This window comes from Poecile atricapillus, chromosome 2, assembly GCF_030490865.1.
Source record: "Poecile atricapillus isolate bPoeAtr1 chromosome 2, bPoeAtr1.hap1, whole genome shotgun sequence".
In the NCBI taxonomy this organism is placed as follows: domain Eukaryota; kingdom Metazoa; phylum Chordata; class Aves; order Passeriformes; family Paridae; genus Poecile; species Poecile atricapillus.
The window spans coordinates 88695593-88983950 of NC_081250.1; the positions used below are offsets into that span (position 1 = coordinate 88695593).

Consider the following 288358-nt stretch of genomic DNA (forward strand, 5'->3'; position numbering starts at 1 on the left):
TTGGTAGTGACTGTTGGTTTTTAATTGTTCCAAAAATCTCTGGTCACAATATACAACTCCTGTGCTTCAGTACAGGGCAGCAGTGGCAGCATTCCAACATTGTCCCTGGGCCGCTGTGCTCTCTCTCACTCTCTCTCTTTGTCCTATTTGCTAACTGACCAGACATTTCTCAGGAACACTGGAGCTTTTTTCAAAGTTCTGGCTGACAGATGAAGCAACTCAGACAAGAACCTTCTATTTTCAAGCGTATTAAATCACTACATTGAGCTTTGGCTAGCTAGTCAAACACAGAAAACTTACATTCTTACAATCATAGAGCCATTTGGGCTTGAAAACACCCTTAAGATCAGAGTCCAACTGTTAACCCAGCACAGCCAAGTCCACCACTACACCACGTCCCTGAGAACAACATCTGCCTGTCTTTTAAATACCTCCAGGGATGGTGACTCAGCCACTTCCCTGGACAGCCTATTCCAATTCATGACAACCCTTTTCATGAAGAAATTTTTCCTAATATCCAACATAAACCTCCTGTCACACAACTTGAGACTATTTCCTCTTATTCCTTAAAGCAGAATAAAAACAAACATTTGACCCAAGAAAAAAATTGATTTCATTTTATTATTAAAGGGTTTGCTGGGAGAAACTTTGACAGAAAATGCAAAGGCTCAAGGATAAAAAATAATTGAAAGCATTTGGCTAAACCAGTGAAATGACAAATACTTAATTCATGACTCACAGGAATTTATCCGTGAATGATGGCTACTACAGAGGCTCCCCTCCATTTGTAAAGAAAGGCCTTCTCTAGTCTTCTAGTTTTCTGTAGCTCCTGGAAATAATAATTCACAAACTTTTCAACAGCTTTATCTGATTCATCTGTCCTAAGTACCAGGAAACAACAGACTTGATATTATATCACTGCTGGCTTTTAAAACACAGCTTCATGGAAAACAGCCCTTTTAGAAACCAAAAGCTGATTTCACTTCTGGACTGAGGAATTGTCTCTGCATTAGCAATCCTGGCCAGAGTGCTTTATCCACATGGGACACTTACGTCTGAAAGCCAACAAAAAGCATGAACGGGGCTCAAATATGGAATATGCTGCTTATCTAAGAGAAGCTGATGTTGAGTTCCAGATTTGAAGTGTGTTGAGAAGCTTTGGTTGCACGTTTGGAATAGACTGGCTCACAGAAGAAATACAGTTAAACAGAGAAAAGTACCTAATTATAGGCTATGTATAAGCTATGCAAGGGCTCATAGGGGCTTTACATTTGATATCAGTGTCCTTTCAAATTTGCCGTGAAACTGCTGTACTAAATCAAATTCCCTGATTTCTCACATTTTTTTCTTACCGTGTGGGTTTTTAAGAAACCCCTAAGAAATTCTGGGTGGCAAATGCTACAACATCCATTTTTCTTTTGTTTGTCCCCTTTCCCCATCCTGCCCTTGCAATGATCTGTTCCCCAACAGCACAATTCTTGAATATCACCTTTACAGGAAGACTTCACAGCATCAGCAACAAAATTACTTTTCTGTAGCATATAATTTCTAGGATTATTAGGGAGGTTTCTGATGTACTTTGCCCATGGCAGTGATGCCCAAAGATGCCCCATCTCAAACTTCCCTAACATCTCTCCTTGTCCAGAATCCTGAGCGAGTCACTTCACTCCTCCTGCAGGAAAACTGCCTAACTTCTTTCCCTCTGTAAAAGATCCACAACCACCACCTCACCAAGTGACCAGCAAAGCAACTGGTTGGCACAAAAAGAAGGGAAGAGAAGCTTCTTAAATGGTGCCTTCCTTAAGAGGCACCTCTCTGTCAATGACTTTGAGTTCTCAGAATGTGATTTATGGCCCTGAGGATACCTACATCCTTTATTTTGTGGAAAAAAATGTAACAAACTGGGTGATGAAAGCATGTGCATCACAACTTTCTCTTAAACTCTGACTTTTCTTTCTCTCCCACATTTTTTCCGGTTCACTCTGGCCTTGCCACCAGTACACCTACCAAGAAGCCAAAAATGTAGGTACATTTTGATTTCATCTTTTGATGACTCAAACTCGTATTTCCCCTAATGGCCTATTCCAAAACACACTTGGGAAGTTCTTCTCTATTCTTGATGAAGTTCCACCTTTTCCTTAAACACTGGTGGCCAGAGGAAGAAGACAAGGCTGCCTCTGCAAACCCACTGTCTCAAAATGCCCAGTTGAAAGGAGCATTCTGCCTTTTCCTCCCCTCTCTGGGGGCTATGCCTATGTTTTCCCCAAGCAGTCGCCTCATGATAGGTGTATAACGAGAGACAGGGATGTACCCACATTTCACCTCCATGGGAGTGACCTACCTGTTGGGTTACAGAGTCCCGCTCTTCTTCCCCTCCCACACTCAGTGAATCAAAAAATGCATGAACAAGTAGCTCGAAGTCACGTGTGGATCCTGCCTCACTGTGCTCATTCATGTCTGTCTCTTGCTGGCCCTGTGAGTCACAGACCATTTCCATGTAGACCTCATGAGAAGGCAGGGACAAGCCTTCCCTGACATTCCTACACACACCAACTCCTGCTCAGTCTCCCCTACCAACTGACAGGTCAGACAGTGAGGAAAAACAGTGCTGGATTCCTCCAGGGAAAGGAGAGGGAAATAAACCATCTCTTCTCTCACCATCTCACCCTTGGAGAAAGCTCCAACCTCTGGATAAGAGATGGATTCAACTGGACTGACTGTACATATTTTAAAGGAAACCAGTGATTATGAGCTCATTTTGTGCAGGGCCTGAGTGTGCAGGTGACTGGAATGTGGCTACACAGCTGGAAGGAATACCTCACCTGTGAATCCCAGCAGCAATGTGACATCCCTTCAGTCCTGAGCCACATACTCATCCATGTGCCCAGCAATGTCTCCAAGCAGAACTGAGCACCTCATGAGCTCGAAGGTCAGGAATGCAACCATCACCAGCAGACACATCAAACACAATATCTATTTTATTGATTTAATTTCCAAGGAAGTTAAAAACCAGATGAAAGAACATTTGCATAGCATAATCTCTACAATTTATGAAGAATAATCACATTTTTAATGCAGTCCTTCATTTTGATTTGGGTGTAATTTTGACAGAAAGATGACCTAAAATTTTTATTATACTTTGAAGGACACCATTGAAAGTATCTAAATCATAATCTGAAATGTCTTAGTCATATCAGAAAAAAACAGAGCTCAGAAACTTCTCCTAAAAATGCTGATTTCTGTTTTGTGATTTCAGCCTCCTGGCTATTATTAGAGCTTGTAACAATCACCATTTTTACCTTGAGATTTGAGAAGGAACTAAGTCTCACAGAGAATGGAATGTGTCTGAATAATTCATTGCAAGTAAATAAGGATTTGGTTTTCAAATATATAGAGGACTTTCTACATATAGCACTCTGGTGCTATATTAATATTATATTATGCTGTATTAAGTACATTCATTATCCATATAAGGCAAACATACATCTGCAATTATTCCAAAGGTTTCATTTTGCAGTAGTCAGAGTATTTAGATCAAAGAGGCTATATCCATATGAAATAGTCTTATTTTCTATATACTTGAAAAGTTAAGAAATTAACCCTTAGAGAAAATATACTTTTTATATAGCGTTTCAAAGTGTTTATGCCCCTTTTGTATCTGCAGTCCTTGGGGTTGCAGTATGCTAAATTTCTTCTTCCTCTGAATTATTTTTTCACATTATGGGAGGGATGTTCTTTCTGCAAACTTACAGTGCATGCCATTTAAAAGTGACTCTTCGTACTTCAAGATTTTCCACAGTTTTGGCACCTAGAAGAATTTGTCTCCATCGATGGAAAGACATATCAGTACTGGCAGGAACACTCCACTTACTAGAAGGGAAATGTTATCCTTTATTTAGCTGAAAGATTCCTTATGTATCTTCCATCAATCTGAAGTGTTGTGACATTTCCTACCACTGCACCACAAGGACGTTCCTTCTGGGAAATGCAGACTATACTAATGAGTATGTTCATACATCAGAGAAAATCTTTCTTTTTCCCCTGTAAAATGGCAAAACTATTCTTGATCTAATATTGCTAAGCCACAGCAGAGAGAATGTGTAATTGACTGTAAACAATAGGTCAAAATGACCAAGCATGACATTTTTAAAGTTCAAATCCTCTCATCCATAGTTATCATACATTGCACTATGGATACTCACAAACAGTATTTGTCAACCCACTGTGTACCAAACTGACTTATTTTGTACTAAATGTAATAATGAGTGAAACAGAGCTTTTTGAGGTTGTTTTCAATTTCCTCTTCTAAATTCTGTGCCACGTTAAACAAATGCCACAGTGGTGAGGTGAAGAGGACAGAGCAGAGCACCAGAGATGACTGAAGTTCAGCATACAACAGGTCTCTTCATATTTAATCTGCCAGAGCTATGCTGGCTTTCTACCCAACAAAGCAATGCTCTGCATAACAGAAAGGCAAAGAGTGAAGCAGTTAAGAGATTTAGATAACAGGAAACTGCTTTTCAAGGTTCCAAAAAAGCCTGCTCATTACAACCTCAGATAACTGACTATTAGAGAGATAAACCCCCTGCTTTTCAAAGTAGGCATCAAGGAGCAGACCTTGGGCTCTGAAGTGGAAGGTACAACTCTGAAAACAGATTCTCAGTTTACATACATATGAAAAACTTCTCTCTTTCCATGTATTTTATGGCAGATTGTAAGAAACAGATAATGTTTCTTCTCATTTCCATTACAAAGCTCTGCTGAGAGACTGTTCCAGCTGAAGTGAGTAAAACCAGTTCTTCAAAAGAACAAAAGAAAAAGGAAACCATTATGCATTTAAAAAGAAAAAAAAAAAAAAGAGAGAAAGAAGAAAGTGCATTTTTGAATTCTGATTTGTGCACTGGCTGATGAGCTTCCTTTTTCCCATTCTATTCTGCTCTGTGGTAGTCGCTCTCCTTTCAGAATGGCTGTTGGACCAACTCTTTCACAAAGCCGCCTGCCTCCCTCCGGGGATATGCTCAAACAACTCAAGGACTGCTTCAGCCAGAAGCACTTTCACACAGCTGGAGCCAAAATTGCCCCAAGGAAGATCTAAATCATATTGGGTGAGAGTTTTTACTGTGCTTTTAGCAGGGTCAAAATTTCACTTCCCAGATGTCAATGGAGCAGCCAGTCTAGGAGAATTCTGTCTTCCAGAAGGACTTCCTAGAAGCATGAAATCATCCCATGGCTAGCTAGACACCTGTTGAGGGTCATAAAACATCTGGCCTCAATGTATTCAGTCTTGATTTACACAGACTTTCCATGTGGGTTTTCATTTTTGCTCCATGTCTTCCTATATTTATTTTTCGTAATTTTCCCAATAATTGATACTCCAGACTAAGGTTTCAGACATTTGCTCTCATAAATCAGAAAGCATGAGTCTTGTTTAGGAGCTTCAAACAGCTGTTAAAGAAGGGCATTATGAAATGAACAAACAGTAAGAAAAAAAATACTTTGACCTGTTTGAGATGGAGAAGCATTCAAACTCTCGAGTTCCCTTAAGTGGCCATTAGACATTGCTGAGGAGAAATGAAGTTTGTATAGAAAATGACTGTATTACTTGAAAAATCTCTAATTAGAAATAATGTGTCAGCATCCACAAATACATAAGGAAAAAAGAGTGTGGAACTCATGGAATCATGGAATAGCTTGGGTTGGAAGGGACCTTGAAAATCATTTAGCTCCAACTCCCCTTCCATAGGCAAGGACATTATTACACAGAAAATCCCAAGGAAGATATCATGTAAAATAAATTGCACGGAAAAGTAACAAATGGAAGAGAAAGAAGTTGAGAACAAATGGATGGCATTCCTTCACAGGCAATGTGTTTTGCAAATGGCATCCTGAATCCTCATCATCTTTGTGCCTTGTTGGCATTCTCACACACTACTTCTGAAAAAGGAGATACAGATTTCTCAATAATTCCCTCACTTCCGTTGCTTTCAGACTGTCTACACATCACCTTCAGTTTTCTTTTGGAAAAGCTGAATGCACTGCTACTCTCATGCCACTCTCCCACTGTTCTCTTCCCACCCACATTGTTTCTAAAATATGCCTTGCATCCTCACTCCTAATTAGGGTTTTGATGAAGCAGTAGAAGGAAGTAGTGTATGATTGTGTTTACTTTCCTTCATCAAGATGTGGCTTTCTGACAACAACACTGGGCTTGTTTTGGGAGTCATCTACCAGTAAGACTTGATCAAACCTGTTGCATCCTGAAGCAATTGTGCAAAATAGAGTTATGGCTGCTGCAACATAATCACAAGCAAAAACATGTAGGTGAGCTGTAATTATCAACAGTTTTGCCATCTGATAACATTTACAGCAAACAGAAAATTATCAGAAGTAAATGAGTGGAAGCTTTTCCTTTTTTTTTGAGTAACTGACTACTGACTTCTCCCTGTAGTTGCATAAAAATTTCATCTCCACCAGAGACTCTATCCTGAACGTTTTTCTTCACTAGATGTCGGAGGCTGAATTTCTGTATTCTCCTTCAGCACTGGAAGTACTTGAGATCCAACTGATAAAATATCTGAAAAGGAGGAGAGCAAGGGCTGGTTCATGAGGTATATGCCGAAGTTTGTCTGAAAAAAAGCAAAATATTTATTAAGATGTAACACATGTTAGAGTAATCAAATCTATAGAGGATCTCACAACCTGGACATGTTTAGAAGAAAAATACTGCTTTAAGAATAAGGAAGTATGTACCATGTCCATGTAATTAAGAACATTCTTAAGTCATTAATTATAACAGGCTAGTAAACAGAAGCTAATGCCATGCTATTCAAGAAGAATAGCTTGAGTAAGTGGATAAATAACACTATTTCATTATGAGCTCCATAGTATGATATATGTAATTCATACTCCCTCACAACCTTATTTAATGTCTGCTCTGGCTGCTTGACAATTACAAGTAATGTACTGTCACAAAGACTCTGCAGCATGGTTACACTGGTATGTTCCAACAATGAGGAAGTCTTGCATCTCCTACCATGAATTATTTGCTTTGTTAACAGAACTTTATTCTGCCTAGCCTTTGTGAGTTTCCCTTCATTTGTTTTTATGAATATTTTAGTATGTTCTACAGAAAATATTCAGAAAGTTTGTTTTATCATTGCTCCCACTTGTTGTTAAGTGTCATTACCTGTGAATCCATCCTGCATAAATAGTAGAAATACTTAGAATAGGTCTTTGGGATATTAAGTAATAAAGAAAAGAAAGGAATATCCACTTTGCCCCTGACCATGCAACCCTCACAGGCACCAAAGACCTGATCTGACTGTCCACATTCTTATGTGAGATCTTGATCACTAGCAGTTGAGTGTTACAGTTGTGGGTGTGATCTGGAAATGTCACAGGAAGAGACTGGTGTGGTTTTGTGGTTTTATTTTCCAGCAGTGGGGAATTTAGAAATATGCAAGAAAAAGATTTGTCATCTCGTGACAATATTTTCCAAAGAATTGGATAATAGTTAATAAAAAAATATGTAAAGTAGGAAAAAAAGAAACACCGAAGATCATGTTAAATTGATAACAGATTTTTAGACTTCAGGATGTCTTTGCTCTTTAAACTGAGGACCCTGGAAACCCAATATTCATATTCTTGTCTCTTTCTGTAGGTTTCAAAAAAAAGTATTTTGCTTTGGTAGACTACAGTTAAAATGTACAAGTCATTATAAAGTGTAAAATAAATAAATAAATAAGCAAATGAAATTACTTAAAAACAAAATTCTATTATCCTCTATTTCCTGATTACATTTACTGCCATTGTTCAGTTCAATGATCCTGAAACTGAGTGAATTACATTTAGAGCAGGTTTAAAAAAAATAGTAGGTAAAAGGGCTTGCAATAAAGAAAAAAAAAAAAGATGAATTACAGACTAAATATGAAGGCAGTATGTTGTCTTTTACTCTTTCACTGTGTAATTAAATAAAGATGCAGCAATGAGGTAATGCAGAACAGTTATCAGTCTTTGAAGAATTCATGAGAGGTAAGATTGAGACTTATTCCCAAGTAAGAGAGATGCTGTAAAGCAGAGATCTATCCAAACATGGCCTCAGACCCTGAATTTGTGTCTTTCTGTTTCATTTGTAATCCTAAACATCAATGAGAAAAATAGGTCCTAAGCTTAGGTGTTTTTGGTTACCTCTGCTATTCCTTCATCTCAATGTAGACATGTAGAGGACATGAGCTGGACCTATCAGGCCTATCCTACTGCTGGCACTTTTTGGGTACCAGTGGCTACAACACTGTCAGTGCTTGGTGGACACAGGGTACATCCTTGTGGTCAGTGTTCTAAAGTTAATGCCGAGGAATGACTGCAGCACTGTAAGATCCCAGCCCACTAGCACAGTGACTCTGTTGGATCAACTGTGATGCTGTAATGGTGTTAGTAACTGTTCAATTTAAAATATTAAAGTGCATAGTCTCATTTTTCCATTTTTCCTTTTCTCTCATTAGTTGACAAGTTTCTCCATTGGCATAAATGACGTTTTTTCAGCCTTGTGGTTAATAAGGTGGATTCACCTCCTATACCCTAATGCAAAAATGACAACTGCCATGATTTAATTTTTTTAAAAAATCAGGCAATTATAAAACAAATGCTGTAAAATTAATACTAATTCATGCTACATCACATTTCTCACAGGAAGGAATTTTATAACTCATCCATGTAAATGAGCTTATCTGATGCATGAGATGTTCTTATTTATATTTACTGTATTGTCATCTTGATGTACCTTAAAATGAGACTAAAATAAATCTGGGCAGATTGTTCACTGTGAAGAACTTTATTTACCAATTTTTGTTATCTAAAATCATTTAGCAGGATTTTTTTTTAATGCACCTTAAAACATTCAGAAATATTTAAGAAAACACATGTTTGAATGCATCTTGTCTCCAGGAGCTCTCAAAACTGTTTTAATACTGGTCTTTAGTATTTTCCTTCTCTGATTTGGCATCTAAAGTCTCAGTGTTTTTTTCAGTGAGTAATGCCTAAGGAGTTTCCAAGGTGATGATATACTGATGGTATACAGATTTTAGTAGTAATGCCAGTTTAGAATTACCCACCTCTTTTTTTTTTCTTTGTGAATGTTCTTAAACCCAAAATTTAGCCTTTGATGGCCAGACGTGGATTTAACATCTTTTAAGGAAATTTCCCTGTTTTTTTCAATAATTGCAAATAATGACTCAGCAAGTACTGATAACAGCAATCACACACACACCCCTGCCAAGCAACCACAAAAGCTGCATCTGCCACTTCAGCTCTGTTTCATGAGAAAGACAAAATGTAGCAACTGGCCCTTCTCACATTTCTGATGAAAAATGGGGCTTTCAGACACAGAGATTACACCCTGCAGAGTTATTACAGTGAACTGCATAATCTCTGCCTGCTGCTTCTACCTTTTCCTGACTTCAAGGGCATTTTATTGTGCATATAATCTTCCCAGAACACACCAAGAACTGGGCAGCGAGTGCAGGACTGTGAACTCTGTGGCTTTATCTGGCAGTAGAGACTCTTCCCACGACTGTAAAATGTTACAGGGACAAAAAAATTCACAGCTTCTTGATTAGAAAAAAGCAGACCACTGCTGGGAGAAATAGAGAAAACATACATATTCTTGCCAATAGTGAATCATATGATAGTCATCACACTCACTTAAAGGAGGAGCTACGAAATGCTGTCATTATTGCATGTTGTTTCAAGTTAATTTACTGTATCAACAGTAATATGCTCTGCTCAGAAATTCAGTGACAGAGAAATACCCTGTGTGCACTATCCCCTTTTGTAAGACAGAAACCTGAGGGGCTACATCTGCTGAAAGCCTGAGGTGAGATGCCTTTGAGCTCCTAAAGAATGAGTTAACACAGAGTAGAACCTGGTAGAGAAATACACTGCTAGAATGTGTAACAAACACATAAATCATCCTGCATCCTACTACTTAGCTTTGGATGGGTGAGTTCTGGATTTTGCCCACAGATGTAGCTCTCAGCTGCCATATCCCAGCAGATAAATTTACCTGTCCAGATCTGATAATTTATTCATACAGTAATATAACCTCCCTCTCATCCAAAGATTTGGGAGATGCAATTATTAATTTTTTTTTTTTTTTTTAATGTAATAACGTAATGGAAAATATGAGAGAGTGGAAAAAAAAATAGGAAAGTGGAAAGGAGAAAAAATAGGAGAGCGGAAGTACTCACTTTTGACATACTGATTTTTTATATTGGACAAAGGGAAATTTTTAAGCTGGTGTCAATAAAACCCCATGTTGTTCTGTTGAAAATATCTGGACTGTAGAATGTTTCCTTAAAAACTGTTTTTTCTTTGCTCTACCTTAAATAAATGCATTTTCCAGTTCAGCCACCAATGAGAAAAGAGAACCATACTATTTCAGAGGCCTATTAATTACAACAATCACTGTTCTCAAATGCACCAGATATTTGAATGAAAAGCATTGCATGGTATAAAGCCCTGCATTACTATGAAAATAATGATAATGACGCATCAGATATGAGGCTATTTGCTATCCTTGCTAACATTTCAGTAAGCAATTCAAAGGCATGGCATCTAACTCTGCAGGAAAAGAAGATCTCCCAAGGCACAATGAGATACTTAAAGGAGGATCAACAGCCACTGGGAAAAAACACAAGCCTTTTAGTGTATGAAGGCATGTGCAAACATAATGGATTTCCCTTGATGTACTGCTATCTGTACATTTAGACCAGGGCAGACTGCTAATGCAGTAATTCCCTTTGCTACCTTGACAGCAAGTCCCAGCTCATAGCACTGCTGAAAATCTACCCACAGGGCTTCCGCTATCATTAGCACTAAACAGCATCTGCAAAACACCAAAGAGACGCAGGAAATCTGTGTTCTCCCTTTTCCATCCATGTGTGCGCTGCGTCAGGTGGTGAGGCATGTGAAACAGCATGTAGCCATTTGCTTAAAGGAGCTAGCTAGTCTTTCCTAATCTCCAGCAGTAACAGAGAGCACTCTGTCACATGAGGAGAGTTCATCCTTCCTTTCCAGTCAAAAACTACAGAAGAAATCCTTTACGACTCTTTCTTCAGAAAGCAGAGCTCAAGTTCACTTTATAGAGGTGTTTACATTTTATGTCTAACAATGACATAAAAGGTGTTGTAAAAAGTAGCTGGCAAGACTTCAGCACTTTTATCAGGAAAATGCTTTACATTTATCAGGAAAGATGCAAATTGCTTGTGTGGCTAGTTATAGTAGCTGGTTCTGACTTTCAGCTGCAATCCATCTATGCAAAGGCTCCATCTTTCAGTTTGAAGCACCAGGTTCTCAGCGTCTCAGAGGAATGGAGAAAAGCAGGATTTTAAAAATAAATATCGAACTACCTCTCACAAGCCTTACATTATTTAGGTTATTACTGAAGTTCACTGGCAGTGCTGCCATTTGGGGTACTTGTTTGATAAATTTCAATGTAATTTTTTCAGGTTCATAATCTTGGAAAAAACAAAATAAAATGGTAAATATTGACATCTGTCTCCCTTTTCAATGTGCTGTGTCTTTAATGTTTTGGCAATCGACTTGCTACAGCAGCTTTCCAAAAACCTGGGAAATTATCTTAAATCTTATTTTTCTCCAACAGTTTTTTTGGAGTTTGAATTAGATTATTGACAGATGGGAGCAAACGCTGCTGAATTCCTTCACTGAATCTGCATCTGATAAAAAAAAAAGAAAAAAGAAAATGAAGTCTATTAGATGACTCCTTAGCAGAAAAGCACATGGTAGAGATATGAGTCACCAAGGATTAGCTCTGTGATTTAACACAGCCACATGAACTTGATGTTCTTTCTCTCTCCCCACTGAGAGCTGTGAAAGGTTTGGATCGACGTCCTCTGTTAGGTCTGCTGAGCACACTAAAAATGCCGTAGTCTTTCCTGGGTGCTGCTCCCTGATAATCAGCTGGTGCCCGTCACCACAGAGGTGACCTGCAGGAGCGATAGACTCAGAGGTCTTCTCGGACCAGACCAGGTAAAGCTACCAGTTCAAACTCTCCCTTTAAATTGTCACCTATGCCAGGGACTCACCCTTATGCAGAGCAGGGCATGCTCACAAGATCCCATCTGCCAGCAGCGCTGAAGGCTGGGAAAAAAATAAAGGCAGGCTGAATGCCCGTGTGTTTGCAGTGTGAACATCGGCGCAGCCGAGGGAGAGAAAGCACTCCCCCGCGGTGATCAGCAGCGCCTGCCTCGCCGTGCGGCTTTTATCAGGTGCCAGCTTCTTCTCGAGAGGCTGGATTGCTCTCTTTGCCTTAGTCCTGTTTGAATGAGCCACTTGGTTCTAGCAGTGCATCAAGAAAATCTCTGCATTGTTTAGTTAATCAGAATGAAAGAGGAGCTCATCTTTGCTGTGGGAAACATGCAGAAGATGCTTTGCCTCTCCTGAGAATCTGTATCCCAAGTAAGGTTTTGCCGTTTTCTCACTGAATACAGAGTGCTTTCTCTCTACGGAGGTTTCAAGTCACAATCCAGTAAAACCCATATGGGCAGAAAAGGTCCTCTGCATACTACACCTCATGTGGCAGCAGGGAGCATTCCTGTCCCGAGTGCCCAAATGTGCTCTGAAGTGTCCCAGATGCTGCAGCTGTGGCTCACCATTACTCGGAAAGGGCCCTTGTCCTCAGGCTACCCACCGTGGCCGGGAGCTCATCTCACAAAGGCCCATGTTCTGTGGTGACCTGGGGCAGAGCCTGCTGAGCAAGCCAAAGTCACCTCAGGTCAGTGGGAAGCTGTGCCTCGACAGCCGGCCCTGCCTGTGTCTCCCCCAGCTCACTGCACTGGGGTGGCTCTGACACTGAGCCAGAAGGGCTATTCACCAAGGGTAACAGCCAACGAAAAGAAAGCCCTTTGTTTGCTTAATGAGTCACTGAGAAGAATCAATTTATTTCATTTTATTTTATTTTTTTTGTCCAAACATAGAATGCAGTATTTGTAACTTGTTTGTGCATTGTCTGGTTGAATGATTTTCTGCCTATTTGTTATTGCTCTGTGCTGGTGCTGTGCCTTGTCTCTGGTGTTTGGCGGGTACTGGCAAAGCTCCCTAGCCCCAACTGCCAGAGACACTTTAACAACAGAAGCTTAACCAACAGGAAGCAATGAATTTTGAATAAGGATTTTCAGCTAAGTAAATACGTATGAGGAGATTTGTGGAGCTTTTGGGATGCCGAACTGTCTAGCAATCATCTGAACACTCTCCATTCCAAGAAGTAATACAACCTTAGGAAGCAAGACCTCAAATAAACACCTGTATTTCACACTTACTTTCTGGTCACTTTCCTAAGCAATTACTCTCCACTTTGACTATATTCACATCTGCTCTGTTTTTCATGCTAACTAATTATTCAGGATAAGAATAAAGTTTAGTCTTACACACCGACAATATAATATCAAACAGTTTCTGATTTTTCAGTGTATTTCTTTTCTTAAAAGATATCAGTGCATCAGCATGTGTTTTTAAGACCAAAATAAACACACTGTAAAGAAGCACATATGGAAAAAAAGCAAGCAGAGTTAAAAACAATGCATATTAATAGTCCATTTCTGAATAAAAAAATGTATTGAGCATTTTATAGAAGTAAACCATGCCATATCTGGGTTGTAAGTGCATCCTCTTTTTACAGAAAAAATCCAAATGGTATAACAACTCATCTGAATATTCTCTCAGCAGGTATTTCACTACTCATGCAATAGTCATTACATCTTTCATTACAACTATTTTGAAGTACTGTACTGACCTTTCTACCTCTGGCAGCAGACAGGGATTGCAGAATTTCTTTGTTTCGTTCCCCAGACTGTTGATCAATGCAGATTATTTGACATCTGCTACATGGACCCACAACCTGAAATTTTAGTTAAAGAAAGTTCATGGCTGTTTATCAAAGAAGTACAGCATTGAACAGTACAAGCTTCCAACCATCATAATATCTTAAACACATACCTTTTGCATACTTTTCCTGTGGTTTTCCAAACTTTCATTATGTAAAAGGTCAAGTCTGTTCACCTAATGTGAGGTCTACTCGCAAAAGTCTCACTGAATTTTTAATTCACTTTTTTCTTTTCTTAAGGGAAACTTTCTCAGAGACAGAATCTGAGAAATACCAGACATTTACATATTTGTATTTCCTGATGGCTTCACTTCTGTGGGTTAGCAGGGCTGCTTGTCCAAAGAGCTGAATACAAAATTAAGCCAATGCCTCAGGATTCAACCCAAGGAGGATTTTTTTGGGACTGTTTTAGCGCAGCTGAAATGCACAATATATTTCTTATATGCATGACACTTTTAGAGACTCAGAATGTAAAATATTTAAATATACAAGTTTACCTAATCAGAAGAAATAATTCATCCTCTATCATGTATTATAGATTATGTTAATACCATATGTAATTGTTCTTAAAGTTAATTGTTGTTTGAACTAAAGTATGTTTTTACGGGGAAAATAAAGAAAACAAACGCTGCAACAAATTTCTTCTTAGAGCTTTAAAATGGAGAAGGACGACATATTGCACTTTCACTTAACACTGCATCCCTAACTTTAGCAAAGCTGTACATTACAGAAATTCCATCTTACAGTACCCCAGTATACACATTCTACTTTTGTAAAATGTGCCATAAATTTCAAATAAGGCAAATAATTAAGCTGTATACTTCAAACATTTTATGTGCTGATCTGAAGTGATATTTCAGGTTTTTGAAATGCATCTAGACTGCTTGTATAACTCTTCAGTGTAATCATCAACACCAAACATCAGCTCTTTTAGAAAATTATTTTCTACAGCTCTAATTTTGTTTTATTAAAAGAACAACAAGACAGAGAAGGAAATATTTTTTCCCTGCTTTACTTTGTTCAACAGCTTCTACTATTTTTGCGGGATAAAGAAGCATTAACATAATTTCTATTTTCTCTTTCTATTTTCTCTAAATTCTCTTTCTATTCTTGCCTTGTAATCCTAAAGTGTATCAATAGCAGAAATAGGAATGCCTTTTATTTTGTCATTTTACAGTAACTTACTAACTGGATCCTCAGCTGAACTCCCCAATGTAACTCCAGCCTCCAACAACCTGTACACCACAGATTTTGTCCTTTGTGTTCCTCATTTCTTACCTACAGGACATTTTCCTCAGTTTTCTGCAACCCATATTGCAGCTTACTGATCAAAGTACACATAAGAAAGAGAGCAGATAAGCAATATTTTCCACCCTTGCTGAAAAGGTTTCTTATGCTGACCAGAAAAAAAAAGGCGTGATGCCTATCATATCTTCTGGATTTGACCTCAGTACCCCTGTCATTCACACTTAAATTATAGTCTCTAAGAAAACAATGAATAAACCACTTTCACATCCTAGGCAAAGCATCTTCAAATACATATTTCATATCTCTTGAGCAGACAAATTCAGCAGAACATTTAATACACACGTGCTTCTTTCCCTTAGGTGTCACGTGTACCTTTTACATATTTTTTGTTAAGAGTTTTTCTTGAAAGAATGTATTTACAAACAAGGTCTGACTCTTCAGCATTTTCCTTAAAGTATAAAGGACCCTGTGTTGTCAGCTATGATATGAAGCACAACATACCAAAAAACCCTACCAGGCTAGAATTAGAAACATTCCTTGAGTGAAGACTAGGATAAGATGTATACAACAGAGGGCAGTAGACCTTGAGTGTTCACTTGTATTCATGTCCAGTCTTTTGGCAATCAGTTGCTTGATTTGCAGTAATGTGAGGCTACATTTGGACTACTGTGCTTAACAGCAACAAGTATTCTCTGCTGATGTGCTGACTAAATATGGGCTGTAAACTCTGCCTCAAAAAGCCTGATTATTATTCAGTCCAGATAGATAAAGATAAGAAATGCTATGAATGATGAAATTCAATAAAAGTGTGGAGAAATATGGCAAAATCTCTTAAATATATTGCAGTATGTTTGTCACAGGACACATCACTGGTTTTGTTTTTTTTTTACACACTTCATAAATTTCACCTGCACAAAGTGTGCTGTCCATATTCCAGGCAAAGCCTTGCAAAAATTGGTTTGTCTCCAGGAATCAAAATTCTTTGTGATACACTGGCACATGGACAAGAAAGAAAAGGTCATACCTGGAACTGCAGAGCACCTATTGAAATCTCAGCCCACTCTTCCTCTTCAAACGACTCTGGTGCACTGATGACAATGTTGGCACGGAAACGTCGGATCAATTCCTCTGTTTCCAGTGGCTCCTTCAATCTGCCTCACAGAGTTGACACAGCAAAAGAAAAAATAAAATTATGAACTAATTTTGCACTAGATGCTTGTGCTGTAAGAATCTGGTGGCTCATGTGATAAGCAAACACTTCTCCAGAATAATCTGGACCAAGTTTTATTACAAAGGCTATGGAAAGGGCACAAAGTATTAAACTATAAACCTCTCAACTATAATATGTAACCATCTAGGTGGCTTCTTCAGAGGTATAAGCTGGAACTGTTGGTATGAAAACAAGTAGACGGGTGATTGTGAACCATGCATATGAGAAAATTCTCAATTTGTTATCATATGTAAGGCTAATGGTAACAAATAAAAAGATCTTTTCAGTTAGTAATCATTTGACTTGTTAAATATTGTAGAAATAGAAGCTTCTAGAACCAAAGACAAATAAAATTTTATTCTGCACATGCTGCAATGTCAGAAGGGACAAAAACAGCAGTTGCTGAAGGTGAAAAAGGCCAGTAAAATTATTTTATGAGAGAATATATCCCTCATATTATTATTATTTGCCTTTGGGAGGCAGCAGATTCCACCAAACGATAGGTGTTTTAAAAAAAATTAATCTCGGTGTGGTGATATCTCCCCCTCTTTATAAGCATTTGAGCTGCCAGAGTGTAGATTTGTGTCAGTGTGGAGAATGTATATGAGACAGAAAGAGCAGCACACTGCATACAAATATCAGAAATCTTGCTGCATCTTCGAATTGTCATTCTTCACTCTTCTTTTAAAGGAGAACTTGAACACTACCAGAAAAAAAAATAAAAAAAGACACTGTAAAATTTGCCAGAGGGTTGTCTCAGTGTCACTGTTAGTGGAGAAGAACACTTCTTTTTGCATTAGCTGTTAAGGACAATTTGATCCTCCATTTTTGATCCTCCATAAGCTGTAGCCTGACAATTTTGGAGTATGACATCCTACAGCAGAGGCAGAAACCTCGATAAGCAGTGAAGAGAGGTATTTCTGCCTCAAATAAAAAAAAAAAAAAAAAAAATAAGGACATACAGTTTAAAATGTATTTTAGTTAGAGAAAAAACATGCAAAATCAAAGTACAGGGAAAACTTCTCATCAAGCAGTCTTGGCAGAGGAGGCCTGTTAGGTAAAAAAAAAAAAAAAAAGAGCTTGGTGTTATGTAAAACAGTCTGGATGATCTTCTCTAACAGACAAAAATGCGTGAGGATAAACTGCCTGTGCAGACTTTTAGCCAAACCACAGAATCCCAGCTCCACCAAGCCCTGGTGTTCACAAGGGCTCCAGCAGCCTGGAGGTAGAAGGTGGGATGGGAAGCTGTAAGGCTACAGGTTTTCCCTCAAGATCCCACAGGTAATCCCATGGCTGAGACACCATTTGTAACAAATGCAGGAGGTGGGAGCCAACGGGAAGAGTAGATTATGCCAGTACTCATACAAACAAGGAGGAAAATAGCAGTTACTTGTGAACACGTTCAACTATGCTGCCGTACTTCCCAGCTTTGCTGTGGGCTCTTGGAGCTTGGTTGCTGTAGAGCCTCTAGTTTTCAATGTGTTTTGCAAAATCTAAGTGCCTGCCACCCCAGCCTGTATTGGGGGGGTGGCACCAAAAGCCCCAGTAACCTCAGAGCTGGGCTTGCAGTGTCCTGAGGCAGCTGCTGAAAAAAACTTCAAGCTTCTACTAATCTACCCCTTGCTGCTGAACTCAAAGACTGCAGTGCCCCTATCCCTGGGCTCTCTGCCTTCGACCTGCACGGGCTCACATCCAGAATACCTCACCTCTCTTGCACCTCCCCCAGCCCTCAGAAATATGTATAATTACTTGGCAACATGTATCTGAGTAAATTTCCATTATTTCTCCTTCCACTAAACATGCATTGGTTGGATGGAGTGGCAGGTACATTCATGCTGGAGATACCAACACAGACTTGTTTTGAAAATCAGTGTAATGTGCCAAAGTCAGCCTAGGTGCTTTAGATTGTCACAGCAGCGGGCTCTGTGATGAAGAATGCATTACTTATATTTAATAGGCAAACCTGAAAATTAGTATTTATATCCTCAGGGTTATATTTCTAACAGTAACATTTGAGCATTAGGCCAGGCCATTGGGATTTTCATAGAGGTGACCTGTAATGGAAACACCAGGAGATGAATGTCTGCAGGTACATGTAGCCCTCCAACAGTACACTGCATTCTAATTTTTAATTGAATTGCTGTTTCTGTTTTAGATCACCTCTCAAGAGCCAAGTGCAAACTGGAAGACTAGTTTTTACTTATGGAAGATACAAAGTGAAATTATGGAAACTTAATTGAGAATTGAAATTGTTTTGTAAAACTTAGCAGGTTTCTATTAAACAAAACCACATACCAAGAAGCTAAATAATACTTTCTAAACACCCTCAAATAGTTAATGAAGACCCATAAGTGCAGTTCTTTAAAGCATATTGGATAGTTCTATATTTGGAAAGTTCATACACCATGATTTAGTAACAGTGCAGAATGAGGGTGCTGTATATCTGAATTTACTTCTCCAGCACCCAGAAGAAGCACTGCATGGCAAAATGCATGGAAGGGAGGACACTTCCAACTCACACTTCAGGGTGGGAAGCAAGAGGCTTCTCAGCCACCATTTCAGCTCTGGTCACATCTGGAGTTTCCTTTGAGGAAAGGAAGATTACAAGCCTAGTTGTGCTGGAAGACATTAGGCATGAAATCAGTTTACCATCTGACATTGAGTATTTTATTGAAGTTCCTTGTTCTCCTTTGTCCTCACTTGTTGCTTCTTACTCTTCATCTTTGCACTCAAATCCTATATCTGGAAGGTTCCTCACTGAGTCTTATAACGAAAAAAGCCCTGAGCAAGGGATGTCTGCAAGAAGTGCCCTTCCAAGGAGATGTAACCCAGCCAGTCAAGCCTCACAAGAAGGCATTAATTGTCACTGAGAAGGTGACAAAAAAAACCCAACAAAAACAAAACACTGAGAGATGGACCGGTTCAAACCTTTTCTACACACATTTCCCACAATATTCTAAAAATGTCCAACTGTCTTCTCTGAAAGAAGGAAAATCCTTAGACAGTGCAAGCTCCAGTGGTCTCAGTGATGCTTCATTCAGTCAGTGGTTTCAAATCCTGAAGCTATATACATATCCTGCTGCAGATATATAGACACAGATATTCCTCTTCTACTCAAAGCAGGAATTTTCAATGCAGGGGATGTGTGTGGTGGGTGTGTAAGAGGAGAGGAGATGACTCCAGGAAGAAGCAAGAGAGAAGTTTTGAGAGACAGAAACAGGGAGTGCAGTGACAAATGCTGGGGGTGTGGGATGCACAGACCTGCATGGAGGCCTTGAGGGAAGATTTTTTTTGTGGAATCTGAACCTTTCATAGATATATTCAATAAGAAATATATCCTATAGTCTGTAAATGAAAATTTGGTTAGTAATGGGTTTGTTATCTTTGAACTATGGACTGACTCTGTGTTTCATTTGTTGCTTCTATCTCCCATTTTTGTATAAATAAAGCCAAATTAAATTAAGAAATAAAATTATTCCAGTCCAGAAAATACTTTTTAAGTATTTCTATTGTGCATATTTACTCTAAATTTTAATGATTCCCATGGAAGAGAAATAGTTCATCCAGTAGTAAGACTTTATATTTTTACCTGCCAGACAATTTATGTTGAGAAAACCCACTTATCCTTGTTCTTCTGACAAATAGAAGCTGGCTGGTTCTCAATAATATCTTTCCACCAAATCATTTGACAAAGATTTCATTTAAATTTTCCTAAAGATCATTGGTAGACAGATGATGCTCATGCATTTAATCTAAATTTTCAGAATTCATAAAATAATTAGTAATTATAGCAGTCTAGTAGCTATATATTTTGAATGTTGAAAAGTAACTATCTTTAAATTTCCACATGAAACACCTATATTGGCATTTTATGGCAAGATTCTGGAATCTAAGGTCAGTGAGAGACATTTTGAGACAGAAGCATCTTACCTTGCAGAAATATGTTCTTTCAGCTGCAGAATGCTTGCTACATTTATCAGGAGGTACTGTGCTTCATTCACAAGAGAGAGTGAGAGGTTTGTAGCAGATGACAGACCTAAAAAACAATCAATCCAACATTATAAAATGATCATAAAAATTAATATTATCACCTCATCTTTCCTTTGACCTCTTACTCAGTCTTATTAATAGCTTATTCATTTGGTTCCAGGCACTAAAGAAATATTCCAAGGATGCCCTCAAACCTGCAAATGATAATGAAGTAATGCAGTTAGAAACTGGGATGGAGATGAGATTTGACCAAATTTGAAAAACAGTTTACAAGAGATATATTCTATGCATTTTCACTTCTCTTTCAATTATTTTTATAATGAATAAATTATTTTTTATGAATTTTTAATGAATAAATTCTTTGATTCTCAGATTTTTCATGATCATTTTTCAAAATGTTCTTGGAGTTTCCAAACTAAATCATGGCCATGATGATAACTTCACCCCCCTGTACTGGTGCATCTGTATTTTTTCACCAAATTTAACAAAAAGTCAGTTTGGTTATAAAAATGATGACTAGATCAACACTGGATAACTCTTTCAGCTTTTATCAGGGTACCTATACTCTTAGTGTGAAGTCCATGAGCCTGATGTTTGCATGAGGAATCACAAATATTTTTAAGAATTACAACATACCTTTTGTATTTTTCTGATGGGGCCTGCTTTTCACGTCTGAACTTTGTCTTATCAAGCGACATTGACGGCCAAGAAACGTAGAGAGCCAGTCAGCAATTCTCTCTCCACAGTCATATGTTTTTACCCTATTACAAGAAGAGAGGAGGTTTAAATTTGATTGCCCAAACTGTAATTTGCAAAACAGAAGACAAACTGTGAAGATGTTTATTCTGCTTCTTTCAATACAAAGTACAGAATCCATATTGGCTGATGAATGTTTGATGTAAAACTCTGCATGACTCTAACTCCCCATTTCCTCAGCTTTGCTCCATTCCTCTTGAAGTCAACTTTCAAAAGATCTAATTTAGTTTAGTACAGAAAATTACTGTGGAATAAAGGATTAATCACAATGCTGAAGACACTGACTCTCAAGTACAATAAGTGGTTGCCCATATAACAATATTAGAATACAGTATTATGAAATAGTCACACTCTGGTCTGTACTTTTTACTAAAAACAGAGAGGAATGATCTGAGTTCAACTTAAAAATGCTCTGCTGTGTGTAATTTTTAATGATCCCATCAGGTACAATGATGTTACTTCTCTAATTTAATTTGTGTTAGTACAGACATTTCACACTAAAACATGGCTCCACTAAACGAGGCCAAGTATCTCTCTAAAGATGATTTCCATTACTTGTAAAATGTCTAGTGATTTATGCAAGCTGGCAATAGAATTTTCTTCTTTACCTGTAAGTAATCTTTCCTAGAGGGACTTTGAAATCACCTCTCTCAATCCAAGGCGGCCACAAATCAGACCACTGGAAATTGATCCTGTTTGACATTAGATTCCTCAGCTCTGAGTAAACTTAATGTCAATCTTCCAAAATCCAGACATCTAATTTGAATCAGTTGTCTGGGTTTCACTCACAGATGATGGAAAGAAATAAGTAGTTCCAAACTTATATTGGACCTCAGGATGGGATGATTCTCACTGTGGGAATATTCAACTCTCCATTGACTACATCAAGAGATTTGACTGAAATCTAACTTTAAATGTAAGAGGAATGTGAATTCTGATGCTGATCTAGGGAGTATTCCTGTATCAAGGAAAGTGGTCATGTTCCTATGCTCACCTTGATGTCCTACCCAGCCAAAGAAGTTGATCTGCATGGAAACAATCTGATTTGTGAAACAAGAAAACAGCTACTCACAGCAAAAGGTGCTAAGCCCCAGGATTGAAAGGAAGTGGCATGGCTTTGCAAAATGCTCTGTAGGGTTCAACTGAATTACACAGGTACAAAGCCACCAGAAGTGAAGCCAAAGAGATTTTATAATCCTGCATGGATCAGGTATCTCTTCAGTGCTTGTTCTTAATTTTGAATTATGGTGCAGCTCTGCATCCCTCTCCCCACTCAGAGTGGACAGATGTCAACCACAGATGCATCCAGCCAATGATACCCTAGAACTGGGATGCTGTTCTGGTATGAGTATGGGATGCAGGCACTGTGTCAAGAAAGAGGCCAAAAGGCTAGTGTCCACATGAGATTTCACAGTCTGAACTGTGTCCTTGCCCACCACTGTGTTAGGGAGAAGGCTGTTAATGAGAACACATGAATCTTCTGTGCTAACAGTGCAGGTGAAACAAATTCCTCCAATATTCTTTTCGACTTTCACAGAGGTACTAGGGGTGTTTAAAATCTCTCCTGATCCAATTGCCTCTGGCAACCTGTTGGAAATTATACTGTATAAGTCAGGAAGAAAATTTTGCCCTCCTTTTATACAATTATTGCTTTGAGTCACAGTGGCTGAGATAGAGACTCCCACCATTCTTGGTATTTCATCACATGTCACCGTGTAGCTTTTGTATTCCAAGACTCCCATGTTTTCAAATTGCTTTCCCTTATTGTCAGACCATTTTCTGAGCAAGTATCATCATCTCTTCAAGGTCTTAGTCAAAGTCATTCTGTTGTAGCTCAATTCTACTTGTTTTCTGCTTGTGTTTATTTTCGTGGAGTATAACTTTACATCTGTCAGCATTACATTTCATTTGGCACATGTCAGGCAATTTATAAAGGAGAGCCTATTTCTCTCTGATTTCACTTGCTGTTTGCCTTGAGTTTCCCACTCATCTTTCTATTATGTCATTTAGCTTCAGTGCGTTACAACTTGTCCCTCTAGCAGGGTAATTTACAGAACAAGAAACAAGGACAGATGAAGTCTGAATATTGATCCCACGGGATATAATACAACAGGCTCAGTTCACCTTGTTCTTAACTACACCTTTGTCTTCTACCACAGCTACACTTCCCTTGATCTTTTTGATATTGCAACCTGTCAAAGAGGAGGCTGTGTCCTTGCTTATTTCAGTAGAGCAGCAACCTTGAGCATTTAGGGTCTTCTATAACATCAATCCTATCAACATTAGCTTCTGCTTTCATCTGTCCATTGTTACACACTGCACCAGAAAGCCATGTCCCTCTGATGTGAGCAGCACATGCTGATAGACAGCCCCTGCTGGGATGAAGGCTAGCACTGATGAATTGCTTCAGAAGGGAAATTTGGGCTCATTAAACTTCTGTGGCTGCTGCAAAATTAAACTGCCTCACATGACTGCTTGCAGATTCTGTATCATGTACTTTCCTCAGTTATCTCAGTCTAAATTCAGAGTAAGCCAACAGAACTGGATAAAGTAACAGCATCAGAGCACAGAATCAATAAATAAAAAATACATTCATTAGAATGTATTTCTTTTGAATTTATTTCTTTTGAATAAAAGCCTTTTAACAAAGACCCACTGCTCACCTTAGACACTGCAGAAAAGACCCCAGACCACAAATCACCTCTCATCCTCTTGCAAAGCATTGCTTTTATCATTATTTTTGGCCCTGGAGGCTTCTCTGCTGAAACACTGGAAACTGGCATCAATTGCTATTGGATCTGTGAGCAGTTTTAGAGTGTCATCAATGTTGTTGTTCACTCAACCTGCCTTACTTCCTGATTTGTTTATTTGCTATTGCAGTCTACTCTGTGCAATCTGCTTTCATATTTGCTTTCTTATTCATTCTGTCCTTTCCTTCCTTCACAGAACTCTAGGAAATTTTCCATGAAAACTTCCAATTTGATACAATAAAAATGACAGTCAGTTATTTGAAAGAGAAGCTACAATAAACAGTATGGCAACAAATTTTATGCACACAGAGAGAAAGATAACTCAGGCTGTTTTACAGCCTGTAATAGATGGGCTTACCATGGGGAGGCTAGGGATGAGTCAACACTAAGGGAAGTGGGACAGATGGTTAAAACAAATGACTCTTGGGTGGATTCCACTACCTGAGGAAAATACACTTCTGAGGAAAAGATCCTCTTTATCATCTGAATAGCTAGTAGAAAAGAAGGAGAAGATAATTTTCTGCATGGCTCCATAGGGAAATTTCCAGGTCTTCTGCTGGTTTGTTTATGTGTTACTCAAAGAAGCAAACGTAGAGGGTTACAAAGAATTAGTATACCTTGGTGAAAGGAAGACATAAATCTTTAAGTGGCTCTTTTAGTTCGACTTACCGAGAGACTCATTGAAAAGAAACATAGTAGATGATGCAAATGTACTTTAGGAAGGCACTTGATACACTGCCACTCAGAAAACTTAATGAGACTGCGGGAAGTTCTTAGAAAATATGATGAATAAACACTTAAGTTTATGGATAGGAAATAAATTTATTCATAATGCTATATTCACTGAAGTGGTATGTCTCTTGATTAGAATGAATGTTATTTAACTTACATACCTGTGCGTCAAGATTGTTAAGGGGACACTGAACGACATGGGTGGTCAAAACAAAATTAAAAAGGGCTATAAATATGGAAAGCTGTTTATAACTTTAGAAGTTTCTAGTAATTTTAAATCCATGCAGTGAAATGGGAAAAGCTTCCAGCATCATCACTATTAAATGTGGGAACTGAATTCAAGTTCTTCTGAGACCCCCAGTTGGCATTTGGAGGTAACTGGGGACACCTTCTCCTTTTCTCATGCTTGGAGCAAGTAAAAAAAAATCTCACTCATTCCAGTGAGTGTAAGTCAGTTTATTGTACTGTCTCTCCTCTCCTTTTCAAGTTTTTAATTTTTTTTTTTTACTGTTTTCTATCAGACATGATGGGCATGACAACTTACTTATTTAAATCAATTTATTTAAATTTAAATGTATAAGTTTAAATAGGACCATTCTCCTGGTTCACTAATCATTCATTGCTTTCCACCATTTTCTCAAGGACTTCTGTGTACATCTGTCCACATCCTGAGTGTCACTACAGAGATTTTCAGCTTCAGTACCTCTCTGCTCTCACTTACCTGTGTGAACAGACTTTACTGTCACAGATCACAGCCTCTTTTCCAGTATTGTCTTCTAGCGGCACAGATATTGGGTCCATGCCTAGGTGAACAGAAAGAAAGTAATGTTAAATAGAAAATGTATGAAGAATGATAAGATCATGAAAAAAGTTCTTATTTTTGCTTCTTTTCACAGTCACACTAGCCTCACAAACAGCAAATAAAAAAAATATTTTTTCTTTTTGCTAGAATTATATTCTCTGCCGGCAGGTGGCTCCAAAAGATAAAACAAAGCACAAAGGCTGCAGATGACCTTGGTGCTCAAAGCATATTAAAAAAAAAATAAAAAAATCATTTCAGCTTTGAGTAACTTCCTTCTCTGTTTATCTCAGACAACAAAAATGGCACAGAATTACGGCCTCAGCCATGGTTTCTGTTGGATGGATGGCTCCTCTGACAAGGCAGGAGATGATGCTAGACACTGTCATGTTGGACTAGAGGGACTGAGTGATCTAAAAGATGAAAGATGGAGAAGGGGGGAAGAAAAAACGAGGCACAGTCTGTTTAAAAAAATAAATATACTCTGAGATAAAACTACAATAATTTAACAACAAAATTTATGGAAAATTGAGAATGAGACAATCATTCCCATCTATTCATCTCCAAGTTCAAACCAGCTGAGGATTGATCTATCTTAACAACTGCTCCCACATTTTTCTCATCTTGAACAGAATAAGGCAAAGAGATGGAAAGGATACTGTAGTTTGCTAGAACCAAAGAGAAAAGCTGGACTACTTTTCTTTCTGTGAATTGAAAACAATAATCTTAAATGAAGAACCAAGTCTTTTTACTGTGTGGCTGCAATCCATCCAACTTTTCCATTACACTGCAACAGATATTGACCAAGAATTTGACACCCTCCCTCCCCCCAGTTTCCTAGAATTATAACAACACATTTTGATATTATATAATATTGTAAAACAACTAAGACTCATGCTCTACCAGCACTGTGATATGGTGAAATCAAGTTGGCTTATTTTCTTCTGAAGAGTAATGAAATGTAGTTCAGATTCATTGTAACACAGCTGTCAACTCTGTTTCATGAATGTTTTATAAAATAGAAAGTGGTCTACTTCTTCTTTGGTTAATTATGTTAGTTTATGTCATAAGTGAAAACAGAGAGGGAAAAGTTGGGTTCACTTAGGAAAATAAGGCAAAAACATGTAATAAATGCTTTGAACTACCCTGTAACAATCTGAAAAAACCCAATATTACTGTCTCCTTGACTAGAACTCTTGGACATTGAAACAATTAAACATTAACATAATTCCTTCTGAAAAATAAGAGTTTGAAATATTTCATCCTGCATGCAGTCTTAACTGTTATATCATTCAAATACTTCCTAAGAAAGGCATACTCACGAAGTTTCTTAAAATGGAATTTCAGGGCTTTAAAAAGGCTTTTATACACCAGCAAGTGTATCACATTTTTATTGCACAGTACACATTTTACAATGATGTTTAGGTCAGTTAAACATTGTTAATTACAATTTTATTCCATCTTTAAGGCAAAAAAATAAAGTAGAATATTGCCAGTTACTAAAATGTAAAAGTGTCATTCTCCATGGTCATTTACTTGATAATAAAATTCACAGATGTGCTCACAGTATTAATATAAAAAAATTCTTATCGTTATAGCTCCTATTTTCAGTCAATGAGGAAAATCAGAAATCTGTTATTTCAATAGACTGAAATATAAACCATTCATGTATATTCTTTCATCAGTGTATGCACTTAATTCCCATTATTTTTATTGGCAGTAACACATGACTATTTGAAGGCACAATAAACTCCATAAAGTGCAATTAGCTGCTCAGTTTTGCTAGCATCTTTCTACTCCAATATTTTAAAATACCTCCTCGACACTCAGAATTTCTCCCACTGTGCAGTGGCAAACTAATGCCCAACTTGCCAGACTAATGCTGATTGTTAGCTAAAATGGAAAGAGAGAAATTAGTCTTTTCCAAAAATGTATTCTCTGCCAAATTCTGTTTGGCTACACATTTGTGTAGGTCAGAAACAAGTGCAATGTAATCTGTGCTCCCACGTATTTGATGGAGGAGGACAAAGAGATTTCCCTTGGTTCTCACTCAAGTAATAGGATTTCTGGAAATGAAGGCACTTGCTCCTGCCCACCTTTAAGTTACTGGGAGCCAAACCTCTAATAACTTCAGTCAAGACACAAGTTGTTTCTTTCCATGGGGGCTGATTCAGAAGTAGGTACACTGATTTTCTCTAAGTGGGTTCTGTGATAGCAAGGCTTTATTGCACTCTTAACTGTAAACAAAATAGGAAATGCCTGCTAACAATCCCATAGCCTAAGAAAATAATTCTGATGAATTAATAAATGCAGTTTCTCAAAATTAAAATCTCACCCCCTCTGCTGAAGAAAAAGTACAGTTGGTGAGAGAGTACGCACAAGTACTTCCTCTCCCTCTGGTCTCAACCCCTTCATCAGAGATCTGGGAAATACCTGGAGCTCCCCAGCTGCCATGCAAGCCAACTAATTTTGCAGGCATGCCAGGCAAAGATCCTAAGCCTTCAGGCAGCTTTGGGCTTGTGTAGAGCCCCACTCTGCCATCCTTGCTACTCACAGTGGTGGCACGATTGTACAGCTGGGCTGGTCAGACAGCAGCTTCTGCCCATCCACATCTGAGGCTACAGACACCCAACAGGCAGGGATTAAAGAACAGCCCTGAAAGCCCTGAATATTCACTATTCTCAGTGAATAGAGAATTCAGCAAAAGGTGTTAAAATAGTTACAGTCACACCAAACCATGCCGACAATTTTTTTCCTGGACAGAGAAGGCAGAGAATGTCAAGCCACATTGAAATAAAATAGCCATAAACAAATTTTCTGCTAATGAAAAGTTCTAGAGAGACAGGAAAGCATGTGCCTGGAGGGGAAGAGAGAACAGACTCATTATGTTTTAAAAGTGCCACAGATAAAGTCTTCACCATAATCTAATAGTGCAACAGCAACATGCTCTTAAAAAACGCCGTGTACTTCAGCTGGTGGGAAGTAGCCGGTGGGATTCGGCCCACTCGGCTTTAGGCACTTACCAGAGACACCTATTCCAGCAGCACAGTTGCCTTAGGCTCTCTCTTTTGGAGAGAGGCGCCTCCAGCCAGCAAAGCACGCTCTGGGCAGAGATGTGCGCCACAGGCTGCTCCCACAGTGAGCAAAGCGCGGGTAGAGCGGAGCTGGCAGAGAAAACACAGTGGTTACAGCTCCTGCAGAGGGGTGGCAGCCGAACTGCACCTGTCACCGGACAGCTGGAGCCGCTGGCTCTGCACAGCCACCAAAGCAAGGGCATTGCAGAAATGGAAAGAACAGAGAAACTCAGCACAGGGACTGTGAGGGCAGGGGGAGGAGAGACGGGGGAAACAAAACTCATCTTGGAAAGATGCATGCTGCTGTGGCTGAGGAAAGGCGGTTTGGGTGGGTGGCGTTCCATGAGGATGAAGGAGCGAAGCAGGAGGAGAGCTGGAGGTGGCTGTTAGTCAGCAGGCCAAGAGCTATGGATCTGAAATAACATCAGCCACCAACACAGGCAGTGAAGGTTCTGAGCTTCAGAACAACCAGCCCGGCTCAACCGAGCTCCACTGCTCTCCACCACATAGATCACTGCTCACATGCAGCATTCAGCTTCAGGTCTTACATTAACAACCAGCTATGGACAGGCTGGTGACAAAAGCAGCAGGGACTAACATGAGATTTTCAAGTAAAAGAGTCAGTTTATTAAATTAAATTTGCCTGTCATAAAATGATTTAAGTGGAAGACACAACACTGATCCATGTTTGTGAAGGGATAAAAGAAAAAAAATTAAAAATTTAACATCAACAAACAAATAATGGATTTAGACTGCAGGTAAGAAGAAAGAAAACATAATAAATATTGGAACAACTTCCTACAGATTTATCTGCTCAGTCTTACCCTGCTGGTTTGTATGTGCTCCCATCATTGTGCCATCTTAGGAGCAGTAAGCTCTGGAATAGATTCCTCAAGGAAAAGAGAGCCATTATCTCACTGTCAAGAATTAAAAAAAATGCCACAGATCTCAACAACACCATGAGAGTAAAAAATAGCAGGACTACTAGAAAAGAGGCCCAGATCATCTCATGGGCTAGGATTTTGGTAGCTAGAGTCATTATACAAAGAATAAAATGACTCCGTTCTTACACACTGGCTGTACTAAAGCAGGCTGTGAATAAATGGCAATAACATTCTTGCTAGAGCACACTGATCAATTACTTTTGTGTAGAAAAGTGATCAATAGACTTGGACAACCACTTCTGTGTGGAAATGGTTCTCCCTTTCATTGGAAGGAAGGGAAACGACAGTGAAAACTCCAAAAAAGACACTGAGTAAAATGTAGAATTTAAAGGCAAATTTCAGCCTGGCACTAACTGTGGCAAGAAATTGTAAATCTCAGTGTGAAATGGGTGTCTTGACTGTCATTTTTGTGTGAGGAAACTTCCTCCTGACTCCCTGAAGCATGTCAGGTGTTATTGACAGGTGAACGTACTAATGGGTAAACACTTGTCTGAAGGATTGCTAGCAAGGAGAAAAAATGAGGGACAGACTCAGAATGGTCAAAAAGTAAGAGAGAAGGTAAGGAAATAAATCTCTAGAAATAATTAGTTCTGAAACACTTGATAATTTAAAAGTTGTGGGAGAAAGCTGTCTGTGCAACTGTACTACAAAAAATTGAGGTGCAAGGTTCTCCACACAGAATTGAAATGAGTTAATGGTAGATTTTCAAAGAAATAGTATGGAGGAAAGAGGGGAAAACAGCGGTGTATGTGCCAGTGGGCAAGTCTGGAATCCGTAAGAAGAGAGTAGATGGTGTTTGGGATTGGAAACACAGAAAATAGCACATGATTAGTGGAAATATCAAAATGTATGTTTGAGAAACCTATTTCAACAAAAAGAATCAACAAGTCAGATTTAATTCTATGGAGAGTGCTCAGACAGGTGGTGATGACAACAACCCTACTGTACACACAAAAAGGAGACTGTGGCTACAGATCCACTCATATGGATTTCTAATAAAGGGTGAAAAATCTGAAGATAGGTTCCCTTGTTTTGCTCTAGCTGCTGAAAATGTGGGCACATGTATTATTAATAGTTAAGACATACGGGCTGAGTAAATGTTGGACCCCAGGGAAATGATGAACACCATTCAGACATGCAAACTCAGCACTAGAAATGATTTTTGTGATATTCAAACCTGTTCCAGTGTTCAGTGGCAATGGCACAGTTATGAAAAGAAATAATTTGCACTCCTGAGTAGCACAGGGCTTTCTGTAACATATTCTTTACATATTTTTTTCTTTTTTTTTCCCTCAGCAGCAAATAAAAAGGATTTTGATAATTCCCAGGAAGTTCAAACATCATGAAATATTGCCTGCCAGTGCAAGTATTTAACTGAGTTAAATAACGTCTGGCTAATTTCCACTGAATACTAATTTCCACTGAAGACTCTACCCCTCTAATCCCACAGCTGGAAGGAGGAAGAGAGATACAAAATGGGAAGTGTTTTGGCCAGGGTGTTTAATGTTAGACTTCTATTCCTTTACCTTTGCAGCATTAACAATCCCTTCAGGCTATGGAGAGACACCAGTTAGTAAATTCCCACATCTGTCTGTTCCTTTCTCCATCCTGGAGAATTCAGTATATGACTGCACATAGGGAGTCACTGTCTACTCTCTGCCTACCTCGACAATAAGTTAGGAAACCCCCCAGGCTACATATACAGGTTGGGCTTTCATAGTCCACAGCTAGCACAGAACTTTTCCCTAAAGTAAGCACGCACAGCATTCAGTGGTTTGGTGGGAGCATGCAGGTGTCCCTGCCTAGAAGTCTGACACCAATAAAGAAGGGAAGGAAAAGATATTGTTTACTAACCTTCTGCTTGGATGACCATAATTTTTTGCTTCAGATCAATTGAGGGATTCACCAGACACAGCCTTGGCTCCTGCTTCTGAGTCATGCAGACTCCATTCTGGTTTACAACCATCCAGTTTCGGTCATACAGCAAACCCTGGTTTCCCACTGGCCATTCTGTAACCTGGGAAAGCATTAGAAGGGGGTACGAGGGTTTAAAAATGTTAGCTGCATTAATAGATTCATGCTGAAAAGAGAGGAAAAAGAATCCATTAATGAAACTCATTGAAATCAGGAAAACTTATGCAAGCCAATGTCAGCTTTCTGTAAGAGAAACTTTAATTGCAAATCAAAGATAAAGACATCACTGCACAAACCTGACAAAAAAAAAAAAAATCAAATTACTCTAAGTTGTTAGATATTATCATACAGTTTAACAGAGCTATAAGAATAAACAATCTCCAAAACACTGAAAACTGTCTTCAATTTTATATTCATCCATGTTTAGGACCTATTGCCCCAGAAATTTTCATTTAACTTACAAAGCACAGAAATTTTATGAATTAAGGCAAAACCAAGCAAACAGAAAGCAGGAAAACTGTGATATTCAAAGTTCTGAAAAAACTTGTTTTTCATAAAATGGGACCACTTTTTCCATTAATCCATTTGAGAAAATCTCTGTCACTGAAGCTTCTTGTTTAGCTGGGATAATAACAATTTCTTTAGATTCCCTTACAACAAAACACATTGTCTTTTTTACTGTCTGTTCTTCCATTACTTCTATAACAGTCTTTACATTCAATAGCCCATACAAGAACATTGTCCTTGCTTTCACATATATTTTTCTGGTGAAAAGAACATCTGTTTCTGATGCTACACAGATGGTAATCTTGAAATCTAAAAAGAGAGCAATTTTAGTACTGCCTTTGGGTGACATTAATATCTGCTTTCTTCTCCAGAATGTTAAAATATTAATACCATTCTTGTAATACAAAGCTGGCCACTAACACATTCTTCAACTCACGTATGCTTTCTAGTCACAGTTGAATATGGAGAAAAGTTTACAGCTGAACTTCATTGAATTCTTGTAGAAAAGCTGAATACATCTCACATGAATTAGCCAACAAAATAACTTCAGAAAAAAATTATTGAGTAAAAGATATGTCAAGCATAGCCTGATGCTATGAAGAATAGCATGTCTGGAAGCACTGGCTAGATTAATTAAAAAACACATTCTTGTTTATCACGTGCTCATCCCCAAACTTGACAGACCCTAAAGTATCACATAAACTTTTTCATGTTTTTATAAAAGCCTGCAGCAGCAGTTTGACACTGACAGCCTGACTATAGAAAGCTATGGGCAGGCATGCTAGAACAGAAAACTTAAAAGCATCAAAGCTGAACTGAAAATAATTTCACAGTGCTACCAAATAAACTGAATACAGAAAATGGAAAGGAAAAAGAAAATTAAAAGAAGAAAAGTGTTCTATCAACCCATTTGATTTATAATATTATTTGGCATTTTTTTTATGCAAGTGTGGATGAAAAATTCAGTGATAAATAGAAATTTTTGGTCTGAGTGTCATCTGAAATCACACTATCCAAGTACCTCAAACTGTCAACTCCTCAGCTATGTGAACCTTTGTCTTTTTCAGGAGAGAAATCATAGCCCAAACACTGCAATATCAGCTGAAGAACACACTTTTGTTCTTAGTGGAAATTATTCTTTGGAGAGACCAGCATTTTTGGTTATCCTGTATAATTAGACTACAAAATGCATTTGAACAGCTGGTGATCATCTGAGAGCTGCAAGAATTTCCTGCTAACAAATCTCCCTTCCAAAAAAGAAGATCATTAATTGGTAATACATCTTCCCGTGAATCCAACAGATCTTTATAGGATTTGCAAGATATAGAGAACAGAGTAAACTAAGAAAGCAGAAAAATAGAAAAAGAGCACAAAGTTTTTCAGTTCCCTATTGCAACGTTCTGTTGTTTTGGTTCCAGTTCAGGACAGCAATCTTATTCAGGAAACAGCTTAAGCATTTGCTTGCCCTCCACTGAAGGCAAGAGGTTTTACGAGCAAAACAAAACCTCTCTTTAATCAGAGCTTCAGGTAGTTCTGACAGGCATTCAAGGGTAAGCCCAGCTAAGTAGCTATCAGATATTTGGAAATAATCAACACCTTCCACTCAAGATAGCTTTGACAGGTCTAAAATAATGGCAACTAACTCCATGCTTCAGTCACACCACAAATGTGATGCAGCGCATGACTACAGGTCCTCAACACATTTTTCCCCCTTCCTCTGGGTACTTGTCACTGTAGTGAGAGTCACACAGGTGTGCCTGCAGTGAGTCCCTGTCCTGTCATGGATCTCCTCTGTGCGCTGTCAAGTGCCCAGCTCCCTCTCCACATTTCAGCTCACTGTATTGCACATGTTGCTAGGACCCTGGTAGAGAAAGTTGCAACAACAAAACAACCGTGCCCTGCCTTGGATGGGGAGTTACAGATGGCTCTAAGCAGCCAGAACTGGTTTGCTGCTAATACTGACCCTGGAGATGAGCAAGGAAGAACACATTTCATTTATTCTCTCAACACTGAGGCCTGTGGCCTGTGCAGAGCATATCCTGCCCTTATTTCAAAGGGGCTGAAGAGATTGTTAAATGAAGTAAAATAGAGCAGGTTAGCATATGTGGCAGAGAGAAATAGTGCATTATATAGCCTGTAATGTGATTCCCTGACGTTGCCTGGCCATCTCTGGCTACTGGGACAAATTAGAAGTGGGAGGGCAGAAGGAAAGCAGGGGGAGCATGGTTTTACTGACAGCTACCAGCAAACACATTCATTCCAAACGTGGAAGGTGATGATGCATCCCAGGATCATTCAATGTAAGGTCTTCTCTACCAGTCACAAGGACCATTTCATAATACAGCCAGTACTTGGTATTGTCCCATCTGATTTACTGATCTTTTCTTATCACAAAATAAAAACAGCCACTGCAAAAACATGTGGGGTTTTTTGGTTTTTATTTCAGATTTTTCTGTAAAATATTTTGGGCTGCATTTCTCCCATAGTTCACATGGGAGATATCATCATGAAGTCTCTTCAGTTTTTGAACACATTCAAGAAATCACTTAAAAGGCTTTAAATTATCTAAGTTTAAAAATATTAGTGATCTTACATATAATTTATTCACTGATCACTAGGAATTTGCACTGTATTTTGAATTAAAAGCTAGTTTTTCTTTTCCATTGAGATGTAACTTTTTATACTCTGAAATCTACTGCAAGAATAATAAAGTTATTAATTAGTTATTAGTTTAAATTCCTAACCTCTTTCACTGAGCACATTGCATTATATAATTATGCAAAAGTCATTGACATGAGAGATGGTCCTGTTTAAAAATGCAGGTTTAAAACACATTTTTATGTTGGAAAAAAGAGAGTGGTCTTGGATAGAGGTTACTCCTCTGCTTTTCTCCATTTAATAAAATAATTGTAGTAAAAACACCTTTGAGAAGTTGAGTTAGAAAATTCTGCCCTCTGTTTTCTGCACCATGCGTACAAAATCCCATGGGACAACAGTGGCCAGGAACACTTCATAAAATTCTGCAGAAACCACCTGACCTGCAGCGAGCTGGCAATCTTCATGTCAAGTTTCATCTTCCCAGCTGCCAAAACACTCTGCACTTTCATTTTCTCTGGAGGTCAAGAACCTCTCATACTTAACCACTTAGAATAGAACAGAGAAATCAGAGTTTAGGAGAGGAGGAGATTATGTGCCTCTAAAGAGGAGATCAAACAGCTGTGAGTTTGCACTCACATCCTCCTCAAGTTTGTCCTCCTGACACTAATCATCTATCCTGCAACCAGCAAGTCTGTGGGCAGATTTCACTGGCAGATGGGCTGAGTCCTGCAGACAGCTATCTGGAATTTTCCACTGCACATATTATTTAAGGAAAACTCAAGTGATCATGTAGTTACAATAAGCCCTAGTTACTACACATGCTAAAGGTCTGACCTCCCATACCAGCAGGAGGCCTGCACTTGAACCTACAAACCTATGAGCTTCTGATCTCAAGTATCAAAGTATTACAAGGTGAATGAATTTACTAGAGCTCAGTATTTGAACCACTTTCACCTTTTCACATCAGCTAGCTGAGAGTTAGCCAATAACTGATCAACACGGAGATAAAATTTTTAATTGGGAAAATACTGTTCTAGATTTCCAGCAACTACAAAGCATCTAAAGCTATTTTAGATTAAAAACAAGACACTGAATTTCAATTTTTGGATTACAATCAAAGACTAAAGCTACATTATTACTACTTCAGAAGTTTATGCATTTCCTGAAGTAAGGAGATAATAAAATGTTGTCTGAAGTCTGTATGAAAAAAAACACTAAACAAGTGGCAAAAGAGAAGTTCTGCATATGTTTCAGTCTTTCCAATATAAAGCCTAGAGATTTAAAATCAATATTTTAGAAGGCAAAATGATTTCTAGGATTTGACTCCATTTAGTTGTGGTAAGGCTTCTTCTTTAGCATGTCTTGCTTCAAACTCCAGAGCATGTGACGTACATTGTTTTCCCATTTCAAGGTGATACAGGCTGAAGCTGCAGTAATGACATATAAACACACACACACACACACATATATATGTATAGATACATATTGGAGGTTAGTGCACTCTGCAGGATTTGGGTCCTGGCAGCCATTGCTTTCTATTCTACTCTTGCTCATTGGGAAGAGACTAAGTCACTTGGTGATTTAGAATGGGATTAATTGAATTTTAAAAGTCATTTTACAAATGGTGGTCTCTAAGATGGCATTTTTATCTCTTCTATAGACAGACAGTGAGATTGGCAAATCCTTCACAGGCTGGTTATAAATGTATGATAGGTCTAGAAGTGCCAGTCAGACTTTTGGGAAGAAAAAACATGAAGAACATCTGGTGGACAGGAAGAAGGTCACAAAAGCAAACATATTTTTTGCAAAGATTTGCTTCAATATAAAAGAACCATCAAAATCAAAATACTCTTTTAACTTCAACTCCGAGCCTGCTCTCCCAATGCAGTGAAAGCCCTTTCCTAGTGGATTTGTTAGATCAACTTTTACTGTGCTTTCAAATGCACTCAAGTATCTTCCATAAACCACATGGAAACCATGTGGAAATACACAAAAAATACTTTTTAAGTAGAGAAGGAGAAGAGCTAAATGCTCTTTATAGTGAAATTCCAGTCCCTTCCAATACCATACACTAAATCCAGTATTTACTTAATTCTCTGTTACTCTGGCAATACAAACTCTGACAGTGCTTAAATTACAGGGCTCTTATGTGGCTGTGACTTTGTCATAAAAAAATCAAAACAGACTTCAAAAAATTACTCTAGACATGCAAAATTAAACCTCATAATGTAGCTGCAGTTTTTATATCTATATTTAAATTATTCAGATCAGCTAGTGTTTGCTACATAATCTAAGTTGCCTTGGATTCCTCTTGCAGTCAATGAACAGAAATATCCAGGAAAATTTATTCTTGCAGATGCCTACTTTATGCTAAAATGAATAAGCAGGTACCATACCATATCATATCATATCTTAAGCCCTCACAGCTTACAGAATACTGTTGAACTGTAGAGGTGGAAGCTGAGGTAAGATGAGCTCTGTTTTCACTCTGGGCCCATTAACACATGCCTGGCACAAGCACTTTGCATGAGCCATGGGGATTTCCCCCCTCCATGAAGAATCGCAGTCCTGACTGCTGAGGAGTACCGGATTTGCGCAAATTTATCTCCTAAAGCCGTTTTCCCGTCACAGAGCTTGAAGAGGAGAAACCTGGCTCAGCTTGTGGGGAAACATAAGCTTTCTTTCATGCTGAGGTATGTCGTACCTGCTCCTGGGCACAATCACTTCAAAGCCTTCCTAGCGCTGAATGTTGCGGTGTGTATCTCACACCACCAGCCTGTACGTCGAAAATAGAAGTAAACCCCAAAGGTGCATGAATACTGCCAACGTATTTCAGCAGCTTCTACACTGGGCTTCTGTAATACAGCTATGAAAGCTGCCACACTTCAGCAAAGGTTAAAAATTTTTCACATGAAATGGGCAATTAATTTGATTTTCTAAACAGTTTGATCTAGTGGGAGGTTAATAAGGGGTGGATATTGTTTGTTCATATCTCATTTAATGCTCAGGACTGTTCCTCTGAATTAAAGACATCATAAGCCAGCCCAAATTTAAAAATACAGATGTTTTCTTGATCATTTAATAGCGTTTAATTGCCCAACCTCTCTGCATTGAGAAAAAAACCCAACAAAACATTGTCAAATCAGCTGAGAAGCCCTATTTAAAATGCAGGGGATTTGACACTGGATTTGACCCCAATTTTCTCTCAGATGTGAGACACTGACCTACACCACTAAGTTTTCCTAGGGAAAGTTATACCATTATTGACATTCATTAAATCACTTCCCAGTATGGTACTAAGAAGAATGACAGTCTAGGTCATGTGTGGGCCCATACACCTATTTCATCAGGCATTATTTTAAAAAAAAAGTCATAGCTAAGGTGGTGATATTATTAACTTGGTAAAAAAGCAATTAAAATCTTCAAAGAGTGAACTTTCAAATAGCACAGCAACACTTAAATGTCATATTTCTGTTGCAAATGTATTTTTAATGATAACATTTCTTTGTAATGTAAATCAGCCGCCTCTCAATTATAACATTTTAATCAAGTTATTTCTCAATTGCTGCCTACCCATCAATGCCTACAAGTCCGTCACATGTCATTTTGTAAAAGCATACTAATTACTTGATTATATTTTAGTAAAGTTTTGCAAATCCAACTATTTTCTTCAAGACAGCATAATATGTGCCTGTTGTGGGGGAGGGGAAAGCAGAAGATACATTTACCCCTGCCCTGTAACTTCAGCCTACCTGAAAATCCTTCAATATAGCCAGACATGTGGGACTTGATCCCAGAAACTTGAAAAAAGGGAAACATGGGTACCCACACACTGCTTCCTAGTATCTCATACACACGTGTCTGATGAAAAACACAAGGCTGAGCTGTACAAATACTTCCAAATGGTTCAAAGCACGTACCTCAAACGCAGAGCAGGATTTGATTGGGTAGAGGTAAATTTTGGCGACAGTGATGGGCTTGCCACCTTTTCTACACGTTGGCACTGCAGTCTCAGAAACAGCTGCCCTTATGCTTTCTGCCTCAGGCTCCAGTGGCTGCCAGCTGCCAGTTGTCTCTGCCTCAGACGGAACATTCCTGAGCTCTCTGTCAGAGATTTGCAGTACTGGAGACAATTTATCTGCATTGTTAAAAGAAAGGTGGTCATCTGGAACAGACTCTGCCGTCAGCTTTGTAGCAGACTGGAAAGGAATCTCAGCATCCGATTTGGAGAGTCTGGTGGCTATGATGAAATTCAGAAAAGTCTGTGCATCTTCAAAAGAAGACATGTAGCCAAAGGATATTCTCACAGAGCCAGTGGGACGTCCATCAATTAGGTCTATGTTATCTCCACAGACATGCCCAGCCTAGTTTGAAATAGGAAGCAAAACAGAGAGCTGTCATGATACTTTGCCTTTTTTCTCTCTCTAATTTTACCTAGTCATTAATGAGTCTCTTAATTCTAACCTGAAAAACTGTTGTGAAAAATAGAAGGTAAACTCATCAATACAAAGAGAAAATTAATTTAAAAAAAACCCCTCAGTTATCTTATTATTTACTCAGACTATGGGGATAATTTTTCTCCTTGTCCTATTCTACTCGGGGAAGAGATACTTCTCAAAAACTTATCAAGAGTCACAAAAAGGTTGTATGTCCCATGACTGTCAGCTTGGACAACCTCCAGGGATATTCCAGTCTCACCTGCATAGTTCATTGGGATTCAAACTGTGATGTTATGTTCAGATAAGTGAACAAACCATGAGATGGTTAATTTTTCTGGGGTAGTTTTCTCAATATTCACTGTCAGAAGAGCATAATTTTATACCATCAGTGGCTTTTTCATGGCGCATGTTAAATAGTCCAAACAGCAGAGAAATAACTCATCTGGGATAGCGGCAAAGCAGAGACTTGTATCTAGAGCTCAGACATCCAAAGTGCCACTGGAATATCCTTCAACTCTGTCTTGCTGATCCAATCAACACACTGCTTTCAGGATGAAGGTAACTGGTCTTTCCTCTAATACTTCCTCCTTTGAAGAGCACAAATTTCCACTTGAAAAGCTTTTATTGAAAAATTATTTGAATGCTTTATAGTGACCTCCATGTCAGATACCAGATATCAGTTACCCATCTGATACGTCTCTCATACAAGAGTCTACAGAAAACTCTCTCTTAAGACCAAAAGTTTCTCATTCTTTAAGTGAGTCAGTGAATGCTGCCACTCACCACCAGTGAAGCCAGCTAGAGTCTCTCTTTGTTCATCCACTTAATATTAGCTCACCAATGGACATAAGATTTAGTCCTAACCCAGCATCCTATTCCCAAAGTGTAACAGCTGTTGGGTTTTCTTTTTCTCAGAATGTGATTTATTTACACATTTCTGTCACATTAAAAATGGATGTGTGAATAGTTTATTTACATGAGGGCTTTTTCTAAGCAAGAAATGTCACAGGACAGTGAACACAGATGCCATTTATGCAAGGAGAAATAAAAACCCCTACATCTATGTCAAAGCATGCAACACAGTAGTAAATATTTTAATGCAGTGTGATGTAGTTTTTATCCTTGACAACAGAGCAGAAGCAGCATTTGCAAAATTAGGTTGCATCTGTTAATATACCCTTCTGTAACCCTTCTGCCAAGCATTGCTTGATTGACTGAGGAGAGAGGTTCCTACTGTGCAAATAAGTAAACGAGTTCCTACATAACATTCTAAGAAAACTAACCACACTTCTCCAGGGACTCTTGAAGACAGAAAGCACTCCCTCACAGGCATTTTATCATGTAAAACTTCATCAGGGAAGGAAGAATACAGCCAGCACCCTGGGAAAAGATGAAACTGAAGTATATGTGCAAATAAGGTAATAAAAGATGCCTTCCTCTACACAGTAACATTATCAATAACTCATCCTGATCCTTCTCAAAGCACTGATGGGAATGGAATGTCCCAAAATAACGTCTGTGTAACTGTACCCCCTTATTATACAACCTTTGGTGATTAAGTGTCTCTCCATAAATTTAACTTTAGCCTATCCCCATCTAAATGTTACAGACCTAAAAGAAGTCACTCACTCCTTAGAAAAATCCTCTTTGTATAAGGAGATCCAAGAGCATTGCAGCTGGTTATTTTTCACTTCAGCAAAAGGGTAAACCCATTTTTGTTTTCTCAGAGGAGAGAGCTTCCATGGCAAGTCAAAACACCATTTTGCCAACAAAGGTATTAAAGGACTGCAGCGGTCTTTAAGAACTTGTGCTATCAGTCCTGAATGTAAATATGTTTCCAAAATAATCTATATATCTCTGTGAAATTATAAGGGAGCTATAATATCATTACAGCCATTAGATTTATTTTTTTTAACCTTTTAAGAACACCATTAATAAAATTTTTGATTGTTCTGAAATAATTTACTGTCATTTCAAACTGACAAATATGCAAATAGGAAGCCTTCTCCACTTCACTGTAATACATGCTGCTATACACCTTTTAATGACAGCTTATGGAAAACATTAGTAATCTTGAAAACAGTCTTTACATTCATATTGTAAAAATCTAACACACCAGTAATATAAGAAGAGGTCATCTAAATTTGCTTCATTCTCTGAGATTCATTGTGTATTTGCCTTTGTTTCCTGTCCAATTTGCATATGTATTTTAAATTGTAACACCCAACAGTAACAGGTCTATAAGGCTTGAAGATTATTAATTATTAACAATAATTAATTAGGATACTTAAAGAAAAACATGAGAGGAATTGTCCAGGAAATTATGTTCTTCTGGAAGTCTGGATATCATGCAATTCCAAAACCAAACAGGAAGGTCCATTTCCTATTCTCCAATAAAATATCAACAAGCAACACATACTTCTCTGCATCCATCAAATGATTTTGTTTTAATACCTCATTTTAAGGTACCAAATTTCAGTTAGTTTAGTTCTTTAACAAGGCAAGGGAGTTGAAAGCTTATAGAAAGTGAGACAAATTTAAATTCATTCATAAAGTCACAGAGACTCAAAACTATGGGATGTTATACACTTACTTTAGCTTTTAACTTCTTATGGCATACAAAAACTAACCTGCAGGTTCCTTTGGATGTCCTCATTGCTTATGTTCAAATGCATCTGGCAGGCTCCCATGTTACAGAAGCAGCCTGTGCGAACATGTATGTTGTGGAGACTTGCCATGCTGTCCACCTTCCCAATACAGCAGAGATATAGGAGAAAAATGAAAAACAGACATTTTAAAGTTGTGGTCAACAAGATACAGATACAGTGTTTTACAGGTAAAAATCAATGGAGGTAAATTGTATCTCCAAACAATTAACAACTTACTGTACTTTTTACCATTCCCACACAGATTTAGTATTTTTCAGCTTTGTTATTTCAGCTAGAAGAAAACCTCTGCTAGAACCAGAGACATTTACCTTAGCATTGAGCAACTACTCCACACAAAACACACAAAAGTCAGATCCTGAGCCTGTACATCTGCTCAGAATTTTAAAGCTATGAACAGGTTTATTCACATCAGTGCTGCTAATTACAGACCTGCAGCCAGGTGTTATTCAGTGTCTTGACAGAGCCATCACCTGCCTCTGAAGACACTGAAGAGAAGCCTGGGTCACCTTTTCAGGTAGCTAAAGAAAACCTTGTGCTCCAAGGATCTGAAACTGCAAGTCCTCATTACAAAGAATGACATCTATGGGATGTTGGCTCACAAGTGCTGGAAGGGTCAGCCCCTCAGTAAGCAGTAACATTTGCCAGGACAGGGAATGAACTGGAATGTCTCCTTGAGTCTTCCACATACAACCCCCAATCTACCAAGTCCCTGCTGCATTTCTTCCTTGTGCTGTTTGGTATTACACCATTTCTTTATCATCCACTGAATAATGAATGGGCAGAAATACAGTACTTGCTGACAAACTAGCATGAATAAATTATGGGAAGGAATGAAAATGATGTGCAAAGAGAACAGAAGAATGTGCCCATATGTGCCTCAGAAGGAGACGTATATATGCGCGCACTGGGAGGACAGCACTGCAAGGGATATGAATTGCCAGGGTTTCATAGCACAGCTAAGAAACAACAGAAGCATACCACAGGGATCCTCTTAGCACCGCTAAGAAACCATGGAACCTCACTGTAGGGACCTGGAAATGCTCTATATTGATCTCAAAAAGCAACAGCAGCAGCTGGTAAGATTAGCTGAGCTACCACCAGTTATTTCTTTGATGAAAAATGATGAGCATTCCTGGTCAAGACTGCAAAGAAGGACAGACAAATGCATGAAACTGGACTCCCACCTCTACCACAGACTCCAAAAACAACTTGCACAACTTGCATTAACCCCTCTGTGCTTTTGCCCCTTTTCTACAAAAGGAGAGCTGAGAGCCCTGCAAATGACCACGCTGTGGACTCAGGGGACTCAGATGTATCAGAGACAGAATCAGGCTTGGGCTCAGCTGGATGCACAGCAACAGCTCAGCCTAAAGGGGCAGGAAAGGGAGTGTCAACAAAGTCATACTAACCACTTCCCTAAATGTGAGCTCATGTTTTTGTTAGACGCATCAGTATAAATGTTCAACCCAGCTTTTGTAGCTGGCTACATCTCTACTGGCCTTTATTATTTTTAACATAAATTTCCTCTGTACAGGACAACGACCCAATACATATACCAATATACTGGTATCATTCACTTTATCTTCTGTCTTGACATGCCAAGCTTCTATCTTCTGGTATCTCTGAGTTTCACTGTGTGCATGAAGCACCCTTAAAGTCACTGCCTCAGGGGCTAGAAAACCCAAGCCTTCTGTTAGAACTTACTCCATGCTGAAATAATTCAACCTAAACAGTATTTAGCTCTGCTAAAAGCAGTTCAGAGTTCTTGGGTTTTTTTTTCACGTGTGGGCATAAGGGTCTCTGCACAAAAATGCGCTCTATACCAAAGAATTCTATACTGCTATAGTGCACAAGTTCTCAAGCTCCCATTTAAATGTGTTCTGCACCACCAGTTCAGTTCAAAATAGTTTGATTCTCCAACAGAGATATAATCAAAATAACTCCATATATACAGACTTGGAAAGCAGAGAACACAATCAGCCCCAAGATCCCAATTGATGATTAATGCCTTGGAGAATATCTTGTGTTTAAAGCAAGTTTCTCAAATTGAAGTTTTAGTAAAAGGCATCTGTTGAGAGAGACTGTTGTGGTGTCGCTAGCTTTGTTTTGTCAGAAGACATCAATATGGGAACAGTGACATTTTCTTGACGTCTTTTTTCATTTAGATGAGAAAAGTTGTCATTCTGCCATAGCATGGTTTGTCATGGTGCTAGTGACTTGTGGGCGGATCTGTCGTTCTGTTAATCATGACAAGCAAGGCAAAAATCATGACATACTTCACTACTGAAATCATACAGTGTTTGGGCTTATTTACTCAGTATACAAAACCTTTAAAATATATAATCTTTTTACTATTAATACTTTTTAAAAGGAACGTTCCTGGGGCAGCCTTGTCCATCAAAATGCATGTAGTGTAATATAGTTTCCATAACACATCTTCAAGAAATTGCAAACAAGATTTTAATTTTTTTTTTAAATTTTGTTAAATAAATTATTACTATTCTTTAATGAACAGTAATTTCATTCTAGCCATGCAATCCAATCCTCACCTACAGTAATACTTTAACTGTAATATCTATCCATTTGCACATTAGACAAGGACTACTGAGACATAAAAAACATGATCATTAGAGGAATATAGGAATTGACATTCAGGAGAAAAAAGGTAAGTTAATAATAGCTTTAGTATTAACTGAAGTTTATTATCACCAATGTGATAATGTGCACAGATTTGGGGAATGTGATGCACACTTTTTGCAATGACACCATGTAAAGAACCAGTAAAGGCAACACTAAAAATATCTGTCCCTTGAAGAGATGCTTGGTTTTCCCTTGGACATAGGTTTTGATTTCTTCTCGTTTAGTTTCACCCTAGAAATGCATTACTTGGGGAGTTAATTTAATCTCTCTCTACAGTGCTACCACATAGCAAAACAAATAGAACATAAAACATCTGTTACAGTTATTTTGATGAAAAAAAGCTTCCTTAAATAAAGCACATCTTCAAATTGCCATAAGGAGCAATAATGGATATTGAGCTCAGGGTTATGAACTACAGAACGTCACTTTCAGCTCTGTCTGTAACAGCGGAGGCTGACTTTTGGGAACCAGAAATACGTTCATTAATGAAGGCACAGAAGCATGAATGGTACTAATGATAAGTACACAGCTTAATGTATTTGGATTGTTAGTTTTGGTGATTCCCTGGGTCTGATACTTGGAATTATTGTGCCTTGGTCTTTTAGAGATTAAAGACTACAATTAAACTGCAAAACAAATGCAGAAATCTTGCAGCGTTTTTACTGATTTCATTCAGTGAGGACATGGTAATCAAGCCATCAAGCTATCTTAGAGTTCCTTCTGTCTCTCAGAGCCTCTTGGCATTCATTACCTTTTCTGAAGCTCCTTGCTGTGAGCCTAGCCCTGCAGACTGCTTCACACCCCAACACTTCCGATGCCACATTCTCTTGATTTTTGACAAGCAAAATGTGCTTTTCACACTACAAGTCACGGTCTTCAAATTTAATAAAGATACATAAAAGAAGTTCGCCTAAACCAGTTTTTTAAAACAGTTAATTTTTTTTCCATCAGAGAGCTTTCCCTTAGTGTTGCCAGCTTAATCAAATGTTCAAATTTGGGTTTTTTTTTCATAGGGCTCTATCTGATATATACATTTATTTTTTTTTTTATTATAAAAAATATTTAAGTGGAGAACTTTCACTTTAATGCATTACCCTACAGTAGTCCTCTCTTGGAAATATGGTATTTTAGTTGACACTCAGTTGGAAAACTCTGAGAAGAAATGAGATTCTGGTCTGTTCTGCTTTCCCATTCCCTGTCACACAATGCACTGATGACTTCTCTGTGCTTGCTAAATGACTGAGTTCTGCTAACCATTCATTTCAGGGCTTCTGGGGCTCTCAGTGAAACCTGTAACCTTTTCTCTGGTTTCAGGTTCCATTGAAATAAGTCTGTGAATGATACTTGCTGAAGGTATGTATATACTAAATATAGTAAAGATTTACAAATGTCACATAATTTTGCATTATTCCTAATCAACTAAGTCTAAGACTCACTAAGAATGATGAATGCTTTAGAAACCCCTGCTGAATTCATTCCCATAGGATGCAATTCTGCAGCTTTTATTCAAGCAAGTACTTATTTGTGAGTTATCTTACCATCACAAGAACTATTCACATAGGAATAAAGGAACTTTTTATAATATATTATGAAATGTTCTGAAAAAAAAAAAATATATATATATATATATATAATTCAATACTGGTAAGTACTGTCCTTCAGGAATTGGGATTAGGACTTCTTATTCTGCTTTCTACAATGCCAGCACCAGGGCAGTTTGTCTGTCTGATGGATTTGCTCATTACAAGAATTTCACTGCACACCACTGATGGCTGGTTATAAAACAGGCTTCATGATGCTGTTCTCCACATCCACCGGTAAATTAATTCACTGATTCACGGCATGGAATTGGAGAGAAAGTAAGCTAGCTCTTTCTGTCATCCAGCATTTGACTGTGAAACGCTGTTGCTGATGCAAATGCATACTTAATCTTGTTTAATACAATTTAATAAGAAGTAGGTCAGAAGGAAAAAAAAAATCAGCACTTGTTTCCAAATAATTTAGTGGGGGGGGAGGGGTCAGGATTTTAGTTGAGTTACAGTATCATTAACTGTTTTAACTGCATGGCTTTCTGCAATAAAGACATTTTTTGCCATCTCAGAGAAAAAGTTTCAATGCAGGCAGATTCCCTCAGTATTGAGTAATCTGATCCACTCCTTTTTGCCTCTAGTTGTTGACAATGGTTTAAATGAACCAAAGAGAGGATATATAGGGTATCTCTATTCCATCTTCATCTATTCATCACTTACTCTGACCAAAATCCCTTCCATAGAAGACAGTGAAGTATTAGACAGAGATATTGAAATTTACTAAAATTGTCAAGTTCAGTGTCCTGAAAATACTTGTTCAGTATAAATGCTATCTTATCAGGAACTTTACAGCGAATGTGATAATTTTCTTGGCTAGTTAGAAAGACAGTCAAATAGCAGGTAAGATTGCATGGGAAAGAAGCAGCCTGGAAATATTAGCATAATTCAAAGCATGTGGGTTGCCACTTGTCAGGAATTCTTACTTAGGAGATGCCATATACATACTGAACCTCAGGTTCTTCATGCATAAAGGAGTAACAGTAATTTTTCATTTCTGAGAACCAGAAGCTAGAAGATTTCTTGGGGATAGGGTGGCTATAAAAACCAAATGAAACAATGAAACACAGTCTTGTTCATGGATGACCTAATATTTTTCTCAACTGCTTTTTTCTTTCCTGCTGTATATGCAAGTGAATTTGGCACAGACCTATTTGAACATATGTAAACTTCATGAGTCCAAGATCCAGCTATTTGAAATAGAACAGACTGATGAGTAAGTTAAACACCTTGGTCTTCTTTCTTTGATTTGGTATCTTAATGATCACAGATCTCTCCAACTAATGACACCTTCTCTTCTGTTTGTTTGTTTGTTTTTTTCCCTCCAATTCAAACTGCACTCATTGACAACATCTGGTTTGCTAAAATGATATCAGGGGAAGGATGGATTTCAGGAAGAAATCAAAGTAAAGGAACTCAAGCTTCTGTGGTTTCCTAATTGACTTCAACAAAACATCCACTTGCGAGTCATAGAAGACCATCTGGATCTCTCCATCCCATTGAGCATCCTCAGCTATTTTGTAGGCTAAAGGCTTTTGGTCAAATTGCTGCTAGTCAGAAAGGTTGAAGCCAGAGGAAAACCACACAGAAGACTAAGCTATAACTCATATCAAGAGGGATAAAGGGAAATGTAGCAGACTAATACAAGTGGGAAACAATGCCTAGGAATAAAAGTGTGCAGTGGATGCTACTGAAGGTGCAGTGACAAAGGTTTCTCATTCCTGTCATACTCAAAACCTTCTCCACCTTTTCCTCTTTCTTTTAAAGCAGTTAAATTCTCTTCTGTCTGTATTTAACTCTGAAATCAGGGTTAATAGAACATGGGGAGGCTGTGGGGTCAAATTTCCATATTACTTTAATTACAGTCACAGGATCCTATACTGTGGTGGGGAAGGGTAGAAGGGTGTGGGGACAGGAAGATGCAAACAAGGAAGCAGCGTAATAGAGAAGGTGGGGCCAGTCTCTTTTTGTCTTCAAAAGATTCAGATGTTGGACTGAAACTAGACACTGCATGCATTCAAAGGCAGCTGATCTGCTTTTACCAAGATCAAGGACAAGGGAATCCGGTGGAAGCTGTCACAAGTGCAGTTCATTTCCTATTACCATGTGGATTTTTTCCACATTTCTCTCATATGAGAAGGTCTGTAGTTTAGAGACACAGTTTGGCCCTGTTACCAAACAGAAAATATTTAGCCTCTCACATTCATCTTGGATGCTTTCATCTGAACAACTATGAGCATCTTTCTTTTATCTCTTTTCGTTTCCTTAGCAACGTGCAAGGACACTCCAGAGAAACAGTGTCAGACAGCACCTTCAGTCTAGTCTTTCATGAGGCTTTCTAACCTTGATCAGCTCTGATGTGCAGTTTAATAGTAGGCAATTTCAAGCACACTAACTCATGTGTCTTTGTCCCCCTGCAATGAGATATAACAGAAATAACTCAGCCTGTACTCTGTCACTACTACCTCAACAAGAAGAGAGCTTCATTACCTACTAATCAGGCTTGCATTTCCCACATTGAGCCTCTGAAGTACAGCACCTCCTTATGTTCAGTCAGTGATCAACCATCATGATTATGTTCAGACCTAGATCAATGATGCTGCCTCCTATATTGTGAGCTCCTTTTTGCAAGAGCTGTCTTTGAGCACCCAGTGCCATGTCACAAAAGCAAAGATCCAGATTGTAATGACTTCTTGCCAATTTGAGGAAACAAAGTGCCATTTATTGACACGCCAGTGTAGTTTACTGCATTGCTGCTATCTCCCTGGTCCAAGACATCCACAGCACAACTGGAAACTAATTGGAACCAAGGAAATCAGTATTTGTTCAACAGGAATCTTCACAACGATCTTTTTGTCCTTATAATCCTGTTTGCATTCTATTGTGCTGGTCCATCTACCATTCCTGGCTTCCTGAAATCAATGGCTAAATCCATAGCTAAAATCAATAATGAGTAATCACCTCAGCAATTTTTAGGTAGCTACTGGGAAGATGGCCAAAAATCCCATTAAGCAAGTTAGAGAACATTTTTCTTTTCCTGAGTCATCAAAATTAATATAATGAGTGGTTATGCTTTTAAAAGCATTAGTGTAACTAGCTCAGAGTCATATGACCATTGCTGCAAAGCCATTCTTAGTTCGAATTAAAAAATCCTGGATTTCCATTTTCTGTGGCCCAGATGAAAAAATACTGCACTTACAAAACTGAATGATTGTTTTACAGGTAAAAAGAAACAGATTGAAAAAAACCCCAAAAACTAAAAGGATTGAATATGAAAAGCAACAAAGATGTCTTGCTTAATAACTTTCTATGAAGATTTATTTCAAATAGATTAAATGTAGTTTGAGGTTTCCCCCCTCATTGCCCACTTTATCCTGTGGGGATGTAGTATGAATTTTCAGACAAGTACTGACAAGTAGTACCAGGCTCTGGTCAGTGTGATCCAATTGACCTGGTATCAACTTCTGTGCATGGGAAATGCTGTAGCTAGTTATTTTGGGTTTTTTTCCTTCCTGTAATTCACATGTTTCCATTGCTCTAATTTTGAACCTATACACCATGTGTACAGTGTGCTGGAGATGATCTTCTAGTGAAACTAAAAATACCGTCTGAGACACAAACAGCAATTCTTTTGAGAAATCTACCCACTCCAGGTATTGCCTGGTCCCATTTATCAGCTGATGACAAGCAGTGATATGAACTTGTATTGAACCAGCTGTGTATATACAAATGTATCCACCACTTGATATCTGAAGATTTGACAGTATTTAACTTATTTTCTCTCCACTCTTGTGAGGTAAGAGTAACTTGGGAAGATAAGGCATTGAATCCCTCAAAGTGACACTGAAAGCCTACAGCAGAAGGAGGGCATTTCACCTGGCTATTGTCGGGTCTTGGTGACTAACCTAAGTCCAACTAAACAATTCCTTAAGATATTACTAAAGGAAAAGGAAGCTTTTAAAAGAGAATATTGTGAAATCAAAGTAAAGGAAGTGTACTTACAGTATGAAAGCACTTCCAGAACTGGCTATCACCATGCTATTTACCTAGAGCAGCTACCTTTTTGTGTATTTCCCATCCTGACTCACACTACTTTGTCCCATGTTACTTTTGTTTGCAGACCTGTCCAAATACAAGCAGATGGAAAAACTTCTACCTGCATATACTGCTCTGTCTCTTCTCTCATCACACCTCACCCATACAACATTGCTTCATGCTTCTTGTCCAATTCTTCCCCCATGCTGGATGTCTGAAATCCTCTTTTTTTTTTCTGCTTTTCTGCCCAAATTGGTGTCTCTTTCTTTTCCCAATACATGTAATAATGGACTTTAGCTGCAGTGTGAGAAATTTAGTTTAATTACTAGGAAATATTTTGCAGTACTGAATACAGCTAAGTTCCAGAACACATTGCCTCTGGTAAGAAAGGTTTAAGTAAAAATTACCATCCAATTCTAAGATATATTTTTCTCCCTCTACATCTCAAACCACAGGTCTGAATTTATCTTGGCTGCTAAGCTGTTTACAAGACAATTCACTAACACAGAATGCTTTGGACACAGAGGGATAAATGGAGTTAAAAGGAAAACTAGTTTTTTATTATTGGGAGTGTCTCATTCTGATTTTGCCTTCTTCAAGCAAGGTGCTAATAACACCAAAGTTGTGGGTTTTATCCCTGTATGGGCCATTTACTTAGGGTTGGACTTGATCCTTGCGAGTCCCTTCTAACTCAGAATATTCTGTGATCTGGATCTAAAGATTATACTCCTAACATATACTATTAGCAGAAAGAGGCCCCAGAGTGCAGAAGGTACTCTGTGAGTACCTTTTCAATGACCAGTACTAGTACTCACTGTGTGGTTGGATGAAAGTGATTTGCAGCCACAAATTCTGATGGAAGACCCTGGCCTTCACCTCAGAATGATAGAAAGCAAGGGAGAAAAGGAAAAACCCAGCAGTGGGTCATCAAGTCAATCCTTATATTACATTAATTCAAGGGTGGGTACAGGAGGCTGTAAAAATTGCTGCCATCTCTGAGAGTCCAATCATGCTGTGGTTATTTGTTTCTTACCTCAATGAAATGCCTTCATTTGCTCTTCATTGCTGCAATGAAGGTTTTACTCAGAGAAGAACCTGAGATTGTGGCTATTTCCTCTTGGTGCATGGAGGAAAGTGAGTGAGTGAGTGGGCACATGCCATAATAAGAGCAGTCATCAAACCATTTCATAGATTTAAACTGAAGAGATGCACACTAGATGTTGCCTCTTGAGAAATACTGATTTTTTCCTTTTAATTGAGAAATGGATGAAGAAAGTAAACTCAAAGTCTAGACCTCCCTTCTCTCTATCTGGATTGATAAGGGTGAGCCAGGACATGCTAATGTAGGTTCCTAGGCAAAACTGATTATAATCTGTGTGAGCAGGGTTCTCAGTCTTGAGAGGCAAAACTCATTCATATGCAACACTGCAGAAGAGCCTTCCTTAGGCAAACCAAAATGTTTACATTCTCTGTCTTTGGCAGCTATTCCTGTTATAGCAGTTTGTCTGTCACACACAAGTGTGAAGTGGTAGGCAAGAAGGCTGAGACTGCTAATGGACTGATGCTCATTCCCTTCCTGACAGGATTTTAGGGAACATGGCAGGCATATATGCACACCAAAGGAACTTTTGTAGGTAAGCCAATCACAGCAAGTTACTTGTGCTTAGGTTCAGGCTCCAAGCTAAGGAGGCAGTGTGAAAAAGCAGAGTAGGGAAGGATGCTGGTAATCCACAGCTAAAATGTGAAATGATGGCCTTTTCAAAAGACAGCCATGATGGTTTGCTCCTTTTAAAGCCTGTTACTGGCTCTATTACACACAAGAGGAAAAATAAAAATATTGTCTCAGAAGATCAGAGTGGAAAAAGAAGAAGTTTGATAAGGGAAGGAGTATTTTTCACTACTGACATAACACTGAACTGAAAGTTGTGGCTGGGTAAGATCTCTCTAGTGCATACAATTCAACAAATGTTCCAGGTAAAATTCCATCTGGCCATCTGTGTCTCCTACCTCTTTCCCTTCTTCCAGATTCCAAACTGACTTTATAGAATAAAATATGAAGGGATTACAAAATCACTCTGCAATTAATCTACTGAATATACAAAGAGAATTTCATAGGCCTCATCTCTCTGTCAAAACAAAGAGAAAATTTTATAAATTATATTAGCAAAAAGGATCTCCCAGAGCGGAGCTGGTGATGTTTTTTCACATCTGCAAATGTGAAGAGAACATACAAGAAAATTTGTACTTTGACCCAGTTTATAAGAAATGCACTTTTTCGTGTGTATGATTGTTGTCTCAAATCTATGTTGCGCTCTTATGACTCTTCCATCTGTTTGACATTCAAATCAGGTTGGACTTCATAGAGTCCTAAGCAAGTTTTGCTAAAAAAGAAAAGATGGCAAGGATGCAAATTGAAGCTGAGTCATTGCTGTCAGTGTTTGAGAGGCTGGAAGAGACTTGGGAATGACAGAACACATGACATCCATATATGCTGAAGGCTGCAGATATTAATTACTAATAAATGAGCTGATGATTCTCTGTGTGAAGGGTTTGCTGCATTAGCTCAGCACCAGGTATATATCTGTAACATCATCTTTTTGTCACATCACAAGCCCTCTTTAAAGTCTAAGGCTGATTTGCTTCTCTTTTTCTGGTAGCCTCACAAGGAAGCAGAAGATTGACAGTTTGCTGCTTTAACGTCAGCTCTTCTGCTTCTATCCTGCAGAGGTCCTTCATCTCTACCCCTGCACTTTAGCACCTTTCCAAATTACCAGTCTGTCATCTGTCCACACTTCATTAGCATCAAAAACTATAATGCTGGGGAATTATCCATTCTTGACTAGACAAGTATATATGAAGAAGCCATTTGGCAAAAAGGCCGTCTTTATGTCCTGGGCCTGTCAAGTACTCATCATAATTCAACCCCTGTTCGTAACACAGGCTTTTTGATGCTGCAGTGCAAATAAACACTTAACAAAATGACAGAGGTGCTATTTTAGAGGACAGGCATCTTGTGTGAAAAGAATACAGGTGTCCTCCCAAGTGATTTCCAGAACAAATTACTACCAATAGTAGTCCACAAGACAGCTTTACTGAAGGAAATAATTTTCATGGAAAGTATTTGGTGCAGCTCAAAGGAGAAAACTTAATGCAGTTTTAGCGCTCCAAGATGAGAGATTTATGGAAACTTCAAAACTGTAGTAGTTTTATTTCTAGATAAAGAAATGTTTCGTGAAAAATCTAAATTAAAACCAAAGCTTTCCATTGACTATTGTTGTTTAGTCCACAAGTCCCTCTTATTTAATTGTTTTAATTACCATTTAGAGGAAAAAATCCTAAACTAGTAATTAAACTGTCAATTAAACCAATGATACATATAGTATAAAACACAAGTTTATTCCAAGTATAATATTCTAAGACATTCAACCATCACAAAGAAACATTTAAACAAAAAAGCAACAGAAATTCAACTAACTTGCATAATTATTTCACTCCCACAATATCACTTCTAAACATCCAAATACTCTATATCATCTGTATTGGGACAGGAAGCTGTAAAAAGTGCTGCAATCTCTGAGAGTGCAACCATGATGTGGTTATTTGTTTCTCATTTTAATGAAATGCCTTCATTTGCTCTTCAGTGCAATGAAAGGTTTTACTCAAAGATGAACCTGAGATTGTGACTATTTCCTCTTGGTGCAATTGACCCCATGCATGTAATTCAAGAATGTTTGTGTTTACTGGCACAATCTTGTCAGCTCTGGTAATTAAGCTGATAACACTGATAAATGGATTTAAACCATATGAGCAGGTAAGAATAACTTTCTTCCCCATTGCTACACAGATGAAAGACATAATTTTTTCTCTGTTTTCATTTTTCAGCTGTGGTATTACATGTCATGCATTTCACTACATGCCTTTCACATCCTAAATATCTTGAGCTTAGTTCAGAGTTTTGAATATCATGCCAATTATGCAAATCTTGAGGCTTAAATGTAAGCTTGGTATCCTCTGAAGACAGTGTCTACTTATGAATTCTTTCTTGCCAATCTCAAGTGTTCCAAATAAACTGCTCCAAACCTCCTCATAATATTTTCTCTGGAATCAGTTGGTCATATTTTCTTTCTCAAGCTACCAAATGTTAATGTCCAGTCACACTGTGCCCTACAATACACATTGGGCACATAACAATTGCCTGTCAGAAAGGCAAATAGAACTGGTTTAATGCCTGGTTATAAGTAATTAATTATAGATGGGATATCATCCATAAAGAAATAGGATGTTCTATGATTTCTCTTTTAACATGCAAAGATAACTTGAGTCATTAACTGTCCACTAGTAGTAGGTATGCCAGACAGAAATGCCATCCAATTTTCACTTCATAAAAAAATTCCCAAAATGTTTTCTGGGAGCTTTCTGAAACACTGTTCTGCTGACTCTACTGGATTGCATTTGGAGACTGCCCAGTGAATGCACATGAATGTGTAGATCATAGACATGACCAAAGTAGAGGACACTATTTCACTTCCAAACAATTAATATAAGTATTGGAGTTAAGTTAGTAAGTTAAGTTTGATTCAAATAAAGCTATATAAATTTAGACATTCATGCAGGTATGAAGAGATAATATTGTCAGTTTGATGAAGCTTACTTTCTGCTGTATGTATTTTCTTTATAATCATAAACAAGAAGTGTTGAGATGAAGAATGAGGGATGGAACCACCATGCTTTGAGATGATTTATTTCTCAAGTAGCCAGATAAGACGTCAGTCTCAAGGTGTGAGATTTAGAGGAGCAACAAGTCAGCCATAGCTCAAGGTAGACACGAGTTTCTTCTTTGCACAGCAATATATAACATTTTGGTCCAATAGGCAGTTGATACGGAACTTGTTTTCACTTATTAACCTATCACCTTTACTTAATTTTGCTGCACTGCGTCTGTGTCTTAGCCAATAAGCTGACAGGTCACGTACTCATACACACACCTCTATTATAGTTTCTAGATCCTTAGCTTACTCTGTAAGTCACACTATTACAGCTCAAACCTCAAACTATTTTACCTAATATAATTTCTTACCTGCTCTAGGCATATTCTTACTTATAACTATAGGAACATAAGTTTATAATTTCTCTACCCAATGTCTGTGTACCTTCATCATTACATTAACCCAAGCTCTTTCCAAGGCTGCAGATCAAACCCATCAGCATCTGTGGAAGTTTCTATTTTTCCATTTCCAACAAAGAAGCAGCAAAGGTTTTTCTCCCCCAAAACTTCTGTAAGGTGTCTACGGAAGAATTTCATTCCATAAAGAAGCCAATTATATATATATGACACATTGTAGCTTTGGAAAGAATAGTGCTTGTTAATTCTAAAAGTCATTAAATTGCACATTATCTTAATTAAACAAAGTAGTCAATCAGGCACTGCAGATGAGACTGGGATGCATTTGAAAATTTTATAGTTCTTCATTCCACATATACTAGAAATTTTCAGAATCTGGTGAACAGTACAATCCAGATGATACAGACCAATAAAGAAGCTTTTTATGAGCAGCCAATAAAGCAAACAGGCAGAATGGATTCATAAGACTATGAAAGAATTTTTAATTTGAGGGTACAGCTGAGATCTAAAAAGCGAAACACTGATCAACCAATTTTACCAAGAAGTTGTGAAAATCAGATATCAGAATAAAGGTTTTGATTTTAATCAAAGAACAGAAGCAATATTGAAGTGTTTGGGGAGTTTCACAAATTCAGTTGTGTTAATATCTCCAATCTTTTCTGAACATTGTCACACATATTGAAAGCTATATAAATTACTAATTAATTCCAAAAATGTGGACTGTTTTGAAATGAAATGTGGTGAACATTTGCTGCCATTTGGTAGAATTGTCTACAAAAGATGAATGTGAAGAAGAGCTTACTGAGTACTCTACATTTGGCCATCCCATGTTCATCAGGTAAATGCCTTAAAAAAATGTAAGACTCCACACTTGCAGGCTAAAAAACAAGTGCTTCACTTCTGTTCTCCCTAGTGAGAAATGGATCTCTTCCTGTATTTTTGTAGACACTTCTCCATGTTCCCCTCATTATCCTGTTCTCTCAGGAAGCCAAGGGAAAAAAGAAGAAGCAAGTAAAATAAGAACACTGTTGTTTTTCTGCCTATTGCTGATGAGCAAGTGAGGTACTGTCCCCTATGTGACCCACATCCTACACAGTGCACAACCACACACACAGTTGTGTCACTCTCTGCTGAAGGGAGAAAAGCCTAATGAAGATTCATCTTAAAGATACTTGGTATACTTGATGGATAAAGGCTACAAAAAGCTGCTGAGAAAGACAGCATCTAAAGATTTCGTGAGCTTGAATCTCATTCTTTAAACTGATCATTCAACCTTGTTCCATGGTTCCTCAGGAATATTATCAGAATGTAATTATTACAACTGAAGGGAAAAGAGAACTCCTCTTTCATTGGTGACTGCAATATTCTGAGAACAAATTTCACTTGTATGTCAAAGCTCCAAGGCAGTCTCTTCATCAGCTTTTCCAGACTTGCTCTTCAATTCCCAATTTTAAGTACTTTAGAGAAGGAAGCCAGCAAAAAATCAAACTGCCTAGTCATCCTGTTAAAACAGCCCACTTCCAAACATCCTATTTGTGGAGTAGTAAATCTGTAAGATATTGCCTCTGGCTATTATGTATTTCGTGTTGTGCTAGCACTATTTATTGGATTCTCCTTCTACTGTTTTGAAAATGGTGTGTATATACAGCACAGAGCTATGAAGAAACAAACCCAAAACCTCAGAAAGAACTACAATGAATAAAAAATTTCTTTTAGGATAAAGGATTCATCATGAACATGTTTAAAATGCAACAATAAACTCAAGACAAGAGAAAAACATACCTGTGAAAAGCCAAGCACTTCTCCATTTTCATCGAGCACATTAAAATTAATGATTGGACCTTGGACATCAGGATTGCTGAAATCTGTGTCACTGTAAATACGTACTACAGGAGCCCCATTAGCATATTTCAAGTTAGAAAGCACAGTATAGGTGTAGTGAACTAATGCAAAGGTATGCTGTTTTATTTTCTCCATTCCACCTACAAAAGAAAAGTGCACATACATGTCAGGTACATTATTTTTATGGCAATGTAAAAAAATGATGATTTTTCAGAATGGTGTAGTGTGATGCAATTAACACAAAACTGGTAGTTCTGAGTTTCTTTAAATGCATACACAATTTTCAAATGTTTCTTTCCTCATGTAGAAGTTTCGGAAGTGCTGTTGCATTAAGAATTTATCTACAGTTAATCTACTGTAGAAAGATAAAGTTTCACTGAAATGGTTTACAAGAATTGCAGGATTTATAGTTTCAGTCCATACATAAAACTAAGATGTTCTGGTACAAATAAATTGAAAAACAAGTTTTTCTCCAGATCTAACTCTGGAGATAATGGGAACATAGCACAGAAAATAAACTGTTATGTCTGAGATAAAATAAAAATAATAAAATTCTAAATGTAATCACAAAATAAAAGTGTTGTTTTACAAGGAATTTACTTGAATAATGAAGAACTACTCTTATAAGACTTCTTTCTGTAGAAGAAAAAAGGACATTGTGAATGCTTCTTTGACTACCTACATGCAATACAGGGGCTCAAGGGAAACTTTGCAGACAAGGTTTCACAGAACCTGGCCTGGAAAAACATACAGAGAATTTTTTTTTTTTCTTTTTTTTTTTTTTACACTGTGCAGTTTGTAAAAGAGAACTGCAGAGAATTCCTGATGGATGGACGTCTCTTGAACATCTCTGCTCTTTGAGGAGAGGTTGTGTCTTTGCTAGATGTTCGTATTAAAGAAGCTTCCATTATGCACACTGTGCACTCCACGATGGTGGGTCTACATCATGTGCAAAGAACAAACGAAGGTGAAGAATCACAAAAGACCTCTTGAAGTAGAAGAGCATTTTTCTTTCTGGGTTTTAGCCCCACAGTATTTTCTGTAATGCTGAGTATCCTGTTTGAGGCTCATGAGCATGCTTCACATTTTATATTACCTTTTGTTCTTAATCTTTGTAACTATGAATCTCACACTTACTTCTGTGCATATTACTTTTATATCTGAGTATCTGGAAAGTTCCACACTTGAAATTTTGTAATCTTGTTGACTTCTGTGCTTTTATTCATAAAAAGACTGTGTCATTTATGTAGGTATATAAAGGAAGAAAATAAGATATATTTCTCCTGACAAGCAGAAGAACGGCAGCAGCATCCATTATTTCACTTTTTTTTGAGTTTCTCTATTATGTGCTATCTCCTTAAGATAAGCTGGGACAGAATATGTTAAAAGCATAGTAACAGGTTAGATAAAAGGTGAAAGTACATTTTTTTTTTTTGTGCTGAATAATAATAATAATAATAATAATAATAAGATAATTAATGAAGTTCTAACATGCACAGCACTTGCAAGGAAGAATGCCAGAAGCTAATCAGTGCAATTTCTAGATGTTAGCCACAGTAAACTTGGCAAGCATCTCTAGAACATTTTGGTCTGAAAGATGATTTGTATTTTCGGAGTCTCTGAGAATAAAAGATTGACTAGTCCGAAATGTCCTAGTCGTTGGGTAGAAGTTGAGCCTTGAAATAGAAAAAAAACGAACCAAAACCATGCACAAAAAAAGTTTTTTCTGAGCATTTGCCAGAAAGTAACTGTCGTAAGAGAAGTGACTGACTTGTCAGCTTCTGAGATGTGTCTAATCTCCTGATTCAGAGCTTTTCCAAACTGACAGGAATCTTTTAATAGAAGATTAAACTACTGTCCTTGTGCCTGGTTGAAGAAATCTCTTATTCAGAAATTTCAGTCACTCATTCACAGCAATCATCCTGCTATCATTTCTATATTGTTTTCAGTTATTCTCCTTTAAAATTTCTTAATCACATTTCCTTGTTCATTAGTGAGAAGCTGATGAGCCTTTTAATTATTTATTCTGACAAATCCAAATGCAATAGCCTGCAGTTTCTTTCCTGCTCTGTGATTGGAGAAAGGAAGCTGTGTTGCCAGGGTCCCATATTTTTAAGTAGCAGAATAGGTGGTAATTAGGTCTGATGTCACAGAAAACCTTGTAGAAAAACTGCCAACAATCTGTAATTTATTCTGACAGAAAAAGGGATACATTCAGAAAATAGCTGTGATTTATTTTTATTTTGTTCAACAAAATCATCTATACTGTGTATTACATAAATCCAGCGCTTACCTCATCTCCCTTCTAGGGACAAGAATGTGAGCAAGAGAAAATAAAAACCAGAACAAATCTCTGTTTGAGAATAAAAGTAGTAACACATCATAAGCCTTTTGTAAGACTTAGAATTTGGAAAAATCATCAATATTCACCTCAAGAAGGTGCTAGGAAGGATTCAAGTGCCCTGACTCCTTCTCAGTTTAAAGATTTTATTCCTTACTGCTGCATTATTTCATTAAGGTGAATTGTATCTAGTTGCTCCTAAAAGTTATTTTAAAATTAGGAACAATTTATGCATTCTGTAATTTGGATCAGAATTAATCCCATGTCTAAATTACATCAGATGAAGTCTATCTAATACCATCCCATATTTATGTGTGTAATGTATGTAGGATTACCTCCAGCACAAAGACTACTCACACTCCACAATCTGCACTCATCAGTGACTTCCTCCTATAGCAGAACTGTAAGGACTTCTCTGTTAAAAGGGAAGCTTCTGCATTTGTGTGGATTAATATGCCTCTTATTACTTTGTCTCCATGTGCATTTTCTGACATTACATTAAGCCAGACATGATCATTTAATTAATTCTTCTTCCCAGCAGCACCAGATTTTTCACACAAATTACTGCCCCAATGAATGCCTTGTACTTTTGCAGTGGTAAACTTTTTGAGCAGAAGAAATTGTGACAAAGCAAGCTTGTTCTTTTGTGTACAAACCTCCTTGCCAAAGTACTCTAGGAAACCTGTGGAGATACTGTTACACCTCATATTGCTGATGAATATTTGCACATGACAGCATTGTGATAGGTCAGCACCTGCCATTCCATCTTATACTTCAGTCTGGGTATTGTCATAGAAAGTAATACTGTTCAAGTATGGAAAAGTCAGAGTGCCATTGATAGTAAAAGATTTTAAAATCATAGAAAATTCGGGGAGTTAGAAAGAAAGTAAGGCTTGTCAAGCCCTGAGAAAAGTGTTAAAAGTAGGCCCTGGGAAATGTTAGTCCTTGTGCTTGCTAAGATCATGTGAAACTGCATCTGTGTATAATCATATATCATATAAATGATATAATTGTTAGATGTGATTAGATATAATTATTGTTTAAAGAACATGAGGAACAATGTTAGGGGGTTGAGAGGGATCACGAGAAATCCATGCTTGGGTAAAATCAATGTGTACAATAGAACAATGTAAGTTTAATAATTAATATGTAAGTTATATATCGATAGAGTATAAAAACATGTTCAGCTCAAAACCAAGTCGGGTCAGATTTGGGTATGTGTACCCTTGACACCCAGAGCTCTTCAATAAAGCACCTTCATATAATCATTCTGTCATTATGTGTTCCTGAATGCTAACACCACCGCACTGGATAACCTATAGATAAATTTATAATGTCAGCTTTTCCATAGGAATTTCATGTGTGCATATGCCTCTCCACAGAGAATGTGGGACAGTTAAGTCATCTGGGAGAGAAGGAGAAGTTATGTCACACATGCAAAGAAGGTACAAACTATGTGCATTCAAACTATTCACAATTATCTTGTCTTGACTGGTGATGACATCTTCTATTTGCATTTCTTTTGTCTTGTTAGCTGCTTGTTCTATGCAAAGTAGAATGAGATTTTATTTTTCCAGTGGAATTTTATCAGATCAGAGAGGTCTGAGATATAGAGATGTCCAATAAGTATTCAGTGAAGAGCGATTCTGAGTTAGCAGGGACCTGGTTTTATATTACATAATAGCACACATGTAATGGCATATCAGCTCCTCTCTAAAAGAACCAGGATTTCAGAAGCCCAAATGTTCAAATGTATGTTCTTCCTGAAAGAGCTGTAGACAAATAGGCATATGTCAACACCTATAAAAGATTTTGAACAAAGAGATTAAGATAAAGCAGAGACTGGAAATGAGCCTCTAGAATGAAAGCTCTTGTGCTTAAGGTTTTCAGGCTGTACTCAGAAACCTGTGTGATCTGCATTCAAATACATTTTTTCTCTCTCTTATTATGAGAAGCTAAATATTGGAGATAAGGAAGAAGAGAAACATAAAACAAATATAGTTATTGTTCTAATTCGGTGTGAAAAAGATACAGAAATTGAGGTTTAAGGATGACAAATTCCCTATCACTCCAGTAAATCCAATCTCACATATATGTTTGGATAAGAGAAATATCAATCTGATTCACTATTCATCAGCATCACCTAATAGACAGCAGCAAGTCAGGGAAATAATGAGCTGAAATCTCAGCAAACCAATCAGCAGGGAGTGAAACCAAGACATAGCCACCTTCTACTGAATCCCAAATGAGACAGATCACAACGCAGGACCGGTGAGTCAATGTGCTAATGAAGCCATGGAACCTGGAAATGCTGTCAAACAGGATATTTTGGTGTCCTTCCTTCGCTTCCTCCAAGAAACATACATAAAGTTAACTTCTGAGCTTTTTTTGGTGTTCTTTTTTGCATAGAACTGGATGTCTCTGGCTGAGGTCTGTCACCTATTTAATGCTACTTTTCCCACAAAATCTCTGGAGGATGACCTTGCTAACGGTAATTTTTTGTGAATTTGAATACTTCAGCTATAAACCACATTAAACAATGTATTCTAACCACTGCTATTCTTTAGAATTCCTGTTTTAAACAGAATGCTGCAAACATGAAAATGAAATATTCTTAAGGTGATCTAGCTCCCTTCCCCCAAAGTGCAACCCTGAAATGTTATAAATACAAGAAAAGAAAATAAAGAAAATATAATCAACTTGATAAGTCATCCCTTGATAGAGCTTCTACATTTATCAAAAAAATATTAAATATACCCATTCCTGGTAAGTTTTTCCCCCTAAATTATGAGAACAGCTGCCCTAAGAAAGACCAAATTTAGCTACTGCCTGTTTCCCAAAGTGAGGAGCAACAGATACCTAGAAGAAAAAATATATGCAAAAAGGTATGTAATTTCTAATCAGCTACAATGAAGTAAATAAAATATATATATTAAAAATCCCTAAAATATAAAAATGTCCTTATGGGTTGGCTAACAGAACTAAGGGTATAAAAGCCACTCAGGGAACTTGAACATTACAATTAATACATTAACATTTCCTTGGTGTCAACAGAAAAGAGCTCCTCTGACATAAGACAGCTGCAATAATGGTCATAACTGTTACCAAAATCTCATTAATTTAATTCAAAATAAAGCACTATAAATGGTTTACCACCCAATTTATAAAAATATCTATCATCCACACTCACAGAAAAGGCATAAGGCATGGATAGATTGCAAAGCCCTCTTTCACTCTGACTCACATGATCCGTTCAATCAGCTTGATCTACAAAACACATGAAATAAAAATTTGGGGAATACAAAGTGGGGTGGAGAATGACTGTTTCTGCAGCTAAGGTGACTACATTTGACAGCAAGAAGGGTAAAATCTTTGTCCCCAGTTGTCACTGGTACTTCTAAAAAAATAATGTAGGCTTCTTTCTAAAGTTAAGATGTAACAAAAAGAATTACATAAAAAGAAAATTTTGTTATGAAACTATGTGTGTTATTTTCCCTGAAAAGTACATAATATGGTTTGAAAGTACATAATGAAATGGCAAGAATCCATTTCACAAGATCAGTGTCCAGACTGAAACTGTAGATGGACTCCTGCAAACTAATTATGTATTTTCTGTGTGTCCAAAACAGAGATCCATGTTACACTCTCAACACAACTAAATCTATGCAGAATTCAATGAGTAATAGGGGGACCTTTTACTCTCTCAACACTAATTCTTTGCATAATAGCTAAAATCCTTTTATTTTCCTCCCTCTCCCACACCATCTCAATAGTTTAAGACTGTGGGAAGCAATTGCTTAATCCTCTATTCAGAATGTTATACTGAAACCAAACATGAAACACATATTCCGTGTTTATCTTAATGAACAGAAGGCTCTTTGATGCCCCATCTCCCACTTCTTTAGAGCAGCTAATTCAAGCTCTGTTTTCACACCATGAGGGGAGTTTGAAGTCTCTGTTCTAAATAAAATGAGCAGCACATTCTGAAAGAAGCAGATCCTAATTTTCAAACATTATAATGAGGAATACTTTGCCTTTTTTAAAAATTTCCTGGGAGTTGCACGAAAATGGGGAAGTTGTACATGCCAGCTGTCTGACTCGCTTTTAGAATAAATATCTTAATTACAGGTACAATTCAATTTCGGTTAACTGCTTTTAGACTAATAGCTATCCAAGAATTCAAATAAACTCCAGGTAAGATACATTTAATTTACTGTTTGCTATTAAGAGGTTTCTTTTTTTTGAGCCAGGGGAGGGTATGTATTTCTGTCCATGCTTTCTTTTCTTCCATATGCCCATGCCATACTCTTAGCAGAGGTAATAATTTCAGGATGACTTTTCAAACCATAAAACCAGTCGCATAAAAGATGACTGGGGAGTCTTTCTCAAAAAGGCAGAGTGCCTTGCACACCTCATGGAAGCAGTATTCAAACTGCATCTCCAGAGTGCTGGATGACATGAGCCCACAGAGATTTCTGTGAGAATAACAGAATCATCCCTAAAAGTATGTATTTATGTGATATTCACATTTTACCTCTAGAGGCTTTATCTCCCAAGGTTTTTCTCAGTCCAGCAGAACAATTTCTGCTTATGGTTCTCTCATCCTAAGGACGAAATGCAAGAGAAGCTTGTACTATAAAAGCACATGAATTCTCCTGGCAGCTGTTAAAAACCTGAATGTTACATACAGGCCTGTTTTCTGCTTTATTACGAAACGCCTCTGTCCTTTGTTTAATGGAGCCTGCTATGCACAGTTCCTTGAAGTCAGCATGTGGAAGCCTAACTGCTGCTTGTTCCTTGGAATTTTTAACTCTGCACAGCTAGTCTGCTAATATAAGGTAGAGCATAAAGCTCTTTCTGTGTCTCACAGCTATATCATGGGAATCTAGAAAATGTAAGATGAGGCAGTAAGTCTTATGTTTTCCAGCCAATAAGACTAATTTGACCCTGGTTTTGCATGAACACCTAATTATTAATTTTCAACTTACGTAAGTCACGAGCAACTTTCTAATCACTGTAACACAGCTGGAGGAGAACCTTCATCATCTGCTCAGTTAAACTGATACTATCATCAGATCTGCAGTTAATCTGAATTCTTACCAAAAAAACACTTTTCTGTAAGACCCAGCCACCAGTGCTACTTGACCGTATCATTATTTTCTAGCATCTCTACAGTTTTGTGGGTTGTTTGTTCTTGTTTTCCCCTGAGGGGAGGTGCACACCCATGGATACAAACAACGTGTGCCAAAAATTGAATATAAAGAAAAATCCAAATGTTGGGGGTGGGGGGTTGTGGGAGGAAATTTTTCCTTCAGCATCAAGAGAAACCCTTTAAAACATTCTGAAAACCCTGACAGTTTCCTTCTTTTCCTTCCTAAGATGACAGATCCCAATCTATAGCCTTGTTAGGATATAAACTGGTTCTGCTTCAAAGCTTACCCTGCCTGCATTAGGTGAAGAAGAGTGGCTAATGCTGTGCCCACAACTCACACCCATTGCTTTGACTCTGCCTCCTAGAGGTTTTGTATTAGCAAAACATTTAACATAACATTTTTGGAAACTCTCTGTTAGTGAAATACTTTAGTATCCAAGGCAGGGTATTGATTTGCAGTACAGTTTTTTCCTTCCTCATAATTTTGTCTGGACACCTTTCCTCTTTTCTTTGACTAGCTCTGAACCAAGGCTTTTACTTTCAGTGTATGAAATAGTGGGGATGCTCCATCTCTGTTCTTGTGCAGGCTTTGTATCTTGCTCTTTCTAAGGCTCCACAGAACTTTCCCATCACAGCAATACAGAAAATATCACAAGTTCATTTAATTAAACCAAGAATAACAGTCCACTAAAAGAAAAGTTTCCAGAGGACAAATCTTAAAGCATGATGCTGAATAGTGATGGAACAAGGAAAAAAAAAATTCAATTTTCCCATTCTCTTTTTGTAACATTCAGGAATTTAGTAAATTAAATAATTCAGTAAAGTAAACATTCAGGAAGTTAGTAAAGTAGTTGCTATCCATTTTTATGAAAAGAACAATATTTTTCTCAGTGAGATTTTGGATTTATTGATATTCATAATTTTTAGTAGTCTTAAAAGGTGCTTTGCCATTTGTTTTGCATTCTCAGACTAGGTCTCTGCTGCTACTGTTAAAATAATAATAATAATAATAATAATAATAATAATAATAATAATAATAATAATAATAATAGCTACCATGGAAAGAAGGGTGTCATTAATGAAACAGTGGTAATAAAGCAAATACAATCAATTATAAAAACTGTCTTGAAATTTCTCTAATTTGATGTCTTAATCATTAGGAAGCATGCAGTCAATATTAAGAAGTGCTCTGAATTCTGGAACCTCATGCTAAACTGACTCACGCCAGGGCTTCTCCCAGGCTCTTTAACCAGGCTAATGTTGTTTAAGTAATTAGCTACACTAACAGCATAGGAGAGACCTATGGCTAACATATAATCTGCCCTGAGGTCACAACATTAAGTCTGCTTTACATCAGTCACTGTTCTTGTGAGGACCAAAAGGTGACCCACTGACACACCTTCCCTCCTGTGGCTGTCTTTCTGACTGGACGTAGCAGGCTCAGACCTCTTGAAGTTTATTGCTGAGTTTGTGAGATGTGTGAACACACGAAACACTTCACAGACAGTGAAAGGAAAAACTGAGAGCAAAAAGTGGCTACTTTGGCACATACTCCCAAACAGGTTTCAGCAATGATGGTATAGTTCCAGCCTCACTTCTCAAGAGTTCATGCAATAAAAGTGAGATGCCAGTACTTCTTAAAGTACAGCCACAGCTGTGGGATGCTCAGCAATCACTCAATCACTGTGCAAAAACAGCACCACTTTTTCTATAGGCAGAATGTCCTGCAGTTTTGGCTGGCATAAATTAACTTCTGGTAGGTTTTTATTACACTGCTCTGAGCTTCTGAAACCCACTGCACCTAGAAGATGGTGTGGTTTCCAAGTCAAGGGGTTGCTGAGCAATAAGAAATTGTTCTGGATTAAGACTGAACATTTGTAATTTTGTAAGCATGGAATAGGTATTTTACTCAAAGAGCAGATCTACTAAACAGAAGACTAGAAGAGAAATCTACAGTAGAAAATGTTTTTTTAAGGTAGAAAATATTTTAAAGTAATTTATTGCAGTTTTTGGTTCCTTCTGAAGACTGTAGGTAGTGCGCTTCTGAAAAAAATAACCACTCTGGCCTTACATCAGGTTTAATAAGCTATAACACCATAAATCAGTCAAAATCTGTACTTCAGATTCAGTTCAGAAGAGCTGAAGACATGAGCAATTCTTATGTGCACCAGTTGCTGTCTCATGCTGTAAATCAAACTCTATGGTGAGCTCGAGAACTGCCTCTGAAGACAGACTTGGGCAAGGTTAAAAGAAAACACTGATGCGAGCAAGGCACTGGTGAAGGATGAGTGCTGCCAACACAGAGGGAGCCACTGACAGGGAAAAGAAGCAAGGCAGAATATACTGAGGAAGACCTGGCCTTTTCCCATGGCAGCCCATTACATTATGAGCTCTGCAGAAGGAAGACAAAAAGAGTAGGAGCTGCTGCAGTTCTGTCAAATGAGGCACTTTGCAGTTAATATGTAAACAAATTAAAGCCAATGTAAACAAATGGCTTTTAAACCCCCATTTTCCTCATCATTTATATTTCAGGTATTTTTACACCAGCAAGGCTATAGAAATGAAGGTCCAGCTCAAGGCACTGTTCACAAAATTACATTTTTAGGTAACAAGGAAAAGGCAAAACAGCAAAGGTTCCCTTCCTACAAGTTAGGGATGAAGCTACAACACTCATGAGAGGTGGAGGGGCCCAGATTCACTTATGTCTTCCCTTGAGGGGCTTAACAATAGTTTTTCATCACCATAACAATAAACCAATATATTTTACTTCCCTGGTTTTTTTGGAGCTCTCAGCTTTTGGAATGCTTTTACTTAGATCCACCAAAGTGGTAATAGTGGCTACTGCTCTTCAGACTGCTTTATGAGATTAATATTTTAAGATGTTAAAGAACACTATCAGAGCTAATATAGGACAACATCAGAAACAACAGCTCTTCTTGTGTTGTTTTTTTTTTTTTTTGTTATTTAGTATTACCTGCCATCTATTTCTTTCTTTTATGCAGCATATTTTGCAAAGACATCTATAATGCCTTTATTTGTAAATGGAAATATTCAGAGGAGAAGCAATTTAAGGAAAAAAATATACAGATAATCCTTATTACTTTTCATTCTTGCCCCACGAAGTACAGCCTTGCTATTGTAAATGAAAAGTATGACCATGAAAAGAGCTTCTATTTAAAGCATCATGAAAAGAAAACCCTCAGAAATGACTCACAGAGTATATGACAAACAGGCACTGCTACTACTGTTGGCAAAGAAAGTTGGCACAACTTAGCTCCGTGACCTTTGGCTACACAGAGGTGCTGCACAACACGAGATATGCAAATGCCATACTCAAAGCAAAGAACCTGTTTTCATACCTTAGCCTTGAATTACAAAACCTGTTGATGATATATGTTCATCTCTTTATTTTTTTTTCCTTCTAGAAAGGTGCTTAACTCAATATATGAGATAATTTGAATGGCTGCAATGGCACACAAGACACCCTTGTAGATAACATTGTCTTAGTTTGGAGTCTCTAGCTAACAAGTAAAGAGTCCTAGTTTGCAGCTGAAATGAATTGAGCCTATTAAAGATTATTATTTAGTCTATTTCATTTATTATGTACAACAGATATTCTTGTCTGAATTGAGCTAACCAGAATGGCTGTCTCAGTCTGCTCAAGATTCTAATATTTCTCAACTCTATCTCTCTAATATTTTATTGACTCAACTTTTCTGTCCTCACCAAACCTCTGGTGGTCTCACATACCTAGGTGAGGATCCTACAGGAATCCACCACCCTGCTGAGGGACTTTGCGGGAAAGAAAAGCCACCTAATTCAAAGCAGCAGCAAACTTCAGACCAATCAGAAGTGGAATGATTAATCAAACTCTTCAAACATTTGACTGCAAACCCAACAGGAAAACTTGTTTTAAGAAGTGTGAATTTAAATGCATGACAATGCATTTAAAGGCTGCACATGCCAAACATTAGTGTGGCTGCATTTCATGCAGAACTAGTATATTCACTTACCTCTCTGAAACCCTTCTACCTTCTTGGGTATGGTAAGATAAGGGGGAAACAATATGCAAACCATCAGCCCTATTTCCTTTTACAAGAACAGTAACAGTCCCACAGTTTTGTGGGTTCCCATCTGCAAAATCTTTTACTAGTAGTCAGTGGCATTTTTCCATGGAATTCCTCAAAAGTTTTAAGAATTCAAGAACATCATCAATGTTTATTATAAATGGTTTGAATTTACTGAGCAGTTTTCAACAGTGAAATTTTACTAAATCAGTGAGACCAAAAGGCAACTGCGAGGACATCAACCGCAGTGTGTTGTTTTATTATAGGATGGCCCAAGGCGACACCAGGATCAGATGAAGCATTTATCAGACAATGTAACCTTGGACTGTGATATGACTTCTCAACTTTTTTCCCCTTTCATTATAATACCTGTTATAACTCTTACCAGAGAGTCTTCTCAAAGGAGAAGGCATCAATGCCACAAACTATGAAGGGAGGTCAGAAGATGCAGGATGAGCTGGTCTTTTGTGACAATGGCAGGCAGTCAACTTGAACTGCCCAGGAGAGACAAAGCAGTAGTGAGAGCAGCACAGCAAGTACCCCTTCAGCAAGCTGCTGAAACCTCAGCAGTTTGGAACTGGCCTGGAAGGTTTTTTTTTTTACACTGGTTAGCAATTTTTCTTTTGTCTTCTCACCTACTTTGACAACCATGCTGTCCAGAGTATGAGGAGGCTTATGTGACATACCTCTTGCTCTCAAGTCTTTATAATAATATTGCGTTCTGACTGTTTTTCTTAATTTGTTTCTAGCTATTCTGATATCAAAACTTCCACATAGTGTTGAGAAGTGATAGAAAAGCCTACATTTTGGTCTAAAGAGAGAGATTCTTTAATGTCCCAATGAGTTCTCTCTTGCATGGCCATCTGAAGATAGAAGTCTCACAGGATTAGAACACCCTTGTACAGCTGGAGAACATATAAATAAATGGGTAAGTAAAGAAATGCTGGCTCAAGCACTTCTTTCTTTCTCCATCTCTGAACATGCAAGAAACAAACTGATTAATATCCTGAAGTTATGGTGAATCACGGAATTTTTAAGATCAGTAGAAGTTGTGTTGAAACATTTCACCTGTCTTAGACACAAAATAGAAAGGGAAAAAGGAAGGTACTATAAATTGGAGAGTCAGAAAAATTATTTTTATGGTCCTGAAGAGGCTTGACTCACCTGTAAGGTCAGAACAATCAATCAATCAATCAATCAAAATAATAAAAATCTTTCTTTTTGAGGCCTTGACAATGTGAGTCCTGCCAAACATACTCATTAGAGCTCTTCCTTTTTTTTCTTTCTTTATTGGAATGATGCTGTCACGATGTGATCTAATATAAAAGGTTAGATCCTTCTTCATCAGAGCAGATAACAAGAAGTGCTGGTAAAAAGACAGCATGTTGATTATTTCTGACTAAAAGGTGAACCTTGAAGGCTCACTTTGTTCAACAGACAGAGACAGCAACTGCAGTCTTTATTTTCTTCTGCAACCCCCAAGCTTTGACTTAACTCATACCACACTTGTATGTATGTATATATGATGAGGTCTGTTACAAAAAATTAATTTGTTTCCCATGTCTCATTTTCTTTCTTTTCCCTCATTTCCACATCTCTTTATGGATAAAATTCATTGAACTTTTGTATTTGTGGTATGTTTGTAATTTTATCTGAAAATATTCTGTAGGATAGAATTTAAACACACCACTATACTGCTCAACTATTTTGGCTTTCTGACTATGCTGGTATTACTTTCCTGCAGACTTTATCTCTTCATCTACAGTCAAGGAAGAGATGAAGGAGGGTGTCAGGGGCACCAGGCACTCAAATGTCAGCTGCTTGTAAGCCAGGTTAGTCAGTAATGTATTCATAGCCTATTAAAGCCAACAGGATCCTCCACAGCTGTAAAGCTTTCCTGCAGCAACCAGCAAGAACATTTTTCCACATCCTATGTGATGCTAAGATCCATCCTTCAAAGTGTTTTGAAATTCTTCCATGCTAACTGAACACACCCCATTGGACTTGATCTCTTTAGTTTTTGTATTTTGTTTGCAGCAGAGACAGTGAGAATTTGACCCAAAGACAGAGGCTGGATCAGCCTGTTTCACACAGCTGCTTGTTGAGCTGACATTTATTTAAAACTCTTCCCGTCAGAAGAGAATGATCTATTACTGCCACAAAATGGCAAAATGCCAAGAGACAGACTGAGAATTTCTGCTTCCATGAACAGGAAGGTATTATCAAGGCTAATTTATGAAAAGGAAAGCAAAATATATCTTTAAAACCACTTAACACAGCCGTAAAAATATATTGCTTTTAAATGCCTATGATGTTATTCAATTAATGAATTGGTATCACTACCCTCAATTTAAAAATTCCAATTTGTAAGATTCTCAGACTGTATTTTACACACTTCTTATTCCCATGCTCCCCCTTTTACTCACCTCCAGCTTTTCTAAATTATTAAAGAAAATAATGAATTTCACCAGAACCTGTTGCCACAAGACACCTGTGCTAGGAGCAGGGCCTGGGATCTGCTGCCAAGGCTTGGAGTTGCCCAGAGACCACCATGAAACTGCAGGGCTGCACCTTGGTGCTCGGGGGACTAAAGGAGCACAGAGACCTGGGGTTCCCAGCTCCCAGGAGAGCAACTCCCTCTCTCAGGAGGCAGCATTTGGCAGAGGATGCCAAAGACAACCACGGAGATCCTTTTGGAGAACGCCAAGTGCCAGCCTGCTGGGGGCTGCCAAGCCTTCAGAGGAGGCACCAGGAGAAGAATGGGGCAGGAGGGAGAGCCCGGTGGTGGGATGGGGCCACACTGAGCTGCCTGGATGCTGAGACCAGGCTTGTCAGCACTGGGGGCACGTTGTGCCATGGCAGTCACTTTCATCCCATGACTCTTCCTCCTCCTCTTCCCGCATGTGGTGGCATGGGCAGCAACATGCAGTGCCTCAGGACAACCATGGCCAGGCCTCATGCTCCCAGGGGGACAGGCTGCCAGTGCTCCCAAATACAAAAAGCTTGCAGGTACCTAAGCTGTGATAAAGCACAGTTTTAAATTTCAGGAAGTATTTTTATTATCTCTAAGCAGGTGACAGCCACTGCAGGTATAAGAACTATCTTCCTTTCTTAACTCCAGCCTTCAGTCTTTAACTTTTCTAAGCTTTGAAATGAAGATGTTCTTAATACCAGAAAAAGAGGCTTTGCATATGAAACGAATTATTAAACTCACATGAGATGTATCCATTTTGGAGATGAGGGATTGTATGAAAGAGAGACACACTGTGATCTTTTCCTTCTTGTCACTTTCATATTAAAACAAACGCTGTATCATTATTGGGACCGGTTTGTCCAAGGTCACTCAATTGTTCAGCATCTACAAGCTGGCAGCTCATCACAGGCAGAAGCAGCACGTATAATCATTATTGATGCTGGCAGTCTCCACCCTCCCTAATGCTACTTGTTCTGTCAGCCTGTCCCTGGCTTGTCGCAGGCAAACGGAATTATTCTTTGAGCAGCGCCTCGGATTTGCAGTTCAAGGGAGCTGTTTGAAGCTAGGCCACAACTAAGTACCAAATGGTGTCAGGCCTATTTACAGGACATGCCAGGTCAACAGCTACTGTTAAATTAGGCTCAAATCCTCCCATCCACAGCTCAACATGAATGCCATGCCGTGTGGTGGACATCTCTGAGGGGAAGTACTTCACCTCGTCCCACGTGTGAAATGGCTAAAGAGCTGCCTTCTCAACGCTGCTGTAGCCCCCAGAGGGGGCTCTCCCTTGGATGGCATTGATCCCATCTTCTAGCTTTGGGTGAATTACTCAATAATTCAGCTCCCATTGCTACTGTGAGGCAGAACTATACAAGCTATAGAAATTCCTGGGTCTAGAACCTTGCAGAAAATTCCCTCTGCTCTGTAAACTTCAACAACTTTTCCCCCATTTTTTTAATCCTCTTCAAAATTTGTATTTATAACTGCAACTGCTGAAATTTGACACTACATAAATGACAATTGTGTTTATTAACATGAAACCAGCTATTTGAGTTGTCAGCCCAAAATGTTAGCTAACTTTAAAGCATGATCTTCTTGGAGATGAAAAAGAATTCTGTTTAAAACTCTAGAGATAATGGTTTAATAATATTTTTAAAATTACTGAACGTTCTTTAGTTTATGTGTAACTCACTAAATGTGCCAAAGTGACAAGCACTCCTGGAATGCCACACAGATGATACAGAGAGAGAACAAAATATACTCAGCTGAACTTGTTTGTTTGCTGGAACAGCTGTTCCATTAAAAAAAAATAAATAAATAAATAAAAATCCCATAAAGTCCACTTCCTAATGTTAGCAGAACACAGAAAAGCCATCGACTACTAACATGTAATAGTTATGCTTCTCTTCAGTACCTTGAGAATTCAAAATCAGCATTGATCTAAACCACTTCTTGCTAAGAATCAATACATAAAACATATCTCTGTAAGTATTGTTTGCTGAGAGAAACACTAAAACCAGTAACAGAGATAAAAGCACTTGCTTTGTGAAAATCTGCTGGACTTCTTTTAACAAGACACTTTTTAAAAAAAAAAATTGTGAAAGGGACATAAGCATATTTATGTAGATGTACATAAGAAATTTTAAGTTTAATGGATAAACAGGTGTGTATTGCAGATAAAGGTTTAATAAGTTTCTCTAAAATGAAGATATTCTGCTTAAAGAAATTACTGCATCAGCACTAGCCTCTTAAATTGCTTGAAAAGAAAAACTTCATTAAAACCTCAATCCTGGCAAGTAATTAATTAAATATCATCAATAGCTATATGCCTGTAAGAGAGTACTTATAGAAAAACCTAGTAAAATCAAATCTATTGGGCTGTCTTGCAATTACTGTGAAAGTCCAGATAGTTTAAGAGAGAATTTTTCCTTTTTAGAGGTTGGAGACATTTCATGGTTTCATATGGGATGCTATATCCAGCTCATAATTCTCTCATAATTGCTAGCATATGGTTACAAATGTAATAGAAAAGCTTTTATTTTCTATTAAATCCTTGGTAACTTTTTCAGGAAGAGCTAGACCCTAAATATTTAAGATTAGTTTCAATAACCATGTTTTATTATGCCAATAAAGAGATTACAGGCTCCATCTTCTTCCCTTGCTACCATTCCCATAGGTGTAGCATAGATTGATTCTTCTCCAAATGGTCCAATGATCTCATGAACCACAAGAATAACGTACTTCCTGATTCTGTGCTCATGGAAACAAACGAGAAATTTTCATAGTGGTTTAGATTATTCCTGAAGCAGATACATAGTCTACATACCCAAATACCTGTTACTACCTAGATGCAGATGTTCTTGTCCACCTTTTCAGAAATGCTCCTCAGCACAGTTAGGATTAGTGACTGCAAAAATTTGGTTTTAACCTGACAAGAAAAATTCAATTTTAGGTAAAAAAACCAGGTTTCAAGGTTCACCTTCTTCAAGCTCAGGAGTGGTCCATCCCAGCAAGCAGGAAACATAGTTAAGGCATCAGACTTTCATGGATGAACAAGGAGCTCCTCACTAAACTAAAACACAAGAAGCAGAAAGGTGAAAACAGGACCAGGTGATCTGGGAGGAACAAAGAGCCATGCTGCAAATATGCATGGATGCAACTAGGAATTTGGTAAGGAATGCAACTGGTAACAAGAAGGATTTCTACAAGCAGAAGCCCTGTTGAGGAAGGACACAGAGAAGGGTAAAGGTCTCAATGTCTTCTGTGACTCATTTTTTACTGGTGAGTCTTGCCTTTGGGAATCCCAAGCCCTTAGCTCAGAGGAAAAGCCTTATCGGTGCAAAGGGATCATGTTATGGAACCCTTAAAATAAACTGGGCATAAACAACTTCATGGGCCATGATGGGATGCTCCCACAAGTGCCAATGCAGCTGGTTGCTGTTGCTTGCAAGGCCAATACTGATAATCTTTGGAAGATCATGGTGACTGAGAGAATTTCCCAAAGACTGGGACTGGAGGAAAGCAAATGTCATTCCTATTCTCAAGAAGGGCAAGAAGGAAGATTCAGGGAATTACAGGTGGTCAGCCTCACCTCAGTCTCAGGGAAGGTGATAAAGCAAATGAAAGGAAACCATTTTCATACATGAAGGACAAGAAGTTGATCAGGAGTAGTCATCATGGATTTACAAAGATTAAAACATCCTCAACCAACCTCATAGCCTTCTTCAATGAGATGACCAGTTTGGCAAATGAACGAAGAACAGTGGATGGTGTTTATCTTGACTTTATTAATTTTTGACACCCTCCCCCATAAAATCCTCACAGACAATCTGATGAAGTATAGGTTAGATAAGTGGGCAATGAAGTGGAACTGAAAAATGGCTTAACTGCCAGGCTTAGAGAGCAGTGATCAGTGGCACAAAGTCCAGCTGGAAGCTAGTCACTGGTGATGTACCCCAGACATTGATACTGAGTCCTTTGCTATGAAAAACTTTATTAATGACTTGGACATTGGAATAGCATGCACATTCAGCAAATTTCCAGATGATAATAACTAATGATTGCGCTGCCAACCAGAGGGATCTTGACAAGCTGCAGAATTATAAAGAGGAATTCATGAAGATCAACAAAGAGAAATGTGAAGTCCTGCATTTGGGTAGGAACAAACCCAGTCACCAGTTTTGGTCAGGGCCTGACTAGCAAACTGACTGGAAAGCAATTTTGTTAGGAAAGGGTTTGGGTGTCCCTGTGGACAACAGGTTGATCGCCCCATGGCCAAGGAGGTAAATGGTATCCTGGGCTGCATTAATTGAGGTTATCCCTCCCCTTTATTGAGTGCTGGTGCGGTCACATCTGCAGTGCTGTGTCCAGTCCTGAGCACCACAGTCCAAAATGCAGTGGAGTGAGTCTAGTGAGGGATTACAAATATGAGTAAGGGACTAGACCATCTCTAATATAAGGAGAAGCTGAAAGAGATGTAACTGTTCAGTCTGGAGAATCGATATTTCAGGTGGGGATCTTCTTGATGTGCATAAATACCCAAGGGGAACGTTGTAAAGAAGACGAAGGCAGAGTCTTCTCAGTGGTGCTCAGTGACAGGACAAAAGGCAATGGGCACAAACTGAAAAAGAGGAAATTCTACAGAAACATCAGAAAAAACTTGCCAGAAAGCCTTCAGCCTTGAACTAGGAGAGATCTTTTTCTTCATTCCATTGAGTAAAACATTTAGTCCCTCTGTGGGCCTAGAAGAGACATATGGACTCATTCAAGCAAAAAAAGGCCTGCCTATTTATGCTGCTAGTTTAGTTTTTCAATTATGTATTCATTCATCTCTTATATGGACACAGTGACTAACAGTTTTAATAACCTGTGAGCAGCCTGACTTGTTATGACTCTCTTCATTGTATTATAAAATTCAGTCTCTTTGAAGGGAAAGCAGGTTTCTATACAACTACTCAAGAAATGGAATTCCTGTTATATATGAAATTCTAACATATTAAAAAGTAATTCTGACTTGAATTACAAATATAAAGAGATAGAATTCCAGTAAAGTGAAAATTTTCAAAAATCACCACAGAGTTAATGCCCACAAGCAAACATCTTCTCAGTATCTTATAAATAGGTTTCAAGGAAGTAGTTGATGGAGTTGCTGAAGATGTAGAACTCACTGTCCTGGAGAAGTGTCTTTCCACCAAGTTCCTTCTGACTGATGTAACTCAAAAACTCAACGTGTTAGTTCTGAAAACTTCTGAAGTTAAAAAACTCCACCCTTTCAAAACATGCACCCTTCAGCCCCAGAAACACAGGACCCACACAATTATTAAAACCTGCCATTTCATATGATTTATGCCACTCCTACCTAACCTCTCACAAGCATCAGTTGATCCAATCAAGGAATCTCAGACTATATCCATTCCTTTTCAGTCTTATTATTATTTGACAGCATTTAACAAGAAGTATATAATCTAGTATCTTTTAAAATATAAGAAAGACTATAAAAATAAAATATTTCCACATTTTTTACAAGGTAAAAGATCAATGACATTTCTTTGAAAATAAAAACAAACCCAAAAGCTCAGAAATGGCACATTTCCAAAAAGGGTTTAAGTTTCATAAAAAATAAATGCCAGAGAATAATTTGGTTAGTAAATACATTGCTGTCCAGTACATCTGCAAGCAAAGGCTATATCAATGTCATCAAGGAGCTTTTTGCAGAAGACTCACCTCTTTCTAGAGTTAACTTTTTGAGATTTGGTAGACTCTTAGTTGGCCTCAACACACAAACGAAAGGAAAGTCAATTTCAGGATTTAGCTGTTAAAGTGAATGTCTTGCAATACCTTGGGAATGTGCCTTATCAGAAACCGTCATGGATACTGCTTGAGGGACAAGTAAGACTACTGCCAACTTTTCCTCCTAGCTGTAGTCTATGAGGCTCATCAAATAGAAACAAAGCTCCTATATGAGCACAAAAGGACTTCATGTGAACTTTCTGGGAGAAGGGAATCACTGGTGTAAGATACCAGCTCATAACATTTTATGTGGCCCTTGTGAATTTTCCACATTTACTGGAAGTATAGCTTCAGTGCACAGAGGTTGCTTGGACACCTGAAATCATTACTGCTCACTTAAAGGGGAAGGTTTATACAGGGTTTTCTGGAGGAAAACATTTGCAGGTCCTGTTAAATCCAGGAAAATAAAAATCTGAGACTAATAAAACTTCTTCCTTTATAGAGGAGTCCTCTCCTATGATGAACTATAGAGTAACATATCTATTTCCTGGTAAAACCTTCTCATAAAGATCTGCAGTGGATTGACAAGTGGATAGAAAATATGCTAGCTCCAAGGCTATATAAGTTATAATAAATCCTGTACAGCCTCAAAATATAGGTGTCCTAATACCATTTGTGCTTTTTTTTGGTTTTGTGGGTTTTGGTTTTGTTTTTTGTTTGTTTGTTTGTTTGGTTGTTTTTTCTCTCATATGCTCTAAATTCAGTACTAAGCACAGGTCACCCAGACTTGCACTCCACCTGCATCAGCTCATGATGAGCTCAAACCTCATCCTGAGTTTTGTTATTTATACATTAATTTACTCAAATAAGTAGAAACATATTCAAAGTATCATGAAACCTTGGTGTTGAGCAGGCTTAATTAAGATTTGAATACCCAATTAATTTAACATTTATTTGGAGAAGGCTGTTATAATTTATCTGCAATAGTACAGTATGGTAAATTCAAAAATTTCTGCTACTGCTAATCAACTCACAATGATATACTAATAATTAATAAGACCAGAGGGGAAAAAAAAACCCTGTAAGGACAGCCACAACAAACTCTCCATAAAGGTAGAATCAGCGGTTCCAGCAATAGGAAGATGAATCTCAGCACTTCTCACTGCTTAAAAGTAATGTCAGCCTCTGCCATCAGACAATGGTAACTGAACCTAATGTTGCCCTCAGCAACCGCTGCTTGAACATTCTCTTCAAGGTCCTTACAAAATTTAAATGTTTATTTCATCACCGCTAGCTGCTGAACACAGAAAACTAACAAAATCTGCTGAAAAATCAATCCACTGATCACACACTGTTGATGCACATCTCCAAAATATCTGCCCAGTAAAGAGCCACATCCAGAGACTAATACAGAGCAGGCAGTGCTTATTCCTGTTGTTTTTCCCAAACATGCACCCTTCAGCCCCAGAAACACAGGACCCACACAGCTATTAAAACCTGCCATTTCATATGCTTTATGCCACTCCTATACAATCTCTCACAAGCATCAGTAGGTCCAATCTAGGTATCTCGGACTATATCCATTCCTTTTCAAGGATGCAGAGAAAGCAAATGAGGAGACGGAAACTCAACAGATGAGCTGGGCGAAAGAAATTCTGCAGCAACTTAAGAGAACACTTCTGCCAGCTAAGTGGTTTTGGGAAATTTGGGACAACGAGTTCAAAGCAGCCCTTTTTTCAGATGTATGAACTCACCATTCTTTCCTACTCCTGGTTTTATTTGTTGGGATTTTTTGTTTGGGTCTTGATTGGTTTGAGTTTTTTTAATTTTGTTTGTTTTGTTTTCTGTTTTTGTTTTTAAGTATGTAGTGTTACACAGGAAGAAAAAAAAAACTGGAAAAAAAATAATAAGGAAAGCATTGATGATGTTACCAATCTTTTAATTTTCTTCCCCTTGGCTCCTCAGGTCTCAGTTCCTTTTAAAATTTGAGCCCAGGAGAATCTTGCAAAAATAGATTCTAACTTCCTTCTAATGTGATTATAAGTCACAAACAGAAAAAGGTAGTCAAAGATTGTTAACAGGGAGAATGGCAAGCAATCTCTAAGTGTCTCTTCCACCCTGTGCTGTAAAGCAGATCTGGATACTTTCTTTAAATCTCAAGGCATTAACACTGCTTCATAGCCATTCTGCCAGTTTCATTAATTGCACTTCTATTCCAATCATTTCATAAGCGGACTGTACTTATAATCTGGCCATTTATCCTAATGTTTGATGTTTCTGAGTCACATAAATACATTATGTTTGAATGCAGAGAAGTACTTTGCATGACAAATTTGAGATTTCTGCCGGAAACATTTGACTGAAATTTATTTTTGCTATCCATAGGGAATAAGCCTTTGCATTATTTGATTGTTATTCACATTTTGGTAATCGCATTACGAACCTCTACAAAGAAATGAAATGGCAATGTGCCTTTTTTCCTCTAAGAGCAAACGTCTCCCTCCCCCTTCCAGATGCACAGACCTTGAAAAGGCATTAGAAAATTAAAAAGCCAACAGAAATAGAATAATGTATCTATGTTTGAATATTCATTAAAATACAACATTGCTTAGTCACTGCTTGCCATTTGGATGATGCACGGTGCTTAGGCAAGCTTAATGCAACAATGAGAATTCGGTCTTGTTTTTACAAGGTGGGTGGAGACTTTAGTGGACAGATTCCTAATGGTGTTCAGCTGTACTAATTCCATTAATATTTTTAGGCCATAAATCACCTTATATCAGTTTGTGATCTAACTTTATGTTGTAAATAAGACTTCAGAGAAATAGTAATAGATCTCATTTCTGGGCTTTATTCAGATCCATCCTGATATTGCTCATTCTCTTCAGCATCTGCTCTACCTACAATGCTTTATACTGAAGACCACAAGACTGTGTTGTCTAATGGAATTATTTACCCTTGATGTTGTTTGCCCTTTGTTACAGTGGTATTACAGATGTGGTTCTCTCCCACAAACTGCAAACCTACCACACTGGCAAAAAAATTACCACACTTTATTTCATTCTTTTTAGCCATTATTAAACATCACAAGCACAAGAAAGAATGACATAAAAACATCTTTGGGCTACTAAATCCCATGAGCCAAATTTATTTCTTGTTTCACCTCACAAATCGCAGCAATCTGTTAATTTTGTCCCCCACTGCTTTTAGATTTTATGGGCATCATATCACAGCAAGTTTTTTCTCTGGAATTTGATGAAAAAACCCAACAAAAATTAGAACAAACAAAACTAAACAAAAATGCTGCCTCTACTCTTACCATTTTAACATCAATTTTCTAATTGGAATGTCTGATGTACTTCCTGTGTCCTAAGCATGTGGCCCTGAAACTCCTACTGCCTGTGCTTATACCAACTAACTAGCAAGAAACTTCATCTTCCATACTTGGAAAAAACAGGAACGCTAGTTGTGGTGGAATGGAGACCCAGGAGAACACACAGCCTCTCACCCCAAGCACAGCTGCTCTGCTGAACCAGAATACAGTGTCTGTGTTCAGGGTGAAGAGGAATGAACTGCACAACACCATGGGCACCTTTTCCAGTGGTGACGCAGCCCCTCAGGCCCAGCCCTACCACAGGACAGTGTGTGGCAGACATAGGTCCTTGTAAAACATCACCTCGCAGTAGTGCCTCACATACTGGTACAGAAATAAGGGGGGAGATTTAGGGTTTTATTGTTTTTATACACATTAAATAGTGAGGGAGAAACATAACGCAAATAACAATTATATCTTTTTTCAGTTTGATAACTTTCTGTGCTGGATGCAGCCATTGGCCTGATCCTCTTATCCCCTGATTAGCTGACAGGAGATGTTCATCCCCTGCTCTCTCCAACCACAACTCAGGAAGCCAGCCACATAGCATTCCCACAACACCTTAGGCTAAACATACAGCATGACTTGAGATCTTTCCTGATTGACAGTGAAATAATTTGGAGGCCTGTCAAAGCCAGTGCTTTGAAAATTGCCAGATCTATTTTAGCCTGTTGCAATGTAAAAGATAAAACACAGTTGCAAATCACACACAGTACAGACACAAAATTACCTATACAGAACTGCTATTTTATAAGAGCAAAAATCTCAGAACATAATGAAAAAGTTATGGTTTCTTTTCAAAATCTCATGATGTTGGGTCATATCATGCACCCCTTAATGGGGCTGCTCAAGTTACAGTGGGGCCGATTTGACCTTTTGCATTGCCAGTATGTCATGGATGCACAGAGTTATCTAGTTTGCTTAGCTGATACTTCCTGAAAAGGGTAAGAATTCCTTCCAGACTTGTTATCAATGTAATGTCCACCACTCATGTAGTGTGTATTAATGCCAAAGACAGATAAGTGGCTTAGTAATTTAATGAAGGTGATTAATAGAAACGTGTCAACCCACTTAACTGGGAAATCATTATCTTCACATTATGTTTCTCACAATTAAACTTGCACAATCCAAACATCCACATGCATTACCCACATCAAGAAAAAGATATTCTGGAGTTTGAACTTCATTGTTTTCCTTAATAATTGGATGTACCCAGCAGTTTGACTGCCCAGATCAACAGTGCCTTTTGGCTAGCTCAAGGCCCCCTCATCGATCTTTTGCACACGTGGTAAATTATTCAGACAACAGCAGCTTGCAGACCCCAAATCCTTTTAATGTTATTGTTCTTATTGAATCAAGTGGCATTGGAACAATTGGATTGTCCTCACAGTTTCTTTTTCTGTTTCCACCCCCTGCTTCTTGAACACTGGTCTAATTCTGCTGGTGACTTTCTTCTAAGAATAGCAAATGCCTTGTGGGATAGCAGAAACAGGAGGCATTATGGGAATGCTTCAAAAACAGCAAATGCTGGGAAACCAAAGATATGTGGGAAGACAGATTTGTGTTCTGCTAAACAGGGTTTTAAGTCCATACAGGCTTCCATTTTTATTTTTATTTTTATTTTTATTTTTATTTTTATTTTTATTTTTATTTTTATTTTTATTTTTATTTATTTGATAAGCAGAGACACATCCCTAAAGGATGCCATTAATTATTTTAGTTTCTGTTCATGTGAGCACTTTTTTGTGATTCTGCTTTTTTGCTGAGCACCCTCCAATTCTGTGGATGCACTTGTGTGGTGAGGCAATCAGGACTGCATTACACATTTTAGATTATAAGAAACAACTGATTTATAGAGTGGCACTTAAGTATCTTCCACATTATTCTCCAAGACAGTCCATGGAGCTTCTGTTCTCCACCCATACCATGTTAATATAAAATTATCAGGGGCTTTATGTCTCTACTGCCTTTGGACCTTTCTCATGTTTTTTAGCTTCTACTGACATATAATTCAAGTCTCTGCTTAGCAGCCTCTTTCACCTACACAACTACAGAAAAGGAGACAGAAATGGCAAACTCTGGTGCCCACAGCCCTAACAAGGATTTTGAATTCAAGCATTGAGCTGGAGGGTTTTGTGATTTTTATTTGTGGAGACAGAGGTTGATGAAACTTCAGGTAGCAGGTTGGGCTGCCACCTGCCTGAGCTCAGAATTAGGTACACTGACTACTCAGACTCTAGGCATCAACTTTGGCCAAAATTGGGGGGGGTGGGGAGTGGGTCTGGAAACACATTAAGACACTTCTTAATCACTTAATCAGGAGTGATGATGGTGAACTAGCAGATCATGCAAACCAGAGCCTAAGTAAAAACTGACTTTCATGTCTCTCTAGAAGACCTTAACTATCTGAAAATAAAAAATAAAAAGTATATGTCCTCGCACCAGACAATAAAAACAGTGGAGAAGAAAGAAATTACAACAATAAAAAAAATTTCTAATGGTACTTGTTCCAGTTGAAACTGGGTTGAAAAAAATAGTTGAAGACATCTCCATTAACAGACATGATTTCCAAAACCCCACAAAAACGACAACATCAAAACTTCCACTAATGGCAAGAGGGAACAAGGGAAAAACAAATGTAAAAAAGTTGAAAACAGGTGACTGGAATCACCCTGAAAAGGCCCTGGTCTGTTGCTTTCAGTTGCCCATGTAACAATTTTTGGTACATTTTAGAAAAAAAATTACTCACCCTTGGACACCAGCTCTCTACTAATTAGGAACTGAACTTCCTAGCTTAACATATAGCCACAAGAAGGAAAATAAATAATTTTTGTGATTATGTGAACTATATTGAAAATAAGACAAACCCTTTCAAGGCAGACTTCCACCTCCTTCCCAAAACAGGTTCAAACACAAATGTGTGATCACCCAACCTGTTGTCTACTCACTCACCTAGAACCAATTTGCTCCAATTTTACCTTATACAGTATAGAAGGAAGATCATACCACTGTAGAGTGTTGCCAAAATTTATGCAAACATATTTATATAAATAAAACCACCTCAATAATTCTGATCCCTAGCCTCACCCTCTAATATCTGGGATGAAGTTATTTTAAGGTGTGAACTAGCCATGTCCAAGGAGTGAAACTAGCTTAATTGTTATGTGCCTGTACTCTGAGGATATCTGTCAAATCCACCTGTAAATGACAGCTTTTCAAGCAACATCTCCATGATCTTCACCAAAGATTTAGGGGTAGGTGGCATCAACTTCCATGTCTCCACTAACATCAATAAACTATGGCAGTTGATATCACAGAATCATTAAGAATCATTAGAACCATTAAGGCTGGAAAAGGTCTCCAAGATTGAGTCCAGCCATTAATCCATCACTGCCAAATCCACCACCAAACCATGTCCATAAGCCCCTAACCACACCTAAGCTTTTTCTGAATACTTCCTGGGACAGTGATTCCAAAACTTCCTTAAGCAGCATGTTCAAATGCTTAAACATTGTGACTGAAATACCAAGCTGTGCTGCTGGACACTCAGAAGCAAATAGCTTTTTTTTTCCTTAAAGGTTTTGCCAGTGTAGTTATGATAGTAAAGTCCTTCAAACATAAAGATGGTTCACACCAGCACCTGTGACAATAGTCAATCTAGTTTGCTTGGGGAAACAACTAAGTAAACAAGAAAGGAGGGAAAAACATCCAAAAATATTTTCCCAGCTATTACGAATTGCAACAATTGCAATTAAGACAGCTTACAAATGGAGATTCATTGCCAAGTAATTTCCTTTCATGGGAATTAGGATGTGGATGAAAATGGGGGAATAGGGTGTGTGATATGGATGAGCAAATGTGTGTATCTCAAATCTGGAATTAGGCAAGGTATGCAGAGTCCTGAAAGCGTAACAGACCTGAAATTGCATTAAAAGTGCATACAAACCTAGAGTAATATAAAATGAATGTTTGTGGAAATGTAGCACATAAATGCCCAAAGTAGTTTCAGTGGGATGAGTAAGTTCAGAGAATAGGATCTTTTACTTGAATGAAGCAGAACTGAAAAAAATCACTTATCTGAGCACCTCACATAAGACCTTTAAATATATTTTACCAGTAGGGATTGTGAGAAAATGTACCCACTCCAACTGGATGGATGAGATGATACTTAGTGTCTTGAATCCACAGGCTACCCAAAAATGCAAAGGCTAATTTTGAAATATTAAAGACCTTTTGTTGCGGCCATGTAATCAATCATCCATGCCTTTTCAGTTCTGCTTGTGCACCTCTGCAAGGCTATGCCCACCCCAAGGTATGTGAGCTTCTCCTGGGGGGTAGCAAGGCTGGACTGCAGAAGAGGCAAAGCTGCCAGTTGTATTTCCAGGGGCTTAAGCCCAAAAGGGAATTGATGGTTACTCTGTTTGTGTGGGTCTTGTTCCACCCTGACAGCCTCTAACTGTTTCATCCACAACTAGAGCAGGTAGCGCACAGGAACTGAACCCACATCTAGAATGGCTCTATTGAGAGCCACTAACAACTGGGCAAAGGTGACAGCTGAGGCAGATCTTTATTGAAAAAATAAACTGCGAGTGTGGAGCAAGAATTAGACATGAAACCAGTCCCTGTAGGCAAAACAGCTTTTCCAATTATATCCTGTGGTTTCCTTCTTTCCATTTTATATTGACTGAATCAAAATCAATGGAGACTGACAACAATTACTATGTGATTTGCAATTAGTCCTGTTCATCTATAATGGATCATAAACTCCTTTTCTCTGATATGCACATCTCTGCTAAAAGTAGCTCGGCAGTTCAACAGGAAGTAACATTAGTGAGAAAATAGGAAAATTTTATTTTGCCTTTATTGATTTTGTATCTGTTGATATACTACTTAACACTTCTTCCCAGATAATAAATTTAATGCTGTAGCACATCTAAAAGCATCAAAGAAGTCATTTCCATATTAGTCTCTCCTTCAGAGATGGAAGAAATGGCATTGTAGGACCTGAGGAGGAGAATGCCAGTTAACAATTTGCCAGTAGATGTCTCTGCTAAACACACTGAAAAGAAAATACTGCGTTTGAAACTTCAGTGAAATCCAAGTCGAAGTTTGCATACTTCAGCTGAAGAGCAGGGTAAAACCAACTAGGTCACTAGTCCTTTCTGAAGACTACTTTTTACATAGTCACAATAAAAACAGAATTTATTTAAAACTCAGTGACTCCCAACTTAGCTTAAATATTGAATTTACCTCCTGATATTATCTCACTAAGTAAGGAGACTCAAGAAAGGCTAAGCTTATACATTAACATTCTTGACAGAAATGATGAGTGTAGAGTCTTCAGGAAAATATTTTTATAATTTAAATCTTAACATTGTTGAAACAAGCAGCCCTTCGTGCTTCCAACGGAGAATTTCTTAATTAAATATTTCTGCCTCAAACTAAAAAACCATTATATGGAAAAATAAAGTTTAGCTTTAGGCTGAAATAGCTCATTGCATGGTAGAATAATTTTGCCCCCATGGAAAACATCCAGAGGTTCTTATATTTTCTTTACATCTATATGTCATTTGGCAATGGTCTTATTTGCAAAAGCACAGCTTCTAAGCAAAGAAACTAATATTAGTTTCTCATAATTGGCACTTACTGTTAACATACAGCATGATTTTCTGATTAATAATGAAAAAAAAAAGATCTCAAAAGGCACAGATCAGCTGGAAAAGCATCTGCTTAAAATACACACACATAATTAGGAGAGGACGTCAAACAGACTTGATTACATATTTCATGGGTATGTGTCAACGAGTGTAAAGCATTTGACTTAACCCCAGGGTGACTTCAAGAGGATTTACTCTGTCTAGTGTTTGTGATTAGCACCATATAATCTGGATCTGCTAAACATGTAGAGTTTTACATGATATGCAAATTTTATTTCGCTTTAATTTAGCCCCTTTGGATTTCGCATAAAATCTCTGTGTTGCATGAAGGGCTGAAACAGCTGGATCCAGTTAGCTAGGAAATTAAAAATGTACTACATGAAGTAAGGTAATCCTTGCCATGGCAGCCAGCAGACACTAGAGTGGGACCCTGAGATCTCTGAGGGATGGCTGAAGACCCCAAACACCAGCCAGACCATTTCCACAAATGCCAAAATACTGATCCTTCTCTAGTCCCAGCGTGTTCTAGTTTTTCATAAAACTGAATTATTTCAGCACCATGTCAAGGTTCATTTTCCAAGTGCATGTTAATAAGAAAATTGTTCAGCTTATCAGTAAAGGAAATTAATATCCACTAGGTAACATTTTATTTCCTTGTTAGTATATCAAGATGTGGCAAAAAATAATTAGCAATACATTACCCTGTTTAAAATGTAATGGAATTAATTTATTTGTAATTTTATTTGCCACTTCCAGGTTTTAGTTAGAACTATACAGAGAAGATTCTTGAATATTTCATATGCATGTTTTAAGAATACAGCTGAACAAGATTTTTTTTTTTCCCCCATTTCAAAGGGGTATTCTAAGAATAACAAGGTCCTTCACCTAATCAATCACTTGAGGCATCAAAAAGTCTTTGGAAGATCTGCAGCCAAGTCTAAAAGCTGTCACTTCTATTCTCCTTTGAAAAAGATGGTTTCACAGGATTTTATCTCTTAGCAGTGATAATGACAACTTTGTAATGAAAATGACAAGTCCTTTAGGTCCTATATCTGACACAGAAAATGATCTTGGGAAAAAGTTATTACAGACAGAAAGTGCTTCTTCTCCAAGATATCCTTTGGCCATACGTAGGGAATGCTGCATCATTGTAGGAATGAGTAGATCTCAGTTTCATTAGACTTGAATGCTGTTCATACTCCTATGGCCTTTATTGAAGACTTGGTCTTACAGTCATTGTCTCTCAATGGGGGCTACAATAATTTTTCCCACTTTATTTCCTGGAAGTGATGGATTTCACCATGCTACCCTCAGGCAGAACTGCGAACAGATTCTGTAACTACAGTATAAAAAGTAGCCCCCATTTATTAATCCAAATTCACCTTCCAAACACATTGTATGTGCTTGGCTGTACTTCCAGGCAGTTGCACAAGACTGCCTCACCTCCTTGCTCATTTTGTAATACTACCTCTGTAACTGTTTTAATTTAATCTATAGCCATTAATAAATGCGTGCTCAGTTGGGCATGTTCTTCCTAATAAACTAACCACAGTAGCAACAATGGCTTCTTTTGATGCAAAAGAACCAACTGAGCTTTCTTTCCTCCTAATCTGTTGTAACCAGTTATTTGAAAATGAAAAGCACCACGGACTTCTGAAATCAGCTGTACACACATTCTTTATCTAAGACATCTTTTTTTTAACGTAATAGGCACATTTTCACCCTGGCGACAGAATTATTTTTTGCCTTTGCAGAACAGTTTGCTGTCAGACTGTGAGCCTTTCCCCCTCAGAGAAAGCAACATCTACCTGAATAAGCCTGGATTTGAAGCATGAAATATATGTTGGAAATCAGAAATCACTCCTAGAGTAATGGACAGATAAAGATTGCACAAATAGAAAACCTCACTTCGTGCTCCTCAGGGTTCTTCTGGAATATTTCCTGTTCTGCTTTACTGATTTATTTCAGCCACAGGAAATGTATAACCTGCCCTGCTCAAAAGAAGCTGCAGATCCAAGGGAAGTAAAAAAAAAATCCCAAAACACTATTTCCACCTTAACTAATCTGGCAGTTCAGCTTTCTAGTCCCAAAGGGATCATTAACAGGACAGTTATATAAAATTAAAGAAATGCCTTATACCACATAAGCTAATCATCCAACCTCCTTTAATAGACAAAGGAAAGAGCCACTATTGCTGGCTGTAACTCCTCTCATTCTAAATTTCAAAAAAACTCAGAGGGATCAGGCTGGTGAAGTCACTATCTATTCCACTGATTTCAGTGGGAATCAAAATAGTACCTCAGACATCAGTACTGACAGCAAGATAAGGTTAATGCCATCCAGAGGTTAAATGCAGATATGAACACATACTAGGTTACCAGAAACCCTGTTCTCCTCAAGATTACATTAATAAATGTAAAGTAAATTTTGTGGCCAAGGAAAGGAACTCAAGTATCCCAATTCTTTGCCTATCTTGCAGGCCATTATACTAGACTTTTCATGGCCCCATTGACTTCAATGGAAGCATTCAGCAATGTCCACACAGACGAGGTCCTCAGAGTGAAACAAAATGTTGCAAACCTGAAAGGGAACAAGTGATGGTAATTCCTCTGTAGAGCTTCTGACTCATCAGTAGGTCATGGCTTAGTTTTACAGCAACCATCTGATGTAAGGCAGGAAAACCACCTTTCTTATATAATCCCACATGGAGAAAGAAAGATATGCACACTTGCAAAATATTTAGACTGTACCACTGGTGTTCACACAAGTGAACCCCCAAGTTCATTAAAATTATGAATGAGAGCAGCAGTAAGCATAAAAACAGTAAAATACACAAGCATGGTCCAAGTTTAGGTGATGTGACCAGGCAACAGTAGAATGAAACCACAAACTCTACACAAAAGAAATCCCAGTAATCCCTGACAATTTTACTAAGGAGAACATTTTTTTTTTCCTGGCCCCTAAACTGGATGACTTATATAACCTTAAGTGTTTAAACAAACACACATGAGAATCTTTGCAGTACCATTAAATGCAAGCTGCCAAACGTCCCATCACTGACTGCAACCAGTCCTTGATGGAGCAGGGCAAAACACACCAAAAGTTCCAAAGACCAAGTTAAAAAACTAAGTTAGCATCACCATTTCACATCCTTCACTACATTTTGCTTTGGCTGTTTTGTGATACAAATATCTTTATGAAAGCCAAAATAATCTTTACTCTCCAACAACCAATCAAGCATCTGATAAATTTAAAAACAACTTTCAATTCATCATCCTTAGGAGACTTAGTCTACATTTTAAAATTTCTTCCCATACATATTATATTTTCTTCTGAAGTGAATTAATGTTTCCTGAACAGACATTATAATGAAAGTAAACCTTGTAACAATTAGGCACAAATGATATGTCTTAGTTTAATTTTTAAAGCAGATAAAAATTTACTAATAAAAATACATACTATAAACCATAAGTTCAAAAATCATATAGATGTACAATGTCTGGGAACGGCTTAAATACACATGCACATCTTTGTGCAGTTCTGGCAGGAAATATGCCTTGTTCTAAATGGAAGTTGAGACAGGTCAAGGATGCATTCAGATATCAGAATCAGAAACTGATCTGTATGTTTCATAACACTAACAAGGAAACTCTGAGTTACCTTCCGTTAGTGATTTCCCTTCCTACCTTCAATAATTACACCAGAATAATCCAGCTACAGCATATCTCCAAAGGACTTCAGCAGTTCTTTTATTATACATTAGGACACGATTAGTAACAACAACACTTTGTTTATTTTGTTTGTTTCTACTCCAGGCTACTTCCAACCCAGAATTAGAATAATTGTCTGTGTTTGGGGAGTGCAAAGCAACTGTTCCAGTAGCTACAGTAAAGTCAGATTCAAAAGTGATTCACATTTGACACTGCATTTTGCCACTGAAAACTCTGACAATGTAAGTGGAAGAAATATGCATAAAGAGGCTTAAAACAAATCTGCAGTCCTTCTGGATTACGAAGTGCTTCTACAGCATGCAACAGCTTTGTTGTATACACCCATGTACTAATAATCTCTGTTCAAAAGGAACACTGTGCCTTTGACAGAAGTTAGATAACCTGCAAAACTCCATGTAGTTAGTGATATTGAGGGGCGAAAAGGACGGTGAGAAGAAATAGCAACTGCAAATCCCTAAATGTCTTGTTGCATCAGCTGTGCCAGAAACATTCAATGCCTACACAAACTGAGGAGCAGGGCCCCCAAAACCTTTGTCTCACAACCAGCACAGAAGAGCCAAGAGACCTGATAGGGCTGAGCCACCCTTCACATCAGCTTTGAAAAGTCAACACACAAAAATGCATCTTATGATGGAAATAATCAAAACGTGACCGTAGGTATGCTACATTCTACTATCACCTTTGAGTGGCTTGTTTCATTTCCCTTCTGTATGATTAAATTCTAATTAACAAAAAAAATCACACGGAAATTTTTCTACTTATGTGCACATACATGTAAGCATAATAACAGAAGTTTTAGCATGAATATGTTAGAAGTTCCTGCTTATCTGGAACAAAAGCTTAATTCATCTTTGGTCATGGATAATGGTCTAGGACCAGCCCAACTTTGCATAAAATTATTGGATCATGTGGTGATTAAAATCCTTTACAGAATTCCATTTGTACTTCCGCTATGGATTTCTCCTCTTATATCTGTAAAGAGGCAGTGCTGGAACTTCTGCTTTTCAGTGTGGCACTCCAGAATTTGATTAGAGACTACTAAAGTACCTAGACTATACCAGCAGTGAGGAATTTTTAAAGTTCCAGTATTTGTCAAAACCATAGTTTTATTCAATTTTTCAGTTTTCTCCTCCACACAAGTTTCCTCCTGTTTGCTCTTTCAGTCTATGTTTTCACTTCTTTTTACATTTAGCACTGTGGGAAAAAAATGCTTTAAATTTTTTAAAATACAAATATTCCTAAATTTTTGATTTTCATTTTAAATAATTTTAAGTATGAAAATTTTAAGCCAGTTCACTTTTTTGACAACTGAAAGATCTCAACACACTATTTTTTCATACCTCTCTTCTACCGTGTCATCCATTGATACCCACTTTATTCAGATTCAGGGCTGAGTGCTCCCCTCAGTCCAGTATATAGAGATTTTCAATTGTTTAGCTAAAGTAGGTAGCAACAACAGGTTAAGATGGATGAGAAATGCAACAGAGGAGGTGCTATCTTCAACCCTCACATTCATGGCAAGCAATGCTCTTACACATTAAACCAAAGCCCTCTTTACAAGTGAACATGTCTGCTTAATATTGCACGTTTCTGAGAAGCATTCTGTACTACAAGAACATATACTAAAGGCTGGTTACTGATCCTTGGTCTCCATGTAGAGCAACATAAAGTAAAACATCCTCACTTGTTGGTCTTAGTCAGACTATTGATGTGGATGAAAACTGCTATGGATTTCCACATGAACAAGACCTGAAGCATCTAACAGAATACTTCTCACAGAAGCCTTGCACTGGGAGGAAGAAGAAACCAGAATACTTCAGATAAATCATGACAATAAACGTCCACAGACACTAGCTGAAATTATACTAACCTGAAAAGTACATAGCCAATGTCTCTCTGGACTCGGGCATCTTTTACATCATGATGCATTTTATGACTTTATATAGGAAATCGAAGAGTGCACAGGAGAAGGGAGGGTCAGACATTAGACATTAAGTAATACACACAGCTGATCAAGAAAACAACTCCAGGAACATCCTTTGTTAACCTGGCACATTCCACATGTGGAAACATGCCATGGTATGGGCCTGCTGCACAGCCCGCAGTGCAAGTTTCCCTGGCCAGGTGTCATCGCCTGCCCTTTTCAGGAGAGTCCCTGACCCATGGCAGCAAACACAGAGACTGTGCTTTGGGGGATGCTGAGTCAGACAAGCAGCAGTCTATCCCGGAGTAAATGCAGCACATGAATATCACCCTTCACATACAGGTTCTGGCCTGAAGATCAGCTTGAATTCTTATTTGGGACTTCAGCGTTAGGTCCATGTCAAAGACTTCAAAGGTTGACTCAAACAGTGTGAGTCACTCTGTTACTTTCTAGTGTTACTTTCCTATTGCATATTTGTGAGCATGAAGCAGATGAGAAGTGCTCCATGTACTCAAGTCTTGCCTATCCAGAACAATCTGGACCCTTTATTTTTTTCTTTCAAACCAGGCTGGAATAATCCAAAATGGAGCATGTGAATAAGCCAGTTACACTGAAGTCTCATCTTCACAATGATGAACAAAGGTAGTAAAACTAGAAAGAAAAATTAAGCTAGAGCCATAAGAAATATGATCAGAACTATGCCCTGAGCATAAATTTGGAACTGCAGTCTTCAGTATTAGAGTTATATTAACTGACCTGTGAGTTTTTCCAGAACATCAAATCCATGTTTCAGAGCAATGATATCAAGAAAAGAGACTGTACCGTCTTCAAACCTAAAGAATGGAATAAAGGAGCACAGTAAATACAACATGCAGCTATGGTACCAATTTTAAATCTATTTTAAGAGTTACTATTTTCATATTCAGTGAATCTAACATGTGGAGTGGGAACTAAAGGATTCATCTTCCAGTCTTGTAGTGTCCTGTGAAGGAAAAATATGTTCTCCAAAGCAATAGAGGTTCACATAAACAGTTGCTTGCACATCGAAAGGTATCTTTTCCTACATAGAGTAACTATGTACTAACCTACATTAAAGTAATAGTTAACAGCTACGTGTCATGAGCTAATGTCACAAGGTCCCAAGTTACCTTTTGAATCTAGGGAATAGGTGAGAAGACAGGTGGAGACTTGTGTCCATCCCCCCACCCCCTGATATAATTACACCTAATACAGTTGAGTTAGAAGGCTCCAGTAATCTGGTGCAAAGAGGAATGAGACAAGGAGGTCACTAACAAATCTCCCTCTGTGCACTTCTCCTGGAAATTAATTTTTAAGTGGCCTGTAATAAGAGCATTATACAAGAATGGAGAGAGGGGTGCATTCCCTACCACTATCTTTTAAAGGAAACACCAAATAGAAGCAAAACCACTGGATTTTATGAACTACTCAGACACGCCCACAGTCCAAGAGGAAAAAGTGAAGCTTCGAGGTGAAATGTATTCAGGCCTTGATGCACAAAAGTATTCAAGGGACCAGAAGGGACACCAGGGAAGCATCAAACTGTTTCATTTAGACTTTGTGTGCATCAAAGTCTACAAGAAGTTTTAAGGAGAAACCATTCATTTTGCTTCACCCCAAAGAAGAATGCAGAATAATGCAACTGATGAAGTCAGAACTGTACAGAACTCAATACTTTGCAAGGCTGAACCCGGCGTCACAGCAAGTCTCTCAGGAAGGATCTATGCCCAAAATTGTAGCAGTTAATACTAGAAATGAACCCACCCCAATTCTCATGGTTCAAGTTTAAAATTAAACTCCAGCCATGAGGATGAGACCTCTAGAGAGACTTGGTGTTCCTTGGATCTTTCTCAGAAAGATCAGATGATATCTGCATTAAAGGATTAGTGGACAAGGTGGAACGTAAGACATACACTCTTAGGCAAAAATACTTTTAATACCTGTTTTAGACCAAAAAAAAGTGGATTATTATTTTTTTTTACTGGATGCATAATTTTTCATAATGCATGTTAAAAGCTTTTGGTGCCACAATTATGTATGTCTTGTCAAAAGGCTCAAAGTTTAAAAACGTCAGATATCAAATGCTTTTTCTTTAATAAAATAAACATCAATGGAATAACAAAATAGCTCCCACTTCTATTATAATTTTTCTTACATCCTATTTTACTTTTCTTTAGTTATCAAATATTTTCAACACTGCAAGTTCATCATCAGGTGAAGAACATACAAACCTTCCAAAAATCTTTGGTAAAGGGCCACATAAAAGAAAAATGGAAGAGTATTGTGTATATATGATAATACGTTCAGCTACAATGAAAGAACATAGAGGCAGGAAATAATTACAATAATTGTTAACCAAATGTTAAGAGAAAAGTAGTGTTACAAGGATGAATGGCCCAAAAGAGATCACTTCTGTTTACGTATTTTAACATAACATAGGCCAAAGAATACATCCTAGAAATTTCTGAATCTTCCCCACTAATTATTAATAATTGATCTTGAACTTTAGAGAAAAAATCTTTCTGGTTGTCAGTAATGAAATGGAAAATGGCCATTTGTGATTTGAAAGAGACCTAACACCAGGAATATTTACACAGAGACCTGTGGACCAGTATCTGAGGGAATCATTACTCTATCCAAAAAGCCATAAAAAATGTGGGAGGATGAGGGAGAAAAGATAAGGTAGCGGCTAACAGTTGTTTTGGAATTGAATACAGAAACCTTTTGCACAGGTTGCAGAAAAAGTCACAGCGGTCCTACATGTCTGCCAAGGAGAGATTACAGAGAGGATTCGTGATGGGGAACTGACCTGCTCTCTCAGTTACTCACAATGTCCAGCAAAGCAAACAAAACACTGGGAACGGGACCAGGGAAGAGACACTGGCACTGAGCCCTTCAAGGAGACAGCACAATCCCCAACAATTTTATCACTATCATAGTGATAAAATTATAGAAAAGAACTTAAAAGGGCAACAAAGGTGCCAGCCTAGATTATCAATGACATCTGAGACGCACCCACAGTAGAAGGGGGGCAACAATTGTATTTCTGTTTATCAGATATGATAATTAACTAGGCAGACAACTGCAGTACATACAGTTCTACACAAGAGGAGGGATGCATGGAGCAAGTCACTCTTCTAAGACCTTAAATAATTTTATAACAGTAGTTCAGAGCTTAGGAATCTTCACAAAAAAAACCCCAAAAAACCCAAAACAAACAAACAAAAAAAAACCCAAAAAACCAAACCCCCCCCCCCCGCCCCCCCCAAGCATGTAAACAGAGCTGTAGGCTTTTTTGTCTTGTCAAACCTTATGTTCCAGAACAGCGCAATTGTCATGGCATGATATGCATCCAGCATTTAGTCTTTCTGTATCATAAAAAAAATTACCTCCTGGGAGCTCCATAGCAAGAACCAGAAGCCACAAAAGAAATTAAAATAATGCTAAAAATATTGTCTCCAAGATATGGTCAAGTCTCTCTCTCTCCAATTTAGACATGGACTATTTTGCAACATTCCTTTCTTTTATTTTGTTTGTTCATATGACCCCTTCATTACCAGCTTTCCAGATCTGATTACAAAGCACAAATATTTTGTTATTTCAATAATATGTATATTTACATTACTTCTGGTGTGCTTGACTCTCACATATATCCTTCAGATTTAGTGGACACCTGGTGTGCCACTTCATGTCAAAATTTTCAGGAATAATGTATAAATTCTGATATTTAGCACATTAAGCCTTAAGCGCTATAGCAGTAGTGCCATGGCAAAACATGATGCTATGAAGAACAGCTATTCCCTTTTTGGGACACAAAGAATATTTATTTATATTCTCTCCCTCAGAATATTTAACAGTATTTAAGACTGAGAGGAAACATGCTCCTTGAATTCCAAAACATTGGCTTCAGTGGTGGTTTTTCTGTTTGGTGCAATTGATGCTTCAAATAAATTGTTTCCCCACACAGTGGCAGTTGCGGTGTTAGAATAATCAGTTCAGGATGAAGTTCATTTGAATGCTGGTCTAGAAGCCACTTCCTGAAGTAATCAAGATTTTGCAGCTGATGATGTATAAAGGATACTTACAAAGGCTAATACTGCAGAATACCAACCCAAGAAACAAGAAGCTTACCTCTCTTATCTAGTTCTTATTATAATTGATCTCACTTAATCACGTCTGGGATGAGTTCAGTTGCTTAGCTGATTGTGTTTGTGAAGTGCTAATAGCATTTCACATCCAATTGCTATCTGACAAACTGGTTAAGCAACTCGTGGCACAACAAAGAAGAGAGCAGCGTGCCTAAAATCTATCCAGGAGTTATGAAGCTGATGAGCTGCTCTCCCATCCCAAGTCACATACAAACTCTATTTTAGAAGCAAAAAATTTTGAGTCACAAGAGAAAACTACTGCTTTACAGTGAGTAGTCCTGCCTTTAGGATCTTCCTAGGGATGGAGATGGGCTAATCCTTCTTTGAATCTTTATTCAACTGGTTCTTACGATACTTCTCTGTTACACTTCAGAATAGAAATGCTATTTTCTAAAGCCACCATCCCACACTCAGGGCAACTGAAACAGAAGGAAACTGTGACATCTTGGGCAGTTTCAATTCATCCTGCCCTTAGCCAGGTCACCTTTACACAGAAATATGATGAAATAAGAATTCTGGCCTGGACAGATATGATTCAAAACAAAGTGGTGAAGGGCTAAAAAAACCCTTTCGTGTTTGAAAATAGGACGTAGAGGAAATTTGGTGAAAGGCAAAAAAATTATCCTGGAGCTGGAGAGCACTGACTTAAGCCAAGACTCCAGAAATTCGCTCAAGACCAATTAACGAGTGCTGAGGTGGTGAAATACCTTTTATAATATAAGTTATTCTGCATATAAAAAGTATACAAGGCATGGCTTTTAGGTGTTTTGGGTGGAAGTATCTGCTGCTGGACTGGAAATGCTGACTTGCTCAACAGGCAGATGAGTGATTGAGTTGTTTGAGCTTTTTTTTTTTTTGATTTCGGTTTTGTTTTTTTTTTTCAATTAGTTTGTCCAGATAAAGTAAATCCAGATATACAGATGTTATATTGGTGCATAAAATCACAGACTCATAGAATATGAATGTTAGAATTCCATATTAGAAGGAACCTCAAGAACCATCTGGTCCAACCTTTCTTGGCAAAAGCATGGTCTAGACAAGACGGCACAACATCTTGTGCAGCTAAATTTTAAACATGTGCAATGTTGGGGAACTTCCGCCACTTCCCTGAGGAGACTATTCCATTGGCTGATTGCTTTCTTTGGGAATGTGCAGTCAGAATCTTCTCAGGAGTAACTTGTACCCATTACCCCCCCTATTTCCCATGTGACTTCTTGACAAAAAGGGAGTTTCCATCTTTGCAGCTACCCTTTAAATACTGGAATATGGTGAAAAAGTTTCCTGACTAAAATCTAAACCATTTGTCTAGTCTAAAAACCTAAAATCCACACCATTTACCAGCCATCTTCAGCATGCTCAGCAGGATCCCAAACTCCACAACACTGTAATCACTGCAGACAAAGTCATTGCTAACCAAGATATAAATGAAAGCAGTTTTTCTTGGTTTGCATGTAGCAAATCCATCAGTGCCTCTTTCACACAGCTAACTTACATATAAGGAAGTGGTTCTCCACACATTGCCAAAACTTGATAGATGATATTTTAGCTATTGTTTGTTCTTCCAATAAATGTTTGGGTGGTTGAAGTCATCCATAAGAACACAGTTCTTGGTGATTTGAAGCTTGCCTAGGTGACATAAATATTGCTTTTGCAGACCTTACTGTCTTGGTTTGGAGGTCAGTAGCAGATGCCTCCTGTAAGATCCTCCTTGGAGAGGACCTCTGTGATCTTGAGCCAGAGGCATTAGATAAGCTCTCATAATCACTGTGCTTGACTTCAAGGCTCTGTTTAACTTAGAGTGTGACTCCTCCTCCTCCTCCTCCTCTTCTTCCCTGCCTGTCTTTATGAAAGCGCCTTTAACTACCTATTACAATCCTCCACTGACACCAGTTGTCCCACCATGTTCAAGTTATTCCTACGATATCATAACTTTCTGACTAGGCAGGGAGCTCCAGTTCCTCCTGTCTGTTTCCCAGGCTGCACACACTGATATGTATACACTTGAGGTAGCTAGTGCTCTAGTTCACACCTTGGGAAGCAGCTAAGGAACATTTCCACAGGTGCCATTTCTATCCAGAATGCAGGCCAGAGCACTGAAACTTTGATAAAAATTCTGTCACAAGTCAAAAATAATCCTGCTCATTTGAGAGCATTGCTGAGTCAATGCAAAGTGTAACAAAGGAGCGCAGGGGTAACATCACTGTCAGCCAGCTGCCACTCTCCCCTACACTTGGGAAACGACTCCATTTAGGTCAAATGAACAGAAGTCATTCCTGAGTACATAAAGCAGGTGAAAGAGAAAGCAAATCCACAGAGAATTCATATTTCTTGAATAAACTGCCTTTTTTTTTTTTTTTCTTTTTTTTCTGTTTTTTAAACACTCCTCAAGAGTGGAGCTGCCCTTTGAAGTGAGATGTTACATGAGTTTCTTTCATCTTTTCAATTCATTTATTTTCATCTAATTAAAAAGTACAACAATAGAGAGGTTCTTGGTATGCATTTAAAGTAGCTCATTCAGGTCCTATTTTTCAGCCCTTAGAGGTACCCCATATCACCACCACAAGAAACATCTGTTCTGGCAAATTCAATTTCTACATTTTATACATTTTCATGTTTATTCCAAAGTGACATTTTCTGGAATGGTAACAGCACCAAGGGTATATAGTATCAAGCTCATGGCTGTAGGAACAGACTTTTTTCAGTCATATTCATGTTCTTAGGTTAGTAATTGCCATCTCTGATATTAGCAGGGGAACAGATTTTAATTGGTCTCACTGCTTTCCAACATCAAGCCGAACATTTGCAGAAGGAGCTACATTTGTTTTGCTTTTCTTTAATTCAAAAGATATCATTACTAGGCTACAAAAACTTTAGGGCCCTGCTCTGCTCTTTAGAACTTTTATCAATTCCTCCTGAGACAAAGTTCTCAGGTACTTTTCCAGGGTATTTGTGTGTCTCCAGAAGACATTTCCCTTTGTCTGGCTTTGTCTCCCACAGGAGATAGCATTTTTAGTAATTTGCTAGTTGACCCTATTAGCCACTTTCTTAACTGGGGTAAGTCCTGGTCACGTTAACACCAAGAACTGAACTTTAAGGCAGCACCCCCCAAGACCAAGCATTTGCCTGTGGGCTTTTTGTTTTCTACTAGTAAAATCTTTGGAACACAGTATGATCCACGGAATACTAACCTCAGGTACACACTCCATTTTGACTAAGTATCTTTGTTTCATACCGTGAATGCCATTGAAGCAAGTAAATAAAATTAGGAGATAAAATGTTGTAACAGACACATATGCTACCATTTAACCATTCTTTCATAATTATCTAACATTTGTGTAATTGCCTGCATAGGAGCATACTACAGTAAGCCAAGAATTTAAATGGTAGGAGGGCAGCAATAAATGTTAGACCTCGGAATAATATACCTATTCTCACCACTTCAGCAACTCCTTTTTAACTCTGTAAGTGGCACATTACACAATCATGGACAGTGATTGTTTCTCATACAATGAAAGGAGATCCAGTGCCCTAAAACCAGCCACTTGTGGAGGAGAAAATTGAATTAATAAATCAATCTATTTTTATTTCTCAAATGTCTCTGTGCATCTCTCCCTTACATACAATTTGATGAACTCCCAGCTGGTAACTTTGCTCACTGCATAGATCTAGAAAAATCTTCCCCATTTGCACTGAAAAGATTAGCAATCCTTAAGCCTGTTACTCAAATTGGTCTGAATGACACATTGTGATTTTGTAGATTATCAGCTCCTCAGAGCTCTGAAACAATGAATAAATTACATCTCAGGGATAACATACTCGCCCCACCAACCCCTACAAGGAGCCTCCAAAGTAAAATAATGACAAAACTACATTTTTTTTTTTTTCCACTAGAAGCCATTGGTCACAAAACAACCAATGCACTGAGTGTCACAGACCAAAAATTCCCTTCCAAATTTTACAAAATGGGCCAATATATTTTCATTGTATTGCTGTGGCAGAGGGGGAGAAACAAAAATAATCTTCCTCTTCAATTCCATTATACAAAGGGATATTTCCTTGAGGTATGTTAAATTTAAGTCTTTAGGAACATGAGGCCTGCTGGTTAACTACCCTCAAAGAATAATATGTTCAACTATCAGCTAGTTAGCTTGCGATTTATACTCATTCATCTTAACTTGTAACTTATTAATGTCAACAAGAACCCCATTAAGGTGCAATTCAGTGTGAGCAGGCGTATTGCAAATGATTTCTGTATCTGTCTGAGTATTTAACGTTTGATATGCACTATACTCCCATGATTATATATCAATAATCCAAATGTTCACACCTCTGCTTCCCATGGGAAAGTAATATCCAGATATAACCCCAAGTAATAGCTAAAATGAGCAATTTGCAAAGTGTATTTGCATAAACTGTTCACTGATCAGCTATGAGTAATGAATCATTAATAAAAATTCAAAGCCCTTTCTTTGATTTTCTCCTTAGGAGGAAGGAAAGGATGAAAGACATTCTGGAAGTAAATTTTTCATAGGCGAGAATCTGACCAGCTGTAATCATTTTTCTATGTTCAGTATAAACAGATTTGTTTACTTCCTCATGAAGATTGAGATGTAATCTTTCATCCTTAAACAGGTACATTTGGGGATAAAGTATAACTCTGTAATTAACTGCTAAAGATTAAATTGAAATGTCAGTTTAAAAAGTGGCAGACAAAAAAGGATCCACTTGAACATGAATTCAGTCTTAAGAAACCTACACCTAAAAACCACTGTCTAATCATGTGTGCCAGTGAGGCAGGCCCAGAGCAGTGACCTCAGATAAGGTTACCAGTAATTTATCATCAGATAATGGAGAAAAATCCCTACAAGTGCTTTCCAATCGGTGGTCTCTGCTCTGTACAAAGGTCTGTGTCTTGAAGAAGGGGTCACTGCAATGCATGAACTTTATTTCTTCAGCTGGGGCAGATGTCGTGTGTGTATGTGTGAAAAGACTTCTCTGATGTCATTCAAAAAGCTTCTTTCTGTAGCAAAAACATTCTTTCCAGAGGTAATTTTCAGAGGCAATATATACCCAAGATTAGCAGAATGCACTGGGACCTGTGAATTAGGATCATCATGTTAAACCACTCTTTTTTTTTGTCTTTCATGGCAACCCAAAAACTAACTTAAAGAATTTCAAATATTGTTTATTTGAATTATCTACTGTCTGTACAGTAGATAGAGGCCCAATGTGTGCTCATGAATGTGAGGGATCTGGATAGGTTAATTGTATAAGATTTAACAGGGTGAAGTGCTGAGTCCTGTGCTTGGGTCACAACAAACCCAGGCAGTGCTACAGGCTGGAGGCAGAATGGCTGGAAAGCTGCCCAGTGGAAAAGGGAGGGAGCTGGAATTCTTTAGCCTGGAGAAAAGGAGGTTTTTGGAGAACCTTATTGTTCTTTACAACTTATCCGAAAGGAGGTTCAGGTGGCCAGATAGGGGTCAGTCTCTTCCAAGTAACAAATGATAGGACAAGGAAACAGCCTCAAGTTGCACGATGGGAGGTTTAGACTGGGTATTAGGAAAAATCTTTTCATGGAATGGGTTGTCAAGCTTTGGCACAGGCTGCTCAGGGAATTGGTGGAGTCACCATCCCTGGTATTTAAAAGCTGTATAGATGTGGCACTGAGTGACATGGTTCAGTGGTGGACTTGGAGGTGCTGGACTAACTCAGGTAAAGTACAAGCAGGGAATAATTTTCATTTTTATAAAATGGAATGAGTGTTAAGTGGATTTGTGAAGCTTTCATGCATGTGCTAAATATTTCATAGGTGTCAGCAAGAATATAATGTTATCTGTGTTTTTGTCTCTTACTTCTGATGTGAATGTGCATCTATGTGAAACTATTGTAGCTGGTGGCATACACCAACTACAAGTAGTAACAAGTGAGCACTAAGCAGCTAAATTCAGTTTAATGTATATGTAGAAACAACACTGTGTATCCGGAAAGGCTGTCAGCTTGACAGAACTGGCATTATTAAATTACTGCTATGAAACAGCTTAGGTTCAGAATAAGGTCTTATTAGCTAGTTTGCATGTTGAGACCTTTGTGATAACAGTAAAATCATCAAAGAAGAATGGGATAAGACAAATACAAGGAAGACTTCAGCTAATAAAATATTCTAAGGTGTATGAGTAGACTTTTTATGCCTAGGGGACACAATCGACTAAGACTTTCACAAGGAAAAACCCTTACTGCTTCTACACCTCTCTCATGTTTAAAAAATATAAAAAATTGTATAGTAAGGTCTGCTACACCAAATGGAGTGCATCCTGGTAACTACCTGGTTTACTGCAGGCTATTGTTCCACATTGGGACTATATATATACAGATTTCTTCCAATGCTTTTTTATTTTTCAGCATTGTTGTGAAGGTTGCTAATATCTCATGCTACCTTGTGAGGTCAACAGGTAGTATCAGTGATGAAGACTGGGAAGTTGAAGAAGCAAGCAACTTTTCTTTCCAAGGACCAAGTCAAACTGATTGTCCAAGCATGGATCGGGTATTAGGAGCTTCCAGATTTCCAGAAAATTTAATTCACAGCAGCGATACAGAATTAGCAAGTACTCCTAATTTCTCACTGTTTTAAGTAGTTTGCAGTTTATACTGCAGAAAGCCAAGAGCCTTTTCCATGAAACTGCCTCTCCTATCCTACAGGAGTGCTGTGATGGAGGTCCCAGGAATTTCATGTGCTCATACCATCAAAGTTGTCCTGGACCTGCATTGCTGAGGTCAGCAACTGGAGGAAGCTCTGGAAGTCCTCCAGTCATCCTAATCCAGAAGTAAAAGGATCATCTGAACTAACAATTCTTTCAAGAAGTCAGGAAAATTCTGGCATGTTATGGGGCACTGCCGATTCTTGAAGTAGGGAGCACAGAGAGATGACTCCTGTCCCTGGCTTTGGCAGAAAAGAGAATGAGTCATGTAGCTGAGGAATCAACAGGGTAAAGGAACAGCAGAGGGTTAGGAGTGTTTGCATCAATAGAGAAATAAAAAAACTTAATATTCATAGAAACATTTGTTATGTAAGCAGTATCATCCCAGCTATCACACAAATAGAAAACAGGATAATGAGTGGGTGAAAAAAGCAGAGATGTTTATATGCTAAGACAAAGTATGTGGGCTACAAAATGGAGGGATTAGAGCCACTCTAGGACACTACTTTATTAGTCTGCGGTAAAAAAAATGAAGGAGTAATAAAAAAAATCACAAATAGACATCATGCTAAAGAAAATACGTAAATATAGGAGAGACAGTGGTGAAGAAAACTGAAATATTTTTAATTGAAATGCCTTTTGTGTGATGTTTAAAACAAAAAGGATTAGTTGTGAGGATTCTGCTATAGGCTACGTAGCTATGTAGGAAAAAAAATCGGGTTTGGGTCCAAAAGGTCCTTTTCTCTCACTCTCACAGAAACAAATAAAACTTTAACTTTTCTTCAAGCAAAACCAAGATAACATAAATGATTTGGCTCAATTATTACTTCATATTGGAGCCAAACCAAACAAAGCCTGCTACAAATTAAATAATCACCTGATAAATAAATGGCTTTTACAAACAGTTATACAATACACAATGGGAGACTTTGATTGAAACCCTGGTAAGAGGAATTACAAGGTTAAGTGTCACAGACAGATAAGCAACCTCAAATGAGATTTTGAGTGTGACTGGGCCAAAATGAGACATGAATGAAGTTACTTGGCCAGGAAAACTGAACTGAAATCATCACATACTTAGATAAAGAGGAGACTTATAATTACTTGAGGTTGAGGTTAAAAAATATGTGTAACTTGCATTCCAAAAGTATGAAAGAAATAAAGAAAATGAACTTTTAGAGAAAGCCTCCAATAATAAACTGCACTAAAAAAAACCAAAAAAAAAACCTCTTATGAGAAATTCTAGTACTTCTTATTAATGATGAGATGAAATCAGAAAAAGTGCTCTCAAAGAAGGAAGCTACAGATGGAAAGACAGAAAGCACACTGATAAAGTGAGAATTCCCAGGAGCCAAGCCCTGACAAACAAATGAAACTGAACAGTGAACTATTCATTATATACAAAGAACAGAAAATATTAAGGATATATATAATAACACAGAAACATTAAAAAAAAATGAATATAAATAAAAAGAAAAGGAATATAATTGTTATTCAAGAAGCAAAGAGATGGTGGAAAAGTCTGAAAACTACCTGAGCAGTTGGACTCAGATTTTAAGAAGGATTGATGACAAACATAGATCAGGAGAGGGTGACTCATGGCTGGAGGATTGTGGAAAGTATCAAAACTGAAGTTATTACAGCTAGTGTGGAAACTCACTTTAAAGGTTTTAGTGTAGTTGAACACAGGCAGACAGATAAACTACGTCCCAGAATTGTAAGAAATTGGCATGAAAAACTCCCTAAACCAAATAATACAGGCCAGTAAGCAAATTTTTCAAATCAGGAATGGAAAACAGAAAACAGTGTTTCTACTGAAGAAAGGGAAACAGTGTAATCCAGGGAACAACACATCTGTTAGTGTTGAACTCAGTGTTATGTGCATTCTGGAAACAAGTTCTGAATGAAAGCACAATTAAGTGAGTAAATAAAAGCATGTTCAAATGCACCATGGATTGTGCCAATGGAAAATCAATCCCAGAGAGGCTGCCATTCTAAAAGCACATTATTTTTCTAGGCAAAGGAAATGCAGAACTAATTTATCTGGATTTCAGTAAAACATTACCTCTAGTGTCATATGAAGAACTATTATAGAACAAAGAATATTGAAAGAGTGTTACAGCAGGCCAAATAATTGTGCTGGAAGGAGAACTATTATGCTAGGAAAAGGTTTCCCATTTAATTCCTTGAGCACTGGCTTTGGGACAAGTATCTCTTTTAGTAGTCTCAGTGATGATCCTGGCATATAAAGTAAGAATGTGAAGATAAAATGGGCTGCTGAAGTGAAATCTGGAGACTGTCAGTGCAGGAGATGGGGCTGTATAATGTGTGCAGTAAGAAACAGATAATGTTGAAAACCCTAAAAACAGAAATGAGATTAAATGTATAATATGCTATAATGTATGATAAGCACATCACCATGCATAAGCCCTATTATGCACTTAGGGATTACTGACATTAACTTCTGCCATGAACCAGAGGACTGTCATCCAAAATATTAGATTTGCCAGTCTATCAGATCAACTATCACCCATCAAGATGACAAACAGGAAAACATACTAGGACTTACAGATAGAAAAATAAGAACAACATTCATAAAGGTTTGGTAAGATTTTCTGTGGCTTGCTGTATATTATGAACAGAGAAAAGGAAAGAGCATCTTAGAGAAGTGTACAGTTCACTTAGTATGGAAATTCAAAGCTAAGTAGAATTGCTTGGTAGATCTAAAGATGGAAAAGGTGGGTAATAACCTGGAAGGAAAAACAGCTACAGGACAAAATGCAGATAAATGACCAAACTGACCACAAGGTAGTATAGACTGCAAATCCAAAGTTTGTGAACATCCAAGACATGAGATTATAGAACAATTTCCCAACAGAAGAAGAAGGAACAAACCAAAACCAACATATCCTCCTTCCCCTGTCCCAAAGGTATCCCTCTCATTCTACACACAAGCTTAGTATAAAGAGGTTATTATATAGTGCGGGTGTCTTTGACCACAAATAGGTTGATTACATGACCCAGAAGGTTTTTTCCCCACTCCAAGAATCCAAAAAAAGAAAGTGCCAAAACAGTTATTTTGGGAACCTCTGAAAACCCTGGAGCCATCCCTCTTCATGATTTTTCTGTGACCAAGTCAGCTCCATTTGACATGCAATCAGGGTGGCACCATCTTGCTCAGCATCAGTTGTATAAGAGACTACTGAGACAAGAGCAAATGAAATGCACGTACTGACAGGGTTTTATTTTCTTATAAATTTGTGTGCAGATTCTACCAACCTGAGAGTATGGCATATTGACTAGTTCCCTATGCTTCCATAAGGAGGGTCTCTGGTGATGGTGGTGAGGAATAAATAGATAATTTTATTTAGATTGATTGTCACAGAAGTAAAAGGTGATTATGACAGCTGTATGATTTTATAAGATGAAGTCAACACATCAGTAAACATGGAAATATCCACCTCCATTAATGTTTTCTTTTTCACTTTAGAATACAGGAAAACTCTCTGCCTCAATCCTACCAGACATGAAAGAAAAATTGTACAGTGACATTGTAATACAAAACATTCATTTCAAAAACTCAACATGTACCAATACAGCAAGCCATCTATTCCCTCTTGCAAATAGAAGCACTTTCAAAGTTCAGCTCTCAATGAGTCTATAATTCTCCTGGACAAAAATACACAGAGTTTTTGTAAATGCTATAGACAGTGTTCCTGTAAGTATAAGAGAAAATGTTTCACCAAATTGCACACATCACCAGAGAAAAATAGGTATGTTTTCTGTAAAAATACCACTGGAAAAAAACCTTCTCATAGTTCATTTACAACCAAAGACTAAGCAGGGCTGAAATGAACCTACTTCCCCTTCCACTAGTTTGATTTTTCAGGTACAGCATATAGATATTTCAGGGACATGCAGCCAGGTAACTGACGCTTGTAAAGTAATAGGCAGTGAAGATATCTGGTGTGACTAGAAATATCCAGTAGGAGAACTAGGTGACATTGCTCCGAACAGAGTACATACAGCTGATAAAATGTACATATCTTCTCTTCAGACTTGCTAATGACTGGAAATGGTAGAAAGCAGTTAGCTTTGTGTGCAGGGAATTCATAATATACGGAGGATAGTATAATCGCACTTGGAAGTATGCTTAGTAATACCCAAGCAATAAAGCACTTTGACAAAACAGAGTCTTAAGAAGATAGCAAAGAGAACAAAAATTCATTCTTGATTTGCCATGAGCTCTGACTGGGCCAATCAGGTGCTGTGATGGTGCAGCAGAGCAAAATGGGAAGTAGCACAAAGCATTGCTGCCCTCAGCTTGGCTGTCAGACTCCCAGATTCCTCATCACCAAGGAAAAGAGGTTTGCACCAACAGAATAGGAGCTCCCCAAATCCACAAAGTTCCACAGTGGAAAATAAATGTGAATTTGGAGAAAAAAGGTACATAGAGTTGCCATTCAAAAATACATTACACAATTTTTAGGGAAATACAGGGAATTTAATAGTATGAAAGCTGAAATATTATCCAGACAGCATTTTGGTGGTCAGAGGGATCTCTGATTTTAAATTTAGTTCAATACTAGTCTTCTATGTATGACAGCAAGAAATCTGGAATGTCATATGCTACCTTAAAATGGCACAACCAGTAGGTGTCTGAAAAGCTTTGCCTTCAAAATGATTATTCACATAGTGAATTCTAAATGTATTTCAGATTTTTAATCTCTTAATGTATGTAGGAAACTCTGTATAAAAACCTAATAAGACTGTCAGCCCATTCAGTATTTTGATATATCAGCTATGCGTTCAGAAGACTTCTTTCCTTCACCCTCCCTTCCCCATCCGTGTATGTTAATGTTTGCTTTACTGGTTATAATTACTGAAAAAAATCCAGTCGAGATTAGATTTCAGTTATAATTGATGATGAATGTGTCAAAGTATTATGATGTTGTTTATCACACTGCTCGCAACGTAATTTAGTGCAATAATACTAAGGCTTGCTATGTGACAGTTATTTAGCATTTAAGTCTTCTTAAGATGCTCTGCAGAGTATCCTGAATGTTAACTATGGAAAGATTATTTTATACAAAAGCAGCTTGAGGCAAAATATAGCCACAACTTGCTAGAGCCCAGCAAAAGCTCTTAAATCTTATGTCATCTACAAGCTGAAACATAATAATTAAATAATCTAGACATGTTGTAAAGCTAATGAGAAATCCAAAGGATAAAATTAAAAATTGACATTAATAGGGCAGCTTAACCATATGAGGGAATAAACAGTCTTTGTTCTTTCTGGTACAATTTCTGAAGAGATATCTTCCTTTTCAATGTGTACATACACACAAAAGATTGAAACCTCAGATCCTGGGGGGAAAAAAGAAATAATAACTTTGGATGCTGTAGACAGACAGCTCAGGGTATTTTAAGGTAAGAGTTAGCTGTCCTAGTTTGTTGTGTTGGGAGTTTTTTTGTTGGTTTGTTTTTCATTTGTTTTTGGGTTTTTTGTTGGTTTTTTTTATTTTTTTTATTTTTTTTTTCTCTTTGCAGCCACTAAATTAATTTTCTTTTCACCTCAGACATGGTCCAAGAATTTTCTACTGTCAGGGGGTCCCCATTGCGCATTTACGTGAATGCTTGTGAATCCTGTCACTGGCCTGGGGCCTTTTTCTGCAATGAATGTGCAAGTTTGCCCTGAGGAGCTGTACCCCAGCACAGCACAGAGCTGCTGTACGTGACCTCAGATTGAAAAAGAAAGCAGTAGTTTTACAAATATTGCCTGTGATGACTAAACAAAGGTAGTTACTTGCTACATGTTTTAACCAGGCAAATATCAGGCATGATGGGGAACAAGAATATGTTAGTTATTTTTGTAGTTAGAATAGCTAAAATGAAAATTTTTTAACATTCAGTCCAAATCTAGATGGAAGGTTTAGTTTAAGAAAACTTGTACACGTACATAGAAAATCAGTTTGCTTTTTTTCAAGTTGCAGAATGCTGAAAACTATAAAGTTCAGACTTCTCAACAGAATCTGTTTATCTTGTTGTGGTTTCTCACTGTGCCATATAGCATTCTGTGCACATATGACAATGCGTATGAAATTTACTAACGTTGTAATATTATCCTCTAAACCCAAACACACTTGACGGACACAATTCTAGGCTCTGATGAAAAAGCACAGTTCTCCACCAATTCTTCTGAAAACAAACCTAATGCTAAAAGTGCTGCCATTCTTGTAGAAATAAATCTAAATTGTCATTGCTTTAGTATAAACCTACAAATAAATATTCCTAATATCTTGCTGATGTATGTGAACTGCAAAAAAATCTAAAATTTCTTTTCACTTGTAATCTATGAAAATAACTGTGTTTTCATAGTAAGCATGTTCTTTAGTTTTTATGATGTCTAGCAAACTAGTGCTCTTTAGGTTATTTTCTAGCTAATACTTTATATTTTGGAGGGAATCTGATAACACACTGTTAAGAACACTATACCTAATGAGATTTTGCGCTCACTAATGTTTTTAAAGCTACATTTGCTAGTCACTCTGCAGATATGTTTAACACAACTTGATTAATGTATTTGTTCAATTAACCAACACAGCATCTCTTAAAATTGTAGTGTTCAAACTCACCAGAGCCATTTCAAAGGCTCCTTTGAGAAAACCAGAATAAATTAGTGAGATAAGCGGAAGATTTTTGAGAGGTACAACATTTGATATTGGCACATTTATCATCAAAACAAAAGCTGGGATATTTTAGGCTATGCGAAAAGAATTGGCATTTTTACGACCTTTGTTATCATAATAACATATACCAATGATGGAACTGACTGAAGATAACATTGACTACCCACAGAGATGGATACTGATTAGCAAGAGAGATCCTGGAAAAATTTGACTCTCAAGAAGCACTTGGCCACAAGCCTGGAGAGTCTGGCTATTAATTTAAAGTTGAACCTCAGAGCTTTTGAATTGTTCTAATTAAACTCCTGCTAGCAGCAACAAGTCCTATGGACAAATTTATTATAGACAGTAATCAGAATTTGTGATTCTTTTTCCTTATTTCCTCCCTCTGCATGCAGGTAGATGTCACCAAGAAGAGTGTTTGTGCAGGTAGACTGAGAAAGGGCACCATGCTGCTTTCTTCTGCTTGTAACACCCATGTCCACAGAGGGTGCCTGCGGAATTTTCTGGAGAGACTAGCAGAGACACACATTGTTGGCTACCACCATGAGATATTCTCATGGAGTACTGGTGCCTATATCCAAGTTCACTGTCCTTTAGAAGTTGCACTTTTCCTTGGTTTAACAGGTGCCATCTGCTATACTGCCTTTAGTTGCACTTTTTCCTCAAAAAAATTGAAGCTATTTTTTAATTTTAAAAAGTAACATTAAAAATGAAGGTTTTCATTAAAGGTATGGGCGTCATCTTGACTTCCCAGCTTTTGGGCAGATACATGGCACTTAGTTTTCAACCAAGTTAAATTGTGCAAGTCATCCATTGATGTGAAGAAATGTGAATTGAGTAATTTCAGATTCCTTTCCTTTCCTATATACCTGTGAGATGTAAGTCATCAATGTTTATCCTGATTAGAATAAATTAAACACTTTCCTAACAATTTTTCACCAGCGCCTGCTCAGGAACACATCCAACCATTCAGCTCCTCCATCTACCTCACACCACTCTGCACAGTGGGTCAGCTCTGTGCTAATCACTGTGAACAGGTTATAAATGACTACCTTGTGTCCTTCCACAGACGTCTTTCCCATAAAGAGATGCTAATGAAATACAAGCAATGTACATAACCTAAATGCTACTCTAAGTTTATCTTCATTTATGTTATCCTCAGCCACTATTTAAAACCAAATCTTAGTGAAGCTCTGACTGACCTTTTTGCATACACATACCAAAAATAAATACTGCTCTCCTGCTTTTAAAAGGTGAACTGGGGCTTAAGCAGACAAAAGCTACAGCTCCAATTTTGAGATACTAAAATGGGAACTGCACCTGGTTCGGTTCTATTTTCAAGTGCTGGGAGTAGCTACTGTTCTGCCAACTGACCAATGATGGATTTCAGAGTTTAATAAAGGCATTAGTGTTAAACACATTAAACACATAACAGTTTGGGGGAAACTAAATCTGTGTCCACTTTCAAAATCTATGTCAACCAGCTGAGATACATATCCTAAATTATAACAAAAAAATTATGGAAATTGAAAAATAGAGATGAACACATATATAAAGCAATTATCATTATTTCCTTTAGTCACAAAATGATAGACTCATAAATGTTGGAAAACACCTCTAAGATCATCATGTACAACTGCTAACCCAGCACTGTCATGTTCACCACTAAAACATTCCCCCATGTGTCACATATACATGCCTTTTGAACACTACCAGGGCTGGTGAGCCACCACTTCCCCTGGGCAGCCTATCTCAATGCCTGGCAACAACAACATTTCAGTGAGGAAATTTTTCCCAGTTATTAATCTAAACCTTCCCTGGAGCAACTTGAGGCCATTTTCTCTCATTCTGTTACTTGTTACCTGGGAGAAAGACACCGAATCGTAGGCTACTACTCCTTTAAGGAGTCACAGTTTGCTGGCAGATTGCAGACTGAATAACGAAGAGCAAGCAATCAGTTTTGTGTACATCTAAGACACAAAGCTGCACAGAGTGTCTAAAAACAGAATGTCATCTGGAATAGGACAAGAATTCCCTAAAGAGAGTAGAGAAATGAAAATATTTAGTCTCAGAGCCTCTGAAAAGCACAAATTAACATGACTGCTTAACATACGTGAGGAATGCTTCAAGTGTCAAGGGACTATTTGAAGTCAACATGAAGAAGATACCAAATAAATGAATTATAAACAACAATAACACCATACAGACTCTTCTGTGTGTAGCCTCTTTTGTCAGGAAAACAGTACCATTTGAGAGGCATGTGAACAGGTTACATGGTCTTGCTAATATAATTTGAATACTCTGAGTCAGAAGCAGTAGCAGTGGAGGACCACAGAGCATTTCTTGACATAAAGTGAAAAAATACACAGTCCTCTTTTTTCTAGTTCCTTGTCCTCTTTTTCTTTTCAGAAATGAATCCTGCCAAAGCAAGACAGTTTAGGTGAAGCTCTTGTGAACAGCAGCTGTGCACATACTTGCTCTTAGCAAACAAAGCAAGCTGACACATCTTAGCTGTTCTACCTCCTCAGGTGTCTTGGTACATACTGATTAGCCTAAGGCTAATATTTATGCTAAATAAGGGCATAATGCTGTGTAAGTCTCTGCACTGTTCCCTCTCAGAGACAATGGGTCCTCACACAATGTTCTGGAGGACTCTGCTTCTCTGGAAAAGCATCCATTTTGTTTAGTCAACCCAGTAGCCATAAATCTCTCTTACTGCACAAGTACAAATTAACTATGCTTGCCCAGGTATAAATTCTTTATATTTAAGGAAGTAGCATTTTTAGGAACTAACAGAGTCTAACTTAATGAAGGATAAACTCCACACACACACACACACACACACAAAATTTTCATCTAGGAGGCTGCTTTGAAGTTGAATCACCTAAACTATATTATTTTCTGGTGATAAAATTCTTCTTTCAAAGAAAAATACATTGTAAATGACAGAAAAATCCATGTCTACTTCCAACACAGTCAGCTAAAATCTCATTCTTCAACAATGAACACATTATGGCAAGAGGAGGTTAGAGATAAACTAAATTAAATATAATGTAATTATATATAATTGTAATAGTAATGGTAATTATTTCTCTTAATTTGCGTCTTTATCAAATGGCTGAGGAAATATTTATAATGCAATTGTTATGCACACTGGCAGAATCATAATTCACACTGTAAATACAGAGCGTTCTCTGAAGCTTTTCTTAAGAGTGAAGTATAATCAGGCAATTGCAAACAAAACCAGAAAAAACAATGGAGTGAAAACAGAATAATGCATCAACAGTTCTTTAGAATAATTTTACAAGGAAGATGATAAAAATGTAATTTATAAAAAAACCCTGCAAAACAGTCACACTTCGTCTGAATGTTGACATTTTGTACCCATGCAGGGTTTCTGCAAACAGGATTATTACTGATGCATCTCATATATGCCAAGGAGGTCTAATTCTCTTAGGATGCTGTTATAAGGCAATGCTGAAAGGGAAAAGACAAACTTTGAACTTTTCAGTCATAAAGAAATCCTCATTTTAAATGGTAATCAAATTGCCAGGATCAAAAGGATTCAGGGTTTTATCACACCATTGACTGTATTTTTCCTGCAATCAGGGAAGTAATTGAAATAAAAATATTAAGACAGAATGTTGGAAATAGTACAAGGTAACACTGTCTTCTCAGATCTGCTGAGAGACAAGAAGACCCAGGAGGGACCTCAGCTTCCAAATCTAATTGGGGCTGTAGATATATACATCATTAAACAAATAAAGAAAACACGATAGACACCATGCCTCGCTGATTTTTAGTTGCCTGAGGTTGATGAACCAAGTTCATGTTTGAATGTGAGATGGTGTCTAAAAATCGAAGTATATGGAAATTAAAAAACCAAAAATCATAGATCTAAATATTACTTCTATTTTTTTTTTCTTCCTTGTAGGATTAGGGTTCATTCAGCAGTATCTATATAAAGGAGATTATCTTTCTTTTACTGTGCAATTTAGTTTAAGTCACGCAAAAAGTGTTTAAAAGGAGGTTTTTTTTCTTTTTTTTCTGCAAACTAAAACAGATGCCGAAGATATTTTCCCCTATGGAAATCTGAAAAATGGTACTGTCATTGTTTTACTTTTTTCCTGCAGATCAGTAATGCATATAGTGATTCTATCACCATGGGTCGTCCAATCACTGTGGTATATAAAGTCATAAAGTTTCAGTTGCAATTGATAACTATATGTTCGAGTACAAATGAAGTTATACTGTTCTTTCTTTCAAATTTAAGAACCAGATTTCATGCCCTCCAATAAGGCTGCTCTCCAAAAATTAACCATTGTTAGAATTCTGGTTTTGACTTGGAGAGAAATGGACGAGGAGCAGAGGATAAGCATCTAGATGTCTGTGTTTTCAGTGGAGCACCAGCAAACACCGCCTGATTTAATGGTGTCTAAAGCTTGTAATGCAAGTTTTATAAAAAGAGGTAAACAGATTTCCCAGCTGTAGTGGCTGGTCCCATAAATAAGGTTACTCCAACTCAAGAGCCTTGACTCACTTGCATTTTAGACACTGTGACTACAACTCTGGAGTCTCAGGAGCAAGAATTTGGCTGAACACTTCTGATTACAGCACAATGCACTACCTGGACCACAGAAGCAGGCTTAAAATCTGCTCCTCACTTGTGAAAAGGAATGAGATGTGTTAAATGTTTAGGTTTTCCCCTCTTCCCGAAATGAATTTGTTTTCATGTATTTATCTTATAATAGAAACTGAACAGACATAAGAACAATCCTGCATTAATGTTTAAATAATATTGTATTAATGCTTTAAAAAATAGCCGTGTATACCTGGAAAGTTAGCAGTTTAAAATGAAGTGATTAATCAGCTATTATTACAGACATAGTTAAGATTCACATTATTTACTCTCAGGGCAGCATCACTCAGAATTTCTGGATCACAACGAGCCCTAAAAGCATCAAGCCACTACCAGTTTACAGAGTTGATATGCTGATGTTTTCTTTAGCGTAAAGTTCTTCTGATGTTTTCAAACCTTCAATTCTGTAGCTATAATCAACAGGCACCTCAGCACAGCCCAGAGAAAAGGTGAGTAGGAGACTTGGCTTCTGTTTTTACCTTCTGTACAGTTAAGCCTACAAACATGCTGACAGTGAGGGAGGGGAAATCATCCAGCAAGATTAGAAATAGTTAGGAAGAGACTATTGTAGCTATTGCTCTGATGGTGCAGACTGATCAGTCTTGTTTGCCAGGTCACTGCTTCAGATACAGATAGAATTGGCCAGACAGAATTCAATGGCAAAGGACATAAAATAAGGCTTATGCACAGAACCATGTGGATTTGAAAAATTAACCTGTCACAAGACACAGGGTCCCGCTTCTCTGTTACTCTGAGCATTAGCAGCAGTCCTGGCTCTCTGGTAGTCTTGGAAGAAGAATGAGTTCTGAATGTAAGATGGAGAAAGAAATATTCATCATGCAATATACAGCAGCCATCCCTATGGCTTAGACTCTTTTTGACAAGTAGTTCGCTGAAAAAGCTCATGGCATGCTCTCTTTGTTTGTGTGTATATAGTTTTTCTGTCCATGCATGCCATTTGCACCTGGTAAATGAGTTGATAGTGCAATTTGCAGACATAAATATAATGAATATTCTTCCTCTGCCCCCTTTCAGGACATCCACACAAAAGCAAGGTTCACAGGCTTATCAAGTATTTTCACATCTTTTGACAGGCCACTAAAGACTAAAAAAGTCTCTGAATGAACCTCACATGATATTTAATGATGGTTGGGCTTCCCTTGAAAAATTATTTGTGTACCTGAAGAAAAAAAAATCAGGAATGTTAAATTAATGGATTATTAATCATTAGCTTGAGAAAGCAGAAGAGATAAGAAGAGCTTACTTAAGTGAGATGTTCTGCTGAGAATTCTTATGATCGTATAAATTTCTAACATTCCTGCACCCATTTAAACAGCTGAAAGTAGATGGTTCTTATTATGCTTCATTAACTACAAAATGGCTTCAAGATTCACATTCCCACCTTTAAATCATAATTTAAATAAACCAGGCTAGGATAAGAAATCTTTATCTTTGACTCATGATTTTGATTGCCAAGCATTTGTGTTCATCAGACAGGAAGAGAGATTAAATGAAAACTCATTCCATACACCCTGCATGAGACAATTATGTGTAAATTTACATTTTCTTGCACAAGGAAAACTGAATATACCCTATATTTACTATGTTTTAACCTTAGTTATACTCTGAGTTTGATTTGTCAAATAATCTGAATTTCTGAAAATTTTATGTAATTTGTCTTAAAAGGTACACATCCACTAAGGTGTGCATAGTATCACATTAAAGATTTGGTGGTGATGTTAATAGCATGAAGGTATTAGAGAAATTTTTAGGGAACACAAAATTAATAGATCTACATTACTATGTATAATTAAAATGAATGAAGACTGCAGGTGTGTTTATGCTGGGGACATTAATCTTCATACACTTTAGTCTGTAACAGAACAATTTACAGAAAATATTTAGGATGTCTGCTACAAACTGGCACACTAACAATTTTGGAGACCATTCTCCTTTACCAAGAGAAGAATAGTACAATTTGATTAACATTTTTTATAGAAGCTGAACACATTCATATGTCCTCACACATGACTTCTTAGCTGAAGGTAAAATTTTACAGCAGTTTAATTCATAATGTTTACCTGTGCTCTGCTGTGGACTTACATAAGGAACACAAGATAAAAAATACAAACAAGATCAACCTTCTTGGAAATGCAATCATATTATTAAGCTACAACAGGCTTCATTATATCTTATTGTTTAAAGCATTTTGCATGCATGTCCCTTGCCAAGTTGTGATTAGCAACACCATAGCATCTAGTCCCCACTAAAATTTAAAATTGCACCTTGCACTTCCGCATGTAAAACTCCTTTTAAATCCCACCAGTTGGTATCAGAGAACAGGAACAGTTACAGCTGCATAAATTTGTAACATGTAGAATGTACACTTACATGCAGTCTAAGTTTGGAGGGAGGAATTCTTCCATGGTTATTTGCTTACTGGTGAGTGCACTATGTTTCCGGGTTACGTATGCCCTTATATATATATATATATATATATATATATATGAATATATATATATATATATGAATATATATATATATATATATATTCATATACATTAAGTGACAAATTTTTCAGAAAAATCAGGTGCATAATCCTGCTTTTTTTTGTTTTAATGTAAACATCACATTAAATGCTAAGAGTGTAATTCTTATAAACAGGTGATCTGTCTGCTCATCACCAATTCTGCAGCAATCTGCCTAGGAAAATAATCTAGAAATGTCTAGATAGAGAATCAATGAAATCCATGCACTTTTAAGAAATCTATTCACTTGATTAAAATTGATTAAATCTGGCATAAGGAATGTAACCAAAGGTTTGTTGAATTGTGTGAACAGGCCTCTACACAGCAGTTCTGTCACTCTCCTGCCAGAGAGCTTATGCTATTCACACTTAATGTGTCATGTTTCTGAATGCCTGCAAAGGCTCTTCATAGGCTTTTAGCATTACAGAGCACAACCTTTCTGGGGCTACATGGACTGTCCTAGCAAAGAGCCACTCTGAAGTATCTGGTGTGTAAAACCTTATTTTGAAAGATTTCTGTCACACAGAGATGTGATTTGAGCTATACTAGAAAAATGTTACAAATGTTCATCATTAAAATGATTAGAGATAACTTGGTGTCTACATATTGGCATTTGGTAGTGAAGGATGGGTTGTGCAGGGCTCCGTTTTAGGCCCTGCAATCCTCAGTATCTTTATAAATTGCTTGGATGAAGGACTGGAAGGGATACTAAGCAAGTTCACAGATGACACAAAACAGGGAGGAGCTGTTGACTCCCATAAAGGCAGGGAGGGCCTGCAGAGAGATCTTGACAAATTAGAGGGCTGGGCAATCACCAACTGTATGAAGTTCAAAAATCCAGGAAAGTGATAGATTCTACACCAGACATGGGGCAACCCTGGCTGTAAGGACACACAGCAGAAGGAGATGCTGGGAAACAGTGCCATGGAAAGGGACCTGGGGGTTCTGGTCAATGGCAAGCTGACCATGAGCCAGCAGTGCCCTGGCAGCCAGGAGGGCCAACCCAGTCCTGGAGGGCATCAGGCACAGCATGGCCAGACGGGCAAGGGAGGGGATTGTCCTGCTCTGCTCTGAGCTGGAGCAGCCTCACACTGAATTCTGTTTGCAGTTTTGGGCACAAAAATATTAAAAAGTTATTAAGCTTTTCAAGCTTAACCCTCCCAAAGGAGGGCAATGAAAATGGTGAAGTGCTTGGAGAGGAAGTTGAATGAGGAGTGGCTGAGGTCACTTGATCTGCTCAGCCTGAAGAAGACTGAAAGGAGACCTCATTGCAGCCTGCAACTTCCTTGTGAGGGGAAGAGGAGGGGCAGACACTTATCTGTTTTCTGTGGTGATCAGTGACAGGACCCAAGGGAATGGCCTGAAGCTGTGTCAGGGGTGGTTTAGGTTGGATATCAGGAAAAGCTTCTTCACCCAGAGGGTGGTTGGGCACTGGAACAGGCTCCCGAGGGGAGTGATCACAGCACCAAGGCTGCCTGAGTTCAAGAAGCATTTGGACACTGCTCTCAAGCACATGTGTGACAGGGCCAGGATTGTCATGGACTTGATGATTCTTGTGGGTCACTTCCAACTCATATTCTGTGATGCTGTGATTTCTTATATGTATACATATGCTTTGCTTAATTGGATAAAAGCTCATGCAAAGTTTATGTTTTATCTTTCTTAAGACAAAGTAAAAAAATCTAGGGCTACTTATTTTGAAACTGTCCTTCTAAACTAATCCATCATGTTAAAACACAGAAAATTGTATATACAGAAAACCCAAGACCTTAATATGGTATGACATGAACAACACCCTTTCTTAATCTGATGAAAGCTTCAAAGCATGAATGAATGCCTTCATTCATACACTAACAGCAGAAACACCCAAAAATATACTTTCTTCTCTAGGAAGGGTTAACTGGGTTCCTGTTACTTGGCATCAATTTATTGATTTGCTTAAGAGGACAGACTTTGCCAGATCTGCCACTGACAAAATCATCACACCATTTTTCCCACTTAAAGTGGCCATATATTAGTGTATCTAACTTAAGATCAATCAAGACACTTCTAATATAAAGCCAAAATGACTGATGAGTTAGATTCACACTAACCACTTTTTTGCAGTAAATGTGATGGAGAAAATTCAGGCAATCTATATTGCTGAACTGAAGGCTGTTGGCATCAGCAACATTTAAAAAAAAAAAAAAAAAAAAAAAAAAAGGCCCTCTTCGGAGTACAACCTGAAAACATAATGGCAAAATGTCTGCCATAAAGTGTGAAATAGGAGATACAATCCTTTCAGCATAAATACTTTCCGTGCATTAACTCTAAAACTTTTTATCATTAAATTCACTAAAAAAAAAGCTGTTATAATCATTTGACACAGTTATTAAGCCATAGCAGATGTTACTTGATAATATAAATGCCTAGATATTAAAAAAGTAGATTATTATAATGCTAGAGAATCCCTCTGAATTTTTTAATTGAACATGAACAGACACAAATGTGACAGCCAAGTGCTTAATCAAATCTGTGTATTTCCATTTTTGGAAACCATTGCTTATACGTGAAAGTTAAGAAAGACTGTAAAACCCCTTTTTCTCAAGAGCATCAATATTTTCCTTTTTCTTCTAAATTAAATCTGTTTGAGAAGGCTGTAGATGTTTCTTTCGCGGGTTCCCAAGAGCACAACTGCCAGATGCACTCTTGCATATATTTGACTAGTAAGAAGATGAAAAAGAAGAGCCTATACCAAAACCGTGCTTGTACTTGTAATCTTCCAATACTAGATTGAGTGGTGTCATATAAACAGGTAAACTACTCTGTTTCTATATAACTCTTTTTACTAGTAGGAAGGTAGTGAACACAGTTTTTTTGAAAAAGTAGCTCCCTGTAGCTTAGCTATAAATAAAATATAAAATAATATGGGTATCTGAGTCACTAAATTTAAGATAGTTCTGTAGGTCTTCTGCTATAAGTGGACAAACCTTTATGGCATTTCAGCTTGCTCTCCTTCATTCTGATGTCATTTAGACTGGAATAACATGTCCTTTCCTTAAACGATAAGACATCTCGGATGATACTGGTCAGAATAAGTCTGATTAAGAATAACATTCCAAAAATATTTTAGAAGCATGATTCTGAGTGGAAGGAAGTCACAAAGCCAGAAAAAAATTCAGTGAAGGTGAAGATCTCTTTCAAAAGACCAAATCTGCAATTGCCACGTGATACGTCATATGGAGGTGTCTCAGTTTCCTTTGCAGAAGCCATTACAATGAGTTCATGGATCTCAAGTGATCCATGTACATCATGCTGAAACCCACTAATTTTTAGTTCCTCTAGCTGGGCAAACAAGAAATGTGCAAATAAAAGTAATCAAGAATGGTTAGTATCAATTAGTGGCATTACAATGTATTAGTACATTATGTTAGAGAAGATGTTCCGTCATTCATGGTCAGGCATTTCCTGACATAACTTTAGTAGCAGTTTCTATTAGAGAAGCATACTTCAATGTATAGTGATTACTTCCATTAAGGACAAAATTTTAAAGGAACTACCTAGTCCCATCCCATTTTGAAAAAAACTAAATTTGAATGGCATTCAGTCAGTGATTTTAATTTCCAGGCACTTTACCATGCTTTTCTCTGCCCACTGTCCACAAAAAGGAATAAACTAAATCCATACAAGTAGTATGGGGACAGGAAATGCTGTGAGAAGGGAGAATACAAGTATTTCCTAAAAGTTTTGCTTCCAAAGGGATCCATACAGAAATATACCAATGCAATTAGCATAAACTTATTTGATTTAAAGTACAAGATGACAACCCTGCTAAAGCTCAAGAAGTTTCTGAACCAGAGACTGACTGAAATGCATATTCTTCAGTCCTTTTCTGAATTGGAGAACAGATTTCCCTCCCCACAATTTTCACTGCTGTGCATTACTCTTTTTAAAACCCAACAGAGTACTATGTCCTAAGTCTAAGAGGTGTTTCAACAGGAAAGGCTTCAACAGAAAAATGACAAAACTGTTGAAATGAAGAAGATTCAAAATGCAGGGTTTCTGCAGCCAGACAACCTTGCTCCCCCGAGTTTGTGTGTCTGGAGAGGCACCTCTGGCTTGTCATAGAGCTGCACTTGCAAAGGAACGAGCTCACCATCAGCCCGAGAAAATGGATTGGTGTAGGGCTCATGGTCTTTGCTCTATCTGGACACTGAGAGGGCAATGTGGCATTCAGCTCCCATCCACACATATGAAATTAAACATCTTCACAGCTGTGAGCATGCACATGTATGAGTCTTGAATCTACACGTGGACCTGGGTGTCCTACTCTGCAGTGCCAAGTCCACCCAGCTGGCAGAAGGACTGGGTGGCATGGCAGCCATACACAACAGGATCCTGCATTTTGGACTCATTTATTCACCAGAACAGAAAATCTATGGAAACCACAGATTACAATAGCTGCTTGGAAGCTCATGATGGCAGCATCCATGCAGAAGACATGCCAGAAGCTTTGGTGTATGCTAAAGGGAATGGCCCTTATCCAAAGCTCATGACAGCTTTCAACAGGCCAACACCACTCATTTGCGGGTCAGAGATGCATCAGGAGACAGAGCCGCATTTCTTGAATTTACCCATCTGCTCCTAACACCCCAAGCCCTCCCCATTCTGCCTGAAGGAGCCCCCCTCGTGGATGGGTCAGCTCCCAGGGCAGACATGCAGAGCTGCCACCCTCGCAGCAGCAACCTCACATCACCGTATCTGGGGCCTGGGGCTGGCACCCTTACAGACACACTGCTTCAGCTTTTCCTACATTTTTGTCATCTCCCTTCTGCTTGCTCTTATTTCTATCAGCTCACACCTTTCTCCTGCCCACATTATCTCATGTTTTAAAAAGTTGCAAAATAGAAAATATAAACACCTTGTCATAGTCCTTCCCTGCCCTGACAACCTTCCTCCTTAGGAAGGAGCATGGAAACACACACATACACACACACACACACACACACACACACACACACACACACACACACACACACACACAGACATACAAATTACCCTCCCTTCCCTGGTCTCCTCAAAAGGTTAGAGAAAGCACTAATGGTTTTCCTGGGCTAGGAGGGAAGATGTGAGAAGGATTCCTTCCTGTTTGGGAAGTTCTGAAGAGGTACAGGGACATTCTCTCTGCAGGACCAGACCTGTGGGTAGCACATGCTCCTGCCCAGACTTGGTGCTTTCTGCACAACTCAGGCTGCACCATGTAAAATGAGACTGAACTCACTCCAAAGAAGCCAATAAAGTTTCAGCAGCCAACTCAGAACAATTTCGGCATCGCTTTGGAAAGTATTTAAGTGCACACACACATGCCAGAGGACTCAGAGCACATAAAAACTAGGTTAAAATAATGTTAAATATCTAAATTGACCCCCTGATAGTAGTTACAACTCTTCCATATGTCTGCCTTAGCTTATGCTTTTGTCTCTGAGACTTCAGGAGTCAAATAAAGAACATTATACTAATTATATACTATACCGTGGAGTATTTACAGCAATTCCTGTTACTAAGAACTGCCTGAGGTAAAAAGAGAAAGAAAACCCTTTAATTCCTGCACTTTGAAGTAAATCAATCCCTTAACATTAATTAAATATAACTCGTATATTGTAAATACCATCTAGGTCAAAAAGCCAGTCTCACCCTTTTACATCCAATATCATGACATTTTAAGTACACAGTACAAATGGTGAAGAAAAAAACCGTGATTTTTATGCCAAACACGTGACCATTATTTTTATCACATATATATCAAACAGGTAAATCAATCACAAGTGTAAAATCTACAAAACATAATTAAAAATGTGCCATAAATTTATCAGCAGTAAACCAATTCTGTAAAGTCACAATAGCTGGTGCTAGAAATTCACAAAGCCTTTTAGGGAAGTATTAGAGAAAGGTTTTATTCTAAGTTTGAGCACAACAACTCCATAGGGTAAAACTATGTTATGTCACCTTGTTAGCCACAATGACTGCAAAGATACGTCCTGGTTCAAGCAAAATTTTTACTGTATTTGATCAAAGGCAGAATCAAATCCTGGTATAAACCAGAATTCCCTTCTTGCTATTATCTCAAAACACTTTCTATTTTAAGAAAAATGCATTTACAATAAGCTCTACATTTTTCTCTTTAAAAAATGAATGTGCTGTAGCTCTCTAGGAGTTTATAAGGTTTATTTCACAAATCAATAATTTGGTTCCATTCATACAGTGGGATGGAGTTTCCCCAACTTGAGTGGTGGTGCTTGATGTGATTTACATGTGCCTCTCTGTGGTAGGCACGTGGCTACACTGGGCCCATGATTTCTACTTTCAATGGCATTGCAAAACAAAAGGGTAAACATGGTTAGTTGGATCAGCCTACTTCCAAGTAAGAGAATCCACAGTACAGTTAAATTTTTTTTTGGATTTCTGGGTTTTATTGATTTCATTACATTGAACATTTCTATAAAGTGTGCAAGATCCACTACCTCCCGTGCCTGAGGAAAACACCTCCTTCTGTATTTATTTCTGTACTGTAGATTGCATCCTAGCATTTGGACACTCCAGGAGTGTGCAAATGAATAGAAGTGGGGCTGACTGACTAACAGAAGCCACCTGTGCCAACTGTATTGCCTCTTCAAAGTTTTACCTATAGCATTGCTTCTGTTTGGGTGATTAACCACCAATCCCTGTTAACAAACATGTTTTCAAGTGTCTGGTTGTGCTTTTATCAGGTTATTTACAGGCATTTATCAGGTTATCACTGCTTTCAGTTTATCCCAGATTCAGCAATTTAAGGTGAATCCCATGGTGAAACAAGATCAAAAGTGATCCCCTCAAGATATCCTTTGGGTTGCTGATGTGCAATTTTCAGTTTGTTCTGACTATGCTGGGGAATGAAACAACTTCAGTATGGAAAAAAAATCACCTGGAGGATTAGACTGCAAAATGACACACAAATACCTTCTTAATCATGGGACTTAGAACAAAAAAAATTAACAAAACTTTCTTTTGCATCCAATACTGAAGAATTTGGCTGGCTGCAGTGATGGCTGGCAGAAAAACACAGCAAATGTCAACTGTCACCTTGGATGTCCTGAGAGGCAGCAACACAGACTGCATGAAACTTGCCAGCAGTTACTTACACTTCAGCAGAGAAGGGAAAAGTAACTGGTTACTTGAACCTTCTTACAGTTACTGTTTTATTTTTCCACAGCTCTTGTTCTGAAAAGCAGTTGTAGAATTAAGTTCTATCAGTTAAATCAATGGACTTTGCCTTTCAGACATAGGGAACAGCTGAGTGAGAGGTCACAATGACCTCTGACCTCTCATCTCTGCAGGACAGGGTGGCACTGGGAGCTGAGAGGAGGGAAGAGACTCCTTCACTGTCTTGTTCCCTGTTCAGGTTTACAAGCCCCTGTCAGTGGCTGCAACCGGTCTGCCAGGTGCAGAAGCCATTCTCATGGTGCAAACACCCATTAGAAATTAGAAGACCCCTGTCACTTCCCAAGTATCTAATCTAAAATCCATCACTGCTATTTGAAAGGGTGCTTGTTCAGGAAACTTACAAATTTGGGAATTTTCCTGTAAGTGGCCCTGTTTGGACTTCTAAACATCACAAAAAATGCAGAAGCAGCATAGCAAAATGCTTAAACAGAATGTGGTTTTTGACAGAGTGATACTTAAGTCCACGTACCACATTATGGGCAGAGTCTTCGTGTGTGGAGTCAATGAGCATATGCCAGAACTGCAAGGTGAGCCTGCACAGAAAGGCTGTGCTCCTCTCAGCACAGTCCAGGCCTTAAGTGATTTCTCAGCACTATGAAGAGCTTTGGTGGAATAAGCCAGCATCTGTCAGTATATTCTTTCTTTCTATGCTGACAGAAACAATCACGCTAAAGAGATTCCTTCAAGCAGATCAGGCTTATTTGCCAAAGGATTCTCAAGCTGCTGCATACACACCACCCAGCCTCAGGATTTTGTCTCAGCTCCAGCTCTTGGGATCCTAGTTTTCATCTCTAGCTTCATGCCTCTGTTTTCCATTCCTTGCTTCCTTCCCTTCCCTGCAGCACACACAAATCCAAAATGCAACTGAGGACCCCAACCATGCCAGTATACACTGCATAAGCATGCACAAAGTGGTGATCCAGAGATCTCTAGACACAGCATCAAGAATAACGAAATCTGCTGTGGCTAAATGCAATTCATAAGAGATCACAAAAGTGTGGGTGCTGCTTTGGGATTGTCAAATTATTCAAGCAGCAGAGGCAAGAGTCACTAAAACTTGTCAGGACCAAAGTCATATCATCTGGATTTCCAAAGCTTTTGAAAATGCATTTGGAAATGAACAACATACAAGAGCAGATACCCCAATTTACAGATAACACAATTCCTTTTCCCTTAGTCATAAATTTCAGGATGATCAGATTCTGAATAGCACTCCCAGATACAAAAGAAAAATAGGGCAGATGATGAATATTTTATTGCTGAATTCTTGCTATCCATAATCATATTATTTTATTATCTCAAGCTGTGCAGAAAAAAAACCATGGGAAATGAGACTAGATCTGTGAATGATAATAGTAATTTGTCAAGCTGTTTGATACAAGGATGAAAATACAATAAACATGATTTTAAAAGTTGAGATGGGAAGATTGGCTACTGACATGAAATGGGAAAATGTGGAAGTGATTTAAGGGTATTAAAGAAACATAAAAGAGACTGAGGTACATTAATTTATATAGCAGGAACAACAAAATGAAGTACAAGAAACACTAACAAAAGCTGTATCTATTAAGAAAAATGGCAACCATTTTGACAGTCCTGGGAAGGAAAGATGGATAAACTGTATCTCGTTACATGTTTCCACTTAAGTTTCACCTTGACTTCGAAAAATCTATTTTCTTAGCACACCGCTCTTGGATTATGTGTGAATGGGGAATACCTCCTGCTAGTGGTACTCAGACACATATATTCAAATCCCCCTTTCCAATGACATATGCTAGAGTTCAAGTTTCCCTATGAATTACCACATGAAATTATATGTTTCAGTGTATTCAAGCTGAATACTAATCACACACCATAAAGAAGTGTTTTTAAAAAAGAAGAAAATTTAAAAAATAAAGCCTTTTGGAATTACAAAGACGCGTCTGAAGAGACAATGCAGATGGAGCTTGGGAGAATCACACAAAATCAATCACAAAAGCACAGAGGCTGGAAAGGACTCTGGGAATCTCCAATCCAACCTCCAGCATAAAGCATGTCCAGCTGGAACAGGTTACTCAGGGCCTTTGCCAGTTGGGTTTGGATGCCTACAGGGATGGAGGTTCCTTACTGTAAAATGGCAGGGATAAAACCTGACTAGAGCTGCTGTTCATAAGACAAATAATGACCCAGGTGTTTCAGCCACTAGCAAAGAAATTGAAACCACAGACTAGGTAATTGTATTAACTCTGGCCACAGCAATCTGGCATTTCATTTGAAGTGTTGTAGTTCTGTTCCTAACTGCTCTGTCTGTACTTTATTATTATGAAAACACTTTAAAAACATAAGAAGCAAAACCCATAGCAGCTGAGAGGAAAGAAAAAAAAAAAGGTGATACAGCTTGAATCACATTGATTGAAAATGTCAATGCAACGTGTTGCTTTTACTCGTCAAGAAAGTTATCCTCATTCCTGACCTATTTTTAAAAACTTCAAGCTTCTCCAGGCAGAACTTTAAGTCTCCACAGTTCATGGACCACATCAGTAATGCTCTAAACATGAACTTTTAAATATTGGCTTTTCAAATAACAACCAAAGGATCAGATGAGGCCAAGTATAAATATTGACCTATGAACAATGACTTAGACTGCCTGCATGACAATTTGGTGTTTAACGGGAACTAGTATCCAGCTGTCAGTTTTGATTATTTTAGTTTTAATCCCTCACACCAAGGTTACACATTGTGTACCCAGCCTTAGAAGTCAATTTCCTTTGTTTCTAACCCTGTAGTAGAAGAGGGTTAAAGCAGGCCCTTCTTCTGAACTCAGTAAAAAAAGCCCTCGAAACAGTGGGAGCCTCAGATACCTGAAAGGTTTATAATTAGTCAACTTCTGAAAACTCTTGAAAAATACCAGAAATAGAGTACCCCTCCAGGTCCCCACATAGCTTTCCCTTCTTAATTAAAAACAGTATAAAAGCAGAACTGAGATCTAAAGCACATTTTGGATATTTTTTATCTGCTATGCAATCTCAGGAGTCATGTATCAATTACCTCTAGAAAAGCTGCTTGGAAACTAGAGCCTGCACGGATGAAATTAAAGGGAGTTTTATCCCTGGCTTGCAGATGATGCAGGAGCACCCTGGGATACCACGATTTCTATACTCTGTCATCCTGAATTTCAGTGAGAGTTGTACTTCAAAGCCTTTTTAGTTTGAAAAATCAGAAACAGAGGTCCAAATGACAATGTTTCCTTGTTCTTTTTATTTCTATATTAAAAGATTAACTGGACATTCTCTGTACCAACATCCAATTCAGAAATAATGCATGGTCTCGTACGTAAAGAGCCAGGTGAATGCAGCCAGCCTGTGCATTTACCAGTCCAGAACCAGAACCAGACCACCCAGCAGCATTCAGAGCACACACCCAGAAGAGGAGCAAATGCATGAAGCATCATTTTGCATACAGTGAAAGGTCAGATGTTCACATCATGGGAGATGTAGGATATCATGCTACTGAATACACACCCACAAACAATTGAAAGGAATGAAGGGCTTTTTTTACCATTTCCTCTTCTCACTTCTAGCCTTTCCCAAGGTCTATAATTTTATATCTATCTATATATCACTATGTATTTCATATTTGTTTGAATACTATGGGATAAAGCCCTGGAAGGAAGAGTGAGGCAAGAGAGCTGGTTTAGATTCAAGGGTCATCTATTCCAAGCCTAAGAATGATGCATCTTAATAAAGTGGAAGTCAGGAAAAAAATGCCAGGAGGTCTGCATGGATAAAAAAGAGCCTCTGAAGAAACCAAAACACAAAAAGGAAACCTGCAGGTGGTGGAAGCAAAAACAGGTAGCCTGGGAGGAATACAGAAGGGTTTTAGAAGGGTCCTCTAGGCACAGGCTAGGAAGCCCTGAGGGAATTAAATCTGGACAGGGACAGGTTTAAAACAGGAAAAACAGTACATCAGTAGTAAAAGGAACACTAGGGAAAAATCTCTCCAGAAGGGATCAGGATGCCTGAGTACCCACGGTATAGAGAAGGATGAAGAATTCAACGACTTTTTTGCCTCTGTCTTGACCAGCAAGTGCTCCGGCCACACTGCCCAAGTCACAGAATGAAAAGGCAAGAACTGGAAGAATGAGGAATGGACCACTGTAGGAAAAGAACAGGTTTGAGACCATCCAAGGAACCTGAAGGTGACTAAGTCCACGGAATCTGATGAGATGCATCCTTGGGTCCTGAGGGAACTGGTAGATGAAGTGGCTAAGCCAATCTCCACTGTATTTGAGAAGTCATGGGGGTCAGGTGAAGTTCCCTGTGACTGGAACTCCCACTTTTAAAAAGTGAGGAAGGGAAGACCTGGGGAACTACATGTTGGTTAATCTCACCTTGGTGCCCAGCCAGAATGTGGAGCAATCATCTTGGAAATTATGCTAAGGCACATATTAAATAAGAAGGTGATTTCTGCCAGCCAACATGGTTTCACTATGGGCAAACCATGTCAGACATATTTGGTGGCCTATTATGATGGCGCTACAGCATTGGTGGATAAGAGACGAGCAAGTGACATCATCTACCTGGACTTGTGGAAAGCACTTGACACTGTCTTGTATGACACCCTTGCTCCTGAACTGAACGGGCATGGGTTTGACAGGTGGACCACTCAGTGGATGAGCGGATGGACTGGCTGGCTGATGACATCCAAAAAGCTGCCACCAATGGCTCAATGTCCAAGTGGAGACCAGTGACAGTTCCTGACGGGTTATATTGGGACTGGCACTGTTCAACATCTTTGTCAGTGATGTAGGCAGGGGAATTGAGTGCAGCCTCAGCAAGTTCGCCAATGTCACCAAGCTGTGTGGTGCAGTTAACACACTGGAGGGAAGACAGAGGGCCCTTGGCAGGCTTGAGAGGTGGACCTGTGTGAATCTCAACAATGCCATGTAAAAGGTCCTGCACATGGGTCAGGGAAATCCCAAACACAAGTACAGGCTGAGTGGAGAATGAACTGACATCAGCCCCAGGGAGAAGGACTTGGATGTACTGATTGATAAGAAGCTCAACATGACCCAACAATGAGTGTGCTGGCAGCCCAGAAAGCCAGCCATGTCCTGGGCTGCATCAAAAGCAGCGTGGCAAACAGGTTGAGGGAGGTGATTCTGCCCCTCTGCTCTGCTCTCATGAGACTGCACCTGGGGTGCTGTATCCAGTTCTGGGGCACCCAGCATAGGAAGGAAATGGATCTGTTTGAGTGAGTCTAGAAGAAGGTAAAAATGCCCAGTTGACTGGAGTACTTCTCTTACAAAGACAGGCTGGGAGATTTGGGGTTGTTCAGCATGGAAAAGAGAAGGTTCAGGGAAGACTTTACAGCAGCCTCTCTGAACCTGAAGAAGGCCTTCAAAAGAACTGGAGAGAGACTTTTTACAAGGGTATATATTGACAGGACAAAGGGAAATTCAAATGGAAAGGGGGAAGGTTTAGATTAGATATGAGAAAGAATTTTTTTTACTGTGAGGGTGGTGAGACACTGGAAAAGGTTTCCCAGAGAAGTTCCTCAATGCCTCATCCCTTCAAGTGCTCAAGGCCAGGCTGGATGGGCCTCTGAGTAATCTGGTCTAGTGGAAAGTGTCTGGGCCCACAGCAGGGGTGTTAGAACTAGACAATCTTTAAGGTCCCTTCCAACCTAATCTGTTTTATGATCCTGTGATGAAATGCTAATCTCTAGCAATTCCTTTGTGCAGATGTGAGACAGGAAAAATGATCGTTTACTGCATTTATATAAGTTGTTCCTGACATGAAGGAGAGGAGCAGAGAGACCAAGCATCACTGACACTTCAGTGTGTTCAAGAACTGGTGAAGCTTACCTTATTGCCCTGCCTTTTCTTATGTGTGCATGTTTCACCTCCTTTAGGTGTCCTCTATACTCTGTAGGAGAGCTTCAGAGCTACTTCAGAACCTCAGTCAAGGAATAAGAGCACCGCAAATATTTGTTGTAGGTAATGTATTTTACTGAACTTGTTTTTCTGACAAAGCTTGTCTTGAGGGAAAAGCATTGCACATTTCCAGTGAAATACATACACCTAACTTTGCAATTTCACTGAGCGTAGTTACACTGTGTGATCAACCTTGCTCTGGCTGGTGTGGGTGCAGAGTTTCAAAAGCAAATCAAATTTCCATTGAGGTACCTTAAATACAAATTAAAAAATGCACAGATTGACCTTTATGTCACTGAATGAAGCCTTATATTTTTAGCAGTTTTGACAAACTGGATCAGGAAAGGAAGGTAAATATTTAAGATGATGTTCTTTAGATAGGCAAAAAGAATAATAAGACAAACTGAGTTAGATGTGAAATACCAATCCAACTGCATAAAAAGCACGTGCATCACAGCCCAGTGCACACGCCAAGCCTGAGACATTTGTCTGATGTAGACAGTATTAGCAAAAAATCCTGTTTTGTTAAACAAAGCCTTACCTTTCTGCTATGGATCTCCTTGGGATACAAAAATCCTCTCCTGCGAGGTAGGCAGCTGCAGTTCCACCTCCAAAATAGGTTTTTCTCAAGAGGGGAGCAATCCTGTTGTTTACCAATAATGCTCCTAAACCAGTTGGGAATCCAAAGATTTTATAGAATGAGATGGGGATAAAGTCAGCTTGGTGAACTCCCAGGTCTAATGGAGAACTGCTCACGTATGAGGCTGCATCTAGTAGAACAAACCACTTCCCTGGTATTTTGATGGGGCAGAGTTTTCCAGATTTTATGTCCTGTATCCATGAAAGAGGATATTTGGTACCAGAAAAATTGCTCTGAGCTGGGTAAGAGAATAGATGAGGTGTTGTGCAGTTTTGTTCTTCGGTTGGTAACCTGCTTTTTGCTAACAAAATTTCCTTTGGTTTTATTGGAACTGACAAGACATTCATTGAAGCAGTTATGCCCCTTATACCAACCACAGATGTATGGCTGTCAGTTAGGTAACAAAATCGACTGCTGGGTTGCTTTGTGCCTTCAGGTATCCAAGGGAATGATTCTGCTATCAGTTTAAGTGCAGCTGTGCATCCAGATGTGAAAATGATGGTATAATCCTCAGCAGTAGTGTGAAAGTGTTGCAATATTCTGAAAAATGAAAAAAAGAAAAATATCCATTTATTTTCCACTTTTTCTCTTTTATTGCTGTGTGATATATTTTTGTTTTCCTCACCATAAGTTCTACTCTGACATCAGATATGAATAGAAGTAGACAAGTTTTGCCAAACAGTACAATAAACTTCAACAAGGGAATCTGAATCGTTTTGCACACAAGAGACTCTTTTCAGTAAAGTTGAAGTAAACGTGGCTGTGTTCTTAAGAAGCCAATTTGCCTGGCTGCAAATAGAGTGGCCAGTCTGGTCCCTCAGTGGGATCAGAATCAAGCCTGCATATAATTAACATTACACTGTCCTTCAGAGAGACCAGTTTTATTTGCAAACTAGGAGGGTTTTCAGTTTACAAAATACTTAGAGCAGGCAGAATATGTTTCAGTTAAGATAATCTACTTAAATAGTGGGCATCCAAATTAAGGGTCACAGTATTCACCAGGGAAACCTTAGCAAACAGCTTTGTTCCTTGCTTATGTTATTAACAATAGAAACAGGAGGCAGCAAGAAGCAACACACATTTCCATGGGCTTTATGCACATAAGGCTGTAATCTCTGTACTCCACAAAGGTAGCCCAAACCAGAAGAAATCTAATATTTTCCAATAAGCCAGCCTATGAAAAGCAAACTGGTCTCTGGAGGCATGTCTATGCTTAACACATTCTTTGTTGGCTTCAAACCACCTTTTGTGAACACCATCTAACACAGCTTGTTGTACCCATGCTAGGTTGTGCATCTATTACAGTTTGCAGTGTGCAAGATTAGTCTTTTCAGAGGCTGAGGAACAGCTTCAATTCAGTCACCTTTCCTACCTCTTTCACCTGATGGACTTTATCTGAATTAACTTTATAAAACTCCTGCTAATATAAACAGATAATGTAACAAACATATGAGAGACATCAGTTTCAGTGAATGGAGCAGAGCAAACAAAACTGAACCAGACTATATATGCTACTGCTCAGAAATGCTCTCAAAGCAGCTGGAATTCTGATCTGTGGAATTCCAAGATACAGACCAGCATTTAGAGTCTATGAACCCTGGTTTTCAATATGTATCATTAAAAGTTTGCATGTTTTATAAAACAGGATATTGCCTCACTAGAAGAGGCAGAAAATGAAGATAGAGGTGGATTTAAATATAAGTTGCACAAAAGATTATGTGACAAATTCAAGTTAAAAATCCTGAAACATAGGACAGTGGTGAAATTTCTTAAAATCTTATTCATCCAGTCTGAAACACAAATGCTACAAGCAAAGGGTCTTAGAGTTGGGTGGTGGGTGCAGCAGTCAAATATTAAACACTGGAAAAGAAACTATTGCAATGGCTTTGATGATTTACACTAAAAATCTACCCTAAAAAGGCCCACTGAAATGATATGATTAATACTTTCCTGAGTTGAAGAAAACTCTTATGGTACTGGGAAGTACAGGATGCAACAAATGGATACCTATGAGGCCAAATGAGACTTAAATTTTTGAAAACTGATGTAAATGATAGGTATTTTATGTCTTCTGGAAATGAAGAAAGAGGAATATTATTCTTATTATTTCTGAAGAAAGAGGAATTCTTATTCTTATGAAGAAGAAAAGGAGGAGGAGGAGGAGGAGGAGGAGGAGGTGGAGGAGGTGGAGGAGGTGGAGGAGGTGGAGGAGGTGGTCATGGATATAGGCTTTAAACATTCCAAGAGACCATTTGAAAGAATTCATAAGAATCTTTCTGAACCAGACTTGCCAGGGGATCGTTGCTGCAAGCCTTCACAGCTCTGGACATATTTTTTAAAGACTGTCTTCACAAAAACCAAACTTTTCTATGAGAGTTTAGAAACCCTGTTACGGCTGAAGACAGGAACAATCACAGATGGTTTTGTATTGGGTATTGAGCTGACAGTCTGCCTCGTTCATCGCTGTGACCTGCTCTCTCTGGTCACTGAATCACTCCCCTTTCCCCCTGCACAGAGCCGTACAGCCTCTCCCTCCACCACCTGCTTTGCAGCCTGGAGCACTTGTATGTGTCATAGAGGACGCCTGAGTGAAGGAACCTGAAACCCTTAACACAGCTGCCTCCAGGGTTGACACTCAGAACCATGCCCTGAATTTCAGTCCTGATATCATTCTGCCTTTACTCTTCTTTCCTTGCATTTACCTAGATACAGAAAAGGTGGAAAGCAGAAAAAGCAAGAGTCCTAATTTCATCTTCAGAGACAGAGAAGGAAAGCATTATACATCTGTTTCTAGGGGAAAGAAATGGTGGAAAGTGGATTAGAAAGGAGGCTGGGTCTATGTGCTTATGGGCATAATTTTTTATGTATTGTCTGATGTGGCTTATTTTTGTATGCTCTACAGTCATATAGGACAGATTCTGGAATCATCACACTGATATAAACGAAATTGCAAAAAGGCTGTGCAATTCCAAGAAAAATCAACAACACCAACAACAACGTATCCAGCTTGGTCTATTTTTACTTCTGTGAGCTGTAGGACGAGTCATGTATTCACACCTATGTGAACACAGAGAATACATTTTGAGCTAAAAAATTTGGTTATAGTAGCAAATTCCTAATATGTAGCATCTTTCCATAAGAGTAGGCTGACAAGAGCAACAATAAAAAACATGCTGAAGGCTATTATCAAGTCTCCTTTTTACTCTCTATAATTTCTCTGTTCTTCTCCCCACTCACCCTCTTTGTGCTACACAGGCTCAGTGCGAGGTCAGACACGCTGGGTAAAAAGCAGACTCTTGCAGAAGAATACCACCTGGAGATCTCCATTGGAATTGTACTTGCTTACCACAATACTTAATTTGACCATGTCATGGAGTGACTTTACCTTTAAGGTGGTTTTGAGAGCTAAGGAAGTTGAAGTTGCTGGGGACTGATGGGAGTCTTTTCTCCTAACCAATTATCAGTCATTACTGGGAATTGACAGCAGTGTTGACCATTGAAAAGTGGAATCAACTTGTGAACCCTACCTTAAGATGTAAAGTCAAGGCAGTTTTAGCCTCTTTGTTTCCTGGCTGTGAAAGGTAACAGAGCTCTGGCTGGCTTTCCATCCCCTGCCCGGCCACATGGCTGGGCAGGGGCTGGGCTGGGCCCAGCAGCTCCCGGCCGGGAGATGGGGCCTGCGGGGCTTGCCCTGAGCTCTGGCCGGGCCGGGCCGGTTTCTGGCTCGGCTGCAGTGACGGAGTTCACCAGAGACTGCCGAGTACAGAAGGAGAAAAAACTCTGGACCTGCAGCGGGCCGAAACAGCAACTACACTCTCCAGAGCAGCCATGGGGAATTTTCTATCGCAGACGGCTCCGGCTCCTGCACCGGCAGAAGTCACAGAACCATCTACAAAGCCTGGGCAAGATTTTAAACTTTTCATTACCCAGATGAGACTTGCAGATTAATCCTTTTATCCAGAGAGAAGAAAAGAGAGTGATCAGCATGTAAAGAGACTTTATGGACTGTCAGAGACAGTAAGGAAAGAGAGAATAAGGAGATGCTTTACAGCTGAAATATCTTTCTGTTAAAGCTATGGAGATGGACAATAGTAGTTTAAAAAGACTCCTTTAATTCATGACAGAGTATGGGGAGGAATAGAGTGTTCAAGGTGTAAATTTTGAGTAAAAAGTAGAATAATTGTGATACAGTGAAGTGCTGGAAGATTTTAAGCCTTGAGAGGCAATGAGAAAACTGTTTTCTAGTAGAGCTCACAGAGACAAATGAGAAAGACTTTTGCCTTTGAATAACTCATCCTTAAAATGCCATCCCTAGACTCATGGCCCATACACACCTCAGAGTGATGTGAAATGGGAGGAGTGAGCTCTGATACCAGCATTTCTGGGCAGCTGACATCAGGGCAATAGAAAACTATAACAGAAGTAGTTTTCTTGTGAGAAACTCCATAGATTAACAGAAAGAGACTTCTGTTTCTCTACAAAGACTGATGAAAAGATTGTAACAGGAATTGGGACTGTTTTAACCACCAAAGTTCCAAAGTTTTTGTCTCTGTTGTCGTGTGAACAAGAAAATGGTAGATAGTGAGGGATAAAAAGGTTGGTTTTTTTTTTTCTGGAAGTTTATTCTGGTATTCTTATTATTGTAGTTTGTTAATAAACTTTCTTTATTCCTTTTAAGTTTTATGCCTGTTTTGCTCTTGTTCTAATCCATATCTCACAACAAGAAATAAGTAATTTTTTTTAGTTACTGGTTTAAAACCACAACAGACCAGAAGACATTCTTAAATGACTATAGCTGGAATGCAAAAATGGCGGAATGGGATTTAATAACGGGATGCTGTCATCCAACCATGAATATCAGAGCCAGTGAGTACTTTTATTAAACATTTTCAGAATTCTACAAAACAATAAGTACTATTTTGGATTGTTTAGGTGCACAAATAGTGACAGTTCTGTGTTTAATTCATAAATGAATGAGACAAAGCTCACTGGTATTTTAACAGTATTTAGTTTTATTCCATTCAAATGCAGAAATAGCAGAACAGTTCTGAAATAAAATCTCTGTCACAACACTGATGTATTTTCTATCATGTTCAGTACCAGAAACTGACGTTCACATGAAGAAAATCAAGTTTTAGGGTTAATTTTCAGAAGTCTCCAAATAAATTAGAGGCTTTTTTAAAAGCCATTTAAGTTCCTAGAGGTAGAGGAAACAACCAACTTATATTTCTAGTTTACTTAGATAGGAAATAGATTATTTTGTGAGTCAAATTAGCTACGAATTGCATTTTGAGTCTCCAAATGCTTTATAAAATTGCTATGACTCCAGTACTTGCAAAAGAGGTGGAATTTTTAAGGTGAGACTTACATTTTGATTGAACTATTTCTAACCTTGAAAAGGAAAATAAATAAATAAAGCAATTGCAACTGAATTCAGGGAATTTTCTTTTCCAGAATGACTTCTGATGCACAGACCAGAAAAGCAGCAAGAACCTCAGAATAAAGTTTATAAAATGAATACCACAAACTCCTGAACTAGAGCAGCACTGCCATGATAAAATCAGAGTACTCAAGAATAGAAAACTGCAATCAATCTCAATGACTTCTGCAGCCCACAGCCCTAGATCCTCTGTTTTGACATGGATATGGGGAAGCACTGGCTATTACACACAAAATTCCTAATGCTATCTGTCTTTGTGCAAGATATACCACATTACAGTGAAATGCAGTACACCTTTATTACACTCTGGGAAAATTTATTGCCATATATAAAGTCGCCGTTGGCAGCAGGACTAAAGACTTGTGGTAGAAAACTGATAACTTGATCTACTACAGCTGACAGCTGCAAAGAGCAGTAGCATTTTATAGTATTACTAATTCCTACTTTTCAAAGGACTCCTAGAGAGAAACAACTAAGAGGGTAATTGTTTAATTAAACATGGATACTACTGCGCCATCACTTGCAAGATGGCAGAAAGGCTTAGGAACCAGTCCCTTGCTGTCAGGCTGGCAAGGTGAGGGAGGAAGCTGCAAGCTCCACCTTTGCAGGACACTGAAGGCCCACCACAAGCAGCCACCTTTTCTCCTTGTCCTCTCAACGTCCCCAGGAGCACAGATTGTGACATAGAGCATGCAACCTGTCCAGAGAGAAGGCACTGAAAATGCCCTCACTTGAACACACTTCCCTGTGTGTGTTTGTATTCTGAGATCTCTCTGTTAGCTGGAGTTTAATAATTTTTAAAAACTGCCAGGAGACCTTTGTATCTTTACAACAACAGCTGAGCCAAAATGCCTTTCCACCTCAATGTAAACACTAGTAAAGAAAGTCAATTTTCAACCCAACCAAGCCCGCTTCTCATTTTATACTCTTAATACACACAAAATTAGTAATGAGTTTCATACTCAAACATTTCTATAATCAAGTCATACATTTAGAGGGAATAGTTGCATTATCTAACTTATCTAATCCAAAAGCCCGAACTAATAGTTTAATTAGAGCTATCACTCAACAGTGCCACTAGCAGCTCTGCAGAAGGTAAAAGATACTATTTGTTTAGCTACCTTAGGGACACTGTGGCAACCAAAGTTAGATGAGAGAGATGCTCTCCAAGGCTGCTGCCTCACTGCTCTTCCCTCATGCAAGAAGCCTCATGCTCTTCCTTGCTTGTTCCATCAGCTCTTTGTAGCTCTCAGTAGAAGATCAGTAGCAAACAAACTTATTCCTATACTACACCATTTCCATTACAGCCTCCCAGATTCAGCTGATTGACATGGCTTTTCTTCCATGCTGCTAGGCTTAAAACACTTCTAAAATAGGTTTTACATCAATTTCTCTCTATTCAAATCTATGTTATGAAAACAGCTGTAAAAAGCTGAAACGCAACCTATATTGCTAGGCTTCTTCCCTACATACTTTAATTCCAATTGGCGCAAACATTTCTATTTCTAGTTGGCAAGATCAAAATATGGTCAAAGGGTTTGTGGTTAATATGCTTTATATTTGTATTCACAATTTTATTTCCTATGTATGAGTTTTCATAAATATCATGAGTACATTGAGTCTCTAGTCAGTAGCTGATCTATATTAAAAAAACCCTTAGAAAAATTTAAGTATGGTCACTGTAATAGGAAAGTCAGATTTGAAGACAGAAGCATAGTTACCTACTCAAGTTTAGGTTGCACTTCATAAAGGAAACTTTTCAGCTGCACATTTACATCTAATTTTTTTTTTTTTTTTAATTTTAGCATTTTTTCAGTATCATGCTACCCAGATTCACAAATCCAGTTTGGATCACTTTGTTTTCTGCTTTATGGAAACTCTGAAGAGATGTAACATGATGTTGTTTAATGCAAAGGTTTTGTAAGAATAAAATGAAAAAAATACTTCAGGGTCAGAAAATATTTAATTTTTGTTTAATTTTGTTTAAATGTAACTTTTTTTTAAAAAAAAAAAGTTAAATTTTGTAGCTGGCATTTTAATCCTTTCTTCTGAAGGGCAAGTCAAAGTAGAAACAGTGGCTGAATCTACATTTCTGGTTAAGAGTGTTTTAACATTCCCCATTTATTAATCAAGGGTCAGATCCAGCTATCAAAGCAGCCAATGGAAAAACTCCCACCAACTTCAGTGAGAGTTCCTAAGGTCTCGTAAACTGCTGTGGCTGTTACAGAGCAGGGCCCATCCGTGCCTCCGGGCTTAACTTCATGTGCAGCAGCAGTTGTGTATGTGTTTTTCTCTTTAAATATAAAGAGAAAAAAGGAAAAGAAGATGTGGCTATCCGCCATAGAAAAGGATATACTTCTTAATATACAACCCAAATTTTCCTTCATTTCTGTTGATGACAGATTTTTTATCTTATTTCATAAAGACAAGGTCTATTCAATCCAGTATGTCACTGCTCCGAGTTATATTCTCATTGTCAATTCCCAATTCAAACAAAAGCAAACTAAAATCTATAAATGCTTTAAAGAAGGAAATATATTCAAGCAAGAAAAAATTTACCTTACCTGTCTCCCTTCAGCAAAATATAACTTAATGGAAAAAAAGCCCTTGTAAAGGTTTAGGTTTGGGGGTTTTTGTTTGTATATTTTTTCTTACAGTTATGTTTTCATCAGAAATCTACACCATCTTATCTGCAACCTCGGCAGCTAATCTGGTGGAGATACACTAAATGGAAGGATTTCCCCATGGATTAGTACCAGCATGAGAAAAAGCAGTGGGATAAATAATCTTTTACGGCTCTCTCTCAAAGTTTCCTCAGTCAGTCCCCTTTTCTGTTTCAGTTTCCTTTCTCATACTGACAATGCACAAATTAAAATTTTTCAGAGCACATGCTAACTGTGAAATAGCTGCACACTGCCTCAGTAGTTACATACACATTAAGTTCTTTTCTGACCATTTTACTTGAATAGCACTCATTCTGAGCCCAGCTTCTTCCCATTACTGCTTGCACAAGAGTGATAAAGATCTTATCTTAAAGATCTTACTGACATGACTGTTGTTTATTTACTCCCTGGAGACAAAATAAATTATTAGATGGAATGCACCTCATAAGTTCCACTTGTCACAGGCAGGTGATGGAAAAATCCCCCCCTTTCTACCGGGAAGCATTACTTTCTTTAGGCATTCACACTCAGCCATCTGAATCAAAGCATTATAATCCCTTACGCTTATTCCCCTGTCCAGTTCACTGGAGACACACTGTGGAAATACCTGTTTGCTTACAAAGGGTCACAGTCCTCACCAAACAAATCCCCCTCCCAGCTCTGCCAAGCTGGCAGCTCAGCAGAATGCCTCGAGTTTCCCTCGCACAACAGCTTTAGAAGAGCAGGGGCTCTTTAATGGCCACAAAACATCTTCCTGCAGGAAGAGATGCTCTGATGAACAAAGCCTATGAGAGGAACACACCCTGACTGAGAGGTGGTGACCCTCGTTACTTGTTTCAAAGTGCACATCCAGAAGGTGTTCAGTGTCACACCTGGCACACTGGCAGAGCATACTACAAATAAAGATGGTATTATGACTCTGCATGTAATCAAAAGATCAAAACAGTCAGAAGGACTCATAAAATTCACAAAATCCGATGCTGCAAGCAACCTGTTGGGACAGTTTGCTCTAACACACAACTATAACTCCTCTCACTGACAGAAGCCTCTAATGCCCGTAACTTTCTAAATGTGGCAGAAACTCCTGGGTAACTGTTTTCTTTGAAATTAACTGATATTTTTCTGTGTAGAGAGGGAAGATCAATAGCTACATGATTTAAAAAGTATTATGTGGATATTTTTTCTGAGTAAAATCAGGCAGATCTGTTTACTTCAGTACCTGAACAAGTGCCAAAGATTTGTAAAAACACCCATGAAAACCTAGTATTTTTATTAATTACAACACAAATGACTCTGAAAATTTATAACATGCGTTCTTTAAAGGAAAATTCATCACCTGGTATTCAAGTAACCAGGAAAGAAATGTAAAAAATAACCCATATTTTAGGCGACCATTTAGGGAGAACTAGCCATAAACATCAAATAGGTCATGAAAAAAATGATTCCAAATGTATTCGCACAAACTAATTGCCAAATTGAAAAACTACAAATTAAAATGAATCAGCTTTTAAATCATTCATGTCTTAGAATTCAAACTATTTCTGAAGCAAATCTTAGGAGTCACTAGGAGGAAGCAAAGTTAAAAACAAACATAGGAAGGTTTTGTGCATGGACTACCATATCACGTCAGCTAGTGTTTAGGCAGCTCCAGCACAAGATGTTTTCAATACAGTATTTTCCTCATAAGTTACACCAAACACGCAAAGTCATTAAATTTTCCTCTTACCTAGCACAGAGCATAAGTTTTATATTTAGGCATCCCTTGTAAAGAAACAAACACCACAAGTTTTTCTTCAATGGTGAACACCCGAGACAGAACAATACCAGCCAGATGTGTCATTTCTGCCATGAATATGTGTAATGTACAGGCTACAGGAACAAATTAAAGAGTGTGCATATGGAAATTTGTATCACCGTAAGACATCTACACCGTGGACACCAGAGAAGATTCCTTTTTAGAGCCACCTGAAGACCACAGGCTCTGCATCAAGAAGCTCATCTGACCTGAGCTAGAGGCCTGCTTTAGGCTAAGGCATCTCACCCTGGACATGTCCAAATTCTTCCACAGCATGTCAAAGGCATCCAAATGCCTTGTGCACCATACACAGCTATGTTCATTCAGCTGAACTTCAGCATCTTTTGAGGGCAAACGTCCCTCTTCCATTTAGTAAGTTCTGATCTCTGACCTTTCCACATGTTCTGAGCTCCTGCTGGGAGACCCAGTGTTGCAGTGTTGAATTAGTGCTGCTAATGCCTTGCAAGCGTCACTACCGTGAGGCCTGCCTACCTGCCACAGACATATTTGCTGGTAACTGGTCAGAAGTTACTACACATTTTCTTTCCCTATTCTTGCAACCAGGAGCATAACACTTGGCTATTTTCAGCAGCATAACAAGTATAAATTTGTAAAGGTTGTTTCAGGGAAAAAAAAAAAAATCTCACTTAGGTGTTCTGATGGTTCCACACTCAATTTTTACAGTAGCTAACCTTTTAAGTAATGTCAGGTAAGAAATTAAATATTCTTTATGGTGCTAAGAAAACTTTATAAGCTAGCCTTTTTTTGCCCTCAAATAACATACCATTGTTTCCAATCTTTTTTAAACATTATTCTTTGTTTAACTTTTATTTAGTGGAATTTGTTTCCAGATCAGATTTGGCCTATAAACTGTGTACTTCTGTGATCTCTTCAGCCATGGTGGTTTGCTTTTTCTTTTGTAGTAGTTTTATAGCCATTTAAAAAACTACAGCAATTTTTTCCTGAAACAGTGTGTCACATACCCCAGACTCTGACACTGACCAATCTCTTTTACCTGTGGGTGCCAGCAAATGGACATGTGACAACGAGTCTATGATCTGTTTACAAAATGGATTTGCTGTTAAGTAAGTCTGACATACTTGCACGTTCACTGATATATTAGACTGTAAGGCACGAGTAACGAAACAGAGCTGCAAAAGCAGCTCTCACACTCTCCAGCAAGTTAGGCTTATTCTGTGGTGTGTGAGTCAAGCACAGACATATGCTCAGTGAGTCTGCCATTACCTATTTAGTCTTTATGGGCTGGTATTGCCTGGGACTAAGGGAGGTTTGAGAGGCAGGAGAAGAGCAGTTGTGTAGATAAACCTGTGCAACTCCCATGTACCAGGGTTTCTCTACACCTGCTCTAAGCAAGTCCATCCTTCAGCCATCCTGAGTGCCAGGGATCTAAGCACAACAGTTGTGACAAGGTGTGTGGGTCCCAAGCACTCACACGTGGCTAACAATCTTTTCCCACCATCTTTCTTCAGAAGGTTGAGGTGTCAATCACTCTGACCTATGGTTATCAGAAAATGGATACACTTGAGTCTGTAGTCTGTGAAGAATATAGCTGCCTACCTCCCTGGAAGGATGAGCCACGTAGAAGGCATCTTCCCAATGTTGAGATCTATCTGATGGTTTCTACTCCAATTCCTGCTCTGAAACAAGGCCTTTATCCTAATCTTGAAACATATCAACTACAAATAAAGTATGATCATACCAGTAATCACACATGCATTGCCAATTCTTTAATATTAATATTAATATGTTTCTCTGGAGTAATTGCAAAACACAAGGTGAAAGGAAATAAAGACAAAATGCTTTCATGTTAAAATGAGTCAACTACATAAACTGTACCCTTAGTGGTGATGAAGCACTCTGATTCCAAATATCCAGAAGCTCAGAAACTGACTGTTTCCAGTATAACCTCTTGGAACCACCTCTACAGTGTCAAAGTATGACTGATGATCTGACTACAAAAAATCATCAGACTCCTTGCAAGAGCTTTCTTGCTCAAAAGGAAAAAAAAAAATTATGAAGAAAAGATAATTTTTGCAATTCATAAAAGGCCTGTACAGTGAGTTCACATTTACTTGAGAAATACTTAGGCCCAGAACTTTGGAGATACTCAGGTGCTTAAGAGGGAATTACATGATTTTGTGAATCTGAGTCTCAGTTACTGTGGTGACAGGGACTATGGTAAATGCCCACACACATATAGGCCTTATTTCATCAAGGGTAGCTTTTCAAGTACTGTGCTTTTGTCTGGAAATTACTTTAGATGAAGATGTTAATGTAAAATCACCTCAGTCTGCTTTCAAAATACAGAGGAATTACATAAATCTATTTATGTATTTCAACAGTATTTTACCTTACATTGCATAGGTATCCCAGCAAATCAGACAAATCCTCAACAGCAGTCTGTGCTTCACCTTGCTGTGAGGGAAAAGCCACAAGAGTTAAGCCTGAAGACAGCTGGCCACCATTTATTTGCCATTCGTTTTTCATGTGATGTGATATCCCATTTCAGCAGCATAGCTCTGATTCTGCTTCCTAGGAACAGCATTGAAGCATTGTACACAAAGCTGCAAAAATTTCCTTAAGGGCAGTGACAATTACTTGAAGAGCACAGCCAGTACATCTTGGCACATGAACTCCTGATACCTGCAAGGCTCATACTTTGGTGTAACAGTGGACTAACTGATCAGTTGTGAGTTAGAAATAACAGAGGATCACAAATTCTTAGTGAAATCATCTTGGCGACCATAATTCCAGAAATACTTAGGAGTGAAAGGCTTTTCTGCTTGTTTGTTGAGCTGACCAAAGGATTCTTGGTCTTAGTCTGCACTTGCTGCATGCTGTTCCCACTCAACTGCATTCTTGTGTTGGCTCAGACAGCCCCAAGATTTCCCAGAAACGATGAATGGATGTCTTTTCATATGGGAAACAGCATTTCTGCCTGTCAAGGCTCTCTTCATTCACCTTAAATCCTGACAATTGAGCTTCCAGTGCTCCTGGCAGTTAACAAAGAAACTGTTTGACACATGATGGATGCAACAAGGCTTAAATGGCTGTTCAGGGATAGCCTTAAAACAAAGCTGGTGGCAATCTACAACATCAGGGGAGAAGGAACAATGAAAGTATTTTAAGGAGCTCACAAGTGACATTTTTAGAATCATAAATTGAAAGCAGCTTACATGAAACCTAAAACCTATAGAATCACAAAACCTCCATATAAAACCATTAATTTATTAATTTAATAGAAAATATGAATAAAACCCAGGAACCAGATGTTGCACATGTGAGAGAGAGCTTAGAGAAGTATTTTGTAACTTGCTCCACCTTCCCATCTTTTCTGAGGATCATTCTGTTCAGACCAAAATGGATGTGACAATTATAAACTGAAACTAATCTGTTTGAAGTGTCCCATTAGCTAATCCTGATATAAATTAAAGACACTATTGATTAGAAAATTCACATCAGGAAATGTGTATGAAATATCCCTTCCTTTATGAAAACCTCAAGAAATAAAAAGTGACTAAAAACGTGTACTAACAGCCACAATTTCATATAATCCTTCTACATTTCAATCTCATCTTGTAGAGCTTCTAAGCAGGAAATTTGAGTCAGAAAATGTAGTGGCTGTCCTGAATTTATCTTTGTTGTCACTGTTTAGCATCTAGGAGGAAGAAACCTGACCAGGAGGCCAGGAAATCCAGATGTGAGATGGTTGATTCAGATATGGAAATACACACCCATGTTGCCTATATTCTGGGAAACATTCTGAAAGCAAATTCATCATTGCAACACCAGCAGAGCCAATTACAACAAGGAGTAATACTTAGGAACCTATTTATGGCACTCCATGTGTGCCACCATGCATAGTAAAGCCACAAAAAACCTCCAACAAACAGGTCAGGGAAAAATTCTCAAACGAGGACTACTCACACGCATAGGATATTGCCATGCATAAGATGACACACCATACCCAGCTGAAACAAAATACTCAGCATCTTGTGGGCAAAGAGCCACAGATCACACCTTCAAAACAGTGACTAAGTTGACTTTTTAAGTTCAAGTTTCTTTACGGAATGAAAGCAGAAAAAACCGAACAACTCAGGATGGAAGAACCATGGCATCTTTGACTTGTTTTAAGTGCTATTTTGAATGGGATGATTAACCGTTTAGAACATTTGCAAAAATTTCTCATTCCTATTCCAGGTGTCAGTGACCTTAAAAAAAACCCAAAGCAAAGTAACATGTTGCAGCTGACAACAGAAATCTGCACTCTAGCCTTTCACCATTTGAGCTGACACATGTGTTGGGCTAGAAAAGCAGGAATACCTGTTCTTACATACATGCAGATATTCAGATATTCTGAAATTTCCTTATTCAAACTTGGATAATTTCACAGTACTGTCCATTTTCATGCACTGACAAAAGATTTGTTCCTCACTACATGATTTCCTAGTTTTGTTGTTGTTCAGGGAAGGGGTTAATTATTCTTTTTGTTTCCATTGGTAAATGTGTGGCCATTTGAGCAGAACTAATGGTTGTGATAACACTGATGCAACTCCTGTCAGTGTATTCATGTGTAGGGCCACTTGTGTTGTTACATGCTCACAGTTGCATAAAAGGAAGCCCTTTACTCTTGGTTACATTTCAAGAGAAAGTATGGTCTAGCATTATTGCTACTGGGATCCAAAAGTTCTGAAAGTGTATTCAAGCTAAAACAAAAGTCTGGGTACATTCATGCATTATCTTATATAGTGATGAAACTCTTTTGGGAAAAACGTAATTAAGTGAATAAATCTTTCATTAGACATAGATTTAACCTATAACCCTCTTTCATTAGGGAATATAGGCATTCTATAAATTCACCAAAATTGGAAAACTTTACTAATAGCTGGAAAAAACCACATTCCACAACAACTAGAAATTACTAAAGCCTCTGTGTTACCCTCAGCACCACATTACAATAGGTTAGTTCTTGTGAAAGTTATCTCTTCTCAAATACAAACCAGAGGGGATGTGAGCAGTAAGATCTGATCAGAGTTTTAGAGATCTACTAAAACTATTCTTCACAGCCCTCAGCTTAAATTCCAACAGGATCAAGTCACATTTCATATGCACGAAGCAGGACAACAGAATTTCAAGCTGTTTATTAAGTTTTTTCAGTTAAAATCTACTCTCTTTCTGGTCTGTACTTTTAAACTCTACCTACCATAATTTCAATACCGTTTAGGAAGATTTGTCACACCTTCAATGTTTTGATATTAGCTTTTGTTACATCTAATATTATGAGGAGCAGAATGAAAAGTGAATATATTTGATGAATATTTATTCAGAGTTCTAAGGACTCTCATGGTGTGCATGCCTGTGCCCTTTGTACATTGCTTTCTGCAAATATTCCAGCAAATGTACAGCACGTATAAATGATTACAGAATGTTCTAGGAAGGTAAATACTGAACTTGTAATTGTACACTAGAAATCTGATTCTAAGAGCTATGTTCTAAAGGCCAAAGGCAGAGGCTTAACACACATGCTGTATCTCATTAAAAAGTTCAAATTTTGAATGACAAGACCTCAAAATTAATTTCTGGCAAACATTCCCTTCAACGAAGTTGTCAGCAAATTATGTGGTGAATAACAAACCATGCTGAAGAACACTCTTATTCTTAAGGACAATTTTCAGAATAAATGATATGAAATTTCCAACACTGAATAAATAATTACGTTCTTTGCCCAGTTCATGGTCATCAGCTCACTAGGAATTTGTCCAGAAATAGAATCAAAAGGCAACCTTTTTTAAGAAGCCATATTTAAAGACAATTAAATCCCAGAAGGATGTGTGAAAGTCCACTGTACTGCAGCATATATTTTTAGCTATTACACTTCAGATTTCATTAAGTGTTTGTTCAGTGGGACAGAACAGCAGGAGGTAAGTGCTCTGGTGTATCATTTCTTTGACTTTTTAATCATCTGTCTAGACCATCTGGCTGCAACTCAAAACTGCATGTCCCCAAAACAAAGGTAGATGCATGAATTGTCAAGAGATGCCATCACAGTAAGTTACCTGTGAGTATTAGAAGAAGTCAGAAACAGTAAGTGGTCTGCTATAAAAAGCAGAAGGACTCATTCCAAATGTACTTTGCTTGTGTTTCAAAGACAATTAAATGTGAAGGGTACAAGATACTTTATGTGTTGCTGCTCATTCACATTATAGTTCTACTGGGCACTTTTTCATTATGCATAATTTTCAATGAAGAAAAGGGCAAGAATTGCATAGATATTTTCAAACTTACATTTTGATTGTTTGTTTTAAAACTTTGACATTCCTCTGTATACCAATATTTTCTTAGCTACATAAAAATAAAGGTATGGTTACAGTGTGTTGCACAAAACTTTCAAGAAAGCAAATTTGATCAAATGATTAGGCAAAACCTTGTTCTGCTGAGATTGGGCAACTGTCAATCAGGCTTTTATTCAAGACATTTAGATACTGCTTATGATGACATGTCCGGCACTGCATGTATTGCTACATATTTGGACAGGCTGGGTCGATGGACTGGGACGATGGTATGAGGTTCAGAAAAGTGAAGTGCCAGCCACAAAACCCTGTGCAGTGCTATGGGCTGGGGACAGAGTGGCTGGAAAACTGCCCAGTGGAAAAGACCTTGAGGGTGCTGGTTGACAGCAGCTGAACCTGAGCCAGCATGTGCTCAGGTGGCCAAGAAGGGCAATGGCTTCCTGGCCTGTATCAGTAACAGTGTGGTCAGCAAGACAAGGGCAGTGATTGTCCCCCTGTATGCAGCATTGGTGAGGCCACACCTCAAGTCCTGTATCCAGTTCTGGGCCAAAGACACTGAGGTGCTGGAACATATCCAGAGAAGGGCAGGGGAGCTGGTGAAGGGTCTAGAGATCTTCACCACCTGAAGAGTGGCTGAGGGAGCTGGGGTTGTTTAGCCTGGAGAGAAGGAATCTCAGGGGTGACCTTACAACTCTCTACAACCACCAGAAAGGAGGCTGTAGCCAGGTCAGTCTCTTCTCCCATGCAACCAGTGACAGGACAAAAGGAAATGGCCTCAAGCTGTGCCAGGGGAGGTTCTGGTTGGACATCAGGAAGAATTTCCTCACTGAAAGATGCTTATGCATAGGAACAGGCTGTCCAGGGAAGTGGTGGAGCCACCATCTCTGGAAGTGTTCAGGAAATGACTGCACATGCAACTTAGTGCTATGGTTTAGTTGACAAGGTGGTTTTCAGTCAAAGGTTGGACCTGATGATCTTGGAGGTTTCTTCCACCCTTAATGCTTCTGTGACTCTGTAAGTCTGTATGGCTCAGAGCAGCTATGGCCTCTTCACTTCTGGTGCTCAACTCTTGCTACTCATTAGAGAGCTGCAAAGTGTTACGTCACTGGGCATCAGTGATTCATTTTGTTTAGAGCTCATTTTGTTTAGAGCACTGTCCCTATAGAAATATACATTCTGGTTGGGTTCCTACAGTTAGAGGCAGGAAGCTAAGAGCCCTTGCTCTGTGCCTCCAAAATTTCCTATTCTAAAAGATCTTATCTTTGTGTTTTTGTTCACCTTGTCTTTCTCACTAGACAAAATCAATACTTACCTTTACAACAAAACAGCAGAAACCAGAAAGAGTGAGATTCACTTGGTGGACAGTCCTCTTCCAGGGTGTTGCACTTCCCAGGGAGCTCCTGAGGTTAAAAAAGTGTTTCTGCACACTATCATGAACTGGGCAATTTTGGTACTCTACTGAGACTGATGCCTTAAGTTTTAGCTTTCATATTTTTCACATTCTGTGCTGCCTAGGTGTGTAGCTCTGAGCTTCATAGTAAGTGTCAATAAACTCTCTTCACAGCGTAAGTAGACAAAACAATTCCTTTTCTAGCTTGATACCAAGGACAGTCTTTACAAGTTTCAGGCCCCAAAACACGAACAAGGGTGGACTGAAGAGAGAAAACAAGAAAGATGGGACTTCATAATCTGAATCTGCAATTGGAAAATTAACCCAAATATGCAGATGGACCAAAACTTATAAAAATGTGAGACTTAGTGACCAGTCATCCATTTTGTGACCACTTTGAGTCCATCTTGGGTGTAGCCCTGGCCGGGCTCTTGTGCTGCCCAAGGTGTGTCCTTTAAGGCCTTTTAATAAATGCCTACTTTATTCTTCACTCTGTCTAGCCTCTGTTCTAGGTCAGCCTTCTCAAGGCATCAAGACCTCCCTCTCAACCATTTGCTCTTGCTGAAACAATCACTACCATTTCTTGTGTTATCTGCACATTTTGGCTAAAGCTCTGGTTGTTTCAAAGTGTCACATTGCTTGTAGTATTCCAGAAGAAAAGATTGTTACAGAAGAATATGAAAGATATAAAGTTCTGTTGATATTTATTTAATCTTTATTGACTCTTGAGTTACTGTTTCATATATGTAGGCATGTAGCGCCACCGATACACCACCTTTGTATCATATAAAGAACTTCAAAAAGCTCTTGGAATATACTTCTGAAGGTAAAACACCCACAATGGTTGGCAATAAAGCATATTCTGTTGCAGCATGTCATTTTGTGTCTGACAGATGTTGGGCAGGTTCTCCAATTCCCTGCATAGACCTACTGATTGATTTGTTTCTTTTCTTGAAGCAGGAAGGTTACTGCTTCCTCTGCTGCTGTCTTCCCCCCCTCCTTCCCATTTGGCAGCTATTACAGAAAACTCCTGCAGCAACAGCTATCACTTCAAATCCTGTCTATTTTTCACTGGAAGCAGCAGATGTACCCATAACACTTCACTAAAGTTAGAAAGGGAGGGTTGGCATGACATATCTGTAGTACAAGTGCACTGCAGGTTTATTGGTGCTTAAGCCTTGGTAAGGAAAGTATTTAAGCATGTCTTTAACTCTGAATGGTTTACCCATTGTTTTCAATTTGTCTGCAATTACACACATACCTAAAAACCTTCTGGAACACAGACATTACACAGTGAAGTTTTCACATTCATCCTCCTTCCTCAACCCCACAAATTATTCAAATGCCATAAATGTCATAATAATTTTATAAGCAATTCAACAGTTCTTTACTCAATGTTGAGCCATACTGACTATTTCTGTTGAAGCACAGGGTCAAGCAGCAAAATGAAAGTAGACTGTCCTCTTACTGATCATAGGCTGGCAGAAGAGGGGGAGATGCTGAGCAGACTTGTAATAGATTTTAGCATAGCCTTTTTTGATTCTTTTTTCACATGAATGTTGTGTTCTGCAGGTCTCTAAGAAAGAGATTCTAGATAAAAATGTTACTTTGTTTATAATATTCCATCAAGCTGCAGTGCAGATGTCTTCAAAGATCTCTGTGCCTACACATTTCATTAAATGTCAGTGCCAAGGTTAATTTTCATCAAAATAACTACACATACTAAGTAATAATGATAATGATAATAATAATTATTATTTTATAAGTAATGAAATATTACAATTACTATTCTTCATATTACTGCACTTTTAGTACAAATTTTAGAAAATCTGTAGCTGTTTCCACTGCCTTCATGCTTCACCTAACACGTGATGGTGATATTAAAATATAAGGACTGAGCTTAAAAAAAAACCTCCCCAACACCTTCTCCCAGAATCTCAGCTCCTTTTACTATGAACTTGGAGTACAGACACACACTTGGTCATTGTTGTTTCTTAATTATTTGCATTCTGTTACTACAGAAGAAGCTCTGCTCACCTACAGGATGCCACTTTGAGTGTTACTGTATTCAAACAGAACAAACTAAATTCTCCAAGGAACTTCAGGATGGCTCTGATTGCCTACTGAAAGCTTGTGTGTGCTGCATAATTGGCAAGGTTTACAGCACAGCCTTGAAAAACACTTTACAACCAGGCAGACTGCACAAAGCAAAATCAAACACAATTTTTGTTTTGCTTAGATACACATCTGTGTGTATGCACAGACAAAAAAAAACCTTTAAGCTAGGGAAAAAGACATGTAAATAAAAAGAAAATTACTCCAGAATCGTCATAAAGCTTTACAAGATCTTAAAAGCTATGCAAAGGAACAGAGCTTCTATGTGCTCCCCAGACAAAGCTAATTGACTGTCGATTTAAGAGAAAGAAAAATTCTTACATTCTTGTGATATCTACTTTATTCAGTGCATACAACTTCATATGGACATATGGACACCATTTGTGACTTTATTGTCCTTATTGTTCTCACGAGGATTAAGCTTTTTGTGATTCTCAGATATTGCTCAGCCATATTACAAAGGAAGAAAAAAATATACACCTGCCACAAGGTTGCACTTCTTTATGATCAACAGAGGTACTGTTATTTTACTCTGAACGAGAAACCAAAGAGAAGTTTGCTTTCAAATCATGATACATATGTGCTAAAAAGGTTTATATATTGTACAATAACTCACTAAGCATTTTTACTTATTATATTGAGTAACAACTGAGCCATCAGGGAATTAAAAAAATTAGGAGATTTTTTTCTCCCCTTGATCTCTCTTTTCTCTTTGTACTTTTGTAGAATACTTGGTATCTGATGCTCAGAAACCCAAGTCTGAAAAGCACAAGCCTTGCAATGTTCTTGAGCATATCGTGTTGCTCTTGTGCAACCATTGCTTTGTGCAGCAATCGAGGTAAACTGCACTTTGATCCTTTGCTATTCTTGGCAAGTTACAGGCTGAGGCCCTGACCCAAGCTAAACTCTTTGCCATTTCTCTGTATGGGCTGTAACATTTCGACATTTATGTGATTAAGTATCATATCTCAGATGTTACAAACTGACATTCTTGCTAGTAATTCCACAATTTTTTTTTTGCCGAATAAAGACTGCTTAGATAAGAAAATGTTGACAAGTGTGAATATTTATTTCTCTAAGGCTTCTCATACCTTTCTCTAAGGTAATGTGTCCCAAACATATTACCAGTATTATTTAATTTCAAACATTTATTTCAATAATGTGTTTCAAATATAAATAAATAAATAAATAAAGCACTACTTTGAATCTCTCAGAGTTTTAGCTAAACTACACTTACACAGCCTGCTATATAATGTTCCAAGGTATGCCTGTTTCCATGTGTTCATGAGGACAAAATATCTAATGTAACTCATTTCCCGCAGCATGCTCTTCTCCACCTTTGACATGACACCCTTTTCCCAATCCCTGCTAGTTCAAATTGCACTGCAAGAAACAGTTTCTCCCTTTGGCACTTGGGGATCCACTGTCCCCAAGTAGCTCTCACCATCTCAATTGAAACAAAAAGGGAATTTTGTCCTCCATTGCTAAGGTTTTGACTCTTGATTCTATGGCACAAGCTTTACCACTTTCAAACAGTCCCATTCCTGCTCCAGCAAAAGCTTGTAGCAAGCATCCACTAGCAGAATATCCATTTATGGATATTTGATTACAAGTCTGCCTTGTTGCCTTCTACCCCCACTACCCTCCAGAATAAATTTTCTTTCAACAAGTGGGCGATATCGCTGTTACTTCTTATGTTGATCTCTCTTGTCTGCTAGGTCTACTGCGCTCCCTTAAACATCTGTGCCCACCTGCAGTCCCTGTTCTTAAACTTATAGAATAAATTTTTCAAGAAAGAGACTACCTTCTCCAGCCACTACCTAACACATCGAGTACCATAGTATGCATCAGGTATTTTATGTACTTTCAGAGCACAAAGACAAGGAGATGCATAGTAAACATTTGTACCCTAAATGTTTGAATGCAATCCAAAATGCATGCAAAACATGAAGATTTTGGATGCCTGATTTGGTAGCACTTCTGAAATTTAGGCTTAAGTAAAACACCTATAGCACCTACTAATGTTGAGAAGTTTCTCACATTTAACTGTCTTTTAATTAATAATTATATTTTAAACTGATTGCACTTTAGCTGATAATTTTATTGAAATTATTCATCCAAGAAATCACACAGAGGATGTGTGAAAATGCAGATCTCCTCTCTTCAAACTACTACATAAAGCCAACTTCCATCAGCAGTACAATCTGAAACATTTCACAATCAACATGATGCTAAAGGGGTACTTACTAGTACCCATAATGAAAACAGAATATTTTTATGTGAAAGTTATGTGGAGACCTATTTTTTAAAACATGAAAATTAGCTACATTTCTGTTCTCAATGTCAGAAAGCAAGGGAATATATGAATGGGAAGAGCCAGAAACTATTAAGATAAAATATTTTAAAAGAATTAGGCATAAATAAAACATCTGACCAAAAAATCACACACAGACACACCAAAAGGAGAAGGTTCACTAAAGAAGCTTCTTTTTGAGATTACAGTACAGTGGTCTCAAGTGATGTGTTATTTTCTTTGGAAGCAACAAATTGTACTGCTAAAATGAAACATCCACAGGGAAAAGGAAGATTATTAATGATAAATTATTGTTATATAAAAGCAACCAGAAAAAGAATACTCTGTTAAAAGATACACTTTATTTTTCCTGCTAAGACAAAAATACCATCAGAATAAACGTTCTGCAGTAAGGAAAACCCCATCTCTTCCAAGAAGCCTCTGAAATGCGAAACTATTATTTCTAGACACCAGATGTAATTAGAGTACAACCACTTTAAGTGCAGTCTAAGATGGATTAATCAATAATGCATCAACTCCATGCTCAAAATAGTAGGTCACTGTCACCGGGGATTAGCAGGTATCACATCTGGGAAAATGTGCGCACAGAACATTTACAATTCACCAAATATGTGACAGATCAAAGTACACAGCCTTTACAGATTCCAGGATCAGCTACATCTAGTAGGAGAATAACCGAGCTCTCTGCTGATGCATGAGGCCAAGTGATTCTGCCAAGTGTAAGTAGTTAACCAGCTCCTGCCAAGGCGCTTGGTTAGCTCTATAAAGTTTTAGTAATTGAGTACCATTCCCTTTTAAATAAAGATATACATCCACAAAAGGGAATATGGGCCTGACAGCCAAGAAGGCAAGCAAAAAAGGCTGGATTACCTAAAGCACAGCCCACCATCCTCCTCTATGAAGCAATCATCAGGAGCACTGCTGTTTCGGGCCTCCAGCACAAGAAAGACAATGATCAAGTACAGCTAATTCAGTGGAGGAACATCAAGGCTGAGCACATGACCTGCAGGGGTTTTAGGCTCTGAAAGTCAAGACTTCAGGGGGATCTAACAGCAGCCTTCCCTTTACCTGTGAGGAGGTCATTAAGAAGACAGAGACAGGCTCTTCACAGTGGTGCAGCATGAGGATGTGGGGCAAAAGATATTAAATGAAAAGAGAGAGGATCAAGTTGGATAGAAGAAAAAGCTTTTACCCTATGGGGACAGTAAAGCAATGAAACTTTGCCAAGAAGTATTATACAGACTGGGGTTCTTGGAGGTTTACAAATGGATGTGGCTTTCAAGAACTGTATGGCTTTCACCATGTACCATTCTATTCCTAAGGTCCTGTACATTTAAAGCACAAGGGATGACTGATATATTTGGCTGTTTTCTTTTGCACTTTACAGAAACAAGAAAGCCAGAAGTAGAGCAAAAACACCTCCCAAAGTAGATACTGCTTTCGTCTTTGCAAGTGTGAAAATGGGTTTGATATATGTCACACAACAAGAAAAATAAAAATAGTTAAGTCTTAAATAATTAAGAACTTGAAGTCTGGCTGCTAACTCCAACTGGATGTGCTGCTGGTTTGTTTTTTTTCAAAGCTGACAGTGCAAATCACTTCTCTAAAAATATTTAGTTTACAAGAACATAAAATCAGCCAGAAATTAAAAACACCAAAAACCAAACACCCCCATGCTCTTCTTTGTGCTTGTGTAATTAAAAATAAATCATGCTAATAAAAAAAACCCTGTTCTGAACGGCAGTTAAATACATACCTAGTTTTAAATGTGGGCTTGAGTCGCAATAGAGACTTGAGATTTTAATGGGTGCTTATGTGTTAGTTCAGACAGTTAGAGATAAATGGAATTATCTTCTGGAGTGAAGGTTTGACATTGTTTACCAGAAGGGATGTTTAAGTTGGCTAAGAGCAGGTTATTAAAACCTGTCCATGTCTGTGTGGGTCTTTCTGGCATCTACCATAACAGCAAGTCCTACATGAGAAAAGACAAGGCAGTAAAAAAGCCAGTGGCTCTAGCTTTCCAAACCCAAGCTCTTAAAATCATCATTTACGTTCTGGTCACTTCTTTCCCTTGTGATTGCTTCAGCTCTGTTTGCCAAACACAAATTCCAAGGTAAAGGGTTTTCTATGGCCTGAGGTTCATGTGTGAGCATATATTTCTTCCTCAGTCAGTCCTTCAGAGGAATTATTGTTTTGAACAGACAAAGCAATGAAGAAAAAAATCTGTATTTTGTACAACAGCTTTTCAGTGTACTTTTTTCTTAGTTTGGCAGATTTCTTTGTATCACCTCTGTGTATGACTATTGTAAAAATTTGAATCCAAATACAAAATGTGAGGTAGTTTTTGCATGTGCAAGAGGAGGAGCTCTGATAGCATATGAATTTTTAAATACAGACCGTTACAGATTTGCAGAAACCAGAACTTGTCACTTTGTGTAGTTTGCAGGCAGATTGAAATTTCACATCTTAGTAAGTCTCTGAAATACAATTTTTACAGTTTTGAACCATTTTTCAAGGAAAAAAATGGATGTTTTTACTGCACTTTGCACAGCTTTTGGTCAAACAGCTTACCAGTAGGTATGATTGACTGAATTGGCCTGTTGCTCCTTAAACAAACAGAGAGTGAATTTGGCTGATTTTAACTCCCAATACCACTAAAAAAAGTCCTGGATAATTATAGTTTTGCAAAGGTAGAAAACCCTCACGCAGAGTTCTAAACACATGAAGCTGGAAGTCTTATGGCACTGACCATTTATTGATTAGGCAAATGTCTTACACAAAAAAAATGTTATATAGAAGAGAGTTCTACACGAAATATTGTATGCTCTTTTACTATAAATAGGAGTGAAGCAGACAAGAAAATAGCAAGCTATATGAGGAAACACTATACAAGAGGTGACACACACAAAGATTTTTTTTTAAATCCTTACAGCAAATATCATATATTATTAATCCCCAAGTCACCTCCAGTTTACAGACTGTTATACAATCACTAGAAAAAAAGCACTTTAATTAAGAAATGTACTTTTTATTTAAGAGATTCAACCAATGAAGTATTTACATGTGATTAAACATGCCATTTTTCAGACTCATAAATTTTACCTAAGGTCAGGACCACTCTTGATGGAAATCATGAAGGTCCAGTCCTCAGATCCAGCAAGTTAAGAATAAGTTGCTGGAAATGAATCCCACCAAAAATTGGCACTGACATCACTGGAGGATGTGGATTTGGTTTGCACAGGTAAGCAAGAGGCTGAGGTATTCTGCAAGCATCCTCATTATGAGGAAGATTTATGAAACAACCCCATTAGCACAGGGTAAGTTGTGTTTCAAGGAGGTTTGACAGCTAGGAAGTCAAGGAACAAGACAGTTTAACTGTACACATTTTCACATTTGAATTGTATTATTTGCTTTTCATTAAGTAAAAAAAACAAACAAACAACAGAGATACCTTGACATTGCAATAAATTCCAAACCTAAATGTCTCCCTTGATTCCACCCTGAGATGAAGGGGGGTAAACCACTCAGTATTTAACGAAGAGTTTTGGCAACTGGACTTGCTGGGAGACACAGAAATACAGGATCCCACAGAAAAGTTCAGCACAGAGAGACAACATTTCTTTCTTTGGCATCTTTGGCTGTATAGTGGATAACAAAGGTGTGTATTTTAAAAGGTATTGTTAATGCATCAAAAAATTTTATTGACAACAACATGTCTTGGAAAGTAACATTTTAAAGAATATAAAATTATTTCACTCTTCTTCTGTGGCTTACCTATAATCACACTGTTATTTACCCATGTTTAACCAATTGGTAGTCCTATTCAGAAATGTCAGCAAGAAATATGATTACTTGAAAGGAATCGCATTTGTATAACATTAAATCAACAGCTAATTAATGTAGCAAATAACCATGCATTTTTATTATAATCATGTAATCATTCTAAGTGTAATGGTTACAGCAACAGTAAATTTTATTACACAGATATATCTCTGTTTTGATAATGTTGTTAAAATACAACTATCTGGCTGGCTGTTTTGTGTATTAGAATATGCAAAAGCCTAATATCATATTCTTCCACCTGTTTGGGTTATGATATTCATTTGTTTGAGCTTTAAGATGCACCCCTGAAATTATCATGAACATTAGCTGATAAAGAAAGAGAACAAGACATATTAATGGAAGACACAGTAATGCAGTACCACAGCATGCTCATGCATAATGCAAACAGCCATTTATTTCCCTCAAGCAATAATAAAAAGGTTCATAAAGATGCCAAGCTTTGCTATTGTGCCTGTAGAGCCCATTTTAGCACATGTATATGTAGCCAAGAGGCATGGAAAACCTCCAGAGCAACCAAACAGGCCAAAAAATTAAAAGTCTTAGAGATAAATACCTTATCACATACAAGCCATCTTCTCCAAAAGAACAAGCTATGGACTTGTCTCCCTATGGTACCGACCAGCACTGAGACCAACTGCACTCTGTGGTAAACCTCTTTTATTTGTCCAGTACATCGGGAATATCTAAACTCATGCCAAAACATCTTCGTATCTTCAAGGTGCTCAGGACTGTGGGCATCTATCCATTGCTCTGTCCACATCCAGAGGGATACACCATTCTCCCACTACTCACAGTGCTATTATGCACAATGGACTCCCAAGAAAGAAAGAAAATGCAAATCACAATTTCGGTCTCCCCTGCGTAGAAGCCTAGAAGATAAGAAGGCTAATGCATCTGTCTCAAACACCGATGGTCAGATAATTGTGGAGCCAACCAAGGACTACTGGTAATAACACAGTATGAGAAAGAACAGGATGTGACTGGAGAGGGGGACTATATGGAGGCAGGGCTGCACTTCTCTGGTACAAACATCCTTATTCTGGCTTCTGGACACAAGCACAGCACAGTACAATGCAAGCACAGGAATGAGGTTGAGAAGCAGGCATGGACTGTCAACCAAAAGCTAACCCAGTAGGGGAGAATCAAGATCACTGAAGACCCCTGAGGCCCTCCAACCAGAAAGGTCTAGAGGAACAGATAGTGCATTTCTATGCTAATTTGCATAGAAAGCAAGACACTTATCTCCAGTTGAGTGTGTGCAACCAGTGCACTTGTGTGGAATTCCAGCCATATACTGTGAAGTACTCTTAAACAGCATGGAGAGCAGGTCCAGTGGTTATTCCTATTGCCCAGCACTCAAAGGATGTTTGGATTACTGTGTTCAGTTTTGTGTCTTCAGTTTTCATAAACTGCATTAAGTTCAACAGTGACCCACTAAAATGTCCAGGAAGTTGAAGCACATGTCTTATCGAGAAAAGACTGATAGATGGTGTTGTCTCAGCCTGGAGAAGGGAAGGAAGGCTTTGGGAGATCTCATTACCACTTTCATTAATTAAAGAGGGGAGTTAGAGACAAAACAAAGCTGGACTCTTCTCAGACATACACAGTACAGATAAGAGGCAGCAATCACAGATGCAGCAAGGAAAATTCTGATCAAATATAAAGAAGAAAGTCTTCCCCATGAGGGCAGCCAATCACTACAACAGGTTTCTCAGAGGGGCTGTGTCATCTCCATCCTTGGGGATAACTCAAAACACACTCCTGAACAACCTAAGCTAGCTTGGAAGGTAGCCCTGTTTGGTGACACAAGCCACTCCAGAAATACCTTCTAACCTGAATTATTATATGAATCTGTATTTCATAAGGAAAACTAGGCAAAATCCTTATGAAATGCTGCAAGGTGGAATGTGGCTGCTCCTTTGTAGAAGAAAAACTAAAACTGAACTGATGCTAGGGAGAAGGATGGAAGGGTGTGTCAAAAATCTGGATTCGTACAATATTGTTTAAAAAAATGGCAGGAGAAAAACTGCAGAGATGTTTGAGAATAAACAAGTTACAAAACCACTGTGGCCACAACAACAGAATTCCTGCCAACAAACAATCTCCAACTAGGAAAAAAACTGAGAAGATTCAAAAGCCAAAGGAACAGGGGAGGCTTACAGAAAATCAGTTCCTTCTATGGTAAGGGCTTTAAAAGTCAGTGGGGTCAGTTTAAAATTGATCCATTGTCACTTTATAGGCAGCAAGTGAAAAGACCGCTGGGTGGATGTAATGTGATCACAGCCACTCAGTCCCGTGAGCAGTGTGAGGCTGCACTCTGCCACGGCTGGGAGCAGCAGGCAGCCTCTTGCTGGAAACCCTACTAAGGGAAAATTGCCACTGTTGATCCTCATGCTGCTGTTCAATTTGATGGGAATTTTTACTGCATAAACGACTGCAGGATCATAGCCTACATTAAAACAGCATAAACATAAAAAAACATGCTTTAACTTCACAAGCATATGGCTCCCACTGGTTTATAACCAACAGGAAATCTGTGTCAAAGGGCAAATTTGGCTCCCAGCTTTCTGTTGAATTACCTAGTTGTTCTAATAAAAATGAGGAAACAAAGGAAAAAGACATATACAATCATGGATACATTTCCATTTCTGACTTGGAGATGACCTTTTATTCTGACAAATTTCTTTCAAATGTTGGAAACAATGTATTTATCACATGGAAACGGATGTGTTGGCAACATCTTTTTTAAAAGCCTCTGTGCCAGTCAAATGTCAAAGTCATTTCATGTTAAATGGATTTACTCAATTCTCTTGCATGTTAGTGCACAGCCTCACCTTAGGTAGCAACTGCAATAAGGAAGCCTGTGCAAGGAAGTAATCTGCATTACATAACTAATCTAGTACCAAAGGTACAATAAGTTCATAACTAACCTTCACAACACAAACACGTTGATGAATCTCTAATGAATATTTTCCTAATATCCCACTTTAGTGAGAATTCTAGTGAGCAAAGGACTTTCCTGCTGCTTTTCTTGGATGCAGCACTGGAAAGGAGAAAACAGTAAAAGTTGGCACACACACACACAACTCTCCCCTTGAAGGCAGCTCATCTACACACACAGTACTCAGCTGTGCCGAGCTTCCCTTGATAGATCTAGTCATCTAATGATTTGGAGCATTTCCATCCATCCTACATGGAAATTTAAAAATTAGCTGTTTTCTTAGGTGCTGTTTCAATATCAAAGAAGGTGACAGATCTTGTCACACTTTTTAAGACATTGTTCTGACATTGGGAGTAGAAGGAAAAAGAAGAAATGTGAGATTTTGCTGTTCATTAGATTTTTTTTTGCCCCCTCTGGTGTCTCTGTTCCATCACTATCCTTGAGGGAAAACATCTGTTACCTAACCAAGAATTTGCCTTCCTTAGAACTGTTTCCCTCTGAAATATCCTTAATTTTGCTGCCCTGGCATTTTAGATGTCCTTTATTCTTTTTCTCCTTTCAATATGCTTAGGTATTAACCTGCACAACTTTATTTTTCACCTTCATTCTTAAAAAAACCCCAAAAAAACCCCAAAGAGATGTGAAATGTCTTCTTAAGGGGAAGAACTACATTTTTTTTCCTAGTCAGCTAAAGGATTTCTATCAGCATCTAGAGATATTTCAAGCAAGGTATGCATGCACATATGTTGCATGCAAGTTGTATATTTCTTGTGGCAAAAGAGCTTACTCAATCTTTTACCAGGGTACATATTCACAGATACTTTGCTCTGTTTTTATGTCAAGCTTAAAATCTCCTCTACCAATAATCACAAAAGTTGAAATAATGGACAAAATTTTAAGACTCTTTTTTATACCCAAAATAGAGGGAAGATATATATGTTAACAAGCACCTCTGATAACCAAGAACTTGGGACAGATAATTGAAAAAGCCAAGCCCCAGCAATGATTTTGACTCTTATGATGAATTTTAGTTCCAAGCTACAGTTGTATCAAGTCCTTCAAAGTTATTAAAAGTTGTTCCTCCTAATCAAAAGTATTAATTTATTAATTATATTTTGCCACCAGCATTGATAGCTATCCTAGCCAAATCTAAAGGCTCAGTCATTTTGCTTCAAAGCTGTAAGGTTCTTACATTGTGTAATCAATTTGACTTGCTTGTAGATAATTAAATACTAGCAAGTGACATAAACTAGACAAGATGTATTGATTTCAAAAGGATAAAAACTCAGCCATGTTCTCTGTGATTGTTCAATATACAAAAACCTCATCATCCAAACAAGGCCACCATCGTCTCACAGCTTAAAAATAATGGTAAATGTAAATGGTAAATGAGGTCAAGGATGATATATACATCAATCCTTCTCTCTTTAGAAAATGACTGTAGTCCTATAAATAATTCCAAGGGCACCTGTAACTATTAAATGGGTAAGGATGGTGACACAGACTTCAGCCCAAGTGCCAGATTCAAAAATCACTAAGTTCACGAGGCAGATTTTATTAACCCCCAAATTAATAAAATATCTCAGTCCCTAATAGGATTATTGTGAGGAGTGAGCAAAGTCTCTTGACAGTCATTGCAAGTCTACGTGGCACAACTAAATCACTGGAAATGCCACCTGCAACTCTGAGTTCTTATTGACAGCTCAGTAAAAATAATACAGGACTTTTCAACATCCAGTAGTCCTATCACTAGCAATTAGCCTTCAGTGTTCCACGAAGATGGAGATGTATCTGTTCCTTGCAAAAAGAGATCACTGCAGTGCTGTAAATATAAAACTGTTGATACACATAAAATGTAATCTCATTACATGGGCATAAAGTTAGCTCTTCAAATTTCAAACATTTCTTTGTTACTTAGACAAGGAATCACAGTGCTTATGGCTGAATATGGACTTCAAAATCACTATTCCCAAATACAGCAGAACTAAAAATTCTTCAAGGAAATACAAGTCCTGTGTCATTCTGAGTGGACACATCCACACAGTGATTGAAAGATGTTTTTAATTACAGTTAACAGGAATCCTTCTCAGGTATCAAAAGATACTGACTATTTACAGCTCCTGATGCAACAGGAAAAAATATGATTTTCATGACATAATTTGGACATAACATAAGGTTTAAATTAGAAAACCCATCTCATGTAAAGAGAACTTATTAGAAAACAGAAGCATTTTAATGGATATGGGACATCTTCAATTGCAAAGATGACAACTTCTTACCTTTTTGCTCGAAGCCACTAAAAGTCAAATTGTACTTAAATTCAAACAATTCCCTTTTCCCAGCCCATGTCTTCCTTTTGTCCTGAATGATTCCATTATGCTACCAGGAGAGGCATTTCCAGCAGTTTGTTAAAAAAATAAACAAACAAAAAAACCAAAAGAAAATCTTACTGATCATAGCTGGTTAAGAGGGAAAATATTTCCTAAGAGTGCAGTGTGACCTGTCACCTTCCACACAAAGGGAAGAGTTATGGTATTTTTGGGATCTTAAACAATGGTTTCAGGGTGTCATTTGAAGTTGATATTTTCCCACTTATTTATTTTCTATGAAAAAGCACGTCAGGTCAAGCCTAAAGTCTCACAGAGGTACATTGTTTTAGAGTAGAAATGTTGCCACAACCTCCAAGGCATTAAGAAAAGCAACTTGTCACTTGCCACAGAATCCTACAGAGCTTTCAGTGATCACCAATCTATTTTTTTCTTCTGTCAACAACCATCTGCAGATGGTCTTACTAAATCCAGAACGTTTCCTTAACTTTCAGAATAAATCAATCATTCGGCAACAGGTAGAGAGTATCTTTCCTGATGAAATGGCTTTTTTTGTTGATGGCCGTATCAAAAGAGACTATCAAAAGACTATTAATTTCCAGCTGATTCCCCTACAAATCAACGGAATCTGATGGGGTTCATCTGAGAATCCTCAAAGAACTGGTTAATGTCACCACAAAGCCTCTCTCAGTGATTTTTGAGCAGTCTTGGGAATCCAGAGAGTCCCAGCTTACTTGTAAATGATGTCCCAATTTTCAAGAAGAGCGAAAAGGAGGACCCTGGAAACTACAGGCCTGGGAGTTGCACTTCAGTGATTGGTAAAGTTACAGAAGAGATTATTCTGGAACATATTGAAAAACGCCAGTCATTGGTCACAGCCAACATGGGTTCATGAGAGAAAGTTCTGCTTATCAAACCTGATTTCCTTTTATGACAGGATAACCCACCTAGCTGATCAAGGGAAGCCAGCTGATGTAAACATTCTGGATCTCTGCAAAGCTTTTGATACTATCTCTCATGGTATCCTCCAGGACAAGATGCACAGCACACATCTGGATAAACACATCATGGATGACCAACTGGTTCACAGGTTGGGCTCAAAGGGTCATAGTGAATAGGGGAACATGAGGCTGGTGATCCTAGTGGGGCTCCAAAGTTCCTGCTTAGGTCCTGTGCACTTCGTCATCTTCATAAATGACTTGGGCACAGGACTGTAAGGGATACTGAGCAAGTCTGTAGACACTGCAAAACAGGGAGGAGCTGTTGATTCCCTCAGAGGCAGGGAGGCCCTGCAGAGAGACCCCAACAAATTAAGAGGGCTGGGCAATCACCAACTGTATGATGATGAAGGGAACATGCTGGATTCTGCACCTGGGATGGAGCAACCCTGGCTGTAAGGACACACTGCAGAAGGAGATGCTGGGAAACAGTGCCATGGAAAGGGACCTGGGGGTCCTGGTCAATGGCAAGCTGACCATGAGCCAGCAGTGCCCTGGCAGCCAGGAGGGCCAACCCAGTCCTGGAGGGCATCAGGCACAGCATGGCCAGACGGGCAAGGGAGGGGATTGTCCCGCTCTGCTCTGCACTGGGGCAGCCTCACCTCCAGTGCTGGGGGCAATTTTGGGTACCACAATATAAAAAAGATATTAAGCTGTCAGAGAGCATCCAAAGGAGGACAACAAAGATGGTGAAGGGCCTTGAGGGGGAATTGAATGAGGAGCAGCTGAGGTCACTTGGTCCATTCAGCCTGAAGAAACTGACGGGAGATCTCATCACAATCTACAACTTCCTCATGAGGGGAGGAGAAGGAGGAGCAGGCACTGTTCTCTTCTCTGTGGTAACCAGTGACAGGACCTGAGGGAATGGCCTGAAGTTGTGCCTGGGGAAGTTTACGTTGGATATTAGTAAAAAGTTTTTCACCCAGATGTGGTTGGGCACTGGAACAGGCTCCCCAGGGAAGTGGTCACAGCACCAAGGTTGACAGAGTTCAAGAAGTGTTTGGACACTGCTCTGAGGCACATGGTGTGACTCTTGGGAACAATCCTGTGCAAGGCTGAGTTAGATTTGCTGATCCTTGTGAGTCCCTTCCAACTCAGAATATGTGGTGATTCTGTGGTTCTGCAATTAAGTTCAGAGGACTGACTTTCAGCACTATGGTATATTTCTATATACACTACTTACTGTAATTCAAAGAAAAATATTAGAAAAAATGAATTATTTAAGATAAGGTTTCTTTTGATAAGAGGCTTAAGTAGGTGATTTGAGTTTTTGACTTTTTCAGTAAACTTAGAAACAAGCTTTGCACATTTCACTGTTTGATGTGACACATTTTTATACAGTGTGGATTAAGCTTAAACTGAACCTTATCTTTCTTCATATGCATTTTCCTTGATTTCTGTGGGAACTGAAACTCACTGAATTCTACTATTAGTATAAGAAAACAGTAAAAAACATGTGTCAGAGTCTCTAAGGTGCCTCCCCATCTCAGAAAATGTTTTCATAAATGTATGTGTTCTACGGGAGTATCTTCACTACTTGTATGTTTTAACATATTTTAGTCCATAGTTCCTTTGCCTCTCAGATACTGTCTCAGCCTGTAAACTCAACTTCTTTCCTGCTATTTAACTGTCAACACGGAAAACAAACAAAAATGTAGACTTTAATTTTTTTTACATGCATCTTTTCTTTCTGGTACATGCACATGTCAGCTTTCCTCAACTGGCTGAACAATCTCTTTTGACTAAAATCGCCCCTTTTTATTTTGCTAGCAGCAGAAGTGCAGCATATGTCAGTTATATCCATGCATCTCAAGCCTTTTTGAGTCACTCATTCCAAATTACAGATTTTTATTCTGTAGAAAGAAAAATCTGCTTTCCATGTCTGGGTACAGAACCTTTAAAACATAAATAAAAACAAGAAAATCTGTGCAGTGCTAAGTCAAATGCCTATCAAAAATCTCGTATGTCAAGAGATCTTTCTCCCAATTAAACTCAGAAAATGGTCTCAAGCAAACAAGATTTGTTTTCCATGAGTTTGATTTGCACATAGACTTGCATTAAGGAAGTTGCTATCCTTTAATATTTTACTTATTTCAGATAGATATCAGAAGAGATGTCAATCTCATGGGTATAAAGCTGCTTAAACTTCACAGGAGAATGAATACTTTTGAACAAAGTCTGGGCATTGCAAATAACACATCTGGAGTCCCCCAACAAGCTACATAAATGGTAGAACGGTACTGTACATATTTTCCTCTTCAGTAAGTTAGTTATTAGGTTCACTTTTTATTTATCCAAGCCATCTGTGAGTTGAAGAAGTTAGTTACAAATGTATGTAATTTGAAATCCATCATTTTTCACAATGTGTGCAATCAGACTTGAATTATTTAGAAATTATCGATGCAAGCTGCCTCAACCCTTTGAAGGGTAAGAACATGAAAGGAGAAGAAAGCTTATCCAATCAGTGGATTAAGTAAGGGAAATCAAGGTACACAAGGTCATGGTGACAAAACGCTGACCTCATCTCTTTGCCAAGACCAAAATGCCCAGGTCACAGAGACACTGCGAATTAACTCAGAAAAAAGCCATTGTTACGTGCATTGTGGTTGTCAATTATTAACTCGTTTCACTCTTCATAACCCTAAGTTTTCATAGAAATTTCCCAAATAACACTGTACCCTTCCCTCCCACTGCATAAGAGGGGAAAAAAGAACGAGAAGTTTTAAAAAAGGCCTATTGTAGACTAGGGTTTTTACCCTCTTAACAGCTACAAAAAAGATGCAATGCATTTCAGTAGCACAAATAACAAGCTCCCAGTCAGTATCACTGTAAACTATCAAACTCTCCCTAATGCCAAATAATTTATACATATACAGAACAGTGGGAACAAATTTCACACTTACGAAAAAAGAAAAACCAACACCATCAACACTTTGCATATCTTGTCCTACTCAAAAGTATACAGGTTTAAATATAGTTATTTTAAAGGTTTAATTAAAATAAAGTAAAATCTGTACACATTTGCTAACTTAAAGGACAAAATGAGGAGAACAAGGTCTGAGAGTCAGACCACTGGTTAGGAACTCAGAAAACAGTGGTTCATTTCCATAAACCTCATGAATTACACTCTTAGTCACTTCAGGCAATTATTTCAGAAGGGCTATCATGACAGCAAAAGCATTACTGCTTGTGAACACCCCTTCCCCACAGACTTCACGAGAACAAACAATAGAAACATCAATACAAACTGAGCTTAAACATCAACTGCATGTGTCATGCTTTGCAAGGACATAACACACTCTCAAATGACTTAGAGAGCAATTTTGAGTACTGACAAGGCCCTAGGTCTTGTTAACTGCACTTGTGATACACTTTACAGAATTTTAGGAGCATTTATTTCACAGCAAACCATCAAAAACAGTGTGGGGTACTTGTATAAGCATAAGATATTTATTCTAAGAAAACATCAATCTGTAACCTCGGTTTTGAACTGCTCAAAGATGAAAGACACACTCCTTTTGTAACACTGATCATGATAAAGTTTGGCTGCACATATTTCTAAAATGAAATCCAATATATTATTTTCCACTCAAGTATCTTACAATGATAAAAAGTATCCCCTTATTAAGCTTCAAAACGCCTCTCTAACTCAGCGAGATAGTATCTTCACATTTTACACATAGAGAAAAAGGTTCCAAGAAGCTGAAATAGTGCCCTAGCACCACATAATTTAGTCTATCAAAAAGAATTCTAATTCTTGCAAACTCCAAATCTATGACTGGCTCTGTAATTTCTAATGTGAGTGATTTTTTAATGTTGCTAATCAACCTCAATTTAACAGAAGATTTCTAATACCTGGAATATAACAAAATCTAGAAACTGCAAATTTTTAAGATATGTTATCAATAAACAATAATGATCAACTGAGTACCTTGCACTACGTTCAAGGGACAATGTAATATAAAAGTCTCAAAAAGGACTGAAGAAACAGATTACTTCAAAGTTTGACCTAGCAAGCTACAGGATGCAAAGAAGCTTCAACACAGAAACCTTACTTAAGACTACAAAAGTTAGTGTTTAAATTATGTAGCACAATGGCTATTCAGGTTTGGAGGATTTAACCTAACAGAATTAAATTTCAGTAACTCACTGAAGTGTACACTTGCTGAACTAAAATAGGTTATCCAGAGAAGTTGTGGATATCTCAGCCCTGGAAGTGTTCAAAGCCAAGCCAGATGGGGCTTTAAATCACCTAGTCTAGTTGAAGGTGTCCTTTCCCATGGCAGGGGGGCTGGAACTGGGTGATCTTTAAGCGCCCTTCCAACTCAAAGCATTCCAAGATACTATGACTGTGTGCTAAGCTTCTTTTGCACTGCTGTGTTGTGTATATAACCTACAGTATCACATTTCTGGTTTGTGTCTTTACTTCACACATACCCTAAACCTGCAATTTGAATAGTCTCGCTTGTAGATCACCACCAATGCAGCTGGGTAACACTCTGCCACTACCACAGTTTACCACTAGAATAACACCTCAGGCAGATGTATGTTAATGAGACTACAACCAACATATTCCCCTTCCTCTCCGGTACTTATTATTCACTGAAGTGCATTCCTGCTTTACAATGTTTGTAAGTATATTAAATATACTAACAATGCAGCTGGCACATTAGTAGCTGTCCCATGGATGAATTTAACTCTGAGCGTGAACAGCAAAGTATACACAAGGGAAGATTGCATTTACATGCAGAAATACACCTAATACTAATTAGGCAGAAAACTGGACAGACTATAATTTCTTGCAACATATTCTATTCTGCATTTTGCCACTGTAGCTGGGGCTCCTTCACACTCACTTGTTTAAATACTTTCCTTTAATAAGCAGGAGGTTTCAGGTAAGAAATATATTCCCTCTTTAAATTTCCTTCCCAGACTTCTCAAAGATATAAAATCTTTTTAAATAGACCCAAACATAGGTAGAAAAATTATTCAATATATATATCAATTTCTTTGCTTCTGATAAGAGAACTGCCCTGTGCAAATGAAAGATTCAGCTGAAGCTTTCCCTGTTTTATTACCACTGGCTGAGGTGTAGCCCTAAGAACACCTGTACTTGGGGCTTAGAGCCCCAGTACAGGTGAGGTTATCTTTCTTTTTTCCCATACCTGCTGGCTTCATTTGTATTAAGGAAGGTGTTTATGAAAATAAGTGAGCAAATAGACCTCTTGGTTTAATTTTTAACCTTGAAGTCCGTCTTGCACTGTTGAAAGCTGGGGCAAAAGTTTTACCCTTTCATGGCTTGTACAGCTCAGGGTAACTGCAAAATAATAGCCCTTTGCCTCATGTTAGACCACCATTAAAAAGATGTCTAGCACATTGTCTCAAGGGAAGAACATTTTAAAATATCCCAAACTGTTGCCACAACTCTAATATGTGGAAAAGCTTTACAGATGTATGGTATTGTTCATGAAAATAACAGTGTCTCACTGTCTTACAAGTGTTTTTTATAATATGCATTTAATAGTTTTATTTATCCAATGATTTTTAATTGTTCCAAAAATCTGTAAATTCAAATGAAGCTAAATAACAGGCCATGTAACACATAGTTATGCTGCTATCACCACTTGTTCTCCCATGAAGAGGCTACAGCACAGAAAAAGAAACAGTGAACAGGCTTCTGCAACTAAGAGCTCTTCTCATTTTCACTTATTCAGCAGAGGGATGCATGGTACTGCCATATATTCCCACCCTGCTCCTTAAACCATCAGCTCTGCACTGAGAATTATATTGTCTCTGACTAAACTGTTATTTCACAGCCTCTGCAAAAGAAAGTTCTAAGTAGCTGTGTGAAGAGGAACAAAACTCTAGTTTTACACCTTCCTTGATACCTTGTTTGTTTGTGAGCAAAAGGATGGACTCCCAGTTTTCTGAGCAAAATGGTTTTTAAGGCTGGACTCCAAATTGAATAACGTGGAAATCATGTAACATTTGAAGGACAGAGAGTGCGCTACTTTTTGTCTCCAGTCACAAGCACTACAGTTATTAAGATTAACCATAACATAGTTGCTACTTATACATTATACTTACAGCATACTTATAGGAAACTTACTGTCCCAGAGCTGGAAGTGAAAGAAATACAGTGACAAGAACAGCCCTGGTTTTCCCCTCTCCTTCCTCATGAATCTTAGGAGGAAGGAGTGGTCCTAAATCTACCTAATTTCTTACATTTTCCATTGACTGCAATGAATTGTCTTGGATCCGTAACTAGCAGTTATGGTACTTGAGATGACTGTGTCCCACAGACAAGCTTTGCACTGAATATTCTACAACATTTTCTTGTGTAGAGTGTTCTACACAAGTCACTGCTCCCTCAGGTTACTGCTATACAGTACAGTGAGTACTTTTGCCACTTTCAGAAGTACAGCAGTAGTAACAGCTGCCAATACCAATCTTGGTTCAATAATTTCTTTCTGTCACTGAAAAAAAAACCAAAAAAAATCCTTTCTTATCATCTTCTTTCCTTTTGCTCTGAAGTTCTGCATAACTTAAAGGTTACCACATTCTGGACAAGGCATTTAATAAAATGTCTGTTTTCTTCTATAAATAGAATTCTGTCATCAGAAAACGCATACAGTAAATAATGCTTTTTGGATTCTGGGACTGGAGTCACCTCACCTAAGTTTAACATTTAAACATGCACTAGTCATGCCTAAAAAAGTAGATTTATGCTACCTACCTTAGATACTGATCTCAACCTGAGATAGTTAAAATAAAGTAACTAAACTGACCAACTTGTACATGAACAGTACAAAAACTCAGGTCAGGACTGACACTGAGGTGCTGGAGAAAGTCCAGAGGAGGACAGTAAAGTTGGTGAAGGATCCAGATTGTAAGCCCTATGAGGAGTTTATGAAAGATAAGGAGAGCAGAGGAAAAGGATATTAGTGTATATTTGGTACTGGGAACATACTGACATGCATCCCAAAATGCATAGCACCTGCACAGATTTCAGTGCAAAAGTTAAATTGAATAGTCCACCTCTTACAGCAAGTCCAAACTACAGTGAGTACATAAACATAGAAATACTTTCTGACAACTGAACTTATCAAAAGAAATCAGAGACCACTTAGAGCAGAACAGACTCTCTGGCTTTGTGCATGTGGAATGGACAAATTGAAGCGAACATTTCTCATGAAGGATGTGGATCCCTCATAATTTATACACACAGACTTACAGCTATTATCAAATAATGTAAACAGTGCAACTGCTACCATCCAATCCTTTGTGCTCAAAGCTGCATGGCATTTATTTTGTGTGATCAATCGGAGATGCTTACATGTAGATAATTAAATTCAAAATCAGTGATAAGAGGAAGAAAAGTCCAGATCGATTCTCACTGGATAAAAATCTAGACACAACATCAATTTATTTATCCACTATGAAAAACAGCTTTAGATATTACAGACATTTGTGGGATAAAATATTCTACCAAAACTGCATTTCTCCCTGTGCTTGGCAGCAAACCAATTCCAGTGACTTCGGCAGAAGAAGATGAAGATTAATATTGCAATTTCTGCAAATGGGTACAACTCCATAATATTATGCATCAGTGCAATTACTACAGTAAGAAAACTTCGCAGGTAACTGCTCCAAGTGCTGGACAAGAAAGGTTTGGGGAGAACAGGTTTTCTTGAACACACGAGTGTTTGTGGCTTTGTTTTCCATGTTTCACAAAGGATAAGACCAAACACTCTAGAAGAGGCAAAAGGAATCCCCAGAATATTAAAACCCCATTAAAAAATGTGTCGTAGTGTTTATTATGCAAGACCGAGACCGGAAGCTCATGCAAATTCCAGTATCACATAAACCAGCTGAAAGGAACAGAGAAAATGTGCATCTTCCTTCTCCACTTAGTACTTCTTTCCCATATAATTAATAATAATTGGATAAAAGATGTGTTTAGGGACCAAGTCTCTTGACCAAGCGTTAGTGGCATCCTCAGGGAAAAAAAATGTGAAGTTTCAAATCCATGGGCCAAATCAGTTAAAAAAGACTGCTTAGGAAAATATACTTGGGGCATGCACACATAGAATGTACTTCATATTCTTCTACTTCAGACATTCCCTTACCTCTGATTATCCAGCCTCAATTCTCTGTTGTTGGTGCAACTTCTCTGTCCTTTGCTAGAAGTATATCAGCACAATAAAAACTAACAGAGGATCACAAAGACAAACCCCAGTGATAATTGAAGCCTTTTTTGGGGGATAGGGAGAACTTTATGCCATGTCACAGCCTCTGATAGGATCTCTACCTCAAGCTCTTCCAGAGGATGCTGTTGAATTTCAGATTATTATAACTGAGGGGAGAAGGTCTCAGAGACTTCTGGAACAGGAGAAAACAAATACTGAGCTTCTCAGCTGCAGTTGAAATAGAATCACATAACTACATCCAGTGAGAAAAAAGTAAGCAGGATGTTGCTCTATGCCACCTCTCAGGAGCCAAGCCATGCAGTCAAGCAAAATGCCCATTTGAGCCTAGTAACAAGCTACAGCGCTCCTGCTAGTCCTGTCAATCCAGAAGCCTTCAAAAACGGAAAGGGAGATACCACAAGTCTCCCAGAGACCATATTTACAGAGAGCATGTCAGGTTTTCTCTTGGGAGCAGAAGTCACAGCTGTGGGCTTTAACACCCACAATCTCACAATCAATACAAGCAGTATTCCTCTTGTAGACAAGAGACACAAGCTTTTTGCAGACATAAGATACAGGCCAAGGTGCAAGACCTCAGAGTCCAATGAAGGCAAAAAAAGCTGGAATCTTAAATTCTGTTTTGGTGTTTGAGTTTGTCTTGTTATTACTTGGTTACCAGTTTATTAAATGCAGAGTAGTTTTTTAACTTCTGCTGCCATGACACAATTCTCATATGTAAAGTACCCTTTTCAAATTTTTTCAAGGCAGGCACCAGGAAAGAACCTGAAGGCTGCTGCTTTTCTAGCAGCTCTTCAGAAGCAGCAAGGCTGATTTGGCAATCTATTTTACATAGACAATATCAGAATGTAAGTGAGCTCATAGAGTTGTTTCTAACTGGAAAATATGTTGTGAAGCACCTGACAGTGAAATCAGTGAAGAGGGGCCGAGGAGTTAAAACAGTCAGGTAAAACCAGTGCAGACTGTGAAATGAGAAAATAATACTTTGGATACAAAACTATCAGGAAAAAGATTGAAAATCATAGAAAACAGTGATGAATGGCAGTACGTCTTTTCTCCTTTAAGAGTAACTCTTCTCTGGGCAATAATAGTATACGATCAGTCTTATCCTGTGTCAGGAAGTAAGAGGATAGAAAAGAATGTCCAAAGTCCTAAAATGTGGAACTCAGCATTAAGAGGATGAGAAAAATGGCTGAAAAACTCCTCAACCAGAATTTCTTATAAAACTTGGGTCTAAAAGGTGTGCTTGCGAAATGGAGAAAAATATAACCAATAAAAATAAAATCATGGCAGCCACATAGCACTGTAGAAGCCCTCTGGGTTTTCAAAATTATTTTAGGGCCTCTCATCACAGTCTGCTCCTATTTCTGCTCTCAGAAATAGAATTGCATATGTAAAGACCAAAGAGTTTCCTTTCTCAGTAGCCCTACCACCCACAGATTTTAATTTGCTGGTTTGTTTTTTTTTTTTCCCTTCACATTCCAGCCTTCTAGGCACATCACACACATTACACAGGTATAAAGGAGCACAAAACCAGGGTTCTGCATGTAATGCTGCTCTGTCTTACAAAGCTCTTCCCTGTAGCCAAATCACCTGCCCACAGTAGCAGATAGAAAACATAATAAACACTTTGAATTGTTATGAAATCAGCAGACAAACATGTAAGAACATATCTAGAGCTGAGAACCTGAGGAAGAGGAAAGAAACATTTATTCAAGAAAGGTAGAAAATACATTATTAAATTTGCTAGAACCCTACTTCTACACTAGTCATTTTGGCCCAGTACAAACTGCTGCTGGGGCCCAGAAGAAAGTACAGAGTCTCTGTTTAATTTTGCATCTGACTAGCAGTTCTCCTCGTCTGACTTGCATCCATTTCTCTGTCTTTAGTTTCGTTCCAGAGAATTCAGCTATATGCTTTGGTGGTCATTTTTATCAGCAGCTTTAGATTACTGTATCCACTGCAGGTAGCTTATGTAATTTATGTTTTTAATTTTTCTGCAAAGCACCTAGTAGAATGGTGAGAGGCTCCATTTAAAATTACCTACATAAATAAGCAAATATAACACCATTAGCATAAGAGATTATACTCACCAAGCTATGAGCATTGTAAGTTCAGAAAGTTTAGTGGCAGTGTGATTACCAATGCATGGAGGAACATGTATTCATTTTCTAATAGGTCTAACAGACCTTAAATTGTTGCACAACTCAATAATAACCTTCTCACAATTTTCTAGGAATAATTTAGGATTCTCCTTTTCTTCTTTACCTTGTATCAGTAGCTTTTCCTGGACAACACACTTGTTTGTGCTAGACCCAAAAGCTTTAAAATTATAAATAGCCAAAATCCATCTACCACGACTCCTCTGACACCATTAACAGTGGGAATAATGTATGGGGCTGGTTGAGAACAAAATTTCCATATGCAAAGCCTTCAGAAAGCTGATCTCTGCCAAGTGATACCTAGGATCCTGGATTTTCCAGGAGTCAGTCATTCCAGGATCCTCGAGTCAGTGCAAGTCTCAAACAATTTAAACATCCAGTCAGAACACTGACAGAAGGCCACACTCCAGGGCAGAACTTACCATCTTACAGCTCCACTTTCAGAGACAGGACCCCAGCCTAGCTGGGACACAACACATGCCACGTGCCACAGCATTATTATGAGCTGCTGCAAGTCTGGTTTTGACCATGTCCATTTGCCTGCCCCGCTGCCTGCCCTAAATGACCTGTCTTCACCACAGCTGGTATTGTGCACATGTGTGTGTCCCCACTGCTTCAGCTCCACATTCGGCATTTGGACTTCAAGTGACTGTCAGCAGCTCCAGTCTGCCGGTACCAGAGGTGTACCTCTGGAGAAGGCATGGAAGGATCCCATGGGAGATAGTAACAGTACATGGACCAAGATGGTAGAGCATTATTTATGCCACAACTCATCCCACAGCTCCCTTAAAACCTGTCTTGAAACACAGAATGCTCCATCAGGTAAGTCTGCTGACCTCTGCTCACCAAATAATGCTTTGCTGTTTATTCTTTTCCTTCTAAAAAGTGATACTGATCTGTCTGCTACACAGAATAAATCACAAGGGCAATTCTTTCACTGTGGTTGTAAAAACAAGTTTAACAACACTTACATTTTGCTGCGATTAAACCTTCACAGAGAGTTGTCATTCACAAATTTTAAATTACTTACAAGATGCTGTGCACCTCAAGTAATTATATTCTAAGTCATCAAGTTCACACATGCTCTCCTTTTGTAGCAACCCACGTGTGCTTTAGAGGAATTGCTTCTGAACATGCCTAATTTCGAAGTCTTCATTTTATACACTGTATGTAATCAAACTTTTTATTAAACATTGTCAAGCAATCTGTCTCATTTAAAATTAGCATCTCAGAAAATATAAAGGTCCATTAAGCTGTTAATTGTGCACTACAACTCTGAATTCTTAAAAAGTTATGTTGGATATTGTTTTCCTGAATGCTTAATTCCATATTTTGCTAGTTCTACTGCTATAGTTACTACATTGGTCAGGTATATGATAAGAAGTCAATATAGCCATAAGAGCAAAATTCTTGCATCTAGAAAGAGGGAACAAAAGGAGAGAATTTTATTTCCATTTCTCCTTTTTGAGTTTGATACAGGGAATTTTACTATATAGGTACAAAACACAAATCTGCTAATGTAGAAATATAAGTACACCCTAAAGGCAGAGTGATTCTGCTACAGTAATGGTTTTAGTGATTTCATAGCTCAAATTCATTGCAAGTAAACATCAATTAGACTTGAAAATGAAAGTCAAGCAAATGACATAGAAAATATTATATGCCACTGGTTTTAAATTACTTACAATGGAGGTGAAAAAATACTTTAGTCTGTGAAAATAAAACTGAGATGACTCCAAAACACATAAACCACATAAAAACATATTCAAAAAGATTGCTACCTCTTATAAATGGTTCTGAAAGAATTTGAATGCAAGTCTTTGCATGCAAAAAAACCCTCCAGTGAAACATTTAAATTGGACTATTCCAAACTCAATAAACAGCAACTTTTTTTACATTCTAACTAATTAACTGGACCTTACTTCTTATCATGTACTTTTGCCAAATAAAATTGTACTTCTTATCCTTAAAACACTTTATACATCAATCTTTGTTTTTTGTTTGTAGCAATGTGAATCATATGACACTGAAAGAGAAAGAGGAAAAGGATGAAGCACATACTAATTTCCCTAAAAGACTTGTGACTCAAAGCACAGTATTACATGAATGTTGACAGTTATTTTTCCTCTTTTTCCCTTTCTATTCACTTTGGTGTACACACCTTCTGACAACACTGAAAATGAAGTAATTAGCACTGCTAAGTATGAATTTATTACATCTTGTAGAAGACTTTGTCAGGGGAATCTCTCTTCTCCAAGCCTTACAACCCTTCTATAGAACATCTTCAGCCAGCTGGCTTTCTAGCATCTTATCACAGCCATAGACTTTAAAAATGGCAGGGCATCCAGCAAGAACTTGTGGTCAATCCCTTTCCACTTGGGAAGGCCTGTGACACCTCTGAATTGCCAGGCATTAATTCCTCATATACAGCAACACACTTCATTGCATTGTCCATGGGGTGCAGCCACAATCAACAGCTCCTCAGTATTCCAGATTCCAGGTGCTGCTCAGTATTCCAGATTCCAGGTGCTCCTCAGTATTCCAGATTCCAGCAGCAGATTCAAGGTGCTTTAGCCCTGCTGTTGATACTCTGATTTTCATGGGCCACAACCAGGGGTAGGGTTACCTTAGCTCTTTTTCACACAATTGAAAAAGAAATACCTGAGGAAACCAAAAGGGCCCCAAATTTACCAAAGAAAACAACATGAGTATTTTGTTAAGTACAAACAGCTTTGAAATATATCAGCACTATCTTTCAAATTACAATAGCTGTTCAGGGCCTGAGACTTCAGATTAAGAGAATTAAATTTCCAAAATTCAGTGGAGTGTGTGCTTATTTAATTAAAAGCAGATAGAATTTCATTTGCACTTCATTGTTAAGAATGCCACCTATAATATCACATTTTGACAGTGCAGCTTAACTCCAATTTCTACTAAAAGCATACTTCATCAAACTCATTCTGAAGTTCATTAGAAAAGCTAAATGCCAGTACTGTTTGCTAGGGCAATCTCATCCCATTTAGATGTTTAAATAGGCAAACATGGTCAGATAAACTCACAGCGGGTTGTGAATGTTCTGTGATTTTTCAGATTAAGTCTTCTGTATCTGAACCAATATTGTGACTTACATGACATATCCTTGATTTTAAATTTTAACAGGTATGGTCCAAGGCATTGAAAAACTATCTTGCTTGTATGTGTGCCTATAAAGTAAACAAGCTTAGTTTATTTTACTCTCAGAAATGAAGCAGCATATTGTACTCATCACTGGGCTACATCCCACACAGCAAGGACTTCTCACAGACTGACAGAAAGTTATCCTTTTGCACTGCCTTCAGACAATGCATATGTGAGGTTAGCACGAAAGTGTCACCTCACCCAAAGTAGAGAGAAGAAGACTTAAAGCAAGCAAAGCATCCCATTTACTATGAGATCCACTCAAGATGGCTGACAAGTGCTCCTGGAATGCTGGAGGCCTCCCTCATTCATCTAAGCAACTTTTTCAGCCAAGTAGGACAGAGGAGAGGCACTGCTCCTACCTATTTTGGTTAGGCATGGTTGGTTAGCTGAACAATAGCATGGCTGTTTAGGTTTCTTGCTTGCTGAGGTAACCTGTTGCTGACAGACTTACAGCTGAACTGATTTAGAACCCCTTTCAGCCTACTTCTGCAACACATTGAGCTCATCACAAGCACAGGCAGTTTGTGCAGAGTCATGGACAATATTGCAGAAATTGACTGCTTCTAGCACACTCTTTACATAGGAGGAACATGACCAAGAAGAGTTAGAACGTCTGTTTTGTTCTAGGATCAATCACTGCCTTCATACACTCTCAGCCACAACACTTCAGAGGTCTGTCAACTAGTCTCATTCCAGTTTCAAAGCATGGTAACACCCAAACTGCTATCAAGGCAGGCTGTAATAACAGTAATTGTAAATGTCTTGTTACATGATTGCAGATAAAAATCAAATTATCAAAACTGTCCATAAATACCTTTGGCAGGGAAGGAACCAAGTATGGTTCCTTCCTCCAGCATGTCACTAAAACATTGTACTGTGTAGAGGGTATTGATGGAGTTCACGTTAAGTACTTTGACATAAAGTTTTTCATGTGTGGCGGGCTGTTTGGTCCTTGGAAGGCCAGACAGCTTGTACGTGGGGACTTTAGGGTTTGCAGTGTATTGGTGTGGGACTAAAGGCTTTAGAGCTCTGCAAGATGAGAAAGGCAGATGCTTTCTAACAGAATGGTTTGGATTCTTGCTTTCACCTTTCACAGGAAGGTAGATATGTGTGAAATAAAAAAACGTTCAGCTTTTATGAATTTACAGCAAGATTATACGCATCTTGGGACAAGCTCTTACTGGCAGGCATATCTCTTTCTCCTGTTGCATGTTAGCTGGACAGCCACTGAACTGGAAGTTTCACACCCAGCTTCCCAGAGAACAAGGCTCTTAAAAGACAGATTTGGACAACATACAAGATTTTGGCACCAGGATTTTGGAACAGGTCAGTGAAATTTTTTTTTTAGCAGGGGAAATGTAACTAGGCTTGTGTCTCACACCTCTGCTGCAGAGTGCTTCCCTTGTTAGCACAGAAGCCTCAGCCTTATATTCTAGAGGTCAGTTTTAGTACTGTTCATATCTTTGGTCTTTTTGTAGTTTTGTGTTAGTTTTGTTTTTTTTTTTTCCTTCCTGTAAAGCAATATTATTTTCAGACATAGTTTATTCACAAGTCAGAAATCTCTGGTCTGTGACCACTGACAGATTTTGAAAAGTGTTTTATGTGTCTAAAAAACCTCCTTTTTATCACATGACAGGTATTTGCAAAAAAAAAAGTATTGAAATTTTAAACAGCTTTAAAAAGGTAAAAACAGACAAACTAAAAGAAATGGTAAGTGGATGGCTGAGAAAAGCCTGAATGTTGAAAAGCTCTTTTGAAAACCATTGCCTGTGATCACTGGATTCATTACAAGCCTAGAAGTCTCCATAAAATCCAAAGTACATACATCACACTCCTCTAAACAGTCTCACCATCCCAAAGCTTGCAATAAATTCTAAATTATTTGTAACATGTTATTGAGCTGGCACTCAGTAATATCAATGATGCAATTTTCTTCTGCCTTGACACATACCAAATACACTAATAAAATCTAGCAAATTAAACCTGGATTCAGTACTGTTATTAACCTTAATATAAAGGAGAGAGTTGTGTTAAAAGTCTTGCTTCATTTATCTTTCATATTCCTGTAACTTACCATGACTCATGCTGCTTCTTAAAGGCAGCCTTTAATTTCAAGGACACCATCTTTGCTTAAAACCTTCAAATTAGAAATAAAGCTTAAAACAGGTAAGTAATTTGAATCAATGGAATCAGCAGAGAAACAATAGAAAGAATAGTGAAAGTCGGAAAGAACTGACTAATACTGCCAGCATACATGACAAAGTTCTGAGTTCTAGGTACTTATTTGCTGTTATTTCAAATTAAGGATTAAAGTTAGTGCATTTACGTTCAAAGAATTAAATGTATAAAGTGATCAAGTGTAATCAAATAATTTTCTCTCCTTTAAGTCACCGTGATATCCATAAACAAAAACTCTGTACAAAACCTCACAAGCCTCTTTGATTTTTGCTCCATTCTTACAAGTATCATGCAGGTTATCATGACCACATTGTCACTTTTAGCCTAGCATGAAATTTCATAACAAAAACAAACAAGTAAGCTTATGTTCCAACAAATTTATTACAACCTAGAAGAATTCCCAGAAAAATGTGCTTTTTTTCTCTCTGGAAATATGTTGGGCCACCAGATTTCCTCTATTTGTTTTAAATGCTTGTGCCATTTACTTAGCTTTACAATACTTTTGGTCTTCTCATAGCACCCAGTACATTTGATGAGGTCACACCACCATTTCAAGAATCTTTTAATCTGTCTCAATTACCAAACCCTCAGTTGCCAGGCTGCAGGATTTACTTCAACAACCCCATTCTATTTTGGTCACACACATTAAGGTAATTTGGATTAAGCCCAGATACAGAGTCATTGAGATTGGCGCTGGGGATGAAGAACACATTTTGGAAGCAGTATCTAGAGGAGCATATCTTGTTCAGGCTATGAAAACAGGTCTCCTCTACTTAAATACATCAGAAGGGGTTAATAATGGAACAGACCACAAAAGCCTAAAAGCAACACAAAATTTTGGTGTAGGAACAAAAGGACACTGGTCTCAAGACCCAGTGTAAGAGGAAGTATTCTATTTCTTCCAATGGAGAAAGATCATCAACAGTAGATGAAAAGTACTCTATAACAGCTGGAGACAAAACATGAAAACCCTGAAAGTTCTGAGCATTCCCATACTCTTGAACTGTATCAGCTGGGATAAATTTCTGACCTGGCTGTCCTGAAACCTGGCACCCTAAAAACCCCTACTGGGCACACACAGACTCATTTCACCCCTGCCCAGGTTAAGGTGGGCTACCCTCACCCCTTGACAGTCACTGCCCATCCTTCCACACTCCCCCTCCTCAGTTTCTTCTCCTGCTGCAGTGCTCCGCTGGCTCTGCTCACTGTGGTGTTTAACACATCCCCTGGGCAGCCTGGAAACCATACAGCTGCCGCCTTTTGCCATAGAAAAGCTTTCATCAGGGCAGCCATGACCTCAGCAACAGGCATTATATATTTAATGAACACAGCTAGCTGGCACCTGCCTGCAGCCAAGGGCAGTCTCAGTGCTGGGGGGAGGAAAGACAGGCAGCAACTGCTAAGAGACATGGGATATTAACTGAGAATTTCAGCAGGTCAGCAGGTTACAGAGGGCAGCAAATTGAAACAATAACAACAAAACGAACACCAAACCAGCCAACCAAACAAAAAATCCCAACCCTAACAGTGCTAGGACTACAGCATCTAGCATGGCTGCTGTAAGCAACCTGCTCCTTAGGGTGCTGAAGGCTTGTGCCATCATTTGACAAAGTAAATGTATTTGCTCTGTCTATTAGAAGACAAGATGAGCTACAGATAGTCTGGAACAATGCAGAGAGGAAATTGGCATTATCACAGAAGAGAAGGCAGCCACAGTTACACTTGATGTAACAAGGACAGAAGATAATTCTAAGGTTACATGAGAAATGAGAGTAAAAAGAAATGTGATGAAATCACTCAAACACTGAAGAAGCACCTATCCCAAAGTTACTACTACTTGCACATCATATCTGCTTCTGGAAAAAAAAATAGGAGAAGATCCTGAATACACTGCTATATTTAGAAGATGAGAAATTCACCAGTAGTTAAAATATATATATTCAAAATCTAAATAGTAAGTAATGAACCAGTTAGCCCTCATTCATAATAATAAAAGCATAGGCAATATTAATACCTATTCACTTAGTTGGAGTTTATAATAAAACTACTTCAGTTGATACCAGTGTTTAAAGTACTAAAAATTCTGATCACAAAGGATCATGCACTGGGTACAACAAGAACAGTACCAAAGTGCTGAGGGAACAGAACAGTAAGTAGACTCAGAACTGGCAGTCAGAATTTTGGGTGGGAGCAAAATAACTCATAGTGCAAATGATGACTTTTTAAGGACTCAAATCTTCTAGTTAAAAGTGCAGCAAGGTGAGGCTCAGATAGAAAATAAAGGATGAATGCAAAATGGTCTGTCTTTCAGCAGCAATGACACCAGGAATTTCAGATTCATTGAGACACAGATGGCACCATAGAAGCCCTTAGGAATGATTTAGTGTGTCCTCAACAGCTTAATTATAACAATAAATGAAATACACATATTGCTTTACAAGTGAAATGAATAAGATTCAAAATGGAGCTCCATACTGGATTTGCTAACTTCACAGAAAGATTATTAAAGACTATTATAAAGGGGGCAGTAATAAATTATCTCAGTGTTTTAATAAAGTAGATGAATTAGTATTTCCAAAATTTATGATTTTAAATATGACATAAGGTATGAACAGCATAAGTTAAAATTATTCACTCATGTACTTTCTTGCTGTGGGATCACTGAGTCAGTTTCAGATGGAGCAAAACAGAAAGTGTCCACAGACCTCAAAAAAATTAGATATGAAAAAAATCAGCTGAATTTTGAACAAAATACATAACTGTAGGTGGCTTTCAAAATTTCTTGACTTCAGTCAGGTGGAGCACCTTTCCAATGCTACATAACTTGTGCTGAGAAACAGCAGTGCACTGAAGCCAAAACAAAGTTGTCAAGCACAACAGGTGCACACAGGGGATGGCAGAAATATTTGTGCTAAATATCTGGTCTTCCAAAAGCCTTACTTGAAATACAAATAATCATGTAAGCCAGTAATGAAGTTGTCAGGCTCCCCTGGAGTTGGCAAAGGAACTGCTAGTGTTCCCAGCAGCCAGGCAGGACAATGTTACTGCTCCTTCAACATCCAAGGCAACACAAACGTCACCAGAAACGTCACCCACTGGTGTCTCATAATGCTGCTTAGGAAAAGCAGCTGCAAACCCAGAAGAGGGAAGAACACTACATTTCCTCTGAAAGTATTGTACAGCCTTGGGAGGGGGAAAAAAGCTTCCATATAAATCCTGAAAAAGACAAAGAGACAGAGAAAATGGAAAAAAAGGAATTTGCATTGGAGAGATTTCACTATTTTTATCAGTGTTTTGTTCCAGTTGGACTATCTCATTCATCAGCTCATGTGCCCTTTCTTAGACCTCCCCATGGGCACAGAGGCCATTGGGTCCCTGCCAAAAAAGCGGCTGAGGAAGCAGCAAGGCTGCATGCATTTAAAAAAATGTGAACTAAACTGGTGGCCTGAATCCAAGTAAGCCTGTACCACTCTCTCTACTCTGAATGTTATCTAGAGAGCAATGGCACAGAAAGATCACAGCATTTAAACTTAGTCTGCATAGCTTTTTTTGTCACAGACATATTATAAAAGCAGAGTCCTGAGGGTTTTTTTCTGAATCAGAAAGCAAAAAAAAATTAAAGGTTGTATCCAATCTTTTTCAGACCTCTATGCAAAACATCCTAGCCGCCCATACTAATAAAAATCAGAATTTCCCAGGAGCATTTCATCCATTTTGTTCATAAACCAGCAATCTTGACCTCCAGCTTTTAATTTATTTTACTGAAATATTTCTTTCAATAAATGAAGCATTCCAGATTTGACTCTATGCAGCGAATTCAGAGAGCATGACAGTGTATGTACCAATTTTGTTTACTACTCTCCATACATATGAATGTATAAAGCCAACTACCAGAAGAGTAACAAAAGGCATTAGCAAATTCCTTTCTAAAGCTTCAGCTCATCAAGTTAATGATTAATTAATTTATTGAGTTAGAGCTGAAAGTCCAGGAGCAAAGTTCTAAAGTAAAACAAAATTATTTTACTTGTTCTTAAAACAGTCTCCTGATTTCAAAATTCAAAAATGACAGTATCAGTTACCCTAACCAGAAGCTTTTTACTACCTTGCATGGGACTGCAAAGAGTAAACCCACCAAAAATTGACTGATTGACTCAGAAGCAGTTGTTTATAAAATGGAGTTCTTAGCACAAAAGGCTAGGTGCAGGTGAGAGAGAAACAAGGAGCATCTGCACCAAAGCCCCCACTGTGCTGTCACTCAGCACATGACAGAGCCCAGAGTGGGGTCATCAGCCACTCACTGGGGGCACACTGGGATTGTTTAATTGCATGCCTAAACAATTTCATGAACCACAAGGAAGGGATCACCCCTCTTGCCTAAGCTCTTCCAAAAAATCTATCCATTATTCCTAATTGTCTTCTAATCCCTCTCTCATTTGCAGTGAGCACAGTGACCTTTTGCTGGACTTCACTGACTGTGGTATTTCAGAGTTGTCCCACTGAGCAGTGGGATCAGGAAAAGCAGTGATTTCAAATGATGCTCTAAAACAAGTATGCAAAAGGGCTGAACTTGAGACTGGAAACAAGGTTTTCAAGTTGATGGGTGCCATTAAGGAGGTCAGGATACAGCACTCAGATGTCACTCATCCATACGGTCTCCTGTCAATGACCTTTGCAAAGAACAAATCAATACTAAGCAAATACTGTATCTACTACTTCTTACTGTGTAGGAAAGGTCAACCCATTTTCATGTATGTATCAGTTCCGACATTACTGTTTTCAGACACAGAACTGCTTAAACCTGGGAATTAAGAAAAAATCCCTATCATGCACAGAATGCCATTTCAAAATGTGTTAACTTAAGTGCAATGGAAACTTATTTCATAAGCAAGGTATGATGCTTGCAGAAGGAATGTAAAGTTGTATTTTGTTATGATGAAATGTTCTCTAAAAATACAATGCAAATGGAATTATAAACAGCATTTATGAGACTGCTTCCTTAGCGTAATCTGGTACCACCTGTGTATTTTACCACAGAAAGAAATACATTTTTAAAACACTGAGCCATTTACAGTTATTTTGTACATGTCCACTGTACCTCTTTTTGATTGTAGGCACTGGCCACAGAGATTAATCTCCTCTTACAGTTCACTTAGGATATTTTGAGAGAAGTCTTTATAGAAATACATGTTTTGGGTCTATATTTTAACTTGATCCCATTTAGCTCAATGCCCAGTCCTTTTAGCTTCAGTGAAAAAATTCTGTAATACATATATTGCCACAGTCTAGGAGATGCTTGGTACCAAAATCATAACTGAAATTTCTGGCCTTTTTTTTTAATGTGTATTTGAATTCCCAAAGTATGATTCAGTTTAAAACTTCATAGGACTTGAAAGTTCAAGGATGAACATCAAAACTCTATTACAACACTGTGTTTAAATGAAAAAGTATCCTGTTATATACCTTAAACATACCAAAAATTGTAAGCAACATCATTCTGGTTCAGGTTAGAAGACATTGCTGCACTATTTCATATTGCAAGTGCAAGATCCACAAGGACAATGTTTGAAAATATTCAGAAATCTAGTATTTTAAAATGCTTGTGTATGGGAAAAGGGTTATTTAATACTCAGTGTAATTAATTTCTGAGTTACATTAACTGCAGCATCATAAGGAGATATTGTATCCCTGCTGTCTAGCTGTGTGGAAGTCGAGCAATGGCAGTGCTATACATCCATAAGTAAAGTAATAAAAAAGGATCTATAATCTTTTGATGTGTACATTTTATACATTTCAGTAAGGTTTATTACATTTCTTGCTTCCTCTTTTCATCATCACTCATGGTTAATGTTGAACTATGCACAATGTTTAAAATCACTCAGCAGTCCACGTTAAGAAAAGAGAAGCAATGTTTTTAAGAATAAAATAGTTATTTCTAATCTTCTTGCACTTGAGTTGGTCTAGAGGTAAAGCATTTTATTATAATTTTTTAAATCAGAGAAAACATGCACTGATTCAATTATTTAATTAATTATGTTATTCTCTTGTGAAGCCACATTCTAAAATTGGTTTCTCTCTGTCAAGCAGATATGAAGGTAAAACCAAATTATTCAGCTTTGTACCATTAAACAGTGTACACTGACAGATTAGGAAATCCTATTCTGATGCTGCTGTCACCCATATCAGCAAATATAAATCTGAAATTAAGTTTTGTGTTAATTTTTAATTAGCTGATTGTGCCATCACATCAGAAAATCAAATTTAAAATATAATTCAAAAAAATAAAATAGTATTGTCTCGGAGGCAAACACTGAAAAAAAGACAACCTCTACTTCTGACTGCAGCCATGTGCCAAAAGCCGAATTACAAGCCAGCAACTCATTTTAAGATTTCTAAAACTACCTACTGAATAATTTTTTCACTGAGGAAATCCAATCTATGCTCTCAGATGCAGGACAGAGCTGCCTGTCTCCCTGTCTTGTCATACTGCTTATTTTGATTGCTGCAATGGCATAGAAGTATAGATTTTTAATATACTTTTATTGCATTTTGGATAGCTGACTTATTGACAGTAGGTTTGGGGCATTTTCTTACCGAATTTTTATGACTATGCCTTTTTGATGACTATGCTTTTTAAATTTTTATTGGGATCTTAAAAATGGCTGCATTTCTTTAGGGACAGATGAAAAATTCTATCAGGTGTAATACCAAAAATCTTCACTTAGATGCAGAGTGCACTTTAAAAAAAACAAAATACACAATAAACCCTAAAATACTAACACTGGTATGTTCTTATCATCTCCCATTCTGCCCTTAGGAAAGTCTCAAGCTTTTTAAAAGCAGGATCAAAAAAACCATTCTGAAGATGTAAGTTCTCTTAAAGTAATCTAGGTTTTTACTCAGTGAAAGCCTATTTCCTTATTCCTTAACAATGAAGAACACACAGTACAATAATAATTACTCTAAAAACAGTTACACTTCCTACTGTGCCTTCATAAGCAGAACTGTGAAACAGCAACATTGCAACAGCACTGAGTAAATGGAAATCAGAATGCTAACTCTGCATGTGAGCACACAGGTCTGCTCAGAAGACTCTGCAGACTGTGGGTATTGCTGTAACTGGCTATAAATGTCTGCTTTTGAAGACAGCTATTCCTCATGGGTAGTCTCTTTCATTTCTTTTGACCATACATTAGTAGGTTGTCATCCTGCACAGCATTAAGAGCGGGTTGTGGCAGAAATGCTTTCTCCAGAAAGCTGGTGATGGGAAGGGGGAAACAGATTATAGCCAGCAGCAGCACCCAACTAGAAAACTTGGGGTTTTTTACACTCCCATAAAAACAGTCAGAGAAAAGGCAGCAAAAAGGTATAAAACAGATTTTCTCCATTACAACTACGAACACTACAATGCTATTGATTTGAATTCTGTGATGTGTTTTGGAGAAATATTTACTTTCAAGGAAGAAGATAAAACAGGAATACATTACATTCTTTACTTGCCTTACTAGTGTCATTAAAATCAGGCAAATAAACTCAAAGCATCCATATTCTGTGATTAAAGTGTATTTTATAAAATAGCAAGAGTTTTCTGAAACAAATCCCTAAAACCAATAACCAAGTGCCCAAGTTGTGTATTTCGTCATGACATAAATCATGACAGATCAATGGCAAGAAGTGTACCTTCAGCACACTCCATCCTGAACTTTCAAGGGACTACTTTATTTAGAGAATCAGGTCATTTTCTTTCCCATACCCAGAAGTCCCAACACTCAATTTTATCCTTTTTGTTTCTTTCTACCATTAAAAGTTATAGTAAAACTGCTTTAAAAGGTATTTTATTAGTCCAATGGAAATAAGTACCTGAGGTAAAACAATGTACACATTCCCATAAGCTTTTTGTAAATTCTCACAAGCCATTACACCCTATTTCATTTTATCTGTATTTTAACCATGTCTTTGTACCTAGTCCCACATTAATATCTTACCATACCATTTTACTAATAATCACTTCTGAAATTCCAAGTCCTATATCTTAATTAAAACTGTGGACTTGTATTACAGCACTAAATTAACTACAGGACTTTGAAGATTCAAGCATTTGGGAGAAAAATAATTCATACGATCTAAGACTTGACTGCCAAAATACCTTGTGTTTTAAAAGTGAGCTGTTTTCTTTAGGTATGAAAGACAACCCTTGGAAAATGGTATCACATCAAAGACATCAAAACAGTGCAGGCCTAACCGAAATGAAAACTACCAAGTGAATCATACAACATCTGAAAAAAAGATTATTCTACCTGTATCGAACATGCTCGATTGTGTCATATGTCAACTTGCTGCTGATATTCTGACTATGAGGGTTGCCTAGGAGACAACAGAGATACAGAAATCAATCATTAATCACAATTTTGCTATTAAATTTATCTTTTATCAAAGTATGACATTAAGCAGGCCTAAAAGATGATATTCAATGCATACTTCACAGCATTTCCCTGAAGCCCCTTAGTCAAGAGAAGGGAGATACAACAGGGTAAAGCAATTATGATAGACCTAGAAACTTCAGCTGGATCTCTTACTAATACTTAGGCAGTTCCCCTAAAAAGGAAACGAAACTGCACATGCACAAACCTACCAGAAAAACTGTAGACAGGTTGCACATTCATAAAGGTATTTGTGCAGTAGCTAAAAAGCAAAAGATAGGATCTTTTGACAATCATGACTAGACAGAAGAACTAATCCTTGGATTTTTAGTGTCTGAAATTCAAATAATTCATTGTAATATAAATTTTATTGTGAAATTAGTAGCCGCCTTAGCCCAGCTCAGCAGAAACATATATAACAATTAAGACAGAATGATTTTATCTTCTTGAGCAATAAAGATAACAGCAATATTCACCCAGGCACACCACACTTTCCTATAAGCAAATACTTAGAGAACATGCCAAAACAGTTTGGAAAGGGGATAATGAAAAAATTGTTATACTAACACAGTATTTGCAGTAGGCTCCAATATTAGCTACTCTTTTCAAAATTTAAAAGTTACCCTGCTGAAAGTTGTTGAGTGAAGGTGTTGAAAATAATAACTTTACAGCTCAAACCCAAAACAACTACTCAGACTTTTCACGTCTGATGTTGCATTTCTGTAATTTCCAATTCAAATATTTTCAATTTAGAAGTGAGACTATCTCTTACTTATATTATTTTCCCCCATTTTCACATGCAACAGCTAAACTGTAGTTCTTTGGGCCTGCGGATTATCACCAAGAACATAAAAAAAGCTGCAAGTCAAACTCCCCCTTCATACACATCTTTGTTAAATTAACTCCTCCTATTACTGTCAGCATTTACTGTCCTTAGAGCATGAGATGTAACTGAAAAAAAAAAAATGGGCATGCTGGAGCTCTTATCATTTTAGATGAAAACACCAATAAAAAGATACAATTTGTTCTCCTATAGCATTATAGGTACTGTGCAAATCTGCTCCAAACTGGCAGTACTATTTCTATTCACAAGAACTCAATTGATTCACAAATTAATTTTTTTCTACCACAGATGGTACTTATTAAAAGGGTTGAGCCCAATGCTGTTTGAAATAACTAAGATCAGAGCTCATACATTTCACTTTACAATGTCTGTGGTGACAGAACATTAATTTTCATATCACTGGCATGCACTTGAATAGGAGATCTTGAATGTAATCAAATCTATGTATTTTCTTATAACAGTAAAAAGCCCTTATCCCTATCAAGAATAACACTTACTTTGTAATGGAACTTAAATTTCTCCTCTGGATCCCACCCTTGCCAGCATTCAGGAAAAAATAATAGGAGGAAATAACATAATGGCACATTGAAAATGAAAACTACCCAAAACGCTCAAGTGGCTTGCCCAGGTGATAAGCACATGTGTGCCAGTGCTGGAGTGAACAAGCGTTTTCTTGTACGCAGTGGTACCTAGTTCCCAAGCAAGGAATCCCTTCATTCCATGTATCAGGGAGCCCAAGAAAGACACAAAACTAGCAAAAAGGACACGTGACTCACAACAAAGGAAATTTGATTGCTTTAGTGGGACTACTCACAGCATAATATTGTGCAGTATTTTTTTTTCTGGTTGAGCATGACTCACTCTAATGTAAATTGTCTCACACAGTAACAATATTTCTTTAACAAGGGATGCTGCTGACTGTGTAAAATCACACTTGGTGCGTGATTCTCGGCCAGATAATAACATTAGAAAGAAATTAGAGGTTTAGAGAATTAGAATTAGAGAATCTGGGGATGAAGTACTTGCAAGCAGTGCTGTAATAGATCACCCAGATACTATGCAATTCTGTAGATATTTTTACTCACATTCCTTTGCACAGGATTGCTTTGGCAATACCTATCCTTTTTCTGAGTAGGCACCAAAGTCTAATAGCACCTATTCTGTGCCTAAGTTCACTTGGGATCTTTGAGCTATGCTCTTTCTTCTGCATAAAATGCTTACAGTGAGTCACAGCATAAGCTCTTTGTGACAACTCTGTCTGAGAAGGAAGGTAGCTCTGGATTCCAGTCCTTGGATAAGAAACTGAGTTTGCATTTTTGTGTGGAAAAAACTACAAGGAATGAACAGTGCTTATAGCTAAAATGTATTTCTTTATCCCAAGCCTGGTGCCCTAACAAAGTCACACAACAGAGCCATGTTTGCTTTGATTTTTCTTCTTCACCAACATCAACAGGTGCTTGGCCACCAAATAATGAAGCTAGAGGTGACACAAAGGGCCTCTGCCTCCTTTGTAAAAGCACTGGACTTCTAACTATTCTACAACAGAATTAAAAATCCTGCAGAATGTCTCTTCCAAGAAGCTCAGTTTTGAATAATTTAGATGGAAACTTGAGAAGACTCATGGGAATGTTGCTTTGCACTTACCATAAACGTTGTTTCTGAGGTCATCAGTAAAAGCTTTAAGCAGGCTCTCCGGGAAAAGTGCTGAACCAGCATGGTCAAGGTAAGTAATCCCTAAAGTACAAATAAAATTACTAGTTTCAATTTTTGAAAGATTTAATGCCATTTTCTTACATTGTGAAGTGCACCATTCAAATACTCCTTTTCATTCACCAGCAGAAAATAAAAAAAACCAAAAAGATTAAATAGGAGGCAAATTTTTTTATTACCTCTGTATAACTTTTAATTAAAACTAAAGAGGTCCTTCCTTTCATGCTTAGGTTACACAACCTTTTGGAAGAGAAAAGTTTTATGTTTGGCCTGTATAAAACTGAGCAAGCTGATGTCTTCACCATAGTACCTTGCCACTTCTAGGCACGACATTATGAAAACTAGTATTACCACAATGCTAACAGTTATTATTATCAGCAACACCAGTAGAGATGTTGTCTCCCTGCTGAAAGGTGACACAACTCTCTCAAGAACTGACAAGACCTAAATCACACCTGAAGCTGAAAGAACTAATATAAGTTTTAGTGTATTTAATCATGTCTTGCCCCTCTGTTGCACTTAATATTCAATTCATTTTTTAATTTTTTTTTAATATTATTAAGGTATTGCAAAACTTTTAAATAAATGCTTATTGGAAATGAAGGCTTTTTCATGTTTGGCCATTTTAGATTTCTTAATCTTTAGCAATTATTCTTCCATTTCTCCAGTGTGTTTCATGCTCTTTATTAGTTTTTTTCATTTCACTTACCTTAAGTATTTCAACCTATTTCAAATTTTAATAATGATGAATATGATTAAGATTAGAATTTATTAAGTATTTTAAAGGTCTTCCCTTTCCACATGGATTTAAAATTGAGTTAAGCTTTAAACGAGAAGCCTTGACACTTGGAAATATATATTATATATTATGTTACTGAAGCAGTGATCCAGTGCGGCAGTGCTAATAATAAAACCAATCCAGACACCCACCCCTTATTTTCAAAAGAGAAGAATCCTCTCCTGCCTTAAGATTTCCTCACTTACATGCCTAGCAGAAGCAGAATTCTTAATGATGGCTTGCAGTTAGTCAAGTATTTTAAGGTGCTTCAAGGACAGAGCATGGACAAAACCAAGGTGAACTTATTAGCTGTACGCCTTTTTTAGGTATTTACCTTTTCTAAAAAATAAGAATCCTCAGAAGTTTGTCCCAGGCAGTATGAAGCAACACTCAGGGGTCAAAATGGGTATAGAGGTCTGTCCTGCTCAGCTGACAGCTGCTCAGCTCTCAGCAGGAATGCAGGGCTTTGGAAGGAGAGAGGCACACTGCCCAAGGCAGGACACAGCCAGGCCCCTGCCCAGGGCTGTGGCACAGCTTCTGCCAGCCAGAGGACAGCAGCTTTGCCTCCAGCAGGACATATGGCCACCATGGCCACCCCAGGACCTGCAGCTTGGCACCAAAAGCTCAGGCAGACCCTGAGATGGAGCTAAAGCATGGGGCAACAGCTACAACCTCCACCAGCTCCAACAGCAGCAGTCAGGGTGACAGGGAGCCCACGGTCACTGACTACAGCTGGGAGAGGTGGGAAAGGCAGGACTAGGGCTGAGAATGGGAAGAGGCAGCCCTGAGCCAGACACAGGCGGAAGAACTGCTGTCCAGGAGGGAACCACCCTGGCCAACACTCTTCCAACAAATCCTCCACAGAGCTGCCATTTGGCTCTCACTAGCACCAGGAGCACAGCCAGGTGATGCTCCTCTGGGAGCAGCTGCTGTGTTTTGACCTTTCCAGCCCAAAGGATAGAGACAACACTGAAGCCCTTACATAGCCCTACAGCATGAGCAAAAACCAGGCAACGAGCTGTGGCTCCTCAAACACAAACCATCCACTGACAAGGGACAGGCACTTCCCCAGCCTGCCCAACACTCCTGTGAGACAATGTGGACTAAATGACCTCCAGGTAAAGGCCCCTTAACTGTTTTTTCAAATTTGATTCCTTATGTAGCTCATGATGAAGAACAATACTGCAGTTCTGTGAAATGGAAGTATAAAAACCAGCTAGTCATTTTTTAAACTCCTCCTCTGGGTATAATACTTTTAAAATCTGTGAGGAAATTTGGCTGAGGAAGGAAAAATTAATAATTCTTAAACTTTTATTTTATATTTAATGCTAGCGTTTAATTGAAAACAGAGAACTGCATTTAATACTCTCTCCCACTGCCCAAAAAAGAAATGGGCTCTCTTGTCTTTTGAGGCTGCCCTGAAACAAATAACTTCATTGCTATTGCACTTTTATGATGTAGTTTTTCCTTGCTGTCTTATTTCAACAAAATTGTATTTTTAAAGAAGAGAAAAAAAAAGTGGCACATGTATAACACCATTGAAAAACACATTAATAACTTTCATTGTGTTTTTCCCCTGGATTAATAACATTTGCTATTTTATCTTTATTGAACACACATTAAGCAAAGAGATTTGTCAGTATATGGAGGACAATACAGCTCCATTGTTTCACTGTGGTATTTAGTATATAGGCTGTCAGCACTATGAAATGACACTGTTTATGGGAAATAACAAGAGGAAGAAAATATAACATGATCAACCAAAAGAACATTAAAATGCAATATCCATCAGGACATAGTTTCATTGCTCAGGGAAAATGTAAAATTAACTTTTAGTTTAATTTACATACTATAATGTTTGGAGTGTGTAACTGACTTCACCGGTCTAATAATATACCAACTATTTGATAAAATCGTATTTCAGAAGTAGGGTTTTTTTAATACAAGTATCAAAAACCATTCTATGTGTTGGCATTAGTTATGTAGAGTTATTCAGCCAGAGTATCGGTTCATAAGCTTCAATATTCATATGCTAATATCCTTGCAGATTAATTTTAAATAGGGAACTCTTTGGGAACCAATACAGGCCAGTCTGTCCTGCTGAAAAAATCCCAGCCCAGCTCTCTGATCTCCTTTCATCCTACAGTTCACCTCTTAACAAAGCGTTTACCATCTCTGTGTGCTCTTGACCCTTTGTAAAACTTCATGAGTGCACACCTACATACAGCCTCATAAATGCCAGGGGACCATCCAGTTTAACTGAACATTTCTATCTCTGAACAGAAAAAAAGATAGTTCCGTTTGGAGCATTTCAATATTAGAGTTTAAGGCCAAGTGAAAACATTCAACTGCACAAAAGTCTGAGAACCTGCCAAACATACAAGGCAAAGAGAAACTACCAGATTAATCTTCGCAAGCCAAATATCTGCTTCTGAAAAAAGCACACTTGCCTAAAATGTGACTCCACCTGACTTAGGAGAAACTGAAAGACATAATTTGATGAACTGAAAGCTGAACAAGGCAGTTAGAGCTTTATTAAATCTTTTAGTAACTGCTAAGCTGTGTAAAGGTCCACCACCCAGAGGACAGTCTAGAGGGGAAGCACAGGCAACCTGGAGGCGCTTCCTGCAATGGCCTGGTGACTAAGCTGTCTCCTACTTCACAACCCACCCATAAACCCATGTCTAGTCACACTGCTCCTCTCTGGCTGAATGATTACTACTTTGGTATCATGTAACACATTCTTGTAATCCTCGAAATTGTTCCTGGTGCCACACATTTCTGAACTTTGTCTAAGTATCACTTCCAAAAATAACCAATTTACCTACGCACCATCTGGACATGCTGTGTTCACCTCCTTAACCTTTTGTTATTCTGTGATTCTACTACAGTCACCAAAACAAGCCAACTTGAACTTCAGAGATTATTTCTCACAGCCCTGACACTTCAAAATTCCTGCACTCCAGCTGATTATAGGCTGCCAGTTATATTGCCAAAAGTCTCATAATAAAGAATGAAATGTGTAGTTACAAGGCAGCAACTCTACAGAGTCATGAATTTTGATTGGTGGATATAATTGCAATTCAGTAGGATTATATGCACAGTATTACTTGGAAAGCAGATACAGAAAATGCCCTGGGGAGAGAATATATATCTTAAGTATGGCAATATTAACAAAACCAGTATGAAATAGATGATATAAAAACAAGCTGAAGGCAAAATTAAACATTATCTGTCAAAAGATAAATATCACATTTCCATATACCAAAACATATGCAGGAGAAAAAACAAATGACAAAATAGGGAAAGGTGGGCTCTACAGAGGTTGTAGACAAGTGTGATATTACTTGAACACAGAGAGGTTTTAACAGGTAGGATCACATCAGGTACCTCAGAATCATGTAATATGTATATGTAATTTAGTACATATGTAGCACATAGCCTTTCAAAAAGTGCCTGAAGTTCCTGACATCAGGCATGATATGTCTACACACTGTATGGACAGACAGATAAAGATCCTCATTATGCAAAACCATTAATGAAGTGCATTTAAAAAAAAAAATCCTACAAATATGGCTTGAGATTTGCCTTTGCTGGATATTTTCTAGATTAAACATTAAATGAATATTTTTACCTGCACCTTTAGCTCCTTTTTGGCATTGATTTAGACAAAAGCTATCACATCAGGGTATGTTTTCTCAATAAAAACATGCCCCTCATCTAAACAGTCCTGTTCTGCTAGACAAGGTAATGTTTTATTTCCCTTGCTTAGGGCCAAGGAGCTCTTCAAAAGACCACAAAAGCATAGTGCTTGATGGACAAGGCCATAGATGCTTAAAGCCTGAATAGTTACTATGCAGTTAAAGGAGACACTGTTCCTCAGCATGATTTGACTTAATTGCTGCAGGCCTGGTGAAGTAACGCAGCAGTCAGCCCACAGCCATGGGGCACATTCTGCCAGTCCACCAAATTCATCAATTTGAGTAATCACAGCTTGACCCAACTGCTAAATGCTGCTCCACATTGGGCTGCGACCAACCTGGATAATGGTACCAATATTCTAAGGACTGCTATCCAGTTACTGAGTTCCGTGGGAAAATGTTTAATTAATGTATTTGAGTGTTTGACTTGATGGACTCATTACAAAAGGCAAACCATGAAATGGCAAATACATTTATCCATAATAAGTTCCCACTATTTTTTCCATGTGCTATTGGCTTGCATTATTTGCTCTCACTGCATGCATTATTACCTACAGCAAAGCAGGCAGAACATCAAAACCCTTTACAGAGAATACCACACACTCTCTTTGCTTGCTGTACTCCTCAGCAAGGGCTATACCAACTCCACAAAAGCTCTTTAGGTGGATAAGGTTATTATTCAGTGTCATTATGCACTGACACTGTTCTATGTACATGAATGCCTACTTGCAGCTTTTAGTTTACAGCTTACTGGTACTGAGAAAGAAAGGATCACAAAAGAAAGCAATGATTTCACATTTATTAAGAAATTACATACTATTTGATTTCTTACAAACACAAGACTATGTATTCTTCACAGCTACAGAAAAAAATATAAATAAAAACTGCATGCCATCAAATTTCATCATTTGCCAACTCCTGTGTTAAATGAGACTGCAGTAAAGGGATCAATCAGCACTCCCCTTCATCCTTACAGTCCTACCTACCATAGCTTTACTCTGCATCACTGAGGCAGGATTAAATATTGACTGCACTCAGTGATGTTATTTCCATGGACAACTTTAATGGGCTGTGCGAGACCGGCTGAAGTCTTATTTGTGGGCACGAGCCAGAGGTAGCCCAGCTTCGTACAAATAACCTACTGCAGCCTGTCTCTCTGTCTTTGGATGAAATATACATCACAAGTGATTCATATTCACGCCTGTCTGCAAATAACTGCAACTTGCTCAGACAGAAATCAGCATTCACACCTCCCTAGTGAAGATATGACCATCTTTCAGTCTTTTTCTTTTTTCCCTTTCTCTCTGATGCAATTGATCAAATGAGAGAAGAGTTGAAAGAGAACATATTCCCCATTCTTCTATTACTGGAAAATGCTTTTGTTGGTTTTCCAGAAAATTTCACAGAAACGTTCACATTTGTGTAGGAAAGAGGCAGTTTTGTGTAGGAACAAGAATTCCCACTTGAGATGAAAACACAATGGAAAAAACAATATTTAAAGAATCATAATAATTGTTTAGAATAATGGTCATTACCTAAATATTCTAGTAGCATGCTCCTGCTTTTTTCCTTCCTTTTCTTCCCATAAAACAGCCACAGTCTTTTAAAAATGTTTAAAAATTATTTTATAGTGAGTTCTACTTCTTGCTCTGTGACCTGAAATAATGGGCGTCATATGAAATCTAGGACAAAACAGTGACTTGATATGCTCTCCAAAATATATCAAATGAATTGTGCAGAACTATACAGAAAGTCTTTTATATTATTTTATGTGTTTCCAAAAGCACTAGAAGATAAACTAAGTTCAAACCAAAAACCAAAGAGTAACCCTTTTCTTCACCCTGTTCCCTTAAAACTCATTTCATTACACAGAAATAATTCTTTATGAGCTTCTGGCAGCTGGATCCTTGGGTTGAACTTCCAACCATAGTAATAATAAAACACTCACATGAGAACTGGTATACACAATGAACACCCAATGACAGAGACCAAAAATCAATTATCCCCACTGTTAAGGCCCTGCAGAAGAATTCCTGGCCATCATTCCTTCCCAATGACAAGACCACGTTAACGCCTTGTTTGGCAAATGTACCAGTACTTCTCTCTGCTGCTTTTTCTGGCAAAGAAGCAAGGCTGCTACTGCAAACCAGTGGTAAAGTTCTTCTCCAGTGGAAGTTTGGAAGTTCTTCACACAAGGTTCTCCACAGACATTTAGAGCCCTTGATTTCCTTGTATCATCCAGCAAAAAGTCCAGGAACAAATAGTGAAGATCAATTTTGGGGGTGTAAGAATAAGTGAAGCATAAATTTCTGTTCAGTATAAATTTGATCTTTCAGGGAAAAATACGTAAAATCAAATGACCACATTACCAAGAGGAACTATGTATAAATTCAAAGACTGTGGAATGAAAAGTGTGAGTGAGGACTTCAGCAAAAACCACACTCATAAGATAAGAGGTCTAAAAAATTTCTCCTGGCCCACAGTGGGCAGTCCTTTGCTACTACACTCATCAGCTAAGCTAGCTCCATATTAAAAACAAGCAGGTTGTTAGTCTATTTGCTTAAACCAGAACAGGGCTTCAGAATTGTGTCCTCCTGTTATAAATTACAAAAAATCCCAGTGTTCAAATTATATGTTCTTGTTTCAATCCCAGTTTAGGTCCCTGGATAAGGGGTTTTGCTGTTCTAAGTCCCAAAAGGGTTCGCTGTTAAGAAGTTCGTATTTGTTTTATTGTTTGGTGTTGCAAGCCCCAAAAGGGCCCACTCTCAAGAAGTTCGTACTTGTTTTATCTTTGCATTTGTATCCCCATCCCTTACTCCCTCCCAACCCATTGGGTAATTTAGCTGCTGCTGCCCAGGATGAACTTCCGCATTCCCAATAAGGCTTGCACATAGGACGAACTTCCATATTTCCCATGAAGACTTGCACACGGGTGCATATTAAAGTCATATTACCACCTGGGAGAGAAGACAGCCCTGGACAACGAGCCACTCTCGAGAAACATCTGGAGGACCACACTGTGGAGGCAGCGGGGACCTGGGGAGACTGCGTACGCCAATCCCAGTCCGGCAAGCTGGTTGCCATGACCTGGGCAGGACTTGAGAGGGAAGACACCCCTAGACCTTCGAGCCTGAGGCAGAGTCTCTGGGCGATCCCGGTGAGGATAGTGGCTCCAGTCCTGCTAACAGTGGATGACGACAGGCCTGCGTGATCCTCCTCCTTGACATTGACCATGGGGAGCAGCAGAGGCGGCGCGCACCCCGAGCCCCCACCTCTAGGCCCAGTTCTATCTAATAAAGGCTTGTTGATGGGAGCAGAAGGTCTCCTGGCCCTTTAATTTACCACACCTTTTATTTACCATAAACTACATCTCAACCTCTAGACTGTTTTGCCATGATCAGTGTATTCTCTTATCTCCCATGTCAGTGCTGTTTTGCTTTAGTATCTACCTTCAGCCACTCAGCTTTAACAGGTGTTTCTCCCTTGACAACCCAGTAGCATCTCTCTACCTTCTCTGCTGCCATGTTACTTTATTCCCAATAAATGGTAATTTCAACAACTCATTTCAATCCCAGTCATGCCTCTTCAAGCTGGAAGCTCTTCCTCCGGAAGCAACAGGGGATTGAAGAGCAGGAGTGGGGGAGCAGAACAGGCATTCCAGAAGATGATCTCAGAATTTTGGAAACCTAGAGTAAGTGTCCCTAACTTTACTGGAAAAATACCTCATTAGACCAACACATGCAGATCTCTTGGGTTACACTCCTAATTGTTATTCCTCACCTGATTTACACTCCTAAATGATTGTAGTGTAGTCAGAAAAAAACCCAGCATTATTAAACCAGGGAGAAGTTTAAATGCTTGAAATGCCCATATATAATACTTGACTAAGATCTCCTGTATCTCCTTTTCCAGTGAGCAGCCTCCAACAAAAAGTGAAACCATAAACACGAGACAGCAACAATGGTGCGTAAAAATGTTAAGCATTTCAGTATCGCTACTGAGTAAATACTTAAGACTTAATACAAACACTATACTTTTAATGACGCAGAGAAAATACCGAGATTTCATTAGGGAGATAGTAAGTATGCATGAGAAACTATGTATAAGCTTTTCTTCTGCATATGTATTGCGTTAATCTAGACATTTTTCCATCATAAAACCTTTTGGCTCCAAGTTCCCACAGATTAACTTATACTTTATAGTAATTTGATCCAAACTGCTCTCTCAGGTGAAACTATTCAACTACAAACAGATAAACCAAAAAGGTAAGATTATACTCAATTGCTTTACCTCTACTCAAGTTAATTGACCACATTAGGTATGCAGACACCAAGAACAGAACTCATTAAATAACCTTATTTTTTATTTAAGGATTTTTAAAATTTTTTTTAATAAGAAATGTTTTGTAATTTTTTTGAGGACTGACTGGAATTTCCTGATACCTCCACAAAATTTTACTACTTCAGTACAAGAAGCATCTCCTAATCGAAAAATAAAATTGTTTCCACTCAAAAAAAAAAATTAATTAGAATATCTAACAGACGCAAGTTTCCGTAAATAAAATTAAATAAGAATGCAATTAAACATTGGCATAAATTTTCTATTACTACTTTATTATATTTGACCTAATTTAGTTTCCACGGGTTATTTTCCATTTCTTAGGGGTATTCCCAAACAAAGATTCAAATGCTCAACAGCCATTTTCAGAAATGTTCTAGGAATGAAAAAATGCATTTATCAAAAAATACAGTTATAGGGAACCAAAGGTTTTAATCCTGAAACAGTTTGACAAATGTAGAAATTTGTTAACTAGTTGTGATAAAAATACCAGCTTCCTAATTAGTTGGTCTGAATACTCAGCAGTATATGAGAGAAATCTGACTTAACAGACCAGCTTTAAATACAAATAACAGCATGCAGCTTCCAGATACTCAATTTTTTAAAAATTCCCTGATGTTCATATTAAAGCTTTCTACAATAAAACTAAAAATCTCTTTCATGTAATATGACAAACTCGTCATTTACAACTGTCTTCCTTAAAGGCTGGCTAGCATGTGACACAACTTTTGGAAGTTTGGTGATTACTTTGAATCTGGCTTTAGGCAGCAACAATCCACTGTTGGACACTGCCATAAAGGTGTTTAGAAGGAGGAGTTTGTGGCTCTTCAAGAGACATTACCTTGCACCAGGTACAAGTACTGTACCTTCAGAGGATACTGTACCCTGAACTCAAAGGGCTGCAACCCAACCAAAAAAGTTTTTCTGAAGTTCAGTGACTAGAAAGGAACCCATGCAGCGTCTGGTTGCATTTCTGCTGCACTAACCAAATGAATAACCAAAGCAGAACTTTGCCTTCAGGTCACAGAAACCTCAACTGTGCAAAAAGAAACAAACTCCACTCAAACATGAGAACACACCTCAAGGTATCCAGAGCCTTTGAAGTAATGACAAAGCTCTGCTGAACTCAGAGTTAAACCATTAACAAACACAATACAACCAGCACTTCCTAAACGTACTTCACTCATCACCTTTCTGGTTCCAGGCCAAGTTAAAGGGCCGGGTTCAAATCTTCACAGAAGCTTTGAAACAAGTGAAATTTTCCTTTCTTTAATCAAAAGCATTAGATTACTCATATAGCTGTATCTTCAGCTGGCAGCTACAGAACATTTTCAGTCTCTAGGCTATGTATGCACTCTCCAGAAGTCCAGCTATCAATTTTAAAAGTGCAACATTTGTAGTAACACATAGAGGAGTGCTGTAGTAACAGGCAAAAGTATCAGAATCTCAAAATCACATAAATCAATTTACTAGAGTCAGTTGCATTAAATGAAGAACTGCTCCAGAGATGTGTTTAAGGCATCCAGATGATTCTTTGTTTCCTCCTAGCACATATTGTACACCTTTATTTACAAATATGCACAAATGCACCTGTGTATGCAGTGCTGAGATGGGTATATGAATATATGTACATAAGTACCCCCTTTAGAGGATAATTAGTGTTTTCATGTTGCTTCTTGTAGCAGAACATAAGGAAAAGCAGATGTGAACCTGAAGACACTCTTCCCTTACAGCTCTTTTTCACTTTATCTTCTCTAGCACTTCTCCAATTGTACATTTTGATATTTTTGGCAAAGTCATAACCTAGAAGCCATCACATCTGCTTTCAATTAAAATTAACATCTACAGAACATCATGAACACTCAACAAAAACAAACTTTCAGTAACAATACACTAACCACAGTTACCAGTGAATATCTTTGCAGAGAGTCAGGTACACTTCTAACTTGAATAAATTTGCACCCACTATAGAATTCCAGTACCGGAGACTGAGTTCCAATCCTGCTTAGCTCAATGCAAGTCTAATCAGTCAACTACTCCTTTGCATCTTTGCTCATCGGAATGTTGTATGTTTAAATGAAAATAGTTTGGGGCACCTCTGCAGTCAGTCTGATTTAAATTAGTACCAAGAGGTATAAATATCTGAGCATCATAAAAACCCGGTATTCTGACACTACTGATATAAATATACGGAATTTCATTTTTGGTAGCAACCTTACATTGGATACCTCTGGCTACAAAAATGAGTTTCACAGTTCTTCATTTTTTGTTTTTTTAATGGACTCAGCAGTAAAGCAATTACTACATCATCCCAGTTTTATAAGCATACACCTGTGCTTCACTAGATCATAGCATAATTTCTCTCAATCAAAGGGCTTTTTTCAATACTAATGACTTTAGAAATTAAAGAGAATTATAATTTCATCATAAATTATTCAAAGTACTAAATACAAATGGCCTCATTAACACTAGACTAGCTTTGAAAATGAGTAAAATATTATGCAAAGGAAAAACAAATATTCCAGTTTCCCTAATTTCTGAAATCTGACTTTAAATTCACAACTCTGCCCCAACATTAGCTATTGCACTTTGCCTCAAAGCATCTAAGAAAACACAGTGTATTTAAAAATCAAGGTCTTCCCCCACAATCTGTATAATACTTGAATAAATCACAAAAGTAGACACAACGTTCATACAACGTATCTTACTCAATTTCTGACACAAGGTACTTGAAAATGCTATCTAGATAAAACTACACATGGCATACACTGCTTCTGTTAGTGTTGGAGAACACACATAATCATAGATTGCTAACATGCAGGTGCTTTATTGAAGTGTGTGGGAACTAGGGGTATCAGCAACCCAAATCTAGCTCTATCGTCTTTGTCCATAGTGCACATATTTATACAATTTCAGCAGTAATCACTATAACAACCTTATCAATATTGCTTCATTAACATTGCTTCATTAACTTTATCAATATTGCTTCATTAGAGTTAGCTCATCCTTGCATGAACACGTATGAATCTGGGTATCTTAGAGACCCCAAGTACCCAGTTCCCGTTACCATAAACATTTTAGCTTGCTAGATTATCCATAATAGCAAGCATTCTTGTGGCCTACTTCTACATGATTTTCAGAAACATTTAGCCCCATAGTAACACTTCCAGAAGTGACTGCAGGACTGGATTCCAAGTACAGGTAGCAATTCCCTATGTGGAGCCTCCTCCACAACTAGCACAGCCACACAGAAGTGCTGGAGCTGCTGGAATTCCCTAGTCAAGCCAAAGGCTGCTCTTTCTCTACAGACCACTTCCACAGATGCTGTACAAACCAGATGGCTGAGCACCCTCATCGTTACACAGGCAGAGGACATGTCTGGTGACACGTGAAGAGCTACCCAAGCAGAGAAACACAGGAACTGGTTCTGCAACACGAAGAGTGAGGATGGAGAGGAATTTTAAGCGAGGTGAGCATTATTTATGACAATGAATTATCTAATTAATAATGAACAATATTACCATAATTGAAAAAGAAATAGTAATTTGCTATTATTTCAAAGCTAACTTATGCACTGTTAATTTTCAAATACATCCTCAGACTTGCTATAACTAGAGGTAACATCTCAGAATAGTACTGAGCTTCTGTAATGAGTCCTTTCTATATCCTCAAAATTTCTACTTTTTGTTGAATTTGTGTTTGCAGACATTTTGTTACCATATTCCCTCAAAGCAAGTATGTTTAAGGCAACAATAGCACATTTGGTTCCCATAACTTGCATTCTAAAGCTACTTATTTGTCATTAAGATGAAATTAACTGGTAATTCTGTTTATTTTTAGCACAATTGCATGAACATTTTCCACCAAAAAACCACACAGGATATGTTAAAATTAAAAACCTAAACACATCAACACCACGTTCTAAAATAATGAGTAAAGGTTCCTCATGGAGCACAGAAAGGCCAAAGTAGGGCTCAGGATTTTGAAAACTGTAAGGGAAAAGATTATACCTGTAAGCAAAGGAACAATAAAATCAAACTGGTTAAATAAAAATTTTGATTTTAAAATTAGTATGTTAGTGTGCCCTCATTTGTGTCCTTAGTTACAGCTACCTCAAGAAGGATCCAATTTCCAAAGAACTGTAAGAGCACAACTATTGTCAATCTGGTTCAGTAAGATATCTCAATCTGCCCACAACATTTCAAATTAGACTATTAAAAAATCAAACAACTAATGGGAAAAAAATATAGGTCACAATACCCTGAAACAATGATAACTCAAAGAATGAGTCTAACTCAGTGCATACAACAATTGGTTCCACATGTTTCATTCCAGATCTATTTACTTCCAAAAACTCCTTTCCACTTGTGCCATAAATACTGGAATGCAAATGATCCCTATTATGTCATATAATCACCACCACAACAAAATTAATGGCTCCCCAATAGTAAACCAAGAATGAGCCTAGGCAATAAGCTGCACAGAATGCCAGTTTCATGTGAGATAAATGCATTTATAAAGTTTGATTCCACATGGAAAGCAAGTATTCCTCAATATTTTGTAGTGACACCAGATATCTGGTACTTTGCCTCCACAGAAAATTAGGATAAAGTGAACCTTGTCAGATCAGTTACTGCACAGTGTACACAAGGTATTTTATTTTTTACTACAGAGCAAACTATGGGCTTCTCTTTTTCCATTTCTTCTGACTGAGGGACAAGAAGAGAGGTATTAAGGGAAATTTTTTCCCCATGCCTCCTCGAGGCTCTTTTTCCCCTACTCACCTTCCAATCTGAAACATTTTTCTTCCTTCTGCTATGAAAGATGATGCTTTGTGTTCTCACCACAGTGAGACTAAAATTCACAGATTCATATAGAGAGACCCATTTACTTATATTTTTTGTCTACATTTGTATATATACACATTGTAATGACTGCTCAGTGGAAAGACAATACAAAACAATCAGTTTTTATAAGAATAGATTCTTCCCTATATAACTTTTTTCTCTAGTGTTTTGTTTTTTCTAATATACTGCTGTCTACAAGCCAGGAACCCCAGCCAACATAGATCCAGAGACTATATATGTTAGACTAGACTGCTGTTTTCTTCTGAGTCATTCCATATGGAACACACAGTGCAGTGAAATAGACCCAACATATGCAACACTGGTTATATCTCACTTGAATTAAGAACCTAAACAGTGAAGTTTCTCCTCTGGATTCAGCTATTTCTGTTCTACAACTAAGGGGAAATTCAATCTACAGTGAAAAACAAAACAAAAAAAAACCCAAACCAACCAACTAATCAAAAAGACCCCAAAACAAAAAAAGAACAACCAAACAAACCAACCAACCAAAAAGAAAGGAGGTATGTAGTGACAAGAATGACCCCAAATCATGTAGTTACATTATAATACACACCAACCAAGCAAATGCCACATACACACAGAATCTCTCACACTAAAGTAAAAGACCCAAGAGACTCCTTTCCATGCTTCACCCCCCCATACCTGGAAGATTTTTATAATTATATTGTAAACATCAGTTTTACTTATTTGAGAAATTCTTGTACTATTTTAATACATGTAACAATCCAAATAATTTTTAAGACACAATACATTCTCTAAACATAAATTTTAGGAAGCATTTGAAGAACTAGGAACAAGGCAAAGACAGGTTTTCCCCAAAATTTCTGAATACCCCACTCTTTAATGATTTCACATGTAAGATTGAGGAGAGATCATTGTAAATTAACAGCTATTTGATTAGTTTAGTGCCATTCCTACCACTAGAATGGATGAAAACAGAAGTGATGGACACTAGAGGTTGAATGTACCCACAAGATATCCAGCATTCAGATTTGAAGATCTGATCAGGCACTTTTGGAGACATGACAGCTGTCATGAGATTATTTGGTACTCTTTCCCCCACTTCAGTGGCACTGAAGTTTATCCAGAAAGCATTGCAGTGTAATCTTTGTGACATTTTACAAGTACACCTATCCTTCTCTGTACTTGCAGAAATGAAAGAAAAACTGAATAAAGTTCTGATGGTAACAGCTCTTTAATCTCTCAGGAGCTGTCACGCTCAGTGATGCAAAGCCTGGAGAATCGACTGAGTGCCTTCAAACAAGCATTACACACTGTGAACTCCACATCCAAAGGAAAAGAGGTTTTCATAATTTTATTTTAAATGCGTAACTTTAGCACCCATGAGCTAAAAAGCCTGATTTGCCTTTCATTGTTGCTAATCAGGATATAAATATTCCAACAAAAACAGGTGTTTTTAAATTTGACACTGGAGGAGCTGAGAGGGGAAGACTTCTCCAACCCTTGAAAAACACCAGATGGAAAGGAAATTCACAAAAATAAAGTATTGTAACTCACAAGAATTTACACTTTTTCATAATTCATGAGTACTCAACCTCATAGCATTACAGGCTTCTAAGGACAACTAAGAAGATGAGTTGTAAGAGGGAGAAGTAGATGGCTTCAATCCCTAGAGAGCATTTCGCTGGAGTAGCCTCGTCCTCTGGGCAAGATGATATTGAAAAATAGGGGATGGAGGGAGGATTTGTTTTTACAAAGCCTGCATCTCAAGGAGGCTTCCCATAGTGCCACATGAAGGGCTTGTCTCCTGTCCTTCAGTCTCTCCCAGTGGATCAGTAGAAGCTGGGGCCAGGTCAGCACTCACTAGAAGGCAGCCCCGGTTCCACAGGCCTGTCGTGCAGTGATGCTTTCTGCGCTCTGCAGACGAGCTTCACCAAGCAGCTCCTAACAATCCCATCATGACTTTCTTACTCATTCACAGAAGTTCTGTTTCTTTCCAAGCCATAGTTTATGACTAAAGATCAGTTTAAATTCTATTTTCCAAACAAATACACTTAGGCCTCTACAGAAATAGAAGGTGGAAAATTTAAAACTAAACTTTACTGTTGAAGCTACTTAGTTGTTGAAGTTACTACTGAAACAGCTCTTTGTGACAGGAATAATGAATTTTTAAAAGCTTATTTTTTGACCCAGGCATCTGCCTCATACCCCCTTATTCACTCCCTACCTCTTTCTTCAACTTCAGTTTTTACAGAGGCTTTGAGGAATGTAACTGAAACAACTTGAACTCTTGATCAACCCTTCAGAAGGAAAATATTTAACAGCAACAAATCCTAAATAATGCATGGTAATCTCCTCAATGCTGTAGAGCCATTAGCTATGTGTGAGTACATCAATAGCTGCTATTCTAATTGATGAAAAGCTGAATTTCCATGTAACCCAAAATCAGAACCTTTACTCCTTCTGCAGAAGAAAAACAAATCATTAATTTTCTGATCATTAGACAAATTAACCTATTACTCCGAAAGTGACCCTGATGGACAAAGAGGAGATAAAGCTGCTGGTGCTATGACTTTTTAATCACATTTCAGTTTAGAGAGTTTCACCTGAGCATGAATTTTGAATAGTTTCACTGAAATCCACAATTCATTTTTCAAAAAACCTCAGATTTATAAGCGTGGAGGAAGGGAGGAAGGGAGGGAGGGAGGGAGGGAGGGAGGGAGGAAGGGAGGAAGGGAGGGAGGGAGGGAGGAAGGGAGGAAGGGAGGAAGGGAGGAAGGGAGGAAGGGAGGAAGGGAGGAAGGGAGGAAGGGAGGAAGGGAGGAAGGGAGGAAGGAGGAAGGGAGGGAGGAAGGGAGGGAGGAAGGGAGGGAGGAAGGGAGGGAGGAAGGGAGGGAGGAAGGGAGGGGAGGGAGGGAGGGAGGGAGGGAGGGAGGGAGGGGAGGGAGGGAGGGAGGGAGGGAGGGAGGGAGGGAGGGAGGGAGGGAGGGAGGGAGGGAGGGAGGGAGGGAGGGAGGGAGGGAGGGAGGGAGGGAGGGAGGAAGGGAGGAAGGGAGGAAGGGAGGAAGGAGGAAGGGAGGGAAGGGAGGGAGGAAGGAAGGAAGGAAGGAAGGAAGGAAGGAAGGAAGGAAGGAAGGAAGGAAGGAAGGAAGGAAGGAAGGAAGGAAGGAAGGAAGGAAGGAAGGAAGGAAGGAAGGAAGGAAGGAAGGAAGGAAGGAAGGAAGGAAGGAAGGAAGGAAGGAAGGAAGGAAGGAAGGAAGGAAGGAAGGAAGGAAGGAAGGAAGGAAGGAAGGAAGGAAGGAAGGAAGGAAGGAAGGAAGGAAGGAAGGAAGGAAGGAAGGAAGGAAGGAAGGAAGGAAGGAAGGAAGGGAAGGGAAGGAAGGGAGGAAGGGAAGGGAGGAGGAAGGGGAGGAAGGAAGGGAGGAAGGAAGGGAGGAAGGAAGGGAGGAAGGAAGGGAGGAAGGAAGGGAGGGAGGAAGGGAGGGAGGAAGGGAGGGAGGAAGGGAGGGAGGAAGGGAGGGAGGAAGGGAGGGAGGAAGGAGGGAGGAAGGGAGGGAGGAAGGAGGGAGGGAGGGAGGGAGGGAGGGAGGGAGGGAGGGAGGGAGGGAGGGAGGGAGGGAGGGAGGGAGGGAGGGAGGGAGGGAGGGAGGGAGGGGAGGAGGGAGGGAGGGGGAGGGAGGGAGGGAGGGAGGGAGGGAGGGAGGGAGGGAGGGAGGGAGGAGGGAAGGAGGGAAGGAGGAGGAGGGAAGGAGGGAAGGAGGGAAGGAGGGGAAGGAGGGAAGGAGGGAAGGAGGGGAAGGAGGCGAGGAGGAGGGAAGGAGGAAGGATTCTCACTAAGACTCTAGCTTTGCAATTTAAGTTTGTTTTGGGAATATTTAATATACACAGAAAGTGATTTTCCACCTTCTGTATTTCTGCTCTTGGTGAGTTTGGAGTGGTAAGACAATTCAGATCAAATGTTAACTAAAGAGCTAACAATAAGTAAAAAGAAGGCTTCATTTCATTACCAGAAAAAAATCTGTCAGGGATATGTACCTCAGTCATACCAGAAATGGAAAAAACTAAATGGAAAGGAGTTCGTGGGTCCCAGTTACATGGCCTGCTCTGTCCCCAGAAAAAGTGAGCTGAAGTGCAGTTCAGAGGTGTCACACTCTTACTTCCTTAGTCTATCTTAAAAGTAAACCTTTTAAGTCATCCCTTAAAGGTTATTTTTGCATTTTAATGTCTTTTGCAGGTAATTTCATGCCACCCAAATCATAGCTTACATGGTTTTTAGTTTATTTCTCATGTAGTCCAAGTCTTCCAGGTCACTTCTGATGAACTAAAATGGCACATATTGACAAATGGTCTCCTTTTTTGAAAGGCAAACATTCCTCCTGCATTTGTGATATCAGGGTGTCTTGGCAGCACTGTACCTGTCACTAAACATCCATGCTAATGTATGTAGTAAGAAGAGGACATTATCATATTGCTACACTTCATGACAACCCTCTATGATATCAAAGAACCATAGAGTCTTTTAGTTTATAAAGACGTCCAAGGTCATTGACTTAAAATTGTGACCAATCCCCACTTTGTCAACAAAAGCACAGCACTGTGTCACATCCAGTCCTTTCTTGAACACCTCCAGGGATGGTGACTACACCACCTCCCTGAGCAGCCCATTCCAACGCTTGCTAAAATACATTACTTCTGTGGAATTTGCATTCTTTGGGAATTCACTCATTAATCAAATGCTTCATTTGTTGTGAACACAAACTATATGACCAACAATGGAGTGTAATAACCTACACAGAGTTTTGTCTGAATGTTAGTTTGGTCAGCTTCCCAGCTAAGCAATACTTGCGAGTTTATGTGTGTGGGGAGGAGAAAGCAACATGTCTGTGGATGGCAAAAGCTTCTTTTTCATGCAGTCTTTCATTTTGGGCCATTCAGTCTGCCAGGTAGGGAATTCTTGCTAGGTATCTACTTTCATTTATCGTTTTTAATCCAGTCTCATGAGAAGGCAAGGTTCATTATCAAAGCAAATTGTCCATCCCAGCGAAGACTGGACAAAGTATTACGAAAAGAAATGCCGCTCTGCTCACTGGGCTTACACACACCTAAACTGATTAAATATGGAACAAATATCTTCCTAGTGTGTGATGAATCAAACACAATGACAGATTTAAAGAACGTTGCATACTGCCAGAGTAGCCAAGTAACATTTTGTTTTTAGACAATTCTAACTGTTTAACATCACAAGAAATTATAGGCAAGCATACAAATAATAAAAATGCAACTCTGGGACACATTTAAAAGCTACACTCCTCAATAAACTGGGAAATGAATGGCACAGCAGATGAACAGGGTATTTTACTCAGCAGCAATACAAAGTCCTTTTTTCTAAAGAAAGGCAACATATGCTGGAACCTTTTACTGATACCATCAGTGCCAAATTACTGAATTATGACATCTTTAATGTGCTGTGTGGCATGAACATAAACATGTGGAAAATCCTGGGCTTCAATTTCTTCCTCTGGAAGAAATTACAGGAGAAACTTTCTGATGAAACTAACTTCACCTGACCCGTTCATAAGTTTGCAAAGGGGTACACACAGTGATATTTGGTGTTTAATTGTGCATTAATGAAATTAATTCACACACCATTAATTTAATTAATGAGTATTTCTTCAAGTAAGCTTCCTGTCATCTTTCCAAATTTTAATTTGGAACATTATTCTGCATATTGGCAGAAGAAATAAGCTTAGTTGTGTAATCATCCTTCAGCTAACGATGTCACCGAAATATCTCATCCTTGTGATCACATCCCTCTCTTAGGAAGACCATAAGTGGCAAAAACCCTGCCCAGTCATGTCCTTAGATTTCTTTTAAAAGCATTTTAGACCCTGGTGCTCCAGGGACTAATCTGAAACATCTGGATTTCACTTCTCATTTGAAAGCCATATTCCCATGCCTGCTACAAGAAACCATGAGTGAATCAGGACAGTGCTGAAAGCAAGGAGAAATAAAATACTGTGGAGAGAAAGATTTCTAAAGGCTTGCCTTCCAATTTAATACATGTATTTCACATACTGGGGGGAAAAAAAGAGCGACTTCACACTTTCCTGCATGCCACTCTCACAGGAGCTGCCTACCTGGGGTCACATCCCCACCACAGTCATCTCACAGACCATTGCTTCACTACAGCAGAGCAGAAGGTGAAGAGACAAAGAGCACAAAGGCACAGGATCTATCTGGGCTGACACAAATACTGCCAGGAGCCTAACAACTTGACTCACTAGCAATTAAACTAATTAAGTCTGATTTCTGAATGCTTTGTGACCTGTCTTTACACCTCCCTGCCCTACTATACCTGTTTCTCTGTAACTCTGACATCCCTGTCCCACACCTTCAGTCTTGACACCACCCTTTCCCAAGTGCTTCCTCAAAACACATTCCCTTCTACCAAATGTGACAGGAATCAGTCAGTGGTTCTCAACATGCAGACATGGTAACACTAACAGCATTACTAACTTAGGAAAAGAAAATAATTATACCAAACCCAAGCTGACATAGTCCTAATAAGAAGTTTATTTTGGTTTAGTCCCCTTGTTAACTTCAGGGAAGCAAAAAAAAAATAAAATTAAAAGCCCACTTTAAAAGTACTTCAGTGTCACACAAAAGAAAATATCTGCATTGATGGCTTGGGCAAAGACAACGAGTTATAAAAAGTCTGAGTCATCTGGAAGCTCATCCTACTTCCCAAATATCCAGCTGAAGCATCCTACTGGCTTTCTGTTCTCCAAACATATTGTGCTGTCCACACATTTATCAATCTCTCATATCAGTGCTTTTTTCACTATGCAGTGCTCTGCAGTATGGCCTTCCTGAAATTCAATGACAGTCTTCTCACATCCAAGCAATGCCTCTGCAGCATCTCTCTGATACTAGGCATGCAATGAATCAAGCTGATCAACAAAAAATGACCTCTCACCTCTATGTCTGTCTGTTTGTCCTTACACAGGGAGCACCCCTGAATTCTAAACAGCAGTGCAGAAAAGGGAATTGCTACCATAACATCTAATGGAAATTTCAAGGGCATCAGATTCCAGGTTCTGATTTGGCAGAGGAATTTCCAGTATAAGTACAGGAACACCAGAAGAAGATCACTCCTGCTGGAAACACACATACTCTCTTTAATTAATAATCTTATATTTAACACTAAAAAAAAAACAAACATGATCACACGGGAACATATAGAAATAGGCTGGGAATAAATCAATACACATCTCGCATATAGCAACATCACAACAACCCAAGAGCACAAACAGAAGAATCTAAGAGGACACAAAGACAACAGGAGGAAGAAAGTACCACTGATGTGGTATTTTGTAGGAAAAAGACTTTGGTGCTTTTCCAGTTTTTGAGTAACTGATAAAATGCATCTTGTGTTCTTCTAAGTAGAACATCTACCTGTTTCAATACCTTCAAATACTAATATACATCTTGTACAGGCATTAATTTTAGAGATAGTGTATCTTTTAATTAAAAGTGCAATTTTTAAAAAATGGGTGGCTGATACCCTGCAGCATCTGTGGAGTTCCATAAATTATCTTTCCAAATCTAATATTTTTTTACATCTACATATTGATTTAAAAAATCTAATGTCTATATATGATTATTTCTTCTTGTAAAGAATACAGTCCCAATTGATTGACTATTTATTTCTAAAATATCATGGAACATTTGGAGTTCATGTCAGCTGTATCAGGTTTACAGGGTTTGGGACTTTGCTTTTCTGCTCCACATTTCTTTTTTTTCCACTAACTAAGCTTCAAAGTAATTAAAACTGTTTTCCGTGCTGAAATATTATAGTCACAATATCATTGACTACTCTTCATTTAGAGCAATGTCCATCAGTCCTGCACAGAGCAGACAATCTTCTGAACCCTGAAATGCAAGGTAAAGAATTCCTTTACACTACTTGCTACTTCTGTGTAGGCAGAGGAAAACATCTGAAACTAACACACAGCTATTGTGTATTACTGTATTTAGGACTAAACACGCTTTATGCTCAACACATGCTTCCTCTTTGATATCAATTCTTTAGGTAAGAGCTTATGTAGATAACTGCTGCTGACTTGAAATCACCAGGAAGCATTAAAGCTTTACATGAGCATACGCATGTTTTATTTTCACAAAACAATTGTCATTAGCTGTGCGGTTACACTTCCCACACTACAGTTTCCTTTTACAATACCTTCTCCACCCACCAAATGCATCTTCCCAGATGTATTCTAGCATTTCAGACTGTCCAACAGCAGCTTCCTTCCTGATAAAGATAATTACTTTTGCTTTCTTTTCCCCTCCAAATAAAAATAAGTGTTTCACAAAATCGTATCACATTCTGGAGGAGAGGCTACAGAGAACAGGAGCAGGTTACCAGAGATTTCTCAGCCACTGAGGAGAGTGAAAAGGCCTGGACAGTGGTAGAAAGAGGAGCTTGCAGCTTTAAACACCAAATGGAAAGGTTTAGAAGATTTTTCCTCTGCTCAGGATGAGCTAGAGATAAGGAAATTCAGAAATACTTACTCTCCAGCACAATTAGCAGCTCTTCTAGGCTACACAGCATCTTCCAATGAGACAACAAAAAGCAGTCTCATCCTTCCCCTACACATTGCTTTTGCTGCCTTTGTGTGGGAGAGGCAAGCACTGGATTAACATTAACATACGCCAGTATCCGTATGTGAGAGAAATAATTTGTCCTTTCCAGGAGATGCTGTTTCAGCTCTGGACAGCAATGGGTGGATGTGCATCAGGGAATTCACAGTAAGCACTGCATCTGACCACAAAATGGCACATGCCTTGTTTCTGGTTTATGATAGTCTTCAGACAAAAATTAATTTAAATAAACTTATCAAGCTGGTAGTTGGCTCACTATCAAGCTGGTTTTTAAAGAATAAGATCAGATTTGCCTGTTTGGTCAGAGACCAATACTGGTTAAAGAACTCAAAGGCTTGCTGAAAACTCAGTCACTCAGTCTTCAAGAACAAGAAAAAATGAGATGAAAAGGAAAAGATTCATCCACAGCTAAAAATTATTAATAGTTAAGAAATCAGCACAATAACATGTACACATATAGAAGGTAGCTATCAGATCAAACAGAATGGTCTAATAAAAAGCAAAATAAAACAAAACAAACAAGAAAACTGACTCCCCCAAAAGCAGTCATTTTAGGAAGCAAAAATTTTTCCCTTTTTTCTTAAAAAAAAAAAATAAAGAAAAAGCCTCAGGCACAAGACTGGTAGAATTTCTGGTTGACAAGCCTACATTTGCAATCAAGAGGTGAGCACGACTCTTGAGGCTCACAGTCCACTCATCTTCACATGTTTCATAAAGTGTGAGCATCAGCTACCTATCAACAAAATTACTCTGAGTTGACACACCAGAATTGTATTTCTTACTTCTGAAGTTCAGCCAAAAAAACTAGACTACCCCAAAGGTGACAAAACAGATACGATTTTCTGTTCTCAGAGGACAGAGATGAACTTTGCTAACTGAGCTGCTGAGGACTTAACTGCAGCACACAGAGATCTGCTTTTCACATTTTCCTACTCACAGGAAAAGTCACCACACAAATAAATACCAGTGATATGAGTAAAAAAGACTTCTTTTTGTGTAAGGTGAGATCCAGTACTCAGCTATTCCTTAACTGAACGTTACAATAAGCCCTCGTAAAGGTGACCAGTTTAACATCATTTGAGTTTCCAAGAAATAAAGGCCAATTCTGTTACTCGAAGTTCAGTCTGCCTTTCCTTTCTGTTTAACAGAAAATTGCATTATTATTGTTAGTTGTATGTAATCACATATATCACAAATGTTCATACTACTAAGATAAGGCATGATGTTGAAGTACAGGACAGTGATCAATTTAACATTAAATGGGAAAGTCCATATCAAGCTCACCTAAAGACTATCTTCAAATAGTCAGTAGCCCTTAAGGAATACCTGATTCCTAATACATGCTGATTTTTATTTGGAGGATGGATATCCACTGCTTACTGCTCTTGTAAAGCTCCCACTGAACTACCACAGCTATATTAGATGAGAATACTGTCACACAACTTAAAAAGGAAAGGTATCTTGTGATTAAATGCTGCATCCAAGTCACATGTCAGCTTTTTCTTTTTTAAAACCACGATACAAACTGAAGCTGATATTTTCCTTGCTTTGATAAACATCACAGAAGCATATTCATCCCCATTACTTAACAACAGAACCTATAAACTCCTGCTGATTTCTTTATCCATTTCTAAAATGCAATTTAAAATCCTACACTGCAGATAAGGGTACACTGCTCACAAGATTAAAGTCAAGGTCACATATTGCACATACGCTGCTGCCTGTGAAACAGCGATCTGTTCCACAGACTCCACATATATTTTTAGAAAGGGCTGCTCTAGTCATCAGCTAACAGCGTTTGAATTACAGAAGTGAAGATAAACTTTGGCTTAAAAGGGAAAATTTAAGGCTTCTGTGCCAAAACAGACAGACCCCTGATGATTTAAGGAAGTAAAGTAGTTCTTTATATCTCTTCACAAAACCTGAAGGGGAAACCCCCAACACACTAAGTATGAACCTTACTTTCCTTCTGATAAACTCCCCAAGACTTTGATACAACCACAGGTGGACCACCTTTGAAAAATCCTGGCTTCACAGTATACCTGGTAGCTAAGCTGGTGCTCCCTCCAGACATCTGTTGCAGCTTCTGCTCAACAGGCACCTGTGCAACTATTCATACTAAAGCTACAACAGAAGCACCAGCACCCTATAAGCAATGGTCTGTAACACAGAAAGGATTTCTACATTCCCCAGGGAACACTATTTGCACAAGACGTCCACAGTGGCTGTTACAAAATATTAGTAATCAGAAAAAAAGTGAATACACTGATATGCAATAATTATTACCACATGATGCTCATAAAAAAATGACACTTCCAAAATCAAACATTGGATTTAATTCTTTGGTATCTAAAAGGGGACTCCAAAAATTCTGTTCACATAAAAAGTGAGCAGCACAATCTGGACTTTTTAACCAGCTTCAGTGATGGAAAGATCTTTAAGACATGCCCCAAATAAACAGGGCACAGACTGAGAGAGCTAGGGCTGCTCAGCCTGGGGAAGAGAAGGCTCCAGGGACACCTTGTAGCACTTTCCAGTACTTAAAGGTGGCTTACAGGAGAGGTGGAGACAGCATGTACTGTTAGGACAAAGGCATGTGCTCATAGAAGAAGGGAGAATGGATTCAAACTGGGAGAGTTTAGATTAGATATTTGGAAGAAATTCTTTACTATAAGGGTAGTGAGGGACTGAAACAGGTTGCCTAGAGATGTTGTGGACTCCCCATCCCTGGAGATGTTCAGGACCAGCCTGAGTGGGGCTTTGGGTGACCTGGTCTAGTGGAAGGTGTTCCTGTCCATGGCAGGGGTGTTGGAACTAGATCATCTTTAAGGTCCCTTCCAACCCAAATCATTCTATGATTCTATGATTACTGTTAATGCCCTAAAATAGCACTCGTTCTCCCATTACTAAAGATTGTACGGTCGAAAACTGTAGTGGGGAAAGCTGTAAATCAAGGGGAGGGACTTTCACATAGCGACAGATTTCCATCTCCTGGGCAGCTGCTTTGCTGTTACATTGAAGCCATGAGAGAACAGTTTCTTGTGAAGAAGTCTCCATGGCATGGCAAGAGAAACTCCTCTCCCTAAGTAAACTGAAGGAAGATTATTTTAGAGATAGTAAACTGACTGAAAATACTAGGTTTTGTCTCTTTATGTTGTCAGTGGGAAAAGAAAGAAGAGTTGGGGGGAGGAGAAGTGTTCTGAAGGTTTATTCTGATTTCTTATTATTTTGCTTTTAGTTCTGTTAATAAAGCTTTCTTTATACCTTTTAAAGTTTTGAGGCTGCTCTGGCCCTCCTTCTAATCCTTATCTCACAGAAGAAAATGAGTAAACAATTCTGGTGAGTGCACTGGCATTTGGCCAGTGCTCAACCCACTATATTGAATTAGTACCGTGATTCAGATTGGCGAACCAAAACCACTACACTTAATTGGAGTTTCAGCCTGGTTTGAACCAAACCCACTACACTATTGCTGCCACCAACCCGTACATTACCCACCCTTTCTTTGCCTTTTTTCCACAAGGCAAAAATATGGAGAGCTTTAAAAGACTTTTCATTACATCAACATCAGTGTGTTGAGACCTTTGGCAAGCGAGGATACATGGCTAAGTAAAAGGAGGCCAGTAAATAAATAAAAGCAGTGTGCTTCTCATCCACACTGCTCCACTGTCAGCCAGTTCCTGGAGTCCATCCTGGACTAGTCCAATTAGTCATCTTTGAGACCAAGAGATGTGTTAGGCAGGGGACCTAGGCCCAGGAATTTGTCCCTGGGCACATTTCATTTGGCACTGCTGGTGTCACTTGAAGGCACAAGCTCTTGACCAGAAACGTGACACTGTTTTTCAGACAAGAAGTCCCAGACAGGACACTGTGTACATGTACAGCAATCAGTTACATTTCCTCACAGATGCTAAGTTTCCTCACAGAGGTGACAAACTTGCAAGATGAATGAATGACAATTCATGAACTGGATAACACGTTAAAATTCCAAGGGGGAAATCAAAAGACAGAAGGAATTTACAACCTAAGTCACCTTACCGTAGATGATTATGTGATTTCAATTAGCTAACATTATGGAAGATTCTATTTTATACTCTGTATTTGTTCATCTCTTTCTAGAAATATTCTAAGTTATCTACATCTCATTATAGCAGGCTGCACAACTCAGAAGACTACATTAGCAAGGCCTTTTTCAAATGGAGGAAAACTAATGCTCTGCCTTTGTAGTAACCTCCCTTTGGGAACCAGACTAATCCACCAGACATCATTCATTAGCAGATACACTTTATTTCAAAACTGGGGAGCCTCTGAGAAATGAGCCTGGTTCTCGGGAGTTTTAAAAACTCATCTGCTTAAAGGCCCAAACAGTTAGTCGGTTACGGAACAGCCACTCTTCAGAAGTTAAGCCTGAATTTTGGACAAGCTGCTTCTTGTGTTCAAAGTCTCACTGATGCAACTACTATGTCTAATATCAAACTGTGACATTGATTTACTTAATCCACAAGTTCTTCAAAGTGCCACTTAAGTTTTTTTATACATTCCTCTAGAGGCCAAGTGTAACTCCATTCAATCTAAACACCTGTGTGTGAGAAAGCCCACTCTTGTATTCAATCACCAAAATTTGGTGAAATCACAAAAAAATAAAAAAGCAGTAACACAAACCTCTCAAAAGAAAGAGTGCCCTAAACAATAATTACAGAGCATCCAACTGATGCTATTTACTCCACTCTGTGCCTGGGGCTTTTTGCCGTAAGAATTTTGACGTGACAATATCATGGGCATTGATACTTCTTTAAACAGGACAAATTACTGTCATATAATCACATAACCATCACGATTATATTCCAAGTAGTACGCACAACGATGTTTAATGCTGGGGGGATGGTAAAACCTATAAAACCTGCAAAAGTAGTTCACAAACACCTGTCTAAGCTTTCACTAGAAATGGGCTGGTTTACTATTATGATGTCTCTCCTTCCCCTCCCAACCCCCCTCTTCATATCCATATCGGAATCCTGTTACTGAATCCATGGCACCTTCGAGGCACTTGTGCCGAGAGAGAGGAGAAGGAGGAGAAGGAGAGCTGCCTCTTGTGTCCTCACCGTGCCGCAGAAATCACTGCAGCAAGCTGAGCCCAGCGCTTTCTGCCGCCGTACCCGTCCCCGCCCCTGCCCCTGCCGCCGCTCCCCCCACCACAGCCTTCCCGCCCGGGCCCGATTCGAGCCGGGAATGGCCCGGGCCTCCCCCGCCCCCGGCCCGCCCCCGGGCTGCCCGCGGTACCTCGGAGCCTGGGGAATTCGCGGTCTCGCAGCGCTCCGAGCCCGTCCCCGAGCCCGTAGCCGTAGTGGCAGCCGGCGGGGCGGGCGGCGCGGAAGGCGCGGAAGGAGAGCGGCTCCGCGGCCATGCCGGCTGTGAGGGCCCGGCGCGGGGAGCAGCGCGGCTCCCGCGGCAGCGGAGCCTCCCCGGGCGCTGCGCTCTGCGCCCGCCCGGCCCGGCCGAGCCGCTCCGCCCGCCTCCCGCCCCGCCTGCCCCACCTGCGCCGGGGCCGGTCCGGCCGCGGCTGAGCCCGGCGCTGCGGCCGGCACGGGGAGGAGTTTCCCGTAAGGAAGAAGTTTCCCGAAGCGCCGGGAGATCGGTTTGGGGATGGCAGCAACAGGTGTACCCTCCTGTTGAGGCACGCTGTTTAAAATACTTCATGGAAATCTCTCTCCCCTAAAAGTTTCCAATTCAGACTCAGATTTCCCTCGATGCCTCTTCCACCGCTGCTAGTACCGGAGGTCGCTTTCTCGCAGCTTGCGCTTGGTGTGCGATACTCCTGCATCATATCGAGCTGGCTCTCTTGGCCATGGATGCTGTGTGGCCAATGCAAAGTGCCACGGCCCAAAGCCAAAGGAGCGGTATGGGCTGGTCATCAGGGACAGAGAGAACGGGCCTATTCCATGTAAAAACCTCTCCTGTAAAAACCTCTGCTTTGTCAGATAAACTGTAACCCTATACATAAAAACGTCAGAGCCAAAGGGATGTGTTTGTTATGGTTTTTTTTGTTTGTTTGCTTTGAATGTTGTTTTGTTGATGAGTTTTGTTTAGGGTTTTTTGTTGTTTTGTTTTCATATAAATTTTTTCCTGACATACCACTTGCAATTAATTTTTCTGCTTACAGCTCTGCAATCTGCAGGGCATTAAATAACCCCCAGTGTTAATACCAAAATAAAACTGCACATGTTAGATGGAGCTACATCCAAAAACTGGTAAGGCAGACTCTCATCAGATTGTTCAAAATGCTACTAGTGGGATGTCAGTGAAATGGGAAACTACACAGAACAAACTTCAGCCCACACTGAACTGTAAAGATTTTTGCTTACAAAGTGGTACTGAAATAAAACCACATAGAAAAATATTAAATAAGCCAAACATGAAATATAGCATGCTAATGTGTTCCCTGCTTTACATATTGGGAATTTTTGCCTAATTTAAACACATAGCCTTGGCTTCAGGCCATATATTTCCATAACACTATGAAAGTGTGTTTGCCCCTGACTCTCTATTCATGATTGGGGCAGGTATATAGTGTATGACATCCCCAGGTGAAATTGTACACCTTTCAGCCAGCCAATGATTTTACCAAAACTAATTGCCAAATAAGTTACACTTTAAACGTTTCTTTCCAGATGAACAAAGCGACACTGACAAAAAAAACCCAGTTATTACCAAGTGGAGGAATGTTCTTGGCTGAACTCCTAAAGTCACTTCAATAAAAATCCAAAAACAAAACAACAACAAAACAAAAACCTTGTACCAAATATCTTTTTAAAAATTATTTTAACAGTTTATGCATTGCAATTTAGGATAACCTATGCCCTCACTATGATTTCTTTTTTTATTGCAAGTATATGTAGAAAATATCTGGTATGGATTTTTCTTCATATTTCTAGCTTCCTGTTACCAATTTACAGAACAATTTATTTATATTGATCACTATGCATAGTTTCCTCACCATTTTATATGTTGTTTATGTCAAGTAGTTGTTTTCAATTCCTTATTGAAACAAGACTAGTTTTCCCCATGAAAACAGATGACAGAATGGAGCTTTCTGATCTTAAAATCAATGCATATCGAAGACCAAATTCCTATTCACATTTTTGTATAAAATAAGGTCCCTCACAATTGATTTGTGTCTCTTTTCTTTGTCCTGATTTTTGAAGATTAGCCCTTTGGAAGCAACACATACATGGAGACAGTACAAACTGGGAATGTGCTCTGTTTGCACACTGCATGTAGCCTGGTTATGATCACTGATTATTGGGGATCTACCAGTTTCCAATAAAGAGCTTTGTTAATCCATCATAAGGGCTGACCAAGAGTCTTTAAATAATAAGAGGCATTCAGGTTGCTCAGTGTCAGTATAGAAGTTTTTGTGTTTTGAAGATTAGTATAACTTCTAAAAAACTAAATAGACATTACGGTTAACTCTGTTTCTGAGGTAAAAGCCAGAGATTTAGTGGAATTTTGACACGAACCTGCAACTTCCAGTTCTTAACCCTGGCACACCCAGCTTGTTTAACCACAGCAGGACTACCCCAAGGCACATCTCACAGTTTACTGCTTTGACAAAGCTTTAGTGACAAGGCTGGTATAAAATACACAGATTAATGCTGTAGAAAGTCATGAACTAGTGCTTTGTCTCTGCCTTGGTCTACTGTATGAGCAGGAGAGGGTATCCCTTCCCTGTAGTAGCCTTAGATATAAATTATTGAAAACTATGAGTCAGAGCTGATGGGCATGGTTGGATATTGTATTAACAGGTTCAGCAGTTTGGAATCATGTAACAGGAAGCATACAGAATAGTAAGAACCAACATAATGCAGTGAAAACAGGTCTTGGAAGGGAGAGGTATTGCTCTCAGGCAGAACTTTGCCAGCAGAAAGCCGTATTCTCTTTGATCCTCCACTGACACTGAAAGCAGTAGTGGAAATAAATGTTACAGCCATTAAATGATTGCACTGAGGTCAGCACAGGCACAGCCTCAACTTTGTGCTTCTGTGTTAGGAAAGTAATTTTTAACTCATTCCAGCCCAGATTACACTTGTTACATGTGTAGGACTGATAGGACCCTTCTCGTTTATTCATTATATGCAATATTTAGTTCATCCTGTTATATTCTTTTGCATGTTGCATCACGGAACAATAAAATACTGTTTTGCTCATTGTGGAGACATCCCAGTGTGTGCACACAGTACTCAGTAGTTCAGTCTCTGATTAACTGGTTGATCTGAAAATATGTGCAGGATCAGAACTCTGATGCTATTGCTTACTAACTGTAAACAGTTTGATTTTTGACTTAGTTGACTATAAGGAAAACTTTATCTAAATCAGAACATGCTTACAGTTAGTTACAAAAAATTCCACTTATTGTGTAGCTCTTTGAGACAATCAGTTATAAAAAAGCTGCTAGGGCACAAGGAGCAGAAGTCAAGATTATAACTGTTAGTTTATTCCTGTGCAAGAAAAAAAAAGAAAACAAAAACAAAACAAAAACAAAAACAAAGAAAAAACAGAAAAAACCAAACAAACAAACAAACAAAACCAAAAAAGAAAACAGAAACCCCAAACAAAACCAAAAAAGCCACCAAAACCACCAAAACTACACTCAAGAAAAAGAAAATGGCCATATTTCTCATCAGAATTAGAGATGTCATTGTGAACTGCTCAGACTTTTGGTCTAAAAGTGAAGCGGCAATCTTTCACTCAAGGAAAAAAAAAGTGAAAAATAGTAACTTACACAGCCCCCCAGAAGTTGTACTTCAGTTGTAGCAAAACAAGCATGAAAATACAGTTTTGGTGGCTTAAATTGAAAGAGTCTGTTGATTCAAAGTACAGAAAATGCTTCAGCACTCAAAGGATTAACTCCAGCTCTGAAGTAGGCTTGTAAAGACATTACCATGAGATGAGATTTCTTTCTAAATAACTTATTAGCAGAAGAATCACTGAGAAAGCTGTCCCTGCTTGATGGCTTGCTACATGTCCCCCAAAATTACCAGGGCTATGACTAAGAGCAACCATAGGTGGTTAGTGCCACCTGAATAGCTGAGGAGGAGCACTGCAGGAAGGGAATGTGAGAGCAGACAGGGAAGCAACCCTTCATGCCACTGCAGGGTGCAGTGGGAAAGACACTGCACTGGCTGAGTCATAACCCTGGAAGCCTCTGCACCATCCAGTCCTTTGTGGTCAACCACTTCCAGGACTGTATAGCCATATGCCGTGATCATTCCCCTGTGAGGGCAACAAATCCAGATCAGCAGATTGAGAAGACTCCTGAGCCAGCAGGACAGGTCATGCAAAGAGCTTGAGCAGAAACACAGGTGCCACAATGATTTGGTGGGGCTAACCATGCAACAAGTAGGATGGGTTGCCTCTCAGTTCCCTGCCCTTTTTGCCCTCCTGTTCCATTAATGCTTACCATTTCCTCATAGCTTAGCCTGCATGTGCTTTCTACTTCCTCCTCCAGTCTATATTTGCAGCACACCTTCTCTTTTAGTTTTCTTTAAATTTGGTTAATCCTTGCCCACCAGTGGTGAATCCTAAGACAGATCTCCATTCCTGAAAAAAGCAGCAACTATCAAGAGATGGGAAAAAAAATCCCTTGATAGCACAGGTGGCACCTTCTGCCCCATTTCCCCACTTCTCTTCAGGCCTGTGATTTGAAAGTTCTGGAACAGAGCCCTTTTCTTTCTACTGTTACTGACTAAGTCTGTTTGGTGTTTGTTGCAATCAGCCCCTGTTGTGAGGCAAACCCCAGTCTCAGCTTAGGTAGTCAATGGTGAACATCTAACAGGTTTAGGCCATAAGCACCGATGCTCGATGAAAGTATTTAATTGTTGCAAGTGTTATTATTAAACTTTATGTTCAAAGGTTTTAACAGTTATTAAAATACAAATTTTTGCAACAGCATGACAAAGCTTTGTGCTTCTAATGAGAATCCAAAAGTTCAAAGGAAGACTTGATCACATAAGCCTCTGCTTTTAAAAGGCTGATTGTATTGCAAATATGACATGCATGGGTTTGACAAACAGTAGCTAGGCCATCTCTCATTAGTCATTCTGACTAAAGCAGGTTTCAGTAGAAATAAATTTGCATGCACCCCTTGTCACCCTAACAGACAGGCAGGGTACACTAGATAGAGAAAAATAGAAGGACTGAATGAAACACAAACCCAAAATATGTTTTAACAAGGGGGGCCAAACCCAATGTTTTTGATGAACCTCATGCTTCATCATGATCAGAAGTGAGTATGGTTTGGGATTCAGGTTTTACCACTTGTCCTCACCCATAATACCAGTTCAGACAGGGCAGATTTATCATGAGTTGCCTGTTACAAGTCAGTACACACAGAAATCAACATGAGTGATAATTCAGGGTTGGGTTCAAAATTATAGTCTTGGTTTCATAAAACATCCACCATTACTAGATTTGCAAATGCTTGCAGCATACAAAGAGTTTTTGCTTTTAATGTAATGTATCCGGAAAATATAAACACTTTCTATTTCTGACAGGGCTACAAGCTTTGTGAAGATATTTTACACTGAATTATTAATGTGGATTGGAGAGTCCTAATCTTGCTGGTTGAGGCATAGTGATACCGACTTTAAATGGCAAAACAGCTTTTTAGTTACAAAATCCAAAACATTTCTTATATACACATGCAGAAGTGCAAAGAAGATTTTGCTACTGCATAGCAGATGTAACACATCCACGTACGTGTTGTTTATAACCATGAAGCTTATATTTTATACCTGTTATCACAAGCTACCAAAAGTCATTCCCAGCAGGTTAGCTCTAACACACTGACAACTTTGTAAAAAATTTAATTCTCTCTCTTTGAAATAACTTTACAGACTTAAAAATCTACCTAAATATGCAGTAATGTTTCTCATCCAAATTCCCATTCTTAAATTTTCCATTATCATTTCATTGTTCAGCTTAAGAGATTCAGAATTTTTTGTGCAGACTAAAAACCCATATGAAATAAATATATGAGGAGCTACTGTTACCAGTTGAGCTTCATTACTTTCAATATATTGCTTTATTTTTAGGGTGTTCTCTATGTCTGTTAGGTAATATATTTGACCTCTCTCTTCAAATACAAATTAGAGTATATTTGATGCTGTTGACCAACAGTCAGAGTTTAGCCCAAGCCAGAAACTAAACTTCACAGCCACTTACTCCTTCCCTGCAGTGGGATGGGGGAGAGAATCAGAAGAGGAAAATCAAGAAAACTTGTGGGTTGAGATAAAAACAGTTCAACAGGTCAAGCAAAAACCACACACACAAGTTCACCAAAACAAGGAATGCATTCACTACTTCCCATGAGTAGGCAAGTGTTCAAGCCATCTCCAGGAAAGCAGGGCTCTGTCATGTTTGTGGTAGCATGGGAAAACATACTCCATCATTCTGAATATCCCCCACTTCTTGTGTCTGCCCCCTGCCTTATCTGCTGAACATGACATCTGCACTAGTCTGTGGGGCCAGATGGGATGCACCCAAGGGATCCCGGGAGAGCTCACTAAGCCACTTTCCATCAGTAAAGAATCACACCGTAGTCTGAGTTGGAAGAGTTGGAAGGCATGTAGAAGGATAATCAACTCTTCAAGTGAATGGCACATATGGGGATCTAACCAATGAACCTTGACATTATTTACTAGCAGCCTTGGCTAACCAGGAAGGTCCTAGGTGACAGGAAGTTAGCAAATACAACACTCATCTACCAGAAGGGTTGGAAGGAGCATCTAGGGAATTACAGGCCTGTCAGCCTGACCTCAGTGCCAGGGAAGGTGCTGGAGGAGATCATCCTGAATGCCGTCACATGGCATGCACAGGATAATCAGGTGATCTGGCCTAGCCAGTGTGGGTTTGTAAAAGGCAGATTGACTTGACCAACTGGATCTCCATCTATGACAGGGTAACCTGACTAGAAGATGAGGGAAATGTTTTCTGCCTGCACTTTACTTAAGACCGTGACATAATTTCTGACAGCATTCTCATGGAGAAACTGGCTACTTGTGTCTTAGACAGGTACATTCCTCACTTGGTAAAAAAACTGTCTCTTGTCCCAGGTTACAAGTGACAGGACAAGAGGAAATGGCCTCAAGTTGCACTAGGGAAGGTTTAGACTGGATATTAGGAAAAATTTCTTCAATAAAAGACTGTCCAATTCTGGAACAGGCTGCTCAGGGAAGTGATTGAGTCCCTGTCCCTGGAGGTATTAGAAAGTGTCTTGGTTTGGAAGCAGGTGTCTGCTAGGGAAAGCAGGAGCCTTCCATGGAAGGAAAAAATGTAAACCCCCTCCCTCCATATTATAATTTTTAAATCAAGGGGCTCTCAGGCAAAGATATGGGGACAGGAATAACAGTTCTTTACTAGTATTTATCACAAGGCAAACAAACAACAAATACAGCATTAACAACGAAACACAACTGGGGACCCCGTGACAGCTTTCTCAGCTGAGACGGGAAGGGATGGAGGAGAGGCTTTGTTTCACAAACCCCCTCGGGCGGGCAGTCCCGGTGCTCCTGCAGGGCTCTGAGGAACACTCAGCTGGAACAGCAGGGATGAGCAGAGATCCTGGGCTGGTGGCTGAGGTGGATCAGCAGCTCTGCGGCGGTGGCTGGCACTGGCACACGTCCCGGCAGGACAGGGGGTGTAGGGAGGGCCCACAGAAGAAGCAGCTCCATCTGGGTTATGGTTATAGCAAATTCATTTTCCCAAGAAACAACAGCTCTGAGTGTGTCCTGCTCGGAGATCAAAGAAATCAGCCAGCTCCCAGCTGCCCCCACCCTCCCCTGGGCCCAGCCAAACTCTCTGTCTTCTCAAGCACCAAGTAAGTATTAGCAGACAGGTTGTCCCCTTAGGACACCTAACCCCCAACACAAAGCATAGATGTGGCACTGAGGGACATGGTTCAGTGGTGGATTTGGCAGTGTTGGGTTTACAGTTTGGTTAATGGTCTTGAAGGTCTTTTCCAAATGAAATGGTATTATGATACAGTGCAGTAAGTGCTGCTCAGCAGTAACAAAAATACTGTTACTGGCACTGTTTCCAGAATAAATCCAAAATATAACTCCATACTAGCTACTATGAAGAAATTTATTTTAATCCCAGCCAAAACCTATTTTGGCACTTCTGGCAGCACACTGAGGCATTGTGAATAGTGGTTTTGACGACAATTTTTTGCTATAAGAATGCTCCTCATAAAAATACTCATTTTCAAACAGAAGAGCTTTCATTTCAAAGACACCTTTGCTCTTTGTTTCTGAAGTGCAAATGGATGGTGGGGAAAATGAAGATTACTTTTGTTCATTTAAAAATAATCCTATTCTTAAAGAATTTTGACAGTCTTTTTTGTGCTTGCAGATGATTTTTAAGCTATGGAAGACTGTTCACTAAGCAAAAATACCCTTTGTACACAGAGAATCTGACATTAGATCTAGTGGTTTGGGTTTTTTTCTTGAAAATGTTTGAAACACTTGTAAGAAGATATTACCTCCAGTCTGGGACTAGAAGCTTTAACTAAGTGATTATTGTTGGTCTTTTGTCATTTGGGCTTTTTCCAAAGTGATTTTTACTAGCCAGCAATTTAAAAATTAAAATAATAAAATCAATCTTATATTTGATGGAGTCTCAGGCTACCTAATATTCATTCTTCTGTACTAAATTCTGAGAAGCACTGCAGACATCATTCATAGCTTTAGAAATATTGCTTTGGAGTGTTATTTTATGTAAGAGAATAATGTATGCCATCAGCAATGATCAGGAAGTTAGATGTGATACAATGACCGGTAGCTAGGTTTTCACACACCTATCAGCAATCTATTAGTTAAAACTGAACTGGGAGAAGGAAACCTTCATATTAGTATGCATCTGTGATTCTGCAGCAGGGTGAAATAAATCCCACTAGAGGGGATAGGCCCCTGGGCTTGACAAAGTAATTATAAGACCAGAAAAAGGAAGGTCTTGGGTTGCTGTTGTGGCTTAACCCAGCAGGCAGCTGAGCACCATGCAGATATTTGCTCAGTCCCCACCATGTGGGATGGGGGAGAGAATCAGGAAAAAAATTGAAGTTTGTAGGTTGAGATACAGACATTTTCATGGGTCAGAAAAAGAAAATAATAATTATTATAAAAGAATATACAAAACAAGTAATGCAGAATCCAGTTGCTTACCACTTGCTAACCAATGCACGGCCTGCCCCTGAGAAGGGGCTGCCACCCCCAAGCCAAGCTCCCCCAGTTTTATTGTTGACCATGTTGCTGTATGGAATGGAAGAACAACTCATTTACTGCTGGCACAAAAGTTTATGTCCCAGGGACATTTTAACACAAACACAAAGTGGAGCACCTCAGTGTTCTGCCACTTGAAAGCAGTCATCTCAAAATATCTCCACAGGCTCTTTCCTCTAACCTGTGAGCAAACTTAAGGAATGAGCCACAGAAATCAGCTCATCAGGAAGCAAAATAAACTAATAGAAAAATACCGCAGACAAATAAACTTACAAGGAGGTACATTCTGTTCAGATAGTCTGTCTCAAGTCTGAAAATAAACTTCTTCCTGCAGCTGGTGTTATGAACAAGTGCCCTGACAAGTAATAAACCCTGAAAGTTAGTGCTTAAAGGGTTGCATAACTGTGTTCAAATCCCTAATTCAAAAGAGGAACTTGAAATCCTACTGCACAAGGATGCTATTAAGACTGAGTTCACAGGGTCTTCTGCAGTATAGGTTCCCTTAGTGCTTATAGTCTGTTGCCAGAGTACATGCAACAAAAAAATGCTTAGTCTCAGTGGACTGTATCCAATCTGATTAATCTGACTTCAGAGTATTGTGCATCCTGAACCTTCTTCCCACTGTATTCACTATCAAATACATTTTAACTTAGCCCATTGTCTGTTTCTGGATATAAGAAGGACTGTACCATTTCACTAAATCAAAGAATTGTTAGGGTTGGAAGGGGCCTTTAAATCTTGTCTTCATCTTGAACCAGTCATCTGTCAACTAGATCAGACTGCTCAGAGCCCCATCCAACCTGGCCTTAGGTGGTTTCAGGGAGAGGGCATCTATCACCTCTCTAAGCAACCTGCTCCAATGTTCTACCACTCTCATTTATAACAAAAGAGCTGCCACTCAACACCACTGGTATCAGTGAGGGGCACTAGAAGCACGTTCTTGGACTCTAAAGACTTCAGAGTTTGAGTCAAGTCTGTGGTTTGTAATATTCAAGAGCTGCATTGCCTAGCCAAAAAAAGGAATAATCATCTTACGTTGAGTCTAAGAAGTTGATAGTGGAATTGAAATTAAATTACTGCACAATGAAACTTGCCCAATTTACAGGTTAGAGTTTGGAGTCAGTTGTGCTGCAGCAATACTACAAATCTTAAATTTAAAGCTATACCCTTTAAAAGTTTTCACCTAAATTTTTTATGCTTACCTTTATAAAAAATTAAAAGAAAGAGAGTTTTCCTGCAATTAAGAAATACTCCATGTACTTTCAGAAGGAACTGCATGTTCTAAAATGTTGGGAGGTAGCATTCTGTAATTGGAGTTGACACTTGGCAAAGTGAACATGCACACTTGAGCCTGCCAGAGTGTTCCCCATCTTGCACGTGGAGACATTCTTCTACAGCATCTGACTGGCAGGCAGCAGCCCTAAGTCAGCTCTCCATATTTGCTGAAATATGTGGGTAGAGGAGCAGAAATAGTCAGAATTTATACTGCACAACAAAGAGTCAGGGTATTTGTGAAAAGAAAGTGAAAAAGGAATGATTCCTGGTTTTCATCAAATTAATAGAAAATATTAACAGAATAAGGAAATAAGGGAATTTTGCATAGAAGCAAAGGGGCAGGTGAAGCACAAAGCAAGCAACCTTTTAAACAACAAACACCTACCTGCCAACTGTCATATAACGAAAAGGAGTTAATGTCAGACCTTGACAGGCAGGTCTGAGAAATTTGTTATGCTGACAGTGCTCAGATTTGGGGTTAGTATTTTTTTGGTCTTTACAATGCCTCTTAGGCAGTAGCAGTTGAAGAAATAGAGGGAAAGGCAAGCTGTGTAAATAAGACAAAAAGGGGGAGTCAATCAAAACGTTATGGTATGGATATAATGAATATAAATGTAAATCTATCACCCACAGCAACAAGAAGCTGCTACTGGGATTGCGCTTTGAATGGCTGAGAGTATCTCAGCTTTTCCATATCTAGCCAAAACTGTGGTTAGGTAAATCTCTGTGTGCTAGCAGTCTTGGTGTATTTGCTGCATGGGTCTGGCAACAGTGCTCTCACAGCTTTGTGCTGATGTCTAAAGGTCACCATTTCTAAGAAGCAGAGATTCTTGAATTTATAATGAGAAGTTACTGTCACTTTGGAAAAAAATGTTGCTATACAGCTTCAAATTCTTCAGCAGCCAAGTCATCCGAAGTAACCCTGTTTTAAATCTTGTGAGTTCTTCAGTCAGAAGTCTGTGGCTAGGTAGTGACTGGAAAGATAATCTACTTTGCTCAGTGAAAAGCAAACAAGGCTTTTTGGGCTGATTTGTACTCTAAGAATTTCCTGATAGCAGCAACTGTACAGTAGTTATGAAAGCATTGGTATGCAACTGCCTGCACCTAGTTAGAACTAAAACCATGCAAATCCTATAAATTATAACAAGTTACATTTTTGTTCATTAAAACTCCATGTAAATAAAGAAAATGTCACTTGTCCACATCCCAGTTTTAGTGTGGTTAATGAAAAGAAACACTAGCTTGTAGCAAAAGAGACAGCACCATGCCAATGTTTCTAAAACTGTTATTGGCAAAGTCAATAATTTATTTGCAGTAACACATGCTTAACATTTTTGTCTCAGGATGCATATCCAAAAATTGAAGAAAATAATGTGCAGTGTCACATTTTTCTAATTAACAATTTAAAATATTACACAAAGGGACAAGTAAAACTCTATTAAATGGAGAGCAAGACCTGTCTGAGATTTTGAAATTCCCAGATCAGTTTACTCTTCGTTAATTTCATTATCAAAAAGTACTTCGGCAATAACAAAATACAAGCTTGGGATCCTTACAAAAAGAAAATTTTAACATGTTTCAAGAGTCAGAGACAGCTTTGTGATAGTAATAGATGAAGTCAGCCCCTCTCTTCACATACATTAGCCCTTTCTAATCAGGAGAGAAAGACAGTTTCTCTTGTCTCAAGGATAGAGAAGAAAATATCTTTCTTGCTGTTAGAATTTGAAAAGTTAAATTCTTGAAATATGTATTTGTTCAAACAACACTTAAAAAGTTTATTAAAAATTCCAAACCTGTCATTCCAGATTGCATAAACCCTTCTAGGCTTATGGCTGACAAATATTACACCTCCGATATTTATATTTCTTGACATGTAAGAGCACTGCATAATAAAGCAATAATAATAGTACTTTGGCTTACATAGTGTTCTCAATTGAAGTTTTTAAAACAGTCCACAAAGCTTAACATTCACAAGGGATTTAAAACCTCAGTACTCCACAGTATAAACAAGCCCTACTATGAGGCTAAAAGAACAGCAGGGGTAAAATTCTAAATTATTTCAAAATACCTTTGATTTAGTTTCCTTGTACCTTTCTGTGGAGCATGTATATATATATATATATATTCCTGATCTTTCTCAAGGGCCAAGCAGTGTCGTGGTCAATAAGATAATGATTTTTGTTCCTACTGTTTTTCAGACAGAAAAGCCATGAGGTATGGCTGAGATACCATTGTATATTACCAATCTGCCTTTGAGTTGATCAGACAGAATGATTTAGATACCACCACAAACACAGGCCTGCAGTATAAATTTTCCTTCTCAGTCCTATACTTTGGCCAGTAGATCACACTTGTGCTCCCTGAAGCCTAATGCCTTCAGCATTTTCTCAGCTCTTGTGTAAAATATGGTAACCAGGACCACTTGCAGCATGGAAAGAAATGAAGTATTGCTACATGGATACCTCAAAGATGTGTATATTATTCTCTTTTATGATAATCTTTCACAACATAGCTAGTGGTGCTTCTTTGTATTGTGTTTTGAAAGAGGTTACATTTTTAAAGTAAAAAAATGATGAAAAGAAAAATTTAGGGTACATTGCATATGACAATTTCTGAAATCAGCAAAACACTCATTTTTTAAATTACTGGTCTTCATTGCTTCATTTCAAAAAAGTGAAAGATTAAGGACATTTGTCAACTTCTATTGAGAATTAAATCTGTTCAAATAACAAGAGACTTAGTTGTCACAGTATTTGTCATAACTATCACACTGCATCCTAACAGAATAATGAGAAACAATCATCTTCAGCTTGCATACATGCAATAGTCATCCCTGAAAGCTTTCCAAATCCCAGTGCAGGTGGTGCCAACAGAAAGGATCAGAAAGTGACAAGTGATGCGAGAGGATACAGAGGAGTTATACTAGCACAGTCAGAGGATTTTGAATAGAGCTTTATCCCTATAATGTACAGCTTTGTCCTAAGTTTCTAAGCTCTGTACTGCAGCCAGATAAAGCCATTCATTTCAGAAATGTTACAGAAAATTTGGACATTTTGAATGAACTCCTTTCATAAATCCACTGTCACTAGAACCACAACCAGGACTTCAAATCTTGTGTGAATCTTGGCATTCGTAAACCAACAACATTAATACATTTGTGCTATCAAATATGACTTACTAAATTAACATTACGATATTTATTACAGTAAAGTGACTCCATTCCTCATTCTTTAACAGCAAAGCTATGTCTGAAAAACATATGTGGCAAAACTATACACACTAACATTGTAATACCTATTGCTGAGCAAGCTACTTAATTTAGGTTTTTGAGGGAACAACTCTAGCATAGTCTGTTTTTTTATTTTTAATATCATTCCTTCATTTTTACTTTAAAGCACAACTACCACTCTTAAGTGTTCTCATTCCTGACACACAGCTCTTCATACCTGCAAGTCATTGCCCTTCCTTCCACATGTGCTCACTGCACACGCAGAATCTTGCAACTAACTTGAAGTTCCTTTCCTTTAAAGAGATGAAGAGCACTAGGGACAAGGACACTATCATTTCCAGTGAGTTGTAGTGTAAAGCAGAAGGCTTAGTCCCTACTCAGCAAGGCCCACAGGGCCTGAAGCAGAAAGCAAAACTCAGGCCTGGAAGTGCAAGATCCAAATCTGAAAAGCCTCAATAACATATATTTCTTTAAAGATTAAATATTTATAAGATTGACAAAATCAGCATTCTACAGCATGCTGCCGTGTACTGGGAAAATTAGTCAATAACTCTGGAAGACAGAGAGAAATCAGCCAAGGGACAAAGGCCATACATGCAATACATCCTCCATGTGAAGCTGCTGGCACAGCTACCAATGCTGCTGTGCTGAGAAAATGTCCTGCTGCATGCTCTAACCCACATCCCTTCCCTGCTGAAGGGCTGGGTGACCTGGTGACAGAAAGCACCAATTGCTTGACCTCCTCAAGTGAAGCGCATATATAACCTAGAAGAAATCCTTTTTTTTTTTTTGGTAGCCTGAGTTCCTCATACACAGCTTGAAGATGTCATTAGCAGTTCCTCTGAACTCATCTGTACTGAATTGTAAAAAATGGCACAACATTTTTGCATTTCTGTCTGACGTTAATTGGGGTTAATTGATGATAATGGTAAGGGTAATTAGTTTTAACAGGCACTAAGTCACATAACCCAAGCTTCTTATGACAGAAATAGAACAGCAGTCAAAATGTGGCATGAGAAATAACATGGCACCATCCAGTCATCTGCAAATGTTGGGGGGTGGAGATTACATAAGCATTTGTATGCACTTCCATATGATTACATGCAAACTACTTTAAGTAAGGTGAAATCTTGTGCGCTGTGCAGTGATTGCATTTTTGTTATTGACATTGACCAAAATACAGCAACCTAAGGTTTGCCAACAAACACTCCAGCATCAGGTTGGGAAGTTGGACCACTTTGTCCAGGAAGAAACAACTCCTTGAACTATTGTTTAAAACTAGATGAAGGGGTCAGTGCCAAGTTAAATCTGTTACTTTTTTGTAGATTTCCCCGCACCCCTCCAAATTTTATGAAGCATCCCATCTGAGAAGAGAAAGCATAGTCAAAAGCAGAAAGTTACCATTCTTCAGACTAGTATAGCAGCTTGGAATCTCAGGCAGGAGCTGTTGCACTAAAAACTGAGATGGCAATGTGCAAAAATTAAAATACTCTGTCTCACTTGGTCTTTCCACATAGCCCTCCCCCATCAAAGGGTTCCTCATTGTAAGCCTGGCACCTCTTGAGCTGGCATCAAGATTTTTAGGGTTTGCCTTGCTAACAGTGAATTCAGGTGACTCACAACAGCTGTACCCACCAGCCACCATCCATGTTCCTGCTGATCAGCTGAGACTGGCCTACACATTGTGTGCTGGGGCCTGCTTCCACACATCATTAAATGTACTATTTTGTTGCAATATTTAAAGGGGCGGGGGGGGGGGAGGGGCTTGGGGAAGAAGTGGAATCACCAAAAATCAGTATTAGTCCTGTTTTTGATGCAAGCACAGTAAAGCATAAAATTGAATGAAACTATTAGTCTTTGAAATTCATCAGTGTGCAGAGAAAATCACATATCCTGTTTGGACCTTAAGAGCAGCTTTAATTGTAGAGTCAGCACAGAGCAATCAATTCATACTAAGGTTAATGAAATCCATGTTTTTAAAATCAGCTTGTTCCAGAAAGCATGACAAATATTTGAGATTGACACACAAATATTTGAAAAGAAACAGGATTGTGCTCTAAGGTTGAAGAGGTTGGGCACCTCTTTGGGCACCTCTTTTAAGGTTGATGGCTGTTCCTAGGACTGCAGTATAGCAGTAACTTTTGAGATTCTTGGCTAGGCTGATGGAAGGTGACTGGGGGTGTAATCACAGTGTGACAAGGAAAGTTTATGGTTAGATAGCATAAAAGCCTCATCTTAAATTTTCCTAAAGTCTTTAAAAGAGATATTAAAATAATAATGCAGGCAGCAAGCACTTGTAATCCCACTGAGCTCAATTACTTCTGAATGTGCTCAGCACTTTTGAACACTAAGCTATTTATTTACTTGTCTATGTGTATGTACAGACTCATTTCTGTATCTCATTTTAGACAAGCAAACACAGGGTTTAATCTTTCCACTGTCTTACCCTAAAATGGTATTATATAACCTTTAAAATGAATAGGCCTTCTTCATTTCTGTTTTCATATGAATAATCTGTGTTTCAAACACCAACAGCAAGACAAACCAGAGACAACATTTTACAATTTCAGTGTCACTTGCTTGAGCCTGGAGCATGAAAGCTGGATATGTGGTTACAGAGCCAACAGGAGTGAAAGATGATTGTGAGATGATTTTAAGCCCAGTTTAGCCTTGAGACTAAGAAATGGGGTGACTATTAGCAAGGTGCCCTACCTCTCAACGATTTTCCCCAGTTTTCAATCTACTGATAACTGCACATAACTAAGTTGAATTGTTATGCAGCTATGTTTTACCCTTGCCCTGCTTACAGGAACACCAAATTGAATCCAAGGATTTTTAAGTCTTTTGCGAATGCTGACAGTATGAACATCACAGCTGCCCTGTAAAAGGAATTGGCTATCGCTACCATACAACAAATTTCAAATTCACCAGGGAATTTTTTTGGGAGGCCTGGGTATTCTGTCAATTGTATAGGTTCATTTAATATACTGTAAATTGATCACCGTAGGACCAAAAGTAACTGGTTATAATCCTCTACCCACACTATAAAAATTAGAGGGATCCCCTGAATTAATTTATGTCTAAATAAGGTTTTGGTGGGAAAAAAAATGCCCTACGATCTTGATATGCTAATTTCTAGTTATGTGCAATCTAAAAAAAATCTCGGGTGAGCTGCTCCAATTTCCAGTGATCTCATGGCTAAAAATTAAAGAACATATGAGCTTTATCACAATAGATTATAATCAAGTATTATCATTGTTTTCCAAAATGCACACAGGACTGTCAATATCCTAATTTAATAGATACAATTTCTATATGTGTATATATAAATATATATATCTCTAAAACCTCATTTCCCAACTAAAACATCATAAATACAAAGCTCCATTAAAAACTGTGAGATAATAGGTAAATTTTCTACATAGTTTAGTGTCATTTATGCTGTAGGCAAGACCTTTAGCATTATTGCTTGTGAAAAAGCAGACATGAGCAATCAGAATCCTTAGAAAATGTCATCTCAATTCTGCCTCTTACCATTCCATCTAGCACAGCATTCATCTTTCAACTCACTTTAGAGGCTACTTCGTAAGAAATATTTTCCAGAAATTTTGTGGGCAGAAGATAATATACAATAGTGATTCTATTAATATTTATGGTTCCAGGAAACTCGTGGCAGAAGAGGTTTCCAAATTAAGCCAAATGTCTCCTTGAACCAGGCATCAAGAACATCAGCAGAAATGTTAATGTGAACCCTTGCCAGCGGCACAGTCATGAATCTCCAGGCTTAGATTGAAGAGAATGAGCCCTTTTAACATATTTAGGAACATAGTGTTGTGGCAAGTTTAAAACCAAAAGACTTTTCTCCTTGCTATATGAATAAAGTCTTTCCTTTTGCTATTTATTTCTGGTTTTCAATCAGGGGAAGAACATCCCTGCATCTTCTGATTTCAGTTTTTTCCAGCTTCTTCATGAGCTGGAGGGTTTAATTTTTATCACCAGCTCCAAACAGTGCCTGGCAGGATGCATCTACAGTGACAAGTTCTCTATCAGAAAAACCTGAAGCACGCAAATTGTTCTTTGTATTTTCACTTTTGAGGGCCAGCTTTAATGTTAAAATAGAGTGCCACTTAAAAACTAAGCTGAAGACACTAGCTTCCTCTGTGAATAGTTCGTATCTGCAGGTGTCCTTAAAAGGAATTCTTGATGCATTTTTACTAAATGCCTCCCTTTAGAAGGTTTTACTCCAGGAGCTTAGTATTTCTGCATCTCCTTTGATTCTGAGGATAAGACAGGTTACTAAGTTGGGCTGGGTGGGAAAAGGCAAAGAGATGAGTTCAAGTTCCCTGATTTTGAAAAGACGAGCACTCACTATGCAGAGAAGGATGTAAAGAAATTGGAAACATTTATTGTGCACTATTTCATCTGCAAGTTGATTAAACAATTTCCAGGGAAGTAGTTTTCTACTGAAAAATGCCACGTCAATGAAATTTAAATGTGTCATGTAGTATTATTATAGAATGCTGACAAAAAGTTATCACACCATCTTGATACAGTTGCAACAGTTTACTTTTAAAAACACGAAGGCCAAATGTGCACTTACCCACAAGACTTGTTTAAATTTCTCATCTTAATCTAGGAAAAAATTAAGTTTTATAAATCCTGCCATTTTCAAAGAAAACCCAAAAAAACACATTCTGTTCTTTGACTAGCTCAGTTCAGTGTATCTCCATGAATGCATCACAGATTTGTTTGGTTTTCAAATAATCTCTCCTTGTGCCTTTCCTTATCCAATTCTTCATAATCCCAATGGGTTCTTTCTCAAGAATACTCATTAGTCAAATGCTTTTTGCTAAATTTCATCCTGAGTTATCCTGCCTAGCCTAAAGGTTTCTGATTGTGCTTTCTGTGACAGTTATCCTCTCCTTTGCCTTTGAAATGTTCCATGAATGGTTCTTAACAAACAATTCTGTTGATAAAGTACAAGAAAAAGAAATCAAAGCATCTCTCAGCAGCAGTACCTCTGCAGGGCAAACAGGAATAAAGCACAGTGAAAATATATTTGTGTCACTCAGATTAGAAGATGGAAATCTGAAAGTGCTCTGCGCAAGATAAAGTGAGAAAAGCCACCAGTTTAACATTGGTTCATTTCAGAAAAGCACAATACTCCAGGAGAAATTACTATCCCACTAGAAGTGGGTATTGAGATCTAAACGATTTTCTTCTGGCTTTTGAAAGTTACTCATACTAATAGGTTGCCATTTTTTAAGAACAGGTAGACCTACAGAAGAAAAAAGTAGGAATGTAGATAAACAATTTCTCTGAATAGAGTATGCATTGATATTAAATACTTTAAAGCCAAGTATTTCTAGAGTTCATAGCTGCCTTTTTGAAAAGCTTAAAATATGAGAAAAATTTAGGGCCATTATATTTGAGATCTCTGAGTGGTACTGGCAAAAAATTATATTGAAAATGGGACAAGCATGTTACTTGATATGAAAATCGGAATTCTGTCCTAAAAACAATAGATTAAAGAGGAAGAAACAGTCCAATTGATCATCCTGGAAGGGTAATTTGAGTTTTTTAGCAAGCAACTCACCTCTTCGTGTTGTTTAAAATCAGTAAGGAATGCTTCATTTCCTTACCAGCCTCACCACATCAGTCTTGGGACATCTGGACAGGTGTCTGGTAACAAGCATGCTGAAAAACTGAACTAGAGCAATTCTAACCAATATCATTTCAGATATAATCTATCTTTATATAGCACTAAAGTAGGAAAATAACAAAACTGAATTATATTTACCCACGCTCTGAACCACTCCAGTTAGTAGTCAGGTTTTAATATTGTGTGATTTAACACATCTTATACAATTGACAAATCACTATTGCACCAGAGAAAAAGAGAATATACAGACAGATTTTAACTGACTCTGATATCAAGCCTAGGTTGTAAATTGGCTGCACCACAAGTTCCACAGGGGAAAAAAAATAACTTGTTTGATACCGAGGTAATGGTTAAGAAGCAGAGTATACCACAGGTAGGCAATAAGGCCTGTTTTGTCCATAATCTTCATCAGCAGATTTGATAGCAAGAGCACACCCTCAGCAGATCTCTAAGGAGGTTCAGTCTAGAAAGACCTGATATACTTGGGGAGTGAGCTGTGAGAGACCAAAATGTTAAAGGATAATGGCTCAAACAATTGGCCATTTGCAAAAGCAGTGGGTGCTTTGCTGATGATGTGTGAGGAAACAGCCCAGGTGCAGAGGGCAGGGGCAGCAGAGGATGATCGTGACAAGTAAACCCTTGTTTAGCAACAAGCTGGTTTTGAGACAGATGAGTAAAGAGAACAATAAGATTCTGTGAGGTGGGATAGTGCTTTATTATCTTGCCAATGTCCTCCCCTACACAACTGGCTCAGATGTGAAAACTCCTCCTGTTTACTCACAAGCCTGAGGATGTTCATCCCTGCTAATGGGGCATAATTGGCTTAATTACAGTGACCTGAGGCAGTTGTCATGTCTTAGAATGTGTCATAAACCATGAAAGACCCCCAAAGTGCCCCCAGACTCGTTTCTGGGGCCTTCCACCAGAGGACTGTGCATGATCCACGGTGGTGCATCAATGTTAAACTCACCCCTAGGGGAGATACCTGGGTGCTCCCACATAGCTTGAGTATATATTAACACACTGAACTTTTCTTATCCTTTCTTTCTTTCTCTTTCATCTCCTAGATTCGTCTTCTTAAAATATAATGTAAGCCAGACTAAAAAAATCCAGTCAATGCCTTAATAAGTGCCTTAAAATGTCTGGATAAATTGAAGTTCACTAAGTTAAAGCTTATGAAGTACCTTACTTTGGATGTTGTTTTAAAATTTGCCAAGTACCTTATTCGATCTTAATTTTCTAAAGTTTGCAAGTAAAAGTTTGTTACTGAAGCTGCTGAGAATTTTGGATTTTCTCCCGTGCACCACCCAGGGTGAATCAAACCACCTTCCCCTAAGCCCACTGAGAATATTAGGTTATATATATATATATACATGAGCCTCAAGAAGCTCAGCAAAAAGCCCAGAGAATTTCACTGGGGATCAGGTGATTCAATCTGTCAGCACAGCTGGAAGAGAGCTGGATGAAGAGCAGACCTACTAAAATGGTCTGGGATATTTCAGTAAACACTAGGTCAAACATGAGCCATCTCTGTGCTGTCCCTATCAATGCAGAAACTGGTGCTGGGCTGCATCAGATGGAGCTTTCCTCTATGCCCTGGAGACAGCAGTTGGAATTTTGTGTCCTGGTTTCAGCCTCCCTGCTAAAAAACAATGCTGAAGAACTAAATAAGGGTACTATAGGTTGCTCTCAGGATGTCTGGGGACTAGAGCTGCTCCTCAGAAGCTGTGTGCTAAAACACACAGCTTAGTCTGATGAAAAGAAGACAAAGGTTAATTTGCTAATAGCCTGCAACTGCGTGAAAAAGTTAAAAGACAATGGAACCAACCTCTTCCCAGAAATGGCAGAAATGTGTAAAATAAGGGGAAATGGCCAAGGCTTCAGCTTGAGGGATCCAAATGGCACAACAGGAAAAATTTCTTCATGAGGAGAATAGTACAGTACTGGAATGAGTTAATTTTTGAGATGATGATGACTTTTGAAGGATTTTTTTCCTTAGCTATAGAAAATCATTGCTAAAGTGTGATGAGAACACATGCTCTGAAGTGGTTGAAGTAGATGATGCTTTGGGTAGTAGTTGAAGCGGAGAGCCTGCAGAGGTCCATAACAACCAACACTTCTATGGCTGTGCCATTATTTGCTGATGGTCTGTCTGCAGCTCTTGTCAAGGACACAGGGCTGACTTAACCCAGTTCTCCTCCCTCTTTTTGAGCTGAAAGAACTGTCTTAACAGACAACTCTTCTTTCATCTCTCAAAACTGATCTAATTTTTCCAACACTAACACCAACCTACTTTGGGAGCGTGTGAGGCAACACTTATGGAGCGTCTCAAAGCAATCCTTGAAAAGCTCCCAGTCAGCAAAACAACTGCACATTTATTTCCGCCACCTTCATTAATATGCTCTAGATTTAGTGAACTCTTGCTGATTTTAACAGGAGTGTTCATCATAGATCTAGGGTAACAAGAAGGCCTTAATATAGATGGCCTCTATTTCCACCTCCAGAAAGAATGAATTAAGGTTTTCACACATATAGCATTTAAATGTCATAGTAAAGACTGCTTCAGAAACACTTATTTTAGAATAAATTTGAAAGCATCTTTAGTTCTGTTCAGCTTTAATTTTCCCATTTCCCTGGGGGAATCTTAACGGTCATAAAAATGTTCAAGAAAAGTTTTGTTTCTTTTAAAGTTTCAGACTTCTCGAGTCTGCTTTTTAGACACTTTTCTAGGGAACAAGTTTCCTTAACAGGAAAGCAAAGGGACATTAATACACACTAAAAAGACATTCTCTCTTCAAAATATAATTTCTGGGTTTGAAATTTTCATTTATTTCTCTTAGGGATGACATCAAAATACAGGATTGAACTTAACACAGATATTTCAGTTGATAAATTCTGAAGTATTCTTTGTAGATGGAAATTTTGCAGTGTCTCTTGTTACCAACATGAGACGAGGATATCATTCAATGTTGTCATTATTGTTATTAATCAGAAAGTTATCCTCATACAAGATAATCCGACTTCATTCCATTTCAAAATTTCAAGCTCATGCTTGAAATCATAAAAAAGGCAACATTCATGTACAGCAAAATATAATTGCTAGTTTTTAGAAAATAGAAAGGACTTACCATAAGTTTTTTTTTCCCTGTATTAATTTCTGTTTTTCTTTACATGGATTCTTTTCATATATATCTGATTAGAAGTGGAAATATACAGTGTAAGCAATACCAGTATTCCTTTTTCTTCCAGTTCTCAGAACTGACCTTACTCCTTTGAGATTTGAGAAACCAATGGCCTTATGTCCTATCAGCCACATGTCTGCAAGGTTTTACCATATAGTGCTCCAAACCAAAATGGGAGAAAAAAAAGTCCAGCCATCTCCAGGAGAGCAGGGTCCCCTCACGCATAACAGTGGCTTGGGAAGACAAACTCCATCACTTCAAATGTCCCCTGCCTTCCTCCTTCTTCTCCCCAGCTTTACATACTGAGCATGATGTCACATGGTCTGGAATAGCCCTTTGGTCAGTTTGGGTCACCTGTCCTGGCTGTGTCTCCTTCCAGTTTCCCATTCACCCCAACTTCCTCACCAGTGTGGCAATAAGGGATGCAGAAAAGGCCTTGGCTCTGTATAAGCCCTATTTAGCAATCACAAAAACACCTCAGTATTATCAACTCCATGTCCAGCACAAATCGAAAACATGACATAATTTAACTTTACATTTAAAATCAGTCAAGCTTAGTCTCATGAGAAATTTGAGGGATTTTTCCGCAAAAATAAAGATAATTTTAGTGAACTAGACATCAGATGGTACAGTTGCACAATTACTGGAAGTTTGAATACTTACTCTGTTCTATTCTTTTCCTACTCTTCTTGAAAAAATTACGTGATTGGTAAATGCTATGCTTTTTCGTTAAATATGTCCTGAAAAGGGAACCAGGACCTCGAAGTGTGCTGATAGAGTAATTTTCCCCTTTTTTGATTCCACTTGCTTCCATGAGAGTGGAACCATACTTTCATATTAAAAAAAGTCTAAATAATTACTTGCTCTGTTTTCAAAAGATATAAAAAATTCAAAGAATTACAGCCACAAAGCATTCCTTTGCCCTCTGTAACATCTCTCAATCCACGACAGCAAGTATCAAATGGACCCACAGTGTCTGATGTTCAGAGTCTGTTCTGGGCAGGGGAATTCACTGTGAATTAGGGAGCTTACCAAGCAGAAGAAGGGAGGAACATTTTATCCAACATTATTTCAGTTCTACAACTACCTTCTGCTAAGCTTGTTGTATGGATCATAAAGGTATTTTAATCTGTTTTTAATAGTTTGTTGCTTGTTTTTATTTTAAGGTATTTAAGCAAAAGCTATTTGAAGTAATAAAGGGCAGCTGTTATTAGTACTACTTACTTGTTAGGCCAGTATTTCAAATGCCTGTTGTATTCCTTTATCTCTGATCACAATACATTGTGGAGCCTCAGTTGCTGAAGCACCAGTCCTTAATTACCATGTTCAATCAATATTATGGGTTTTAAAAAGAAGTAGGTTTTCTTCTGTTCCTTATCTTGTAATCAGAATAACATTCAATTTGTATATACAGATGTGCTCTTGGCAGTTGTGAGGCTTTTCTTCTTCCTTTCGGTACTACATGCCAGTTCATCACAGGATCATTGCAGTTTCATTCAAGGTGCAAAAATAAGCCATGCTCCTCCTTTCCGGTCACCCACTGGTCCCTCAGCTCTCCCTACTGCTGTTGTTAAGTCTTGTACTAGCGAAGGTGTTGTGAATCGATTGCTTCCCGCAGTTTCTTTAACTAGAAGTTTTATTTGCTGCATATATCCAGCTGAACATGAGAGCAGGCTCTGCCTAGTCAGAGGGGCCACCACTGTGACCGGGAAGGGAAGATTAAAGCTTCCACCTTCACTTGAGTAGGAAAGAAGTAAATCAGTGGGCAATGGACTGAGCCTCTCTCCCTTCAGCCTAGATAGGTGACAGATTCCTTTTGTCTCCACAGTAAATTCACACCTTAAACTATCCATTGTAAAATGGTACTTGAGATTCTAGTATAATACCTATTAGTCTGTTATTGATTCATAGGTAGCACATCATAGTTAGGAATGTCAAGAAAAGGAGGTGATTCAAGAAGGAAGCAGCACAGGACAATGATTAGGAGTTGTGCACCAAAGACTGGATTCAGCTAGTCCAGTCTGACTAAAGATCAGTGAGATATGGCTTTATGAAAAGCATTGAAGAAACTTTTTGTCATTGATTATATAAATACTCCACTTTCATGCAAATACTTGTTGGGTAAACATTACTAGGATGGCACTTATTTCTTTATCCTCATTATTACCTGTGCAGTCATAAATCCAGAATGGTGCCATAAAAAAAGGATTTAAACACTGATACAAACACAATTGGATGTGAAGATTATGAAGCAAAGTTCCCACATACATGGATTACACTTTCTCATGAAACAAAAGGAAGCTACTTCTGAAATCCTGAAATAACTAGACACATTCTAGTGCAGCTTGGAGTTTTTAAATAATGAGGAAAATCTGTAGTACTGACCCTATATAAAGGATAATACAGGACTCCTCACTTAAATGGGACTTTTGTGAAGGCAACTGAATGGATAAAATATTTAGGGGTTGGAATAAAAAGAAACCTAAGTAAGAGAGTCAGATTTATTTTAGAAACAGGGGTAAGTATAAAAGTGGATATAGGCAGACGGAAGTGACTGAAAATTTCTCTGGGGAAAGAGAAATACTGTTAAAATAAATATTCCAAACTACTCTATATTTTTAGCACCTTTGCAGTATATGCATCATATGGTTTCCAGTAGCGTGGTGCTGTTGGTTTACTTTCAAAGTTAAGTTCTTTCTAAAGAGATTCCAAGATACAGCATTACTGAAAGTATGTTCTGTCTCAGAAAATGAGTATGGACTTCTTCATTTGTATCAGAATGATTCCTTGCAGTGTTAGCAATCAAGGGAGGACAGTACCATGACAGGATAAGGTAAATATAGGTAAAATAACTAAAGAGCTAAGAAAAATAAGTGGATTTTTTTTTCTATTCTCTTCTCTGTGTGAGGCATCTAACCATTAAAATAGTAAGTAGAAAAGGTAATCAATAGCAATGGTACAAGGCATTATTAAAATATTTTAATACTGTTATTTTGAGAAAGTTTTAGTAATTCTGGTAAGAACTTGCCCATTTTATATTCACCTGCTCCAGGCATTGTCTGTAAGAATGTAAAAGCCTTTCAAAAAAGAGAGAGTACGATTCTTAACTGTTTGGTAGGTGATGAGAGGAATGCCTAAAAGGTAACTATTGACAAAAGTCTAGTCCTTGTTTCTCAGAGGCACCAAATTCTTCTCCTATCCCATCCATCCCACTTGGTTTTTCTCCACTGAAGCCTTTAGCAAGTTCTCAATGTTGCATCTGGCCCTGCTGGGAACAAGTAATGCAGGCAGAGCCTCTGGCATGCCCTTCTGAGCATCATTGTCTGTAATCCGTGTAAGCCGGTTTTCCTTCTTTTCCTGATTCTTTATGGGCAAATAAGAAAAGTATTTTTTCCTTTAACTCAAGCAGCCTAAAAAGTATTTGGTGGAACCCTGACAACTGATATTCCTGACATTTCCAGTATAGCCTTACTCAAACCAGAGGTTTTGGATTCTGCTCTGGAATTCCACAGGTCTTTGTCTTTTCCTAATATGCTTCCAGTGAACAGAGCTTCTGTTCAAAGTCATTCCAAATGTAGAGATGTGCCTAAAGGTAAATTTGGTCTTAACTGCTTTCCTATCTGGGAAAGAAAATAGAAGCAGCATGGCAGTGCAAAGGCTTCTTTGATGAAGCCAAAGCACACAGGAAACAGTGATTTTGATCTCTAATAGTAGAATCCATGTATTCACAGTTGTGTTTGTGAGAAATTACTCCTAATGTGCACTTGTAACTAGTCTTAAAGAACGTTCCGAACCAGACCCGCTTCACCACTGTATTACTCTGTTTTGATGTCTGGATTTACCTATACCTACAAGAGACTAAGGTGAGTACTATGAGCAAATACATTAATTAAGCTCTGGGATGCTGACTTTGCTTCCCCCCTCACTTGTGGTTTTCTTAGAGAAAAAAAAGACTGATGAAGCTTGAGATCATCCAGCTCCTTAAAGTCTGAAGGGATTTAGAAGATAAGATCCTGGTTTGGTCTGCCTATATTTTGAGTTTTGGTTTTGTTTCACTCATAATATGCGAAAATAAGTTTCTGAACAGGCAAATACAGATTTTTTTCCCCCACTATTTCCAGTGTTGTCCATATCCTTTCTAACCTCTTAATCATTCCCAGTCAAAGAAATAACCTGCTATCACTGATCTGCTTGTATTTTAAAATTGGGTTATAGTTTATAGTCTGGTTTCATATAACACTACTTTTTAAATCTTTGGTAATGCAAGTCTTTCCACCTTCTCAGTAACTCCAGAACTGAGTGAACCATTCAGCAAATAGAATTGTGATCACCCAAATATGTTACTGCCTGTTTGGAAAACTAGTTACCATAAGCACCCACTGAAAAATTACACTTCATTAAGTACATGTATAATGCACTAAAGAAGATTATATAAACATGCACATTTAGTAAAGGACTTAAAAATCATCAGATGAAATGCCTACAGAGACAGGCAAAATCATCATCTTCATCACAATAAAATTGTACCTAAAACTGGTAGCAATGTGTTAATCAAAAATCAGCTGGTGCACAGAGCAAAAAGCATATCAAGTCTGTATTACCCAAATCATCACAGGATAAAATGCAGTTAATTGCCTATTCTGTCCTTTGCTAAACATCTTTCTATCACCCTCCAGGGTGGAACTTGTCCTTGCCCTTGCTTTACAAAAGCATCATGCTTGCACCTTACATTTCAGCTAGACAAGCTCAGAATGAACCTGCTGACCAAACATTTATGCCCAAGGTAAAGAAAACCAGACAGATTTCATATTCACAATGTCACTGTCTGAAGGTGTTCAGATATTTCTGCTGCTCTTAATTTCCTGCTGAAGGAAAGCAGTAATTTCATTGAAGCCTAAGGAAAACACAGGGTGTATTTTGTCTGAGATAACACTAGGATAAATATGATTAAATTATTTACCTGACCAACAAAATTTAAGACATAAATCATAAGATAGCTTGGTTGACTTGTGATTAACAAAGTATTATATTTATTTATATATATATATATATATATATATATATATATTTGTATCACTAAGTAATGTGCATTCCTTCGGGAGAGAATTCTTCAGTTTAGTTACTCTTATTTATACTAATATATGCAGATTTAAAGAGTTTATGTGGAATTTAAAGATAAATTGCATGAGGTACTCCAGATGCTGGATATAACTTACTTTGCCTGTCCTGCAGCATTGCTATTTATTTATCGTTTCAAAGTTCACAAGGTAATGACTTCATTATCCCTTCATCTAATTTCACAGAGAAATGACAATTCCTAGCTGCTGAGGTCATGGCCCATCAAAAATTATACTGTCTCTGATTTTATATCCGATCTCTGGTAGATCTTTATTTGCTTATCTCAGTTCTCATATATCGACTAAATTGCTGAATTCTATTAAAATCTCTACCAGCTGTTCAAGATTTAAGTCTGAACTACTCAATTGAGGCTTATTGAATTAAGACATTATTGCCAATGTGAGCCAGTAAAACAATGATTAAAATATACAAGATTAATGGGCTTTTCAGTTTCCTGTACACCATTTGAATTAATCTTAAATGTGGCTTTGTACACTGTACATATGATATCTGATCACCCCAGTTAGTATGGCAAAATCATATCTCTAGATTTTTTCCTTTATACAGTTACTGAGCTCAGCGGCAAGAGCTGTAAGAAACAGAGGTAATATTAAAATTATTGTGCCAATTTTCATGGGTGGATAGTGCAGTATTTTTCAAGTTGTATTTTCCTGAATATTGTTTCAAACTGAACCCTCTGAACCCTCTGTTCTGCAGTGCATACTGAAGACCATTCCCTCTGAAGAGTTATACTTAGTACAGAATTTAGCTTCCTATTCTAATTTCCAAGTGTGCTCATGTTCCCTACACAAAGAGAACGGCAGATACTCTGGTGACTGGTCAATCCCAGATCCACGTTTTCCATTTTGGGCACTGCTGCCATTTTTCTGTTACTAGAGAGAAAAGGAGCTTGCACAAGCAGCAAATGCAGTACTTAATAAAATCCAGTTAAATATTTATTGCTTAGGTCTGGCAGGTCATGGGGAAATGTGACATCCTCACATCCCTCTTGATCTTGCATCCTTGCTGAGTGAGACTGTGGACCCCTAGGAGATTCTATTTGAATAACTTCCCAGAAGTATTATCTTACTCTGCTGTTTTAACATACTGCTAAGAGCTACACTTGTCTACTTCTCTTCCCACAGAATTCTGGTTTCTGACAGCAGTTGCATTTCCACCACTGCTGGGTTACCCTCAGGTAAGAGGACTATCAGGATAAGTTAAGAGGCAGTGATAGTTGGTGCATCTTCTTTACTACCCACAAATCTCTAAATTTGCAAACAAATGTGTTGCAGCTAGATTTGTGGTTTTAGTGCCTGTTGACCAGCATCTCTGCTTCACCACTTCATCACAGCAAAACTAAGCTAAAGCACATGTCTGAGAGATTGTTTCCATTCTGAAGAGCAGGTTCCCAAGGTGACAGGCAGCCTTATTTTCTACTCAGGCATGAAGGTAGCTTCTAAATGAAAGATGTAATACAGAAAACAGATTTTCAAAGTATGGCCAGAAAGACTGATTCTTCACTGGAAGAAAGATTTAACTTGTCATTTAGTCACTCTGAGTAGCTGAGCCAGGGTGGGGACAAAGGGTGGGGCTGGCTGGTTTGTGATGTCCTCTGACACCTGTGACATCACAGGGGACATGTCACAATGCGGGCAGCTACGAAAGACCCCAGCAGGTAACGCTGGCCTTCATTGCTTCGTGAAGCGGTAAGTGCACACGTGGTGGGGAGGCTGGGCTGGAGACAAGGGGCAGGGTGGAAACGCTGCACCTGGGGCTGGCTTCTCCCCCTGCATGCAGGGACAGCCCCTTGTGGACAGGCCACGCTGCTGCTGCTGCTGGGTCAGCAGTACAGGCCTTGCTGCCTGCCAGCTGTCTGGGGCCCTGTTTTTCCTGCCCTCAGATCCCTGAGCAGATTCCTGCTGTCCTCCCTCCAGCAACCAGTAGTTCCTTCCCTCACTGCATGACTCAAGGCCTTCTCTCCATCCTCCTGCAGACCATGAATTCCATAGTATTCCTTTTCATGCTCTTGAAGAGCCTCACCCTTTACCCAAAGCTTGTGGGGGATTGGGATGAGGAAGCTCGTCGGCAGATGGAACTGCACGCACAGCAGCTGGAATGGGAGAGGCTTCTGCTGGAGCAGGAAGTGGAGCAGCTCATCCTGCAGCAGAGTGAAGCGGAACAGTATTCGCAGCTCATAACTGTTGCTGTGCTCCTGGTCCTTGTCTTGGTCCTATGGTTTATGGGGTCGGAAAGGAGCCTGAGGAGAGAGGAGAATGAAGAAGAAAATAATGGCGCAAATGAAGAGGGAGTCAGAAATGGGGCTGCAAACGGAGAAGAAGCTGTTGGAAATGAAGAAGACAATGTGAACCAGGAGGAAGACAATGATGATGGCAACGTACAGGAAGTGGGCAACGGTGCTGAAAATGAGGCAGATCATGATGGAAATGAAGCTGTCAATGTGAACCAGGAGGAAGACAATGATGATGGCAACATACAGGAAGTGGGCAATGGTGCTGAAAATGAGGCAGATCATGATGGAAATGAAGCTGTCAATGAGGTTGCAGATGCAGAAAACAACGATGAAATTGAAAATGTAGTCCAAGAAGAAGAGGATGATCCTGAGGATATCTTTGGTGAAAGAGTGATGGGGCGCATCCAGTGGCCTGTACAGGACCTGCAGAGAGGCTGTGAGTGGGTAACTGAGCTGATGGACAATTACACCATTTTCTTTGGTCATGTCTTGTCAAACAGTTTCTACCCAGTCCTGCAACAAGCCATCGGGGTGGGCAGTGCCTTTGAAGGTTGGAGTCCCCGTGAGCAGGATGTTATCTACCGCGTGCTTGTACCCATGACTCCTCCCCAAGGCCACAGCTTCCACCTGGAGCTGGACACTGCAGGGCAGAGGCAGGTGAGGAACTTCCGTGTCCGCGTGCAGCTGGAGTGCACCTGTACAAGGGAGCAGCAGGGGGAGAACATGCTGTGCTTTCTGCACCACCCTGAGGAGGAGCTGAGGAGGAATCAGGATCCCAGCCTCCTGGACACCCTGTGCACCGGCTCCTACCTCGACGTGCAGAAAACGGCCCGCTGGTTCTGCCAACTGGTGAGAGCAGTCTGGCCAGCTTTGCCTCAGTCACACAATTGGCATTTAACAATGCTGCCCTCCAGACGCTCCTGCCAATTCAAGGTTACCAACGGAGAAGAGACCTTCAGGATTGAGATGTTGTTTGGAGTGCGGAGAGACGACTCAGACGTCTTTGTGAGCAGCGAGCCTAGAGAGATCTACACCCCAAGAACAACCTGGCCTGAGACTTATGCTGTGGCAGAGACCCAGCTCTTCAAGTACATTGCCAGTGAAGCCCCCCCCGACAGTTTGCACCTCAAATGCCTGCAGTTCTTCACCCGTTTCCAGCTGGGCTTCTGCTTTTCCACCTACACCATCAAGACCATTTTCATGTACCTGCTCAGTGCCACACCCGTGATATTTTGGAGCAGGAGAGATTTCATAGACCGACTGCTGGATATCAGAGATTACCTGTATTTATGTTTGACAACAAAACGCCTCAATCATTTCATTGTGGGGAAACGGAGGCTTCCTCGCGAAATCAATGTGCCCCCAGATGTTGAAACGGCTATGATACCCAACGTCTTCCATCACCTGGAACAGGACTCAGACGCACACAGCCAGGCGATGTATGAGTTCCGGTTTCTGGATAAGTGGTTAAACAGAATCATTCTCAATGAACCTTGAATGAATGGAGGAGTCATGGCTATGAGCACAGAGCTTGTGCTTGGCCTTGTGCTGCTGGCAGCTGGCAGCAAAGAGCCACCTCCTAGTACAAATTTGGTCCTTTAAGGAGAGGAGGATGCAGGCAACAGCTCTGGCAAAAGTCCCACAGCCTCTCTTGCTTCCTCAGCAGGTAGAGCGCCACAGCAGGGCTTCTTCTACCTCCTTGAATCCTTTAGTTTTTCCAAAAACAGACACCCAGATCTGCATAAAACTGCTTGAATTTCCCCCCTCCTAAGAGTGCACATAAAGAGACAACATGCCTCACTTGCAGCACCAAAGTCACCAAATCCTACCTGCTACATGCACTTGTTCCCAGCCTTTGAGAAGGGAAAAAAATTGGACTGTGAAAGAAGTGGGAATGCAGGTCAGAAAAAGAAAAGGGACAAGAAAGACCAAGAGGAAAAATCAGCACTGCTTGCCCGGGATGAATCAATGGACGGCGTGTCTCCTTCTCTCCTGAAAGGACACCTTTAGGTCGGCTTTGGAGCAGCTGTGTTGGAGCTGACCTGAAATTTTGTGTATATAAGACTCTAGGTTTTTATTTCATAGCTAGATATACATATGTATAGTGTACATATATTTTATACTCTGATGTTTTAAACGTATCATATATAACAGTAAAATACAACACAAGAAAACAACAGACTAATATAAATAATATCAAAAATATGAAATATGTAATTTTTGTGTACATATATTATTCTGTTGAATTCAATTATTGAGTTGAATATGTAATTATATTTAAATAATAACAGTAGAGGACATATGTAGTATCACTATCTTTTGTGATGCATATTAATGCTTTTAGCTCATTTTTGTCTGGAGTGAGTTTCATAAAATAGCTATATTGATAGCATATATAAGGGATATATATAACACGTAGTGTTATAGTATGTTATAGTGTAATATTATGTAGATTAAATTTTTATAGACAAGGAAATCCATATCTAGTGTGGCTATTAGTTGTCACCCATATTAATGCTCTATAGTTAGCGTGTTTAGGATTGGCAAGCTGGAAACTGCTTTGCTCTTTTTTCAATAAAATGCAACATTGCAGAATCTGCATTGTGCAAGACTTTATTTATCTCAGCCAGACCTATAACATGGGTAAATGTCACATGCCGTGAATGTAGGCTCAACTCTCTCCTAGAACTCAACCAGACTTACAGTGCTGAACTGGTTCTAATCAGAAATTAGGCCCAGCCATCCCCAGCCCCTCTGATCACAGAATCACAGAATGGCTTTGATAAAAACAGAGCAAGGAGACCTTCTTCTCCTTTCTTAAAGCCTTTATTGGAATCAGCTTAGGGTGGGGGCCCGATGGGTCGCGCGCACGCCGTCACCACTTCCCAGAAGCAACTCGGAAGAGGAATGCAGCTCTTCCCACTGGAGTGCAATGTAGGCAGAGCCAGGATCTCTGTCCTTGTGGGCATACCCAGAGTCCCTGTTGGCGCGAAGGTCTAGGGGTGTCATCCCTGGCGAGTCTCATGTTTGTCACAGCGAGGAGAGCGGAGCTGGGGGGTGATGCCTCTCGTTCCCGACTCTAGGGTGTCGCTCTTGGTTCTTCTATTTTGTGCATTGATCCTTCATGAGTCGGGTTTCTTGTTCGGGACGGCGTTCTTTGGTAAATGATTTGCATACACTCCGGTCGCCATGTTGGGAAGCAGTCAGCCCCGGCAGTGAGCCGGCAGAAGCGGAAATAGAACAGGGGTTACAAGGAACACCTTTAACATAGAACTTTGAACTTGTGGTGTAAAACATGGATTTCTGGTAAGACTCATTCATATCAGCTTGGCTGGGAAGGGTCCTTAGAAATTGCCTCCTTCCAGCCCTGCTGCCATGGGCAGGGACACCTTCTGCTAGGCCAGCTTGCTCCAAGCCCCATCCAGCCTGGCCTGGAACACCGCCAGGGATGGGGCAGCTGCAGCTCCTGTGGGCAATGTGGGCCGGGCCCTCGCCAGCCTCAGAGGCCAGAATTTCTTCCACATCTCCAGCCTAAGCCTGCCCTGTGTCACTGGGAAGCCACTGGCCCTGCTGCTGTCCCTGCAGGCCCTTGGACACAGTCCCTGTGCAGGGCTCTGCTTGGCCTCGGCTAAGGACTGAAAGGCCACAGGAAGGTGCCCCTGCAGAAGCCCTTGGAGAGCCCTGGGGCCACGTGTGCCACCATGAGAGCAGCAAGCGGGGCCTGGCTGGGCTGGGGACAAGGGCTAGGGTGGAAACCATTTTTCTTACATGGCAGAAATACACACAAAGTCAAAGAATTTTGTCGCATTCATCACCAAAGGGGAAAAAATGACAAAATATGCTTACCAGCACCTCCCACAGTTCTGCTACCTATGTATGCATGAGACTCTAGAGATGATTAATCACAGGGCTTAAAGATCATGTTATCATAAGCTGTTTTAGACATCCTTGGTACTTCATCATTAGTGTGGTATAGTTCAGCAGAGATCGAAGTCAGCATCAGAAAACAAACCCTGAAGTCACATTGGCAGAGGCAGAACTTTGATTGCTTTTGAAATTTTAAGTCATTTGGTAGTTTGTTCAAAGTCTAATAGCGCATTACTTTCTGACTGTGACTTCACTTGTGTGTGTCTAGTGATAGCCTCAGAAGTACCCTGTTATGATGCTTCCCACTGGACTATTTTAAGAAAGCGAGGAGATCTTGCTACCTGCTGACTTGGGTGACCAGGAGAGAAGGGAGGGAAAAATCACAGATCAATAAAATATACTGCATATATATTCCAGCATACTATATTGCTTATGCCCTTCTGTGTTGTTCCTCCAATTCATATCAGGATGTTTGAAGTCTCCCATAAGGACCTGGGCTTGTGAATATGAAGCTGCTCCCACTTGTCTATGAAGGGCTTCATCTACTCTGTCTTCCTGGCCTGTAGCAGACCCCACTGTCACCTGTCCCTGCTCTCCCTTCAGTCCTGACCCATAAGTTCTCAGTCAGCTCCTCATCCATCCCCAGGTGGAGCTCCCCAGGTGGAGCAGATCACAAACATTGATGTAGAGAGTGAAACCCCCTCCTCATCCCCTTGACTGTCCTTCCTAAAGAGCTTGCATCCATCCATTCCAACACTCCAGTCCTAAGGGCCATCCTGCCACATCTCCGTGATGCTGGTAACATCACAGCCCTGCTGGCATGTGCATGTCTCTAACAACTCTTCTTTATTTCCCTTGCCAGGTGTGTTTGCTTTCATGAACACCAACTTCCAGGGCAGCTAACAAGAGAGAGACTCATTCCATACAAGTATTTAATTAAAACTGAGTGTATGTTGACCAGAAAATAATTTATTTTTTGCTTCAAACTGACTATGAATGAGAAATCATTTGTATTAGTAAATTCCTTAACGGAAAACACTTACCATCTGGCTTGGACATACCATTTCTGATTTCAAACTGTTCCATTTTGTCTGCTTGCTGTTCATGGTTCACAACTAGTCCTAAGTTACTAGACATTATTTGTACTTCCTGATTAAATATATTTATATACTTATATTTTAAATATATTTAAACAAAAGATGACAGAAAAATAAATGGCAAATACTGAATTAATGAATAATGAGAACCACATTTCTGGTAAGAAATTTTTGATGAAAAGTCTCCTACACTAAGGAATCATGAATCATCCAGAACTCGTGAACGCTTTCAAAAGTATTTGGAAATTCTTATAAACAGCTAATAATACAACTAAAATCAACTGGAGAATGAAGGTGCTGATTTATTCAGATTGTCTTGATGAACGTACATTAATCCAGTATTTATTGTCCCATAAGGATCTTACTCCCCACTGCTACAAAAACCTTTGGAGCATCTTCTTTCCTCTTACTCAGGCCCCAGACATTTACAAACAAGCATGATGTTATGCCTAGCACAACATCATTATTCAGAATCTGCTTTTAGAGATGAATAATCTGTTACAGGGCTCCCCAGAAACATGCAATATCTTTATTGAAGTGTGGAATCTGTTCAGCAGCTACCTCAGCAAGCTGCTAGTCAGGATTTAAGTCATTTGCTATATACACCAAGGATCGTGGCTTGCGGGCTGATGAAAACACTTTTGATTGTTTTGGGAACTTAAAAGCATAGGCATGCAACTTCAGCATGTGTTTTCTCCTCCCTACTTCACCTTTACCTTCCATGTCACATCATCTGGTTGTTCTTTTGCTCTTACAGTTCATAGATTTTTGAGAAGATGTTCACATGTTCTTATAGAGACATTTTTGCTTTCTCCAAAATATTCCTTCTTTTGATAACATAGATTTTTCTGCTCTGAAATTTTGCTTTGGAAATCAATGGCCATAAGAATACAAAAAACACTAAGAAAATCAATACTGAGTTAGATAAAAGGTCTAGGTAGCCTAGCACCAGCCTCCAGTCATATGGCATAATAACTCAAGCCCAAGGAAGAATTGAGGGAGGCACATAGCAACAATGACCCAGCATCCTCCCCTAACCTCAGGTGCTAACTGCTTTAAGGGTTTCCTGAAGTGGAGATGGTGCCTTAAATATTTAATAGCCTTAATTAGTGTTTCATCCAGCAACATGCCCAATTCCTTTTCAAACTTTGAGGACTTTACTGTCTATTGCACTCTGTGGCAAACTCAGCCACAGGCTTTGCCATGGGGCAAATCTTTGGCTTTGACCTAGTCCACGCTGATTTTATTTGATGCCCTGTAGTCCTTGTGTACACAGACCTTTTATTCCTATAATATATATATGTATATACATATTAAAAACTAGTATCAGATCAAAATTTACTCTGTCAATGAGATCATTGTTATCTCTGTATCCCAAGGCAGATAGGCTGGGAGAGGTGATAGCAGGGGTCCAGCAGAGATCCTTCCTGCTGCTCTAACACAAGGACTGTAATCGCTGTTTTTTAGCATCACTCATGCCTATGGCCAAAGACAGTCTTCATAACATTGCCTATCCCCTCAAAGCTACAGAATTCCAAACCTGGTTGGAATAACCTCATTCATTTATCTGCTCAGGAGAAAGCCAGGCTATCTCAGGTCATTTTAGGATGGCTCTGGATGCCTGGCAGAATGAAAAGCTCTGCGGAAGCACACTGTGATCCTTGCAGAGGAGGCAGAGCACTTACATATGGGCACAGATCCATCTGTCAAACCCATTGGGCAGCATATCTGAAGAAGACCAGATCCTGCACTGCCATTACAGGTTAAAGCATCAGCTATGAAGCAGTCCAGACACTGAAAAGAGTTTTCTAGGACTGTGTAACTGAGGAAGTGAAAACTGTGCAGGGCTTTCTTCTATCAGGGTCTGAATATATGCAAACTCTTCAGGTCTAAGTCAGCATACCCCTCCCATGTTTGAAGACTCACAGACACGTCCTTTGACAATATAAAGTATCAATCAAGGTTATTCATCTTCAGAGCTGAAATTGAAAATTCCCAAGGGTAAGTTTTTCAAAATCTGCAAAGTAACATTTTTAAAATTAAATATCACACAAAACCTAAAGCTGTCTGCAGCACATTCAGGATGCAGTCAATGTCCAGAGCAAATCCTCTACCACAGGAGTGTCGTTCTAATTAGGAACGGCGGAAAGAACGACACGGACTCTCAAAGGAGTCAGAACAGGAGAGAATCTCCTAGTTTATTGCTCCAGGCCTGTTTTATAGACAGATACGTGGAAAGTACAGAAAGGAAACTCTTATTGGTTAGTAATCTACTACATCACCATCATTGGTCAGTGGGGCTCACCATCCCCCTGACCTTCTCCTGCAAGGAAAACAAGGAGAGCAAAACAACACCTGCAAGACTGTTTTGTTTCCCTGAGGATTGTTTTAATTCTTTCTCATGTTTTTCCCAGGCTACTTTCTCAGGCAAGCCTGAGGAGCTATGCGGCCTGTAATTTGTACAGGCACTCTGATTCAGATTTAGCATCCATAATTCACCCCTTTTGTTAAAAAAAAAATAAAATAAAAGGGCAGTGTTTGTCACGTCCTGCTGGGCCCTTGCAGGAGAGAGAACAAACACAGCACAAGAGGTTTATTTTAACAGAACTTGGAATGGATGCTGATTTAGAATCTTGACTTATGTTTTGATGTTTAAGGATTGTTCTCCTTGCAAGGATCTGATGGCTGACTCTAACAGAACCGGTTCAGTGAACTAACACACACGCACACGCAACAAAAACCATTGTTAGTCTGTTCCAACTGACGGTCTAACTTGTCGACAAGTAAGAATGTTCAGTCTCTGCTTGTAGAAGGACCATCTGAGTGATGATCGGTATCTTGGTCATCATCTGAGGGTCGCCTGTTGATTGCTTTCTGCCTTTGGTGTCACAGATCAGGGCGGACGCACCTTGCGGGTACCCACCGTACCCCAGTGTCTGTGGAAACGCATGCATACCCGCGACCCCAAGCGATGAGTTCACACGGGCCTTGCCACTTGTTGGTGGTTAGGTCTTTCACCCAGACTTTCGCTCGGGGCAGGTGCACCTCGCCTGAGGGCTGCAATGAAAGAAAATGATTCAAAATGACAGGGTTATCAGAATTTTTTTGCACTGTGAGGTGATTGATTGTATACAAGGCTTTCTCCAGCCGGCTGTGTGGAGTTTCTCCAACCATCCCCGTTTTTTGTTTTTCTAGAACACGTTTTAGGGTACCATGAGCGCGTTCGACAATAGCCTGCCCAGTGGGAGAATGTGGAATACCGAATGTGTGTGAAACTCCCCATAACTGTAAAAATCGTCGTGTCTTCTGTGAGGTGTAGGCAGGGCCATTGTCAGTTTTCACAGAAGAAGGTATGCCCAAGACTGCAAATGCAATTTTCCAATGGGCAATAACATCATGACCTTTTTCCCCAGTGTGAGCAGATGCCCACATAGCAGATGAAAAGGTGTCAACAGACACATGCACATACTTAAGTCTGCCAAATTCCGCAATGTGAGTAACATCTGTCTGCCAAAGCTGTAGGGCTTTCAACCCTCTGGGGTTCACCCCCGCTGGCAGAGGTGCTGCAAGTCTATGACAGTCAGCACAAGAACTGACAATGTCACGAGCTTCGGTCGGTGTCAGGTGAAACTGTTTTTGCAAAGTATGTGCACTTTGGTGGAAAAAATCATGCGATGCCTTGGCTTGTGCAATTTTGTCAGGCTGAGGTGCTACCCATGCAGGGTTAGCTAACCTATCAGCCCTGGCATTACCTTCTGCTATGAAACCTGGTAGATTGGTATGACTCCGAATATGCAGGATATAATATGGGTGAACTCGAGCTTGGATTACACACCACAAAGACTTCAGCAGCTGAAATAGATGCTCATTATCAACTTCTTTCAGGAGCACACAATCTAAACGCTTAGCAAGATCTGCTACATAAGCAGAATCAGTAACTAGATTCAATGGTACCTGAGAAAACCGCTGGAATGCCATGGTTGCAGCCCTTAGTTCGACTAACTGGGCTGAGCCTGACTCATGGCCTTCCAGCACTTGCCACTCAGACTCATCCTTCCATGTAACAATGGCTTTCCCCGTTCTTCCTGAACCGTCAGTGAAAATGGTGGGTCCTTGCACCGGCACCCGACTACTCTTTTGTCGAAAGGACAATTCAGCTGACCCTGCTAATTGCAACAGTTTGTGGCTGGGCAGATGATAAGCAACCTGCCCTGAAAAGTTTTGCAGCGCACTCTGTAAGGAGGCACTGTTAGTCAGACTCCATTCAAATTCCTCCCGCCGTACTGGGAGGATAATTTCCCCAGGATTGGCTGCCATCAGCTGCAAACACCGTTGACGGCATTTAATTATCAATTGAGCAACCAATTCAAATACCGTGGGCGCCGTCTTTTTCGGTTGATGGGGCAGAAAAATCCATTCCAAAATGTGCAAAGGATCAGACCACTGTTCACTCCATTGGCCAATGATACCTGTAGGATGAGACTCTGGACAAGTAATAAAAACAGTGATATCAATGGATGGATCCACCCGGTAAACCTGCCGAGCAGAAACAGCCTGTTGAACATCCTCCAGCGCTTGCTGCGCTTCAGGAGTCAGCTCCCGAGGGGAGTTCAGATCAGGGTCCCCCTTCAAAAGATTGAACAATGGGGACAACTGTGCCGTGGTCAGCCCTAAGTAAGGACGCAACCACGTGATGATACCCATCAATTTTTGGGCATCATTCAGAGTTTTGATAGAATCCACAAATTGCACTTCTTGATGGCAAATGGTTCGATCTAAGATTTTGACCCCTAGATATTTCCAAGGAGGATGCTGCTGAACCTTCTCCGGAGCTACCTGTAGGCCATGAGAACGCAGAGCTCCGAACAGCTGGGGCTGTAGCCTCAGCAGTTCATCCTGGGTGGATGCTGCCACCAGGATGTCATCCATGTAATGATAACAATAAGCTTCAGGAAACTGCTCACGGACTCCTGATAAGGCCTGAGCCACATACCACTGACAAATAGTCGGGCTGTTCTTGCAGCCCTGTGGCAAAACCTTCCATTGATACCTCTGCACGGGTTCAGCATTGTTGATCGCAGGCACTGTGAAAGCAAACTTGCATTTGTCCTCAGAATGCAATGGAATAGTAAAAAAACAATCCTTTAGATCAAGGATCAGGATTTTCCACCCCGTGGGAAGCATGGTAGGTGACGGCATGCCAGGCTGCAGTGCCCCCATGCTTTCCATGACTGCATTGATCTTGCGGAGATCCTGCAACAATCTCCATTTCCCAGACTTTTTCCTGATCACAAAAACGGGACTGTTCCAGGGACTAGTGGAAGGCTCAATGTGTCCCTGCTGTAACTGTTCTTGGACTAATTCACGAAGGGCAACCAATTTCTCTTTAGCCAGGGGCCACTGGTTTTCCCAGATGGGTTTGGTCACCAGCCACCGCAAAGGCAGTGTGGAAAACTGTGTGCCCTTCGTCACAGTGGCCCCTATCAAAAATGTGTCCCAATCCGCACTCCCCATGCTGCCAAGACATCCCGCCCCCAGAGGTTAAGTGGAGCTGCAGTGACATAAGGCCGGACCGTAGCTGTTTGCCCTTCTGGGTTTTTGATCAGCACGGGCCGCTGGCTCACAAATGTCTGCGTGGTACCTCCCAGCCCCTCAACGGCTGAACCCATAGGAGTCAAGGGCCAGGACGGAGGCCATGCAGAGAAGGAGACGATCGTCACATCTGCCCCGGTGTCGATGAGACCTCGAAGCTGAATTTGCGGCGGGCTGGCAGTCGGCAGACTCAGGGTGCACGTCATTTGAGGACGCTGAGTAGAGATACAGGCAGACCAAAGGACTTGGGGCAATCCGGTAGATCCAAAGCCACCATCCCCACGGGTCCGATCAGCAGTCCTAGGAACACAGGACTTAAAAGGCACAAGTTGAGCAATGCGAGTCTTCTCAGGGATGGTAACAGGGGGGGAAGGAGTAGAAACCAGGGCACAAATCTGTCCCATAAAGTCAGCATCAATGACTCCCGGGTGTACAAAAATTCCTTGTAGGGTCGCACTAGATCTTCCCACAAGCAGTGCACTCAAACCGTGACCCAGAGGACCAAAAGCATCCAGGGGAACCTTATACACATGACTAGAATCTAATGTAACTGTTGTTGCGGTGTATACATCCACTCCTGCCGCCCCCTGGGTGCTGCCTCTGAGCTGGCTGAGTAGGCCTGGGGGGGGGCTGTGCCCTGGGAACTCACTTGTGTCAGAGCGCAGGTCCCCTGTGCGCTCCTGTACACGTTTCCCGAATCCCCCAAAGGCTGACCATTGGCATGATATCTAGATCTACATTGATCAGCAAAATGACCTGGCTTGTGACATCTAGCACACAAGAACTTCCCTTTCCCTTTATTATTCTGCTGCACCTGCCGAGCCTTGCCCTGAGCATTCTTTTGCTTCCTGGAACCACCCTGGCAGCCTGGTTGTTTTGATGCTAGAGCTGCTGCCAGAGCAGACATTTTGTGCCCCACAGAGCCCACCTTGGCACAGGCTCGGACCATTTCTGGTATTGAGGGGTCCCCTGGAAGAGCTTCTATGATCTTCCTACAGTCTTCATTAGCATTATCCCTTGCCAGCTGTTTACACAAGAGCTGTCTCAGGTTATCATCTTCAACCTGCTTCTCCAAGGCTGCAGCAATTTTTTCAACAAAGGGTAAGAAAGGTTCCTTTAGACCCTGAGTAATCGTTACATATCGTGCCCTGGGAGCAGCCGCTTCTATAGTTTTTAGCAATGCTCCCATACCAATCTTCTGCCCTTGCTCAAGGACTCTGATGTCCCAACGGGCCTGGAGGTCAGGATTGGAAAAGTCACCAATACCCATAAGGGCCTCTACTCTGACCCCCTGTCTGGGATCGTGTGCAGGCAGACGCGCATTCCCGTCTGCAGCCCTTTGAGCCATCTGCCTCCAATTGTCTTCAAAAACTTTAAACTGCACGGGCTGGAACAAGACTTGAGCCAGGTGCCTAATATCAAACGGAGCAAGCAGATCAGTGTCTAACACCCTAATAATCTGCATAACCTCGGGAGATCCGAGCCCGTATTGTGCCACCTTACTCTGTATATCCTGCACCACTCTCCATGCTATCACATTATGCTTGTCGGCCTGTCCCGTATTCGGGGCGGCCTTAAACACAGGGAAGGCTTGGGCCGCCCCTTGGGGCGCCCCTTGGACGTCCCATCTGGGACGGACCCAGTCATCAGGAGCCGAAGCGGTTTCCAGTCCTCCCGCCGTCTCCCCCGCTCCAGCCCCTACGGTGTTAAAAATCCCAGTCCCGGGTGTCCCCAGCCTCTCGAGCAACTCCCAATCCCCCACTTCCAAAGCTTGCTGTTTCACCACGTCCCAAAAATGCCCCCGATGCATCGGAGACGCGGTCACCGGACAGGGTGGGGATGGGCCGACATGGCCCCAGGGCGTGCTCGCTGCCGGGTCGTTGCGGGCACCAGAAGAGGTGGACGGGCCGGCCAAGTCAGGCGGTGCAGATCTTCGCTCGGAGGCCAAAGCAGGTACAACAGCAGAACAGCCGCACCGGGCTCGAGGGAGGGGCGGTGCCGGCCCCGGCACGGGCCCCGCCGAAGGCAGCGGGGGGGGAGAAGCCCCCGCTGCCGCCGCGGCAGAGCAGCCACAGTGAGTCTGGGGGAGGGGCAGCGCCGGCCCCGGCACGGGCCCCGCCGAAGGCAGCGGGGGGGCGGGAGAAGCACCCGCCGCCGCTGGCGGCAGAGCCCGCAGCGGCGGTCCTGGGGGGGGGGTTTCTGGCGCGCAGCCCGCCTCCGCCCGCGGCCCAAATCTTCTGGGGACCCGGGCCGCTCCGAGGAAGCGCTACGCCACTCATCCACAGTCTCATCTTCCACCCCGGCCTCGCTGTCCTCAGACTAGCTCCGTTCCAGCGCCTTAAAAAGCGCCCCCCAGGTGACTGCCAGGCTGCTCACACTGGTATCCCCATCAGTCAGTTCAGACCATAGACGGTCTCCTACCGACAGCCAAACCTCAAGATCAAAGGCATTATCCATAGTCACAGCAAAACCTTGCTCTTTTATCCACTGAAATAAGGCACGCATGGCATCTTCAGAAACACAGAGTCCCATACGGGGCAGGGCATCCTGCCAAGCGAGGTAGGCAAGCTGTTCATCAGCTGAATTACAGTTCCCCATTATGAGAACTTTATCTTGGTGGCTCCGCGAATGTAATTATACAAACGCTATCGGCTTGGACCCGGGATTTCAAGCTCTGCTTCACCAAGATAGGCCGTTCCAAGCCCGCTCTCTGGCAGGCTCCACTATCCCGTTGGTTAGAAACCAGCTTCCTCTTGGGAAGCCCGGGAGAATTCCACTTTCCCCTCTAGGGGGAAGGGCCGGTGTTTTTCCCGCTCGCTGCTTACCCTCAGGGGTTCAGCGTCACGTCGGTTGTCTTCAGACCTCGGGGGTCAGTAGATACAATTCACGTCGGGTTACAAGACCTCGGAGGGTCGGTTCATCATCACGTCGGGGTCACCAGATGTCGTTCTAATTAGGAACAGCGGAAAGAACGACACGGACTCTCAAAGGAGTCAGAACAGGAGAGAATCTCCTAGTTTATTGCTCCAGGCCTGTTTTATAGACAGATATGTGGAAAGTACAGAAAGGAAACTCTTATTGGTTAGTAAACTACTACATCACCATCATTGGTCAGTGGGGCTCACCATCCCCCTGACCTTCTCCTGCAAGGAAAACAAGGAGAGCAAAACAACACCTGCAAGACTGTTTTGTTTCCCTGAGGATTGTTTTAATTCTTTCTCATGTTTTTCCCAGGCTACTTTCTCAGGCAAGCCTGAGGAGCTATGCGGCCTGTAATTTGTACAGGCACTCTGATTCAGATTTAGCATCCATAATTCACCCCTTTTGTTAAAAAAAAAATAAAATAAAAGGGCAGTGTTTGTCACGTCCTGCTGGGCCCTTGCAGGAGAGAGAACAAACACAGCACAAGAGGTTTATTTTAACAGAACTTGGAATGGATGCTGATTTAGAATCTTGACTTATGTTTTGATGTTTAAGGATTGTTCTCCTTGCAAGGATCTGATGGCTGACTCTAACAGAACCGGTTCAGTGAACTAACACACACGCACACGCAACAAAAACCATTGTTAGTCTGTTCCAACTGACGGTCTAACTTGTCGACAAGTAAGAATGTTCAGTCTCTGCTTGTAGAAGGACCATCTGAGTGATGATCGGTATCTTGGTCATCATCTGAGGGTCGCCTGTTGATTGCTTTCTGCCTTTGGTGTCACAGATCAGGGCGGACGCACCTTGCGGGTACCCACCGTACCCCAGTGTCTGTGGAAACGCATGCATACCCGCGACCCCAAGCGATGAGTTCACACGGGCCTTGCCACTTGTTGGTGGTTAGGTCTTTCACCCAGACTTTCGCTCGGGGCAGGTGCACCTCGCCTGAGGGCTGCAATGAAAGAAAATGATTCAAAATGACAGGGTTATCAGAATTTTTTTGCACTGTGAGGTGATTGATTGTATACAAGGCTTTCTCCAGCCGGCTGTGTGGAGTTTCTCCAACCATCCCCGTTTTTTGTTTTTCTAGAACACGTTTTAGGGTACCATGAGCGCGTTCGACAATAGCCTGCCCAGTGGGAGAATGTGGAATACCGAATGTGTGTGAAACTCCCCATAACTGTAAAAATCGTCGTGTCTTCTGTGAGGTGTAGGCAGGGCCATTGTCAGTTTTCACAGAAGAAGGTATGCCCAAGACTGCAAATGCAATTTTCCAATGGGCAATAACATCATGACCTTTTTCCCCAGTGTGAGCAGATGCCCACATAGCAGATGAAAAGGTGTCAACAGACACATGCACATACTTAAGTCTGCCAAATTCCGCAATGTGAGTAACATCTGTCTGCCAAAGCTGTAGGGCTTTCAACCCTCTGGGGTTCACCCCCGCTGGCAGAGGTGCTGCAAGTCTATGACAGTCAGCACAAGAACTGACAATGTCACGAGCTTCGGTCGGTGTCAGGTGAAACTGTTTTTGCAAAGTATGTGCACTTTGGTGGAAAAAATCATGCGATGCCTTGGCTTGTGCAATTTTGTCAGGCTGAGGTGCTACCCATGCAGGGTTAGCTAACCTATCAGCCCTGGCATTACCTTCTGCTATGAAACCTGGTAGATTGGTATGACTCCGAATATGCAGGATATAATATGGGTGAACTCGAGCTTGGATTACACACCACAAAGACTTCAGCAGCTGAAATAGATGCTCATTATCAACTTCTTTCAGGAGCACACAATCTAAACGCTTAGCAAGATCTGCTACATAAGCAGAATCAGTAACTAGATTCAATGGTACCTGAGAAAACCGCTGGAATGCCATGGTTGCAGCCCTTAGTTCGACTAACTGGGCTGAGCCTGACTCATGGCCTTCCAGCACTTGCCACTCAGACTCATCCTTCCATGTAACAATGGCTTTCCCCGTTCTTCCTGAACCGTCAGTGAAAATGGTGGGTCCTTGCACCGGCACCCGACTACTCTTTTGTCGAAAGGACAATTCAGCTGACCCTGCTAATTGCAACAGTTTGTGGCTGGGCAGATGATAAGCAACCTGCCCTGAAAAGTTTTGCAGCGCACTCTGTAAGGAGGCACTGTTAGTCAGACTCCATTCAAATTCCTCCCGCCGTACTGGGAGGATAATTTCCCCAGGATTGGCTGCCATCAGCTGCAAACACCGTTGACGGCATTTAATTATCAATTGAGCAACCAATTCAAATACCGTGGGCGCCGTCTTTTTCGGTTGATGGGGCAGAAAAATCCATTCCAAAATGTGCAAAGGATCAGACCACTGTTCACTCCATTGGCCAATGATACCTGTAGGATGAGACTCTGGACAAGTAATAAAAACAGTGATATCAATGGATGGATCCACCCGGTAAACCTGCCGAGCAGAAACAGCCTGTTGAACATCCTCCAGCGCTTGCTGCGCTTCAGGAGTCAGCTCCCGAGGGGAGTTCAGATCAGGGTCCCCCTTCAAAAGATTGAACAATGGGGACAACTGTGCCGTGGTCAGCCCTAAGTAAGGACGCAACCACGTGATGATACCCATCAATTTTTGGGCATCATTCAGAGTTTTGATAGAATCCACAAATTGCACTTCTTGATGGCAAATGGTTCGATCTAAGATTTTGACCCCTAGATATTTCCAAGGAGGATGCTGCTGAACCTTCTCCGGAGCTACCTGTAGGCCATGAGAACGCAGAGCTCCGAACAGCTGGGGCTGTAGCCTCAGCAGTTCATCCTGGGTGGATGCTGCCACCAGGATGTCATCCATGTAATGATAACAATAAGCTTCAGGAAACTGCTCACGGACTCCTGATAAGGCCTGAGCCACATACCACTGACAAATAGTCGGGCTGTTCTTGCAGCCCTGTGGCAAAACCTTCCATTGATACCTCTGCACGGGTTCAGCATTGTTGATCGCAGGCACTGTGAAAGCAAACTTGCATTTGTCCTCAGAATGCAATGGAATAGTAAAAAAACAATCCTTTAGATCAAGGATCAGGATTTTCCACCCCGTGGGAAGCATGGTAGGTGACGGCATGCCAGGCTGCAGTGCCCCCATGCTTTCCATGACTGCATTGATCTTGCGGAGATCCTGCAACAATCTCCATTTCCCAGACTTTTTCCTGATCACAAAAACGGGACTGTTCCAGGGACTAGTGGAAGGCTCAATGTGTCCCTGCTGTAACTGTTCTTGGACTAATTCACGAAGGGCAACCAATTTCTCTTTAGCCAGGGGCCACTGGTTTTCCCAGATGGGTTTGGTCACCAGCCACCGCAAAGGCAGTGTGGAAAACTGTGTGCCCTTCGTCACAGTGGCCCCTATCAAAAATGTGTCCCAATCCGCACTCCCCATGCTGCCAAGACATCCCGCCCCCAGAGGTTAAGTGGAGCTGCAGTGACATAAGGCCGGACCGTAGCTGTTTGCCCTTCTGGGTTTTTGATCAGCACGGGCCGCTGGCTCACAAATGTCTGCGTGGTACCTCCCAGCCCCTCAACGGCTGAACCCATAGGAGTCAAGGGCCAGGACGGAGGCCATGCAGAGAAGGAGACGATCGTCACATCTGCCCCGGTGTCGATGAGACCTCGAAGCTGAATTTGCGGCGGGCTGGCAGTCGGCAGACTCAGGGTGCACGTCATTTGAGGACGCTGAGTAGAGATACAGGCAGACCAAAGGACTTGGGGCAATCCGGTAGATCCAAAGCCACCATCCCCACGGGTCCGATCAGCAGTCCTAGGAACACAGGACTTAAAAGGCACAAGTTGAGCAATGCGAGTCTTCTCAGGGATGGTAACAGGGGGGGAAGGAGTAGAAACCAGGGCACAAATCTGTCCCATAAAGTCAGCATCAATGACTCCCGGGTGTACAAAAATTCCTTGTAGGGTCGCACTAGATCTTCCCACAAGCAGTGCACTCAAACCGTGACCCAGAGGACCAAAAGCATCCAGGGGAACCTTATACACATGACTAGAATCTAATGTAACTGTTGTTGCGGTGTATACATCCACTCCTGCCGCCCCCTGGGTGCTGCCTCTGAGCTGGCTGAGTAGGCCTGGGGGGGGGCTGTGCCCTGGGAACTCACTTGTGTCAGAGCGCAGGTCCCCTGTGCGCTCCTGTACACGTTTCCCGAATCCCCCAAAGGCTGACCATTGGCATGATATCTAGATCTACATTGATCAGCAAAATGACCTGGCTTGTGACATCTAGCACACAAGAACTTCCCTTTCCCTTTATTATTCTGCTGCACCTGCCGAGCCTTGCCCTGAGCATTCTTTTGCTTCCTGGAACCACCCTGGCAGCCTGGTTGTTTTGATGCTAGAGCTGCTGCCAGAGCAGACATTTTGTGCCCCACAGAGCCCACCTTGGCACAGGCTCGGACCATTTCTGGTATTGAGGGGTCCCCTGGAAGAGCTTCTATGATCTTCCTACAGTCTTCATTAGCATTATCCCTTGCCAGCTGTTTACACAAGAGCTGTCTCAGGTTATCATCTTCAACCTGCTTCTCCAAGGCTGCAGCAATTTTTTCAACAAAGGGTAAGAAAGGTTCCTTTAGACCCTGAGTAATCGTTACATATCGTGCCCTGGGAGCAGCCGCTTCTATAGTTTTTAGCAATGCTCCCATACCAATCTTCTGCCCTTGCTCAAGGACTCTGATGTCCCAACGGGCCTGGAGGTCAGGATTGGAAAAGTCACCAATACCCATAAGGGCCTCTACTCTGACCCCCTGTCTGGGATCGTGTGCAGGCAGACGCGCATTCCCGTCTGCAGCCCTTTGAGCCATCTGCCTCCAATTGTCTTCAAAAACTTTAAACTGCACGGGCTGGAACAAGACTTGAGCCAGGTGCCTAATATCAAACGGAGCAAGCAGATCAGTGTCTAACACCCTAATAATCTGCATAACCTCGGGAGATCCGAGCCCGTATTGTGCCACCTTACTCTGTATATCCTGCACCACTCTCCATGCTATCACATTATGCTTGTCGGCCTGTCCCGTATTCGGGGCGGCCTTAAACACAGGGAAGGCTTGGGCCGCCCCTTGGGGCGCCCCTTGGACGTCCCATCTGGGACGGACCCAGTCATCAGGAGCCGAAGCGGTTTCCAGTCCTCCCGCCGTCTCCCCCGCTCCAGCCCCTACGGTGTTAAAAATCCCAGTCCCGGGTGTCCCCAGCCTCTCGAGCAACTCCCAATCCCCCACTTCCAAAGCTTGCTGTTTCACCACGTCCCAAAAATGCCCCCGATGCATCGGAGACGCGGTCACCGGACAGGGTGGGGATGGGCCGACATGGCCCCAGGGCGTGCTCGCTGCCGGGTCGTTGCGGGCACCAGAAGAGGTGGACGGGCCGGCCAAGTCAGGCGGTGCAGATCTTCGCTCGGAGGCCAAAGCAGGTACAACAGCAGAACAGCCGCACCGGGCTCGAGGGAGGGGCGGTGCCGGCCCCGGCACGGGCCCCGCCGAAGGCAGCGGGGGGGGAGAAGCCCCCGCTGCCGCCGCGGCAGAGCAGCCACAGTGAGTCTGGGGGAGGGGCAGCGCCGGCCCCGGCACGGGCCCCGCCGAAGGCAGCGGGGGGGCGGGAGAAGCACCCGCCGCCGCTGGCGGCAGAGCCCGCAGCGGCGGTCCTGGGGGGGGGGTTTCTGGCGCGCAGCCCGCCTCCGCCCGCGGCCCAAATCTTCTGGGGACCCGGGCCGCTCCGAGGAAGCGCTACGCCACTCATCCACAGTCTCATCTTCCACCCCGGCCTCGCTGTCCTCAGACTAGCTCCGTTCCAGCGCCTTAAAAAGCGCCCCCCAGGTGACTGCCAGGCTGCTCACACTGGTATCCCCATCAGTCAGTTCAGACCATAGACGGTCTCCTACCGACAGCCAAACCTCAAGATCAAAGGCATTATCCATAGTCACAGCAAAACCTTGCTCTTTTATCCACTGAAATAAGGCACGCATGGCATCTTCAGAAACACAGAGTCCCATACGGGGCAGGGCATCCTGCCAAGCGAGGTAGGCAAGCTGTTCATCAGCTGAATTACAGTTCCCCATTATGAGAACTTTATCTTGGTGGCTCCGCGAATGTAATTATACAAACGCTATCGGCTTGGACCCGGGATTTCAAGCTCTGCTTCACCAAGATAGGCCGTTCCAAGCCCGCTCTCTGGCAGGCTCCACTATCCCGTTGGTTAGAAACCAGCTTCCTCTTGGGAAGCCCGGGAGAATTCCACTTTCCCCTCTAGGGGGAAGGGCCGGTGTTTTTCCCGCTCGCTGCTTACCCTCAGGGGTTCAGCGTCACGTCGGTTGTCTTCAGACCTCGGGGGTCAGTAGATACAATTCACGTCGGGTTACAAGACCTCGGAGGGTCGGTTCATCATCACGTCGGGGTCACCAGATGTCGTTCTAATTAGGAACAGCGGAAAGAACGACACGGACTCTCAAAGGAGTCAGAACAGGAGAGAATCTCCTAGTTTATTGCTCCAGGCCTGTTTTATAGACAGATATGTGGAAAGTACAGAAAGGAAACTCTTATTGGTTAGTAAACTACTACATCACCATCATTGGTCAGTGGGGCTCACCATCCCCCTGACCTTCTCCTGCAAGGAAAACAAGGAGAGCAAAACAACACCTGCAAGACTGTTTTGTTTCCCTGAGGATTGTTTTAATTCTTTCTCATGTTTTTCCCAGGCTACTTTCTCAGGCAAGCCTGAGGAGCTATGCGGCCTGTAATTTGTACAGGCACTCTGATTCAGATTTAGCATCCATACAGGAGAGCCAGTAACCTTTTGGTTAGGATACAGCAAAGGCCTTGGTATTCACCCCAGTTCTGAAATGGAGAAGTGACTTTAACCAGAATTTCCTTTACAAACAGTATATTGCCTGCTCTTCCAGCAGAAACTGTGCTGCTGACAATTGCTTTTCATGAGATGCTGAGAAGATTTTGCTCAAAAGACAGCAAGTGAGCTAAGACTGAATAAGAAAACAAGGTAATAAGCTTGCACTTGCATAAAGTCACTCAGGCTTAAATACCTTCCTTATTCTTGGGGGGGAAAAAAAAACAACACTTTTTTGTGTCTGTTTTAACCAGTAAGATATCAAAAAGAAGATACTTCTAAATAAAAGGTACCAGACCTTTATGTTGTGTATTAAATAAAGCACTTCCCACTATGTTTACATTGTGTAATAGTGCAGAAAAGGTGTCAAGGGATGGAGAGCCTACCAAGCATCATTATGTCCCTGTGATGAGGACTCTCCCATTCAATTCCTCTAGGATCCTACTGCTGGAAATACTGCTTTGATTAGGCCTGTTTACATGTTACCTATTTTCTGCAGATCCAAAGAGGAATGCATTTTAAAAGTTTATGATAAAGCTATTTGCTTTATCTTAGATGTTGATTCTACTTGGGACATATGGCCTGCTATAGTTCTAAGGTATTTCCTGCAGAGATAAATCTGGAGGAAATGAGTGCTTTATCTAGTTTGCCATGGAGAGTTACAAATGCATAAAAAGCAATCTTTGCAGCTTAAGCTATATGAACAGTGTTTCATTCTATTTCTATAGTCATGTAGAATTTCTTTTTATGTAGATTCCACTTTATCTTGTTAACTTTCATCATATACACAACATCTGAAGGATTTTCCTAATAAAACTGTATTGTATTGTGTTGCTTTTTTCATGAGAAATCAGTACAATTTTAATTTCATATGGAAGTGTAACAGTTGCTGCCATGTTACTATACTTGAACCAAATTCTGCTGCTCCCTTCCCTTGGAAACAGTTCCACTAGCCTGGCTGGAAATGGCAAAGAAAGGATTTTGCACTTGGAAAAATATCACTTTGGTCAGAAGGAGAGAATAAGTAAAGCTTTCACTGCCATCTCTGAAGCGAAAACGCACTTCAGCGCCCGGGCAAGTGATTCTGCCCTTTGGGGAAGGTGGAAACAGATAAATCAAATGCATAAATTCAAGAACTCTTCTCAGGCAATTCACATTAGTGAGGCCTATCCCACTGCAGGAAGCCAGAAAACCCTGCTCTAGGTCTGCACAGGACTAATTGGTTTGCAGCAAGTTTAAGACATTTCTCATTTTGAACAAATCTCTGAAGTCTCATAAATCTAGGTTTACCATGTTTATAAAGCTGCAGACCTCCAATTTGTACTCTAATTATGTTTTGTTATTGTTATTATCAGCTTATTCTTGCTATGAATGTTTTTGTATCACTTGAAATTGATGCTAATACTCCCTGACATGCAGCCTGACATGTATTAAGAATGCAGAAAATGAAATGACAGAACTAATTAAAAAACCATCTGTTCAGTTAATTTAGAGGTGTGCCAAACAGTTCAAATGAGACTTGGTCAGCAGTAAATCATATCCACCTGTACCATTTGTTTAGCAGTTACTGTCCCTAGTTGTCTTATTTCCTTAGAAACACTTCTACTGTTCAGTCCAGAGACTGCACACTGAGCAGTGAGAGCATGAAATCAAAGCTATTACTCTTGAACAGAAATAGTACACATAAAAATGTAGTATAAGCCTGCTAAATGAAAAAAAATACATACAACAAAATGCTGTATATCATGTAGACTCACTTCATTAATTGTAATGACTGTGCCTCCAAGACATGGAACAATCTCATCAGTATTTCCTATAGAGATGTTGCAGCTCTCTATCCAGGAAAAATTTCCCCCTTAATGTCAATGGGCTGTACTTTTCTCTCCTGTAAGCCCATCAAAGTTAATAGAGTTGTACCAAGAATACATTTGGTCCCATCTGATTATGGCAGACTGAACATGTTATCTTATACCCTGGCTGCTTTGTTACTACTTTACATACAGAAAACATAATAAGTCAAAAAACATTCAACTGGCAAGTTAGATCTTTTTCCTTTGAAAAGAAAGGAAAATAAGCATGTCTCAGTCTGATGAGCAGCAGTCTGTCATGTGGCAGAGCTATATTATCACAGGTAGGTATATTTCTTCTGCACCAAAGAAATTTTGCTAGAATAAGAAAAGCACCTATATGTAAAATAAGCGACTTGGAATTTTCTTCCTGCTCACTCTGCAGTCATCTTCCCTCCAGCATGTACCACTTGGATTTGCATTCCAGACTCCCACACACAGAGGGATTCCCTTAGCCGGTCACTCTGACTCTTTGCTGAAAGCTTCAACCAGTGGGCAACTTGAAAGGGTTTAAAGCAGACAGCTCCAATGGGAGACAAAGCAGACAGCAGCCACCTGCTTTTAGCAAGAATCTAATAAAACAGCCACTAATAAACAACAAAACATCAGATAAAATTATATGAACTAATTATTTCTCACCAGAAAAACTTCTGCCATTTCCTGTGCCCAGCATAATTTCAGGGTTTACACAGTGTCATTTTGGTACGCTTGGGAATTTAACCCAAATAATAATAAGCAAATGAATGTTCAAGTGAAAAACACTACAAGGTGCATAGAGCCAGAAAGGGGAGGTCCACCAGAACTGGGCTGCCAGTGTGCCAAGTTCCATGGACATGGAACTTGCATATTACCTCCATAAACATGGGCATTAGGAAGGACTTTCATGGATGCACACCCACGTTTTCTACATTGCTACAATCAGGAGAATAAGCAGTAGGGAAGGACAGAGCTGGCTGAGGGCCACAGTATCAGTGTGGGCAGACAGAATCCAGAAGGTGTGAAGGGAGGGATGGAAGAGCCCTTTTACTGGGCAGACAGAATCCAGGTGTGAAGGGAGAGATGGGAGAACCCTTTTACTGAGATATCTGGGGGACTTTAATGATTTAGGGAATCACATTGAGAGAAAAGTAAACAGGAGAGATGAGCAAAAAAGGCTAGACAAACTAAAGTAGACAGAAGTATTGGAAGCAGGATGCTAGCAAGGACCTTGAGTGAAAACTCACTCTCACTGCAGCCCTTCACCTGCAGTGAGAGTATTTCTCTCCTGGTTATTCCAAAGTCACTAAGGGGATCATATCCTTCTAGCTACATTAAGCCTGCAAAAGTGTGATGTGCCATTCCATTAAGGTTTGTTATTAGGGAGAAGAGTGTTCATTTCAGAAGCATTCACTGAGCAAGGTAGCAACATGCCAGAAACCATATTTCATTAATTTATTGGGATACTGGTTGTTGTATGATCAAGTTATGTCTGGGATAGAAGGGAGCTGACTATGAACAGGAGTGTAAAAGACAGTCTAGTAAGAAATACTGTATTGATCCCAGAATGTGGGACCTGATTAGCACTTTAGTTATTTTTTATTGTCAACAAAAATAATAATTTATCATCCTTTTCAATGACAGCAATTCACTGAGAGACAAAAAAGAAATCTCACAACTGATTTATGTCTCACTAGAACAAATCTGAACTCCAGCAAGCAGCTGGGGGGGGGGGGGGGGGCGTGTAGGAACCACTGTTATTGACTAACAAAGGACAGGTTACTAAAACTCTAGGTTTCAAAAACTGAAATGATCTGTCAGTCATCTGAAAAGTAGCATGTCATCTTGTTCTCTGTGTGTAATGTGACTTTTTGGTTTGAAAGGGACAGACTTGCTAAATACTGCCTCATTTGAGACAATTATTTTAGACAGACCTATAGGAATGATTTAAAGTTACAATTTTACCTTTGGTGTTTCTGGTTCAAGCCATCACTTCTACTATTTAGTCAAGTATCCTTAGAATTTCCACAGTAAAGGACATAAGACTGGACTCTGAATAATCTTTTCTGGGCTTTCTTTGCACACTTTTGGGGCAGAGTTGACCCCAACCTCTTCTTAAACATCCACACCAAGACCCATCTGTGAGAGCATTTGGCTGACCTGTGGGGACTTCATTTGGAGCAATCTTTACCCTCAGCAATGAAATTCAGAGAGGAGTTCTTTAACCATGAGGAAACAGAGAGAGCACACAGTTTGCACCCTTCCATATTCATGCACCACATGTTGATGAGTTTGAGTAGAAAAAATGAGATTAATTCTGTTTTGGGTAGTGGAGTAGATCCAATCTCCTGGAATCTGGACAGTGAATTGGCGATTTGCTCAGAATGGGAGAGACCAGTAAGTCAGTAGAGAGACCAAGTCACCAGGGTCTTTTTATAGCACTGTGGGTTGGTTTTTTTTATGATGAGATGTTTGTCTTAAATTAACATCCCAAGTAGAGGTTAAAAAGCAGGGCAGCACAGGAGTTTGTTCCTCTGTCTTGTGGATGAGCACTTAATGCTGGGCTTTGTGCAAGGCTCATGTCAGCAGCTGGGCTCCCACTCAGAACTCACAGGTGCTCACCAGTCTAGTTTGGAGATCTTCATGTGAACTTAACTACTGAGGTGTTTGGTGTTTATGTCCAGTAATGACACTGGACTGGAGAAATATGGGTACTTCAGGAATTAGGTTGATTCCAGGCCTTGGAGCTGTAACTAGGGGTTACTACCAGCCTATCTGACTTTAAAGCCTTGTTCAGACACAAGTAGGAAGAGGAAAATAATTTTATGCTTTAGAAGGTAAACTAATTAGTAGAGGTACAAGGACAAAGTTAAAACTCAGTCTACAAAAGAAAGGATGGGACAGCTCAGTCAAGATTTAAGTGAAGATCAGTGAGCCTTATTACGAGTTAAGTTATATTTCTGTGCTATCTCCTTACAAAAAATTCTCCATCCCTAAAAAAATATAATCATTAAACAATATATATGCTAATTTCCTACAATGATAGCATTTTTGTCATTTCTTATCAACTCTAGGAAAGGACTTGCACTATGACAGATCTATAGCGTCTATGTCCCCTGGAGGAAATCAGCGTGGCATTACGATTTACAATATTTGTTTCAATTCCCAAATATTTGCTGGGGTTTTTTCTTTGAAAATCTGGGAAAAAATAACTCTAATCAAAGCAATAGCATGGGTGCTGATTTTTTTTTTTTTTGTAGCTTTCCGTTCACTTCCATGATAACTCTTGTAATTTAGAAATCATCTGAAATACCACTGACAAAGCTGTGAAGGGCTGCACTCATAACACAGTTTCCTTACACCTCGGGCTCACAGCATTGTGCAGGAAATCAATGTCTGATGAAACTTGAATGTTTCCCTCATACAAAGACAACATCCATATTCACTACTAGGAAAGGTCTCCATTCACTAACCCTGTTCTCCAGGAAAAAGTTACCAAGAATTTAGGTGTATCCTCTGCAACCACAGTCAGGTTGAGGCTATCCACACCCATTGCCCCATCTGATCTTAAATGCCACTTTCAAGGCTTTCCAGGTTCGCATACCAAGACTGTTGAATGCTGACACTGTTTGAAACCCACTTAGAGAAGCCCCAGAAGCCTTCAGAAGACTGAAGAAGCTGGAACCACCAGAATTTTAGCCTAAACAATATTGGTAGATTTACAGTGGTTGTAAACCCATGAAACATTCTGAAAATACAGATTCAAGCAAGCCTAGTGAAGAATTCAGCTTGGGGTTCATTTAGCATATTATTCCTTGCAAAATATTTCAAAATATTTTAAATATGCAGTAAAAGTTACGTCCCCTAAATTGCTGGAAAGCACCTTGTATTTTTGAAGCAGAGGTATATGGTATGCATATCTCTTCTGTTTGTTAACAGTGCATTGCATTTCTACACCCCATGATGGACTAAAATCCAAGTTATTAATTTTGTCTATCAATATGTTTGTACTGTAAAGTTTAAAAAAAGTGATGTTACTGTTATTTAATGTTAGATCAAATTTAGCATTTACTCTCTGTAAAGTATTTATAGCAGCAAATAGGGATTCTTTTTTTTATTCATTTATGCAACATTTTGCCTAATGAGCTAAAACTTACTGACTCATTTTATTTTACTGAACAAAGATATTCATATGTAACAAGACTCATTTTGTTAAAAGGGTAAGCCTGGTAACCAAAATTCATTGAGCCGAGAACTAAAGGCTGTGCGTGCATCAGTGTAATTTACTATTTGGTCAATGGATATATGATCAAAGCAAGTTTCAAAGCAAGTTACCTTTGGTGAAGATACCAAAGAGTGATGAGGCAGGAAAAACAGTGTTGCATATTTTAATGTATACCTTCTTATGTTTTGGTATTTTTCCTGGCAGATACATTCCTATCTGTAGCACATAGCATATGTTGAATTATAACCAGAAAGCTTTAATTTCTGGTTCTAAAATTCTCTCTCTAATTCTAAAAAAATAATGAAAAATTTAGGACAAAGAAGGAAAAAATACTGAAAGACCAGAAACCATCATTCAGTCAAAGACCTCTATCAGTTTATACTATCAGAAAGCAGTGTAAGGTGTGGCTTCATAACAATCTTATCTCCTTTGCAGGGAAAAACAAAGGTTTAGGTGGTGGTTCTGCCTATACCTGGAAGATGATACTCAAGAAATTTGTATTTGACCTAAGATGTTTGAAAATTGGTCAACCACTGAAACAAGTTTCAAGGAGACATGACTTCCCCCCTCTCTTTTCATCACTGCCAGGCAGAATATGTCTGCTTAGGGGAAATGCCTGGAGATACTGCAGTGCCCACCACCCCCTGGAGAGCACACAGGCCACCCCCACACCATCTGCTGCTGCCCTAAAGCACGCCTCAGCTACCTGCTCCTGTGGGGCAGACCCACCTACAACAACTTCAAAGCATGGGTAGAACGAGCTGCAGCCTGCTACTGAAGAAAGCACATAGGTATCTTTCATCAAAAACAAGTTACTCAGCTCAGTACAGCTAAAGAAAACTAGAGAAAATTTAACACTGATATTCATAGGTCAGGCAGACGGGTTTCCTGTCAGCCTCAGTGCACAGCCAATATCCCAGCTCCTTCACAGCAGTGTGCCCTCTGGTACAGACAAATGTCACCCACCACTTTCCACTCAGGCTGCAAAACACTTGAGTAGCTTACCCAAAGTCATAATACCTAAATAAAGTATTTTCAAAAGTGTACTCTAATCCCAGTGCAGAGAAGTCAACCCCAAAAGTGCAATGTCATGATTATGATACAGAAACACTAAACATGCAGAGAGGATGAGCAAGCCTTGGGACTCATCTGCTGAGGCTTCTCCTCTAGCTAAGTTCCTGCCTGATTCTTTCTGCTCCTTAATAGACTATTTAAGTGCAAGCTGGCTTATTTCCAGAACCTGACTACAAATGTAAATTTAATTTTATTTTTTATTTAAAGATGATGGAAGCTTTAAAGTTTGAGAACACTCTGCCAGACCCATAACGGATGGAAGTTTGCTATAATTGCTGACTTGGAGAGCTAAAATATAGAGAAGTTGAAGTCTAAATCTGGGGCCTTTTCAATTCACTGTAATGCAAAAAAGACTTTTACTGTTCTAATGATACATTCAGCTGTCTCTGTTGCAGTTTGAGCTTTGCAAAAGTCCAGAATAAGCCTCAGTAATCACAGACAGGTACTATTTTGCATTACTCAACAACCTTTGGGTTCCAGGATTTGATATGATAGCAGGGGAAGACAAAAAAATCTTGCTTTCAATATTGCTTTCATCTGAGACTACTTTATGTTTAAGTTTGGGCAAGAACCTTAAAAACATTGGTCCTAAGCTAAGCTCCCAGACCTATTTTTTTCTAAGTAACATATTATAATGTTTAAAGAGTTTGTGAGCGTTAAAGTTTGCTTAAAGTATTCTGGGACCCTCAGTAAACTGACGCCAGGGAAGCATACCCTATCATTCTTTACTCCCATTTTGGTAATATTTAACCTTGCATTTATTTTACACTATTTAAAAATATATACCCCCAGTGCTCTTTTTGTTAAATATTTAGCCCAGCTGAATATTTCTTAGATCATTGATCATTTTGCAGTACTGAGAGAGAAATTAACAACATCAAATTGTAGCCCCAAATGATTTATATATTTGAATAACTGACCATATTCAAGTTTTTTACAGAGGCAGGTTTGTTCATTCCCCTGTTTCATTGTTGTAAAAATAAGTATTGCATTTTTGTCTTACTGGCTGTTTTCACAAAGAAGCAAGGAATTTTAATCAGGAATTCACAAATATTAGACCACTGGATTTCTGCATACTCTCAGAATAGCCCATGGATCACTATGTAGCCTCATTATTGGAATTATAATTTAGAAAAATATTTTTTTCTGTACTGTATGTTTCCATAAGCAATCAGCTTCTACCTCAGCCTGCTGGCTCTGTTAGGGATACAGTCCTGTGGGTAAGATAAGTAGCATTACTATTTTTGAACAACTTTCATGGTTTTGTTCCAAAAAGGGAAGGAGGAATGTTTTCCCAATACAGGGTTTTTCTTCTTGGTTTGATGCTTCCTCATAATGGTCCTCATGCCCCTTTCTTTGTGCCTCTCTCCCTTATTTTTTCTAGCCATTAATAATACAGAAATAAAAGCTATACCTCAATAATTCCCTAATAAAAAGATAGGCCATGCAAAATCCTTGAGGTACTCTTCAGATACCTCCCCTACTCTTTCTTTCTCCTGCCAATTACGATGTACTTAAGATTAAAGTGTGATTTTTTTCTTTGAAGAAGAGATGAATGTGTTTTCCCACTTTACTAATTACAACATGATATATGAGGCAGAAAGCTTTGCAAGAGGTAGCACAGCATGCAAGCACAGATGAATAATAATTAGGCTCACATGTCTTAGAAATTAAGATTTTATTAGAAGGCTGTTATTTGAAAGTTTTAGTGCTGTGTGTAAGTGCAGTTACGCTAAGAGGTTTTTTGTTGGTTTTTTTTCTGTTTTTAATCAAATCAACCAAGTGCTGCTTATAATATAGGAGCCTGTACTAACTCTCAGTAAATTCAAAGACTTCCACTGACTTCAAAGGGTGTTGACTCAAGCCCTAGAAAAAGGATTTGTAAAAGTGATTAGTGGCAGGGTTTTGTTTTAGAGCTAAATTGTAACTAACCAGAAAAAATGTTCTTATAATAAAGATTTAATATACATCTGGGAATAAGAATTTCTCTCCCAGTTACTGTAAGACACACAACTGACGGAAACTGGACACATAACTGAGGGAAAAAGGATGGTCCCATTGCTTTGTTACAACCCATGGTTTCTTTGTTGTTGAAGAGTTTGTGCTGACATTCAGTGATACAACATAAAAGAACGGTATTTGTGTTACCAAAGTGTGCATCTCTAAGGGACATGCTGGGAGAGAAGCTCTGAAAAGATGGCTAAAAAATTATGAAAACCCATCTTTTCCAGCAGGGTATAAGACAACATGTATCCTTAGCTTCACTTAACTAACATTAAAAGAAAAATAACCCAGAAAATATTGCTGGCCCCAAGTGAAATGACCTTTATTCTTACACATAGTATTTCCTTGAATCATGAAGCTATTCACTAAGCAGGAGCAGTGCACCCTTGGTTTGGCAGTGCCAATCTGAATTACACTTTTGGCTTTAAGTGGCCAATTCTCTGAATACATTATTTCATCCAACTGGAGTTATGTGTTCCTCAGTGATGAACAGAATCATCACTGTACCTATTTCAAGCATTGCATCTCTTGCCTTCACCTTCAGTGTTGTATAGATGCAGACAAAGCCTGGGTATTGTTTTAATCCCTTTAGCCTGCACACAGATCAGTATCCTCAGGGAAACATGCAGGTCTCCATGGTGATCAGAGGGTCTACAAACATCAAGTAAATTTTAGAAGCAGGGACTCCAATATTTATTTCTTTAAGCCAAGCTTAGCTTTTAGAATTAGAGAATCAGTTGCTTGGCAGTTTCTTAACCAATAAATGTCTAGAAACATAGAAAATACTAATGCTGAAAAAAAAAAAAAGCAACCAGGAGAGCATTTGTAATTATGGAATCATAATATTCACAAGTTGTGATTTATGGGTATAATCAGTGAAAACATCAGTTGGTAGCATGGGCATGTTCAGTTTGCAATCTATGGAAGAAACTCCTGCAAGCCTTTTGTACCAACCCAACCAAAAACTGAGGTTGGGCACCAACATTGGTGTGATGGTGGCAGCACCATTCAGCAGAGCTCAGAACATTCTTTGCAGAACACAGAAAATCCTGGGATGAGACATGCAGCATTACAGGCATCCACCCTAGTTTAAAACTAGGTATGGGCACACACATACCTTTCACAACTGCCCAGGTATAGCAGTTGGCAATATACAAAGAAGTGCAACTCTAACAGTGCTTTATTTATTCTGTGAGCATTTCCAAGTGTTTAGGGCTTTAAGTATAAAAAAAGTCTGGAAATAAATAATAATGACAATTGAAACAAACAAAACACCCTCAAAACACCAAACCAACAAAAGAATAACAAACAAAAAACAAAACACCAAAAAAAAATCCAACCAACCAAACTAGCACAAATTATAGATATGTGCTTCAGTGACTTTTCAAATCCAAGTTCAAACCTTCTCAAATTCTGGTGGTGTTTTACTTTGGGATATGGCTCAGCTTAAAGATGCAGAAGTGAGGTCTGCTGGAACTGAGCAGAGACCTGCAGCCACAGTGTGAGAGGAGCTGTACACCTGTGAACACCAAGTAACGGGCAGCATGAAACATCTGGGGTTGAACCTAAAAATGAAGATTATGCCCACAGCTTTCTCTATGGTTTTGTTGCCAACCCAGGTCATCACAGTAGTTCCCAAATGTGTTTCTTCCTAAGAGGAGCTCCTGGAACAGCAATGACACTGACAATTCTGCTGACATACAAGAGCTTTCTATTCCACCCCACCCCCACATCTCTTTACAAGGAGATGTTTAACTCTGTTGGCAATCAAGGGCCTCTGTATCTGTTTGCAGTAGGTTATCTATTGATTTTAACTGCTTTAAGTTTAACAGAGCTTTAGTAAATTTCATATTGATCTATTAAACTTAATCATGATTGGTTTTATGGGTTCTGTTAAAACATACAGTGGCTAGGTGTCCCAGTCAATACCTATATACTGTTTTCAATTAACTCACTTCAAGGGGACAAAAAAAAGTCTATGGAACATATCACTGGTTATTTATTTTGCTAGTCCATGTCTTGATCGCTTATGCAGCTGACCAAATCAATTTTTAAAACAATGTAGCACAGATGCAAACTATCAGTGAAATTCAGGAGAAGTAATCTAGTATTAATTCCTTGAGGTTGCACTTAATATACAAAGCAATAAAAACACCAATAATCTGTTTTAGTTCATACTCAGATTCATTTTCTCATAAGATTATAGTACACCCTTCTGTTTGCACTGCATTGTAGACCCTTCATAAAAAGAGTTCTAAGCTTACCAAGAGGAACATAAGGAATTAAAAGATGCTGTTACATAGTGCAGCAGCTCTGCCAATAACAGGAAAGAGAAGATTTTCTCAGTGTATAAAATGTCTGCATGGCATAAGGGAAAGGAATCTTAATTTTTAAACATTCAATGCCAAAGTTTTTTTTTTTTTTTTTAGATACCACATTTCTTTGCTAGTTTTCATAGAAAATATTCTCCTTTTTTAAAAAGATGTGAAAAGACATCCTTTTCTCTCATTCAGGACCACACTAGTATTGTCAAAGATCTTTTTTGGGTTTATTTCAACCAGTGAAAGTGTGGCCTGCCAGTTTTTTCACATCAACCTTATCACAGCTGGTACAAATCATTCCTGTCCATCACAGCTGTGGTATACTTCCATCATCCTGTGAAATTTAGAAAGAATGCTTTAATCATTTTACTGGCTTGTGCTGGTGTTCTGACAGTGCAGAACTATTAAAAAAAAAAAGAAAGGAAAAGTTCTAGAACTAGGTCAGATGCATTGTTGGCATAATGAATCAGTTTGTATAAAAACTTTTTATTCTACTTTGCAGTTTTGGAAAGTACTAATGGTACATACTTCAAAATTCAGTATTTAAGAATAAACTCCTTCATATTTTTCTCATTTCCTTCATCCAGATTATAAATGTTTTGAGCTCCGTGATGCAAATTGCCATAGGCTGCTTCATAATTGGATACCACTTCTATTCAGAAGCATTACTTGGACAATTGTAGTGAAGAAAATCTGACATAATCCTAACCTAGATTTTAAAATAGCTTGTTTCCAGAAGAGTATTGTATTCACAGGTGAAGTGAGCAGTACGTTTAATTTAGTTTATGTTTTCTGTATTTGCAATTTATTTAAAACACAGTTTATCTCTTCAAGTTTTGAGAATGACACTACTAACCACATGAGTAAAACAAATCCAATTTTAAAACTACAACTCATTTTGCAAGCGAGAGAGATGTCAATTTGGTTTATAAGCCTTGAGGCAAACCTTATCCCTGCTAAAAGACAGAAAGAATACTTAAGTTACATGAAAAAGTTTGTGTTGCCAGCATGAGAAATAAACTATCATGGAACATCCACTTCTTCAGTCAGTCAAAGAAAGAAGGAAGTACAGAAGAGCCACAGAGCTGACAGGCAACCCTATAAAACAGTAGTTTAGCAGAGGTTTCTCCCCAACTCCCCTGCCCCCCATTTTTTTTTTTAAGGGATGAGTTCCTAGGTTTTGATTGCAAACACATCAGACACATGTTCCAGTAAATCCATTTTGTTTAATTTCTATAGTAAGAAAATGGACAAAACAAGTGCTAGAGTGTTCTTATTTCTATAAAGGTACTATTAGCCATTAAATTCCTGGGTTTTATTATATTTTGTGCACATTTTATAATATATGTTCCTTAGCTGGCTTTCTCAGATGTTGTGTGATATTTTAAAGTTAATTTAATCTGGAGTTAAAGTGAACAAAATTATAGAAGTTTCATCCCTCCATGGTTCATGTAGGGAGAAGTTGACCATGCTGCACAGATCAGAAAGCCATAAAGTCAAACTGATAGGACAGCCATCATCATTCAAAGCTCTTGTCTGTCAGGGTTTTGACTTTCCTCTGGAAATGAAAACTCAGTTATCTTATTACCAAGGAGTTCAGAAAAGTGTAGGTTTTTCTGTAACTTGAACACCACCCTCAAATTGACCTAAAAATGTGAAAACTGCTTATCTGAACAGGACTAAAAGTTTTCCATGGAAGATCTAGGAAGCAATAAAATATTACTGCATAAATTCCTGTCAATGTAGCACACCCATTATTAATGCAGCACACCCATTATTAATGCAGCACAACCTGCTGATTTAATGGTAATGGTTCAGTTTCATTTTCATGATTTTATAAGTAAAACATTATTTTTTTCAAAGTGTATGAAAAACAGTTTTAAAATAGCATTCCTAAATAAACAAACAAGCAGCAGGGATATAAAAGAAACAATTAAATTCTTCAAGAGGAAGACAAAGAGTTGACTAATATGGGAAAAAGGCCACTCTTATTTTGTAGGTTTCAGCTCCAAAAGAAGAAAAATATATCTAAATTTAGAAAATCCCTATGGAAGCCAGATATGAAAGACGGGAACTGGCCATTGTGGAAAGAGCCTTGAATATTACAACTATCACAGATTATTTATGTCCTTTTCAAACACAAAGCTTCCAAAGTTCATGAAATTTGTGGGTGGTTGTGTTTTTTTAAAGAAAACCAACCTAACCAATGGCCCCTATGATACACCTATCAGAAAGTTCCTAAAGGAAATACAGGACAGGCTAAAGAAGTTTCTGAGGAAAGGGTTCACAGAAATTTTAAATGACTCCTTTGACAAAAATCTAGTTCTAAAACCTTTTAAGACAAAGGTAGTCACAGGGCCACAGTAAATATATGAGATAGGGGGATGTGTAACTGATGACTCAGAAAAACTTCAAGCCAGGCAGAGACTCTAACTCACAAGGGAAACCATACTGCCAGCATAAGAAAAATTACTGTCAGTAGTGGAAAAGGGCATTTGAAGACTCATTGATAAGCTGTTGAAAATAAACTATTCAATTACCAGGCTTTCTCTTTTCACCTACTCCTTTCATGGCTAGATAACTTGTGAATACAAATCAACAGATGTGAATTTCTTAACTTAAAATACCTGACAATTAGCTTGTGCCCTTCTTTTCCACCCCTTTTCACTTGTTCTGATCCCCTCATAAAAAAATACCACGTGTTCTTTTTAATGGCACAACCAATTCCAGGAATCAAAACCCTTAGCTCAGAACCGAGACAAGATCAGGCATATTTTCTCTTACATTTTAAGTTTTAAAGAGTTTTAAAGACATCCAGATGGAAGATCAGGCATATAAATTAGATGATCTTTGGCCTATTTCAGAAAACAGTGACTCAGCCTATCATAGAGCTACTCTCCAGATTATTTATTGGGATGCTTGTCTCCTAACAAAAATGTCAGCAGTCTTCTACAATTGCATTAGGTTCAGCTGAAAAGAAGTTGTAGGTTGTCCTGAGCAAGAAGGCAGCTGAATTCTACACTACTTTTAACAACAAGCCACAAAAAAAATTACAAAAAAATAAAAAAAAATAACTCATGTCTGTCTCCTAAAAGGGAAAAAAATACTTTAGCCATTCTTAATGCAGATTACATCCTTTTTAAGGAGACATTACTTACAGCAAATGCAGCTGACATGCGCATTTTCTAAGGTGGCTTCTGCTGAGTCCTTTCTGAAGGGCAGTGCCACTTCTCCCAAAGAAAGTATTCCACCCTTCTTGTACACCAATCCTTTCAAGCTCTCTGGCAGCTAGGCAGCCTCCACCAGCACAGCAGGTCCCACCAGCCTGGCAAGTCTGGAGCATGAGCTGGGAGTGTGGGACAGGAGCTCTGTGGCTTTTCTGCCTGGAAAGGCTGAGCCAAAGGGAGCCTCACTACAAGGTACAATCCACCCCTGCAGCCTGGCACCACCTCTGATACCATTCCAAGGTCTCCATCACACACTCACACTACTCAAACGATGCTATAAAACTGTTGAAATATTGGGTTATGTGTCAAATATGCACATTAAATATTCAACAATAAATAAAATAAATCCTTAATCTCCAGAACACAGAAACCTCTCCTCTTCGTTACAAACAACTACTTCAATCTCACAATTTATTCCCCAATAAACTAGGTGAAGATGATTTAGATTTTTTTTTTTTTAACAGTATGAAAAGCTCCAAGAGGAAACAGACAAGCAGAAATATCACCTGCAAATCCCTGACATGCTGAGAGAAACTCTTGGGACTATGAGTAGCTCATATTGTGCCACCCAAATAAACTGAGTCATCCTCTCTCTAGACACTGTTATCTAATTCAACCTGCATGATTTGACCTTGGAGTTCATAAAAGTACATTGGAAAAGAAAAGATCCCAACCTATAAACCCAACAGAAAATTTCTGAGAGCTTTGAAGAGAAAATGCCTTTTTTCTCTCTGGAGAAGAAATAAAATAGCTGCTCTGAGTCTTGTGTTTGCACATAATTGCTACCACACTAAGTTTTTATCTTAATTATAGATGTACACCTACAGGTGTGCAGCATGTTTTACCATGTTTTGCTGTTTTACCAGCAAACAACTACATGTCCTGAGTACTGCAGCACTGAACTCTGACACAGCATTAGGTACAAGATGGTGAAACACGTGAAGGGTGGGAAGAGTGCTGGAGGAGCAATAAGGCTGAACACATGATGTACAACACCACAACCAAGATTCAAACCATCCATTTGCAATCTAAAAATGCTTCCTTCATCACAAAATATTTACCCCTCAGTTAAACATGCCAAATGGTTAAGTCTTTGCATAACCTTTAACAGCTTGTTCTTCAAAATCCCTGCAGCTGAAATACACAGCCACCTGATTGGGAAAATCCACATTTTTCCTCTTCACCACAAATCTCAGCATCACCTGTCTTGCTCCTGCTCTTCCTGTCTTCATTCAAAAGGTCAAGAGGATTCAGTGGAAGAGGGCCTATACATCTTTGGGACATTGACATTTTGTGATTCTCTTCTGTCCTTACAGGATTTATTTTCCATTCTGCTGTAGCTGGCTGTTACTACACTGACCCAAAACACCATGTGTTGTATGATTCAGGGCTTGAAGCCTACATAAAGCAAAAGGTAGACAGAAATTTGCTTTCCATAATGGCAAGAAAGGACACTTGGATAGCATTATACAACATTCAGGATACATTCAGTTTTTTGCTTTATCTTGACATAGGCCAGACTTCTTCTTTTTCAGAAAGACATAAAGAGATAAACCTCAGGGCTAGGAAGACTTTGCACCAATGAGCTAATAGTTCTCATCTGTTTAAATGAAAGGGCAGCCCAGCTGGTTTAGATTAGCTTTTTTTTGTAAGCAATCTTTCAATGCACAGAGGTAACATTATACAAGATACCTGTAATCCTGTGAATAATTTATGCAAAACCTATTAAACAGTTCTTCTGTTAGTGTGCTTCTAAGTTGTTGGATGTATTTAAATGGTAGCATCACATTTTTATCTATATATTTTGTTTCAATGAGAGCACACTTCTCTCTATTCCTATTTTAGAAAGTTTATCTGAAACTCAGAAGTGTGACAGCAACATACAGCATAGATCACATAGCTCAAGCAGAATCAGAAAACTTGAAGTAATGTATAATATACATTATATTACAATATAATATAAATTATATTATTATATATATGTAAAATATAAAGACATTATTATCCTTTTCCTGTAAATCCACTGAAGTCATGCAATAATTAACAAGGAAAAAGTATTTGGGAAGAGAATTATTACCTTCTGAAGGAGGACAGAATCCCAGCAGTAAACCAAATATTATCCAGGTAGGCAGCTGGTGTGCCAAGGAAAGACAGAACAGTGATTTCATCTAAATAACACAACTATCAAAACTTAATGCTAGATGCACAGAGCTGGAAAGGCAAAAGAGAACACCACTAGCATTTATAATGCTCTTTCAGGCATCTACATTTTATAAAAGCTCAGAGGATGGTCAGGTGTGATCTATCAACAAGGCTGTCTGTAGTTAAACCCCATTAAGCAACTTCAAAAAGTGCTATTGGTCCTGTCCATTAACTGCTGTGTGTTCTATTTAAGTGTTCAGGAGTTTTCCATTTATTGGAATGTCACTGGTTCTTGCACGTGTATAGAGAGAATATTCTAATTTCTTAAGCATTACAGATCCTAATACTTAATCCTATGCTAAACAGAGCTTGTGGTTTATATTATGACAAAAGCTTAAGATAAGTTACTCGTGAGGATTATTGAGAACCTTTTGGTGGAAGACTGGGGTTTGGGTCATGCTCTTAAAGTGAAGGTATGATTCAATTCTCCTTAACTGATATTAAATAGGTGAGGGTCTCTCATCTGACCTTGAGCTTCTGCAATGAGAGCTATTATGCTGTCTTTCCTGAAAGTTTATTCTTTGTCAATCTTGCTTTGCACTGGGAAGTTTCCCCTAATATCGAGGTTACATTTTTCCTCTCTGCTTGAAGCTTTGGTTTCTTATCTTCCTTTCTAAATTAATCAACCATGACTGTAACATGCTTAATGTAGAAACTGTATTTTGATCAACCAATTTCCTGACCAGACATGCCCAACTCAGATTTTTTCCTTGTACAATCTTATTTTACTATTTACTGATATTTTCCTATCTCTAAATTGCTTTCAATTTGCCTGTCTTTCAAAAAATATGGCACCCATAATCAAGCGAGGAAGTCTGCGGAAGCAACGAGTTCTTACTCATAAAAGTGACAGTGTAGGAAAATATCACTCTTGCTTTCTTATTATGCTGACAAAGAATTCATGTATTGTTTTGATCCATTATCATCCTCACTGCTCAAATATCTTGTCACTATATCTTATGGCTGACTGAAAGTCAAAAGGTACCAAATGTGCATTGCAGGTAGAGCTGTCAGAGCCACTGGTAGTCAGGATTTAATTCTAGAGAGAGCACATAGTCTCTGTCTTATAAGTGAACTGAAAGGGTAGTAGAAAAAATAAGGCAATTCTTCAAGAACCATCAAAGTGTGGGAGGTCTGCTAGCTATGAGATCACTTAGGAAGGAAGTAGGAAAGAAAGCTGAAGAAGGAAGGGTAAAACCCAATGGAAAGAATAAAGTTTAAATAAATCTAAGGCAGGTAAAACATGCAAATTTTATTTGGGACATAAGATGTAAATTATATGGGCTCTTCCCCAGAACTTCCATCCAAATATGCCAATATCCATTCTCACTCATGTTGTATTTACATATATAAGTAAGATTGTTCCTCTGGAGTTCAGAGTTCATGTACTTGTAAAATAAACCTCAAACATGGCATGGGAGACATCTGTGTTTGTTTTCTCTTAATTTCTATATTTGGGCTCTCATTGGTATTAAATCCCAGTCCTGTAAATTCAACCAGCTTCTGTGGTTTCCAACCAAGAAAATTAAACTTGTGTGGAATAAATTGGGATGTTTGTTATATCCACAGTTTCCATTGTCTTCAATTTATGTTCTCAGTGACACTGAACAAAATTTATAGCTGCAACTAAATCAATGAGTCTTGTTGATGTGCAATGTAGCCCAAGCAGACTATTATGGGAATAAAGCAAATTTTATTTTTGCTAGTGAAGGTGGCTGATAGAGACTGCAATGCAAAAATCTGCACTCGGATTAAGGGGAGAGAGTACTTTAGGCTCACATTTTTCCAAATAAAAATACACGTAAAGATTTCATTTCACTTTATCTTACAGGTTGTATTTAAGTCATTCCCAAAACATGTTAAACTCCATCTTAATGTGTATTCTTTCTGTATTCAGCCCTCATTCTCTAACTTGTTTTTTCAGTAAGATGCTGCTGAAATTGAGGGGATGTGGGTTTTTCTCTCAGTGTTTTCTCTTCCACTTTGGTGTTGTGCAGACAGAGAGGTATGTATGCCTACTGCTGTTTCAAGACATCCGGTATCTTAATTTTGATGATGCTAAACAAAACCAGAGTTCATTTTCTGTCATCTTTGCACTCTCTATGCTGCACAGTGAATGTCAGAGCATCTGGGCACTGTGCTTGCTGCTCAAGAGTGCCAATATGAAGAGTCACACCTCAGATTTTTTGGCTGTCCACCACATATGTTTAGATAATAGAGTTTCCTCATAGTGTTTCCTACAAGTAAAGGCACAATAACAGACTGTCAGTGCCTGAAGATCCACCTCATACAGCGTGAGTTATCTGGGTCAGCAAGAATAGGATTTGTAAGAGCTGATCTTTTATGAATTAAAGGTTATTGAAAATAATCTTTCCATAAAATTCCTGAAAGCCTCAACACACGAGGGAGAGATTGAGACCTATGTTTTTAAACCTAGCTTTTGTTAAGGATCATTTGTCATGACCTATTACCATGTCATAGATAATGCTCTACAGGGAAATACTATCTCCTATGGTGCTTTTCTGTGGCTAAAGGCTTCACTCTAACCAACATATCCCTGTTGAGCTTCTCTGACAGCTTTTGTATATAATGCCAATGTTTTACTGATATTTACTAGACATGCTCAGATTAGAGACAGATTTTTCGGGACCATACATAGCATCCCATTTCACCTCATCAGTAATCATCAAAAATCACAGCTTGTGCCATTATAACTGAGACAACTGTTTTTGTTTGCTTTCATTTTGTTTTAAGGACTCCCTTTCCCCAGGTAGCTCTGAGCAGTACTTTGCCAGGGTAATTAATGCCCAGTTTGGGCTGCACTGTTGCTCTGAGGTCAGGACAGCAGTCGGGCACTGAAAGCAGTTTTCAGAAATTACTGAGACCATGATAGAGCTGGAAGTCACAGGGTTTTGTGAGAAAGTTTCCACCTGAGAGCATTCAAGCTGCAACTGCTGAGAGTGCAGATTGAATCAGTTGAAAAATTTTCAGTGGCTTTTGGAAGAGACACGGATTTCCATAACATTTTTAGAAATTTTGGAAACAGGGTTACAGAATGGTATTGCATTTTCCTATGGTTTTCATGGTCTTGAGGAGAGAATTTAGAAGTTATAAAAGAAGGAAGTTATTCCAACAACCCCACCTAGAAATTCTTTTAGGAAACAACTCAGCCTCTGACTTGGAAGGTTAGGAGTTGAGCATGCCTATGCTGTTCTCAGAGAAAATCTTTTCACTGCTCCAGTGGGCTAAAGATTTTGCCATAAACAAAAAATAGTGTTGAAACATGAGTGATATGGGCACTATTGATAAAGGGGTCATTGGAATTCTGATGAAAACTTACTGGAGGTCCTTAATTCTATTACTGTCCTTTACATTCTCCTATTTAACTCATATTCCCATGTACAAATAATATATTCTTTATAGACTATTGGAACAATCACAGTAATTTAGAAGAAAACACAATATAAGGACTGTAAGGTATTGAGGGTGAGTCATTTACTACACTTTCTCCTCCCAACATGGATATAGAAATAAATGTTCTGCACTGGAGAACTTGGCACATACAATTATGCTGTTTTACTCAAGTACACTCTGTCTTGCAGTTGCAACTGTTAAGCCATTTTTCTCTTAGTGGTTCTTTCAGTACATTTACCTTTCTCTAAAAACTGTGTGTGTTGTCAGGCTTGCAGCTGTAGACACGCTTTTCCTCCTTGAAATATTCTGGTAAGAATTTTTAAGATACCTTTAAGCATTGGGCCTCCAATATGAGAAACGAGGAGAACTGCGTAACTCACTTTCTTAAGCACACTTGAAAATCCCATTCCTCCCTCACGCAAGGTCAGGACTAAAAAGGTAAAAAGCATATATTTTAAGGCCATCATCTTACAAGACTTTCCTTATACAAGGTGAATTAAATATGTGCAGAAGCATTTTCAGTATGTGGATTTAAATGCAGATTTGATTGGAAAAAGACCTTTATATATGCAAGGAAATGCCATTTTAAAGGACTGTTTTAACACACTAGTGTGCCTGGGTTTCCCAGATATTTAGCAATGGAAAAAGTCAAACTTTTTAGCTCCAGCATAGCTTTGGATTAGCAAGCAGGTCCTGGACACACATTGTATTTTATATACCGTGAAAAGTTTCCTCTTATTAATCCAGCATGCAAGGCTTTCATTTCTTACTGAGGCTCATTTTTTTTATTTCTTGCAGATTTTAAAATCTGTTGTGTTGGCACTTCACTTCTTGGAGACCACTGGTGTCATTTTCTCCAAATTGTTAGCGTAAACAGTCTGTAACTTGAGTAAGCCAAATGTGGGTGTATTAATCTTCCAAGTGCCAGCTAAGCAAGCCTGGCAAGGCACAGTTTAATTCTGATATCATAAGAGCAGTAAATAATAATCACTTTTTCCCCCCTTTTTAGCTCTGAAAGACCCAGATCCTTGTAAGTATATTTGGCTCTTGTAAGTTAAGAGATGAATAGAAGATGAAGGAAAATTCTTTTTATAATCGTATACAGGAGCAAGGATGAGCAAGTTAGGATAGGAAAAGAACAGCGTGGAATATTTTAAATAGTGGTCAAAAAGTAGACTGGCATATATGGACAGCTGGCATCACTGTTAGTTAGTTAGTTTAACTAACATTGTGTTAGTTAAAAGCTATCTCCATCACATCAAATAAAGCAAAACATGACTTCATGAGTGCTCTGCAAGATTAATAAGCTAAAATCTGGCTACTGTTAGACATTATTCAAGATATCTGCCGCTCTCCTTGGGGAGAAGCTTGTCTCACAAGCCACTACATCAGCTTCAGCATATGGTTGCCTTGTGAGATATCCTCCTGTACAGTGACCATGGGGTAGTCCAGGTCAGCTTCCTGCAGGACGCTTAAGCCTGGCTTTCAGGACAGAGGGTGTAATTCAAGCCTCGGAGATTTGTCCGTGTTAGCAGAAGGTGTGGTGACAGATTTCCCGCTCCTTGAGTTGAATGTCAAGAGTTGTTACTTCCACAGCAATGTTCCCCTTCCCCCGCAGCCCACAGATAGAGCTCACTGGGTTTCTGGATCAGGATAGATGGCACAGAGATACAGGAGAGCAGGAGGCAGGGTGATGCCAAGGGAAGGATCCAAACTGTCCTGGCAGCAGTGTGCTTCAAACAAGGAAAATATGGAGAGCCTCAGACTGCCAGTAATGCCGTATTTGCAGGGACATTGCTGGTGCTTCAGGAGTGCACATGGCAATGTGCTACCCCCAAAACATTCAAAACCTCCAGGGAGATTATCAGCACT

At 39.2% G+C, this 288358-nt stretch overlaps 2 protein-coding genes across 3 annotated transcripts; one reads left to right on the top strand and one right to left on the bottom strand.

The window, feature by feature from the left end:
- Positions 1-2966: 2966 nt before the first annotated feature.
- On the bottom strand, positions 2967-216399 carry MOCOS (molybdenum cofactor sulfurase). 2 transcript variants are annotated; one of them, XM_058830908.1, is made up of 15 exons: positions 216136-216399; positions 188480-188569; positions 185869-185935; positions 129612-130250; positions 91957-92033; positions 56693-56892; positions 41489-41605; positions 38340-38783; positions 31255-31417; positions 25305-25386; positions 20982-21106; positions 20286-20391; positions 16170-16296; positions 13808-13912; positions 2967-6626 (listed from the first exon to the last, which is right to left on the bottom strand). In XM_058830908.1, the coding sequence occupies exons 1-15, from the start codon at positions 216257-216259 to the stop codon at positions 6480-6482; spliced, it is 2613 nt and encodes an 870-aa protein (XP_058686891.1). In that variant the 5' UTR covers positions 216260-216399; the 3' UTR covers positions 2967-6479. The 2 variants fall into 2 exon arrangements, with proteins under 2 accessions (XP_058686891.1, XP_058686892.1); XM_058830909.1 differs by lacking the exon at positions 2967-6626 and adding an exon at positions 11492-11732.
- A 29194-nt stretch (positions 216400-245593) lies between these two features.
- LOC131575532 (inositol 1,4,5-trisphosphate receptor-interacting protein-like 1) lies at positions 245594-247345 on the top strand. Its single transcript, XM_058831119.1, has one exon. It carries the CDS (start codon positions 245594-245596, stop codon positions 247343-247345), a length of 1752 nt encoding a protein of 583 aa, XP_058687102.1.
- Positions 247346-288358: the final 41013 nt, after the last annotated feature.

Coding starts and splice junctions, on each gene's coding strand:
- MOCOS (XM_058830908.1), bottom strand. CDS start 216,259: ATGGCCGCGGAGCCGCTCTCCTTCCGCGCCTTCCGCGCCGCCCGCCCC. Junction 41,606..56,692: donor AAGTGCTTGGCTTTTCACAG/GTATGTTTTTCT, acceptor TGTATTGGGAAG/GTGGACAGCATGGCAAGTCT. Junction 25,387..31,254: donor TATGGTCATCCAAGCAGAAG/GTTAGTAAACAA, acceptor CTGTTCACCTAG/GCATGGACCCAATATCTGTG.
- LOC131575532 (XM_058831119.1), top strand. CDS start 245,594: ATGAATTCCATAGTATTCCTTTTCATGCTCTTGAAGAGCCTCACCCTT.